The sequence below is a fragment of the Dendrobates tinctorius genome, unplaced genomic scaffold, assembly GCF_039654945.1.
Source record: "Dendrobates tinctorius isolate UK_male_01 unplaced genomic scaffold, ASM3965494v1 ptg000205l, whole genome shotgun sequence".
NCBI lineage: Eukaryota > Metazoa > Chordata > Amphibia > Anura > Dendrobatidae > Dendrobates > Dendrobates tinctorius.
The window spans coordinates 2445989-2734346 of NW_027361872.1; the positions used below are offsets into that span (position 1 = coordinate 2445989).

Consider the following 288358-nt stretch of genomic DNA (forward strand, 5'->3'; position numbering starts at 1 on the left):
AGGTGTGAAACAGCAGTGGAATCCGCACAAAGAATTGACATGTTGCGGACTGTAACCCGCAACAAATCCGTATGGAAAAATCCACAGCATGTGCACAGCGTTTTTGGTTTTACCATTGCAAAGAATGGTACTGTACAACGCAGCAGAAACTACTGCGGACCCGCAGGGCCTGAAACGCTGCGGATCCGTAGCAGAATCTGCAACGTGTGCACATAGCCTAACAGTCACAAGCTCTCAGTGTAAGTCTGTGAGCACCTTGTTCTGTCTCTCATAGAGGAATTGTCAGGGACGGTCCGACCCGGGCTCGTGCTTTGTGATGACGAGAGTAGCGCAATGGAAAGAAAAGGAACATTGTTTTGCAAAGCCTGTTGTAAAAGCTGTGAAGACTTTGGATGTGCTGTGTAATGAACCCAGTAAAGATGTTCTTGTTAAAGTTGAAATGGACTGTGTCTCAGTTAATGTAAATCCACCTGGAGAGGGTCCCCGCGACATAGGGAAGATCCTGAAGGAGTCGGACCCGGAGACGCAGGTATGCTGAGTAGTGGACATTATTTTTCTGTGAGGGGAGGCCAGGACACTAATGCTCAGGTGTCCTCGGCCATGACTACGGTCCTGGCCGAACCTTACATTTGGTGTAGTCGGCAGGATATGACTACCTCGCAATGCGGGAAACTGCGAAGAGAAAAGTTGATGATGTTTTGTGTGTGGCTGCTGTGCCCTTACATTGTGTTGTGACTTCCGTATTGCTCTGAATCAACTCCTGTGTTTCTCCACTCCATTCAGTGTCAGCAAGCAGTTAAACCTGAAAGCTATATATGTGTTTACAACTATGCAAGCTTATATCTGGTATATAGTTATTTCAACTTACTCTGCTTGTCCCCTTATGTTGTGAGGTCAAGAAACTTTTCAAAGTGCTTTATGATCCATGTAGTGCTGGACATCTGTTTATCTGACCACAATATTTATTGGGTCCTGCTGTCTCAGTTTAGTTTGATTGATTAACGAGAAGAGAGAGAGCAAAAAAAAAAAAATCTAGGCCTTAGCCTCCTATATATTCAGACATAGCTTGGGGGAGCATTTATGCAGGGGGCATTTATGCACATGTAATCGAAGTACATGTATCAAAGTACTGGCAGTTATAACAAGTACATGTATCAAAGTACTGGCAGTTATAACAAGTACATGTATCAAAGTACTGGCAGTTATAACATGACAGTTAGACAGGGCAGTAGACAGGTACGACATTTATATACATCTACTCCCTGTACATTTGAAGTACAACAAATATATACCATATGCATTTGTGTAATTTATATCCTGGCCGCTGCATTCACACACATCCACCGCCCTAGCATTAACTCTCTACACTGCATCCATATCGGCCCCTCGCTCCTTTCCTCGTCTATGTATAGCACTCACGCTCTTTTCACATTGTTAAATTGCACAGATCCAGTCAGTCCCACCATTCAACAAAAGAGACGCTCTCACAAATCACTTAACCATCTGCTCACTCTTTCTATCCTCCTTCTCCTAGTCGCAGGAGACATTGCTCCCAACCCTGGTCCCCCATGTTATAGAAAGTCAAACCCCCCAACTGCTACACTCAGAAACCCCTCTAATCTTATTAATATTCCCTGCATGCCATCTGTCTCTCTTAATTGTGCCCTTTGGAATCTCGCTCAGTGTGTAATAAACTCTCCTTCATCCATGACTTCTTCCTTTCTAATTCTCTTAACCCCCTGGCTCTTACTCAAACCTTGATCCAGCAGTCAGACACTACCAATGCTGCTGCTCTTTCATACGGGGGACTACAATTCTCTCATACCCCAAGATCAGACAATAGAGCAGGTGGAGGCATTGGTCTGTTCCTATCACCAAAATGTACCTTTCAGGTTATCCTCAACTACCCTCACTAGTCTTCCCTTCTTTTGAGGTCCATGCCGTCAGACTCTACACCCCCTTCTCTGTTATGAATGGGTCACCGAGGAGGAACAACAAAAAGCTAAGTCCTAGAAAACCAGAGAGGTTGGTCACTATGCAGATTGCAGATCCCTGATCTTAACCACACAACTAACAGTAGCAGTGGAGCGTTCCTACGTTGTTCCTAGACGCCTCATCACCGCCGGAGGACTACATAAACCTAAAGCAAGAAAAGGGAAAACTGCCCCAGAGCAGACCCCAAAGGAAAAGACAGCCCCCACACATGTATTGACGGTGAAGCAAGATGAAAACACATACACAGGCAGGAAAATAGGCTGAGCAAACGATGGGGCCCGACTAACTAGAAAGGACAGGAAAGGAAAGCCACTGTCTGCAATCTGCCAAAAAACCCTACCAAAAATAATGTCCAACACGTCTGATAGCAAAATTAACCCTGAAGTCACTAGACTTCTCCCACTATATCAGCACTCTGAAATATTCTGAAACAGAGCAAAAAGAGGCCAATCTAATAAGGGACAAAAAGGCAAATTGGCAAATACAGATAAATAGGAGTGGAAGTTCAGCATAGCCCCAGCAGGGGCAAGCTGACCACACAAGAAACTGAATTGACCAACAAGCGCAAGTGTGAACATTAGCAAAAAACAAACTTAACTTAAGAAGACTGGAAGAGAGCTGAAGTCAAAGACCTGAGAAGCAGACTGAATCACCAGCAGCAGGATAGGGCGTCGGCTGTCTTATATTCAGTCTGATACTCCAGAGATCCAATCGTTATCCTTCTCATCAGGTGGCAGATCACTACCACTTAAACCAACCTCACTACCTCCTGTCACCACCAGAGGGAGAACGGAAGGAGAACTCTCAACTGGAGGAGCAGAAAATGAGCTCATAACAGTACCCCCCCTTGAGGAGGGGTCACCGAACCCTCATCCATGCCACCAGGCCGATCAGGATGGGCCCAGTGAAAAGCAAGAACCAATTTATTGGCATGAATATCAGAGGCAGAGACCCAAGAATTATCCTCCTGGCCATAACCCTTCCATTTAACCAAATACTGGAGTCTCTGTCTAACCAAACGAGAATCCAATATTTTCTCTACCTCATATTCCACATTGCCTTTAACCAATACAGGGTCAGGAGGTGCCGCCACAGGAACTACTGGCTCAACAAACCTCTTCAACAGTGACTTGTGAAACACGTTATGGATTTTGAACGTAACTGGAAGAGCCAATTGAAAAGAAACAGGATTAAGAATCTCCAAAATCTTATATGGTCCAATAAATCTTGGCTTAAATTTTGGAGAGGCAACCTTCATAGGAATATTCTTAGACGACAACCAAACCATATAACCCACTTTAAACCGGGGACCAATGGTCCTATGCCGGTTGGAAAAACGCTGGGCCTTTTCCTGGAGAGTGACAACTTATCCACCACTTGGTCCCATATCTGCTGCATTCTCACAACCACAGTGTCCACCCCTGGGCAAGACGAAGATTCCACTTGCCCTGAAGAGAATCGAGGATGAAACTCAAAATTACAGAAAAAGGGTGACATCAAAGTGGCAGAACTAGCTCTATTGTTCAGCGCAAATTTGGCCAAGGGCAAAAATGAGACCCAATCATCTTGATCAGCAGATATAAAACATCTTAAATAAGACTCCAGGGTCTGGTTTGTTCTCTCAGTCTGCCCATTGGTCTGGGGATGAAACGCGGAGGAGAAGGATAACTGAATTCCCAGATTGGAACAAAAGGCTTTCCAGAATCTGGAAACAAACTGGACCCCTCTATCGGACACAATGTTCTCAGGAATCCCGTGTAACCGAACCACCTGTTGTAAAAACAGGGGTACCAACTCAGCGGAAGATGGCAACTTTGGGAGTGGTACAAGATGGACCATCTTCGAAAATCTATCACAAATCACCCAGATAACAGACATTCTCTGAGAGACAGGAAGATCAGAAATAAAATCCATTGAGATATGGGTCCATGGCCTCTTGGGCAATGGCAGGGGCATCAGCAACCCACTAGAACGAGAACAGGGTTTAGACCGAGAACAAGTCCCATAGGACTGTACAAAATTCCTGACATCACGAGATAAGGCAGGCCACCAAAACGACTGACTCACCAAATCTCTGGTACCAAAAATACCCGGATGACCAGCCAATGCGGAGCAATGGACTTCAGACATCACTCTCTTTCTCCACTGGTCAGGAACATACAATCTTCCCATAGGGCAACGCTCAGGTTTATCCTCCTGAAATTCCTCCAGGGCGCGTCTCAAATAGGGCGAAATGGCAGAAAGAACTACCCCCTCACCTAGGATAGTAGTAGGCTCGGTCACATTAAGAGAATCAGCAAAGAAACTCCTAGAAAGGGCGTCTGCCTTAACATTCTTAGTGCCCGGAAGAAAAGAGACCACAAAATTAAAACGCGTGAAAAACAAGGCCCATCTAGCCTGTCTAGGATTCAAGCATTTGGCCGACTCCAGATAAATCAGATTCTTGTGATCGGTGAGGACCACAAATTGATGTCTAGCTCCCTCCAACCAATGTCTCCACTCCTCAAATGCCCATTTCATGGCCAACAATTCCCGATTCCCCACGTCATAGTTGCGTTCAGATGGGGAAAACTTTCGAGAAAAGAAGGCACAGGGATTCATCTTAGAAGTCACAGGGTCTTTTTGAGACAAAACAGCTCCTGCACCAATCTCAGAAGCGTCTACCTCCACTTGAAATGGAAGTGAGACATCAGGGTGCCGTAAAACTGGAGCTGAAGTAAATCTCCGCTTAAGCTCCTGAAATGCTGAGACAGCCTCAGGAGACCAATTCAGCACATCAGCTCCCTTCTTGGTCAAATCAGTCAGTGGTTTGACAATACTAGAAAAATTACCTATAAATTTACGATAGACATTAGAAAAACCCAAAAACTTCTGGAGAGCCTTCAAAGAAGTAGGCTGAACCCAATCATAAATGGCCTGTACCTTGGCCGGGTCCATTTCAATAGTCGATGGAGACAAGATAAATTCCAAAAATGAAATCCTCTGTACACCAAAGAGGCACTTCGATCCCTTAACAAACAGGGAATTCTCCCTCAAAATCCAGAACACAGTCCGGACATGTTCCACATGGGAATCCCAATCACTAGAAAAGATCAAAATATCATCCAGATTGATGATCAAAAACTTATCCACAAAGTCTCGGAAAATATCATTCATAAAGGACTGGAAGACAGAAGGGGCATTAGAGAGCCCAAAAGGCATCACCAGGTACTCAAAATGTCCCTCCGGAGTATTAAACGCCGTCTTCCATTCATCCCCGTGCTTGATGCGAATAAGATTATACGCCCCCCTGAGGTCAAGCTTAGTAAACCAGCAGGCACTCTTAACTCTGGAGAATAAATCAGACATCAGAGGTAACGGGTACTGATATTTAACCGTCATCTTGTTAAGGGAACGATAATCAATACACGGTCTTAATGAACCATCTTTCTTGGCCACAAAAAAAAAACCAGCGCCTAAAGGTGACGAGGATGGTCTAATATGACCCTTCTCCAACGATTCCTTAATATAGGATCGCATAGCATCATGTTCGGGTACAGATAAGTTGAAAAGCCGACCCTTGGGAAATTTACACCCAGGCATCAACTCAATTGCACAATCATAACTCCTATGAGGAGGCAAAGACGCAGACTTACTCTCACTAAATACATCAGTGAAATCAGCCAGATAATCAGGAATATCATGAGACTGAGGAGAGGTGGAGAAAACAGAAGCGTCCCTAAGAACACACTGACAACCCCAACTCACCACAGACACAGATTTCCAATCCAAAACTGGGTTATGAGTTTGCAACCAGGGGAACCCCAGAACAATAGTACCATGCAAATTATGCAGCACCAAAAATTTACAATTTTCTTGGTGGTCTGGGGCAACTCGCATTATCACCTGGGTCCAAAACTGAGGGTTATTCTCCGCCAAAGGAGTGGCATCAATACCCCTCAAAGGAATAGGTGTCTGCAGAGGCGTCATGGACAAACCACAACGTTTAGCAAAGTCCAAATCCATCAGATTCAGAGCTGCTCCTGAATCCACAAAAGCCTTAGTGGAAAATGTGGACAAGGAGCAGATCAGAGTAATTGCCAAAAGGAACTTAGGTTGTATACTGCCCACAGCAAATCTGTGTGCAAAACGTTTCTCTCGTTTAGGGCAGACAGGAATAGTATAAGAGGCGTCTCCACAGAAAAAACACAGCTTATTACGTCTTCTAAACTCCAAACGTTGCGCCCTAGACAAAACCCCATCACATTGCATAGGTTCAGACATTTGTTCAAGATTTGGCAGCGCCTCCCGTGTAGTTTTACGTTCACCTAAACGCCGATCAACTTGAATGGCTAATGACATAGAGCCATCCAGACCAGAAGGAACAGGAAATCCCACCATAACATCTTTTACGGTCTCTGACAAACCTTTCCGAAAGAGAGCCGCCAATGCACTATCATTCCATGTAGTAAGGACCACCCACTTTCAGAATTTTTGACAGTACAACTATGCAGGATCCTGACCCTGGTCTAATGCCAACAGGGTTCTCTCAGCTTGATCAACAGCATTAGGTTCATCATACAACAACCCCAAGGCTTGAAAAAATGCATCCACATTAGTCAAAATAGGATTTTCAGGTGTCAGAGAAAAAGCCCAATCCTGGGGATCGCCGCGCAGCAAGGAGATGACAATTTTAACCTGCTGCACAGAGCTCCCCGATGAATTAGGCTTCAAGGCAAGAAATAATTTACAATTATTCTTAAAATTCAGAAATTTAGACCGATCCCCAGAAAACACATCAGGAGTAGGAATCTTAGGTTCAGCAGCATGTGACTGAATGAAGTAGGTGGAAATTCCCTGCACTTCAGCAGCAAGTTGCTCCACACGATCAGACAATTGCTTAATCTCCATTAGAAAAAAAAAATCCTCCTACGGCCCCAGAAAAAAAAGAGGAAAAAATATACCGAAAAAAAAAAAATATATTCTGACACTTTTTTTTTTTTTCTTTTCCTTTTCCCTTAAACAATCTTTCCCTGCCTTTGAGTACCCTAGAATCTGCGGTATGGCTGGTGATTCTGTTATGAATGGGTCACCGAGGAGGAACAACAAAAAGCTAAGTCCCAGAAAACCAGAGAGGTTGGTTACTATGCAGATTGCAGATCCCTGATCTTAACCACACAACTAACAGTAGCAGTGGAGCGTTCCTACGTTGTTCCTAGACGCCTCGTCACCGCTGGAGGACTACATAAACCTAAAGCAAGGAAAGGGAAAACTAACTGCCCCAGAGCAGACCCCAAAGGAAAAGACAGCCCCCACACATGTATTGACGGTGAAGCAAGATGAAAACACATACACAGGCAGGAAAATAGGCTGAGCAAACGATGGGGCCCGACTAACTAGAAAGGACAGGAAAGGAAAGCCACTGTCTGCAATCTGCCAAAAAACCCTACCAAAAATAATGTCCAACACGTCTGATAGCAAAATTAACCCTGAAGTCACTAGACTTCTCCCACTATATCAGCACTCTGAAATATTCTGAAACAGAGCAAAAAGAGGCCAATCTAATAAGGGACAAAAAGGCAAATTGGCAAATACAGATAAATAGGAGTGGAAGTTCAGCATAGCCCCAGCAGGGGCAAGCTGACCACACAAGAAACTGAATTGACCAACAAGCACAAGTGTGAACATTAGCAAAAAACAAACTTAACTTAAGAAGACTGGAAGAGAGCTGAAGTCCAAGACCTGAGAAGCAGACTGAATCACCTGCAGCAGCCTAGGGCGTCGGCTGTCTTATATCCAGTCTGATACTCCAGAGATCCAATCGTTATCCTTCTCATCAGGTGGCAGATCACTTCCACTTAAAGCAACCTCACTACCTCCTGTCACCACCAGAGGGAGAACGGAAGGAGAACTCTCAACTGGAGGAGCAGAAAATGAGCTCATAACACTTCTCCATGCGAGTGGCGGTGGTGTATCGTCCTCCCGGCCCCTCCCATCAGTTCCTGGATCATTTTGCCACTTGGCTTCTGTGGCGCCCCTGAGGCTCAGTCGCCACACAGGTACTGCACCTTCTCCTAAGGTGTGGTGCCCCACCATCCAGGTAAGGTGGGAACTCCTGACCACGCTCCAACACTCGCACCCCACACAACAGGCTAGTTCAGCAAAGCCACATTGCGGCTCTTTGCTTAGAGTGTAGCAGAGCACCTTTGGTGGCTCCCTGCTTGGAACACGAAACGTGCTGGGAGGTGGGTGGTGTTGAGAATACATAAAAGAGTGGGAAGGTTTAGGATTTAGGTCAGTCAGTCAGAGAGTCACTCAGAGAGGAGTGAGGAAAGAAGATCCCTGAGAGAGGGATGGAGGAAGGAGTGCTGCAGCAGACCTGAGTGACCCGGGTCTGCTGGCACGGGAAAGGAGAGAAGGAGAAGGACATTGAACTGAAGCCTGAGCTTCCATAGGAAAGAAAGACAAGTACGGAACGTAGGAGAACAACGGAACACAGAGGACGTGGGTTAGAGGAAGAACCCTGCCTAGAAGTTCTAAGCGCAAGGCCGGGGCCCTGTCCCCGAGGTTGTATGGACACTAGTGGTTCTGCAGCATACACCGGTGGAGTAGTGGGCTGTAAATGCACTACTCCCATCTAAGACTTGGAGGCACAACAGCAACACTGATAGAGAGCCGGGACTCATGAGTAATGAGTCCCCGAAGCAGGCTACAGCTGTCTGCCGTACAAGTAGATTTCTTGGGAACATCTGTTACTAGGAACTCCAGTGTAACTCATTACTATGAGATCTTCACACTAAAAGGCGCTATAAGAGGAGACGTTCAGAAAGGCACATGTTGGCGGAGCGTTGGAAGGGAGCATTCCATCTTGCCTGGAGGTTGGCTGAGTTCCTGACCCGGAGGACATGGCACGGAGGCCGGCACCTGTGTGTACTACAGACTGTGAGTAAAGCTTTGGAACTACAAGCCCTGGTGTCCTCCATTGATTCTTGCGCCAACACACCCAGCACCGCTACATCTGGGTACCAGTTTCTACACTGCCTGCGCCACTCCTCTTCCCCTACATCCACACTGCCCTGGGGCTACAGCTCCACCTGTGGGGAGCTTCACCATCTTGGCTGCAACCCATCACCAGCCCCAGAGGATCTGCAAGCAGCGTCGGTCTAACACCTCACTTGCCGAACACCACAGGTGGCGTCACGAACTATTCCACCATTCACAATTTCCCCAGTACATTGGGCACCCAGGGCCACGGTCCGGGTCACTGCTGCTGTGACACATCCCACTGATACCGGCCCGGTACCGAGTATCCCACGGCCCTGGGAGGGCGACCCACTTCCACATTTTCTCTCCTGTGACATCCCTACCCTCATCATGGGAGATTTCAACATCCCCATTGCTCTTCCCCTCTCCCCATCTGCTACTCACCTTTTATCTCTAACCTCCTTGTTTGACCGCCTTTCGCAGCTTACTAATTCTCCAACGCATGAAGACGGAAACTCCATCGACTTGGTCTTCTCTCGGCTTTGTGCAGTGGATGATTTTGCAAACTCCCTTCTCCCGCTCTCTGACCACAATCTTCTTTCTTTCTCTATCAAGAACTGCCTGGCTGCTCAGGTCACCCCCACTGTCCATACTTATAGAAACATACAGGCCATTAACACCCAGAAACTTATGAAGAACTTGCAGTCATCACTGGCCCCTACCTCCTCCCTCTCATGTCCTGATTCTGCATTGAAGCATTACAATGAAACACTTCAAAGTGCCTTGGATGAATTTGCACCCCCTATAAATAGAACACCACAACACAGACGGCGACAAACCTGGCACACCCTGCAAACACGTTTCCTGCAGCGGTGCCCAGGTGCGCCGAACGTCTGTGGAGAAAATCCAATCTACACGAAGATTATATCCATTATAAGTTTATGCTTAGAACATACAACCCTGCCCTTCACCTCTCCAAACAAACCTATTTGAACACCTCATCACCTCACTGTCCAATAACCCGAAACGTCTCTTTGACACTTTTCATTATCTACTCAACCCAAGAGTACATGCCCCAACCACGGAGCTCCGAGCTGATGATCTGGCCAATTACTTCAAAGAAAAAATTGACCATATTCGACAGGAAATTGTTATGCCGCGCTCACCAGGAGGCGGGGCTTCGGCCCCGACGTCACTCTCTCCAGTACGGCGGTCCCTCAGGGGTCCCCGTCGGGTGCGCACGCGCAACTCTCATCCCCGGGTCTCCTCCTCCATGCCACGTTTGCGTTTGCGCTTGCGCGCTCCTGTCAGTGCTTTATAGGGCTCGGTCCTCTCTATGGTATTGGAGGACCTGACCCGGAACCACTAGTGGTCATGTGCTTTCTGGCTAGGTCCTGACCCGGAACCAGTAGTAGTCATGTGCTATATCAGACGACCTCCCCCTAGAGGAGGTGCCTGATTATTGTTGTGCTTCCTGGCTGGGTCAGCTGTGTCCCAGCCTGGCTGTGCGCTGTTCTCAGGTCCTCTGCTCTGTCTGCTATTCTGTGGTGCTCCTAGCACTTGCTCTGAACCCTTGTTGCTTCATGCTCAGTTGTGCCTCCTGGCACATCCTCTCGTATCCTGTCCCTTGTTTCTTGCTCCGCTGTGCCTCCTGGCATTCACTCTATTCCTGTGTTCTGTTACTTGCTACACGCCTTATGTGCCCACGTGTACCCGTCTAGCACTACCCTGTACTCAGCGCACTCCCGTGTACTCTCCTGTGTTCCCTAGTATCCTGCACCCGCCAGTCACACAGTCTCGTATCTCATGTGAGCCGGCCGCCTGGTGCCAGCAGTCGTGGTATCGTATCCCCTTGGGCTTGCTCCTGACACTCCCTGTATAGGGGGTGGTCCTCACTAGGCTAGCTCGCCCTGGGAGGGTTGGTGCCGCAACCCAGAGGGTCCACTCCAGGAGTCGCTAACACTCTAACACTCTAACAGTATAATCAGGCCATGGACCCCGCTGGTACTGCGGCTTCCGTCCAAAAGGAGCTGACGTTCCTCCGGGAAAACCAGATTAGGATTATGGCATTTCTCAAGTCCATGGAGTCCGGTTTATCTGCCTCTCAGTCCTCTGAGCCTGGGAATGCTGCCCAGTTGGCTAGTCTCCAGCAGGAACTTGCGCAGCAACGCGACTCCCAGGCTCAGATTCTCAACTATATAGCGTCGGTAGATAATCGGCTCCTTTCCATACAATCTGCCCAGGCCATGCTTCCACACTCGCTTCCGCGCCTATGCAAGCCACCCCGGTATAGTGGTGACCCTGTGTTGTGTCGCGGATTCTTGAACCAGTGTCGTTTGCATTTTGAGTTTTTGCTGCAGCATTACCCCACCGATCGTGCTAAAATAGCATTTATTGTTTCTCACTTAGAGGGTAAGGCGCTTGCGTGGGTAAATCCCCTTTGGAAGCGTGATGACCCGCTCGTCGCTCAGCTTTCCATCTTTTTGGACACTTTCCGTAAGGTGTTCGACGAGCCGGGTCGCCTTGCTTCCACCACCGAGTCCCTCTTTAATCTTCGTCAAGGTTCTCTATCGGTTGGACAATACGCAATATGTTTTCGCACTTTGTCCTCTGAGCTAGGTTGGAATAATGATGCCCTCGTAGGGGCCTTTTGGCGTGGTCTGTCCGGTCGGATCAAAGACGAACTGGCGGGCCGAGATACCCCTACCAATTTGGAGGATCTTATCTCTCTCGCGACACGCATTGATTTGCGCTTCCAGGAGCGCACCCGCGAGTCAGCCAGAGAGAGAGGGTCCTCTCGCCTCTCTTCGTCCACTCGCAGTTTTTCTCATCCGTTACCCGAGTTATCTGCGGCAGATCCGGTACCTGAGCCTATGCAGGTGGATCGCCTCCAGATAGCTCAACGGCGTCGTGTGAAAAGGCAGGCACAAGGGCTCTGTTTCTATTGTGGGGATGCCTACCACTTTCTACGCTCATGTCCCAAGAGACCGGGGAAGTCTCTCCGCCTGGGACTGTTAAGTGAGGTCTCCCCAAGTGTATGTGATTCCTCTCTACCCCTGACCGTGCCTATCTCCCTGAATTTTGGTTTCGAGACTTTTACTGTGAAAGCTATTGTGGACTCTGGCGCAGTGGGTAACTTTATTAGTCTCGAGGCAGTTAAGAAGTTTCGCATCCCTGTCAGATCCCTGGAGTCTCCTAGGTCAGTAGTTCCGGTCGACGATAAGCCCTTGCAGGACACCGTTAACCAGGTCACTGAGGAAGTTGAGTTGCAGATTGGCACATGTCATCGGGAGCGGATCTCCTTCTACGTATTGCCAACTTCGCCTCATACCCTTCTTCTTGGCCTTCCTTGGTTACGTATTCATGGGCCGACCCTGGACTGGCAATCTGGTGATATACTCCGTTGGGGACCGTCCTGTCAAAAGAGTTGCCTGCTGTTCATTCATCCGAAGAACCCTGCTTGCTCGTCTTCGACGGTTATAGGTCCACTGTCCACCATCCCGTTTGTGACTTGTGACATTGTCGAGAAGGAGGCTGAGAGTCAGTCTCCACATCCGTCAAGCATCCCGCCTGTGACTTGTGACATTGTCGAGAAGGAGGCTGAGAGTCAGTCTCCACATCCGTCAAGCATCCCGTCTGTGACTGGTGACATTGTCGAGAAGGAGGCTGAGAGTCAGTCTCCACATCCTTCAAGCAACCGGTCTGTGACTTGTGACATTATCAACAGGGGGGCTGAGAGTCAGTCTCCACCTCCGTCAAGTGACCGTCCCAAGGTAATTACCGTGGCTTCCGTCAAGTTGACGCCCCAGCGTCCAGGGGAGACCTTTGTGTCTAAAGGTAACCGTAAAGGTATGTTATCCTGGGGACATTCTTCTCCGGCTGCCGGTCATGTTGGTGCCAAGAGGACACTCTCCCGTTTATCCCACGATTACTGGTGGCCGTCTATTGCTCAGGACGTCAAAGACTTTGTGGCTGCTTGCCCATCGTGTGCCAAGAAGAGACTTCCCAAGCAACCATCCTCCGACAGCTCGCCTCCTAAGGATGAATTGACTTCCAATGACTGCACCACCACTTCGGCCTACAAGCATGTCTGTGTGCCTCTGCCGGTTCGACCTGTCTCGGGGATACCTGCCTCCGACTCTCTGTCCGTGGAGTTCTCCAGGGTATGGCAGGAGACCGAATTTTCTTATTGAGACTCTGGATCTCATTGGTCCTCATGCAGTTAGGAAGTGTCTGGATCCCGCTCCTAGTGTCAAGGTGCTATTTTCCAGTTCTAGAGAGAGGGGGCTTAAAGGAGGGGGTACTGTTATGCCGCGCTCACCAGAAGGCAGGGCTTCGGCCCCGACGTCACTCCCTCCGGTACGGCGGTCCCTCAGGGGTCCCCGTCAGGTGCGCACGCGCAACTCTCATCCCCGGGTCTCCTCCTCCATGCCACGTTTGCGCTTGCGCGCTTGCGCTCGGTCCTCTCTATGGTATTGGAGGACCTGACCCGGAACCACTAGTGGTCATGTGCTTTCTGGCTAAGTCCTGACCCGGAACCAGTAGTAGTCATGTGCTATATCAGACGACCTCCCCCTAGAGGAGGTGCCTGATTATTGTTGTGCTTCCTGGCTGGGTCAGCTGTGTCCCAGCCTGGCTGTGCGCTGTTCTCAGGTCCTCTGCTCTGTATGTTATTCTGTGGTGCTCCTAGCACTTGCTCTGAACCCTTGTTGCTTCATGCTCAGTTGTGCCTCCTGGCACATCCTCTCGTATCCTGTCCCTTGTTTCTTGCTCCGCTGTGCCTCCTGGCATTCACTCTATTCCTGTGTTCTGTTACTTGCTACACGCCTTATGTGCCCACGTGTACCCGTCTAGCACTACCCTGTACTCAGCGCACTCCCGTGTACTCTCCTGTGTTCCCTAGTATCCTGCACCCTCCAGTCACACAGTCTCGTATCTCCTGTGAGCCGGCCGCCTGGTGCCAGCAGTCGTGGTATCGTATCCCCTGGGGCTTGCTCCTGACACTCCCTGTATAGGGGGTGGTCCTCACTAGGCTAGCTCGCCCTGGGAGGGTTGGTGCCGCGACCCAGAGGGTCCACTCCAGGAGTCGCTAACACTCTAACAGAAATTATCTCCCAATCACCTCATACCATGCACTGTCCTCCCTCCCCCACTGCATCTAGCTCACTCTCTGATTTTGAACCAGTCACAGAAGAAGAAGTAAGCAGGCTCCTTCCATCTACTCGCCCAACCACTTGCACAAGTGACCAATTTCCGTCACATCTCCTCCAGTCCCTTTCCCCTGCTGTCACCCCTCACCTAACTAAAATATTTAACCTCTCTTTCTTCTGGTATCTTTCCCTCCTCATTTAAGCATGCCGTCATACATCCACTACTTAAAAAAACATCCCTCGACCAAAACTGTGCCGCTAACTATAGACCTGTCTCTAATCTTCCCTTCATCTCTAAACTCCTGGAACGCCTGGTCCACTCCCGTCTTATCCGCTATCTCTCTGATAACTCTCTTCTTGACCCTCTCCAATCCGGTTTCTGCTCTTTACACTCTACTGAAACTGCCCTCACTAAAGTCTCTAATGATCTACTAAAAGCTAAATCAAATGGTCATTACTCCATGCTAATTCTCTTGGATCTCTCTGTAGCATTCGACACTGTGGATCATCAGCTCCTCCTCACTATTCTCCGTTCCATTGGCCTCAAGGACACCGTTCTCTCCAGGTTCTCCTCCTATCTCTCTGACCGCTCCTTTGCTGTATCTTTTGCCGATTCCTCCTCCTCTCACCTTCCCCTTACTGTTGGGGTTCCTCAAGGATCGGTTCTAGGCCCCCTCCTCTTCTCCTTGTACACTTCCCCTATTGGTCAAACAATCAGTAGATTTGGTTTCCAGTACCATCTCTATGCTGATGACACCCAATTATACGCTTCTTCTCCTGACATCATGCCAGCCTTTCTAGAAAACACCGGCGATTGTCTAAACGCTGTGTCTAACATCATGTCCTCACTATATCTGAAACTGTACCTGTCAAAGACTGAACTCCTTGTGTTTCCTCCCTCTACTAATGTACCTATACCTGACATTGCCATTTCTATGTGTGGTTCCACTATTACTCCCCAGCAACATGCCCGCTGTCTTGGGGTCATACTTGACTCCGAGCTCTCCTTTGCCCCCACATTCGATCACTGGCTCGCTCTTGTCATCTGCACCTCACAAGCATTTCTAGAATTCGACCTTTTCTTACTTTTGACTCTGCAAAAACTCTTAATGTTTCTCTTATTCATTCTCGTCTCGACTATTGTAACTCTCTTCTAATCGGTCTCCCTGTTACCAAACTCTCCCCTCTCCAATCTGTCTTGAATGCTGCAGCCAGGATCATATTCCTCACCAATCGTTACACCGATGCCTCTACCTTGTGCCAGTCATTACACTGGCTACCCATCCACTCCAGAATTCAGTATAAACTTATTACCCTCACCCACAAAGCCCTCCATGGCTCAGCACCACCCTACATCTCCTCCCTTGTTTCAGTATACCACCCTACCCGCGCCCTCCGTTCTGCTGATGACCTGAGGTTAGCATCCTCAATAATCAGAACCTCCCACTCCCGTGTCCAAGACTTTACACGTGCTGCTCCAATTCTTTGCAATGCACTTCCCAGGTCAATACGATTAGTCCCCAATCTCCACAATTTTAAGCGTGCCCCGAAAACGCATTTATTGAGACTGGCCTACCGCCTCAACACATTAACCTAACTATCCCTGTGTGGCACAGCCAAAAGTTTTACCATAACCAGGTTCCCCGCATCATGTTCCCACATGCTTTATGCATCCATTAGCCCTCTGTGTCTGTACTGTTACACACTTAACATTATGGCTGGTCCATACAATCAGGACAATTGTTACCACCCACCTTTCGTGTCTACCTCTTTCCTCATAGACTGTAAGCTTGCGAGCAGGGCCCTCATTCCTCTTGGTATTTGTTATAATCTACTGTATGTGATTATTGTTATGCTGTAATGTCTATTGTCTGTACAAATCCCCTCCGAAATGTAAAGTGCTGCGGAATATGTCGGCGCTATAGAAATAAAATGTATTATTAATATTATTGCCCAGCAAACACTGGAGTGTTCAGCAGGTCACAACCTGCAGAAGACAACCGGAGTGGTGCCGGTAACAAATGAAGACGGCTACTGGTATTTATGAGAATAGGGACAGGAAACTTATATTAGATGCACCATGCCAGCCCTACAATAAGAAACACTGCAGGAATGGCACGTATATATAGTATCAGCTACGTAAATGAGATTCAACAAATCTTCGCTGCTGAAAATGTGTTCAGCCTTTGCAATAAACTATGTTTTAGAGCTCATACTTACTTGCGAGAATCGTGCGAGTCTCTCGCATGAAAATCTGGCACTGCCGCTGGCACTCGGACCAGAGTGTGTGGTTACATGTACAGTTGTGGCCAAAAGTATTGACACCCCTGCATTTCTGTCAGATAATACTCAGTTTCTTCCTGAAAATGATTGCAATCACAAATTCTTTGGTATTATTATCTTCATTTAATTTGTCTTAAATGAAAAAACACAAAAGAGAATGAAGCAAAAAGCAAAACATTGATCATTTCACACAAAACTCCAAAAATGGGCCAGACAAAAGTATTAGCACCCTCAGCCTAATACTTGGTTGCACAACCTTTAGCCAAAATAACTGTGACCAACCGCTTCCGGTAACCATCAATGAGTTTCTTACAATGCTCTGCTGGAATTTTAGACCATTCTTCTTTGGCAAACTGCTCCAGGTCCCTCATATTTGAAGGGTGCCTTCTCCAAACTGCCATTTTTAGATCTCTCCACAGGTGTTCTATGGGATTCAGGTCTGGACTCATTGCTGGCCACCTTAGAAGTCTCCAGTGCTTTCTCTCAAACCATTTTCTAGTGCTTTTTGAAGTGTGTTTTGGGTCATTGTCCTGCTGGAAGACCCATGACCTCTGAGGGAGACCCAGCTTTCTCACACTGGGCCCTACATTATGCTGCAAAATTTGTTGGTAGTCTTCAGACTTCATAATGCCATGCACACGGTCAAGCAGTCCAGTGCCAGAGGCAGCAAAGCAACCCCAAAACATCAGGGAACCTCCGCCATATTTGACTGTAGGGACCGTGTTTTTTTCTTTGAATGCCTCTTTTTTCTCCTGTAAACTCTATGTTGATGCCTTTGCCCATTAAGCTCTACTTTTGTCTCATCTGACCAGAGAACATTCTCCAAAACGTTTTAGGCTTTTTCAGGTAAGTTTTGGCAAACTCCAGCCTGGCTTTTTTATGTCTCGGGGTAAGAAGTGGGGTCTTCCTGGGTCTCCTACCATACAGTCCCTTTTCATTCAGACGCCGATGGATAGAACGGGTTGACACTGTTGTACCCTCGGACTGCAGGGCAGCTTGAACTTGTTTGGATGTTAGTCGAGGTTCTTTATCCAACATCCGCACAATCTTGCGTTGAAATCTCTTGTCAATTTTTCTTTTCCGTCCACATCTAGGGAGGTTAGCCACAGTGCCATAGGCTTTAATCTTCTTGATGACACTGCGCACGGTAGACACAGGAACATTCAGGTCTTTGGAGATGGACTTGTAGCCTTGAGATTGCTCATGCTTCCTCACAATTTGGTTTCTCAAGTCCTCAGACAGTTCTTTGGTCTTCTTTCTTTTCTCCATGCTCATTATGGTACACACAAGGACACAGGACAGAGGTTGAGTCAACTTTAATCCATGTCAACTGGCTGCAAGTGTGATTTAGTTATTGCCAACACCTGTTAGGTGCCACAGGTAAGTTACAGGTGCTGTTAATTACACAAATTAGAGAAGCATCACATGATTTTTCGAACAGTGCCAATACTTTTGTCCACCCTCTTTTTTATGTTTGGTGTGGAATTATATCCAATTTGGCTTTAGGACAATTCTTTTTGTGTTTTTTCATTTAAGACAAATTAAATGAAGATAATAATAACAAAGAATTTGTGTTTGCAATCATTTTCAGGAAGAAACTGAGTATTATATGACAGAATTGCAGGGGTGTCAATACTTTTGGCAACAACTGCATTTCTATGCCGTCGCACACTAAGGCCCGAGTGCTGGCGGCAGCGGCAGGTTTTCATGCGAGAGACTCACACGATTCTCGCGAGTATGAGCCTAAGGTCTTCATATGGGACTAACATCTTGGGGAAGGCATTTATGTAGGGGGCATTTATGCACACTTTATCGAAGTACAGTTTATCAAAGTACTGGCAGTTATAACATGGCAGTTAGACAGGGCAGGAGACAGGTAAGACATTTATATACATCTACTCCCTGTACATTTGGAGAACAACAAATATATACCATATGCATTTGTGTAATTCATATCCTGGCCCCTGCAATCACACACATCCACCGCCCTGGCAGTAACTCTCTACACTCCATCCATATTGGCCCCTCACTTCTTTCCTCTCCTATGTATAGCACTGACGCTCTTTTCACATTGTTAAATTGCACAGATCCAGTCAGTCCCACCATTCAACATAAGAGACGCTCTCACAAATCACTTAACCATCTGCTCACTCTTTCTATCCTCCTTCTCCTAGTCGCAGGAGACATTGCTCCCAACCCTGGTCCCCCATGTTATAGAAAGTCAAACCCCCCAACTGCTACACTCAGAAACCCCTCTAATCTTATTAATATTCCCTGCATGACTTCTGTCTCTCTTAATTGTGCCCTTTGGAATTCTCGCTCAGTGTGTAATAAACTCTCCTTCATCCATGACTTCTTCCTTTCTAATTCTCTTAACCTCCTGGCTCTTACTGAAACCTTGATCCAACAGTCAGACACTACCGCTGCTGCTGCTCTTTCATACGGGGGACTACATTTCTCTCATACCCCAAGATCAGACAATAGAGCAGGTGGAGGCGTTAGTCTGCTCCTATCACCAAAATGTACCTTTCAGGTTATCCCTCAACTACCCTCACTTGTCTTCCCTTCTTTTGAGGTCCATACCATCAGACTCTACACCCCCTTCTCCATGCGAGTGGCGGTGGTGTATCGTCCTCCCGGCCCCTCCCATCAGTTTCTGGATCATTTTGCCACTTGGCTTCCACATTTTCTCTCCTGTGACATCCCTACCCTCATCATGGGCGATTTCAACATCCCCATTGCTCTTCCCCTCTCCCCATCTGCTACTCACCTTTTATCTCTAACCTCCTTGTTTGGCCTTTCGCAGTTTACTAATTCTCCAACGCATGAAGACGGAAACTCCCTCGACTTGGTCCATTGATTCTTGCGCCAACACACCCAGCACCGCTACATCTGGGTACCAGTTTCTACACTGCCTGCACCTCTCCTCTTCCCCTACATCCACACTGCCCTGGGGTTACAGCTCCACCTGTTGGGAGCTTCACCATCTTGGCTGCAACCCATCACCAGCCCCAGAGGATCTGCAAGCAGCGTCGGTCTAACACCTCACTTGCCGAACACCACAGGTGGCGTCACGAACTATTCCACCATTCACAATTTCCCAAGTACATTGGGCGCCCAGGTCCACGGTCCGGGTCACTGCTGCTGTGACACATCCCACTGATACCGGCCCGGTATCGAGTACCCCACGGCCCTGGGAGGGCGACCCACTTCCACATTTTCTCCCTTGTGACATCCCTACCCTCATCATGGGAGATTTCAACATCCCCATTGCTCTTCTCCTCTCCCCATCTGCTACTCACCTTTTATCTCTAACCTCCTCGTTTGGCCTTTCGCAGCTTACTAATTCTCCAACGCATGAAGACGGAAACTCCATCGACTTGGTCTTCTCTCGGCTTTGTGCAGTGGATGATTTTGCAAACTCCCCTCTCCCACTCTCTGACCACAATCTTCTTTCATTCTCTATCAAGAACTGCCAGACTGTTCAGGTCACCCCCACTGTCCATATTTATAGAAACATACAGGCCATTTACACCCAGAAACTTATGAAGAACTTGCAGTCTTCATTGGCCCCTATCTCCTCCCTCTCATGTCCTGATTCCGCATTGAAGCATTACAATCAAACACTTCAAAGTGCCCTGGATGAATTTGCACCCCCTATAAATAGAACACCACAACACAGACGGCGACAAACCTGGCACACAGTGCAAACACGTTTCCTGCAGGGGTGCTCCAGGTGCGCCGAACGTCTGTGGAGAAAATCCAATCTACACGAAGATTATATCCATTATAAGTTTATGCTTAGAACATACAACACTGCCCTTCACCTCTCAAAGCAAACTATTTCAACACCCTCATCACCTCACTGTCCAATAACCCGAAACGTCTCTTTGACACTTTTCATTCTCTACTCAATCCAAGAGTACATGCCCCAACCACGGAGCTCCGAGCTGATGATCTGGCCAATTACTTCAAAGAAAAAATTGACCAGATTCGACAGGAAATTATCTCCCAATCACCTCATACCATGCACTGTTTTCCCTCCCCCACTGCATCTAGCTCACTCTCTGATTTTGAACCAGTCACAGAAGAAGAAGTAAGCAGGCTCCTTGCATCTTCTCTCCCAACCACTTGCACCAGTAACCCATTTCCGTCACATCTCCTCCAGTCCCTTTCCCCTGCTGTCACCCCTCACCTAACTAAAATATTTAACCTGTCTTTCTTCTGGTATCTTTCCCTCCTCATTTAAGCATGCCGTCATACATCCACTACTTAAAAAACCATCTCTCGACCAAAACTGTGCCGCTAACTATAGACCTGTCTCTAATCTTCCCTTCATCTCTAAACTCCTGGAACGCCTGGTCCACTCCCGTCTTATCCGCTATCTCTTTGATAACTCTCTTCTCGACCCTCTCCAATCTGGTTTCCGCTCTCTACACTCTACTGAAACTGCCCTCACTAAAGTCTTTAATGATCTACTAACAGCTAAATCAAGTGGTCATTACTCCTTGCTAATTCTCTTGGATCTCTCTGCAGCATTCGACACTGTGGATCATCAGCTCCTCATCACTGTGCTCCGTTCCATTGGCCTCAAGGACACCGTTCTCTCCTGGTTCTCCTCCTATCTCTCTGATCGCTCCTTTACTGTATCTTTTGCCGATTCCTCCTCCTCTCACCTTCCCCTTACTGTTGGGGTTCTCAAGGATCGGTTCTAGGCCCCCTCTTCTTCTCCTTGTACACTTCCCCTATTGGTCAAACAATAGACTGAACTCTTTGTGTTTCCTCCCTCTACTAATGTACCTATACCTGACATTGCCATTTCTATGTGTGGTTCCACTATTACTCCCCAGCAACATGCCCGCTGTCTTGGGGTCATACTTGACTCCGAGCTCTCCTTTGCCCCCCACATTCGATCAATGGCTCGCTCTTGTCATCTGCACCTCAAAAACATTTCTAGAATTCGACCTTTTCTTACTTTTGACTCTGCAAAAACTCTTACTATTTCTCTTATTTATTCTCGTCTTGACTATTGTAACTCTCTTCTAATCGGTCTCCCTCTTACCAAACTCTCCTCTCTCCAATCTGTCTTGAATGCTGCAGCCAGGATCATATTCCTCACCAATCGTTTCACCGATGCCTCTACCTTGTGCCAGTCATTACACTGGCTACCCATCCACTCCAGAATTCAGTATAAACTTATTAGGCCGGGGTCACACTAACCGACGCAAAATACGGTCTGTAGTTTACAGGCGTAATACGGATGAATGACCCCTAAATAGTGATCCGTATGTCATCCGTAAGCAAGGTGTGGTCGCGTATTTTGCGCATGTAAGCATCCGTATGTAATCCGTATGCCATCCGTATGCTGAGATTTTCTCGACGGCTTGCAAAATGGACATATAATGGAGCCCTATGACAGGTTTTATAACACAAACGAAAGAATAGATATAGACACATAGAATACACATATATATATATATATACATGCCATTGAGACATATATATATATATTTATATTTCACAGAGATCTCCATAGCAGAATAGCCGCTAATTCAATTGCCGGCTTTTGTCAAATTATTCCCCAACCCGACATGAAATGACACATGGTTTACATACAGTAAACCATTTCATTTCATAATTTTTTTTTGTTTGTCTTTCATTAGTAATTAGATGAGGGTTGATGTGTAAAATTTGGGAGGTGTAGGTGTTAATTTAAGGGGTTAATTCATTGTAAAAAAATGTGTGGGCTCCTGCATTGACAAATTACCGCGGGAGCCCACACATTTCTTTACAATGAATTAACCCCTTAAATTAACACCTACACCTCCCAAATTTTACACATCAACCCTCATCTAATTACTAATGAAAGACATACAAAAAGAAACATGAAATAAAATGGTTTACTGTATGTAACCATGTGTCATTTCATGTCGGGTTGGGGAATGATTTGACAAAAGCCGGCAATTGAATTAGCGGCTATTCTGCTATGAAGAACTCTGTGAAATATAAATATATATGTGTCTCAGTGACATGTATATATATATATATGTATTCTATGTGTCTATATCTATTCTTTCGTTTGTGTTATTAAACCTGTCAGTGTGATTTTACTGTATCGCGCACTGAATTGCCGGCTTTTGTAAAGGACACTGGGTGCGTATTTCTCGCAAGTCACATGTGTGGTCCGTGTGTAATCCGTATTTTTAGCGCACCCATAGACTTGCATTGGCGTATTACGGGCGTAGTACGCTGACAATTGCAGCATGCTGCGATTGGTACGGGCCGTAGAATACAGACGAGAAATATACGGCTGATGGGAGCTGCCCCATAGAGAATCATTTGTCCGTGTGTAATGCGTGCTTTTAACGCCTCTCACTCGTCCGTATTTCTCTCTAGTGTGACCCCGGCCTTACATTCACCCACAAAGCCCTCCATGGCTCAGCATCACCCTACATCTCCTCCCTTGTTTCAGTATACCACCCTACCCGCGCCCTCCGTTCTGCTGATGACCTGAGGTTAGTATCCTCAATAATCAGAACCTCCCGCTCCCGTCTCCAAGACTTAACACGTGCTGCGCCAATTCTTTGGAATGCACTTCCCAGGTCAATACAATTAGTCCCCAATCCCCACAATTTTAGGCGTGCCCTGAAAACGCATTTATTCAGACTGGCCTACCGCCTCAACACATTAACCTAATCTATCCCTGTGTGGCACAGCCAAAAGTTTTACCATAACCAGGTTCCCCGCATCATGTTCCCACATGCTTTATGCATCCATTAGCCCTCTGAGTCTGTACTGTCACACACTTAACATTTTGGCTGGTAGAAACAATCAGGGCAACTGTTACCACCCACCTTTCGTGTCTACCTCTTTCCTCATAGACTGTAAGCTTGCGAGCAGGGCCCTCATTCCTCTTGGTATTTGTTATGATCTATGTGATTATTGTTATGCTGTAATGTCTATCGTCTGTACAAGTCCCCTCTGAAATGTAAAGTGCTGCGGAATATGTCGGCGCTATAGAAATAAAATGTATTATTATTAACATCGGTAGAAAGGTCCCCGTCATTTCACCCTATTTAATGCAAAGAGAACAATCTGAGATTATGCAGCATAAACTGATGTTTTGTGTTTTTAGTATACACGGAGCCGGGTAAATTTTATCTCGGATTTTCTTTGCAGCAACTTTAGGCTACGTGCAAATGTTTAGTGTCTGTGGCAGAAAGATCCTGCGAAAACAGGAAAAATGAAGTATAAAATACACGTGTTTGTATGTATTTTCCCAAATCATTAATACGGGTGAAATCCGCAGCAAAAATAATGAAAGAATTGACATTCTGTAAGGAAAATAAGTGACGTGGGCACAAGACTTCAGGAATCTCGTTGGCTTTCCTAGCACTAAGGAAATCCTTCAGGTTTTGTGACAAAACTGCACAGAAAAAAAAGCGACAAAAATGCAAAGTGTGCAGAGGCCCTAAGGCGCAGCGTTTCTGATGCAGCAAATATATGCAGGGTCAAAAAACGCACCAAAATGTCATTTCAGGAACGCAGACGAAATCTGATTTACCGTGCTCCCATTCTCAGCGCTGCTATTATAACACACTTTAGATTTTCTGCAAGCAAATCCTGAGGAAAATTCATTCCTTGGTTACCCTGTGGGAATCTACCCATAGACAGTGGCTTTTTTTAATAAGCCGCCTCTCCTATCAAATCCTTCCAGAGTTTTGCATCTGGAAGTATGAGGTAAATTAGCAAGAACCTCCAGGAACATGCGCAGTACGCGTGTGTGACAGACCGCCTGCCCTCATCCAAGATGGCGCTCAGAACCCAATGACGTGTGACGTATGACGCCGTTGCCGGGCGACGCGGCTCTCTCTCTCTACGGCTTGTTGTCATCCTGTGTTGCTGCTGTTCAGTGTTGGCGGGAGATTCCAGCATGGCCGTGCAGCCGAAGGAGAAGCTGTGCATGGACAGCGGGGCGGAGAGCGGCTTCCTCAGCTTCTATCACGCCATGCCGGACAAGCCGGACACCACGGTGCGGGTGTTTGACAGGAACGACTACTACACGGTGCACGGCGGAGACGCTCTGTTTGCCGCCAAGGAAGTGTTCAAGACCAGTGGTGTCATCAAGTATCTGGGATCAGGTGGGGACTGTGTCCTAATACTGGGGGTCCCTGGTGTCCGTGTCAGGGGGGTCTGCAGACCACTGTAACATATGATGGCCATTAACCCTTTGTCTCCCCCCTCCATGTCATTCCGCGTTTGACCAGGATTTGCTTTCATCGTGGCATAGAAAGGGTTACACAGGAGTTGTCGGCTGCGTCCTGTGAGGAGCGGTTGTCAGGAAAGCGAGGGTTGCCGTTCTGTGACCGCAAGCGGAGATCCTGAACGTTGGGGTGTCAGCGATGACCGAAAGGGGGAGGCTGCGAAGACTTGAGCGACTAATCGGACTCGCTGGGAGTTTCTTAAATATTTAGGATTTTAGTAACGTGAATCGTGAAGGAGTTTAGAAAAACCCAACGCGTTATTCTCCCCTTCCCTTAGCCCTCACCGGCCTCCTTTTGCCACTGCAGTAGTGATGAGCGAGTAGACTCGTTGCTCGGGTGTCCTCCCGAGTATTGTGGCGTGCTCGGAGATTTAGTTTCTGTCGACGCAGCTGCATGATTTGCGGCTGCTTGACAGCTTGAATACGTGTGAGGAATGCCTGCTTGTTAGGGAATTGCCACATGTATTCAGGCTGTCTAGCAGCCGCAAATCATGCAGCTGAGACGACGAAAACTAAATCTCCGAGCACGCCACAATACTCGCTCATCACTAGTGTTAAACCATTCTGTACCCTGTGTTCATTATGCTTTGGTGTCTGCAGAGAGCTCGGAGCACAATAAACAGCAATGGGGGCAGTATAGATTCAGGACCTGCTGATTCCATCAAATCTTCCTGTGAGGGTACGTGCCCACGATCCGGACTTGATGCGGACGCTGCCTAGTTACGCAGCGCCAATCCCGCAGCGTCCAGCTGTTACAGCTTAGTGGATGGGATTCCAAGAAATCCCATGCCCACTATGCGTCCACAGACACCCGTGGAGACGGACATGCGGTGTGTCTCTCCAGCCAGTTTCTCTTACGGAGACCCCCGCAACAGAAATTACATCAATAGAATGCCAAAAAAAAATAAAAAACCCACCTGGAAAAGCAATAGCGCTCCCCCAAAAAAGTATATAGTGCATAGTCACTTCTATTTATGGGGTGGTCCAAAGGCAAAGCATTATTCTCCTAAGTCCCTATCTATTTAGTCCCATAATTCTAAGCTATTTTTTTTTAAATATATTAGCTTTAAAAATTCCCTAATTACACTATATAACTGCTTTTTTTTTTTTTTTTAAATAAATATTTCCTGTTTGATGACGATTCGTTTGAGTACCCCAGCTTCCACTGGCGATACTCAAAACAAATCATCAGACAGGAAATAGGAAAAAAAATACAATAGCTGTTAGATAGTGTAGTTAGGCAACGGTAGGGAATTTTTAAAGCTAATATATATATAAAAAAAAAACCCAACAACTTGGAATTATGGGACTAAGGGCCCCGTTACACGCTTCAGTGTCCCAGCGATCCCACCACCGATCCGACGTGGATGGGATCACTGGGACATAGCTGATCACTGCTGAGCTGTCACATAGGCAGCCCCTCCAGCGAACAGGACCAGCGAGCAAGCTGGTATCCAGGGTAAACAGCGGGTAACTAAGAGCCGCGCGATTCTTACCTGCTGTCTACCCTGGATACCAGCTCCCAGCGTCGCTGATCGTTGGTCTTTCGCTGTCACACGCAGCGATGTGTGCTGCCCAGCGGGAGACCAAGGATAGAATTATGGCCCAGACCATTAGGCAACGTTTAATGATCAGCCAACTGATCGTTGCTACATGTCACGCAACAATGTCGTTTCGACATCGCTGCAACGTCACCAAACTGGTGACGTTGCAACAATATCGTTCACAATATCGTGTGTAACGGGGCCTTAAATAGGGAGTTAGGAGAAAAATGTTTTGCCTTTGGACCACCCCTTTAAGGGTAGGGTCACACGACCAATGTCTCCACATCTGAGAAAAACGGTTCGATGAGCATGATCCGATTTCTTGGATGTCGTGAGGGAAAAAAAAGAAGTTTCTCCATTCTGTCAGTTTGTGAAAATCAAATTATTTTTTTTAATTTTTTTTTTTTTTTACCCTCCTCGACTTATAGTCTTGGATTCTTGATTTAATTCTGACACTCGGATCAATATCAGATATGCCTCTGATTTTTTTTTTTTGTGTGTACACAGCCCTGTAGCACTCATACCTATGATATTCTAACAATGAAAACCCACAGATGGCACTTGAAAATCGGTCGTGTGCATGAGCCTTAAGAGGAGTGACCTGCTCATTGTTTGGGTAGCTTCCACCCGAAAGCTGCCCGCTCGCTGTACTTCACCACTGGTGTCTTTCACTCTACACTGTGGAGTCGCTGCAAGAACAACAAGAGTGCCGCTTCAGGCAAAGTTGCCAGAGTTTTTCCTGAAGCGACTTTGCCTGTGAATACTCTGGAACTCTAGAGTAGACATGTGCAAATGTACTTACTTGGGTTTCCTGAGATTTGAAAATAATTAGCTACCGGTAAGTGCAAAGAATAGGTTAAAAGAAAAGCAAACACAGCATACTGGCCTCATCAGTTTCCAGCAGCGATTATGCACCCTACAAACCTACGTCACTGCAAAGGGAATGTTATAACACCAGCGCAGTCCAAAGAAAATATGCAAAAGGACACATCTAAGAAATATTTGTTACTCGCTTATATATATTGCCATTAATTTCAAAGCGCTTTACAGACATTATCATCATCCCTGTCCCCATTGGGGCTCACAATATATATATTCCCTATCAGTGAGCATGAGAATGTCCAAATAATACAAGGATGATATAAAAAGTTATCACCTTTTTATGTCGAAAATATGGAACATAAAAATATTAAGGCTGCGTTCACACGTAGCGTTTTTTTCGTGTTTCCGCTGCGTTTTTTAATGCGCGATTTTGCTGTGAAAATGCCCAAAAAAAAGCATGCCATGCAATCCTATGGGATTCCGCAATGCTGTGCAGATTTTTCTGTGGCGGAATCGCATCGTGGAAAAATACACAGCATGCTCATAAATTTTGCGGAATTGCTGGAAAATCCCGAAAATCCGCACACATAGGAATGCATTGTTCTGCTTAGTTTCCGCATGTGGCTGTGCCCACTATGCGAAAAGTAAGCAGAATATTTGCGGATGGTACCCAAGGAAGGTGAAAAAAACACGATTTTTTATTTTTTTTATTTTTAACATTATATATTTTACTATTGATGCCGCATAGGCGGCCTCAATAGTAAATAGTTGGTCACACTCGTCAAACACTATGTTTGACAAGTGTGACCAACCTGTCAATCAGTTTTCCAAGCGATACTACAGATCGCTTGGAAAACGCTAGCATTCGGCAAGCTAATTACGCTTGCAAATCACTAGTTTTTCCATGGGAATTTAAAATGCGGTTTTCTCGCATATTTCCCGCGGAATGGAATTCCCGCAGAAATTTCCGCAGCAATTTCGGAACGTGTGCACATAGCCTAAAAGATTCACATGAATCAACTCAATGAAATGGAGGTGGGACTACTGAAAACAACTATATAGGTAATATTTTGGGCACATGAAGAGGTGGAAGTACCATCAAAACCGTGCTCAGATAAACTCAAAGAATGTAGTAAATCTATATGTAGATGTACGTGCCACAATATTGCACCAATATGAGGTACAGATAATCAAATGGATGCTAACGTATGGAACAAAACATAAATGCAAGGAATAATTATGATGAATGAATATATGGAAAAAAGAAAGAGTAATAAATAAGATAATAATGGTAGCCAAAAGGTGACATTGATACAAATACAAATTATGGGATCAAGGAGCCCACCTGATATGTGTTTTGCTCAACATGCTTCATCAGTGGATTTACCAGTATCTTAACTTTTTATTCTATTTTTTTCCACTTATTCATCATTATTATTCTTTATATTCATATATAGTAGCCCCTTTTGATTATCTGTGCCTCAAAGTGCTATAATGTGGCATGTATATATAGATTTACTATCTTCTTTTAGTTTATCTTAGTACGGCATTGACTGTATTTCCAAACTCTTCATATGCCCAACATTATACACATATAGGGGTTTCGGTTTTCCCACCTTCATTTTCATTGTGTGGATTCATTGCAATCTTCTTTTAATAATTTTCTTATGTATTTTCAATAAAGGTGGTGACTTTTTATATCATTCTTGTATTATTTGGTGGTTTTCATTCTTCCTCTATGGGTTTTGCTAAAGTGAATGTTGCATGGCACGTGATCGCTGCAGGAGGTAAACAGAGGCTGTCGGGGCAGTGACATTTTTACAAATCCCAGGAAATCTCTTTAGTTTTTGGTTTTGGCGCATCTTTGCCTGTCAATGCACAAAAACAATGAATAATCTAATTTGTGCTTTAGCGTGTGCCGATTTCTAGAGAAATTGTAGTAAATAATGCCTCTTACGCTAAACCGCACCTACTTACATAAAAAAAAGATGGCATTGGAAAGGCAAAACGAAAAAAGTGACATTTGCAACTTTTTGCTCTACGGACCTGATACACTCCTCCCAGGAGACCCTTTTTTTTGCTGGAGATGTGTAATCAGGGCCAGATATTGCATGCATTTTATGTGCTCCTTTACCATACAGGAGGGAATCATTCTGTGGCCATGGGATATAATAAGATAAATTATTATTCATCATTATTATTCTCATTTTAGGCAGTAAGAAGTTGGAGAGCGTGGTGCTCAGTAAGATGAACTTTGAATCTTTCGTCCGGGATCTTCTTCTCGTTCGTCAGTATCGTGTAGAAGTTTATAAAAACAAGTCCGGAGGCAAAGCCTCCAAAGACAACGAGTGGCACTTGGCTTTTAAGGTACTGACCTCAATTTCTCATTTTCTGGCGGGGTCTCTGTCCTTTACCTTGTGACCCAATGAAGCTGTGAACCAAATGCTCGTTTGGCTGACCGCTATTTCTCTGACAAGCTTTCATGCCTTTTTTACAAGGAGATGGGAGTTAACTGTTGTTACCTTTGACAGCATATTAAAGGGTTATTCTAAACTTGTCTTAAGGAGCGCATTACTCCTCAGCCTGTTTGCTTCCTTCTTACAGTGAGTGTTTCACTCCTCAATGATTGACAGATCAGAGAAATCTGCTGCCTGAACTGTGTTCTCTCCATTACTGCCAACAGGCAGCTTTGCCTTCGCAGCATCGGCGAGGCGCAGGTGCATCGCACAAGGCCGGATTAACCTCCAGTGCTGCACTCCTTGCCTTCGGTGGCCGGCAATCTACACAATGAGCTGTACAACTGTAAAAGCGACAATCACTCTCTTTTTGAGAATGAAAATCATTTTAATAACAAGTAGATTGCAAAGTTGCTTGGTTTTAGAAGCACTTTGCAATTTTACTCATTTTTACTCATTTTTGAAGATGAGAAAGCCTTTTGTCTCCTGGAGAAGGAAAAAGGATTTGGTGTTTGAATTCAGCATGCCTAATCTTTTTTCTGACAGCACCTGCCCTGTGAGAGTTGGGATACTTTCATTCACATTAAAGAGGGTTGTTCAGGTTTGTCATGGAAATTTGCATTCACGTTAAGTGGCTGCAGACTTCTGAGTTCCCACAGTACGTGCATTGTGTTGTCAGGTTTCTCCGGTCATTTGACTGCAATATGCATATTTCTGGCCACATTCTGACTGGATGTACACAGCCTTGCTCAATGCAAGTGAATTGAGCGAGGCCTCACATTTCTAACCGGGAGTATGCTTGTCACATACTTGCGGACACATGACCACCTGCCTTCGCCACTGGCTTTGATGAATCTTGACACACGCTGCAGACTTTCATGTCAAAACTGGACATCCCCTTTAAATGGTTGGCCAGTTCCACCAAAATCATCATATTTGGTTAATTTTAATGTTCTCTGGATGTGGGACTCCATTTCCATGTGAAGATTGATGGTTCCCTGTCTGGTTTGGTGAGACGTTCTTCAGCAGCATTAGTTAGATGGAGAATGAATAAAGAAGTGGCAGCGGCCCTGCTTGTTAAATAGGTTGCCCACTACTAGGACAACCCCTTATCGATATGAATGTTTGGTGCCTATAAAAATGAGAGAACTTCTAGTTGCCTTCAGTGCCTGTGTCAGAAACCTGTGTTTGCACTCACGTTCACAGGGTTCTCGTGCTGTTATGACATGTGAACCCTATGCCCAAACAGCACTGGCGTCACTCTTCCTGCCTCCGGACATGGTGAACGTTAACAAGAAGCCAGCGCTGTGGTTGCTCTCTGACTCACTTTTGATTTTCAATTTGTCTGAAGGTGACAGTGATGTCATCGCTGATTGGGTGCAGGGCTCACGTGTCATTACAACCGCATGAGAGCCCCGGGAATGCCAGTGCTGGCACAGGAGGTGAGTATAAGTGTTTTTATTTTTATTGGCGCCAAACATTCAGATCGGGAAGTGGTTGTCTCAGTAGTGGATAACCCCTTTTACTTGTGCCTGTTGTAGAAGTAACAAATCGTTTCTCTTGAGACTCTTTCAGACGTCCATGATTATCAGTCCAGTCTCGGGTCTGAATGCTCGGATGGACCACGCATCTCCGGGACGGAGCGTGCCACCCGCATAGAAATACATAAAGCTGCCATGCTCAAGTCAAGAGACTCGCGGCCAGTCAATGTATTGCGGTCTGAGACCAGACCACTGATCAGACTTCTGAAAGAGACCTTACTCTGATTGTAGTAAATGGAGTGCGCATGCATATGGATGGCAACCGGTTTATTCATTTTTCACCGGGGGATGGTGCCTGTCACCTGGCAGGGTCCTCCGAACTACACATATACCTATGCCGTAAATGTCTGTTAGTAAATCCCCTTTCAGCAGCCGGTTGGACTACTTACTCAGTGTCGAGAAAAGTAGTTGGCGAATAAGATGTCTACATAATCAAATGGCTGCAAAAATGTACGCCAGAAAAGCTTAGAAAACCAAGTTGGAGCTGAAAACTTCCATGTTGGAATTTTTCACCTTAAATATTCCCTTGTGAACCAGAACTAAGAGAGTTGGGCTCCAGTGAGTAAAACACACCTTGTATTTATCACGTCAGTTGTGATACAATCGTCACATTGAAGTTTTCTAATTGCACCTTCTGCTTTTGTTTCTCAGGCGTCTCCAGGAAACCTGACCCAGTTTGAGGAGATTCTGTTTGGGAACAATGATATGTCCTCTGCCGTCGGAGTTGTTGGTGTACGGTTGGTCAGCTCCGAGGGACAGAGATTGGTTGGAGTTGGTTTTGTAGATTCCACTTTCAGGAAGCTTGGAGTGTGTGAATTTCCAGATAATGATCAGTTTTCTAATCTAGAAGCTTTACTAGTTCAGATCGGACCAAAGGAGTGTGTGATGCCGGGAGGAGATGCTGGCGGAGACTTGGGGAAAGTAAGACAGGTGAGTCAGAAATGTCTGCGGTGACCTGCGTGCTGCTGAGCTATAGCCACACTGTTTAAATATTAGACTCTGGCCGAAGCAAGTTTTGGGATTCAGATGTTTTTTTTTTTTCAGACCCTTGTGAACATTAAATGCGCCTTAACAACATATGACGTAAATTTACATCATATGTCATGTCCCCAACTTTGATGTTGGCCCCGTCGCTGAACCTGCATCTTCCCCTGTACATCTGATTTAGTCAGCTGTCATGTGCCATTAACAGCCGCAGGTAGATTGGAGCTCATCACAAATCCCGCTAATTGGCACCCCTTTTGTGGGATCCCGAGCACTGATTGGTTATCATGACAGCCGGGGTCTGCAGTAGACTCCCTTTCCCGTCATTACAATACTCCTGTGAACGATGGCTTGTGGCGGCTTTCATAGGAAATTGTGATTTTTCTATACATAGCAGTGCTGAAGTACTACTATGTATAGCACAGGTGATTGGACGATTGCAGCTTCAAGTCTCGTAAGGGGACTATTAAATAAAGTAGAATTTTTTTATTTTTTTTTTTGAATATGCAAGAACAAAAAAAAAAGTTTAAATCGCCCTCCTTTTGCCAAATTGAAAATAAAACAAAGAAAAATTACTCATATCGCTGCATTCAGAAATGTCTACTCTGTCAAAACATAAAGTAAATTAATCAGATCGGTAAATGGCATAGCGAAAAAAAACAATTGTGATGCCAGAATTAAATTTTTTCTTTTTACAGCTGCAACATAAGAGGCGATCAACGTATCGTATCTACCTCGAAATGGTATCAATAGAAACGTCCGCTTAGGGCACAAAAAAAAGTCCTTGCTCAGCTCCAGATCCCGAAAAAATGAAACCGGTACGGGTCTTGGAAGATATCATCGAACACAAAAAACATTTTTTTTTCATACAAATTTCAGATTTTTTTTTCACCACTTAAATAAAAAGTAAACTATGCATGTTTAGTATCTGCGTACTCGTACTGACCTGGGGAATCATATTGCCGGGTCAATTTTTCCATACAATGAGCGTGGTAAATAATAGTAATAATAAAAAAAGCAATTTTGCCACGCTTGAAATTTTTTTTCCCGCTTTCCAGTACACCATGTGGTGAAGTCAACACGGTGCTAATCAAAAGTACAACTCGTCCCACAAAAATCAAGCTCTCAAATGGATATATTGAAGAAAAATTAAAAATAAATTGTGGAAGGGTTGGAAAAAATAAAAAACTGAAAATAGCTATCGCGTTAAGGGGTTGACTCCCAACATCTAAGTATGGTGGCGGACAGGCATTTCCACTGCAGAGAAGATGCCACATTACATAGCGGCTGTTAAGATGAATTTCTGTCCTTGTGCTACAAAAGACGTCTTGAGTTCTCCAGATTGGAAGTTGCTTGCACAGAGCGTCTCTCTTTCTTGGGTCACAGAAGGGAGGCCCCAGCGGTTTGTGGTGCGAGCTAGGTTATGTCTGCTTCTTTGGGATTTAAATTTTAGTTCTCATCTTTATTTTTGTGTAATTTCTTTTCAGATTGTTCAGCGAGGTGGGATTCTCCTCACTGATAGGAAAAAGGCTGAATTTACTACCAAGGATTGCGTACAAGATCTTAACCGGCTTCTTAAAGCAAAAAAAGGAGAACAGATCACTAGCGCCGCATTACCAGAGATGGATAAGCAGGTACACTTGTGCTCCAGTGACTGAGGCTGGGAAGCTACACAGTGAAGTGTCTCACAACTGTTATAGAGCAGAAATAATGCTGTAAAAATCACAAGACACAGTCACATATGATTTGCTTGAGTCTATTATGGTCAGTCACATGCGACTTGCAGCCAGTGACAAAATATCAAAGACATTTGGAAACATTTGTGATTCCATCGCGATAAGTGACCACCCTGTGATCTCAGTGTTGTGTGACATGTCGCCTATGAGCCTGTCCTAAATGACATGGCATTCAGCTCCGCCATAGACTTCATCACAGCACAGCAGTCCCATGTAATTCTTTACTATCCAGCTATCTTATGTCCTTATATATCCAATGTACTTGAGTTATTCTTCAAATTGCCTCCATAATGCAACTTGTGATAGTGCTTTCTGTGACTTTTTTTTCTCCTTATGAAATATAGTTACAATGAGGCCTTTTACATCTATTTTGATGCTATATAATGAGCTTGTATACAAGATTTAAGACTTACTGTGTTATGTTTCTGTGCATTGTAAGATATACTGATATCCCGACATATACTGATGCAGGAGTAGTTTTCTTTTAATATTTGGTCTGTTATTTGATAAAACAAAAATGTTGTAAAATATTCATTAAAAACGTGTACAAACCCCATAATATACAGTTTCAAAGGTAATGTGTTATCAGAAATTGACATATTTTTTTTTTAAACAAGGAAACAACACACGTACATTAGCAGCAATGAACAGACTGTCCAATCTTTTGTATTGAAGCATCTAATGAGTGTGTGTAAAAGTAAATGTGAAAGGAAGATGAGCAGGTTCAACTGTGATATTGAGGCCACACAGTTATTAGTGGGGCTCAATTTGTGTCTATTTGGATAAAATACTAGTTTTGGATAACAACCCCCTTTCTGTACTCTTAGGTTGCAATGTCAGCCCTGTCTGCAGTCATGAAGTATCTGGAGCTATTATCGGATGAGTCTAATTTCGGTCAGTTCCAGATGACCAGCTTTGACCTGAATCAATACATGAGATTGGATAATGCTGCTGTTGGTGCATTGAACCTCTTCCCTGTAAGTTTAGAATACCGGAATTTGATTTAGAATTGGGCTCAGTTTACATCTTGCTTTCTAAAAAAAAAAAATATATAAACGTGCAGTACCTATTGGCCATCAGTGTATTCCAGAAGTGTCCTTTTGGTATATACTTAGCTGGTATGGGCAGGTAAAGTCCACTACTCTTTCCTATGATGAAGACCTTAGTAAGAGGTATGCTTTGCTTTATATACTTATTTTTTTTTAATATTTTTTTTTCTAGTGGTCAATATAGGCTACACCTGTGAAAGTTTTCTATTTGAGGTATACGTTGGGAAATACTCCGAACATATACCTCCAATGTAGCAAGAAACGATATGTGAGCGGAGTATTACATTGTTTGAAAAACTGGCCTGGTGCAATCACACTGCTTCCTTTCTTTTAGGGCGCAGTCAGAAGGCCGTATAAATCGGACCAAGTTCAGATGCAAATTGGCGACTCTCCTGATTCAAGCTTGACAGCTCATTGAATTATATGGATCTGTCACCACGCTCGGGTCATGAGAGCCACTGGTCAGTTCGGGCAATGCGGTCTGATCTCTCCGATTTCCATTGGAGTGCAGTAATTTCTTTAGCGTTCTATCTCCGACTCTAGGAGCGGAAATGTTACTATCAATTGTGCTATTAACTTCTACCTAACAGAATGAGGCTAGTTTCACATTAGCGCTTTTGAGCGCAGTGACGGCCTGCGCACGGCCGCCGCTAAGCCCCGCCCCTGCCGCGCCTCCGCCGGTAGCTCCGCCTACCGGCGCATGACGCTGCATGCGTCCTGCGTCCCCTATCTTTATCACTGGGGGCGCAGGCCGTGCGCAGTATGCGTTTGGCGGCGCATGCGCCTTTTTGACGGTGCGCCGGCGCAACCAAACTGCAGCAGGTTGCGCACCGTCAAAAGGACGCATGCGCCGCCAAACGCATACTGCGCACGGCCTGCGCCCCCAGTGATAAAGATAGGGGACGCATGCAGCGTCATGCGCCGGAAGGCGGAGCTACCGGCGGAGGCACGGCAGGGGCGGGGCTTAGCGGCGGCCGTGCGCAGGACGTCGCTGCGCTCAAAAGCGCTAATGTGAAACTAGCCTAACCCTTTAGCACTTATGTAAAAGATAGGTGCTAACTTCTAGATTGGTGGCTTCTGACTGCTGGACTCCCCACCGATTGGCAGAACGGGGCACTGTTATTCCTGTTAGAATGAGACGGCAGATTGCATGGTTGACCGCCGCTCCATTCGTTCTGACACTCCGTCGGAATCTTAGCGGTCACATTTCCACCTGTGGAAGGGTTCTGCGAACAGGTTTTTGCCACCTAATCTGAGAGCAGCTTGATCTACAGATGAGATCTTGATTCCAGCTATGTCACTTACTGGGCTGCTTGCTGTATAATTTGTAAAATCATTGTTTTATCAGCATGAGATTATCACTATAGGACTAGTAAACCTGCTGCCTGTTTATCCAAGCCGGTCCCCCACAGAAAGCTGCCAATCAATGGTGTGGGTGGGCTTATATAGAGCTCTTCATTCAGAGAACTGCTAGATCTACAGCAAATAAGTTTTTTAATCAAAACTGTACCAAGCAGCCCGGTAAGTGACACATCATCAGAATCAGCGTTTTTGTGTCTACATCATGCTGATTTTTAGATGGGGTAGTAAAAACCTGGTGACTGATTCCCTTTAAAAATTGTTTTTTATGAAAATGTTATTTCAGGGAGGGAGGATTTCGGGTCTATTATCCTGCAGTTAGGAGATAATTTCCGACTGCTTGGACACCTATTGTGCGCCAGAAGAGGGCACTTTTAACCTTGTTAGAATGAATTGGCAGTGTGTCTACGCGACATCTGCTCCATTCAATCCCTCATCATGAAACAATCACTGACCTCAGGGAGACCAGTCAAAGAAAACACTGCGGCAGCCGGCAAAGGCGCTCAATCAGTGAAATCCTAGGTGCATTGCTCCCTGGGAAATACGAATATGCAAATAAAGTCCGTGTAGCCTCATTTAAGAGTCTCAAACACGGGACTAGCCAGATCTTCCTCCAGGGAAGGACCCAGCCAAGGAGTGGCTCCTTTTGGAAACCACCAATACCACCATATTAAGTGGCCCTTTAAGTCAATATCCAGCTCTTTACGAGTTTACAGATATGACAAGGGAAATACCAAGGCCACGTATCCATCCACAGACAGCTGTTTTGGGGTGTTGCCCCTCATCAGTGTGGAGTAGGATTTTGGCTAGGTGGGAGCAATTATTGACTTAAAGGGCCACTTAATATGGTGGTATTGGTGGTTTCCGAAAGGAGCCACTCCTTGGCTGGGTCCTTCCCTGGTGGAAGATCTGGCTAGTCCCGTGTTCGAGACTCTTAAATGAGGCTCCACTGACTTTATTTGCATATTTCCATTCAATCCCTATGAGACTGCCGGAAAAATCCGAGAACAAAGCAGTGATGATAATTTTTATTTCTATAGCGCCAACATATTCTGCATCACTTTACATTTCTGTACAATGGGACTTGTACAGACAATAGAGACATTATAGAATAACACATAATTCAACAGATACCAAGAGGAGTGAGGGCCCTGCTGTTCACAAGCTCACAATTTATGAGGAAATAAGAGGGGAGACACAAAACGTAAATGGTAAAATGTATTTGTGTTGTACGTTCCAGCCATAATATAATAAATAGGGTGTTCACATAACGCTGCATGAACCGGTAACCAACCAGTATGTGTACAGTATAGATACAAAGTGCTAATAAGTGCATGGAGGCTGTGTAAACAGATAATACAAGGGTCCTGGTTTAGAAGAAAATGTTGGCAGGGCAAAACTGGAATAGTTACATATGTGAGGTGGTTAGGTGGTAGGCCAGTCTAAAGGAATGTGTTTTTAGGATGTGCTTAAAACTGTGGGCATTGGGGATCAATTTAATTGTCCTGAATAGTGTATTCCACAGAAGTGACGCAGCACTCGAGAAGTCTTGGAGACTGGAAAGGGAGGTTTAGATTGTTGAGGATGTTAGTCTTCGGAAATTAGCAGAATGGAGTGCATGGGTAGGGTGATAGAGATGAGGGAAATGATGTAGGGTGGTGCTGATCTGTGGAGAGCTTGGTGGGTGACAGTGACACATTTAATTGGACTCTGTAACGGATGGGCAACCAGTGCAATCACTGGCACAGGGTGGAGGCATCCGTGTAGTTGTTGGAGAGGAATATGACCCCGGGTGCAGCTTTCAGGGCGTATTGGAGAGAGGAGAGTTGGGTAAGAGAGAGACTAATTAGTAAATAGTTGCAGTAGTCCAGACGAGAATGGGTGAGAGAGACAGTAAGTTTTTGCCTAGTTTACAGGTAAGAAAAAGTTGAATTCCAGAGATGTTTTGGAGGTGTAGGTGAGAGCAGTCTCATAGGGAATGAATGCAGCAGAGGTGGATAAGGCCTCATCATTCTAGCTGGGTTAAAAGTTCTGCCGAACTGCAAGGCCCTCAGCAGCCGGACCCCTACAAATCTAGACGTTATCATCTATCCTATGGATAGCTAAGTACTGCTCCCTACTAGAATATCATTTTAAAGAGTGTTTTTTTTTGTTTTGTGTTTTTTTTCCTAATGAAAACGCTATGTAGTGGAGCAATAGTGGCAATTATTTGATATTCTGCTGTTTTGGATAGTAATAAAGAAAAAAGAATATGTTGGACTCGTCTTATGCGCATTTGCCAAATGTACCCTTGGGACGACCGTCACCTAATGGAGGCTGCCGAGCGTCCTTTTAGCTTTTGTCCGGCTGGTTTGCATTTACATACAGTGGGGCAAAAAAGTATTTAGTCAGTCAGCAATAGTGCAAGTTCCACCACTTAAAAAGATGAGAGGCGTCTGTAATTTACATCATAGGTAGACCTCAACTATGGGAGACAAACTGAGAAAAAAAAATCCAGAAAATCACATTGTCTGTTTTTTTTTTCATTTTATTTGCATATTATGGTGGAAAATAAGTATTTGGTCAGAAACAAAATTTCATCTCAATACTTTGTGATATATCCTTTGTTGGCAATGACAGAGGTCAAACGTTTTCTGTAAGTCTTCACAAGGTTGCCACACACTGTTGTTGGTATGTTGGCCCATTCCTCCATGCAGATCTCCTCTAGAGCAGTGATGTTTTTGGCTTTTCGCTTGGCAACACGGACTTTCAACTCCCTCCAAAGGTTTTCTATAGGGTTGAGATCTGGAGACTGGCTAGGCCACTCCAGGACCTTGAAATGCTTCTTACGAAGCCACTCCTTCGTTGCCCTGGCAGTGTGCTTTGGATCATTGTCATGTTGAAAGACCCAGCCACGTTTCATCATCAATGCCCTTGCTGATGGAAGGAGGTTTGCACTCAAAATCTCACGATACATGGCCCCATTCATTCTTTCATGTACCCGGATCAGTCGTCCTGGCCCCTTTGCAGAGAAACAGCCCCAAAGCATGATGTTTCCACCACCATGCTTTACAGTAGGTATGGTGTTTGATGGATGCAACTCAGTATTCTTTTTCCTCCAAACACGACAAGTTGTGTTTCTACCAAACAGTTCCAGTTTGGTTTCATCAGACTATAGGACATTCTCCCAAAACTCCTCTGGATCATCCAAATACTCTCTAGCAAACTTCAGATGGGCCCGTACATGTACAGGCTTAAGCAGTGGGACACGTCTGGCACTGCAGGATCTGAGTCCATGGTGGCGTAGTGTGTTACTTATGGTAGGCCTTGTTACATTGGTCCCAGCTCTCTGCAGTTCATTCACTAGGTCCCCCCGCGTGGTTCTGGGATTTTTGCTCACCGTTCTTGTAATCATTCTGACCCCACGGGGGGGGATTTTGCGTGGAGCACCAGATCGAGGGAGATTATCAGTGGTCTTGTATGTCTTCCATTTTCTAATTATTGCTCCCACAGTTGATTTCTTCACTCCAAGCTGGTTGGCTATTGCAGATTCAGTCTTCCCAGCCTGGTGCAGGGCTACAATTTTGTTTCTGGTGTCCTTTGACAGCTCTTTGGTCTTCACCATAGTGGAGTTTGGAGTCAGACTGTTTGAGGGTGTGCACAGGTGTCTTTTTATACTGATAGCAAGTTTAAACAGGTGCCATTACTACAGGTAATGAGTGGAGGAAAGAGGAGACTCTTAAAGAAGAAGTTACAGGTCTGTGAGAGCCAGAAATCTTGATTGCTTGTTTCTGACCAAATACTTATTTTCCACCATAATATGCAAATAAAACGAAAAAAAAAACGACAATGTGATTTTCTGGATTTTTTTTTCTCAGTTTGTCTCCCATAGTTGAGGTCTACCTATGATGTAAATTACAGACGCCTCTCATCTTTTTAAGTGGTGGAACTTGCACTATTGCTGACTGACTAAATACTTTTTTGCCCCACTGTACACTTTACTCAACTATATAGGAAAATGCAGCAGATTGGGATTTTCTGAACAGGAGTGTCCACTATTCTTTCCACCAGTACCACATTTATTTATTTTTTTTTATTAATACAATGGCCATTAATACAATGGCTGGAAGTATGAATCGGGGTGTTGTCCCAGATTAGCAGAACCATGGTCTAGTGGCCACCAAACCAGAGCCATGAGATCTGCCTCCTACCTGCTGCCATCCTCAGCACCTTTTTTTAACTAGTAGCCGCAACGCAATGTCATGAGTGTGTTTTGCCGCAGCAAAGACATTGTGACAGCCTACTATTTGGGGTATGCAAAACACAAGCTGCGGAGACACCATCACATGTTTCTCAACGCAAGCAATGACTAGCCAGGTCCCGGGAAGGAACAACCACAGGAAGGGCAGTCTCCAATGAAGGAAACCACCTATGCCAAAACATGGTATCCATCCACAGACTGCTGTTTCTGGGTATTGCCCCTCATCAGTGTGGAGTAGGATGGATACCATGTTTTGGCATAGGGATGGGGGCATTGCTCTAGAATCACTGCGTTGAGAAACGTGATGGTGTCTCCGCAGTGTTGCATGTTGATCTCCATGAGTTCATTCATCCTCATTTTTCACATACTATTCGGGGTAGGCACTTGGGATGTCGGCAGGTAAGTGGATGTTCTCAGGGCTCGGGTCCAATGTGGCCGCTGGACCAGGATCTTAAGAATCTTTTTGATCATCACTAGAGATTGGCGATCCCGAACAGTAAAGTGTGGCGTCCTTACCGAACACCTACTATTCGGGCACGGACACCGAACACGGACTTCACCAGGAAGTCTGTGTTACTGTTCGGTTTCAGCTCCCCCCCAAATACCGGGTGTTTGCCCTGCTGTCATGTGCACGACAGCGTGGCAAACACCGCTTCTGATCGGCGGTAAAATCATCATCCTGGCTAAAGCATTCTGAGGGTTGGAGCCCCCAGCTGTGAGTTTTGCATGGCTGGTTATCAAGAATACAGGGAGTACCCACGCTTTTATTTTTTTAATTATTTACAGCACAGATGCTGGCTGATGAATACTTCCATCAGCTGCTCCTGATCTCACTGTTATTTGCAGCAGCAGCAGCAGGTGTTGACTGATGGGAGCAATAGTCCCATCAGCCAACACCAATGACCGGAGGTAAGTTTTATGCCTCAGATCACAGCTGCGCGCTCACTCTTTCTTTTGACAGCGTGGGAACTGCAGCTGTGTTGATGTTTACTGCCGATCAGAAGCAGTGTTTTCATTACAGCACGGCAAACACTGGATGTTCGTCCCGGTAATGTTCTGGTATCCGAACTCGAACTTCTTCTAACTGTTCGGCCAAACCCGCCGGACCTGAGCATCCAGGTGTCCGCCCATTTCTAAATTACTATTGCACAGGCATGGTGTAACTAGAACCAAAGCTGTACAGGAAATAATTATCTATACTTGCTTGATCCTCTCTAAATATAAACATCCGTTCTGCGGATGCATCAGTTTACTCCTTTTAGGAGACTGTCCTAGTAGCAGTTTATTACCAGGGAGTGGCGTTGCGTCTCACTAGGCTTTCTTGTAGACCTGTGTGAGCTTGCCATTTCATCTTTGCTTACATGTACAGTAATTTTTGGCTTGATGAGGCCAATAATTTTTGTTGATTTTAGAGGTTTTATGTAAGTAAAGTACGCTTATATTGTATCTATAAATTTCTGCAAACTTATTATAAATTTAGTGTTAATTCCTCACTATCTTTAAAAGGATCCGGTCATGCTGTACTGCAGTCTGATCTGTGGACAACACGGTATAGAGAAGGCGCAACGAGTAGAATATTTTATATGTCTGTTGGAAAAGATTTAGTATAACTTGTATTTTATTCAATAAAATCCCAGCTTTTTGTGTGTGGCTTGTCCTAGTCTGTGATTGACAGTAGATGTTTTTCCCAGGAAGTTTAATTTAAGGTCCCTTATTATTTTCTGAGGTTTCGAAAGACCCCAGAACATCATGAACGTGAAATGAAAGAAAATCGCTACACTCTTACTGCTCACATCTCCAGTCCCTACACTCCTCACCATCGTACGTCCGGTCTTTTTTGTATCTCCTTATCACCTCCATGAAAGCTGAAATCCCCGGGCCTCTCACATTGAGTCGGGACTTCTGGCTCTGATGTGACCTGGGAGGAATGTGTCAGGTCATGACGTCACGGCGAGATCTCACGCACGCATGAGCAGAACCGCACCGGTGATCAGAAGATGCGAGAATTTGAAGATGCAATGAGGGATCGGAGGGGTGTCGCAAAATGGTGGTTATCTTGCTAAATCTGTGCGGAAGCGAATTGCTACTGCAGATTTTTGTAAAATTTGAGTAGAATTTAGTTTCACTCGAATTCTATTCACTCACCTCTAATTGACAGTGATCTCTGCAAGCAGTCATTCAGGGAAGACTGTCAGTCACAGGGTAGGACGCCCCACTGAGCTCATGGATACATATAGCAGGGAATTCAGTGAATGAAAGGCAAGATTTAATGTCACTTTTCCCACAAAAATGTATATAAATGTGCTCAGCTCCTCCTGCTCCATAACATCCTGCCTCTGGATCCGATACCACTCTTCCCTTTATATACCCCAAGCTCCCCCGATTCTGCCGCTCTATTCCCTTTTGCATGGTGCCGCTCTTCTGCAGAGATTTGTTGCTTTTGGAGCATAGTTTGTGTAGGCAGCACCCAGATACAAGAAGGCTTTCAACTCACACCAGGCTCCAGCACAAGTCCTGTCAGGCCTGACTATTATGTGGGAGGTATTGAGGCAAAGGTGTTTTCCTACATCATGAAGCCTGCCCTTCTCTTCTCGTAAAAGGCGAGATCTTACAGGAAGGGTCTATTCTTTTTAAGTGTTATTTTTATGATTTGTGTTTTTTTTTTTTTTTTTCTTTTTTCATTTTACCGTTGCACTAGGTTTGAATCTTGCAACATTGCACTAAATAAATGAGTTATCGTTCTGCCCCACCTTTATTTGTCTGGTCATGTGCAATACTGTACTCTTTAATGTGGTGTAACCAGGTTGCAGGGTATGGAATAACGCCATATTGCCTGTAGATATGGAAAATTTCTCCTGTAGTCAGAAGTGGAATAAAGTAGCAAAACTTGAAGCTGCGCAAACTCCTCCGCGAGGTGTCATCATTGACTATCCAACATTACCCGGCTGATACATGTAAGAGGAGATCAGCTCCTAGACGCCTCCGTGTATCTCTAGGACTTGTCTGGGACTTTTCTCTGTATGTGCAGTTTTAGGGTATGTGCACACGTTGCGGATCCGCAGCGGTTTTCCTAGTGATTTACAGTACAATGTAAATCTATGGGAAATAAAAACCGCTGTGCACATGTTGTGGAAAAATCTGTGTGGAAACGCAGCAGTTTATTTTCCGCAGCATGTCAATTCTTTGTGCAGATTCCGCAGCATTTTTATACCCATTCCATTATAGGAATCCGCAGGTGTAAAAACGCAGGGCAAATCCACAGGAAAAAGGCACGGATTTTGACCTGCAGATTCTGCCAAAAATAGCAGATTCTGTGTTAGGTGTCGGATTCCTGTCGCTGCACAGCGAGAATCCCGAGCCTTACTTCCAGCGGTCTCCCATTCCCCTCCAGCCGCAGAGGAGGTTGCTCAGCAAACTCGTCGGTCCAGGCGCTCTGCCCAGACCAGCTCCGTGGGTTTGCTTGCTGCTGCCACCTCTGGCACAGCTATGTCAATACATGCTGCTCAGCAGCGAGATTCTCCAGGGACTAAGTCCTCATGTCGGGCCACTGAGCATGCCCGTGGAGTGATCTCCCATTGGAGATCGAAGGTCACGTGCTCAGGTCCTGCTCCTGTTCGGATTGGCCCATCCGAGAAGCCAGGAGGGTTCCGGACGCTTGCGGCTATAAAAGGTTCGCATGGCCGCTCGCCCATGCGTTAGTATAGACTGTATTTACAGACTATGTGGAGTGAGTGATGTATGCACACATGAATGTCTCTGGTGAATGACTCATTAAGAAACCCCTACCCTTGGTACGCATGTGTTGTGCAGCCTAGCTTGCTAGCGCCCAGGCTTAGGCGTAGGTAGGACAGAGGTTGAGTCAGGCATCAATCCTCACCAGGGACTTGGCACGCCTCAGTGCAAGTGCTCCATAGCCAGCGTCTATAGCGGCGTTCGCGGCAGCGACGCCGCGCGTTCAGTGGGCGTAGAAGGACTCTAACCCCGTGTCCTTGGGGTAGAGTTTTGTGGCCGTACACTGCGCTCTTTTGGCCGGGCTCTGTGAGCTTAACAGGCTCCAGCATCTACGTTCAGCGGTTGTGCGGCTCTGTGCGTTAACAGAGTTCGCCCCTGTTCACATTGGGTGACGTAACCCACGTGTGACTGGTTTCACACCACTTAATTCTTCCGCCATTACTTAGCAGAAGTGTACCACCTCTGCACGGTGGACCCCGGGCTGCGAACGCACCTACTATTATTTTATAATTTGGTGCGTTCCGCCAGCCCTAACATTCTGCTTGGTAAATTCTGCACAGCAATCCGCAACGTGTGCACATACCCTTAATCCACGTTGAGAGCAGACATCGTACACTTGGTGATTTTTTTTTTTTTCTTTCTTGTTTCTTATCCTGCATGTAATTGCACACATGTTCAGACATGGCTCCAGCCCCTCCTAAATGATAAGAGCGGGAGAGGAATAATTGTAAAAGAAGGAATTTACCCCCCCCCCCCGAATGATTGACATGACTTATTGAGCTGATGGTCTGAGCAGAGTGTTTTCCAATGCTTTGCCGCTGTGGCATTAGAGGGGCAACCTCCACAGAGCCGGGAAAAGGTAATTTATATAAAGTGATAAAAAATGATTTCTCAGCAACAAGGCATCTGATATGAGACACACAGGGAGGACTTTTTTCAGCATTTTAAAGCCTGTATGCCCATGTTCATGTTAATAGTATAGATAGGTGAAATGTGGTGACAGATTCCGTTTAAAGCTGTAGTATGCAAACATGGAATATATAAAATTGGGATTGCATTCCTGCTTTAGAAAATAGGTCAAAATGAAGTTGATTAGCGCATGAATTGGCCAATTCATGCATGCCCAACAGCCATCGATGAGGCGACCTTTGCTGGGAACCTAACCTAATATGATACCTCTCCTGGGCAAGGACAAAGGTGGCCTTGTCGACAGCTGTTGGGCATACATGAGTTGGCAATTCATGTGCTAAGTACCTGAATTTTTACTTATTTTCTAGAGCAGGAATGCAATTCAAATTTCATGTATCCCATGTTAGAGTGCAGCTTTAATTTGACAGCTCCAGCCACATGTCTGCTTCAGAGCTGCACTTGCAAGCTCTAATGCAAAAGTTTTTTTTTTTTTTTTTCTTTTTTTTTTTGTGTTAAGTTACGGTGGTATGAAAACCCCTTTATGGATTGTATCACCCAGCATGATACCAAAGATGAATGTCTTGTTAGCCTAGCTCTGCAAAGATACATTCCTCACACCTTTATTTGCTGAAGACACTAAAACTCAGTTTTAAGTATTTTTCTTCGAACTGGGTCACAAAGTGCTCTTCAGGGGTGTACCCTGAGCGTGCTTGTGTGGGCTCTTTTTACATATCGCTTTGCTTATTTCTTTATCGCCTTATTGGGGGACACAGAATACCATGGGTGTATGCTGCTGCTGCTAGGAGGCTGACACTATGCAAAAACAATAAAATTAGCTCCTCCCCGGCAGTATACACCCACCGACAGGCACCAAGCACCTCAGTTTGTGCTTAGTGTCTGTAGGAGGCGGACCGGGATCTCCCCAGATCCGCTTTTTTCTTTTCAGGTTTAGTCTGAACTTTTTAATTTTTCCCTCTTTTGTCTTTTAGGTTATTTTCCATCGGGAAACAGGGTGTAGTTGTCACCCTGATTTCCCATATCATGCGGCTGAGCGAGCAGTGTGGTGTCATCCACATCGCAACTCTCAGTACCGCAGGCAGGACTTTTCCCTTTCGCCTTCCGGTGATAAGGGTTGTGGACAGGTGGCTAGTCCTTGCCGAATCCCCCTCCTCACCCCTCTCTCGGGACAGGGCTGAGAGGAAGACGGCGATCGCAGGTATTTCAAGCCGTCTTCTGCAGGATGCGGGTACAGAGGACTCCCTTCCCCCCAGCGGCCTGCCGTTTCCCCGTGGGCCCCTGTGGTCATCCTCTTCAGGGACGTCAGGTAAGTGCCTGTACGTTCCCTCCGGCCCCCGCATAAGCTCCAGTGCATGGGAGAAGTTGGATCTTGGGATTACAGGTCCACTGTTTTTGAATCTCCCGCCCTTTTTGCCTGCCGCGCGCTCTCACAATGGAACTATCCCTTCCCCTCTTAGTCAGTGAGACGCTGCGGATTTCTTCACTCACCGCAGCAGCGTCGCAAGCAGGGGACCGCTTCATATTTCATCCTGAGCGCGGTATGTCGGGGTGGGCAAGGGGTTGCAGCGCCGGCGCGGGCGCCGTCACTTTCACTTTCACTTTCCCCTCAGCCAGGGGAATTTCTCTGCTCCCTCCTCCATTCCTGAGCGCGCTCTTTCAGCGCGCCTTTTCTAGCCCATCACAGGGCTTCTTTCTCTTTGGAATGCCAGCCTCCCCTCTCTGTCAGGCCCACCGCTATCTATTACGCCTGTGCGCGCTGTAAAAAGAAGTGGGCATCAGGTCAGTCGTCTCCATTCTGCCCCCCCTGCAGTCCTTCCAATATGTCAGCATCTCAGGAGCGCACAGAGTCCCGGGCGGAGGGCGCTCTTCCCTCCTCTCTCCCCCCGGAGTGGGCCGTTACAATGTCACAGTCTGTGTCTGACTTGACAAAAGTATCACAGTCGCTGGTCCAGGTTTTAGAACGATTACCTCAGCTATCCTCAGCCACCTCTGCCCCGACCACCTCTCGGGGTGAGTCGTCCGCACCTGACCGCGACCTTCAGAGAGACAGACGGGGAAGGTCTTCTAGGAAGCGGGCTCGGTCCTCTTCGTCCTCGAGCTCGCAGGGCCCTTCTGCTCCCAGGCCTCCTTCTCCTTCCTCAGATGACAGCCTTCAGTCAGGCGATGATTCTCATTCGGAAGCTAGCTCTGAGGGGAACAGCGTTTCTAAAACGCGGGACATGGTCGATAGTTTGCTTGCAGCTATCTTCCAAACACTAAAACTTAAACAGGATGAGGCTCCAGCTCAGGAAGGCTCGGTTGTCCTTAGACGAGCCAGACCTCCGTCCCGAACCTTTCCCAATCACAACGATTTTAATACTACCTTAGCCAAACACTGGGAGCGCCCTGAACAACGTTTCTCAGGCCGCAAGTATTTGGACGTTCTGTACCCCTTTGACGCAGAACTGCTCTCAAAGTGGTCCAAGGCTCCAGAGGTAGATCCTCCAGTATCCCGGATAGCCTCTAAAACGGTTCTCTCTCTTCCAGACGGGGCGTCGCTCAAAGATCCTTCTGACAGGCAGATTGAATCTCTGGCTAAATCTATCTTTGAGGCATCTGGCACCTCTCTCTGCCCTATTTTCGCATCCGCCTGGGTGGCGAAGGTCATTTCCGCTTGGGCAAAAATCCTTCGCAGAGGCATCTTAGCGTCAGCTCCTCAAGACGAATTGGCAGATCTTGCAGATCAGATTAACCAGGCGGGAAAATACCTTTTGGCCGCCTCCTTGGACGCGGCCGGCTGCGTAGCAAGGGCTAACAGCAACATAGTAGCTGTACGCCGAGTCCTTTGGCTAAAGTCATGGAATGCGGACACTACTTCGAAAAAGTCGCTTACCAATCTGCCATTCCATGGCTCTAGGCTCTTTGGAGCAAAGCTGGATCAGATAATTTCCGATGCCACTGGAGGCAAAAGTACTTCGCTTCCCCAGTCTCGACCAAAACGCCCCTTCAACGGAAGGGGGTTTCGACCATTCAGGCCTTTTCGTCCCTTCTCTGCCACGGAGAGGGCCACTCAACAGGATCGGCCGCCTGCCACCAGGGAGCGGGATCAGAGGAAACCTTCCTACAAACCCGCTCCTCGCTGGAGATCTAGAGGACAATATTCCAGATCTGCAGGAGCCAATTCCGGCAGATTTTCGTCTAAGTGACGGGTCACCCCCACCTGGAATTCCTTCCAGGGTGGGCGGCAGACTTTCCTTTTTCGCGGATGCTTGGCTGTCCGTTGTAGACGACGCTTGGGTCAGAGAACTCGTCGCATCCGGTTACAAAATCGAATTTGCTTCACTCCCGAACAGACGGTTTTTCCGGTCTCGGCCTCCGCGACAGCGGGCCCAGATTCCGGGTTTTCTGCAGGCCATTTCCTCCCTTCTTTCCGCCGGAGTCATTGTTCCCGTTCCCTCAGACGAACGGTTTTCCGGGTTCTACTCCAATCTCTTTGTAGTCCCGAAGAAAGACGGCTCTCTTCGTCCTATTCTGGACCTCAAATTGCTCAATCGCCACGTGAAGATTCTCCATTTCAGGATGGAGTCTCTTCGGTCGGTGATTGCTTCCATGGAGCCCGGGGAATTTCTCTGCTCGGTGGACATTCGGGATGCCTATCTCCACATTCCAATATGTGTGCAACATCAGAAGTATCTTCGATTTGCGTTTCAGGGAGACCACTTTCAGTTCACAGCTCTTCCTTTCGGCCTGGCTTCAGCGCCCCGGGTTTTCACGAAGGTGATGGCGACTGTGATGGCCATCCTTCGCTCCAGAGGGATCCTCATCATCCCTTATCTGGACGATCTTTTGATCAAGGGTTCGTCTCGCCAGGACTGTCTCCGGAGCCTTCAGATAACCCTGGACACTCTCAGCCGCCTAGGTTGGCTAGTCAACAAGGAGAAGTCCATTCTGGTCCCCACCCAGCGTCTGACCTTTCTGGGTATGGAATTCGACACGGAGCTAGCCCGTGTTTTTCTTCCAAAGGAAAAGTTTGCAACTCTGTCCAAGTGCATCAAATCTCTCAAGAGGCCTGTTCCCATTCCCATTCGGTTCGGCATGAAGGTCCTGGGGAAGATGGTGACCTCCATGGAGGCAGTGCCCTTTGCGCAGTACCACCTTCGCCCTCTCCAGCTGTCTCTGCTTTCAGCCTGGGACAAGACCACGATGTCCTTGGACCGTCCTATTCGGCTTCCTCTCAGAGTGAGGCAGTCTCTCACTTGGTGGCTACGGCCAGCGTCAGTTCTCCAAGGGAGGTCCTTCCTTCCTCCTCAGTGGCAAATCATCACCACCGATGCAAGCCTTCTAGGATGGGGAGCCGTGTTCCATCAGAAAGCGGCCCAAGGACGCTGGAAGCCACAGGAGTCTCTCCTTCCAATCAATCTTTTGGAGATCAGGGCGATTTTCCTTGCCCTTCTTCACTGGCAGCCCCTCCTTTCCGGCAAGCCGGTCCGCATTCAGTCGGACAACGCCACGACCGTGGCGTACATAAACCATCAGGGGGGTACGCGCAGCAAACAGGTAATGTCAGAAGTGGCCAAGATATTCCGCTGGGCAGAACGTTACGTTCCGACAATCTCTGCCGTCCATATTCCAGGGGTGGAAAATTGGGCAGCCGACTTTCTGAGTCGCCAGGGCCTAGCGTCCGGCGAATGGTCCCTGCACCCCGCGGTTTTCTCTCAGATATGCGACCGTTGGGGCACCCCGGATGTCGATCTCATGGCATCTCGGATGAACCACAAGGTACCGCAGTTCGTAGCCAGGTCCAGGGACCCTCTAGCCGTCGCATGCGACGCACTGGTGACTCCGTGGTCCCAGTTTCAACTTCCGTATTTGTTCCCGCCTCTGGCATTGATCCCTCGGGTGGTAAAAAAGATAAAATCAGAAGGCGTACCAGTGATTCTAGTTGCTCCAGATTGGCCAAGACGGCCTTGGTACGCGGAGCTGGTCAACATGCTCGCGGACGTTCCCTGGAGGCTTCCGGACCGTCCAGACCTTCTCTCGCAAGGCCCCCTTTACCACGAGAATTCTCAGTCTCTGAGTTTGACGGCATGGCCATTGAGACCGCAATTCTAAAGGAATCAGGTCTGTCCAGTCAGGTTATTCAAACTATGATCAGAGCCAGGAAACCAGCCTCTTCCCGCATTTACTATAGGTACTGGAAGGCTTTTTTCCGTTGGTGCGATGATAGCAAAGTCTTCCCAATGTCGTTTTCTATCCCGTCTATCCTAGGGTTTCTTCAAGCTGGGTTAGACGCGGGTCTGTCCCTCAGTACGCTCAAGGGCCAGGTTTCCGCTCTCTCTATCTTCTTCCAAAGAGAGCTAGCTTCTCTACCACAGGTCAAGACTTTTCTACAAGGGGTTTCCCACGTGGCTCCCCCTCATCATTCGCCAATAGACCCGTGGGATCTCAACCTCGTTCTCCAGAAGGTGCCGTTCGAGCCTCTCCAGGACATTCCTTTGTCCCTTCTCTCTTGGAAGGTCACCTTTTTGATCGCCATTTCCTCCATCAGAAGAGTTTCTGAATTGGCGGCCTTGTCATGTCGTTCCCCTTACCTCGTTCTCCATCAGGACAAAGCCGTCCTCAGGCCCGTTCCTTCTTTTCTTCCAAAGGTGGTTTCCGCTTTCCATATCAATGAGGATATCGTCCTTCCTTCTTTTTGTCCGGCTCCATCTCATCCTCTTGAGAAGTCTCTCCACAAACTGGACGTAGTTAGAGCCCTGCGTGTCTATCTTGCCAGGACCTCTTCCTTCCGTCTGTCCGATTCCTTGCTAATCATCTCTGAAGGTCGCCAGAAGGGCCTTCCGGCTTCCAAATCCACGATCGCTCGCTGGATTCGTTCTACCATTCTGGAAGCGTATCGTCTTCAGGAAAAGCGGCCCCCTCCGGGAGTAAGAGCTCATTCCACCCGGGCTGTGGCGGCTTCGTGGGCTGCTCGTCACCAGGCCTCGGCCATGCAAATTTGCAAGGCTGCAACCTGGTCATCCTTGCACACCTTCACGAGGTTCTACAGGGTTCATACCCAGGCCTCGTCTGATGCTGTGGTTGGTAGGAAGGTTCTGCAGGCGGCGGTGGCTCACCGGCCGACCTGAGCCTTTCGGTTACTTTCGTTCCTTTTTGCTGTTCCCACCCTTGGGACTGCTTTGGGACGTCCCATGGTATTCTGTGTCCCCCAATAAGGCGATAAAGAAAGATGGATTTTTGGTTCTTACCGTAAAATCTCTTTCTTGGAGCCTTCATTGGGGGACACAGCACCCTCCCTTTTTCAGTTGTACCGTGTTGGGTCTTAGAGTCCCCTGTTGGGTTGGTACATATGGTTCGAGTTTTTTCTCGTTGCTTCTCCTACTGCTTTTTCACCAACTGAGGTGCTTGGTGCCTGTCGGTGGGTGTATACTGCCGGGGAGGAGCTAATTTTATTGTTTTTGCATAGTGTCAGCCTCCTAGCAGCAGCAGCATACACCCATGGTATTCTGTGTCCCCCAATGAAGGCTCCAAGAAAGAGATTTTACGGTAAGAACCAAAAATCCATCTTTTACATGCACCCTCTGCCACATAAATGTTTATAAGACCACTCGTCCTTGTTTATTAGCACTATTTATATCAGCCTAAAAATGGTCGTCGGCAGCTTATCCTCTACTTACACAGGGAGAAGTGCTGCCGACGACCATTTTTAGGCTGATCTAAATAGTGCTAATAAACAATATGCAGTTTGCTTGCGACTGATTGACTGATGTCATATGTTTGCTCCGTGTTGCATAAACGCCATAAAATATTCATAGGTCTTCATCTCTTGTGTATGTTCCCGCACTCGCATGTCGGCTTCTGTCGTCCTCGTCAGTGTGTTCAGTTCTTGATGCATTAAGATTCAGTACAGAGACTTCAGTAGATAATAAAGGGAAACTCCATTTCTGAAAGGAACACCGTGTCTAGACATAAGGAGAACAGGGGAAAGAAAGGTGTGTCCATGGGTTTTGTGTCCATTATCTTGAAATGGACGTTAGTTGCTCTTTAGATGACACATGGGATGATGGGTGGGGGTCCTAGTGGTGGGACCCTCATCGATCTAGCAGTTAGAACCTAGGCCGACTTGCTATAACTGCATAACTTAATAATTTTTCCTGGTGATCTGTTTCACTTTCAGCTCAGACCTGGGGCTTATCCGAGTTGGGAGAGGGACGTAAGCTAGTGTTCCCACGCAGCGATTTTCCACTGCACATTTATATATACAAAATCGGCCTTGTATTGCAGTAGCAGTGTTATAAAAAGAGATTTGCAGAAATCTCAAGCACCTTCCATGAAAAAAAAACCTGTGTAAATTAACCCGCACTGCCTAATGTCAACTTACGTGCGACTTAAAGGAGCACACCTGCTCCATTCAATGTTTTCATCCTCTTAATATATAGCAATCCTCATATTATACAGCACTGTGTACTTACAATTGCTCATTTTGACTTTCTACCCAATAAATTCTTCTCTTTTCACTGTAAAACAGGAAGTCTCTTTTTCCTGCATGAATCATTCCCCCCTTCACCACCTCCCCCTGTCTAGGGATTTTTGCAGTGACTCTTGACTCATACAGGGAAAATTGACCTCCGGTTTCTATATAAAGCTTAGAAGGAATCAGCTAGTCAGTTTTTAATCACTTGATGCCATAGACCTAATGGAAAAGAGAATGATTAGCTGGGTAGAAAAGCAAAATACACAGTGTTATATAATATGATTTGCAATATACTATGAGGATAAAATCTTTGACAGGAGTGCTTTTTTTTAATTGCACCAATCTACAGCAATATGCTGTTTTACCGCTGACCATATCATTGTTGCGGGAGGTTCCCAGCAGGTCAAATACAAGTACTATAAGGATATTTTTGTCTTGCTGCAGAGGGAATGATGATCTGTGCAGAGCAAAAGATAATTTTGCGCTTCGATTGAGCCTTATGCTACTTTGTCGGGTTTACTCTGCAAGATTCTGGTGAAACGAGTGATTGCTGCAGCGAGTGTGGACATACGGTAAAACCTTTTGTCAGGGGGACTTTGTAGCCGTTGTCTTAAGGGGGTTTTACACATAGCGATATCGCTAGCAATATCGCTAAAACGTCACCGATTTTGTGACGTTATAGCGATATCACTATGTGTGATACTTACCAGCGACCGGCTCCCCCGCTGTCCATCGCTGATCGCGCGAGAATGTCCGGCTCCATTTCTCGTCATCTGCTTCCTGCTGGGCTTCCTGCTGTGACGACGAGCGATGCTGGATGCGGGCGGGAGGACGTCAGGATCGCTGTGTGTGAAAGGTGAGTATCGTCCGCTGCGTCGCTGCTGCATCGCTGTGAGATCTTTCTGTGTGAAAGCTCACTAGCGATCATTTAGTGATGCACCAGCGATCCTGAACGGGTCGGATCGCTGGTGCATCGCTAAATGTAAAAGGACCTTTACAGTCCTAAAATGCTTGAGAAAGAGAGCCAACTGGACAACTTGATTACAGATTTTTGGCCAATTATACAATGCCACTCGCAGATTTCATCTATAGCCTTCAATGATGGATCCTCTGTATTTATATTTTCTTCCATTTTTCTCAGGGTTCAGCAGAAGACACTACTGGAACGCAATCACTGTCTGGATTAATGAATAAGTGTAAAACTGCTCAGGGACAAAGGTTGGTGAACCAGTGGATTAAACAACCCCTAATGGACAAGAACAGGATCGAAGAGAGGTAAATGAGAACACAGGTCCTTTGTACCTGGCATCGGCTACTTGTTTTTTCCTTCTATTATTTCATATTAAATAGATTATCAAAGACGAAAAAAAATAATTTTTCAACCTGCCCAATTTCCGCTAAATATTTTTTTTCTTTTATATTTCCATAAAGTGTATTGTTTTCAGAAATGCTCCTCAGGTTACTTGAGGTCCAGCTCTGATGCCGTCCACTTCTGGTGATGATCCACTCAGATAGCCACAGTACTTTTTACAGGATCGAATGTAGCATCATCCCTGGCATCCTGGCTAGGGGCCGTTCTTGTACCGAGCATGTACCTATTTCAGCATTATTTATGACAGGTGACCTAATTGGCGGTTATTCCCTCTGATCACGGGTTCAGCGTCTTCTTTCTGGCTTTGAGTTCGGCACAAAAAAGCGCGTTCTGGGTTTGCATGTGAATAATAATAATCTTTATATAGTGCCATCATATTCCGCAGCGCTTTACAGTTTCAAAACAAGTCATAAGTAACAACATTAACAATACAATAATTAAAGCAGAATAAGACGACCCTGCTTGTGAGAGCTTGCAATCTACAATAAGGTGGGGGAGATACAAAGTATAGGTGTGTATTTACAATGGTGTATTTACAATAATGGTCCAGCCATCTTGAGGGAGTAAGGGATGGATGGAGATAGTGAATGGGCTACACACGCACACTTAGACATATAATGACTTTGATTAGTGAACGTGATAGGCCGCTCTGAACAGATGCGTTTTGAGGGAGCGCCTAAACCTGTGCAAATTGTGGATAGTCCTAATTTCTTGGGGTAGACATTCCAGAGGATTGGCGCAACGCGGGAGAAGTCTTGGAGTCGGGAGTGGGAGGTGCGGATTAGTGCAGAGGTTAGTCGAAAGTCGTTTGCAGAGCACAGCGGTCGGTTAGGCCGATAGACCGAAATGAGGGAGGAGATGTAGGGGGGTGCCGCACTGTGTAGAGCTTTGTGGGTGAGAACAAGTACTTTGAACTGGATCCTATAATGAATGGGCAGTCAGTGTAACGATTGGCGAAGAGCGAACGCGTCCGAATACCGATTAGCCAGATGGATGACCCTGGAGTTGTAGTAGTCCAGGTGGGAGTGGATCAGTGCGACAGGGTTTTGGTTTTTTCCATGGTGAGAAAAGGGTGGATTCTGGAGATGTTCTTTAGGTGTAAGCGGCAAGAGCGGACAAGAGATTGGATATGGGATGTGAAGGAGAGATTGGTGTCAAACATAACACCCAGACAGCGCGCCTACTGCCGGGGTGTTATTACACTGTGTTCCAAATTATTATGCAAAAAAATATTTCCTCATATTTTCTCTAAATTACCCATATGAATTGCAGTCATTGTTATTTTCCAGTCATCTAATATTCTAGTATAATTGCAATGTTTTTGAACAAACTGCCCATGAAAACAGTATATTTTTAAAAATAAGAAACACTCAAAATGCATGTTCCAAATTATTATGCACAGCAGAGTTTTCAACCTTTTTATTTTTATTTTGAACAAAAAAATGGTCAGTTGTGAAATTATAAGCATTATCAGCTTATTACGAAATGAAATCAAACAGTTTTCAAGTCAAAACTTTATTCTAGGTGATGCTACATTTGCACATAGGACCCCTTGTTGGAAAGAAGCTTCTGAACTCTCTCGTCCATTGAATTTGTCAGTTTTTGGATGGTTTGTGCTTCAATTGTTTTGCATGTGGACAGAATACCCTCTCAGAGCTGTTGCTTAGATGTGAACTGCCTCCCGCCATCATAGACACTCCTTTTGATGATGCTCCAGAGGTTCTCAAAGGGGTTGAGGTCAGGGGAAGATGGTGGCCACACCATAAGTTTGTCCTCTTTTATGCCGATAGCAGCCAGAGATGCAGATGTGTTATTTGCAGCATGAGACGGTGCATTATCATGCATGAAAATGATCTTGCTGCTGAAAGCACGGTTCTTCCTCTTGAACCATGGCAGGAAGTGCTGTATTAGAAACTCCACATAGATTATGGAGTTCATCTTTACTCCTTCAGGGATCCTAAAGGGGCCGACAATCTCTGTCCCCATGATTCCAGCCCAAAACATAACTCCACCCCCTCCTTGTTGGCGCCTTAGCCGTGTTTTCATGGGGTGTCCATCAACCAGCCATCCTCCACTCCATCCATCTGGACCATCGAGCGTTGCACGGCACTCATCGGTGAACAAAACAGTTTGGAAGTCAGTCTTCATGTATCGTTTGGCCCACTGGAGCCGTTTCTGCTTGTGTGCAGTGGATAGAGGTGGTCGACAGGATGGCTTACGCACAGCTACAAACCTCTGAAGGACCCTGCATCTTGTTGTTCGGGGGACGTTGGAGGCACCAGCAGCTTCAAAAACTTGTCTGCTGCTATGACAAGGCATTGTTGCAGCTGCTCTTTTAACCTGACGCAATTGCCTGTTGGAAAGAGTCCTCAATCTTTCCTTATCAGCACGCACATGTGTGTGTGCTGGGAATCAGCTACATACTACTTGATTGTGCGATGATCACGATGAAGTGTCTTGGCAATGTTGATTGTAGTCATGCCTTGACCTAAATACTCCACAATTTGTTGCTTCTCAGCAGCCGACACATCCTTTTTCTTTCCCATTTTGGCAAAAAATGTAGGCTGCTTAATAATGTGGAGCAGCCTTCTTAAGTAGTCTTGCCTTTATTTGGACACACCTGCCAAACTAATGTGCACAGGTATCTGCAATTGCTTTCAGTGATATAAAGAGCCCTGACACACATCACCATCAATGAGTTTAAATGACAAACAAAAAAATTCTAACCTTATCACTCCTAAACTCTTTTTGCATAATAATTTGGAACACAGTTTATGGTGCCACCCACAGAGAGGGAAATGTCAGATTTAGGGAGGTTAGTGAACAAAGCTGTGTGTAAAGGGGTCTGCAATTTCCAGCAAATCTCTGCAGCTGCTGTTACTATGACTTGGCATGATGGCTGCCGCTATAGCCAGACAGTGAAAACTGCAGAAAACAATATATTTTTTTATTTTCTTCATTAAGTGCACAATGTTTTACAAACAATCACTCAGACAATCAGACATTGGGGCTGACAATCTAGATTCCTTATCAGTAATGTGTTTGGAATGTGGGAGGAAACCAGAGAACCCAGAGGAAACCCACGCAAACACAGGGAGAACATACAAGCTCCTGGAGATGCTGTCCTTGGTTGGGATCTGAGAATAAATAACAACCCAACTGTACCCAGTGGACAACATAAATACACGTGGGGGGGGGTCCATGAGTTGTAGAGTATTTTGGCCACCATAACCTACTTCGCTGTTAGTAGCTTGCTCTATGATATTCCGAGGCCTTAGGGCCCCGTCACACATAGCGACGCACCAGCGATCCCGTCAACGATATGACCTTGTCAGGATCGCTGGTGTGTCGCTACATGATCGCTGGTGAGCTGCCAAACAGTCAGCTTCACCAGCGATCAGCACCAGCGACAGGAGGGTAACAAGCGACGTACGTCGCTTAGTTACCCACTGTGTACCTTAGTTACCAACGCGCTGGTGCAGGGAGCTGGTAACCAAGGTACACATCTGGTCTCTAAGCAGCGCACGGGACTTAGAAACTCGATGTGTACCTTGGTTACCAGCTCCCGACACCAGCGCCCTGGTAACTAAGGTACACATCGGATTTCTAAGCGCTGCGCGCCGCTTAGAAACCCGACGTTTACCTTAGTTACCAGCGCGCTGATCGCTGGTCTCCTGCCTGCCACATGCAGCGATGTGTGCTGGCCAGCGATCAAAAAAAATGTCCTGGCCATTCCAGGACGATCAGCGATAACCAGCAGGGGGGCCGGTCGCTGGTCAGTGTCACACACAGCGATCTCACTGGTGAGATCGCTGTTGCATCACAAAACTTGCGACGGGGGCTTTATGGGAGATATAGGAGGTAAATACTGCAGAACAATCCATGTCTATGTCCTTTGTATGTTATTTAAATCCTCAATAAATACACCGTAATTTGCTGTTTTAACTTGTAACCCCATGGATGTCTTATTGCTGTGGCATGATGCCAGTGGATGGCATAAATCAGCAGGACTTCCAGCGCTATCTGCGTGACCTGATGAGATGTAGCATAGGTTGCTATTTTGCTACTCGTTGAGCATTTACATAATTTATTATCTCTGTTTTGAGTCCTATTTGCATCCAGCGCCACTATATAATGCTAGTAAAAAGATTTCTTTAACAGGGACCTCCTAATAAACCAACTGCTGCAAAGCCAAACGTGTCGGCATACCCTGAAAAGGAAATGCCAGCCTGATGTGCTTGCTGATAACCTGAGGCTTGGAGTTTAATAATAATGTCCGCTTTATATTATTAGCCTTAAAGGGATTTTCCAGGCTTCTGGTATTGATGATCTATTCTTAAAGGGAATCTGTCAACAGGTTTTTGCTATGTTATCTGTGGACAGCATGAGGGTAGGGGTTAAACACAGGATTCAACAACGTGTCACATGTCCGGCTGTGTGCCGTTGCTTATTTACAATGCAGATTTTATCACCTGGTGATTATCATTGCTGTGACTAGCTGGAGTGTTCTTGGAAGTCCAACTCCACCCCCTTCTGTGATAGGCAGCTCACTGTCTATAGACAATATACATAGAGAGCCTGGTGTGGGTGGGGGCAGCTTTCTCAGCTCTGCTGCATTGCTAAATCTAAAAACTGTGTCAGAACGACTGCACCCAGTAAATTAAGTGGTTCATTTTTGGATTCAGCGTCTTTTTGCCTACATCATGCTGCTCTCAGATGAGTTGGCAAAAACCTTCTGACAGTTTCTGTTTAAGGGGCATTTACACTACATGATAATCGTGAATGAGTGCTGTTAAAACGCTGGTTTCACGATGATCTTGCCTTGTAAACAGGCTACTGATCACCCGATGAGCAAGCAAACCTCTCGTACAGCAGGTGAAATGATCTTTTGTGATCATCGTTTTCGGCAGCACATTGTCCTGTGTAAACAAGATTCGCGCTGAACTACGGCAGCCTATGTGTACTGATCTGTTACAGATCGCTCAGTGCGCATTGTCTACTTTGGTCTTCAATCGACCGCTGATCGTTAAGTTTACCAATTGCAGTTGCACGGTGCAGCTGGTTGGCTCGTGTAAACAGACTCTACGAATAGGTAATCAAAATCTGTCTCTTGGGGGTCATACACCTGGTACCCCCACTGGATCAGCTGGACAGGTGTGGGCTTTGGCAGGTGTGGGTTTTGCCATTTGTTTTATTTGCGACAGGGCTCTGATTTATTTGCTGTTGGCTTCCCAGCCATCTTGTTTACCATCACACCCAGCCAGTATCTGAAGCTGTACCGGAATTACCTGACATCCGTTGTGATCCTTCATGGAGCTTTGAAGTTCAGTTGGGTCATGGCTTCGGTTTGCATGTTATCCAAAGGCGGTGCACAGTAGGCCATTATTCGTCTAACGTCGTCATCCTCTGTTTTGCTTTGCAAATATAACCCTTCTGTAGTGACTGAGTAACTGGACGCGTAATTGTGAGAATCCTTCCAGCCGTGGCTGCCGTCTTCTAAATTTGGAAGTGTGTGATCTCATTGCTATAATTTACACCACTTTGGTTGTTGAGATGCTCATCATAAAATAAAGTCTTGTGGTCTAAATATACGGTACATAGGAGTGGTATTCTGCCGGACAGCACCCACAGGTCCCATTCCCATCATTTACAAAGACAAAGGGGTTGTCTCATCCGGCAAGAAACCTTTTAGTGTCTGCGTCAGTCTGAAGATTACTCCAGCTTTACTTTTCCCTTTTTTAGAGGTCACATTACATAATTGATCTTGAGGTGCGATACATGGATGCTACAACTCCACAACATCTAGGGCCGCTGCTTCTTAGCAACTCTAAGTGACTTCTCCTGTTATGATAAGGCCACCGAGGAGGATAACAGGGAAATAAGCTAGGCAACCAGATGGCCAGAAAGGTTGGTAACTTAGCGGATTGCAGACCCTTAAAACTAACAACCCAACTAGAATTAGCCGTGGGACGTACCTACGATGCCCTAGACTCCTCGACACAGCCAAAGAATTAACTAAGCCTAAAGCCAGAAAGGGGAATGCTAAACTGCCCTGGAGTAGAACCCCAAAGGAATAGATAGCCCCCAAACATATATTGCCGGTGAGACAAGATGAGGCACAAACACAGGCAGAAAATAGAGTAAGCAAATGATGGGGCCCAAACTGTCTAGATAGCACAGGACAGAAAAGATACTGTCTATCACGCACAAAACCCTAACAAAAATCCAACACGTCTGATATGCAAAAATACTGAGGCCACACGACCTCTCCCCCACTAGATCAGCATTCTGGTGTGAACTGGAAGCAAAACAAAAGATACTGATATAACAGGGGACTAACAATACTGAACAGACTGACCTAAGCTGTGGCATATGGAACGGGGTCCAGCAAAGGTCCCAGCAGGGACCAATGCTGAACCCACACAGCAAACCAGAAAGCAGAGAAAGGCAAAACTGGATCAAATGCAAAAAGTTTCAGGCAAACAAATAACTTATCTGAAAGATGCAAGACCAAGCAGGGGGCAAGCGGACTTCAAAATGCACAGGAAGAAAACGAAATCACCAGCAGCAACTGAGGGAAGCCAGCTCACTTAAATCTTCCCAGTCTGTGACACCAGACTTCCACTCATCCCCTTCAGGTGATTGACTTCTGTTATCTCTACCAGCTCCATTACCTGCAGCAACCACCAGAGGGAGCCCAAACTCAGAAGTCAGGTCAAAAGTGTTCACAACATTCTCCTCTACTACTCCCATATACCCTAACTTCTGGAGACCGATCCACAGGTCTCACTTTCACCATCCTAACAGGGACTATTCTGTGCAGCATTGGCCTCTGACAGCCTGGTTTAGTCACAGGGTCCTCAACCAGCAGCCATGTTCCTGGGAGGGGGCAGTAATATTGGAAAAAAAAACGAACATCACTTGCTCAAGTGATTATGTTCTGTTAGTGCATTATATTAGTATCTCATACCTCCTATGTATAGGTATATGTGTGTTCCCTTTTATAACCAATTCGCTACAGTTTTTAAAAAAATCAAGCAAAAAACCCCGAAAACTTAGAAGAAATTACAAAAGCCTCTGGAGGTGAAAGGGTTAGACTGGTATCGTGAAGCACCAGCAGCCTAGTAATCGTGTGCGAGAGCTGCAGTCTTTAAAAACAAAAAAAAAGGGATTTTGGCCTTAGTTTTGTTTCTTGATGATAATTTGATTTTTTTTTTTTTTTTTTTTGTCATCAAGGAGCAGAATCCGCCATGAAGTTCACACATTCAATGCCTGACGGTGCAGTTTATGTATTAGTTGTCCATCGCCCTCTAGTGGTATGTAGCCAGGTTACAGGAGTTCAGTTTTCAAAGAAGTGTGTCATCAGAAAATGATTTATTGTTTTTTTTTTATATGAAATGATCCCTTTTTTAAACACATCTGTTTTAAGTTTAATCTTGAAAGAAGAGGGGGGGGAAAAACAGAAATCTTGTGCTTTTCACCCAAAGTATATATTAGTCTCACACTTCCTGTTTTGTCCAGATTTATTTTCAGCAGACTCATCTTCACAGACACGATTGCAATGGCAAGTAACATCTCTGTATACAAGAGAGAGTACAGCTCACCTCCTCCCTCTTACTGCGCAGTTACCTTTGCCTGAATGACGGCATTCTCATTAAATACATTATTATAATTCAGTAAGGTCGGTATTATTCCATTGCTGCTAATGTCCATGTGCTCAACAGGAGGGTAGGCGTCTAATATAAGGCCTAGTGGAATGTGTCAAAATTGAAAAAATAAATTAAAATTATATATGGATAGAATACACTGTAGATAGAGACTATATATAGGATAGATGATGAATAAAAAAAAATAGTAGCGAAATCCTTTAAGTATCTAATTGAAAGAAAAGGTGTTATGATGTCCAGGCTATCCTCTGTGTGGTCACTTCTTCCTTCTGTGGTCATATAATGGTTTATTATATACATTTTCACACACACACACATATTAGATGATGGCCCGATTTTAATGCATCGGGTATTCTAGAATTTGTATGTAGTTTATTTGTGAACAACGTCGTACTGTGAGTGAGGCTGTGTGCACACGTAGCATTTTTTTGCGTTTTCGCAAAAAAAACGCATCCTATGGGATTCCGCAATGCTGTGCTAATGCTGTGGATTTTACCGCTGCGGAATCGCATTGCGGTAAAATCTGCAGCATGCTCATTCTTTGTGCGGAATCGCGGCGATTCCACACCCATAGGATTGCATTGAAACGCTCATGTTACGCATGTGGCTATGCCCACCATGCGTAAAATGAGCGTTCAATGTGCGGATGGTACCCAGGGTCTGGAGGAGAGGAGACTGTCCTCCAGGCCCTGGGTACCTTAATCCTGTAAAAAATAGAAAAAATAGTCATTTACTCACCTTCCGATGGCCACGGGACTCTTTCGCGCCTCTCACCACGCGCCCAGCACCATCCTGTCCCAGTAAGGGTGTGTGCACACGCGGATTCTGGTGTGGATTGATCCGCGCCGATTTTGCAAAATCCGCAGGTCAAAAGACCTGCGGTTTATCTGCGGATTAGCCTGAGGTTTTGCCCTGCGGTTTATCATCTCTACAATGGTGGAGATAGGAAACCGCAGCGGAATCCGCAGAAAGAATTGACATGTTAATTCTTTCTACGGTTTAGAAACCGCAGCAAATCCGCGCGGAAAATTCTGCATCGTCTGCACAGCGGTTTTTGATTTCCATAGGTTATAATGGTACTGTACACCGCAGCAGAAACTGCTGCGGATCCGCAGCAGAATCCGCAGCGTGTGCACACGCCCTAATGCTTTGCGCTAAATACCGTTGATGATGTCACACTCTTGCGAGCGTGACGTCATCTCCAGTCCTTCGCGCTAAGCATTACTTGGACCGGAAAATGCCGGGCGCGCCGCGGAGGAGATCCGGCAGTCGGAAGGTGAGAATAACCTTCTTTTATTTTTTACATTCTATATTTTACTATTGACGCTCAATAGTAAAAAGTTGGTCACACTTGTTGGACTGCACCTGTCGCTGATTGGTCACGGTCGGGCACGACCAATCAGCGACAAGGGATTTCTGTTACAGAGAGACAGACAGAAAATGTGTATGTATATAATATATGTGAAAATTTTACAATTCCCTTTAAGAAAGAAGTGACCACACAGAGGAGAGCCTGGACCTCATTACACCTTTTCTTTCAATTTAATAGTACTTAAAGGGTTTCTCTACTATTTTTTTTTTTTTTTTTTTTTTATTCATCACCTATCCTATGGATAGGTAATCCGTATCTGGTCACTGTGGGTTCGGCATCCCTATCGATTATCTGTTCTCAGTGCTGTTGATTAGCCGTTGCAGAGCTGAACAGCAGTGTAGTGGCCGCGGCTGAGTGCTGTAGAGTCACTTCTGTTCATTCATATAGCTGCAGATGTGCAGCGCCCGGCCGCAGCTACTACACAGCTGGTGGAGTGGTGCTCTTCAGCTCTGCGACTACTGTCGTGGGGCACCTGACCCCCACCGATCTGATATCAATGTTTATCATTGAAAAGTAGTGGAGTAGCTCTTTTTAAAGAAGATCTCCGTTACAGAAAAAAAACCAAAAACATTAAAACTAGATGTTATGCAAAAGGGTCACAAATCCTTTTGATTGATAACAGACTTTTGCTTTGCAAATTGAAGCCAGCCAAAATCCTCCGGTGCTGCCCGAGACCCAGGATGTATTTATTTTTCTCGTTCGCCTTATTGGGGGACACAGAGACCTTGGGTGTATGCTGCTGCCACTAGGAGGCTGACACTATGCACAAAAAAAGATAGCTCCTCCTCCGCAGTGTACACCCCACCGACCGGCAGAGAATTCCTCAGTTTAGCTTAGTGTCAGTAGGAGGTGGACACGGGTCTTTTATTAGACCCATATCTACCTCGTCGTGCGTCGTTCCTTTTCAGGTTCTACGGAGGGATACAGAGTGAAAAGTCACATCTGTACTCCCACATGGAGTCTGCAAGTACGGCGTGTACTGCCACCCCGTATCCTTGCAGTTCTCCGCGGCAGGACCAGCCAGACGGACGCCGACACCAAGACGTGCCAGCGACTCCAGGGGTCCTTGTCGCCAGTCTCCCTCCCACTCGCCTACCAGAGCCTGTCGGTTGGATGAGACGCAAGACTTCTTCAGACAGGTAACGGATCGTGGATAGGTGAGTATTAGGCCCCGGCTTCATATTTATTTACCTGCTGCCCATTCCCGACGGTCACCTCTTCAATGGTCACAGGGGTAGGCGCTGCGGTCGCTCGCAGTCGCCACAAGGCTATAGGCAGCTCAATGTTGCTGGGCATCCCCCTCCCTTCCCTCCCCCCTTTCTGGGTACAGGGAGCACAGGGTTTTTTCCCATTGGGAGCGACTTGCGACTGCGGCGTCCCACTTTTTCGGACCTCCGCGCCGACCCCCTGCTGACAGGCGGCCGCCGCAACTAATTTAGGCCCCGGCTTCAGTTCGGGCCTACCGCTGCGTCGCGGCCACGCCCCCCGCCCCTTTCTTCTAAGCGGGCTTCTCTCCCGCTCTTCCCAGGCCCTCCCACCGCCTGTCCTTCACCTGCCCAGCCTGCTATTGGCTAGAGGGCGGTGAATTTTAACCCTGCGAGGTGCTCCGCCCTCCCTCCTCAACTAAGGCGCGCTTTTTCTCAGGACGGCGCCATTTTCCCAGCCTGTTAGCCGGGCACCAGCTCCTCACTGGACAGCATCTTCTCCAGCTGGTTTTTTTCAGGAGGTCTGTCGGCCGGATTTCGCTCTGACCTGCATCCACTGACAGGTCGCAGAGCATCGCTTCTGGGGACACCGGACCGTGAGTAGCTCTGCACTGCAGACTGACCCTTCTCCGCCCTCTGTCCCCCAACCTTCCGGCATTACCTCAGCTTTCACTATGTCTAAGTCTGATCGTACCCGCTCTACCGCCCCCCCCTGCGCTTTAGTCAAGTACTTTGCATGTTCTTCGTGCAATCGCAAACTTCCCTCAGGCCAGTCCACTCCCCTCTGCCTGGATTGTAGCAATCCAATTCAGCCTGACGCCGTCCAGGAGACATCTGCGGCCCCAGGTGAGAGTGAGCCCCCCATGCCTGGCTGGGCCTCCTCGCTATCTCAATCAGTGGCAGACCTCACCAGGGTGTCTCAGTCCCTGGTGGCCGTTCTTGATAAGTTGCCCCTGGACTCTTCAGCAGGGCCAAGCAGGTCCCAAATTGTTCCATCTGAATCAGCCAGCGGTAGTCGCAAAAGACCCAGGCAAGATTCCCAGCCGGAATCCTCTCCTAGTCCCATCTCACCGCATAGCCCTTCTCACCAGTCTCCCTCTCGGGCCTCCTCTCCCGAGTCAGGGGAAGCGCTTTCGGACAGGTCATCTGAGGGGATTTTAGAGCTGGATTCAGACCAGGATGCAAGCATGAAGGTCACAGTGCAGGACCTCATTGCTGCGATCCATCATACCTTCGATATTGCTGACTCCCCTGCGAAATCCTCAGATCAGGAGGTTTCGTTCAGACGGGCAGAAACTCCCTCCAGGGTTTTTCCTTTCCATTCCCAGTTTGGGAAAATTTTTACCAAGGAAAGAGAGGATCCGACCAGACGCTTTCAAAGAGGAAAACGTCTCGGCATACTCTACCCATTTGCTAAGGAGCTCACGGACAACTGGTCGGCCTCTCCCTCGGTCGATCCGCCCGTGTCCAGGCTATCCAATAACACGGTTCTCCCGCTTTCAGGCGTGGCGTCCCTAAAGGATTCTAATGACAGGATTATAGAATCCCTGGCGAAGTTTGCCTTTGAAGCGGCTTCAGCGGTGGTGTGTCCAATCTTTGCTTCATCCTGGACAGCAAAGACCATAGCCACGTGGGCAGACGACCTTCGGCAGGGCATCTTAGATAAGGCGCAACCGGAGCATTTGGCCAATCTCGCCAATCAGATCTCCCATGCTGGGGACTATCTTCTCTCCGCTTCCTTGGATGCTGCATCCTGTGCAGTTCAGGCGTCAAGCAACGTTATTGCAATTCGACGTACACTTTGGCTAAAGGCATGGCAAGCGGACTTGTCTTCTAAAAAGTCCCTCACTAACCTGCCTTTTCAGGGGGTGCGCCTCTTTGGGTCCCAATTGGACCAGATTATTAAGGACGCCACCGGAGGCACGAGTTCACTCCTCCCTCAGTCCAAGCCTCGCAGACCCCCACTAAGGCGTCAGTTTCGACCCTTTCGGACTTTCCGCCGTTTCAATATGGCGGACAACTCCTCCAGCCAACAGAGACCGCAGGCTCGCCAGGAGAGAAGGAAAGTTTCCTTCAGACCCACTCCTTCCTGACGACCCCACTCCTCCCAGGGCAGACCGTCCAGATCTAGATCTGGACGGTCTACATCAGCATGACTATCATCGGGCACGCGAAGGGCCTTTCCAATTGGGAGGTCGACTTCTTTCCTTCAGGGACGTTTGGCTGGCTGCCGTGGAGGACGCCTGGGTCAGGGAGGTCGTATCCTCAGGATACAAGATAGAGTTCGTCTCTCTCCCACGGGATCGTTTCTTCGAATCCCGGCCTCCAAAGGAACCAGCCTTGATCCCGGGGTTCTCTACAGCTATCGCCGCTCTCCTCAGTTCCGGGGTGATTGTGCCCGTTCCCGAATCGGAGCGCTTCACGGGGTTCTACTCGAACCTGTTTGTAGCGCCGAAAAAAGGCGGCGCAGTTCGACCCATCTTGGATCTCAAGCTGCTCAACAAGAGGGTCCGCCTTCGCCACTTCCGCATGGAGTCGCTTCGCTCGGTCATCGCCTCTATGGAGGAGCAGGAATTCATGTGCTCAATAGACATCCAAGATGCCTATTTACATGTTCCAATTTTCTCCGGACATCAGAAGTTCCTGCGCTTTGCGATTCGACAGCACCATTACCAGTTTGTCGCACTGCCCTTCGGTCTTGCCACCGCTCCCAGAGTCTTCACGAAGATCATGGCTGCGTTGATGGCTTTGTTGAGAGTCAGAGGCCTCGTTCTTTTCCCGTACCTAGACGATATTCTGATCAAGGCTCCCTCATTCCAACAGGCTCACCAAAGTTTGTCAATCGTCCTGGACACTCTTTCCAATTTCGGGTGGATCGTCAACAGGAAAAAGTCCTGTCTGGTTCCTACCCAACGCCTGGTCTTTCTAGGTCTTCTGTTCGACACTCGTCTGTCAAGGGTCTTTCTCCCACAAGAAAAGATTCTCTCTCTGCAGCAGGAAGTACGATCGCTGCAGACCTCGCGATTCCCATCCCTCCGTACAGCCATGAGGGTCCTGGGAAAGATGGTCGCGGCGATAGAGGCAGTTCCCTTTGCCCAATTTCACGCCAGGCCTCTCCAGCAGGCCATTCTGTCGAAATGGAACAGGTCGCCTCGGTCCCTGGATCGCCCTGTCCATCTTTCTTACCGGATCAAGCGGTCTCTCAACTGGTGGTTGTCGTCACCTCTCATTCTATCGGGTCGATCCTTCCTTCCCATTCACGGGCAGATAGTAACCACAGATGCCAGTCTCCTCGGTTGGGGTGCTGTGTTCCGCAACCACACTGTTCAGGGTCGATGGTCGGATCGGGAATCAGCGCTACCGATCAACGTTCTGGAGATTCGAGCGATCCATCTTGCTCTGGTCCACTGGGAAAGGCTCCTCAAGGGACTGCCGGTACGGATTCAGACAGACAACGCCACAGCGGTAGCATATGTCAACCGCCAAGGGGGAACACGGAGTGTTTCAGCCCTGGCGGAGGTGTCCAAGATTCTTCGTTGGGCGGAGATTTCCGTCCCGACAATTTCCGCGGTTCACATTCCCGGCGTAGACAACTGGGCCGCCGATTTTCTCAGCCGCGAGGGTCTCGCGGCGGGAGAATGGTCCCTACATCCGGAAGTGTTTCATCTGCTCTGCCTTCGGTGGGGAACCCCGGATGTAGACCTCATGGCGTCTCGCCTCAACAGGAAAGTCCCACAATTCGTGTCCAGGTCTCGGGACCCTCTGGCAGTGGGCGCCGACGCCCTGGCCGTTCCTTGGTCCCAGTTCGAACTTCCCTACCTGTTCCCTCCTCTGCCTCTTCTTCCCAAGCTGTTGAAGAAGATCAAGGCAGAAGGACTTCCGGTCATTCTCATCGCCCCGAATTGGCCCAGAAGGTCTTGGTTCGCGGACATTGTCAACCTTCTCGCGGACGCCCCCTGGAAGCTTCCAGACAGAACAGATCTGCTGTCTCAGGGTCCGATTTGCCACCCCAATTCTCGGCCGCTCAATTTAACGGCGTGGCTGTTGAGACCGAGGTTCTGAAACGAGCAGGATTTTCCGACCACGTAATTCAGACCATGATCCGAGCCAGAAAGCCATCATCTTCCAAGATTTACTACCGTACTTGGAAGGCCTATTTCACTTAGTGTGAGACCAATGACGTCGCGCCCATGTCCTTTTCGCTCCCTTCAGTCCTAGCGTTTCTTCAGGCAGGATTGGATGCGGGGCTTGCCCTCAGTTCCCTGAAGGGTCAAGTTTCGGCGCTGTCCATTCTGTTTCAGAAAACGGTGGCTTCCCGTCCTCAGGTTAAGACCTTTCTTCAGGGCGTGGCTCACACGGTCCCGCCATACCGGGCGCCCGTGGATCCATGGGATCTTAATCTGGTTCTTGAGGTTCTGCAAGGTCCGCCCTTTGAACCCCTCAGGGATATTTCCCTTTCTCTCCTTTCTTGGAAGGTAGCCTTTCTGGTGGCCATCACCTCCGTCCGGCGCGTGTCGGAATTGGCAGCTCTTTCATGCCGCTCTCCCTTTCTGGTTCTCCACCAGGATAAGGTAGTTCTGCGGCCTCCGCCCTCGTTCCTTCCGAAGGTGGTGTCCTCATTTCACCTCAACGAGGATATCGTGCTCCCGTCCTTTTGTCCGAATCCAACTCATCCCCGAGAGCGGTCCTTGAACAAGCTGGACCTGGTTAGGGCGGTAAGAGTCTATCTGTCTAGGACGACTTCCTTGCGAAAGACAGAGTCTCTTTTCATTATCCCTGATGGAGCGCGGAAAGGTCACCCGGCGTCAAAAGCCACCATTGCTCGCTGGATCAGATCGGCTATCCTGGAAGCCTACCGTGTTAAGCGTCGCGGAGCCCCTCCGGGTATCAGGGTCCACTCTACTCGAGCAGTGGGTGCCTCCTGGGCGGTGCGCCACAGAGCTTCCGCACTGCAGCTTTGCAAAGCTGCAACATGGTCATCGGTTCACACGTTTGAAATTCTACAGAGTCCACACCTACGCTTCGGCGGACGCCAGCCTAGGTAGACGGATTCTGCAGGCCGCGGTGGTGAGTCCGCTGGCCTGATGGAAGTTTGTTTCCCACCCCAGGGACTGCTTTGGGACGTCCCAAGGTCTCTGTGTCCCCCAATAAGGCGAACGAGAAAACAGGATTTTTGGGTTGCTTACCGTAAAATCTGTTTCTCGGAGCCTTCATTGGGGGACACAGCACCCTCCCATGTTTTACAGCTCCTGTTCTTACTTTGGTTGAATGGTTACAGTTGAGTTGTTTATGTTGTCAACCTATTCTGTTACTTCTCCTACTGCTTTCTCACTAACTGAGGAATTCTCTGCCGGTCGGTGGGGTGTACACTGCGGAGGAGGAGCTATCTTTTTTTGTGCATAGTGTCAGCCTCCTAGTGGCAGCAGCATACACCCAAGGTCTCTGTGTCCGCCAATGAAGGCTCCGAGAAACAGATTTTACGGTAAGCAACCCAAAAATCCTGTTTTTTCCCTTTTTTTAACCTATAATACACCATGCATTGTGTTTTAACGACAGCCTGTTCTGCAGCAAAGTTTTTGCCATAAGAAAAAAAAAGAAAAAGAAACCAGAAACGTTGTTTCCTCCTTTTTATTTGCCCTGATTTGCCCTCTAGATAGGAGGTGAAATAGGCGATCCTGGCAGGACCTTAGCCTTGATCGATGAAGATCAATTCATCGGAGAAACCAGTGTTTTGCCAGCTGTCTGCTCAGAGGACAGTATGGGTGGTGTCAGCTCAGTCTTTGCCCTCATTAGATCTGTCTATCGATCGCCTTGCGATCACAGTCTCCATCTCCGCTGCTGACGTTTGTTGTGTATTTTTCTGTGTACTTATGTTAACACCTCCCACACTCAATAATTTATTTCTAATTGACCGTCCATTGATATGATCTTATTTGGTGACCTGATGCCCGTGGTGACCAGAAGAACTGTCCCTGGTCAGAAACAGAAGAAATGTTATAACAAAAATCCGCCATCATTTGCGGTTTCTGATTTCCTCCCGTGGTGTGCAGTAGGTCAGCTGTGTCTTATCCGGTGTCATTGTTCCCCCTCCTCGGGCCGGTTTCTGCGCTCTGGTTTCACACCTTGCTCTGAATGACATGGGTGCGGCAGTTTCACTGTGTGAATATTGCCAGGTTAAATAAACCTATACTATGGAGAAGGAAACAAAGGGCAAATATGGCGTTGTTAATGAGCGTATGCTTAATGAGGAATGTGTCATCTGAAAATGATGTAGGACAAAAATATTTGTAACTTTTTTTTAGTATGTTTTGCCTCCTAGACAGGATGTGTAATAAGGTCATGGCCCTGTAAGCGGTGCCCTTGGCCTGATTTTTTTTTTTTCTGAATTTGTTCTTTTAAGTTACTTCATGTTTCTTCAATTGTTAAAGATCAATTCACCAGAAAAGCAACGGTAATGAAAGCATTTTGGTCTGAGGCGGGGAGGAGGGGGTATGCTGGTGTCCTATAATGTCATGGTCACCTTTGAATAGTTAAGGTAAAGAAAATGGTCCTGAAATATTGCCGTGTTCATCCTGTCCGCTGAGCCTCTTTTTAGGCTGACACTTTGTGTTCTGTACAGATGTCTTCTCAACCTTGAGTTCATTACCACAGGCACGATTACGGTGGAAGATAACACTTATATAGAGAGCACAGGCTCCACCATTCACAATTGGTGATGTCTCAGCTCATCTCCTCCCTGCACAGGTCACTGAGTATGCCCACAGTACAATCCTAGAGAAACCAACATCTTATCAAAGGTTTCTGCTTTTTTCCCTCCAGTTACAAACTACTACTTCTGATCTCTGTAATTGCTCTGAAAAAAAAAAGATAAAATCCAGCTTTAGACAAGATGGACTGCCACTTCACTGAGGGATCACGTATTACAGTTGCTTATTTAAGTTTAGGAGGGGAAAAAGGGAGGGAGGAGCACCGTGAAACTGGCAGAAGAACAGACGGAGGCATAGCTTTCTAATAAGTGTTCGATCTCGTCTCAGAGCTGGGTTCACACCTACACTGCTTAGTTACTACTGAATGATGTTCTCCAAGCTGCTTCTACCTATATGCTGCATAGAGATAGGAGAGCAGGAATCCCTCAGCTGTGTGTGTGTGTGTGTGTGTGTGTGTGTGTGCGTGCGCGCGCGCGCGCGCGCGCTGTCGGAGACATAGCCGTTCATCTCCACATCAGAGGAAACTGAAAATTGGAGAGAGAGCTGCAGAGGGGCAGCTGCTAGAAATGCAGGATACAAGTTATATAATGGCTATAAATAGTGTTATTACTCATATACGCACTGGACAGCTTATTCTAAAAAAAATCTCCTGAAATGACAGGTACATTACAGTACTCCACCCCATGATCATAAAATCACAGAAGGAGGTCTCACACAGGGTTGCTTCTGTCTCGCCACTATTTTCCAGAATGAAAGGTCTCTACAAAGAAATTTGTTACCACATTCATTGAGTTTAATGTTTTTTTGCTTAGTGGCGAGAGCTCTGTTCAGAAATGGTTTTGTGAATACAATCTGCTATGTGCACCAGCACCTACACCAAATAAATCTATATGTCACAGAGCTGGCCCTCACACAAGTTCATCTGTATAGGACCTTTTTCTTTTTCTTGCACTGTCGGCCTGCGGCCGCTAGGTGTCAGTGTAGCACAGAACTTGTAGCTGAGCCCTCGGTGATGGTAATAGATGCCGTGATCTGTGCCATCTTCAGTCTGTCATTGTATTATGTCTTAGATTTATTTAATGGCTATTGTTCAGGTGCATCAAGCAAATTGCTGCAATCCATTTGCTTAATATAACATTGAACATGGCGGGCATATAAAGAAATGTTTTGGTGGCATTGTGGCAGTGATTTCCTGGGGAAGTTTCATCTACATAGAGCTACCTGCTTTACATATTTACACAACTGAGAATGGGCAAAACTGGTGAAATAAAAGAGTAAATCCACATCTGCTTTTCTAGTGCTGCAAAAAAACCCAAAGCAAAACAAAAAACTTAGGGCCCATCCGCTTCCTCCGCTGAGGCCCAGTCATCTGCTACCTCCGCTGGGAGGCCCACCCTTCTGCTTCCTCCTCTGAGGGGTCTGGCCGTGCGCTTTTTCTGCTGGGGGGCCGGTCTGTCCATGCGCTTTTTACCTGTGTGCTTCCTCTGATGGGGGGCCTTTCTGCCCGTGCGCTACCTCCGCTGGGACGCCCACTTCCTCCACTTAAATGCTCCTTCCCCCCCCCATCCCATTTCTTGCAGTAAGAATCCACAGATTTTCAGAATAGAGATACACCTGTTTTAGCTTTCATTCTTTTAGTGTCCCTATAATTATTAGACTCGATCACCAGGAGAGGCTTTCTTAATGTAAAGAACCCGTTCTTACGGAGCCCGTAGGACATTTCTGAGTTAGTAGGTGATGTTCTGATCAGGATCCTCAGCCATGTAGAGCAGTTGTAGAACGTCTCACACTGGAGGACCCTTGAGGATCCGTCTTGGTTTCTTCATAGATAACAGCTGATATGCTGGGGGTCCTAACATAGTGATCTCCTATTGTTAAAGTGACCATTCTTACAAGAAGGAACCGGCCAGCGGCCACAGACATTTGTATACAGCTAGCAGCAACTCTCGCAATAAATGGCTCCTGATGTGTTCCACGTTTTCCTCTCTGCCAAGATCCTTTTTACTGGTGATTTATTCCAACACTATAAACTGCCTCTGGAAGATCATAAAGTGATGGCATCTCCTATCAAAATGGGATGAATCGTCGACCGGCTGCATTATTGTAGCAATGTATGTGTTACTCCGAGACGCTGTCAGATTCCCTGTAATATCGCAGATGAAGCAGGGCAGAATGTGATGGCCTCATACAGATAGCAGGGTACATACAGGGTTCTACAGGGAGCAGTGGTAATTGACATCAGTATTATACACAGTGATGTAATATCCTCTTATATAGAGACGCCATAAGAAGTTTTCACCCTGTGCATCGTGATTACAGGATTACGACGTACAGGGAGGTGAGAGCCGTGCAATGTGCGAGACGTGCGGCTCCGTCTGACTCCTTACTAGAAATCCATTCTGTGTTGTGACTGCAGTCATCGCACTTCCTCCAGCTCTGCATTGCAGTGTGTTTGTAGCGGAGCCTCTGTGGAGGAAGAAATAACTGTCAGGGCTGTTTACAAGCCCGGTTCTTACGGGGTCTACTGATTTTTATTCTATAGGATCTTATAAAACAAGTCCATGGTCTGTATTTATATTTTGCAGCTTTTGTCTTTGAGCCGTTAAACGAAGAACTGGAATTTGTGGTCACTGTCCTCATGACTTACAGGGTTAACCCCCCCCCCATAGACTTTAGATGACTGTCCACTATCTCACCAGACCCTCTAGTACACAGGAGCGCTCCTGACAGACACTTCTGGTTACAGGTTCTCTTTGCTTTCCACCAGTGTTTCTCCTCTAACATGGTCGATCCTTATCTCTCCTGACATCATCTGTTGCGGGACCACTAAATATACCGAAACTGTCTGCCAAGCCCGTTGCCATCAGTGGGTTCGGGTGCCATTACTCATTAGTCTAATGTGTTAAGGGCGCCTTTATTTTCCTACTACCTTGCTGGTCCCTGAGGATTGGGACCCTCATCAATCATCAGAACACGGCTCCGGGATATCCCATTGAAATAGTGATGGCTGCTCACTTTCCTTTCATGATGTATGAGACTGCCGGGGATACCACAGTGCAGCGCATGACTATCCTCTGCAGCCCCATACACAATGAATGGAGATGTGCGCTTTGCCGTGAGCGTTTCAGAGCCCCATTCTTGGGATCATAGGGGTCCTAGCAGATCAGAGGGGTAACCGTTAACAATCAGTATGCTGTTAATAGGTGGAATAGGTGATAATGTGCCAAGATAGGTTGAAATATCTGTTGGATATGTCCACCTTGACATTATTTCTTATTTTTCAATGGAGCCAAAAGGAGTAACTAGATCATGGGAGAAAAGTAGAAAGCGCTGACTTTCTGTGCACCTGTATCAACTTGGTCGCACTTGACTATTATCGAGACATTGGGTTTCTTCAGCATCTTGCAGTCTCATATTAATGAACTGATTGGTTCATTATTCAGGGGGACTGCAGCGTGTAAGAGTCGAAGGCCAGAGGTAGAGGGTGCCGGTTCTGTCTCATCGATAAATTATTTTAATAGTAATTTAGGGAATAATAAAAAGGTATGAAAAAAGACTTGAGTTATTTCAGCTCCTTTAGGATAAAATCCAAAATGTCTTTAGTCCATTCAAAAGAAATGAAATAGCTCCTAAAATAGCACCCAAATGAGTAGGATAAGGCGACACGTTTCAATCGCAATCCCTCGATCTTTATCATTTCTTTCACATGGACTAAATTAATTTTGGATTTTATCTTTAGGAGCTGGAACATATCTCCGTTTTTTTTTTTTTTCCAGGGTCTGATCACGGCTCATCAGGACGGAGTTCCCTGCACCTTCTGTAATTTTCGGCAATTTGTTTTTAGGTCCAAATAAAATGCTGTAACAGTAATGTATTCGGTAGGGGCTCCATAAATCCCCTTCTAATGATATCCTGTAATTTCTAATGTGAATGTAGCCGTCACACAGCTCTGACATTACCCAATCATTCACAGGTTGAACCTGGTGGAAGCCTTTGCGACCGATGCTGAACTCAGACAGTGTCTACAGGAAGATTTACTCCGTCGCTTTCCAGATCTTAACCGGCTGGCCAAGAAGTTCCAAAGACAGAATGCAAATCTGCAGGATTGTTACCGGCTGTATCAGGCAGTGAACCAGCTGCCCAGCGTCATCCAGGTCTTGGAGAAATATCAAGGTCGGTATATTAGAATAAATGTTTAAATTGGCACAAAGTAATTTAAGTCATTTTATATAGCATTTATTGCAGTGATTAGAAAGCAGCTGATATTACTGGGAGATGGTGAAGCCAATCTGTACCCTGCTAATCCAGGGGAAATGTAGTATTGCATGTAACATATGCACTGCCTGGGACCACCAGATCTGCTGCTCCCTCTGGGTTAGACAGAGGTTGTCATTATGGTGCAGCCCTTACATGAGTTGTATGGGATATACATTATATATATATATATATATATATATATATATATATATATATATATATATATATATATATATATAAATAATATATATATACACGCACACGTCAGAGCTGGAAGACACTTTTCTACCATATTGGCAATTTGGCAGAACCATGCTGAAAATACAGTCTTCCCCCCCCCCCCCCCCCCAGTGACCAACGTGCGTAGGAAAACTGATCACATCACAGCACGGCAAATCCTTTTTCGGCCACCATGTGCTTGGCCTAACCTCACTTGCCTATACTCGCGACACTAAGAAAGGCATTCAACAGTAAGGCCGGGGTCACACTTGCAACTGCAATGTGAGAAACTTGCCTCAATACCCGGCAGCTGAACGCTCTGATCCAAACCGTCGGCGGCAGTGCCGGGTATTGATGCGAGAAACTCGCGCATTGCAGTTGCAAGTGTGACCTCTGCCTAAGAAAGGCATTCCGCTCCCCAAGGGTACTATTAGGCTGTGTGCCCACGGTGCGGATTCTGCTGCGTTTCCGCAGCGGTTTTGCCCCTGCAGAAACGCAGCAGTTTCGCTGACCAAGTACAGTACAATGAAACCCTATGGGGTTTCAAAAACGCTGTGCTGATGGTGTGGTTTTTTCCGTGCGGTTGTGCTGCGGTTTACAAACCGCAGCATGTCAATTGTTTTTGCGGTTTCCGCAGCGGTTTCACACCTTTAACATAGTAGGGGTGTAAAACCGCAGACCAAACCGCAGGAAAACCGCAGGTCACTTTACCTGAGGTTTTACCTGCGGTTCCGAGCGGAAAAAAACGCAGCGGAATCCGCACCGTGTGCACAAAGCCTTACACTTAAAACCGAGCCCAAAACAACCTTCTTGGTGGTTACTGCTGACTAATAGTATTCTGCAATTGTGAAATGAAATTAGTCGTGATCTGCTTTCATTATTCCGGAGACATGTAATTGTATCCTAAGGGAACATGCATATGACATGCATCCTCTTCAAAACACGCTGAGAAATTCACAGCAGCAAAATTTTCATCAATGGGGCAGATTGTTTGTTTTTATGTATTTACTTGTTAAAAACCAAAATGTGGCGGATTAACTGTAGCTTTCACTCTTTCCATTGTAAAGGGTGAAGTCAGCAGGGATAATCTGCAGCATAAATTGATCTGCCTCGGATTATAAATCCACACTTCTGGATATTTTTGGATGCAGCTTAAATCAGTTTTCATATATTCTCATTCATGATGCTGTCCATGTAAAATCTGGATAGAAAATCTGATTACCCAGGGAGTGTGGATGTAATCTTATCGATGTCACTTTTACAATAAATAGCTAAAGGTATGTGAACAAAATGTGAACACTGATCCTAAATATTTTGTTTTAGTCTTTTGGCCACATTCATTGGATATCAAGCACACAGCAATGCAGGTTCTGTAGTCAAACATTAGTATTACTAGGAGTCCAACTCGGGCCTTCAAATGGGAATCTGCGCCAGCTTTTTGCCAGCTAGTCTGAGAGCTGTGTAATGTAGGGGCAGAAACCCTGATTCCAGCGATGTGTCGCTTACTGGGCTGGTTAGCATTGTTCTGATAATCTCCTGCTGGTAAAAGTGATTTTATTAATAGAGGACTAGTAAACCTGCTGCCATGTAGTCCTCCATATTCATGTGTTATGATAACCCCACCCCATCACTGGCAGCTTTCTGTGTATACTGTGCATAGGCAGAAAGCTGCCAATCAGTGGTGTGGGTGAGGCTATACGAGCTCAGCATTCAGAGCACTGCTAGATCTGCAGCAGTGAAAACTGTTATACTATCAAAATGGCAGCAAGAAGCCCAGTAAGTGACACATCCCTATAAGGATAGAGTTTTGACCTCCACCCCATCCAACGCCTCTGGGATAGATTTGGATAGCCGAATTTCAGTCAAACCTTCTAATTTGATATTAGTCTCTTGAGTTTGTTGTGCTATCTTTGGCGATTAATTTTTAATTTTTTTTTTTCTTTTGGCCAGACCTTCTCATTCAGTGTTAGTCTCTGACCTCTCAAATGATCGTAGCAGACTCGCTGCATTATAGAAATAATACTTTTATCTCATTTGGTATATTTATATACTGTGTATATGTATAATATACTTTAATTATTTTCCCCGTGACCATGGCACGCCCATATACCTACAAGTTGGATGAAAACTTCTGTCTTCTAGCGTTCTCATTGACCGACAATCTTTCCTTCGTTTCCCTGCTGATTAAAGGATAAAAGCTGGTGAATTTCCAAGGCATTTTCTTTTTTTTTTTTTTTTCTGGTTTCTACTTTCTTTACAAGATCATGGACACCTTCAGACATCTTGTTAGCAAATCTTAAAACTTCCATTGATTTCAGTGAAAGTTAATGCTCCGGCAGCGACCGCTATGACTGGCATTGTGACAGCTGGCTTGTTTCTTCTTTCAGTAGATCTTAAAATTATAAGAATACTGAAGCACTAAAGCGGGACATAAATATTTAAGCTTTACGTTCCATTTAAGGGGATGCCAAATATAAAAAATCTAATTGACTCATTAAGCTTAATCTACCCAGTAGTTTTATAGGAAGATGCTACCAAAAAAATAGTAAAGAATATACTGGTAAATGTTTAAAAAGTTGTCAATTTCAGATCAACTATTACTGATATTAATGCTTCCTATACTCAGCTGACTTTTACCTCTTTAGATTTTCTCTGAAATCTCAAGCACATTCTCCTTTTTTCTATTTTTAAACTTGCAGCTTATTAATTGCTTCAGTGTTTTTGCTGTGTTTTTCCCTATTCAAATAAATGGAAAAAAAAACTGTAAAGAGATATTCTCATTTCCAAGATCATATCCCAATATGTAGTAGGTGTAATAATATTAGCAAATAACTTCAGTTAGAAATGTAGTATAGTTCTTCTGATTTGCTATGTCACTCACCTCATTTGCAGGGCATTATAGCAGCTTAGGTATCCATGGTTATGACCACTCATACACACGTGGTCAAAATTGTTGGTACCCCTCATTTGGTGACAGAAATAACTTAAATCTGACAAAAGTAATAATCAAAATCTATGAAAATGAGCAAATGAAAGTCAGACATTGCTTTTCAACCATGCTTCCACAGAATAAAAAAAAATATAACTCATGAAATAGGCCTGGACAGAAATGATGGTACCCTTAAGTTAATATTTTGTTGCACAACCTTTTGAGGCAATCACTGCAATCAAACTATTCCTGTAACTGTCAATTAGACTTCTGCACCTCTCAACAGGTATTTTGGCCCACTCTTGAAGAGCAAATGCAGTTGTCTCATGTTTGAAGGTTGCCTTTTCCAGACAACATGTTTCAGCTCTTTCCAAAGATGCTCAATAGGATTTAGGTCAGGGCTCAGAAGGCCAATTCAGAATAGTCCAATATTTTATTTTACTCATTTATATAGCGCCATTAATTCCACAGCGCTTTACACACATTATTATTGGCACATAGCGGTTCTGCTGCTGGGTTGTTGCCCTCCTACGGCCCCCTCCACATCTCCTGGTATACTGGCCTGTCTCCTGGTAGCGCCTCTGGATACTACGCTGACAGACACCGCAAACCTTCTTGCCACAGCTCACATTGATGTGCCATCCTGGATGAGCTGAACTACCTGAGCCACTTGTGTGGGTTGTAGAGTCTGTCTCATGCTACCACAAGTGTGAAAGGACAACCTACATTCAGAAGTGACCAAAACATCAGCCAGAAAGCATTGGTACTGAGATGTGGTCTGTGGTACCCACCTGCAGAACCACTCCTTTATTGAGGGTGTCTTGATAATTGCCAATAATTTCCATCTGTTGTCTATTCCATTTGCACAGCAGCATGTGAAATTGATTGTCAATCAGTGTTGCTTCTTAAGTGGACAGTTTGATTTTACAGAAGTTTGATTTACTTGAAGTTAAATTCTGTTGTTTAAGTGTTCCCTTTATTTTTTTGAGCAGTGTGTTATACCTACTACATATTGGGATATGATCTTGAAGATGGGAACACCCTAAGTAAAAATGTATAAAAACAAGATCATTTTACGCAATCATTTACCTGCTTACACTCTGGTGTCGGAAAATCTTCAAATACTGAACGTGTCCATATACATTTACTCCTGCAACATTTCAATATACACTCACTGGCCACTTTATTAGGTACACCTGTCCAACTGTGTGTTATGACTTAATTTCTAATCAGCCAATCACATGGCGGCAACTCAGTGCATTTAGGCATGTAGACATGGTCAAGACAATCTCCTGCAGTTCAAACCGAGCATCAGTATGGGGAAGAAAGGTGATTTGAGTGCCTTTGAACGTGGCATGATTGTTGGTGCCAGAAGGGCTGGTCTGAGAATTTCAGAAACTGCTGATCTACTGGGATTTTCACGCACAACCATCTCTAGGGTTTACAGAGAATGGTCCGAAAAAGAAAAAAAATCCAGTGAGCGGCAGTTCTGTGGCCGGAAATGCCATGTTGATACCAGAGGTCAGAGGAGAATGGGCAGACTGGTTCGAGCTGATAGAAAGGCAACAGTGACTCAAATTGCCACCCGTTACAACCAAGGTAGGCAGAAGAGCATCTCTGAACGCACAGTGCGTCGAACTTTGAGGCAGATGGGCTACAGCAGCAGAAGACCACACTGGGTACCACTCCTCTCAGCTAAGAACAGGAAACTGAGGCTACAATTTGCACAAGCTCATCGAAATTGGACAGTAGAAGATTGGAAAAACGTTGCCTGGTCTGATGAGTCTCGATTTCTGCTGCGACATTCGGATGGTAGGGTCAGAATTTGGCGTAAACAACATGAAAGCATGGATCCATCCTGCCTTGTATCAACGGTTCAGGCTGGTGGTGGTGGTGTCATGGTGTGGGGAATTTTTTCTGGGCACTCTTTGGGCCCCTTGGTACCAATTGAGCATCGTTGCAACGCCACAGCCTACCTGAGTATTGTTGCTGACCATGTCCATCCCTTTATGACCACAATGTACCCAACATCTGATGGCTACTTTCAGCAGGATAATGCGCCATGTCATAAAGCTCGAATCATCTCAGATTGGTTTCTTGAACATGACAATGAGTTCACTGTACTCAAATGGCCTCCTCAGTCACCAGATCTCAATCCAATAGAGCATCTTTGGGATGTGGTGGAACGGGAGATTCGCATCAGGGATGTGCAGCCGACAAATCTGCGCCAACTGTGTGATGCCATCATGTCAATATGGTCCAAAATCTCTGAGGAATGCTTCCAGCACCTTGTTGAATCTCTGCCACGAAGAATTGAGGCAGTTCTGAAGGCAAAAGGGGGTCCAACCCCTTACTAGCATGGTGTACCTAATAAAGTGGCCAGTGAGTGTATATACCATATTCATCAAAAATGCCACCACCGCACTTCAACTATTAACTAGAACTAGAAGGACCTTGTACATCCATACATTAAAGAAACCATCTTAATGTGAATTGTGTAATGCTTCTTTTTGCCTGTGGAGGCACTGTAGGAGAATTGAATACCACCTGCTGGGTTCTTCCCCAAATCCAGGAAAACTTGTGAACGGTTCAAATAAAAAAAAAACAAAAAAACTCCCAAGGGATTAGGATACACTTGATGGGGGCAAATGAACTGATAAGGGGTGTTGGTTGTGTTGGCATCACATACCCACATGTACATGGGTGGATGTACAGATTTTTAGGTTATTGATAATCGAAACATTAGTATATAATCAATAAATCAGCAAATTATCATTAATCTTCGCAGGGTTTACACAGGGTATGGTCAGTCATCCGACAGTCACCCTATGTAAAAGGCCCCATGGCTTTATATCCTATTGAAGGGTAATTAGTTTTCCCAAAATGAGCCTGCCTCATTATTTATTTTTTTTCGATTGCATAAATATTCCCTTTCAACAAAATGCAAAAATGTGTTGTGAACTGAGCCGACGGGTGGGTTTGTTCGCCGCAATGTGACTGATGTATTTTACTGACCCAGTAAATGGAAAATCCCGATCACCATAATTGCAGTGTTTGTAGCATGTACATGGTACTCGCACAGGCAACCTCATTATCTGGAGCAGCAAGGTTTCATGTTACTTTAATGGGAAAAGTTTTCTCTTAGAAACCAAATGATCACATCTTGTTGTATTGGGCGGCTGAAATGATGAATCATTGGGTTTTGATGTTTTATTATGTGAATCCATCTAGATTTCACTTCATCGCAGTTGTGTGGAGCAGAGGTATTTGCATCAATGATTCTTCGGAAGTCTAAAATTCTATATTTAGTTTAAGGCTTATTAATTGAGGAGGTTTTCTGGGACTTGTGGACTCTGTAACCAGACAGCAATATGGCAGTGTGCAACGGTTGCAATGATACCTATTTTGTCACTGCTGAGCTCATCTTATTTATTAAATTATATTGCCAGTGCTAGTGTGGAATGGGGGTGCCATCTGTGCACTGGTGGTGGAGGGGTGCCATCTGTGCGCTAGTGTGGAATGGGGTGCCATCTGTGCACTGGTGGTGGTGGGGTGCCATCTGTGCACTGGTGGTGGAGGGGTGCCATCTGTGCACTGGTGGTGGGGTGCCATCTGTGCGCTAGTGTGGAATGGGGTGCCATCTGTGCACTGGTGGTGGGGTGCCATCTGTGCGCTAGTGTGGAATGGGGTGCCATCTGTGCACTGGTGGTGGTGGGGTGCCATCTGTGCACTGGTGGTGGTGGGGTGCCATCTGTGCGCTAGTGTGGAATGGGGTGCCATCTGTGCACTGGTGGTGGAGGGGTGCCATCTGTGCACTGGTGGTGGAGGGGGTGCCATCTGTCCACTGGTGGTGGTGGGGTGCCATCTGTGCACTGGTTGTGGTGGGGTGCCATCTGTGCACTGGTGGTGGTGGGGTGCCATCGGTGCACTGGTGGTGGTTGGGTGCCATCGGTGCACTGGTGGTGGTGGGGTGCCATCGGGGCACTGGTGGTGGGGTGCCATCGGGGCACTGGTGGTGGAGGGGTGCCATCTGTGCACTGGTGGTGGTGGGGTGCCATCTGTGCACTGGTGGTGGTGGGGTGCCATCGGTGCACTGGTGGTGGGGTGCCATCGGTGCACTGGTGGTGGTGGGGTGCCATCGGTGCACTGGTGGTGGTGGGGTGCCATCGGTGCACTGGTGGTGGTGGGGTGCCATCGGTGCACTGGTGGTGGTGGGGTGCCATCGGTGCACTGGTTGTGGTGGGGTGCCATCTGTGCGCTGGTGGTGGTGGTGGGGTGCCATCTGTGCACTGATCGGGGGGGGGGGGGGGGGTCTGTTACAATGACTCTTCTTTCTTTCCTTCTCTCTGCTGGTTGCTTTTCTCCAGTGCTTGATCGATAGTGGACACAGTCTCCTGTGCTGAAGCTGTGCATGATTCCCTTTTCTGTGGCTAGCACAGCTGCAGTACAAGAGTAAGGATTCGGCCAGCACATAGTAACCTTCTGCGCATGCACCAACCGATTTAAGAGCGGTGCATATACAAGATTTCGGCCATGAAGAGAGGTGGTGCCATGCAGCCAGTCAGCTGAGGGCGGGAGGGGAGCCATGGACTCAGTCAAGTTTGCAAATGACTAAAAAAGACAAACAGGTTTTCCTCAATTGGAAAGCATATCCATACCAGCACAATGTTCCATTCATAAAGCTGGAGTCACACATAGCAACTTACCAGCGATCCCGACAACGATATCAACGTGTCAGGATCGCTGGTAAGTCGCTATGTGATCGCTGGTGAGCTGTCAAACAGACAGCTTCACCAGCGATTAGCACAGCGACGCCGAGCGCGCGGCATCTCTGTGTTCGTTAGCGCTGATGCCATATTCATGTCAAAAATAGAATTAAAATAAAAAATATTGTTATTCTCACCTTCCGACGTCCCGCGCAGTCTTCCCGCCTCTCTCCACGCTCCGGTCCCAGTAATCCTTTGCGAGAATGACCGCGATGACGTCCGTTCTCGCGGGATCGCGAAGTCTCGCGGTCATTCTTGCAAAGGATTACTGGGACCGGGAGCGTGGAGAGAGGCAGGAAGACTGCGCGGGACGTCGGAAGGTGAGAATAACAATATTTTTTATTTTTTTTTTTTTATTATTTTTTACATCCTAGTACAGCTGATCGCTGGTCTCCCGCCTGTCACACGCAGCGATGCGTGCTGGCCAGCGGGAGATCAGCGACAAAAAAATGTCCAGAGGTTTCTTGCAGCGATCAGAGATACCGGAAGGGGGGCCGTTCGCTGTCACACACAGCGATCACACTGGTGAGATTGCGGTGTGTGACGGGGCTTTAACACTGACTGCATCTATACCTGACCTAGCATTGCCCCTTATCTGAGCTGTCAGAGGGCCTTTTGTAAAATCTAAACTGTAGGGGAGGGAATGGCCGGCCCCTTTGCCAACCTACTCACTAGTTAATAAAAAATGCCAAAGACGTTTGCCAAAAGCCTCAGCAACCTAGGTAAAACTGAGTTTCTTGGATGCTTTCTCACCAAACTGGTTGAGAGCCTCAGCCCTCCCAGTACTTTTTCGTCTGTGTTCTTACATCAGGTAGATTTGATTACGCTTATAAAGATTTATGTAAAACTAAACATTCTGGAGTGAAAGACAGAACTTTATCTTCTTTCTGCCTTTTTCTATCATTATTTGCAAATGTTCTCTTGGGGTTCATTACTCAGTGAGATACATTATCACACATTACGAAGAGTGATAAGTGGGAGATCGGCCATTCATCACGCCCGAGAATGACGTGGAGTAGCCGAGTGTGCCGTCTTCTGAGCCTTTGCTAATAAATTGAGTTGTTGGACTTGGACCAGGCAAGCATCCAACCGAAATGTCATTTTTCTGATTTTGTCCTTGACCAATCAAACTCCTCTAACTTTTCTATTTCTAAAAATAATTTTCCACTTGCCTTGTTTTATGTAACCTTGAGGTGCATTTCACTGACAAGAATTGCATGAGCAGGCAAGTGGTAAAATTAGCATTCTCTCATATATTGGATGGCTCATTTCCTATTTTCAGATTTTAATTTATTTCCACTAACCTTTTTCAGTCTAACGCGCCAATATTAGCAATGCAGGTGACCCTCAAATCCGGGGGGGTTAGAGAACTTCCTCCTTTCAATTTTCTTTTCTGAACACAAGTTATTACATCCTGACTTTTTTTTTAATACTAAAACACTTAGATATTGCAGACATTACAGAATAGGTAATATGTTGGGTTTTGATGTCTATAAGCACATACTATAGGCCTGATTCCTGAGGGCTGATGTTTACTCTTGTCTAGATCAAGGGTCGTGCTGGAGTGAAACTCTCCTGATTCATGAATAGCGGCATGCATGTGTGGGGACGTAGTAATGTGCCTGCTCTAAGGGCCATGTATGGGGACGTAGTACTGTGCCTGCTCTAAGGGCCATGTGTGGGGACGTAGTAATGTGCCTGCTCTAAGGGCCATGTGTGGGGACGTAGTACTGTGCCTGCTCTAAGGGCCATGTGTGGGGACGTAGTACTGTGCCTGCTCTAAGGGCCATGGGTGGTGACGTAGTATTGTGCCTGCTCTAAAGGCCATGTGTGGAGACTTAATTCTGTGCCTGCTCTAAGGGCCATGTGTGGGGACGTAGTACTGTGCCTGCTCTAAGGGCCATGTGTGGGGACGTAGTACTGTGCCTGCTCTAAGGGCCATGTGTGGGGACGTAGTAATGTGCCTGCTCTAAGGGCCATTTGTGGGGATGTAGTACTGGGCCCCTAAGGGCCATGTGTGGTGACGTAGTACTGTGCCTGCTCTAAGGGCCATGTGTGGTGACGTAGTACTGTGCCTGCTCTAAAGGCCATGTGTGGAGACTTAGTTCTGTGCCTGCTCTAAGGGCCATGTGTGGGGACGTAGTACTGTGCCTGCTCTAAGGGCCATGTGTGGGGACGTAGTAATGTGCCTGCTCTAAGGGCCATTTGTGGGGATGTAGTACTGGGCCCCTAAGGGCCATGTGTGGTGACGTAGTACTGTGCCTGCTCTAAGGGCCATGTGTGGTGACTTAGTACTGGGCCCCTAAGGGCCATGTGTGGTGACTTAGTACTGGGCCCCTAAGGGCCATGTGTGGGGACGTAGTACTGGGCCCCTAAGGGCCGTGTGTGGGGATGTAGTACTGGGCCCCTAAGGGCCATGTGTGGGGACGTAGTACTGGGCCCCTAAGGGCCGTGTGTGGGGACGTAGTACTGGGCCCCTAAGGGCCATGTGTGTGGGATATATAGTACTGTGATCTGATGGGCATTTGTTGGTGAAAGCATTGGAGGGGAGTAAGTGTTATTTTATTGGGGGCACATATAGGGATTGATAAAGAGTTGTACAAGTAGTGGACAACCCCTTTAAGTACGTGCCCATGATCAGGAATGGCAGCGTTCTTGATGCAGCGCACTTGCACTGTGATCAAAACGCTGCCTTGTACAGTACAAGCTCAGTGGATGGGATTTATACAAATCCCATGCCCACTGTCCTTCTATTTGACGCCACGTAAACTCACCCGCGGTGCGGGTTTTCAAGACACAGCTTTTCAATTTCTGTGCAGGAGACGCTAGTTTCAACAGTAGATGTATCGGATGTGGTAAATCCGCATTGTTCATTGAACACAGATTTACCTACGTGATTTACGCTGCTACTTCCTGATCGTGGGAACGTAGCCATTAAGTTCGGTTGATTTGTTTGGGCAGCCATAACAATCACGGTCTATATCATGTGGCCTCTTGGGAGAATAATTTGCTCAACCTTGATCTGGAATATTTCAACACATTCCAGAGATTCTGAGACTGCTTATTTGTGACACGTTGCACTTTAGTGATAAATTTGGGTTAATGTTTTGTTTTTATTTAGAAAAATATCTGAAATTTAATACATTTTGAAAAAAATATCAATTTTCAATCTTTGAATGCTTATACCCTTAAACCCTGTATATCACAAAAAAATACCATTTCTACTCTAAATCAGCATAATTTTTCAAATGTTCTTTTTTGTTAAGCTGCCAGGATTAAAAGGTTTAGCAACAATTATTATTATTTTTTTTTTTATGGGAAATTTACAAAACTTTACAAAAATCTTTTGTCTAAGGACCTATGCAACTTTGTAGTGACTTTGTGGGGCATGTGTATTTAACCCTACCCCCCAAATTGATAGCATTTTAAAAACTGCATCCCTCAAAGTGTTCAGGTTTGCTGTTAATAAGTGTGTTAATTTCTGTGAAACGCCTAAAGGGTTAACAGTGTAGAATGTCCGTATATACTCGCGTATAAGCTGAGATTTTCAGCCCATTTTTTGGGGCTGAAAGTCCCCCCCTCGGCTTATACACGAGTCATATACGCCAGGGGGTTGGAGGGGGAGCGGGGGTGTCAGATCATACTTACCCCCCGGCGCGTCCCTGCAGGCCCCCCCCCCCCGCCCCGCTTCTCCCACGGCCTCCCTTCAGCGGTCACGTGGTACCGCTCATTAAAATCATGAATATACGCATATTCATGACTTTAATGAGCGGTACCGGGAGACCGTGAAAGTATATGCAATATTCACCTGTCCCCATTCCAGCGCTGCTCACCACTGTCTACCGGGTCCTCTGTCAGTGACGTTCAGGCAGCAAAGGGCGCGATGACATGGTTAGTGCACGCCGCGCCTTCTGCCTGAACAGTCACTGACGGAGGGACCTGGCAGACAGCGGCGAGCAGCGTTGGACCAGGGACAGGTGAATATCTCAGGTGCCAGGGTCCTGAGCCAGTGGTGACACTGGCACCTGGCCCCCAGTGACGGAGAGGTGAGTATGTAATTTTTTTTTATTTGCAGCAGCATATGGGGGCATAATCTATGGAGCATCTTGTGGGGGCATACTCTATGGAGCATCTTGTGGGGGCATACTCTATGGAGCATCTTATGGGGGCATACTCTATGGAGCATCTTATGGGGGCATACTCTATGGAGCATCTTATGGGGGCATAATCTATGGAGCATCTTATGGGGGCATAATCTATGGAGCATCTTATGGGGGCATAATCTATGGAGCATTTTATGGGGGCATAATCTATGGAGCATCTTATGGGGGCATAATCTATGGAGCATCTTATGGGGCAGCATATGGGGCATAATCTATGGAGCATCTTATGGGGGCATAATCTATGGAGCATCTTATGGGGGCATAATCTATGGAGCATCTTATGGGGGCATAATCTATGGAGCATCTTATGGGGGCATAATCTATGGAGAATCTTATGGGGCAGCATATGGGGCATAATCTATGGAACATCTTATGGGGCAGCATATGGGGCATAATCTATGGAACATCTTATGGGGCCATAACCTTTATGGAGCAGCATATGGGGCAGCATATGGGGCATATTCTATGGGGCAGCATATGGGGCATATTCTATTGAGCATCTTATGGGGCCATTATTAACCTTTGTGCTGCATTATATGGGGCATATTTTGTATGGAGCATCTTATGGGGCCATCATGAACTGTATGGAGCATTATATGGGGCTCCTGATTCAATATGGATATTCAAAAACATTTAACCTATTGATGTCTCCATTAATTTTACTTTTTTTGGTATCTATTTTCTATTTTTGATATTTACCAGTAGCTGCTGCATTTTCCACCCTAGGCTTATACGCAAGTCAATAAGTTTTCTTGTGGCAGATTAAGGGGGGTCAGCTTATACACGAGTATATACGGTAATCGATTGAAAAATTAAATTTTGTGTGATTAAAAATTTGCTAAGACTCTGCTGCTATTAATTGGCCTGGTGTTGTCATGATCATGATAGTGCCGTTGAGCCCCCTTTCTCTAACCTATTTAGATGCCGCTGTCTGTATATTCACAGCATCATCTAGTGAGTTAAACGACTGATTGTGTCCGATGCAGCAGGATGTCAGTTTTCGTGTACACAGCTGACTCCCGCTGCATTTTTGCGCTGTTTACTTTTTTCCTTAGGTCTGTAAAAAGTCATATTGGCTGTTACACAAAAAAAATACTGCTTTTCATTGTCGGGGGTGGAGTGGGTCACTTTTTTTCTTATTCATTAACTAATGTGGTTGCTTTTTTTTTCTCTAAATTTTGCCCTCCTTTAGGACTTAAACCTGCAGTTAGATAGTCATCTATCTGACTATTCAACTGCAGGTTTAAGTCCCCAATGGGGACTAAAAAAACATAAATATTTCCCCAACTGCATTAGGATTGCATTCCTGCTACATGGTCCGATTCTCCTGGCAAATTTTCTACCTGCTTGGTCTGCATGGAGATGTGACTGCTGCAGTCACTCACTAGCCGCAGAGGTAAGCTGCACTTCACATCTCTGTACATCCCGTCCGGATGGGCCTTCACTCTGCTTCCTCTTTGGTTTAGACAGAATTATTCGGCAGAAGTCATCTGACTCTCTGACTCCCTTCATATTTACACGTACCCAACATTACCTGATGGAAGTACCGTCAAAGTGACTTCAGAACTGGTTCCCGAGCCACCTTGTCTCCTGTCGAGGTCCGTTGGTCTGCCCATCAGCAGTAGTCAGATGCCATCACACCTCTCAGATACTGGGTGACATATTCTAGATAGGCGCCACCAGTATCTTGCTTTTCTATCGTTTATACTGAAATGGCAGCTGCAATGATGAACAATTGTAGAGAACAGACTGGAGTTTATGGAGTGGCGGTTACCTGCCAATACGCCACAATGATGCTACAATTAGACACTGCGGGTGACATCAATTTTGTGGTTTTGTTAGGTAATAACCACGGTGTCATTGCTGGATTGCGTGTCTTGCCTCCGCGGTATAATGTCCTCTTTTCGCTGTCTGCCAGCTCTTCTCTGCACAGTGCGGTCTCCCAGTGCACGCCGCCTCTTACCCGGCTGATGCGTCTCCCTCGTAGGTACCTGTTATACACATGCAAAGCCATTTGCGCTCCACATTACAGAAATGCCTTCTTTTGGTAAATGAGCTGCTGAGATAGTAATAGTTTATAAGTCATTTCATCTGCTAAACGGCGTCCCCCGCAGTGCAGACTGATGGCTGCAGGATGTGGTTGCAGCAAATTACAGATAAATAAGCTTGATTTGGGTCAGCCTTCCCTGATACCTTGTGTTGGCCGCCGGTATCTACCCTGTGCTGTTATTCTTCCCAAGTAGGAATAATGCCGCATATTTATTTGCATTCACTACCTGGGGTAGTCACTCATTCATCTAACCACACAAGGATTTATGAGATACTAGACAGCTGCGCTTTTATTATTTTCCCCTTCGACTTGTTGGATAACAGTACTGCAGTCATGGATACTTGTTGTAGAGGATACACTATATCTCCGTATATTTCTTATCTAGTTCTACAGAATATCTGTATTAAATAGGAGTGGGATTTAGTCTAAATGCATGGCGGGTTTTCGGTTTTGTGTTTTTCTTTTTTTGGTTAAAGTCATAATTTTGGTCCTCCTCAATGTTCCCGGTGTAATATAAAGGGAAACTTTCACTTTGGTAATTTTGTGTTAGACCCTAGAAATATGTTATTGATATGCTTGGGGGCTTGGCCCACCATTGATTATATTGGTTTTATTGTTTGGAGGAAGCTCTAGCATGCTTCCGTAATTCCGTGTGTTTTAATGGTTGCCTCTTGTGTTGATGGATGCCCGTGCCAAGACCTGTGGATCCCAATGTTATATAGAGGAGCTCTTTTATTATGTGTGTGCCCCTTTCAAAGGCTAAAAGGTCATCAGATTTCCTCTAACATTTGAGCGATTAGTTCTTGAAACTACTGCAGGCTACCAATAAGTCAGGGGTCACATCAAACGAACGTGTGTGATTTTTCCTCATCTCCACAACTTTTTAAAGTTGTCGACTTGGTTAAACTACCGCATCGGGGACAGGTCAAATGCAATGCTCCCCTGGCCAGCGACCTAGCCATCCTGGCCATAATGCAAGTCATATATGGCCACAAATCCTGCAGATTTTGATTGTTGACAACTGTCGCAGTAGCACATGCACCACATCGTCAATCACTACATTCAATGTCGTAATGCAATATTGCATGATCCTTCATTTTGTGTTTTCAAACTCGCAGCCTTTAGCCCAAACTCCATTCTGAGCCAAGGGAGTCATTACAGGGGTTGTTTCTCACAGTCTGAAGGATTATGATTGTCTCGCTAGTCTGTATTGGGATCAGACCTATCTGACGCTTTTGCTTGGTTTGCCGTTAATTGAGATTTTTGCAGTGCCGTTCCGCCTGCACCTCAGTGTGCGCCGGCCTTTTGTCAGGCGGCACCGTGTATCCTTTCATACTCCAACACCCTTCTTAAGTATCCATGTTTCTTCTCAAGAGCATCTTAGCGCTGATGGTTTCATTCACACTCCTTTTTTTTTTGCTTTTCCTGCCAACATTTGCTGAACGTGAATCTCATTTATAAATATTTAATCCACTCATTTTTCCAGAATTGTGTGTGTAAAACAAAAGGCGACTCGCATCCCGCTTCTCCCCTCGGCTCTCACTCCAGCGGGCACTTCATAAAAAGCCGTGTACATACAGGAAAACATCTGTTCAGGAGAATCAGAAGCCAGCACTGTGCTTACTGCTTTCTGCTGCTAGTGTGGTACATACTAACTAGGAAGTACTGGTGCTGGACGTGATTTTGGATGTAGGATTATATTACCATTATCGGCTGCCGCTGAAGAATTTCCAGTGTAAGGCGCTCAGTGTGGATGTGGTTGCTGCAGTATGACTGATGGCTACGGTCAAAAAGCCACCATATACTTTCAGGTCAGCAAACCTGACAATTTGGAAGGATCAGCCAGCTATGCAATATTTATGGGGGCTCCAGACTCTTCCCTAATGGGGTCTTTTGCAGTAATTAAGAATCTGAAATGATGAACTTTGGTGTCCAATTCTTTTGTTCTCGGGGCAAGTGAGTCACCGGCAAAGATGTCTGGGTAGCAGCTTACTCCCCACACAATAGAGTACACATGCACGCCCGTGAAAACAGAGCATGCGTGTGTATGGGGAGGTCGGGAAAAAGGTCATCATCCAAACAAGCACTTGGCTGACAACTGCTGAAGATATATGGCAGCTTCAAGGGATCTGTTTGAGGAGACAGCGTTTCTTCCGTTCCGACATAAATGTAAAGACTGCAACAATGGCATGACATTGTTTGTCAGGAGAGACAACAAATCAAGCCAGACATGTCACTCGAAGCAATGATCACCGAGCTACGACTTGCCTGCTTTGGACACATCGTACGAAGAGAGCAATCATTGTAAAAGGACATCGTAGTCGGAAGAATAGAAGGAAGAAGTTGAAGAGGAAGATCAACAACTCGATGGCTTGACACTAATAAGATAACGGCGGCGAAGACCCTAGTGGACCTATCTAGCCTTGCGCAAGATCGATCTTCCTACAGATCGTTTATCCATCAAGTTGCCATGTCTCGAGATCGAGCCGTTAATAATAATAATAATAATAATAATAATAATAAAAAAGGAGCGATTAGTGGTAGCACTGATCTCTGCTATTAAAAGCAAATGCCGGCTATTTAACACAGCCAGCATCTGCCCTAGGTGGAGCGTGCCCAGCTCCACACACCCTGAACTGCTCCATGACCTGTTTATAATTATAATCATTAAGGGGGTGAGGTATGCTGCTAGTTCACTGACCAAAATATGACTTTTGTAGGAAAAAAAATTCAACATGGCTGTCTTCATTTCGGTTGATTACAGTTATGTGATCATATAAAACAATTGTTAGTCTTAAAGAACCCCATTCACAGATTAACCCACTGGGTTTGGCAGGAACGGATCGTCGGATGTTTACAGAGGCCTCTTGACTCTTCCCTGATAGATGACATTGAGACAGTGAAGGATTGGGCAGTGGGAATGTTATTGCCTGATCCTTCTGTCTTTAGCGGAGATGATCCACTGGTAATGGTTTTGTCTAATCTCTCTCTGTTGAAAAATAAACATGAACTTTTGGCTGAGCGGAGAGCTCATATGTATGTGGGAGCCAGTAGTGGCTCAAACGTTCATTAAGCAGAACGAACTACAGACTGTGTATGGCCAGCTTTAAGTTTTCATCCAATGAATGATCCCTTTGTTTAAAGGGACTTTGTCAAAATGACTGTTCCAACAAAGCACAGGTGCTCGTTGCTCCATGGTGGGGCCTATCGTTTAGGTACACCATCCCACCTTCCGTTTTTCCAGGAGTCCATGTGTATGGTGGAGTCTGGACAGGTGGCTCTCTGGCTTACTAATGTTCGGCCTCTCTAACATGTATGGGCAATTTTTAAAGGGAACCTGTCGTGGAAAATGGAGTCTTATCTGCAGACAGGATTTCAAGACCAGGAGGAGCTGATCATATTGTAGTATAGCTCTGTGTGAAAAGTTTTGATAAAACTTTCATTATTTAATTTTAATCCCTGAGTTTGCATGACTGTGTGTCTAGTGGTCTGTTCTCTTTGATGATTGGCGGTCTTTCCTGTATGTATGTGTCCAGTGGGCGGTTTTAATGATTGGCAGTCACTGGAGTCGTATGGAAACGCCAGGGAATTGAATGGATAATATACAAGATATACTGACTCTTTTCCAGCAAACCTATACATCACCCTGCTCGACTTCTCTGTAGCATGCTGTCCACAGAGCAGACTGCAAAGGTTCCCCTTTAAGGTCATCTGCAGACCTAAATCTGCTGATGACTGAATGAACAATTTGGTTGCTTAGTGATCGTTACTCAAACATAGTTAATAGGGTCCTTAAGGTGGCCATACACCCTTGGTAATTTTGTGCATGATTGTTTGGCGGTGCATGAAGATTGGAGAGTACAGCAGGGACTGTTCATGTGCTCTCCCCACAGCAAAACTGAACGTCCATGAACGGAAGGTCACTAGTGATGACCTGTGCACTGAACCTGGCACCATCAGCTCCTAGACCACATGATCGCTGCACACGTAACTGGGCCAGGAAAAAGTGTTAACTTCACGTGCTATGTGAGGCTTGGCCTTATCAAAAACGAGCACACATTTGGATATGTATTACAAGGTTAATGTTTTCAACAAGTTAGGCTTTGAAAAACCTCACCTCTACATATGTACTTATATTCAGACTTGACACAGGCGGTTTATTGCTTTTTTTTTTTTTTTTTATTCTTTCCAGGTGCTCACCAGATGCTGCTCCTGGCTGTGTTCGTCACTCCCATCACAGATATAACTTCAGACTTTTCTAAATTCCAAGAGATGATTGAAACCACCATGGACATGGAGCAGGTAAGTCCCTCCTAGGCCTTGTATAAGTTTTACAAGAAGGCCAGGTCCCTCATAGTAAGGCCTGGTCCCTCATAGTAAGGCCTGGTCCCTCATAGTAAGGCCAGGTCCCTCATAGTAAGGCCAGGTCCCTCATAGTAAGGCCAGGTCCCTCATAATAAGGCCAGGTCCCTCATAATAAGGCCTGGTCCCTGATATTAAGACGGCCTGGTCCCTGATAATATGAAGGCCTGCTCCCCTATTTAAATGTACAGCACAGACCTTGTCCCATTCCTCTCACCTGGCACAGTGTATGAGTGCTAGGAGTATACTGCGCAGGGGGTCTGCAGGGTCTGTCATATTTTCCTAAGGTAACTGCAGTCTGCTGTATTATACTGCTGCCTATAGACCTTAATTACATAATAGAGTTTAATGCTTTCAATAGAGTTTATTGCACAGATTACATTGATTTTAGCGGGAAAGTAATTGCATATATGTCCGCTCCATTATAATAAGAAAGCGAAAACAGACAATGCTGTAGATCGTTGACGTGCTGCTCTTTTCAGTGATTGAGATTTTTCCCTTAACATTCCCATAGCATCCAGGTGCTGCGCAGCTTACGCTTATGCTACGGTTAGTTAGTTTCAGTGATCGCCTTTATATATGTCAGCTAATTTTTGAAAGGTTATCATGTTTGATACTGTATCGTCAGACATTAGCTATTCTGTGGTGGGGGGGGGAGAACTCTGCAGCAAGAGTTTAAGGAGTTATTGCATAATTAGAAAACTTTTCTTAATGAAACTTGGCACACAACGGATGAATAAAAAGAATGATTTTAATGTAGTCCAAGATTGGTGTATATCCAAGAATTAGTACAATTGATACAAACGTTTCGGCCTAACAATAACGACCTTCATCAGTGTACTGCAACCAGTAATGGTGTGTTCAAGATGTTAAAAGGCTATTGTGGCCCGAAAGTATCTTGTAACTAAGGCTTGTAAATGGTGGACTGTGCGAATAATACATCCGGTTGTATATCATGGAACATTGCAGTAAATCGTTGTGTCCTGCACGTGTGGGAATCTCCTAGGACGTGGTGTCCACCACACCCTTTCATGTTTATTTCTGCAGCCTCCTTACCCTAATATACTATAGTATGTGTAAAGGTGATAGGTCCTCTTTAACTTTCTGAATATCTCGCAGTACAAACAGTTATCTGTTCTGCAGGAAAAGCTTTTACCAATATCTAGGGTAAGCGGCTGTGAGCGTGTATTAAGTATTTCATCACTACCTACATGACTGAAAATATAGTTTGTTCCGTCGTAAGCATTTCAATTAGGTCTTTATGCTCATCGCCTGGGATTTCATCAAGGACACACTCACAGTTTATTGTATCTGTCACAGTCTGGCCACTTTCCATCGTCTGAGTGTGTGCCCTCTATCTAGTCTCTCTGCAAGGGAAGCGCTGTCTTCAGTAGTGTCATCTGTACAGTTATATATTACATTGTGGCGGCATCATTCATGGCCATAATTAAATGCATATTCCAGGAACAAGAAAAACAAAAATCTTTCTTCCAATTCCACTGTGTTTCAAGTGCTCTTCTAATGAGCCATAGGCCACCTATGGTTACTCTACTGGAAGCTGAATCTTTGAATGGTGCTGCTTCACAAGTATATTATCAGGAGACACCTTAAGAAAAGGTTGATCTTTTACAATGCTTAAAATAGAACAAAAAAGAAAACCGTACCAAGAGCTGTGGACCGGACTACAATAGATGGGATATGTGCCACCTAGTGTTAGTGGCCCTTAGCTGTGTGTGTCATGGCTGACACGTGTTAGTCCACAACTCTTCTCTTGCTATGCTGCATGCTCCATCCCATAATGTCCTAAGCACGGTCATCTACTTTCTTTGTCGGCCCCTTCTGCACAGACCGCAGACTGAAAGCTTAAATGTGTTACAGCAGAACTTGTGCTGAGCTTTATAGCTTTACTGATGCCACAGCTCTGCTGCTCACCAGAACTGTCATTCAAAGAGGAGATCGAGCGTGGCTAGAATCCAGGAAGAAAGGAGACTGCATAGCTCTGAGCTACTCAGGAGACATCTTAAGAATAAAGCGACACGGTGGAGTAAGATGCATCTAGTTCAGTAAGAGGTTGACGACTCTTCATGAATTAGGCACAACATATCATTGGATTCTGCCTCTGTGCACCTTGCCAGATATGTTATTCCAGTCAGGTACTGGAGTACATATTTGGCGTACGGTTTGGCACTAATATCGCATAACTTTTGGAAATGTTCTCAATTGGTTTTCACCCTGCCCCACCCATACTTTGCCCACTTTAATGTTTCTGACCAGGAAACACCAAAAGCCACAGCATTTTTGCTCAATTTCAGATTGCGCAACAATTTTAGCAAATTTTCCAAGTATTTTACGCCTGAATCTGGGCAAAATGCATTGTTAGGGGCATATTGATTTTTACTGAAATGTGTGATGCCACAATAAGGATTTTGTCTTATTGATTAGTTAGTCCATCAATGTCTGATCGGGCAGCACATTCACCAGACCTCCACTATTGTGTTGAGCCAAGGCAGTCGGCACCCTTTCACTGCAAATGCTTAGTCAAGATGGCGTTATTGTACTTTACCTGTGGGGGCAGCATCTGATCGCCTAATCTCCCCCTCCCTTTAAAAAATAAAATAAATAATATCATGTAATGTAAGGCACAATTTATTATAAATAAAATGATTTTCGGGAATTGGTCTAATTGCCTTCCTGATTCCGTCTGCAGTTCATGTTAGAGTAATTGGTCCCTGACCAGAGCCGGGATCATATGATGACTGTTTGTAATTGGGAAGGGATGTTGATTAATATGGTCTTTGCGGCTATTTTCGTCAGTCGTTCAATTCCCTGTGGGCTGTATATTTATTTTGAGTTTTTATCTGTGAAAATACTAAACTTATTAACCTTTTTCTCCTATTTGAGTGGAGGTCTGTTTCATTTTTTGGCATCCACTCGTTGTCATATTGGGTCATACTGATGAAGTATTGATGAACCGCAATAAAGAACAGTGTAGATATTTTTCCTGCTGTCCTGTAAGATTGTTTAATTCCCATTTACATGCAAAATTAGAGCGGAGTAAATAAAAAATTGTTTTTGGCTCAGTTTTCTTAAATTGTGAAATCCATTTGAGGCCCCTTTAAGGTATTTTGAAGGGCATGATACCTGCCTTTGGGGCCGACCATTTGCAGATTACAGGCTGCTGTATATTGCTGCCTAGAGGAGATCAGCGGAGAGGTTTTATTGCTTTTATATTCGATTTAGTCCTTCTATTTGTTGTTGTGTCCCCTCACTTTCTATAGACCATTATCTATGATTGGATCTTTCCCAGAACTGCAGTTAATGATTGGGATGTTCTTCACCTGCTGTAACAAGCGGCTCTTTAAAGAGTGCGACCTCAATCGTTCTCAGCGAGTGAATGTTTGCTGACCCGGAGGATGGATGTGCGCTTAGGAACCTTGATTACTGTAGAAATTCTTTTGTAACCTTGGCCAGATCTGTGCCTTGCCTCAATTCTGTCTCTGAGCTCCTTGGCCAGTTCCTTTGACCTCATGATTCTCATTTGGTCTGACATGCACTGTGAGCTGTGAGGTCTTATATAGACAGGTGTGTGCCTTTACAAATCAAGTCCTATCAGTTTAGTTAAACACAGCTGGACTCCAATGAAGGGGTAGAACCATCTCAAGGAGGATCACAAGGAAATGGACAGCATGTGACTTAAATATGAGTGTCTGAGCAAAGGGTCTGAATACTTATGACCTTGTGATATTTTGGTTTTTCTTAATAAATTTGCAAAAATTTCTACATTTTCTGTTTTTATTCAGTCAAGATGGGGTGTAGAGTGTGCATTAATGAGAAAAGAAATGAACTTTTTTGAATTTACCAAGTGGCAGCAATGAAAGAGAGTGAAAAATTTAATGGGGTCTGAATACTTTCCATACACACTGTAGCCCTGGAGGGGAAAGTATGTTGTAAAGTGCGTCTTATCATGAACCCACTCCTTTCTCTTCAAAACTCTGTATCCATATAGCATGTCTCACTTAGGCCAAACATTGCGTTTTACAACACATTTATTTTTACTGTGAATTTTTAAAAAATTGTGTTTATTTTAACTGCGTTTTTGGAAAAACACTGCAAAACACACACAGTCTATTGCATGAACATGCAAAGATTTCACATGCATTGTTGTAGTACATTTTTTTTTTCTTTTTAACCATTAGAAGAAGAGGGATTGGAAGGAAAAAAGAAATTTAAAGGGAAGGTGCCGTGTTTTTTCATAATTTAATGTAAAAAAGAAAATAGTATAAAAAGATATTGTCCCCTAAGCTTGACTCAGTGGTGTGTATGGATTTTTTTTTCTGTAGTAATGCAGCCACAGGGGGCTGCCATCTTACCTCTCTGGCTGCTGAACGACACTTTCCATGCTCATTTAAGTCAGTCCCTGGGCATAAGAGACAATAGTCGGCTGCCGACCCTATCTCTTTCATTGTAGCTGCATCAGGAGTGAACTGGGCACGCCTCTGTGGGCAGCTCAATTCACAGCGTAGGTGTGGCCAGGCGCCATCTTATTAGAGCTCAGTGCTTTTCTTTTAGCTTCATTTACACTCTATTGCAAGCCCTGGATGCTGCACTGTTCCAGCATAACAGGGCTTGGAGGAACCAGGACGAGCTCCTGGACACCAAGCTGCTCTTTTCGAATCCAAAACACACGGCCAGCTGCTGCCCCTGCTCTTGCAAAACATAGGAGGAGCTGCTCCCTGCTGTTTCAAAACACTTGGCAATCTGCTGGACATCTAATCCTCTCCTGTGTGATACTGACTGCTGAGCCGTGTATCTAATCCTCTCCTGTGTGATACTGTCTGCTGATCCGTGTATCTAATCCTATTCTGTATGATACTGTCTGCTGAGTCATGTATCTAATCCTCTCCTGTGTGATACTGACTGCTGAGCCGTGTATCTCATCCTCTCCTGTGTGATACTGACTGCTGAGCCGTGTATCTAATCCTCTCCTGTGTGATACTGTGTGCTGAGCCGTGTATCTAATCCTATCCTGTGTGATACTGACTGCTGAGCCGTGTATCTAATCCTCTCCTGTGTGATACTGTCTGCTGAGCCATGCATCTAATCCTATCCTGTGTGATACTGTCTGCTGAGCCGTGTATCTAAACCTCTCCTGTGTGATACTGTCTGCTGAGCCGTGTATCTAATCCTATCCTGTGTGATAGTGACTGCTGAGCCGTGTGTCTAATCCTGTCCTGTGTGATACTGTCTGCTGAGCTGTGTGTCTAATCCTATCCTGTGTGATACTGACTGCTGAGCCATGTATCTAATCCTATCCCGTGTGATACTGACTGCTGAGCCGTGTATCTCATCCTCTCCTGTGTGATACTGTCTGCTGATCCGTGTATCTAATCCTATTCTGTATGATACTGTCTGCTGAGTCATGTATCTAATCCTCTCCTGTGTGATACTGACTGCTGAGCCGTGTATCTCATCCTCTCCTGTGTGATACTGACTGCTGAGCCGTGTATCTAATCCTCTCCTGTGTGATACTGTGTGCTGAGCCGTGTATCTAATCCTATCCTGTGTGATACTGACTGCTGAGCCGTGTATCTAATCCTCTCCTGTGTGATACTGTCTGCTGAGCCGTGCATCTAATCCTATCCTGTGTGATACTGTCTGCTGAGCCGTGTATCTAAACCTCTCCTGTGTGATACTGTCTGCTGAGCCGTGTATCTAATCCTATCCTGTGTGATAGTGACTGCTGAGCCGTGTGTCTAATCCTGTCCTGTGTGATACTGTCTGCTGAGCTGTGTGTCTAATCCTATCCTCTGTGATACTGACTGCTGAGCCATGTATCTAATCCTATCCCGTGTGATACTGACTGCTGAGCCGTGTATCTAATCCTATCCTGTGTGATACTGTCTGCTGAGCCATGTATCTAATCATATCCTGTGTGATACTGACTGCTGAGCCGTGCATCTAATCCTATCCTGTGTGATATTGTCTGCTGAGCCGTGTATCTAATCCTATCCTGTGTGATACTGACTGCTGAGCCATGTGTCTAATCTTCTGTGTTCTACTGACTGCTGAGCCGTGTATCTAATCCTATCCTGTGTGATACTGACTGCTGAGCCGTGTATCTAATCCTATCCCGTGTGATACTGCTCTCCTGAAATACTCTGTGCTGCTGTCACCATGCTCCTCCACCATATATCTCCCTCTGTGCCCCCCCATAGACCAGCACACTTGTCTCCTGAAATACTCTGTGCTGCTGTCACCCTGCTCCTCACCATATATCTCCCTCTGTGCCACCGATAGGCCAGTACACTGCTCTCCTGAAATACTCTGTGCTGCTGTCACCCTGCTCCTCCACCATATATCTCCCTCTGTGCCCCCCATAGACCAGTACACTGCTCTCCTGAAATACTCTGTGCTGCTGTCACCCTGTTCCTCCACCATATATCTCCCTCTGTGCCACCCATAGGCCAGTACACTGCTCTCCTGAAATACTCTGTGCTGCTGTCACCCTGCTCCTCCACCATATATCTCCCTCTGTGCCCCCCATAGACCAGTACACTGCTCTCCTGAAATACTCTGTGCTGCTGTCACCCTGCTCCTCCGCCATATATCTCCCCCATAGACCAGCACACTGCTCTCCTGAAGTACTCTGTGCTGCTGTCACCCTGCTCCTCCACCATATATCTCCCTCTGTGCCCCCCATAGACCAGTACACTGCTCTCCTGAAATACTCTGTGCTGCTGTCACCCTACTCCCAGAATCCTTGCTGCCTGCCATCCTCGGTGACCGAAGACCCCATTCCTCTTCTCAGATCCCGTCCTGGCGATGTGTGAAAGCGAGGCGACAGGGGCCTGATATATGGTGGAAGGAGCAGGGCGACAGCAGCACAGAGTATTTCAGGAGAGCAGTGTGCTGGTCTATGGGGTGCGCCCTGTTCGGTGCCAGGGATTGTACATAGAGCGCTGTCTTTTATACACATGGATGGACCGTCTTCTTGTCTGCTCCACAGAAATCCAGGACACATTTCTGCTGATTGATGACCTGTCCTGATCCAGACTTTGCATGCAAAGACAGTCAGTATAACTTTGCAGGCCCCATCAAAATGGCTGCTCACTGTGTTCCTAGATGTCATCCTCTCTTTTCTCTTAGCAAACACCCAGAAGGGGAGGAGAGGAGTGACACCACACCCATGTCAGCAGATTCCGCCCATAATTACTGCAGTGCAGTAATGTGAGCTAGTTGTACACCAGGTTTTTGTGCCAAATTTCAGTAGCTGCTCCCCGTAGTGTTAACAAGTGGAAATGCCAAACTTTTTAAAATTATTTTTCATATTTTACAAAATTAAAAACATGATAATATTTTTTAAGAAAATGTAAACATTAATTCTTCACATTTTTCAATTGCTGAAAAAAAAATTTTGGATGGCACCTTCCCTTTAAAGAAAAAAAAAGATTTATATGGCTACTTACTAGTGATTAGAGTTGATCGTCTTTTTCGAAATTCGATTCCGATTACAAAATCGGCGGCGAATATTGCAAAAACAGCCTAACGTCATTGGAGTCAATGGGAGTTGAAATGAACAAATATGTTCGGAGTCGATCGTCAAACAAAAATTCAGCGCAAATAGGGTACCAATGTGGCAAATTCTAATTTGGCGACCGATTCTGAACATATTCGCTCAACTCTACTAGTGATGAGCGAGCATGCTCGGGTGCTAAAAGAGTGTCTTCAGTGTTCTCAAATAATATGTTCGAGTCCCCACGCCTGCATGTCTTCCGGCTGTTCGACAGCCGCAGCACATTCAGGGATTGCCTAACAAACAGGCAATCCCTACATGTGTTGAGGCTGTTGAACAGCCATGAGACATGCAACCGTGGGGTCTCCAACATATTATTCCAGCTCGAACATGCTGAAGTCACTCGGTTAGCGCTCGAGCGTCCGAACACGTGCACTCATCACTGCTCCTTACTCCTGGATCCTCTTTTATTAATGTGTTTTTTTGGATTTTTTTTTTTTCCTCCCCTGAATGTCAGCTGATTGGATGTGATTCATCCAGTGCTGTCACTTTCTGCTTGGAGAGTGGCCGATCTACGTTAGTGTTTGGACACGGAGCGATGTAACTTCTCTCCATATAGAAGCCTGGCTTCATATCGTTCATTCTCTCACCCATCCTGGCAGCGATCCAAAGGTTTATTGTGCCCATCAGAGCGCCACCGTGACCCGACAGTTGCCAATGTAGCCTTATTCTGTAATATTTTAATACATGAAGTAGATAGATGTGAAATATACCTGCGGCAGAATAGGATTCTACATGGAGATGAGCCCGTCGGCCATGACAGATGCAGAATCCCTGTGTGTTTATCTGTTTGCAGTCTTTTGAGTCAGTGAAGCATTGGATATCTAATAAAAAAAATTACTCTCTGTGAAATACTACATCTTTTTTTTAATACAAGGTTTTACTTTTATGATTGCTTATTAATAATGAAATCGAAAAATAATTTCCAGAATTCAATGTAGATTAAAAATAAATAAATAAATAAATAAAATCCTAAGTCCTTGGAAGTGTGTAAAGTGCTACGGGCTCTGTGATGTGAATGAGAAAGCCGCCTCTACGTTGTGACACCGACATTCGGGATTTCTTCTCCTCTTCGCAATGTTTGAATGTTCCTTTTTATTAAGTGATTATTACGTAGGTTAGATTAATTGTTGTGGAGAAGAGATAAGAGATTTCCTATTGCCGGACTGTTTTTAATTCTTTGGAAGTAGAGATGTAATTCCATATTCAATGTGTTAATCATGAATGTGCAGCATGTGTATGTACGCTCTCGGTCCAGGAAGACGTGCACGTGTTCGCCAGTTATAGAAATCTGATCCATGCTTTGTATTTGCGTTCCGAGATTAGGACGCCTTCTATATGTTCCCATACAGTCTGGAAAGGAAAGAGCTTGAACGGTCCTTTTATTATGTGGAAATGGATTTATGGATTATGAAGCCGAGAGTGGAGTAGTTGTATGTAACAAAGCAGAGATCCAACCGTTCAAGGCTGTTTTTTTTCTTTTTCTTTTTTACACTGTGTTGAAGGCTCAGGGTATACGTGCCCACAGTCAGGAATTGCTGTGGGTTTGATGCTCTGCATTTATGCAGCGTCCAGATGTTACAGCATAGTGGATGGGATTTCTAGAAATCCCATGTCCACTATCAGACTCTGTGCACCTGTGGATCACCTGCAAACACTGACATACGGGCGCGTCTTTCCTGACCGCAGCAAGTCAATTTCTCGTCTCCGCAAGAGAAATTACATCAATAGAATATTGGATGCAGTAAATCTGCACGGTTCAGTGATCACATGTGGATTTACCTTTGTTCCATAGAAGGCCGCTCTTTGGACGCAGCGATCATACGCTGCCAGTTCCGAATCATGGACACCCGGTCTCAATCTTCAGGACACTTCCTGTAACTACAGGGTTATTGGAGACCCACCATACACCAACCTTGGCTGTGTGCACATGTTGAGTATTTGTAGCAGATTTTTATGCAGCAAAACCCAGAGTGATAAGAAAACACTGTGTAATATATGCTCGTTTTTATGTGAGCATTTAAAGGTATCAACCACTGAGGACTCTCAAATCTAAATATTTCTGAGCTGAACTTTATTCATTTTCAACAAGGAGATCATTAAAACACAGATACGGCTTGCAAAACTCCCTGTTATAGCAGTCAGTACACACAGTTTTTTTCAGACAGATTACCCATGGAACGCCCCCACTGTGTGTGTGTGTGTATGTATATATATATATATATATATATATATATATATATATATATATATATATTACAGACCAAAAGTTTGGACACACCTTCTCATTCAAAGAGTTTTCTTTATTTTCATGACTATGAAAATTGTAGATTCACTCTGAAGGCATCAAAACTATGAATTAACACATGTGGAATTATTATATAATTAACAAAAAAGAAAACGCTTTGATTGAGGTGTGTCCAAACTTTTGGTCTGTACTATATATATATATATATATATATATATATATATATATATATATATATATAGTACAGACCAAAAGTTTGGACACACCTCAATCAAAGCGTTTTCTTAAGTTATATATATATTACTTACACACACACACACACACACACACACACACACACACACACACACACACACGTACACATATACACACACACACACAGTGGGGGCGTTCCATGGGTAATCTGTCTGAAAAAACTTTGTGTACTGACTGCTATAACAGGGAGTTTTGCAAGCCGTATCTGTTTTAACGATCTCCTTGTTGAAAATGAATAAAGTTCAGCTCAGAAATATTTAGATTTGAGAGTCCTCAGTGGTTGATACCTTTAAATGCTCACATAAAAAACGAGCATATATTACACAGTGTTTCCTTCACTCTGGGTTTTGCTGCATAAAAATCTGCTGCAAATACTCAACATGTGCACACAGCCAAGGTTGGTGTATGGTGGGTCTCCAATAACCCTGTAGTTACAGGAAGTGTCCTGAAGATTGAGATCGGGTGCCCATGATTCGGAACTGGCAGCGTATGATCGCTGCGTCCAAAGAGCGGCCTTCTATGGAACAAAGGTAAATCCACATGTATATGTGTGCATGTATATGTGTATATAATATATAGCACACACACCCTGCTGTGTACTTGTGTACTCTGTTATATGAATACATTCATGGCTCGTTCCCCTTCCAAGCCATTCTATCTCACTGTTAGTGAGGTGGTAGCAGGGGATAATCGTTAATGTCAGGGCTGGTGTTCTGATGCTTTGTGCATTGCTTCTATTCACTCTATCAGTGTCCTATACAAGAGGTTGTGCTGATGCTTTGTGAGACCACATTGGTTGGTGTGAGAGGGATATAGGTGGAGTTACAAGTCTGTGCTCACTGCTGGCTTGCATCTCAGCTTAAGGGCTGATGGGAAGTGTCAGAAGGGAGCAGACGATTCTGAAGAGGAAGTGATGGCTCTGACAACTGAGCTGATGACGGCACCGGAAGCAGCAAGGCATAAAACAGACAGCATGATACTTGGCAGGAAAGCATCTTTAGGGGCATTAACCTTAAGGTACTGTCACACTTAGCGATGCACCAGCAATCCCGACCAGCGATATGACGCGGTCAGGATCGCTGGTGCATCGCTAAGGGGTCGCTAGTGAGCTGCCACACAGGCAGATCTCACCAGCGACATAGCAGGGTTCGGGGGGTCGCTACTTACCTGTCAGACGAGGCGATCCTGACGTCCTCCCGCCCGCGTCCACGCGTCGCTCGTTGGCACCACAGGAAGCTGACGACGAGAAAAGGCCCAGGCCGTTCTCGCACGATCAGCGATAACCAGCGGGGCAGCCGGTCGGAGGTAAGTATCAGACATAGCGATATTGCTAGCAATATCACTATAACGTCACAAAAACCAGTGATGTTACAGCGATATTGCTAGCGATATCGCTTAGTGTGACAGGCCCTTTAGGTTTTTAAGGCAAAACCAATAATGGAGTCAGGCTAGTGGACAACCACTTTAAATATCAAGACACTAATTAGAGGTGATATTGTCCCCATGATGTTTGCCTACCCAATGGTTAATCTCTTTTAGAGAATTTTGCAATTCTTAGATATCCTATACCCTCTCTCCCTTTTTGTTCCCTTTGTGTTTGATATTGTATCTTTAGTCGCACAGTAAATATTTCAGAGACCTTCATTTTAATTTCTTATTCTAGTAATTGCAAAGTCCCGCAATTTCTCCAAACTACAAACAATTTAGATAAATGGTAATGCCGTGTGTGTAAATTGTATAATAATGCGTTTTACCTAAGGAGAAATGTAAATTCTGAGAAACCGTGTATGAAGGCAAAAGTCTATGCAAACTTATACAACTCTTCATGTTACTTGTTTCCAGATGATGATTTAGGATTCCGACAAACTTTTGTTTAGGAGAATAAAGGGAATATTAATGCTGCATGATCTTACATAATCAATGCCTGTAACAGCACAACGTTGTTTTTTTTTTTTTTTCTGGAACTGTTAGAAAAAGATTCCTTAATGAGTAAAATTCTAAAATACATGGAAAAACAAGCAACTTTTGTAGTTTATCTCTTATTAAAAAAATAAATCCTTTTTTTAGAACAGAAGTATTTTTAATTCTATAGTTTACAGCTTGTTGCCTGGGTTACCAGCTACCCCGCAGTCTCGGAGTGGCTGGTTACCTAGGAAACTAGCGTGTCCATCCTGCAGGAAATCCATTTAGAGCCTGTAAGTGCCACTTTGAATCTGTCTGGATCCAACTAGCTTCACTTTGCACCCATTACACTTCTCCAATGCTGCAGAGTCAAATCTGCCTGTGCAAGCCGCATGGAAAAGTGCATGACCATGCCAATGGCCTAAACCGTCAATATTCAGAAGTGTGCCACCCCACTACAAGCAGGAAGTGGGGAGGCAGAAGTGCGGCGTGCTCTTAGGGTACCGTTACACCTAGCGATGCATCAGCGATCCCGACTAGCGATATGACGCGGTCAGGATCGCTGGTGCATCGCTAAGTGGTCGCTAGTGAGCTGCCTCACAGCCAAGATCTCACCAGCGACATCGCTGGGGTCGGGGGTCGCTACTTACCTGTCAGACGCGGCGATCCTGACGTCTCCCGCCCGCGTCCATGCGTCGCTCGTCGGCGCCACAGGAAGCGCCTGATGAGAAATGATCCAGGACCTTCTCGCGCGACCAGCGATAATCAGCGGGGGAGCCGGTCGGAGGTAAGTATCACATGTAGCGATATCGCTAGCAATATCGCCGCTATGTCACAAAATCGGTGACTTTACAGCGATATTGCTAGCGATATCGCAGTGTGTAACGGGGGCTTTAAAGAAAGAAATTAGGCTAACCTTTCAATCTCCTAATTCTGTGTGCCTCAAGAGATTAGCCTTGTCCTTGTGCTCTTCACTGTCATGTCTGTGGATATACACTGACGAGTAAAATGTTTTGAACTTTTGACTTTTAGGCTCCATATCTCACCGTACACTACTGCTTCCAACGTGAGACTGCCATCATTTTATAGGCAATCATTTTGGGTAGTACGTAAATTTTTCTTTTATATGATTAGTTATGCAGATCCTTGTCTTATCACTGCATTGTGTTACGGTTTTGTTCCTGGTGGTGGAATAATCTTTTTCTTCCTATGTACTACAAATTACAACCTATTCTCACATTCCCTAATAGCTCCATGTGTTATTGGGTTGATTCCCAAGCGAAAGGTCACTGGTTCGAATTGAAGAGCAACCATGAAGATTTCCCAAGAACAGAAAAACTGCATCATCCAGCTCATCAGTAGCGGACTGTCGGCCAGCGTTGGAATCTTGATCAGGATCGATGGTGGTCTCAGTACTGAGCTGTATTCGAGTATCCTTCAAGTCGAGTTACTTCGTCTTGCAGAATGCTCGAATACTATGGGAATGAAAAGGACGACAGTGTTCCAGTAGGTCAACGACCTGAAGAATACGTCGAGATTGGCGAAGAAATTGTTCAATGACAATGGAGTATAGGTGCTGGATTTGCCCCACAGTCCCCTCAGACCTGAACCCAATCGAACACTTGTGGGTAGAGTTGAAGAAAAAGCTGTATACGTACCCGAGTGAGGCGACCTGTATGCACCAACTTTGGGAACGTGTAGAAGAGACCAGGGATCAGATTTCGGTCAGTGCTGAAAGCAAAAGGTGGATTTACAAAATACTAACAAAATAATTTAAAAAAATTTAATTTAGATTTTTAGTAGCAAAACAATAAACAGATGCAGTGACAAGAATCTGCAATAAGTAATCATATGCTAAATAATTACAATTCAAATTTATGTATGAGATATCCAAGATGATTGTCTATAACATGATGGCAGTCTCACATTGGAAGCAGTAGTGAATGGTGAGATATGGAGCCTGAAAGTCAGAAGTTCAAAACATTGTTACCGTTTTGCTCGTTAGTGTATTTAACTTGGTTATAGCAAGGGCTATATTTTGCCTGCCATATCAGCAGTCTGACCAAGGACTGTTAAGCTTCGCCCCTTTGATAGGACTTCGGCCAGCCACCTGCCACTCATGGAAACTGTCACCAGTAGGGTATTCAATCAGTTCTCTGCAGGATTTCTAGTGAGCTGATTGCTACAGTATCCTGTAGAAAATGCTGCAGACTACAGTCAGATGGAGAGGGCCGTATTATTGGTCCGCGTGCAGTCCGACAAAACATCGGAGATCGCATGCTGAGCAATGTTAGTCCATGGGGCTGATCACTTTGCGCTTTAGAATGTTGATGTATGAGAACTAGTGATGAACTACCGTGCTTGGATAAGGTGTTATCTGACCATTCTTGGTTGCTAACCGTGGGGACTCGAACATATTTTTTGAGCACTCCGAGCACGTTCAAGCATTGCTATTGAAAACTGATGGGGCACGGATTTCACACTGGTGTAAAATGCAGACACACAGATTTTATATGGATGAAAATTTAGTTTTGAATAAAGATATATACGCTCATGTGAATTTAGAATGACAGGTTACTAAATTATTAATTCATGTGTAGATTTGTGTCTTTTTGAATGAAATAATATGATAACTACTAGTGGCAGCCAGGTCACAAGTGTCCAGTATTTGCTCTTTAATTCCCGATTCTCCCCTGAGTTTTCTGTTTATTTTATTTTTTTTTTAAATTCGCCATACTGTTCCACAGATATGGGCCCTTTTGTTTTGCGATCACTTTTATTGTCTTTATCAAGGGGGTGAGGCTCACAAGATCCTCGGGGGCGTGTCTTTAGGTTGCTCTGCATAATTACCGTGAGCCACACCTCCATTTAAAAATAAAATAATGACAACTTACACATTTGCACTAAATAAAAATGCCCATATCTCTAACCATACGGCAGATATGAAGAAACAGAAACCAGACTACTCGGCCCTGTGTGCTGATTTGCCACATTGCCATGCCACCATGCTGTAACTTTTCAAGAACTTTTTTGTGAGCAACATTCAAGAATATTTGTAATTTTTATCTTTTATTTTCATAAAACTTTTAATATATATTTTTTTCCTTTTATTACTAAATAGTGGTTTCCCTTAAGCTTTTTTTTTTTGTGTTTTGATGTATTTCTGTCAGTGTCGACCAGAGTGCAGCTAGAACTCCTTGTCACAGCGAGCCTCTGCCGCAGGCACAGAAACACGGGAACAAAGTCCAGCTTTTATTATCCATGATTTAGAAAGTGCCAGCAGACCTTTATGGTCTTTTCTTTCATGTGGCACCACAGGGTTTTGTACTAGATCAGCAGACGCTCACCAGTTGTCACACCTGCCAAGGTGACTTCTCTGTAACACTAGCTTTTATCATATCATATAAATGGACCAGGATTAGAGTGGAAGCGACATATGGGTGTAGGGTTGCAGATTTACAATCGCATTATACATTAAAACTTTGCTAAAGCAATATTTGAGGGTGTATTATTATTATTATGTATGTGTATGTGTGTATACAGTGGGGCAAAAAAGTATTTAGTCAGTCAGCAATAGTGCAAGTTCCACCACTTAAAAAGATGAGAGGCGTCTGTAATTTACATCATAGGTAGACCTCAACTATGGGAGACAAACTGAGAAAAAAAATCCAGAAAATCACATTGTCTGTTTTTTTTTCCATTTTATTTGCATATTATGGTGGAAAATAAGTATTTGGTCAGAAACAAAATTTTATCTCAATACTTTGTGATATATCCTTTGTTGGCAATGACAGAGGTCAAACGTTTTCTGTAAGTCTTCACAAGGTTGCCACACACTGTTGTTGGTATGTTGGCCCATTCCTCCATGCAGATCTCCTCTAGAGCAGTGATGTTTTTGGCTTTTCGCTTGGCAACACGGACTTTCAACTCCCTCCAAAGGTTTTCTATAGGGTTGAGATCTGGAGACTGGCTAGGCCACTCCAGGACCTTGAAATGCTTCTTACAAAGCCACTCCTTCGTTGCCCTGGCGGTGTGCTTTGGATCATTGTCATGTTGAAAGACCCAACCACGTTTCATCTTCAATGCCCTTGCTGATGGAAGGAGGTTTGCACTCAAAATCTCACGATACATGGACCCATTCATTCTTTCATGTACCCGGATCAGTCGTCCTGGCCCCTTTGCAGAGAAACAGCCCCAAAGCATGATGTTTCCACCACCATGCTTTACAGTAGGTATGGTGTTTGATGGATGCAACTCAGTATTCTTTTTCCTCCAAACACGACAAGTTGTGTTTCTACCAAACAGTTCCAGTTTGGTTTCATCAGACCATAGGACATTCTCCCAAAACTCCTCTGGATCATCCAAATGCTCTCTAGCAAACTTCAGATGGGCCCGGACATGTACAGGCTTAAGCAGTGGGACACGTCTGGCACTGCAGGATCTGAGTCCATGGTGGCGTAGTGTGTTACTTATGGTAGGCCTTGTTACATTGGTCCCAGCTCTCTGCAGTTCATTCACTAGGTCCCCCCGCGTGGTTCTGGGATTTTTGCTCACCGTTCTTGTGATCATTCTGACCCCACGGGGTGGGATTTTGCGTGGAGCACCAGATCGAGGGAGATTATCAGTGGTCTTGTATGTCTTCCATTTTCTAATTATTGCTCCCACAGTTGATTTCTTCACTCCAAGCTGGTTGGCTATTGCAGATTCAGTCTTCCCAGCCTGGTGCAGGGCTACAATTTTGTTTCTGGTGTCCTTTGACAGCTCTTTGGTCTTCACCATAGTGGAGTTTGGAGTCAGACTGTTTGAGGGTGTGCACAGGTGTCTTTTTATACTGATAACAAGTTTAAACAGGTGCCATTACTACAGGTAATGAGTGGAGGAAAGAGGAGACTCTTAAAGAAGAAGTTACAGGTCTGTGAGAGCCAGAAATCTTGATTGCTTGTTTCTGACCAAATACTTATTTTCCACCATAATATGCAAATAAAATGAAAAAAAAAAACAGACAATGTGATTTTCTGGATTTTTTTTTCTCAGTTTGTCTCCCATAGTTGAGGTCTACCTATGATGTAAATTACAGACGCCTCTCATCATTTTAAGTGGTGGAACTTGCACTATTGCTGACTGACTAAATACTTTTTTGCCCCACTGTGTATATATATATATATATATTTATGTATATTTGTATGTTCTTGATCATTCTAAAACCGTCAATGACCATATGAAACACCAAACTTGACAAAAACGCTGCATATTTAAACCTTTTAAAAATGTCATATAGACTTTAAGTAACATGTGGTTGCAGCTTTGTCAGCCAGAAAGAAAATACCAATAATAACGCAGCACATGGCCACACAAGGAGCAATGCAAGAGTGATGAGTGCAGCGATGATGTAGCACCCCGCTATTTGTTATTGGTAGTGCATTTCCCCCTTTTTTGTCGATAACGCAGCTCATCGCTGCAGAATGCCGTGTGTGAATCCATCCTTATACAGGACTGGCGCATTGGATAAATTCAGTAGTTATAAAGATGGACATCATGGCTGCTCTCGCATCGGAATGGAGTTTTTTTTAAATTGCTCTAAGTACTGTTTTATGCAGCCGTAGCTTTAGCTTATTCTGACGACATTTTTTTTCCTTCTAGGTGGAAAATCATGAATTTCTCGTGAAACCTTCTTTTGATCCCAACTTGACCGAATTAAGAGAAAAGATGGATGAGCTTGAGAAAAACATGCAGTCTACTCTTAACAGTGCAGCTAGAGAGCTTGGTGAGTGTGGTCCTCTTAAGCCAAAGGGGTTCGTCACACTCTTATGCAAAAGATCTGGTACTGCACCAATACCTTTTAACTTGATATAGGTCCTATTGTGTTAAATGTATTTTTTTTATAAATTATTTTGAATAATCCAAATCTCTCTTTTTATGAAAGGGCAAAATTGGTGCTCCAAAGAATACCCGCCCATATGCTGCCCCATATGGTGCTCCATAGAATACCCCCCATATGCTGCCCCATATGGTGCTCCATAGAATATCCCCCATATGCTGCCCCATATGGTGCTCCATAGAATACCCCCCATTTGCTGCCCCCATAAGGTGCTCCATAGAATACGCCCCCCATATGCTGCCCCATATGGTGCTCCATAGAATACCCCCCATATGCTGCTGCTGCCGCTGCAGATTAAAAAGAAAAAATTAAATACTCGCCTTTCTGTCGCTGGGGGCCAGGTTCCGGTGTCACCGCTGGCTCAGGACCCCGGCACTGGCGATACCGCTGTGTCTGCCGGGTCCCTCTGTCAGTGACGTTCAGGCAGAGGGCGCGCACTGACTACGTCATCGCGCCCTCTGCCTGAACATCAGACAGAGGACGGAAGACAGCAGAGCAGCGCGCAGCGATGGAGCGAGGACAGGTGAATATAGCATATACTTACCCCCTCCTGGTGCGATCTCTGCAGCCCCTTGTCTCGGTCTCAGGCTCCTTCCTTCAGCGGTCACGTGGTACCGCTCATTAAAGTAATGAATATGCACATATTGATGACTTTAATGAGCGATACCACGTGACCGCTGCAGGAAGGAGCCTGAGATCGGGAGAAGGGGCTGCAGAGACCGCGCCAGGAGGGGGTAAGTATGATCGGACACCCCCGCTCCCCCTCCCCCGCTGACCCTCTGGTATATGACTCGAGTAAGTCGAGAGGGGGGGACTTTCAGCCCAAACAAATGGGCTGAAAATCTTGGCTTATACACGAGTGTGAGTGTCAGTGTGTGTATGTGTGTATGTATGTATGTATGTATGTATATATATATATATGTGTGTGTATGTAATATATATATACATATATACTTGCTGAAGAGCCCGGCGTTGCCTGGGCATAGTAACCAACTGTGGTTAGTTATAACAAATTATAATGATTATATTGCACATAAAACCATTTCACATCATATATTCAACACTACAGGTTTGCAACACAAATTAACTAAACGATTACCCAAGTATCCTCTCCTGTGTGATACTTTCTGCTGAGCTGTGTATCTAATCCTATCGTATGTTACTGACTGCTCAGCCGTGTATCTAATCCTATCCTGTGTGATACTGACTGCTGAGCAGTGTATCTAATTTTCTCCTGTGTGATACTGACTGCTGAGCCGTGTATCTAATCCTATCCTGTGTGATAGACTGCTGAGCCGTGTATCTAATCCTCTCCTGTGTGATACTGACTGCTGAGCTGTGCATCTAATCCTATCCTGTGTGATAATGATTGCTCAGCCGTGTATCTAATCCTCTCCTGTGTGATACTGACTGCTGATCCGTGTATCTAATCCTATCCTGTGTGTTACTGACTGCTCAGCCGTGTATCTAATCCTATCCTGTGTGATACAGACTGCTGAGCCGTGTATCTGATCCTATTCTGTGTGATACTGACTGCTGAGCTGTGTATCTAATCCTATCCTGTGTGATACAGACTGCTGAGCTGTGTATCTAATCCTATCCTGTGTGATACAGACTGCTGAGCTGTGTATCTAATCCTATTCTGTGTGATACTGTCTGCTGAGCAGTGTATCTAATAGACGATAACACCATAGAAATGATAAGAATAATAGGCCTCAGTTACCACAACTGTCTACAAAGAAAACTGTTGCTGATAGCAACCAATCACAGCTCATTTTTCATCTTTTAAACAGCTCTGGGACAGCGTGGCGAGTTTTGAGTGGTGACTTTGTGTTTCGACTTTTATGTGGCGAGGTTGGTGTATGTGTGGTGAAATGTGTGCTGAGGGTGGTATATGTGTTGAAGCACATGGTAGTGTGTGTGTTCATATCCCCGTGTGTGGTGAGTATCCCATGTCAGGGCCCCACCTTAGCAACTGTACGGTATATACTCTTTGGCGCCATCGCTCTCATTCTTTAAGTCCCCCTTGTTCACATCTGGCAGCTGTCAATTTACCTCCAACACTTTTCCTTTCACTTTTTCCCCATTATGTAGATAGGGGTAAAATTGGTGAATTGGAACACGTGGGGTTAAAATTTCACCTCACAACATAACCTATGACGCTCTCGGGGTCCAGACGTGTGACTGTGCAAAATTTTGTGGCTGTAGCTGCGACGGTGCAGATGCCAATACATACACTTTTCCCCATTATGTAGATAGGGGCAAAATTGTTTGGTGAATTGGAATGCACGGCATTAAAATTTTGCCTCACAACACAGCCTATGACGCTCTTGGGGTCCAGACGTGTGACTGTGCCAAATTTTGTGGCTCTCGAACCAGCAACAAAATTATCCAGAGTAATGCTCTTATAACAATCAAATAGAAAACCTAAGATCCTACTCTATGTTGAAGTTCAGATAAAAAAACCAGAGCATTTAAATGGTAAAACGTCATTTCTTTTATTGAATCAAATATCAAAATTTAAAAGGCATTCATGTTCACAAAATTAGTGCAAGAAAAAAAGGGACAAACGACTCCCATTAGAATATGTTTTTTGCTGCATTGTATTGGACCCCCGAGGAAGCTGGGCGAAACGTGCACGTCGGGGTAGAGGGAAGTGTCTCCCACGGGACTTACACTAACGCTGCTAGGATCCAGGTAATGGCCTCCGTAGCTTCAGTATCAATTGGATATTATGTATATTCTCTTGTATAGATCACAGTGGGCAGTAACTTTCATTGATATATGATATGACCTACATAACTATCAGGATAGCTGAGGTTGGGCTTGTTTTCAGCCTATGTTACAACAGCTGTGTAGTGAGTGCACCTTGCATGTTTCAATCAAGACAGCAGATATTTTATTATGGGCCTCTACCAGCGTATATAAATTGATCTAAAGAGTTTGTCTTATATTGTTATGATCATTAGCTATGGGGTCCAATACAATGCAGCAAAAAACATATTCTAATGAAAATTTTGTGGCTGTAGCTGCGACGGTGCGGATGCCAATACATACACTTTTCCCCATTATGTAGATAGGGGCAAAATTGTTTGGTGAATTGGAGCGCGCGAGGTTAAAATTTCGCCTCACAACATAGCCTGTGACACTCTCGGGGTCCAGAGGTGTGACTGCCAAATTTTGTGGCTGTAGCTGCGACAGTGCGGATGCCAATCCTGGACACGCACACACGCACACACACACACACACACACACACACACACACACACACACACACACACACACACACACACACACACACACACACACACACACACACACATTGAGCCTTAGATAGATAGATAGATAGATAGAGATAGAGATATATATATATATATATATATATATATCTATCTACCTCTCGGCTTATACTTGGGTCATATATCAGGGGGTCAGTGGGGGAGGGGGAGCGGGGGTGTCAGAGATTATACTCAGATTCCCTGGTGCGGTCTCTGCAGCCCCCCTGCTTCTCCCGTGCTCTCGGTGCCCCAGCTCTTCCTGCCTTCAGCAATCAGGTGGTACCGCTCATTAAAGTCATGAATATGCACCACAATATGATAAAACACTCCGGGATCGCCTTTGCTGGAGTCAAAGGTCACGTGCGTTCAGCGTGAAACTCAGGCGCAGAGCGGGGGTTCGTGTATAACTGACACTGGGTCAGGTTTATTAAAGGTGAAAGCAAAGCATAAAAGAAATAAAACAAATCCTTGCCTGTCCGGCACTAACTAAACAAAGTACAACCTAACTACCAACTGGCGGGCTTCTCCCGTCCAGCCAAACCACAGTTGCAGTGGGCACTGCTTCCACTCACGTGTGTGTCTCTCACACAGACAAGGCTCTCTGTGTTCCCAGGCTGAGACACTCACACAACCACCTTGCATCCTTTTATATCCACCTCCCATTATTCATTAGCAAGCAGGTGCGATACTGACCAGACTAGGCCACATAGGAAAGGAATCTTGGCGAGATATACCTGCCCTCATCCACTATTCCCACATGATTCTCACATATCCCCCCCCTCTGCTCAGACCACTCCGGTCGAGCAATGACACCCGCCAAACAGTGCACTCGGGACAGGGCATCTGCATTCCCCATCTGTACCCCTGGGCGGTGCTCCACCGTAAAAGTGTAGGCCTGCAGGGCAAGGAACCACCGGGTCACCCGGCTATTCCGTTCCTTGTTCAAGTGCATCCACTTGAGAGGGGCATGGTCCGTGATCAGCCTGAACTTTCGGCCCACCAGGTAATATTTGAGGGCCTCTAGAGCCCACTTAATGGCTAGGCACTCTTTTTCCACGACTGCATACCTTTGCTCGTGTTTATTCAGCTTCCTGCTGAGATAGAGGACTGGGTGTTCCACTCCGTCCCTCACTTGTGAGAGTACGGGCCCGATACCGGTATCCGAGGCATCCGTTTGTACCACAAACTCGCTGCGGAAGTCCGGAGTCACCAGTACGGGCTGAGAGCAAAGTGCCCGTTTTAGGCTATGGAAGGCTTCTTCAGCCGCTAAACTCCATTTAATCATGACGGAGTCTTTCCCTTTTGTAAGATCCGTCAGGGGGGTAGCGATGGCTGCAAAATTGGGTATGAACCGGCGATAATAGCCGGCGATCCCCAGGAAGGCTTGCACCTGCTTCTTGTTGACAGGTTGTGGCCAGTCCTGAACCGCCTGAATCTTATCAACCTGGGGTTTAACAACACCCCTCCCAATTACATACCCCAAATACCGGGCTTCTTCTAGCTCGATGTGACATTTCCTGGGGTTCGCGGTTAGACCTGCCTCCCACAGGTCGTCAATCACAGCTTGTACTTTCGGGAGATGAGTCTCCCAGTCCAAGCTGTAAATGACAATGTCATCCAAATAGGCCGAAGCGTACCGCCTATGTGGCCTCAGGACTCGATCCATCAGTCTCTGGAAGGTCGCCGGTGCCCCGTGCAGTCCAAACGGCATATACACATACTGAAATAGACCTTCTGGGGTAGCAAATGCCGTCTTTTCTCTGGCAGCCTCCGCCAGAGGGATCTGCCAATACCCCTTTGTTAGATCTAGGGTCGTAATATACCGGGCTTTTCCTAACAGATCTATTAACTCGTCGACCCGGGGCATAGGGTAGGCATCAAATTTTGAGACCGCATTCAGATTCCTGAAGTCATTGCAGAACCGGATGGTGCCGTCCGGTTTAGGAATTAGCACAATCGGGCTGGACCAAGCACTGTGCGATTCCTCAATGACTCCTAACTCTAACATTGCCTTCACTTCTCGGGAAACGGCTTCACGGCGCGCTTCCGGGATTCGGTAGGGCTTTACGTGAACTGTGACACCAGGTTCCGTTACGATGTCATGTTTCATTAGCGTAGTCTGCCCGGGTTTTTCTGAGAAAAACTTTTGGTTGTGAAGTAAAAACTGCCTGACCTCAGTTTTTTGCCGCCTTTGATCACCTTTCTCAGCATCTGCTTCAGAGTTTTATTGAACCGTTCGACCAACCCGTCTGTTTGAGGGTGATGCACGGATGTGCGTAACGGTTCGGTTTGTAACAATCGGCAGAGCTCCTTCATTACCCTGGACATAAAGGGGGTCCCCTGGTCGGTGAGTATCTGTTTTGGTATACCGACCCGACTAAACACATGCACCAGTTCCTTGGCAATAGTCTTGGTGGCCGTGTTACGCAAAGGGATGGCCTCCGGGTAACGAGTGGCATAATCCAAGATGACCAGGATATGTTGGTGTCCACATGCAGACCGTGGAAGGGGCCCAACTAAATCCATCCCAATCCTCTCAAACGGGACTTCAATAATAGGTAGGGGTACCAAAGGGCTACAGAACCGGGGCTTAGGTGCAGAGGCTTGGCAGTCAGGACAAGACTCACAATATACACAGATATCGTGATGCATGCCTGGCCAAACAAAACAGTGTAATATCCTTTCGGTGGTTTTCTGGACTCCCAGGTGACCTCCCATCACATGTCCGTGGGCCAGGTCCAGCACCTGCCGCCAGTAGGGTTTTGGCACGACTAACAGTTGCACCGTATCTTCCCCCTTTTTCTCTATCTGATAGAGTAAATCATTCTCCAGAACCATGTAAGGATATGCCAGCCTAGAGCCAGGTTCTACGGGTACCCCATTTATCTCTTTTACATTTGTCCTAGCCTGAGAAAGGGTAGGATCCTTTATTTGCTCGCTTTGGAAGTCATCTTTCTGAACTTCTAAATCCGGCAAACGGGGAGGTGGACGGCTGTTAGCCTCCTCCTCTTCCCCGGTCTCCTCATTATCACCCGCCATGGCTGAAAACGGGAACTGCAGGTCATTTCCCGCAGACTCTTCCCCAGAGTCTTCCGGGGAGACCTCTTCCCGGGGTTCGGGACCCACACGCGCCCTGGGAGAAGAATCATGTACAGTACTACCCGAAGGCATCAACTGATTCTCCCACAATTGCCAGAAGTAGGGAAAATCCCGGCCCAGGATAACATCATGCAATAACGCCGGGACGAGTCCCACTTTATGTTGCACAGACCCATAGGAAGTAGTAATGCATATGACCGTGGTGAGGTACGAACAGGTGTCTCCATGCACACATGTTACAGAAAATTTGTCTGATGGTCCAGTCGGGGCTGACACCAGACTGGCCTTCACCAGAGTCACCACACTTCCCGAGTCTAACAATGCCACCACATTTTTGCCATCAACAGTTAAATCACACAAGTGTTTTTCCACATCCTTTTGACCGGCATTCACACTCACTACCCGTGCAACCATAGACATGCGGTTTTTAGAGTCTGTGACGTCGCACTGCATGGGATCAGTAGTGACCGGACAGTTCGCAGCAATATGTCCCATCTCTTGGCAGCGGAAACACCTAACGGGCCCCTTGCTTAGACCATAGTTCGTTACTCTCGGCCTCGCAGTGCGGGCAGTCCCGTTTTCCTCCCCCACTGTCTTAGGGATTTTTCCATCTCCCCTACTCCCTGGAACAGTCTTACCGGTTCCACGTGGAGATGATGAAGAACGAGGTGGGGTAGCGTCGTCTCGGAGTCCTTCCGCCACGGAGTAACGTTCAACCAGATCCACCAGTTGATCTGCCGTCGTAGGATTTCCATGGCTTACCCACTTCCTCAGGGCTGGCGGTAGAGCTCTCAGGTACTTGTCCATGACGACTCTCTGGATTATCTCTGGCGCTGTCAGCACCTCGGGTTGTAGCCACTTCTTCGTCACGTGGATCAGGTCGAACATCTGTGACCGCGGTGGTTTATCCGGCTGATAAGTCCATTGATGCACTCTCTGTGCACGGACAGCGGTCGTCACTCCCAGCCGGGCCAAGATTTCATCTTTCAATTTGTCAAAGTCCTGCGCAGCTTCAGGTTCCAAGTCATAATACGCCTTTTGGGCCTCCCCGGAAAGAAACGGGGCAATCAGGCCGGCCCATCGTGCCTTCGGCCATTTTTCTCGCACCGCCGTCCGTTCAAACGTGGTCAGGTATGCCTCGACGTCATCTTCGGTCATCATTTTCTGCCAGTACCGACTCACGTGAATCACTCTCGACACGGCTTCCAGGTTAACCTCAGGTAAGCTTGCCAAGCGCTGCGCCACCTGCTGGAGAAGCGAACGATCGGTAACTGTCATGTCCACCAACTCCTTCAGCTGGGCCATCATCACCCGATTAGCTTCTTGCTGGACGGCGGTGGACTGTACCAGCGCTTTCACCACGTCCTCCATGCTCATGCTTGCAACGTGATGCCCGCGTTCTCCACCACAATATGATAAAACACTCCGGGATCGCCTTTGCTGGGGTCAAAGGTCACATGCGTTCAGCGTGAAACTCAGGCGCAGAGCTGGGGTTCGTGTATAACTGACACTGGGTCAGGTTTATTAAAGGTGAAAGCAAAGCATAAAAGAAATAAAACATAAAACAAATCCTTGCCTTTCCGGCACTAACTAAACAAAGTACAACCTAACTACCAACTGGCGGGCTTCTCCCGTCCAGCCAAACCACAGTTGCAGTGGGCACTGCTTCCACTCACGTGTGTGTCTCTCACACAGACAGGCTGTCTGTGTTCCCAGGCTGAGACACTCACACAACCACCTTGCATCCTTTTATATCCACCTCCCATTATTCATTAGCAAGCAGGTGCGATACTGACCAGACTAGGCCACATAGGAAAGGAATCTTGGCGAGATATACCTGCCCTCATCCACTATTCCCACATGATTCTCACTATATATATATATATATATATATATATATATATATATATATATATATATATAATTATGTGGTGCAGTGACCACTATGTCCGCTAGGGGGAGCTGTGTGGGTGTCCCAGGACGGGCCTAGTCGTATCCATTGTGGTAATGGGTATAGGATGCTGAAGGATCATTATGTATCTCAAGGTGGGTGGCCTTGAGATGAAGGCTTGCTCATGTGCTGATCAGCAGAGCTGATCTGTCGTTCCAATGTGTCAGGGAGAAGCCTTCAGATGATTGATGAGACAGGCGGGATCAATCATCTACAAATCCACCCAGGGGTGTGTTTAAGAGTGTCATAATAAAGTATGTGTGTATGAATGCTTGAAGGACCTGTGATGAGGTCAGAGTCATGTGACCCGCTGGGCGTGGCTACGGACCATATAAGGTATCCAGAGTAGGTCACAAGAGAGCGCATGGATCTGATTGGGCCATGTGGAAGGTCCCGGCAGGCCTAGATGGAGGAAGGTGTGCTACCCTCCTAAAGACCACGTGCTGAGGCTGCTGACCCGGTGAAGCCTGTGGATATTGGCTGTATGTGAGGATGGATAAGCCTCCTGCGGTTGCTGAGGCTCCAGGACCGAGCCTGAAATCATGGACACTTATGCTTGCTTTCGCCTGAGCTAAAGGCTATTCCTTGTGTAATGTGCTGCTTTATGGGTTATGAAGCAATAAACCCTGCAAACTTTTAAAAGGAACGTGCCTCCTGATTGACTCCCGTTGCACCTGAGCGAGTCGAATCCCTACTATATATATATATATATATATATATATATATATATATATATATATATATATATATATATATACATACACTCACTTGCCACTTTATTAGGTACACCTGTCCAACTGTGTGTTAAGACTTAATTTCTAATCAGCCAATCACATGGCGGCAACTCAGTGCATTTAGGCATGTAGACATGGTCAAGACAATCTCCTGCAGTTCAAACCGAGCATCAGTATGGGGAAGAAAGGTGATTTGAGTGCCTTTGAACGTGGCATGATTGTTGGTGCCAGAAGGGCTGGTCTGAGTATTTCAGAAACTGCTGATCTACTGGGATTTTCACGCACAACCATCTCTAGGGTTTACAGAGAATGGTCCGAAAAAGAAAAAAAATCCAGTGAGCGGCAGTTCTGTGGCCGGAAATGCCTTGTTGATGCCAGAGGTCAGAGGAGAATGGGCAGACTGGTTCGAGCTGATAGAAAGGCAACAGTGACTCAAATTGCCACCCGTTACAACCAAGGTAGGCAGAAGAGCATCTCTGAACGCACAGTGCGTCGAACTTTGAGGCAGATGGGCTACAGCAGCAGAAGACCACACTGGGTACCACTCCTCTCAGCTAAGAACAGGAAACTGAGGCTATAATTTGCACAAGCTCATCGAAATTGGACAGTAGAAGATTGGAAAAACGTTGCCTGGTCTGATGAGTCTCGATTTCTGCTGCGACATTCGGATGGTAGGGTCAGAATTTGGCGTAAACAACATGAAAGCATGGATCCATCCTGCCTTGTATCAACGGTTCAGGCTGGTGGTGGTGGTGTCATGGTGTGGGGAATTTTTTCTGGGCACTCTTTGGGCCCCTTGGTACCAATTGAGCATCGTTGCAACGCCACAGCCTACCTGAGTATTGTTGCTGACCATGTCCATCCCTTTATGACCACAATGTACCCAACATCTGATGGCTACTTTCAGCAGGATAATGCGCCATGTCATAAAGCTCGAATCATCTCAGATTGGTTTCTTGAACATGACAATGAGTTCACTGTACTCAAATGGCCTCCTCAGTCACCAGATCTCAATCCAATAGAGCATCTTTGGGATGTGGTGGAACGGGAGATTCGCATCAGGGATGTGCAGCCGACAAATCTGCGCCAACTGTGTGATGCCATCATGTCAATATGGTCCAAAATCTCTGAGGAATGCTTCCAGCACCTTGTTGAATCTCTGCCACGAAGAATTGAGGCAGTTCTGAAGGCAAAAGGGGGTCCAACCCCTTACTAGCATGGTGTACCTAATAAAGTGGCCAGTGAGTGTATATAATATTGTCTGTCCCCAAACTTTTGGCGACGGCTTTGTGTATCTGAATTCTTGCAACTTTCAATTTCTTAAGTTGCGAACACTACTGTGTACATAGTAACATAGGTTGAAAAAAGACCACGGTCCATCAAGTTCAACCTTTGTCCACCAATTGTACCTTTTGTCACTAAATTATCTATAACCAACAATATTATATATGTACTGAGGAAATCCATTGGTGATTTTGTTAGTAAATAGGTCCCTGCTCGCTCTAGATTATTTTCTGCAGCAATGACGGGGCTCAGATATCTGGCAGTGTAGTTAAAGGACGGACTGTAAATGATCAGTAAATGATGGATTGGGCATGTACTCAGCATTACATCCATTGTCTGCTGATGTGCTTAATTGATGGGCTTGTAATGCCGTGGGTGTGGTGGGCCATCCGCCCCAACACGGCCCCTTCTGCTTTTTTCCCCTTTACTATAAATCTCCCCCCTCATACTTGGACTCTGACTTTACCCTTCAGCTCGTTCATTGTCAGCTGCTCAGTAGCTGTTCAGATTTCACCAATTATTCATTTTAATTATGGATTTCAGAGTCAACTAGCTAATGTCGATTAATGGAGGGTATGGAAATGTGCACATCAGCACGCCTTGTCAGCGCTGACATTGACATCGCTCATTAGACCTCAAAATAACATCCCTTCTCCATTGCACAGAAAAAATAAATCCCGTTTGTGTGCCAGTGTCAATGTGCCGTCTCCATACACTTTGCTGGAAGAGTATCTTATACTGTCTACTAAGTGCTCCCCTGAGAAAAGCACGAGTTATCAATGTGGTTGTGGTAAGTCTATGTGACAGCTGCTATAGGAACTTGTCTAGATTTTTGTCTATTTTCTGTCCCCGACACACAGGTCTGGATCCTGGAAAAGGCATAAAATTAGAATCGAATGCGCAGCTCGGTCACTATTTCCGGGTAACCTGCAAGGAGGAAAAGGCTCTGAGGAACAACAAGAAGTTCTCGACTATTGATATTCAGAAGAATGGAGTGAGGTTCACAAACAGGTATCGATCAGTCTCGCAGCTTACTGCTTGTCTGTTTTAGGTTCGCTCCTGCATTCATCATGGATTCTGTTTTATAAAGTATCTGATCCGTTTTGTATTTGAAACCTAGCAGATCTTGCTGCAATCAAAGTGTGTGTTTTAAAGTCTCTTATTTATATATTTCTTTATTTTTCATCTTCAGTGATGATTCTGCAACAAAATGTGTACTCGTACAATGTTCTTCTCACTTGTCATCTGCGCAGTCTGTATGCAATCTATTTGACAGCAGTTATTAATAATAATAATAATAATAATAATGATAATAATTTACAAGACACATTACAGTTTCCTATTTGCATTGTATACTGTGGCTTCGTATGGCATCCCTATTTTTTTTTTTTGCACCCCTCGTTGCTTGAATGGTCGAATCTCATCTCATTTACCACATGCTGTGATTTATTTTTTTGCATGCCAAGTCTGTGTGTGAAAATAAATTGCTAGTCTTCACTGACTCATTGAATAGCATTGGTCCATTTGCAGTCCCTTTCCTTGCAAAAAAAAATAGCAAAAATTTGGTCATGTGAATGAGCACTTATAGAGAGTAGTCATCAGACTTGGGGGAGCTGAGCGCTGATGGACTTGTTAGATTTCTCTCACAAGCTCGCTAACGAAAAGACTCTGCAGAATCAAATCGTAGGACTATTCGGAGAGCTGCTTAATTTTACATTTAGGAAGGAAAGGAAACGTGCAACAACAGTGAAAAGATCCACAGCCTTTAAACTATCCACTGACCATTAGAGATGAGCAAATATGTTCGGAAAACGATGACAAGTTCGAATTTGCCATATTCGTGTTATATTGGTACCCTCTTCGTGCCGGATTTATGTTTGAAGATCGTTTTCGAACATATTCGCTCATTTCTATTCCCATTGACTCCAACGGCGTCTGGCGAATATTGCAAACGCAATATTCGCCGACGATCGTAATCCTAACTGAATATTGAAAAATTCCCTGATCACTACTGACCATCCTCTTCTTGATGTTTCTAAAATTCTACACATGGTGTTGAGGCTGCTGTAATCACCAGGGCCGTGGAGTCGGTAAGCCAAACCTCCGACTTCTCAATTTCCATGATACTGATTCCGAGTCCACCAAAATGGGCTCTGACTCCACAACCTTGTGATAAACTAAACCTCCGACTTCTCAATTTCATTGACACCGATTTCAGACTCCACCAAAATGGGCTCCGACACAGAGTCCACAACCCTGGTAACCACAAGAATGCATCGCTGTTTCAGCCTTCATCATATTCTCTGCAGTGGACTTTTGCAGGGAGAAAGTAAAGGGCTATAGTAACTCAAGTCTGTTCCTTCTTTGCTCAATTTAAGGTGCGTCCTATATGCAAGTGAATAAAGCTAAAGAAAAAGCATAGAGAAATAATTTTTAAGTGTAGATTGAAAAATTAACCACTAAGGTACCTATTTGAAGAGCTCTTTTAATTGTTCACTTTGGGAGCGATTTCAGCTGTCAAATTTCTAGCCACAAAGTAGCCACAATTGCCCGCTACAGAGCTGATTCTGATTTATTAGTGTCAGTCAGACCATTTTCTCCAGGCATCCTATCTCTAACTTTTATACAATCCAACAACTGATTTGAAAGAAAGTAAAAGAATAACTACAGACGCAGAGGGAACTACATAACAAGCATAACAAAGGAATCTCCCGTGTTCAGTGCTATTTATTTCTGCGGTATCGGAGGATAAATGCTTCAAGTTCTGAGAGGTTCTTGGTTTTGATGCACATTTAGATTGTACAAACATTTTTTGAAGTGTTCGCTCTTTGCAAAAGGGTCCTGAGCTTTACTGAAGACTCGTGAATGAGAACACAACGCGTTGCTTGCCTTAGTAAAAACTTTGTTCTTTTTGGAAGTATTTCTGAAATGAGTCATTGTATGAAATTGGAAGCACAAATCAAAAAAAAAAAAAAGGAGGCATTACAGGGTAATACGGCATTTATTCTGGTTTACAAATGGTAACAAGGCTGTTTCCACTTACGAGTCATCCACAGGTCGTTTGGTGAGTCACATTATCAAGCCGTCCTGATATTTCATTTACACATTTCTGAAAAATCGCATATAGTGAGTAGATTGTCCAAAACTGTTCTCCTGGCCAAATAATAGGAATAGTGCGTGTATAACTTTCTAAACATGGGGATCCAGGAACTGGTATAATGCAGCACTCCAATATCGATATATTTGATGTAGCAAGTGTGTAAATATCAGGGATTGGTCGTATAAGAATCATCAAAACGTGTTCAAATATTCTAGGGACGGGTCCAGATGTGGCGGCATTGCTGATGATTTCAGTTCTGCCCTCTAAAGCCTCGGCAGTGCAAAGTACAGCTCTTGCTTCATAGGTAATGCAAAGGGTAAAATCCGTAACAGATCTGCTTGTGACCTACAGATTTGTTGCTGATTCAGAATGGAAGTTGCCCATTACGTCTGGACTCAATAGGGTATTTTCAGTTAACCTGGTGGATTCCTTTTTTTTCTTTTTGGAACTTATTAAGCTAAAAGAGTGAACAATAATCTAAGCAATGAAGTAAGTGTGCGTTCAAAGAAGTGAGGACTTTTCATGTGCCCTGCAAGGACGTTTCTGTGTTTCAACACTTGGACTTTTTTCAAGTAGTGGTTGTACACACAAAGCCCATTGGTTTCAGTCGGCACCACCATAATACTTTATTTTCCCAATGGTGCCATTAAACACTTGCTGGCAAAACTCCCATGCAGGTTATCGCTCATAGTGCCTTGGCGTCTGCAGGCCACCAATGATTGGCTTCTAATTGGGAACTCTTACAACCAAATGTTGGATTGCCTGCTGCAGGAGCCTTTGAAATCCCCTGTCTTGTGATCATCTGCTATAGCTAGGAACTTTACAGCCAGTACCATGGAGTCTGTGTCAACTGTCAGTGAGTCTGTCAACACCAAATGACTGTTCAAACCAAGCACAATGACCTTGAAGCATCCTTGGCGTGGCCGAGCGATTTGGCGCACCTTTCCATCTACAAGATTTGCACCATCAAGGGTGCACTGAACTCCTGTACTTGACTTGAACAGTCTTTTTGCCCAAAGGCTCCCCGGAGCGCTCTGGTGTATCACAGAGACAGACAAAATAGCTGCCGGCCCAACGATTTGCTGAACTTGCATTTGGCCGACAGCCATTGAGGGCGTATGTGGGGTTTAAGACCTCTTCATCTTATTTATGGATAGTAATGTTGGATTTGGTTTTTGATTCATTTATGTATATTTTTGCCATCCATGCTACATTTAAAAGTTGTTTTCAGCCCAAAATTGAATTGATTCTCTCCTCTTACCGGGCTTTTTATGTCTTATTTCACTTGGCCTTTATAAAGGCTGCAATGAAATTGCATTTGGTTTTGGAGGATTCGGAACCTAAATGAGGAAAATGTTTTAATAAAGACGTGGAAAAACACATTCTTTATAGGTTTATTTGCTCGTCAATGCTCTCCAGGCAGCTGACTGTTCTTCCTGCCACTAATTGACTCCTTTACAATAGCAGAGATTAGCTACGGAGGACGGAGAACTGATAAGGCTCTATAGACTATACTTTTTTTTTTTTTGGACACGTCCGTGTACAAATAAAACAAGGCAGATAGTTGTACAATGTGTAAATGGGTGAGTAATGTATCTTTCCAGAAGCTAATCTTGCCCAAAGTGAGAATGGATTGAGGACGGTGTTGTTATTTCGAAGCGTTGCGTGGCCACCTGCTCCGGCCGTGCTTGCTTTGTTCAGATGCCAGGTGCTTCCTGTATTACTGATCCTCCTGGTGTTATCTCAATCGTTATTTACATATTAAGTCCACAAAGCCGAAATGCCACGGTGTTATGGTAACGCAATCACAAAGCGATGACAGCGATACCCGAGTTATTAAAATGAAACAGATGCACTTTTGCCTCAGGAAAATCTGACTGTCTGCATTGGGTCCACCTGCCACTCATGTCTGGTGAAAACTTTCTTCTTCACACCACGGCCTGTGTTGTGGACTGTAATGGAAGTGAATATATCATATGTTTGTTGCTCTTTTAAAGGGAATCTGCCAGCACGTTTTTGCTATGTAATTTAACAGGATGTATGGACAGAGATCCTGATTCCAGCGATCTATCACTTAGTTTGCTGGTGCAGCAGTTATGATAGAATCACAGTTTTCTCTGCTGCAGACATAGCAGAGCTCGTAATGCTGAGCTGTGTAACTCCACCCACAACCCTGATTGGTGCTAATTACAGATGGGGGTGTGGTTGGACAAGGAGGCACGAGACATCTAGTCCTCTAGTGATAATCTCCTGATGATAAAACAGTGATTTTTTTTTTTTTTAAATACCTCAGCCCATCAAGTGACACATTGTTGGAATCCTCTCTGCTGCTGCTCATATTACATAGCAAAAATATGCTGCCAGATTCCCTTTAATATATAAATAAATGAAATTATGACTTGATTAGTTTCTATTGCCAATAACTGAACTGGAATAGCTGAGAGTTTAAAGGGGTTGTCCGGGCCTTTCACATAATCTCAGTACACATCTGGGCTGCAGAATTATGACAATAAGTAATTTACTTTCTGTCACTAGTTTGCACGGTTTTCTAGATATTCTGAACAGAACGTCCAAGGGGGGGGGTGTTATGGCATTGAAATGAGAACTAGTCGTAACCTCCTACTCTACTCCAAACATTCCCTCTATGGCAACAACCCCACCCTCCATAGCTACAGGCCCTCCACGTCCACATGAAGCAGCCCTCATCACACAGTAACAAATCCTCCCCCTCTAGCAGCCTCACTGCAGAGAGCAGTTGCTCCTTCCCCAGACACACGCTGAACAGTGATCTATGGAAAGTGAAACTAGTGAGGAGGGAAAATCGTCCTGTATTCTGGGACAATCCATGATTACAATACATAACTCATTATCAGTAATTCCTTCCCTCACTGTCCCAGGCTGCTGGCAGCAGTGAGAACAGACTGTGTGATTGCCAGTGATGGGGGTCTGCAGCTTCTAATCTGCACAGGGGATGGCAGTCACTGATGTAATCTGTTGTGTGACAAAGCCTCTGCTATGTGAATGAGACAGCTCTGTGTCACTGATGTCTTCACACAGCAGCAGATTTGGTTCAGTGTATGTGCGAAGCTCCACCAAACTCCCAGCAAGTTCCAGTGACCAGCACCACCCACTGCCCACTCATTGGCTGGCAGTAAACTGCACCAGCACTCATCTTTATCATCATTCCAGCATTGGAAAGAACACAGCAGTGATCCTGTATTTGTGAAAGCAGCACAATACATACATACATATACCCCCCAACACTTCACACTGTTACAGCTGCTGATTGGACAGGCTGCTCCCATCAGTATTTGTGTCATTAGAGACACAGTGCTCACACATACACTGCACCAAATCTGCTGCTGTGTGAAGACAATAGTGACACAGAGTTGTCTCATTCACACAGTAGAGGCTTTGTCACAGAACAGATAACATCAGTGACTTCCATCCCCTGTGCAGATTAGAAGCTGCAGACCCCCCATCACACAGTCTGTCCTCACTGCTGCCAGCAGCCTGGGACAGTGAGGGAAGGAATTACTGATAATGAGTTATGTATTGTAATCATGGAGTGTCCCAGAATACAGGACGATTTTCCCTCCTCCTCACTAGTTTCACTTTCCATAGACCACTGTTCAGCGTGTGTCTGGGGGAGGAGCAGCTGCTCTCTGCAGTGAGGCTGCTAGAGGGGGAGGATTTGTTACTGTGTGATGAGGGCTGCTTCATGTGGTCGGGGAGGGCCTGTAGCTATGGAGGGTGGGGTTGTTGCTATAGAGATCATGTTTGGAGTAGAGTAGGAGGTTACGACTAGTTCTCATTTCAATGCCATAACACCCCCCCCTTGGACGTTCTGTTCAGAATATCTAGAAAACCGTGCAAACTAGTGACAGAAAGTAAATTACTTATTGTCATAATTCTGCAGCCCAGATATGTACTGAGATTGTGTAAAGCCCGGACAACCCCTTTAACGGTAATGTCGTATCTTATTTCTGAAGGAAGGGCGTCCATACTCAATAAGTGGGCACTATAATTGTGAGTGGAAAGTAGAGTCAGATGTTTATGCTTTCTCTGTTTCCAATCACCCAACATTTATTGGAAAAGTTGGTAAAATTGTACAATCCACTCAAGCCAAAGCTATAGTTATAATCCAGGGAAGCCCAGTAAAAATCTGTTAGTTGACTTGAGGGGACAGAAGACATTGGACCTTTAGCGGCACATGGTGTGTCTAAGGCCTGTTTCACACATACGTTTTTTCATCAGTTGCAATCCGTGAAAATGGCGGGACACGGATCCGCAACTGTTTTGAAAGCAACGTGTGCTACCGGACCATTGCTTTGATGGAGCCGGGGAAGGCAGAAATTTAAAGGAACCTGTGCCCGGGAAGGAGAGAGAGAGAGAGAGATGTAGGGTTAAATTTCTGCCAGAGGCAATTCTTCCAGGCATGCGCAGTGTACAAATGCGGATCCGGCAAGCAAAAAAACGTTGCAGTGTCCATCCTGTCATGTCTGCGGACGCCAAAATTTTGGCAGATCCGTAAAAAAAACGGATCCAACGGATGACCATCCGTCAAGATCCGCCGATAATGCAAGTCAATGGGAAAAAAAACGGATCCGCCAAGAAAAATGGCGGATCCGTTTTTTTTGGCAAAACGGCAGATTTTGACTGATGCTCACAGACGGATGTGTGAAAGAGGCCTTAGTCGTCTGTTTTCTCTCGTATTTATTATATGCCAGACGCAATAATGGATCTCAGCAGATGGAAAGAAAGAATAAGTGGTACTCCTACATAGCTACAGACTTGCGATATTCACAGAATCCACCATGAATCACTTGCCACCCACACATGGTGGGTAAATACAGTGTCTTAACTCCATGTAATTCTCCCATCTACTTTCTAATCCAAACAGGTTAATGTTTACGTTTGGACATATCCCAGTGAGTATCTCCTGTTTCCCTTGAATTAGATAAAGTATACATAGTCCGATAAGGCTGAATTTTTTTTTTCTTTTCTAAATACTTGCACAGTGCTTAAAAAAAAAAAAAAGTTTTGCCATTTACCTAAAAACACATGATGTGCAACTTTGTCCTGTGCACCAGAAGGAGCCACGCGGCGAAACCCAGCATCTAGCCGCGTTCACTGGAATAAACCACATGGTGAAACCCAGGGGTCACCAAGTTGTTCTTTGTTTTTTGTTTTTATGGATAAAGCCCTCGTTTTTTTAATACTTTAGTGGGTTTATATATCCATTTCATTTCTATAGTAGAGATAAAAAAAAAAAAATATTCTGAATACTGATGATGTATTTTCAAACCATAGTGTCTTTTACACACTTGAAAATGTGCCAAGATACCAGGAAAGCGGATGTTGTTCTCCGCTGTTGATTTTATTTATTTTTTTTAAATTAGTTTATTAAACCATAGACAGGGTATACAATATACAAACTGACAAATGATGAGAAATACCATATAAAGCATATACATTTCACAAAGCATTAATTTCAAACAGTGTATGTATACCGGTTGCTTACAGAATAAAACATAATGTCAACTCCCTTACGTCTGCATGGTATTATTCACACAATAAAGCCTCTCAAACCTCTAAACCATTACTATAACTACCAAACAACAACTACTTGCAGCCTGTGTCCACATAATTAACTCTTTATCATGCGACGTCTCCATCCTACAAAGTGAGATGAGAGGAATTCCACCCCCCCATATCTTCTCAAATTTACCCGTGCACCCCCTGCCCTGGTACAGCGTACGCTCGTATGGTATAATCGAGTTTACCAATTCATTCCAGGCTCTAAGGGAGGGTTCCGAACCCCCCATCTACCGCAGTGCCAGTACCTTCCACGCCATGAACAACGTCTCCCGCAAGAAAATCCCTGTATAGTGCCCCCACGTCTCGTCGTCCCACACCCCAAACAAACAAAACAAACCAATGGCTCAAGGGGAACAGGAATTTGCACCAGGGAAGTGAATAATGATGTCACCTGTTTCCAATAATGAGCTATAATTGGACACTGCCAGATCATGTGAATAAAATCTGCATCTAATGTATGACATCTCAAACATTCCGAAGACTGGAATCGGCCCATCCTAAAAAGTCGAGTCGGAGTCAAATATGATTGGTTTATAATGTATAGTTGTATCATCTCGTTGATGGACGGAGACACCTTAGTTGGTGACTCCAGGATTTCCTCCCACTCCTCTCCCTGTGTATCGGGGATGAGCCTTTCCCATTTCCCTCTAACCGAGCATATGGCAGATTCCGCCCCTACTGACAGCATGTATGTGTACAGAGAGGAGACGACACCCTGTGATTTGAGAATACCTATCAAGGGTGGAGACGAGATAGCAGTATTCACACCCACATATCTCATGTGTGATTGAAAGGCTGATCTTAGTTGCAAATATCGGAAGAATTGCGACCTCAGGACATCACACCTAGCTTGTAATTGTTCAAAAGATAATAGTGTACCGCGGTCACATAGATCCCCTATCGTAGAAACATTGCACCGAGACCAGAATTCGGCCTCCGCTGTTGATTTTCCAGTCAAGGATCCAAGAAAAAGACTTAAAGACTAAATATTGGGTTAGTGAAACAAGGCTAAAAAAAAAAAGATACCCGGTAAAATATAACTTTTCATAAATATATATAATAAAAAATACCCAACGTGGACTAAAAAATTAGATTGTCAAACCAAACACAATGTAGAAAAAAATGACTATAGACAAATGCCGCACATTTACAGAAGACAATAATAGGTTCTCTATATCAAATTATATAATATATAACTACTATATAAAGCTCAAGTGTGTGTATGTATGTGTGTATGTCCGGGATTGGCATCCACACCGTCGCAGCTACAGCCACAAAATTTGGCACAGTCACACGTCTGGACCCCGAGAGTGTCATAGGCTATGTTGTGAGGCGAAATTTTAACCCCGCGCGTTCCAATTCACCAAACAATTTTGCCCCTATCTACATAATGGGGAAAAAGTGTGTATCAAGCCCCGCCCCTCATTATGATGTCATAATGGTTGACTATGGGATGGAGGATATGTATGACGGGTATATGGGCACTCGACTATGGGATGGCGAATATGTATGATGGGTATATGGGCACGGGACTGTGGGATGGAGGATAATTATAATTTGCTATAATATATATAATTTATTAGCTGAAGAGCCCGGCGCTGCCCGGGCACAGTAACTAACTGTGGTTAGTTATAGCAAATTATAATTATCCTCCATCCCATAGTCCCGTGCCCATATACCCATCATACATATTCGCCATACCATAGTCAAGTGCCCATATACCCATCATACATATCCTCCATCCCATAGTCCCGTGCCCATATACCCATCACACATCCTCCATCCCATAGTCCTGTGCCCATATACCCATCATACATATCCACCATCCCATAGTCCCATGCCCATATACCCATCATACATATCCTCCATCCCATAGTCGAGTGCCCATATACCCATCACACATCCTCCATCCCATAGTCCTGTGCCCATATACCCATCATACATATCCTCCATCCCATATACCCATCACACATCCTCCATCCCATAGTCCCTTGCCCATATACCCATCACACATCCTCCATCCCATAGTCCCGTGCCCATATACCCATCATACATATCCTCCATCCCATAGTCCAGTGCCCATATACCCATCATACATATCCTCAATCCCATGGTCAACCATTATGATATATAATTTAAAAGTTATATTTTAACTGGTATATTTTTATCAATAAGCCAAGGATCAAGATTTGTAAAGTGATTTGATGTCGCGTTTCGAAGTTGTACTGAATGAGTAGTTATTTGACTTCAAACCACTTTTAGCAAAACTTGATCCTTGACTGGCAGAGTAAATCCACTTTCCTGGTACCTTGGCACATTGCTTCGTCGTGGATTCTGCTGCAGCTGATATCAGACGCCGGTATAGTGGTTGTGTCGCGCACACTGACACCAGATGAGCAGATCTCGTATTCTTACCCATTCTGCCTACTTAGGTAGGACCCTATTTGCGCTTCAAGGTCCCTTATAGGATCCTACACATGAAAACGTGGCTGCCTGAACTTGTCTTGACTTTTTTGCCACACAGCTTACTACTACAGTTATTTCCAACCTATCCTGGTTTTTACTGTGGAAAGGACCCCATCGGCGATACGGCTCCTAATGTGAACATTCATCTGTTCCGATGGGATGAGTATATTGACGGGAAGATTCGGTGCAGTAAAGACGCCACTTTCCCCTTGTGTGCAGAAGTGTAGTGAGCGGATGTTGCATGCTCAGTGGGTAGTTTGGAGTTTCTAGTAGAGTTGAGCGACTTTGGTCGGATCGGGTTTCGTGAAACCCGAATGAAACAAAATAAGTTTCAGATGAAACTCGTCCGACTAGAGCAAAACAAAGTCGGAGTTTCGTCCGACTTTTATTTCCCATTGACTTGCATTGGGGTCGGGTTTCGGACGAAACTCCGACTTTGTTTTGCTCTAGTCGGATGAGTTTCATCTGAAACTTATTTTGTTTCATTCGGGTTTCACGAAACCCGATCCGACCAAAGTCGCTCAACTCTAGTTTCTAGCGTTGATCCCACGCTGTATGGTGGTTGTTTTCCCATCTAAAATCGTGGCTTCTAGATGACTATACAACAGCGGACGGTGACTCCATGTAGCGTTGAATGTAAAAATGGACCCATAAGGCGTCCATGTGCCATCGTACGGTTATGGTACACGAGTATTGATGCCCTGTAAGTTGGCTGATATTTGTTAATTACTTGGCTTTCTAAGATAATGACTCAGTGCTGTAATAAGAGCCTGTGTGCCTCTGTCCTTTTACCCGGCGGTTCCCTAAGCTCCCATTACATTTTTGCACTAATTCTCGATCATGAATTGCTGTTAGCACTGAGCTGACACACTTGACAAAATGCAGTTAGTGCCAGTATAATTGACTTATCACCGAGTGACACAAACCATGAATAAATAATGTTCATGTGAGCAAGTTAATTTCAGGCGTGGAAATAATTCTGTCACCCATGATCCTAATGAAATAGTGTTATTGTACTGTATATTCCTAAATAAATCATCCCCACCTTAGTGGCGCAGGCCTAGTGCTCCGCTGTACAGGGAGTGTTACTATTCGGCTAATGACGTATCAGTAGGCCTGCACATCTTATCTAGCAGCTGCTGAGCTCTGATGTTGTTTTCTTTTTTTTTTTTCTTTTTTTTATTAATAAGAGTTGTCTCATGTAGAAAATCATTTTTGACTTTGGAGAATCCAATGTGTCCAGTGCATTACATTAAGGGCATGTTAATTTTAATGAGTACTGTGTAATGTGTAATTTCCCCAGTGGTGGCGCTGCAGGAAAATCAACTAGCTGTCAAGTTCCCCCTCCAGCTTTACAGCTGATCGTAGGGGGTCCCAACAGTGCCATATCCTGCGATCAAATCCTCATTCGGGGACCTGTTTAACAGGAACCAGCCCAAACCGATGCCACAAAAGGATTGTACAGATGTCAGTTCTCAAAAAAAGTCACTTTTATCATAACGGAAAAAATATGGAGTGGAACTGGAATGCAATTTGACATGTGAGGGTATCCCAGTTGTACAAGTTGATGCTAAGTAAAATGGCCCTATCTTTATGGCAGACTGTGAATGCGCTGAGAGGCCTTAGGGCACTCTTTTGCGATACCCATTTAATTACTAAATTGTAGCCTTTAGGTGAAACTTTCCTCCATTTAGGTTACATTACTCTACAGATTTATGACACTAGTGAAGATACCATCGTTTAGTTCAACCTGTTCGTTGGGGGGGAAACTTCCAGCATGTGCATCAAATGTTGTCATATGCCCGGGTTGAGCTATTGAGGCCATAAGAGTGTCAGTGACCTCCATCCAGCTGGCATTCAATGGCCTGAACAGTCTGATACAGGTGGCCACCGTGAGAAAAGTATACTGTGCTGTTTATTAAGGGAAATCTGTCAGCAGGTTTTTTGCTATGTAATTGGACAGTAGCATAATATAGGTGCAAAGCCCCTTTGTTGCTTACAGGGCAGTTTCAATACAATCAGTGTTTTTTCGCAGTGCTGAGAAGTCAGACGGTATAAAATGGACACTTTTTTAAATAAAATATATAATAAATTGGGTACAGTAGTTCAATGCAGGATGTGCTGTAAATTTTTTCATAACGATTTGGGAAAATTATGAAATGTCCTATAAATGTCTGTTCTTGATCTACGGCGCTCTGCTTGTAGTTGAGATGAATCTGTGCTGCACTTTATGTACATGCTCAGTAGCGAGGCTCCTACTCTACAGAGCTAGGGATAAAAGAACTGGGAAGGAATGTCTGCACCCCTGCACTCATCTCAGAACTGCTAGTGAACAGGGAAACAGGATTAAGACAAGTAAATAGCTTGACTAGTGTATTATAATGGTGATGAAAACCCTGATGTTACCATTTTACTACAGAAAATGTATCACTTAAACATGTATGTGGAAGTCGGAGTTATTTAAGGAGTCTGAGTGGGAGGTTTGGCTTACCTACTCCACGACCCTGTTTTATCAGCAGAATATATTAATAGGTATCTCGTGCCTCCTGGACCAACCCTTCCCCACCATTGATTGACAACTTTCTGTCATTATACAATGTGCATAGAAAGCTGCCAATCAGCAGTGTGGGCGGGGTTATACAGAGCTCGGCATTCTGAGTTCTGCTGGATTTCCAGCAGAGAAAACTGATTCTATCTCAACTGCTGAACCCATTAAACGAAGTGACACATCTCTGGAATTAGGGTCTTAAGGTCCCGTTACATTTAGCGATGCACCAGCGATCCTGACAACGATACGACCCGGTCAGGATCGCTGGTGCATCTCTAAATGGTCGCTAGTGAGCTGCCAAACAGGCAGATCTCATTAGCGATGCAGCAGCGGTCGGCGTTCGTCACTTACCTGTCACACACAGCGAGGGTGATGTCTTCCGCCCGCGTCCATGGAGTCGCTCGTCGGCGCCAGCAGGAAGCTGACGACGAGAAATGGACCATCCCGTTCTCGCGCCATCAGCGATATCCAGCGGGGAGCCGGGTTGGAGGTAAGTGTCACATGTAGAGAGATCGCTACCGATATCACTGCTGCGTCACAAAATCGGTGACGCTTTAGCGATATCGCTAGTGATCTCGCTATGTGTGAAGGGGGCTTTAGCCCCTATATCATGCTATTGTCAGATTACCTAGCAAAAACCTGCTGATGGATTCCCTTTAACACTGTGGCCAATGGGTGACACATTCCATTGTATTGCTACTTAGTAGCATATGACAGGGGATTACGTCGTTGAATATTCTGTACAAGTATCGTAATGTGAAGCGAGCCTAACATTTCTTTAAGCAGGAAGTAACTTTGTCTGAACTATTAAATTAAACCGATAAAGCTCATATAAAGTTTTACATCTGTTGTGTTCTGTTTTTTTGAAGGCATGTGGATTTTATACAGGTTTTGGGCATTAGAATTATGGATTCAAATCTGATGTATTTTTGTTTTTCATTGTAGCAAATTGAGCTCTTACAACGAGGAGTACATTAGACACAGGGAAGAATATGAGGAAGCTCAAAATGCGATTGTGAAAGAAATCATTAGCATCTCCTCTGGTGAGTACTGTGTCTTTTGTGATATAGCCCCTTTTGGTATTTTACATATAGATCATTGATTAGTAGGGACTGTGGGTACATGTACTGTATAGCTAATCATTCTGGTTTGTGGATGAGTTAACAACTTTAGTCAAACAATTATGATTACTGCTTGAATGGTGAGAAAGAGATGGATGGGATCATTAAGGGAGTCTGTCAGCAAGACTTCACCCCCAAATTACATGTTCATTTAGCTCTTTCAACTCTTTCAAAGACAAGTCCAACAATGCCTGTACGTGGCCAATCTATTTCTCCGTTATTGAGAAATAAGTGTTTGAATTGATATGCAATTGAGGCTGAAGAGCTATGGTAGAGCTGAAACCTCTGACACTCCAGCTCTATTCCACACCCAGCGCCGCCGTGCATCGGTCAAACAGCAAGAGACGACACTGGACATGGAATAGAGCTGGAGTTACAGGGTGACGCGACGTTCTACCACCTTGGTCATCCGCAACTAAGTGTCATTTGTACTCTGCGGATACCCAGAATTACCATCCGTGACATCGAATTTGCTTCACTGTGACTGTGATATACAGTACAGACCAAAAGTTTTGACACAACTCCTCATTCAAAGAGTTTTCTTTATTTTCATGACTATGAAAATTGTAGATTCACTCTGAAGGCGTCAAAACTATGAATTAACACATGTGGAATTGCATAATTAACAAAAAGTGTGAAACAACCGAATATGTCTTATATTCTAGGTTCTTCAAAGTAGCCACCTTTTGCTTTGATTACTGCTTTGCACACTCTTGGCAGTCTCTTGATGAGCTTCAAGAGGTAGTCACCGGAAATGGTCTTCCAACAGTCTTGAAGGAGTTCAAAGAGATGCTTAGCACTTGTTGGCCCTTTTGCCTTCACTCTGCGGTCCAGCTCACCCCAAACCATCTCGATTGGGTTCAGGTCTGGTGACTGTGGAGGCCAGGTCATCTGGCGTAGCACCCCATCACTCTCCTTCTTGATCAAATAGCCCGTACACAGCCTGGAGGTGTGTTTGGGGTCATTGTCCTGTTGAAAAATAATTGATGGTCCAACTAAACGCAAACCGGATGGAATAGCATGCCGCTTCAAGTTGCTGTGGTAGCCATGCTGGTTCAGTATGCCTTCAGTTTTGAATAAATCCCCAACAGTGTCACCAGCAAAGCACCCCCACACCATCACACCACCTCCTCCTCCATGCTTCACGGTGGGAACCAGGCATGTTGAGTCCATCCGTTCACCTTTTCTGCGTCGCACAAAGACACGGTCGTTGGAACCAAAGATCTCAAATTTGGACTCGTCAGACCAAAGCACAGATTTCCACTGGTCTAATGTCCATTCCTTGGGTTCTTTAGCCCAAAGAAGTCTCTTCTGCTTGTTGCCTGTCCTTAGCAGTGGTTTCCTAGCAGCTATTTTACCATGAAGGCCTGCTGCACAAAGTCTCCTCTTAACAGTTGTTGTAGAGATGTGTCTGCTGCTCGAACTCTGTGTGGCATTGACCTGGTCTCTAATATGAGCTGCTGTTATCCTGCGGTTTCTGAGGCTGGTGACTCGGATGAACTTATCCTCCGCAGCAGAGGTGACTCTTGGTCTTCCTTTCCTGGGGCAGTCCTCATGTGAGCCAGTTTCTTTGTAGTGCTTGATAGTTTTTGCCACTGCACTTGGGGACACTTTCAAAGTTTTCCCAATTTTTCGGACAGACTGACCTTCATTTCTTAAAGTAATGATGGCCACTCGTTTTTCTTTACTTAGCTGCTTTTTTCTTGCCATAATACAAATTATAACAGTCTATTCAGTAGGACTATCAGCTGTGTATCCACCAGACTTCTGCACAACACAACTGATGGTCCCAACCCCATTAATAAAGGCAAGAAATCTCACTTAATAAACCTGACAGGGCACACCTGTGAAGTGAAAACAATTTCCGGTGACTACCTCTTGAAGCTCATCAAGAGAATGCCAAGAGTGTGCAAAGCAGTAGTCAAAGCAAAAGGTGGCTACTTTGAAGAACCTAGAATATAAGACATATTTTCAGTTGTTTCACACGTTTTTGTTAATTATATAATTCCACATATGTTAATTCATAGTTTTGATGCCTTCAGAGTGAATCTACAATTTTCATAGTCATGAAAATAAAGAAAACTCTTTGAATGAGAAGGTGTGTCCAAACTTTTGGTCTGTACTGTTTATATTACATTTTAAAACTTACAAAAAAGAAAATGGGCCGATGCAAATGTTTGGGCACTCTTGGTGATTTCTATGCTCAGATAACTTTAAGCAAGGTTTCAGACCTTAATTAGCCTGTTAGGGTTATGGCTTGTGTTCACTATCATTGTTAGGAAACTCCTGGTGATGCAAATATCCCAGCTTTATAATAATCCAACCGCCTCTAATCTTGTCCCAAAAAAACAGCAGCCATGGGTTCTTCTAAGCAGATTCCTGGAATTCTGAAAATGGTGAAGGCATACAAAGCAGGAGAAGATAGCAAAGCGTTTTCAAGTTGCGCTTTCCTCAATTCGAAATGTAGTTAAGAAATGTCAGTTAACAGGAACAGTGGAGGTCAAGATAAGGTATGGAAGACCAAGCAAAGTTTCATTGAGCGCTGCTCATAGGATTGCTAGAGAGGCAAATGAGAATCCAACTTGACTGCAAAAAACCTTCATGGAAGAGTCATCTCTCCTGCATCCTCACAATAAAATTCAGCATCAGAAGTACACAAATGAACAACTAAACAAGCCTGATGCGTTTTAATTTTGGAAACAAGTCCTGTGGACCGATGAGGTTAAAATAGAACTCTTTGGCCACAATGATCCAAAAGTATGTGTGGAGAAAAAAGGGCACAGAATTTCATGAAAAGAACATCCCGCCAGCCATTAAGCACAGCGTTGGATCAATCATGCTTTGGGGTTGTGTTGCAGCCAATGGCATGGGGAACTTTTCATGTGTAGAGGAAAGAATGGATTCAATGAAATTTCAACAAATTCTTAATGCAAACATGACAGCATCTGTAAAAAAGGTGAAGTTGAAAAGAGTATGGCTTCTGCAAATTGATAATGATCCTAAACACAGGTCAAAATCCACAATAGACGACCTCAAAAGGCTCAAGCCGAAAGTTCTACAATGGCCCTCAGAGCCCCCCTGATCAGAAAATCATTGATAATCTGTCGCTAGACCTCAAAGGAGCAGTGCATGCAAGACGACCCAGGAATCTCACAGAACTGAAAGAATTTTCCAAGAAAAAATGGATGAAAATCCCTCAAACAAGATTAGAAAGAGAAGAGAAGTGTCTGAGGATTTTAGAACAAAACTTGTAGAAAAATATCAGCAATCTCAAGGTTACAAGTCCATCTCCAGAGATCTTGATGTTCCTTTCTCCATGGTGCGCAACATAGTGTCAAACTTTACAACTCATGGCACTGTCGCTAATCTTTCTGGATGTGGACAGCAGAGAAAAATTGCAACACAGCATAGTCTGGGTGGTGGATATTTAAATAATTAAAAAAACAGCGTGTGGACCCCACTATTCTTGAGAAACAACCTTGCTGAAGCTGACAGCTGAGGATTGGTTCAAAAGACATGGGGGACCCCACACCGTTTTTTTTTTTTATTTATATATACTTCCATCCGCCGCTCCTCCTCTCACTGCAATTAGCGGCTGTAGGTGTCAGATGATGGGAGCAGTAGTCCCATCTTCTGACACCAGTGACCGGAGGTAAACTTCATACCTCCGATCACAGCTGCAGGCTCCTGCTGTCTTTTGACAGCGTGGGAACCACTGCTCTCTGACCGGCAGGGAGGATTTCCCCACCAATCAGAAGAGGTGTTTGCCGCTCTGTCATGCATATGACAGCGTGTCAAACACTGTATTGTATTGACCCGAACCCCATTCATTCAAGTGAATGAGGTTCGGGTCTGCTCTGCTGCATGACAGGCTGAATGGAATCATCATTCAGCCTGCCATCTAGATGTAGCAGAGCAGAGTGATGTCACATCCAGCTGTCCTTGACTCTTCTGCAGCAAATACGCTGCAAGAAAAGTCAACCAGCGTATTTGCAGCGTTTTTTTCACCATCCATTGAAGTCAATGGGTGAAAAACGCTGAAAGGAGTGACATGCTCTGTCTAAAAAACACTGCAAAGCACAAAATCCTGATCACAAAAAAACCAGTGTGTGTCTATTAGATTTTTGAAATCTCATAGGCTTTGCTGCTAATGAGAAAAGCAGCTGAAAATTAGCATAGAAAAGCAGCAAAAAATGCTGCAAAAACACCCTGTGTGAACTTACCTTAAAGGTGACATAACCCCCCCAACCATCACCCCATTGCCACTGCTACAGGACAAGGCTAAGCATCAGATTTGGTGCACCTTTTCTGGAGTGGCTGAGAGCTGATGATTTTAGTCTTGGAGGGGGCAGTATCTGTGGCCCCTTCCTAGGCTATTAACATCAGCCTGCAGCTGTCTCTGGTTAGATTTTATATATCAATTTTTTTTTCTGGGCTCCTCTTGTAAAGTAGCCAGTAAAGGCTAAGCAAACAGCTGTGAACTGATATTAATAACCTCGAAACCTTTGTGGCTATTGGCTGCTTCCCAGAACATGGACCTCAGCCGTTGGCTTTCCCTCTGCTAGTTATGAAAATTAGGCAAGAGCCCGCACAATATTTTTTTTTAAATTAACATTTGCTGTTTGATTACTGCCTATGTTGGTTCATTTTGTTAATGCTCCTACATAGGCTGGATGTGTTTGTGTTTACTTGCTGGCTTAGTTTTCATTACTAAACCTAGGGCTTGGTGTCAATGACAGCTGCTGACACCAACCCCTAATACCATTACCCTGATGCCTCACTTCGTCAGAATGAAAAAGGTGGTGTTGAACCAAGAAACTGCATCACAAAAAGCCTTCATTGCTGTACAAAAGTGTGGCAAAACACAGGTTTTTGCCACAGCATTTTTGCTGCCAAGAGATGCAGAAACCTTGCAGAAGTTTCTGCAAGCAAATACTCAACATGCGCACATACCTTTAAAATTAAAAAAAAAAATAAAAGGTTTGGCTGCCAGAATGCTGAGAGGCAAACTCAAAAAGATCTTGGTCCATAAGACATAAAATAGTCTTGCCTTCAAGAGGTTACTTTTTCATTTACCGTTTTTGGTTCTGATGTTTCAAAGATTCAAGGGTTTTGACAATTGCCCTTTAAGAAAACCGCTTGTCACTTATGATTTAAGTTTGCTTTCTAATTAGAAAAATGAAATTCTAAGAAGATGAAATGTCTGCTGGAAAAATAAAGGGAAAAGCAGCAGGTATTAAATGAGGTTAAATTACCATTAGCATTGCGCCATCGATAGCTTCATCCTTGCTGTAAATTGCTGTCAAGTTGTTTGTGTTCTCTCTATTGGAGACGCAGAGGATGATTGAGATGTGGGATATGTTTCACTAATGATCTCATTCCAGCTGTGTCTTAAGATGTCAGCAAAGTCCCTGGGGGCTCCGGTTCCCAAATTCAATACTTTTTTAATTCTTGCAGCAAAACAAACATACATTGGGGTTCTAGCAGGTGAATTGGATTTAGGGCTAGTCCTTGTTAGGTACAAGCCCTTAGTAGATAATTTTGTATAATGGAGTAAATTATGATTTATCCTTAATTTTACATGATCCAGTGACTCTGTGTATAATATTATTGGTTAGCCAATAAACATACTTTCCACTCTTTGGAGCACAGAGGATGGCCTTCATCGGGCAATTTACAAATGAATGACTGAGACAGGAGCACAATTTTAGAAAATATTCCCAGACATTTGTACATGGGTAGGATGGGGAGATGCATCCTAAAGAGAAGTTAAAGTAATTAAACTAGGGAAGTGGAGTTATGGTAGAGATGAGAAGTGTGTCCTTGTAGTGGGTCATAAATTCATGTGGAAGACGGAGTGTCAGGGGAACACCGGAGAGATCATTGCTACCAATTTGTCAAGGGATACAATTCTGCTGCCTTTTTCTCAAGACAATTATGCAATTGGCTGACGATTGATGGATGATGCCACTGCTGCTTTCACTACTAAACCGAATATTAAGGAGTTCAAAGTGAACGTACAGTATATACACATCCAATTCCAACGCATGTACGGTAATCTATATACCCTGGTATGGTCACTGACCTCTCCACAGTAACAAAAGGCCGATTGGACATCTGTTACAGGTAGCGTATGGCTTCAGGGGTGAGGTTTACTGAGCAAGAGGAACGGAGCGATTACATTTTATGTATTTTATCCTGAAAAGCAGGCAGTGTTTATAAAACAAATATGCAAACATGTTAAAAAAAATAGGAACCAAAACAATATGGTATATACAATAACATTGGACAAAAATTATGACATAAGAAAAAGTACTAAACCTATGTAATGGAAATGGTTCAGAGCTTAGCGGAGGGAAGCAGATCTGTTGTTGTAATTACCTGTTCATGGCACTAGGTCCTACTTTAATAGAGGTTGAAGTGTCAGCTCTTTCTCACTTGCCCAGTTAATCCCATATGTTCAATGTGAGGGTGTTACGTCCCCTCTCCTTAGATGGCTTTATGGATTTCACAATTTTTCTTTACCACACTTAGTCCGTTTGTCAAACACTTGAAAATTTTTAGCAGCTTAAATTCATCTTGCTCTCTCCTTCGCGCGCTCTCTCTCCTTCGCGCGCTCTCTCTCCTTCGCGCGCTCTCTCTCCTTCGCGCGCTCTCTCTCCTTTGCGCGCTCTCTCTCCTTTGCGCGCTCTCTCTCCTTTGCGCGCTCTCTCTCCTTTGCGCGCTCTCTCTCCTTTGCGCGCTCTCTCTCCTTTGCGCGCTCTCTCTCCTTCGCGCGCTCTCTCTCCTTCGCGCTCTCTCTCTCCTTCGCGCGCGCTCTCTCTCCTTCGCGCGCGCTCTCTCTCCTTCGCGTGCGCTCTCTCTCCTTCGCGTGCGCTCTCTCTCCTTCGCGCGCTCTCTCTCCTTCGCGCGCGCTCTCTCTCCTTCGCGCGCGCTCTCCTTCGCGCGCTCTCCTTCGCGCGCTCTCCTTCGCGCGCTCTCCTTCGCGCGCTCTCCTTCGCGCGCTCTCCTTCGCTCGCACTCTCTCTCCTTCGCGCGCTCTCTCCTTCGCTCGCACTCTCTCTCCTTCGCGCGCTCTCTCTCCTTCGCGCGCTCTCTCTCCTTCGCTCGCTCTCTCTCCTTCGCTCGCTCTCTCCTTCGCGCGCTCTCTCTCCTTCGTGCACGCTCTCTCTCCTTTGCGCGCGCTCTCTCTCCTTCGCGCTCTCTCGCCTTCGCGCGCTCTCTCTCGCCTTCGCGCGCGCGCTCTCTCTCTCCTTCGCGCGCGCTCTCTCTCTCCTTCGCGCGCTCTCTCCTTCGCGCGCTCTCTCTCTCCTTCGCGCGCTCTCTCTCTCCTTCGCGCGCTCTCTCTCTCCTTCGCGCGCTCTCTCTCCTTCGCGCGCTCTCTCTCTCCTTCGCGCGCTCTCTCTCTCCTTCGCGCGCGCTCTCTCTCCTTCGCGCGCGCTCTCTCCTTCGCGCGCGCTCTCTCCTTCGCGCGCGCTCTCTCCTTCGCGCGCGCTCTACCCTTCGCGCTCTCCCTCTCCCCTTCGCGCTCTCCCTCTCTCCTTCGCGCTCTCCCTCACTCCTTCGCGCTCTCCCTCTCTCCTTCGCGCTCTCCCTCTCTCCTTCGCGCTCTCCCTCTCTCCTTCGCGCTCTCCCTCTCTCCTTCGCGCTCTCCCTCTCTCCTTCGCGCTCTCCCTCTCTCCTTCGCGCTCTCCCTCTCTCCTTCGCGCTCTCCCTCTCTCCTTCGCGCTCTCCCTCTCTCCTTCGCGCTCTCCCTCTCCTTCGCGCTCTCCCTCTCCTTCGCGCTCTCCCTCTCTCCTTCGCGCGCGCTCTCCTTCGCGAGCGCTCTCGCTCTCCTTCGCGCGCGCTCTCCTTCGCATGCTCTCGCTCTCCTTCGCTCTCGCTCTGTCCTTTGCGCGCGCTCTCGCTCTGTCCTTTGCGCTCTCGCTCTCTCCTTTGCGTGCGCTTTCGTTCTCTCCTTTGCGCGCGCTCTCTTCTTTGCGCGCGCTCTCTTCTTTGCGCTCGCTCTCTTCTTTGCGCGCGCTCTCTTTGCGCGCGCTCTCTCTCCTTTGCGCGCGCTCTCTCCTTTGCGTGCGCTCTCTCCATCGCTTTCGCTCTCTCCTTCTCGCGCGCTCTCGCTCTCTCCTTTGCGCTCGCTCTCCTTTGCGCGCGCTCTCGTTCGATCCTTTGCGCGCTCTCTCGTTCTCTCCTTTGCGCGCGCTCTCTCCATCGCTCTCGCTCTCTCCTTCGTGCGCGCTCTCTCCTTCGCGTGCGCTCTCTTTCCTTCGCATGCGCTGTCTCTTCTTCGCACGCTCTCTCCTTCGCGAGCGCGCTCGCTCTCCTTTGCGCGCGCTCTCCTTCGCGTGCTCTCGCTCTCCTTCGCGTGCTCTCGCTCTCCTTCGCGTGCTCTCGCTCTCCTTCGCGTGCTCTCGCTCTCCTTCGCGTGCTCTCGCTCCTTCGCTCTCGCTCACTCCTTCGCGCGCTCTCTTTCGCGCGCTCTTTCGCGCGCTCTCTCTCCTTCGTGCGCTCTCTCCTTCGTGCGCTCTCTCCTTCGTGCGCTCTCTCCTTCGTGCGCTCTCTCCTTCGTGCGCTCTCTCCTTTGTGCGCTCTCTCCTTCGTGCGCTCTCTCCTTCGTGCGCTCTCTCCTTCGCGCGCTCTCTCTCCTTCGCGCGCGCTCTCTCCTTCGCGCGCGCTCTCCTTCGCGCGCGCGCTCTCTCCTTCGCGCTCTCGCTCTCTCCTTCGCGCTCTCGCTCTCTCCTTCGCGCTCTCGCTCTCTCCTTCGCGCTCTCGCTCTCTCCTTCGCGCTCTCGCTCTCTCCTTCGCGCTCTCGCTCTCTCCTTCGCGCTCTCGCTCTCTCCTTCGCGCTCTCGCTCTCTCCTTCGCGCTCTCGCTCTCTCGCTCTCTCCTTCGCGCTCTCGCTCTCTCGCTCTCTCCTTCGCGCTCTCGCTCTCTCGCTCTCTCCTTCGCGCTCTCGCTCTCTCCTTCGCGCTCTCGCTCTCTCCTTCGCGCTCTCGCTCTCTCCTTCGCGCTCTCGCTCTCTCCTTCGCGCTCTCGCTCTCTCCTTCGCGCGCTCGCTCTCTCCTTCGCGCGCTCGCTCTCTCCTTCGCGCGCTCGCTCTCTCCTTTGCGCGCGCTCGCTCTCTCCTTCGCGCGCTCGCTCTCTCCTTCGCGCGCTCGCTCTCTCCTTCGCGCGCTCGCTCTCTCCTTTGCGCGCGCTCGCTCTCCTTTGCGCGCTCTCTCTCCTTTGCGCGCTCTCTCTCCTTTGCGCGCTCTCTCTCCTTTGCGCGCTCGCTCTCCTTTGCGCGCTCTCTCTCCTTTGCGCGCGCTCTCTCTCCTTTGCGCGCTCTCTCCTTTGCGCGCGCGCTCTCTCTCCATCGCGCGCGCTCTCTCCTTTGCGCGCGCTCTCTCTCCTTTGCGCGCGCTCTCTCTCCTTTGCGCGCGCTCTCTCTCCTTTGCGCGCGCTCTCTCTCCTTTGCGCGCGCTCTCTCTCCTTTGCGCGCGCTCTCTCTCCTTTGCGCGCGCGCTCTCTCTCCTTGGCGCGCGCTCTCTCTCCTTGGCGCGCGCTCTCCTTCGAGCGCGCTCTCTCCGAGCGCGCACGCTCTCTCTCCTTTGCGCGTGCACGCTCTCCTTTGCGCGTGCGCGCTCTCCTTTGCGCGTGTGCTCTCTCCTTTGCTACCGTGCTCTCTCTCCTTTGCTCGTGCGCTCTCTCTCCTTTGCGCGTGCGCTCTCTCTCCTTTGCGCGTGCGCTCTCTCCTTTGCGTGCGCGCTCTCCTTTGCGCACGCGCTCTCTCCTTTGCGCGCGCGCTCTCTCTCCTGCGCGCGCGCTCTCTCTCCTGCGCGCGCGCTCTCTCTCCTTTGCGCGCGCTCTCTCTCCTGCGCGCGCGCTCTCTCTCCTTTGCGCGCGCTCTCTCTCCTTTGCGCGCGCTCTCTCTCCTTTGCGCGCGCTCTCTCGCTCTGTCCTTTGCGCGTGCTCTCTCCTTTGCGCGCGCGCTCTCCTTTGCGCGCGCGCTCTCCTTTGCGCGCGCGCTCTCCTTTGCGTGCTCTCGCTCTGTCCTTTGCGTGCTCTCGCTCTGTCCTTTGCGCGCGCTCGCTCTGTCCTTTGCGCGCCCTCTGTCCTTTGCGCGCGCTCTCTCCTTTGCGCGCGCTCTCCTTTGCGCGCGCTCTCTCCTTTGCGCGCGCTCGCTCTCCTTCGCGTGCTCTCGCTCTGTCCTTTGCGCGCGCTCTCGCTCTGTCCTTTGCGCGCGCGAAGGAGAGAGAGCTCGCGCTCTTTCCTTATTTTTTTTATTTACAAAAAATATACAGATATACAGTGTATGTATGTATATATATATATTTATAATAGCTATTCTAAAGTGTATTTTCAAAGTAAGTACATAGGGTCTAAGATTTATGTAATAATGTGTAGCGTTTGTTTGTGAAATCTGGTGACAGATTTGCATTAAGGGTCAGAAGATTCTTTTGTATCTGTTATCCATAGTGGGTGCTGGTCCTGTAAACTGATTTACAACCATGACTAATTGGTGAAATTACAGTCGAGACATTATGATTTATACATGTATTTAAAATAAGTTATTTTTGTTTTACACATTAAAACAACCTGCTGTAGAAACACAAACATGTAATGGCCTTCTATCTCCTCATAGGATACGTAGATCCAATGCAGACGATGAACGATGTAATTGCTCATTTGGATGCGATTGTCAGCTTTGCTCACGTTTCTAATGGAGCTCCAGTGCCATATGTTCGCCCAGTCATCTTGGAGAAGGGACGGGGAAGAATTGTGCTGAAAGCTGCCAGACACCCATGTGTTGAAATGCAGGATGATGTGGCGTTCATCCCCAATGATATAACGTTTGAGAAGGAGAAGCAGATGTTCCATATTATCACTGGTAATTTGTCAGTGTCTTCAGCTTTTGATTCAATGATCAGCTAATTACTGATGAACATGATTTAGTATGACCTAATACAAAAGGTGGTTTCATTATTTTCTTAAAAGGGTATAATTTAATTTGTTTTCCATCTTTCATTGTCTGTTTTTGTTATTTTGCTTCTGACATTAGTATGAGATTTTTACATTTATTTTTATTTGATTTTTTTTATTATGAATAATGCAAATATATAATTGGTGAGAAATGCTCCAGCTGCATTTTCAGCCCTGAAACCCATTCATTCCCAGGCACACCTTTACTGATCAGGCAGGGTCATATCGCGTTCACTGAGCAGCTGTCAGGGTCAGATTCCCCTCCACTGGGGCATTAGGCATGGCCAGATCCTCCACTGGGACAGCGGGTGGGGCCGGTTCCCACCTCAACTGAGACAGCGGGTGGGGCCGGTTCCCACCTCCACTGGGACAGCGGGTGAGGCCGGATCCTCCCTCCACTGGGACAGCGGGTGGGACCGGCTCCTCCCGCCACTGGGACAGCGTACGGGGCCCGACTCCACCGTCCATTGGCACAGCGCTTGGGGCCTGACTCCACCGTCCATTGGGACAGCGGGCGGTGCCAGACTCCACCATCCACTGGGACAGCGGTTGGGGCCCGACTCCACCGTCCACTGGGACAGCGGGCAGGGCCACTTGCACGTCATAATCAGACTGGATCAGATCCCCCTCACTGATTTAGAAATTGTTGTATTGGTGATATGCAATCGTTGGAGATGCTAACTCCCTTACCTAGTTTAAGTTTTGATCATCTTCTGATAAATTCCCTTTTAATATGTTAAGCATTTACAGGGATCCTGTTAGGGCTACTATGCCGCCAGCATAACATTACGTAATTTGTTCCGACATTACAACAAGGACTGGCATCTAGGACATCAAGAATTTTCAGAATGGGTTCGATTAAAGGATCTGAGGCAAAGCATTAAATGTTTAATTTTAAAAGGTGGAAATGTTTTTGTACGATATCAAGTACTTTGTTACTAATGTTAGCATTATGGTGGCGATTTAGGAAGCATAGGGAATCTGACTGGTTCCCTACATTTTTATAGTGGGGTAGGTTGTCGTGCAGATAAATAGTAAGCATGACTTACTATACTGACTTTTGCAGGAATATTCTACTCTTAGTTATTTGCTTCTTTTTACTAACAGGTCCAAACATGGGTGGTAAGTCCACATATATTCGCCAGACCGGAGTGATCGTTCTTATGGCTCAGATTGGCTGCTTTGTACCTTGTGACTCTGCTGAAGTGAGCATAGTGGACTGCATTCTTGCCAGAGTGGGTGCCGGTGACAGTCAACTTAAAGGAGTTTCTACATTCATGGCTGAGATGCTGGAAACTGCGTCTATCCTCCGGTATGTTATTATTCATACATATGCACATTTTTTTAATTCTGCTGTATTTTGCCAGACGCGTGTGTCGCAAACATCACCCACTCGATGCACATGTGACTCAGATGCGACTGTAAATGGGGACCCCGCTTCTCGTACTCACTCGTCCAACTGACTACTGCAATTAGCTAAGCGTACGTCACAGCTAGCTCACATACGCACCAGACTTTTTGCTGCCACCACTCGCCGTTTTGTTAGGTCAGCGAGACAACTGCCCTGAGTAACACACTAGTACACATGCACACCCTGCTTTCCCAAGCACGAGACGGGTACATTTCTTGCACTCTGGCATGAACTGTGTATCACAGCTAGGTTATGCTTTCTTTCTTTGAGGTTGTGTGTACATTTAGAGCAACAATAAACTTATTAAGAGTACTCCGGGGAGATAAAAAAAAAAATATTCTCATGGCAATGCCTTCATAAACACTAAAGTTAACATGAATAGTGCTGTTTGTAATCCTCACAGTACCCGCAATTCAGTGTGACACTGGAGCTGCTCTTCATGGCTCCCCGTCCAGCTCGTTGGGTCACAAATCATTGGGAGTGGCTTCATCCCTGCTTCTAGTAGCAGCCAGCCACCTGAAAATGTCTCCTTGTTTGCCAAAAAAGGTTACAGCTCCCAGAATATAGCAACAAAAAACAATTTTTTTTAAAGAAAAAAAAAGCATTTTTACTGTGTGAACAGAGCAAATATAAGAATGACTATCCCTGTACTGCTTTGATTTATATCTTTACTGTTGAAAAAAATGAGAGATTGCTACTGAACATTTAACCCCTTCTAGCATCCTAACAAAATAAAATGAAAAGTGATGCTAATATAAAGTAGACATATGGGTAATGTTATTTATTCATTATTTTGTTCAGTATGACTAACTGGTTTAAGGATATAGAGATGGGAAGTTTGAAAATGGCAAATTTTTCTGAATTTTGACCAAAATTCCAATATTTTCACAAACACAAAACATGTCGATCTGAATCCTCCACTAACCTAAAGTACAATGTGTCACGAAAAACATTCTCCAAATTAGTGGGATCCGTTGAAGCTTCCAGAGTTATTACCACATAAAGTGACACTCGTCAGGCTTCAAAAATTTGTCCTGGTCATTAAGTTTAAGTTGTCTCAGTCACTAAGGGCTTAATGATTTACTTTTTGTGCGTATAGTTTCTATGTGTATGAAGAGGGTCCGAAGAGAGCTGTTGGCGCACTCCTGATTAAGGTGTGTAACCACTATTAGTTTAAGGTCACACATGATGGGAATTAATAGCCATGAATCTGACAGCAAATCTATTAGGGTGTGTGCACACGCTGCGGATTGATCCGCACGGATTTTGCAAAATCCGCAATTAAATCTACAGGTCAAAAGACCTGCGGTTTATCTGCAGATTAGCCTGCGGTTTTGCCCTGCGGTTTATCACCTCTACAATGGAGGAGACGGTAAACCGCAGCGGAATCCGCAGAAAGAATTGACATGTCCATTCTTTCTGCGGATTAGAAACCACAGCAAAATCCGTGCGGAAAAATCCGCACCGTCTGCACTGCGGTTTCCATTTCCCATAGGATATTATGGTACTGTACACCGCAGCAGAAACTGCTGCGGATCCGCAGGGCCAAAACCACTGCGGATCCGCAGCAGAATCCGCAGCGTGTGCACACACCCTTATTCTCTGCAGAATGAACCCCTCCTACAATTGAACGTACTTTAATCTACGTCAAAAATCCATGACAGTTTGCTAAAGTGAGACTACTGTAATGTAAAAAAAAAAAAAAAATCCCAAGCTTCAATACGCAGGAATAAAAATGAAGCTTCCCATAAAACCACAGATCAAGAACCGATGGCTTTCAGATGGCACCTGTGGCTAAAAAAATAAAAAATGTCCTCCAATTGCAGATGAGTGTCGCTGCGTTCTCGATTGTTCTTGGACCCTCATTACATGATCTTTATATTTAACTGTAATGGCTTTAGATCACTCTGCCCAACGGGCTGAGACAGATGTTCCTCCCTTATGGCCAATAGTTGCATCAATTATGGATGATTGATGTAATAATACCCGCATACAGTTACACATGATGGAAGACCTGAATGTCACATGATAGAGAAGACGGTGGAGCCACTTCTGTCTTCACTGCGCTTCATACAGCGCTGCACATTGTCTGCTGACTTCTCAATCCAGCACATTGTCCGTCATGTCAGGTAGCAGATTGACCTAATTAGTAAGCGAGGTGAAGTGAAGTGAAATGCTGGACAGAAAAAAGCCTAATGATGTCAAAGCACAAATGCACAGATGAAGCCAAGTTAAGTAAGACAAGATGCTGCAGCGCCACTCACTCTGCCGACCTCCGTAGAGCTTGATTTGTAACAGTGCTATCATTGCATCTGCCAGCATGGGAGATTTGGAAGATTTGTGTTTTGTTTTTTTCCCTATTGGACTTCTAGTGTGCACTTTCATTAGTATGCAGCCCTCGTCCTTTGTTTTTTCACCACTTGGGGGATGATCTGTATGCACCTCATATTTCGCTTTAAAAGTAGCCATACACAGATGGAAAATATACGTGTATACACCGATGTGTGATGAAAATCTCTGTAACTATCAGCATGCTCCACTTCTTTCAGAAGCAGATTCCGGGCCATGTCTGTTGTAGTATCAGCCCAAATGGCACGATAAATAGTCAAAGAATCTATAATAATAAATGCCCTAACCAGCTTCCGGTTGTAACAACTTCCGTCCAGTTGTAACCGGTGACGTCACCACACACACACGCACATGTTAACCCTCAACACACCACACCGCCTCAACACACACTCCTCTCACCTTTCACCTCCACTCATGTCCACTCACTCTTTCACTCCACATACGTTCCTTTCTCTCACTCCGTTTCTCATACTCACACCGTCATCGTCGCTGCCCCGACATCTTCCTCCGTCGCCGCGATCCAGGATCCAGATGTTCTCCAGGCCGCCGACATGTTCTTGCGGGACGCCATCTTGGATTTCGTGAAATCCCGCGATATTAAAGATGGCGTCGCCGCAACAACATGTCGCTGGCGTGGACGACATCGGGATCCAAAAAGATGGCGTCGGCGAAATCTCGCGAGATTACGCCGACGCCATTTTGGATCCCGATGTCGCCATGCCAGCGACATGTTGTTGCGGCGACGCCATCTTGAATATCGCGGGACTTCACGAAATCCAAGATGGCGTCCCGCAAGAATATGTCGCTGGCGTGGGCGACATCGGGATCCAAAATGGCGTCGGCGTAATCTCGCGAGATTTCGCCGACGCCATCTTTTTGGATCCAGATGTCGTCCACGCCAGCGACATGTTGTTGCGGCGACGCCATCTTTAATATCGCGGGATTTCACGAAATCCAAGATGGCGTCCCGCAAGAACATGTCGGCGGCCTGGAGAACGCCTGGATCGTGGCTGCGGAGGAAGATGTCGGGGCAGCGACGATGACGGTGTGAGTATGAGAGATGGAGTGAGAGAGAAAGGGTCGTATGTGGAGTGAAAGAGTGAGTGGATGCGAGTGGAGATGGTGAAAGGTGAGAGGAGTGTGTGTGTTGAGGGTTAATATGGCAAGAGGTGTGATGCTATCGCATCCTCCCGATGCAATAGCATCGGGCCATAATCTAGTTCTCTATAAACACTTAAGGGCTATTTACACTGCTCTATGAATGATCATTCCTTGGAACGCTCTTCTCGCTATAATCATGCCGCCGATCACCCGATAAAACGAGACAAACGCTCAGTCGACAAAAGATCGACGTTTTCGGCAGTGCGTCGTCTGTGTAAACCGGATCTGTACTGCTAAGAACAGTAGCAGAATATGTTCAGATGTACACTGACCGATCTATGACCGATCCTCCAGTGTACATCTGAAACATGGTCTACCCTTGTAAACAGGCTGTTCAACAACCACCAATCAGCAAACAAGTAGCAGATCTGTGTTTATTTAGAGCTGCCAGTAGTCAGGTGTCGGGGAGATTGGCTTTATTTAAAGGATATCTGCCACCATGTTTTTGCTGCCTCATTTAAGAACAGCATGATTGTAGGTTCATAGACCCTGATTCCTGTGATGTGATTTGTATAACCCCGTCCACACCACTGATTGGCAGCTTTCTGCCAATACACAGCATACACAGACATCTGCCATTTAGTGGTGTGGGCTGGGATATACAGAGCTCCTGAATGCGGAGGAATACATGGCAACAGGTTTACTAGTCCTTTAATAATAATATCCTGCTGATCAAAGTAAGTGACACATGCAATACTGGAACCAGGTTATCTGGCTCTACATCATGCTCTTCTGAGATTAGGTGGCACAAACCTGGTGACAGATTCCCTTAAATTATGGGAAACATGTTAAACATTCTGCCTAATTTTGAAAAGTCCTGGAAAACCCCTTGAAGCCTCCATAGTGGCTGCTCTCTGGTATATTATTGAAACAATCCAAGTTCTTGTTGCTGGTTATTTCTTCTGCAGGAGAAAAAAATAATAGGTATATACTTTAGGCTGTGACATTTCATACCACGACTTTAATGTTTGCATCTGTCTGCAGCATCTTGTCAGCCTTTTATTGCTGTGGATAATTGCTTTGCCTTAATTAAGGCGAATGGCGGTGGCAGACTATAAAGCTACGAGGAAAGCGAAATTTATCTGGAACAGTTGGAGTTTTCACCAAATTGGACACGAATATCATTTTGTAAGGCATACATAAAAGAAAGGGAGCATGCAGATATGCTAAGCCGCATCAGGCTATGCCATAATGTATGGTCCACGAGTGGAATTTCAGTAGAATTTTCTGAATTTTGCTTTATTAACCCCTTCATGGCCGGAGTTTTTTTCCATTTTGCGTTTTCGTTTTTCACTCCCCTTCTTCCCGGAGCCATACGTTTTTTATTTTTCCAACAATATGGCCATGTGAGGGCTTGTTTTTTGCGGGACGAGTTGTACTCGTTGGACGAGTTGTACTTTTGAACGACACCATTGGTTTTACCATGTCATGTACTAGAAAACGGGGAAAAAAATCCAAGTGCGGTGAAACTGCAAAAAAAAGTGCAATCCCACACTTGTTTTTTGTTAGGCTTTTTTTTTGCTAGGTTCACTAAATGCTAACACTGACCTGCCATTATGATTCTCCAGGTCATTACGACTTCATAGACACCAAACATGTCTAGGTTCTTTTTTATCTAAGTGGTGAAAAACAAATCCAAACTTTGCTTTAAAAAAAAATTGCGACATTTTCCGATACCCATAGCGTCGCCATTTTTCTTGATCTCAGGTTGAGTGAGGGCTTATTTTTTGTGCGCCAAGCTGACATTTTTAATGATATTTTTGGTGCAGATACGTTCTTTTGATCGCCCGTTATTTAATGCAGTGTCGTGGCAACCAAAAAAAACTTAATTCTGGCGTTTTGATTTTTCTTTCCCGCTATGCCGTTTAGTGATCAGGTTAATGCTTTTTTTTATTGATAGATCGAGCGATTTTGAATGCGGCGATTCCAAATATGTGTATGTTTGATTTTTTGTTTTATTTTTAATGGGGCGAAAGGGGGATGATTTAAACTTTTTATATTTTAACTTTTGGCATGCTTCAATAGTCTCCATGGGAGGCTAGAAGCTGCCATAGCCCAATCTGCTCTGCTACATAGAGGCGAAGCTCAGATCGCCTCTGTATAGCAGAATTACAGACTTGCTATGAGCGCTGACCCACCGGGTGGCATTCATAGTAAGCCGGCATCAACAACCATAGAGGGCTCAAGGAGACCTCTGGTTGTCATGTCGACACACCAGTGAACCACGATCACGTGGTGCGGATCACTGGTGAGCGTGTTTCTGTCCGGAAGCGCTTGTTAAATGCCACTGTCAGTTTGACTGCGGCATTTAACTAGTTAATAGCCGCGGGCAGATCGTGAGCCGCCAACTGTTAAAAACCTTTTTTCCTGGGTGGTCACCAGCTCCTGTGTAGTTTGCTATCCACAAAACTTAGGGGAACAGGATCTTCTATTCTCTCTGTAGCAGATGATCCTCATAAGCAGCAGCATGGTGGACAGTTTTATAGTAGTATTAAGCAGTGTAGCCTTGAATCCATCTCTGTGGGGAGATAAAAGCAGCTGCATCGTCTCGGTCTTTCTTCCTCTGCCTCTAACCCTCAGGGCAGCATAGACAATTAATTCCTCAGGGATCGGAAAGCCCTTCTTGTCTCTTAAGCCCCCGTTACACACTACGATATCGCTAGCAATATCGCTGTAAAGTCACCGATTTTGTGACATTGCAGCGATATTGCTAGCGATATCGCTGCATGTGATGCGTACCTCCGACCGGCTCCCCCGCTGTTTATCGCTGATCGCGCGAGAAGCTCCTGGACCATTCCTCGTCGTCAGCTTCCTGCTGCGCTTCCTGTGGCGCTGACGAGCGACGCGTGGAGCCGGGCGGGAGGATGCAGGATCGCCGCGTCTGACAGGTAAGTAGCGACCCCCGTCCCCAGCGATGTCGCTAGTGAGATCTGCCTGTGTGGCAGCTCACTAGCGACCACCTAGCGATGCACCAGCGATCCTGACCGCGTCATATCGCTAGTCGGGATCACTGGTGCATTGCTAGGTGTAACGGTACCCTTAACCCCTTCCTGACATCCGACGTACTATCCCGTCCATGGGACCCGGGCCCCTATGCCCATGGACGGGATAGTACGTCTACCGCGATAAGCGGCGCCCACGTAGTGAGCGCCGCTGATCGCGGCCGGGTGTCAGCTGATTATCACAGCTGACACCCGGCACAATGTGTCAGGGGCGGTCACGGACCGCCCCCGACACGTTAACCCCTTGCACACTGCGATCAAACATGATCGCGGTGTACCGGGAGTTAAAGGGAAGCATCGGCAGGGAGGGGGCTCCCTTCGTGCTTCCCTGAGCCCCCCACGGCAGCGCAATGTGCAGCACTGCTGCCGGGGGCTCCTTTCCTGCATGCCCTCGAATCCAGGATGGCGACGGGGGCCTTCGGGGGCCTGCAGGAAGCTGGCTTCCTCAGTGCCTGCAAAGCGCAGGCATGAGGAAGCCTTGTGCACTGCCTGTGACAGATCGCTGATCTGTCACAGTGATCTGTGATGTGACAGATCAGCGATCTGTCACAGAACAGTGATGTCCCACCTGGGACTATTTTAATAAAGTAAAAAAAAAATAAAAAAAAGTGTTAAAATAATTTTAAAAAAATCGCCAAATAAATTACAAAAAAAAAAAAATATATTCCCCCAAATAAATCCATTTTTTGAAAATAAAAAAAAAACAATAAAAGTACACATATTAGGTATCGCCGCGTCCGTAACGACCCGCCCTATAAAACTGTCCCATTAGTTAACCCCATTAGCGAACCCCTTAAAAAATAAAAATAAAAAACGAAGCAAAAAATAATGATTTATTATCATACCGCCAAACAAAAAGTGTAATAACGCGCGATCAAAAAGACGCATATAAATATCCATGGTACCGCTGAAAACATCATCTTGTCCCGCAAAAAACGAGCCACCACACAGCATCATCCGCAAAAAAATAAAAAAGTTATAGCTCGCAGAATAAAGCGATGCAAAAATAATTATTTTTTATATAAAATAGTTTTCATTGCATAAAACCGACAAAACATAAAAAAACGACCTAAATGAGGTATCGCTGTAACCGTACTGACCCGAAGAATAAAACCGCTTTATGAATTTTACCGCACGCGGAACGGTGTAAACGCACCCCCCCCCCAAAAGAAATTCACGAAACGCTGGTTTTTGTTCATTCTGCGTCCCAAAAATCGGAATAAAAAGCGATCAAAAAATGTCAAGTGCCCGAAAATGGTACCAATAAAAACGTCAACTCGTCCCGCAAAAAATAAGACCTCACATGACTCGGTGGATCAAAATAGGGAAAAATTATAGCTCTCAATATGTGGTGATGCAAAAACTATTTTTACAATAAAAAGCGTCTTTTAGCGTGCGACAGCCGCCAAACATAAAAACCGCCATAAATAGTAAATCAAACCCCCCGTTATCACCCCCTTAGTTAGGGAAAAATAATAAAATAAAAAAAAAGGATTTATTTCCATTTTTCCATTACGGTTAGGGTTAGGGCTAGGGTTAGGGCTGAGATTAGGGTTTAGGGGTGTGTTGGGGTTCGGGTTGGAGTTAGAATTGGGGGTTTCCACTGTTTGGGCACATCAGGGGCTCTCCAAATGCAACATGGCGTCTGATTTCAATTCCAGCCAATTCTGAGTTGAAAAAGTCAAATGGCGCTCCTTCCCTTCCAAGCTCTGACATGCGCCCAAACAGTGTTTTACCCCCACATATAGGGTATCAGCCTACTCAGGACAAATTGCAAAACAATTTTTGGGGTCCAATTCCTCCTGTTACCCTTAGGAAAATAAAAAATTTGGGGCAAAAATATCATTTTTGTGGAAAAAAATGATTTTTTTATTTTCACGTCCGAGCGTTATAAAATTCTGTAAAGCACTTGGGGGTTCAAAGTGCTCACCACACATCTAGATAAGTTCCGTGGGGGGTCTAGTGTCCAAAATGGGGTCACTTGTGGGGAGTTTCAATAGTTTAGGTACATTAGGGGCTCTCCAAATGCAACATGACACCCGCAGAACATTCCCTCAAAGTCTGCATTCCAAAACGTCACTTCCGAGCCCCGACGTGTGTCCATACAGTAGTTTTCTCCCACATATGGGGTGTCAACGTACTCAGGACAAATTGCACAACAACTTTTGGGGTTCAATTTCTCCTGTTACCCTTGGGAAAATAAAAAAATTAGGGATTAATTGATCATGTTTGTGGAAAAAATACGATTTTTTTATTTTCATGCCCGAGCATTATAAACTTCTGTGAAGCCCTTGGGGGTTCAAAGTGCTCACCACACATCTAGATAAGTTCCTTGGGGGGTCTAGTTTACAAAATGGTGTCATTTGTGGGGGGGTTTCCACTGTTTTGGTACATCAGGGGTTTTCCAATCGCGACATGGTGTCCGATCTCAATTCCAGCCAAAAACGTCAAATGGCGCTGCTTCCCTTCCGAGCTCTGCCATGCGCCCATATAGTGGTTTACCCCCACATGTGGGGTATCAGCGTACTCAGGACAAATTGCACAATAACTTTTAGGGTCCTGTTACCCTTGGAAAAATAAGAATTGAGGGTGAAAAGATCATTTTTGTGGAAAAAATATGATTTTTTTAATTGTACGGCTTTATGTTATAAACTTCTGTGAAGCCCTTGGGGGTTCAAAGTTCTCACCACACATCTAGATAAGTTCCTTAGGGGGTCTAGTTTCCAAAATGGTGTCATTTGTGGGGGGTTTCCACTGTTTTGGTACATCAGGGGTTTTCCAATCGCGACGTGGTGTCCGATCTCAATTCCAGCCAAAAACGTCAAATGGCGCTGCTTCCCTTCCGAGCTCTGCCATGCGCCCAAATAGTGGTTTACCCCACATGTGGGGTATCAGCGTACTCAGGACAAATTGCACAATAACTTTTAGGGTCCTGTTACCCTTGGGAAAATAAAAATTGGGGTGAAAAGATCATTTTTGTGGAAAAAATATGATTTTTTAATTGTACTGCTGTACGTTATAAACTTCTGTAAAGCCCTTGTGGGTTCAAAGTTCTCACCACATATCTAGATAAGTTCCTTGGGGGGTCTAGTTTCCAAAATGGGGTCACTTGTAGGGGGTGTCCACTGTTTAGGTACATCAGGGACTCTCCAAACGTGACATGGCGTCCTATCTGAATTCCAGACAATTTTGCATTGAAAAAGTCAAACGGCGCTCCTTCCATTCTGAGCTCTGCCATGCGCCGAAACAGTCGTTCCCCCCACATATCAGGTATCAGCGTACTCAGGACAAATTGCACAATAACTTTTGCAGTCCAATTTCTCCTGTTACCCTTGGTAAAATAAAAAAAATTGAACCTGAAGTACTTTTTTTGTGAAAAAAAGTTAATGTTCATTTTTTTTTTTAAATATTCAAAAAAATTCCTGTGACGCACCTAAAGGGTTAATAAACTTCTTGAATGTGGTTTTGAGCACCTTAAGGGGTGCAGTTTTTAGAATGGTGTCACTTTTGGGTATTTTCTGTCATATAGACCCCTCAAAGTGGCTTCAAATGTGATGTGGTCTGTAAAAATAAAATGGTGTTGTAAAAATGAGAAATCGCTGGTCAACTTTTAACCCTTCTAACTTCCTAACAAAAAAAAATTTTGGTTCCAAAATTGTGCTGATGTAAAGTAAACATGTGGGAAATGTTAGTTATCAAGTTTTTTGGGTGCCATATCTCTGTGATTTAAGGGCATAAAAATTCAAAGTTGGAAAATTGCGAAATTTTCAAAATTTTCGCCAAATTTCCATTTTTCTCACAAATAAACACAAGTTATTTGAATGAAATTTTACCACTAACATGAAGTACAATATGTCACGAGAAAACAATGTCAGAATCACCGGGATCCATGGAAGCGTTCCAGAGTTATGACCTCATAAAGGTACAGTGGTCAGAATTGTAAAAATTGGCCCGGTCATGAACGTGCAAACCACCCTTGGGGGTGAAGGGGTTAAGACTGATTTTAGCAGTTTTTGCGAGTCATAGCTCAGTTCAGGATATAAAAAAGCTAATATCATTGAGTGTATTTATTTTTGCTTGATTAATTAAAAGATTTTGCAAAACTACAGCACATATTTAATACTTCCATGATGTCTGTTGTGCTTTTTTTGTGTGTATGTTTATTAAGGTATATATGGGTGTTTCACCTCACTCTTGTTCCTACGCATTCCAAGACCATATTACCACTCCACATTACACAATGCAAAATATAAAAGCAGGCCAGAAAGCATCATCTGTAAAATGTTACACTGGACTACTGAATACACAATGTATCCCTGACACGCAGAAGATTGATGAATATGTAGATGGTGTGCGGAGATATACCCTACTATTTTTTTGTATGTTTTTTTGAATGTCCCCTTCATTTTCTTGTACATAGTTCACAGGTAATTATCACTTATGACACGGGAGAAAGTAGGCAAGGCATCCATGTCTGCCCAGCGTCTTCCTTGTTACCATATGATGGCCAAAGACTTGTACCCAATTCTAGTTGAATTCATTGTGTCTCATTGCAGATCAGCTACAGAGAACTCTTTGATCATCATCGATGAACTGGGCAGAGGGACCTCCACCTACGATGGCTTTGGACTAGCATGGGCTATCTCAGAGTACATCTCTACAAAAATACAGGCATTTTGCATGTTTGCCACTCACTTCCATGAATTGACGGCTCTGGCTGACCAAGTGCCTACAGTGAACAATCTACACGTTACGGCTCTAACGACAGATGAAACGCTTACCATGCTCTATCGGATCCAAACAGGTAACAGTCTGCAACTCTTCCTCCCCCACTTATTGGCACTATATTTCATGGTCACTGCTTGTATGCAGAATATATAGCGGACGTAAATATTCTTATAATGCTTGAAATCGCCAATATTTATATCTATGTAAATTCTCTTTTGTCACTTCTATTCAGCCATGTTTTATGGGAAATCTTAACGGCAACAAGTGTGGGCACTATTATAGCTCCCACCGGTCTCAAATTTAGCTTTCATGAAGTATAGATTTGCAGTAAAACTTCACCTCTCTTATATACCCTTGCAAAGCAATTTGTGACAATAAAAGGTACTGATCAGTAGTTATTTTAGGTTGTATCCCTAATTGCTACAATATATTTCTTGAGTGTGTGAGTATATACAGTGTATATACACTGCTCAAAAAAAATAAAGGGAGCACTTAAACAACAGAATATAACTCCAAGTGCATCAAACTTCTGTGAAATCAAACTGTCCATTTAGGAAGCAACACTGACAATCAATTTCACATGTTGTGGTGCAAATGGAATAGACAGCAGATGGAAATTATTGGCAATTATCAAGACACCCTCAATAAAGGAGTTGTTCTGCAGGTGGGGACCACAGACCACATCTCAGTACCAATGCCTTTTGGCTGATGTTTTGGTCACTTTTGAATGTTGGTTGTGCTTTCACACTCGTGGTAGCATGAGACGGACTCTACAACCCACACAAGTGGCTCAGATAGTGCAGCTCATCCAGGATGGCACATCAATGCGAGCTGTGGCAAGAAGGTTTGCTGTGTCTGTCAGCATAGTGTCCAGAGAAACAACAAATCAGGGGGGCGATCATAGGATTATACCTGGTGGTCTAGTGAGATTTCTATTAGAGCAGGGATCCACTCACCTATCCAGGTTGTACACGAGAGAAGCCTGTAGTAGTTAGTAAGGAGCCGGCCGTCAGACTGTTGGGCGTGGAGTCCAAGCTGTCATGTGACTGGACACATCATCAAAGGTCCTGCAGGTCTCCTAGTAATGATGCCTATACTGCTACACCCCCAGCCCTCAAGGAGGGGTATTGTTAAATGAAAAGAAAAGTGCGGTCAGGCGGAGCTCTGAGCATACAAAAGAGGGCAAAAGGTTAATGTAAATATACAGACCTTTATTTACGCAACACGTTTCGGCGGCTGAATACCGCCTTCATCATCACCTGATGAAACGCGTTGTGTAAATAAAGGTCTGTATATTTACATTAACCTTTTGCCCTCTTCTGTATACCCAGCGTTCTGGCTGACTGCACTTTTCATTTATCGTAGTGTCCAGAGGCTGGAGGTGCTACCAGAAGACGTGGAGGGGACCATAGGAGGGCAACAACCCCAGCAGCAGGACCGCTATCTCAGCCTTTGTGCAAGGAGGAACAGGAGGAGCACTGCCAGAGCCCTGCAAAATGACCTCCAGCTGGCCACAAATGTGCATGTGTCTGCACAAACGGTTAGAAATCGACTCCATGAGGATGGTCTGAGGACCCGGCGTCCACAGATGGGGGTTGTGCTCACAGCCCTACACCTTGCTACCCTCCAAAGAAATGCCACCCCACACCATTACTGACCCACTGCCAAACCGATCATGCTGAAGGATGTTGCAGGCAGCAGATCGCTCTCCACAGCGCCTCCAGACTCTGTCACATGTTCTCAGTGTGAACCTGCTTTCATCTGTGAAGAGCACAGGGCGCCAGTGATGAATTTGCCAATCCTGGTGTTTTGTGGCAAATGCCAAGCGTCCTGCACGGTGTCGGGCTGTGAGCACAACCCCCATCTGTGGACGTCAAGCCCTCATGGAGCCAGTTTCTAACCATTTGTGCAGACATGCGCATTTGTACTAGTAGAGAACCGTGTGCACTACTAAGGAAGGTGCCGTAGTAGGATCCCACACCATGAAGTAATAAAAAATAAACTAGGCACTCAACTTAAAGATGAATTTTTTTGACTTTTAATGTAGTCAAGGCAAAACGTTTCGGCCGCATTTGGCCTTTATCAATTACGGTATGGTCACTTTCACAAGAGTATGGGGCGTTAAAAGAGGAACATCCCCAGTGGTAAACAAGCCAGGGGACCTGGATGTGTGCACGTGCCTGGAGAAAGACGCAGCGTCCGCCGCATATCTATCCAAACCTCATTATTTTGAAGCTTGTCCCGCGCAGTTGACAAAATTTATTTGCAGCAAGACGTTACTGTAATAAATAAACCTCACAGTGATGTTCCTTGAAATATCAATGGGGTTGAAGTGTTGGCTTTGTAAGGTGTATATTGCCTTCTCATTGCACTCTTTTATTTTACCGGTGTGTGGGGCTTTGATGACATTAAACTAAAGACTTGCCGCTGCAGTGGTCATTGATCTGTTTGTATAAGGACTTTCTAGTAATTGCGTTTTCTCTCCGGACTGCGGCAGCTTATTGCAAGCCTCAAACGTACATCGGGCAATGATACTGTATTTATGCTTTAAAAAGAAATCCTTTATTACAAAGGGACTGGATAATGTGCTGATGATTATAATTAATTTATCCCACTTTAATCTGTATGCTTAACTACGGTACGAACGATGGAGGGTGATTAGATTGTATTAATACCAGCAATCAGTGCAAGTCTGAATTCACCCTTTCCTGTTATATGAATTGTGTGAAGATCGCAGTACCTGTCCTCAGGACTTCCATGGGCCAGGTATTGGGATTCAAACACAGATATTATTTATTTTTTTATTCTCCTGACTTATATATCGCCATTAATTCCACAGAGCTATACAGACATTATCAGCACTGTCCTCATATGGTTTCACAATCTAGATTTCCCTATCAGTATGTCTTTGGAGTGTGGGAGGAAACTGGAGAACCATGAATACCCATGCAAACATGGGGAGAACATACAAACTCCTTGTAGATGTTGTCCTTGGTGGGACTTGAACCCAGGACCCCAGCGCTTCAAAGCAGCAGTGCTAACCACTGAGCCACCGTAGATTGTATAATATGGCTTCTTGAATTCAGAGTCTTGCATGAACTGGTTCAATTTCCAAATTCCTATTGACATTGACACATTTTTGATTACACTTAAATAAATGGCAGTGGAAAAGAAGAAACCAGGCATCTAACCTTGATATAAAGTAATTGAGCTATACTCATTTCTGCAGACATTGTAAAGCTAAATATCTATGTACAGCCCTGCCAGGACCTTCCTCCTTAATGCAGTGCAATAAAAGTATCTCTCTTGTGCCTTATTGTGGAGGTCGTATCCATCTCTGGACAGTATAGATACAGTTAGGTCCATATATATTTGGACAGAGACAGCATTTTTCTAATTTTGGTTCTAGACATTACCACAATGAATTTTAAATAAAACAATTCAGATGCAGTTGAAGTTCAGACTTTCAGCTTTCATTTGAGGGTATCCACATTAAAATTGTATGAAGGGTTTAGGAGTTTCAGCTCCTTAACATGTGCCACCCTGTTTTTAAAGGGACCAAAAGTAATTGGACAATTGACTCCAAGGCGATTTCATGGACAGGTGTGGGCAATCCCTTCGTTATGTCATTCTCAATTATGCAGATAAAAGGCCTGGAGATGATTTGAGGTGTGGTGCTTGCATTTGGAAGGTTTTGCTGTGAAGGAAACATGCGGTCAAAGGAGCTCTCCATGCAGGTGAAACAAGCCATCCTTAAGCTGCAAAAAAAACAGAAAAAACCCATCCGAGAAATTGCTGCAACATTAGGAGTGGCAAAATCTACAGTTTGGTACATCCTGAGAAAGAAAGATAGCACTGGAGAACTCATCAATGCGAAAAGACCTGGGCGCCCACGGAAGACAACAGTGGTGGATGATCGCAGAATAGTCTCCATGATGAAGAGAAACCCCTTCACAACAGCCAACCAAGTGAACAACACTCTCCAGGAGGTAGGCGTATCAATATCCAAATCTATCATAAAGAGAAGTCTGCATGAAAGTAAATACAGAGGGGTCACTGCACGGTGCAAGCCACTCATAAGCATCAAGAATCAAAAGGCTAGACTGAACTTTGCTAAAAAAAACATCTAAAAAAGCCAGCACAGTTCTGGAAGAACATTCTTTGGACAGATGAAATCAAGATCAACCTCTACCAGAATGATGGAAAGAGAAAAGTATGGTGAAGGCGTGGTACAGCTCATGATCCAAAGCATACCACATCATCTGTAAAACACGGCGGAGGCAGTGTGATGGCTTGGGCATGCATGGCTGCCAGTGGCACTGGGTCACTAGTGTTTATTGATGATGTGACCCAGGACAGAAGCAGCCGAATGAATTCTGAGGTATTCAGAGCCATACTGTGTGCTCAGATCCAGCCAAATGCAGCCAAACTGATTGGTCGTCGTTTCATACTACAGATGGACAATGACCCAAAACATAAAGCCAAAGCAACCCAGGAGTTTATTAAAGCAAAGAAGTGGAATATTCTTGAATGGCCAAGTAGTCACCTGATCTCAACCCAATTGAGCATGCATTTCACTTGTTAAAGACTAAACTTCAGACAGAAAGGCCCACAAACAAACAGCAACTGAAAACCACCACAGTGAAGGTCTGGCAGAGCATCAAAAAGGAGGAAACACAGAGTCTGGTGATGTCCATGAGTTCAAGACTTCAGGCAGTCATTGCCAACAAAGGGTTTTCAACCAAGTACTAGAAATGAACATTTTATTTACAATTATTAAATCTGTCAAATTACTTTTGGTCCCTTTAAAAACAGGGTGGCACATGTTAAGAGCTGAAACTCCTAAACCCTTCATTCAATTTTAATGTGGATACCCTCAAATGAAAGCTGAAAGTCTGAACTTCAACTGCATCTGAATTGTTTTGGTTAAAATTCATTGTGGTAATGTCTAGAACCAAAATTAGAAAAATGTTGTCTCTGTCCAAATATATATGGACCTAACTCTGCTTTTATGTAGAGATACAAACTGTATGAAAACATAATGACTGGAACTCTACGGGAAGAAGTGAGATGATGGAATTTGCTCATAATAGGGTGGCACGGTGGCTCAGTGGTTAGCACTGCAGTCTTGCAGCACTGGGGTGCTGGGTTCAAATGTCACCAAGGGCAACATCTGCAAGGAGTTTGTATGTTCTCTCCGTGTTTCTGTAGGTTTCCTCCGGATTCTCCGATTTCTTCCCACATTCCAAAGACATACTGATAGGGAATCTAGATTGTGAGCCCCATCGGGGACAGTGATGATAATGTCTGTACAGCGATGTGGAATTAGTGACGCTATATAAATAAGTATAATAAATAAAAAATATTATCACTGGACCACTCGTCACAAGGGAGATTAGACCATACTATAGCTGCATGAAATGCGAGCTAACACTGGGAAGAGTCAGGAAGAAAAATGCTTCAATTACTTGCTCTACATGGTGGAATGCTCTACCACCATTACCAATATCTGGATATTTAGAAGTACATTTCTATTATATAATATAGGAAAGATGTATATCTTTGTACCGTGTTAGCCAGTGGATAGAAAAATATTCAGGATTGAGAGTCCTCAGTGGTTGATACCTTTTAATGGCTAACTGAAAAGATGGTAACACATTGCAAGCTTTCCACACTACTCAGGTCTCTTCATCAGGCTAGACTAATACAAAATCTGAATTCACATATTTATGCACAATACAGCCTAGAAAAAATGCAATAGATAAGACAAGTGACGTGAAGCAGAACTATCAATATGGGAGAGGGAGAAACATAAATATAAACATTGGACCAGTTCATAGATAAGGAGTCTGGATGTTTTATGGTCCTCTGATTGGGGTCTAGTTCTGTGTTGCCCCGCAAGGTTTTAAAAGGAAATTCCTTAATTGATGTAAAAAGACATAAGTGCATTCAGTGCTGGAATGAATGTGTCGCATGGATTTATGTCTTTTTACATCAATTAAGGAATTTCCTTTTAAAACCTTGCGGGGCAACACAGAACTAGACCCCAATCAGAGGACCATAAAACATCCAGACTCCTTATCTATGAACTGGTCCAATGTTTATATTTATGTTTCTCCCTCTCCCATACTGATAGTTCTGCTTCACGTCACTTGTCTTATCTATTGCATTTTTTCTAGGCTGTATTGTGCATAAATATGTGACTTCAGATTTTGTATTAGTCAGCCTGATGAAGAGACCTGAGTAGTCTCGAAAGGTTGCAATGTGTTACCATCTTTTCAGTTAGCCATTAAAAGGTATCAACCACTGAGGACTCTCAATCCTGAATATTATTATATAATAGAGAGAGGAAATCTAGTATCAGTTTCCTTGTAGAAGCTGTTTTGCATTTCTCTATGAGTAGTTGCTTCATTTTCTTCTTTTTCTGTTTCTACTCATCAAATAGGATAAAATTCTATCGATGGATTTTCTGGGCTCTTCTAGGAGTTGCCCTAGGGGCATTTTGGGCAACACGACTGCTTAGCTGCAGGCAAGTTATATGCAAGCAAGTTACAGGGAGCGGAGTAAGGAAGCGGCTCTAGTGTGAAAGATGGATTTTATTAGAACAAGTCTCAGATCGCTCTTCTCCGATTCTAGGGATGATATTGAAGATTTATTGTTGCAGCTAGCTGGCAGTGTAATTGAATGTCGCAAGGTTATAGCACATCTGTGGTGCCAAGTGTACTTACATATGGAGTGCAGGATGTGTTGCTGATGTCTTGTCCAAGATGGGAAAAACTAAAGTGATTTTCAGAGCTTTGTTTCTTTTGTATCTTTCAAAGGCACCACTTTGGTGTACATATGTTTTGAAAATGTATTTTTTGTTTGGTGGGGGTGGCATCGAGTAAGTAAAAATAGTAATCTTGCTTTTGCCTCAGTTTTTTTTTTCTCATCATGGCATCAACTGTAGATTAAGTAATGTGCCATCGCTGTAGTTAAGGTGTGACACACATTATTTGTTCATTATGTAAAAAAATAAAAACAAAGAAAAAGCTTCTTTTTTTTTCCTTCCACTTTTTTAGTCCTACTAGGAAACATGACCTTAAATGAGTCTGATCACTCCTGTAATATACTTCAATACTTCTATATTGCAGCGTATTATGCCTGTCAGCATAACTCTGACAGTTGGTCTATTAGACTCCGCTTTGGCAGCACGGTGGCTCAGTGGTTAGCACTGTTGCTTTGAGGTACTGGGGCCCTGAGCTCAAATCCCACCAAGGACAACATTTCCAAGCATTTTGTATGTTTGAATGGGTTTTCTCTGTGTTTCCTCCCACACTTCAAAGACATACTGATGGAGAATCTAGATTGTGAGCCCCAATGGGGACAGCGATGATGTCTGTAAAGCGCTGTGGAATTAATGGCGCTATAGAAGCAAGTAAAATAAATATAGACTAGGATAGCACCCCTGAAGGCCATTGTTTGCACCCCACCCGCACACTCTCAGTGTATCTGCCCTGCCATATGTGTGTGGGGAGAGGAGGGAGGGTTGTATGACAGAGGGAGGTAAGGGGATAAACTGTAGAATCGGTGATCTCATTGCTTTGCTCTGTTTTAGCTATGCATGTAAGGAAGTGCATTCTTCCAATCCACATAATGAATTTATCTGTCTTGTGATCCAAAAAATGAAGGAAAAAGATTGAAATCACAGGCAAAGCCAATTACCTACTAATTTTATCACGACAACTTATAGTGTGATTCACTAATGTGTGTGTCCTATGTACCTGACAACAACTGGGCATGCTTCTGATAAGACGGCAAGTAGTGTCCTGACAAAACATTTCCTGAATACGGATTAGTTGCATTCAGGGCTGTGGAGTCCGTAAGCTAAACCTGCGACTCCGAGTCCTCAATTTCCCTTACACCGACTCCGACTCCCACATATATTGCTTATATTTAAGTGAAAAATTTATTGTAGTACAATGTGAACATCAGACATTTAATCATTTTTGTGGTACAATAATCAAGATATTTAGATAGAACATAATATATATTTATTGGAATACAACTTTAGAACACAAACTGTAATAAATTGTAAATATGTAATACACTATGTAATATCGATTACATATATATATATATATATGTATATAGAGAGAGAGAGAGAGAGTTAGTGTGTGTGTGTATGTGTATACAGTGGGGAAAAAAAGTATTTAGTCAGTCAGCAATAGTGCAAGTTCCACCACTTAAAAAGATGAGAGGCGTCTGTAATTTACATCATAGGTAGACCTCAACTATGGGAGACAAACTGAGAAAAAAAAATCCAGAAAATCACATTGTCTGTTTTTTTTTCATTTTATTTGCATATTATGGTGGAAAATAAGTATTTGGTCAGAAAGAAGCAATCAAGATTTCTGGCTCTCACAGACCTGTAACTTCTTCTTTAAGAGTCTCCTCTTTCCTCCACTCATTACCTGTAGTAATGGCACCTGTTTAAACTTGTTATCAGTATAAAAAGACACCTGTGCACACCCATAAACAGTCTGACTCCAAACTCCTCTATGGTGAAGACCAAAGAGCTGTCAAAGGACACCAGAAACAAAATTGTAGCCCTGCACCAGGCTGGGAAGACTGAATCTGCAATAGCCAACCAGCTTGGAGTGAAGAAATCAACTGTGGGAGCAATAATTAGAAAATGGAAGACATACAAGACCACTGATAATCTCCCTCGATCTGGTGCTCCACGCAAAATCCCACCCCATGGGGTCAGAATGATCACAAGAACAGTAAGCAAAAATCCCAGAACCACGCGGGGGGACCTAGTGAATGAACTGCAGAGAGCTGGGACCAATGTAACAAGGCCTACCATAAGTAACACACTACGCCACCATGGACTCAGATCCTGCAGTGCCAGACGTGTCCCACTGCTTAAGCCTGTACATGTCCGGGCCCGTCTGAAGTTTGCTAGAGAGCATTTGGATGATCCAGAGGAGTTTTGGGAGAATGTCCTATGGTCTGATGAAACCAAACTGGAACTGTTTGGTAGAAACACAACTTGTCGTGTTTGGAGGAAAAAGAATACTGAGTTGCATCCATCAAACACCATACCTACTGTAAAGCATGGTGGTGGAAACATCATGCTTTGGGGCTGTTTCACTGCAAAGGGGCCAGGACGACTGATCCGGGTACATGAAAGAATGAATGGGGCCATGTATCGTGAGATTTTGAGTGCAAACCTCCTTCCATCAGCAAGGGCATTGAAGATGAAACGTGGCTGGGTCTTTCAACATGACAATGATCCAAAGCACACCGCCAGGGCAACGAAGGAGTGGCTTCGTAAGAAGCATTTCAAGGTCCTGGAGTGGCCTAGCCAGTCTCCAGATCTCAACCCTATAGAAAACCTTTGGAGGGAGTTGAAAGTCCGTGTTGCCAAGCGAAAAGCCAAAAACATCACTGCTCTAGAGGAGATCTGCATGGAGGAATGGGCCAACATACCAACAACAGTGTGTGGCAACCTTGTGAAGACTTACAGAAAACGTTTGACCTCTGTCATTGCCAACAAAGGATATATCACAAAGTATTGAGATGAAATTTTGTTTCTGACCAAATACTTATTTTCCACCATAATATGCAAATAAAATGAAAAAAAAAAACAGACAATGTGATTTTCTGGATTTTTTTTTCTCAGTTTGTCTCCCATAGTTGAGGTCTACCTATGATGTAAATTACAGACGCCTCTCATCTTTTTAAGTGGTGGAACTTGCACTATTGCTGACTGACTAAATACTTTTTTTCCCCACTGTATGTATATATATATATATATATATATATATATATATATACACTGTATTTTTCGGACCATAAGACACACTTTTTTCCCCAAAAATTTCAGGGGAAAGTGGGGGGTGCGTCTTGTGGTCGCAATATACTCACCTCCGGGGCTCTGCGGGGCGGTGGTGGCGGCGGGCTGTCCTCCGGTGCAGGGGCGGTGGATCCGCCGGCATTTCCTCCAAGCCCGGAGGCCCCCTGCACATCCGCTTGCGGGACGAGATCTGAACCTGCGCATGCGCCGTCCCCGGACCGGCGGCCATCTTCCCGGCGTCCATGTTCCCAGAGGCCACCGCACCATGGCGGCGGCCAGCAAGGGATGTGCAGGGGGCCTCTGGGCTTGGAGGAAATGCCGGCGGAGCCGCAGCCCCTGCACCGGAGCACAGCCCGCCGCCACCACTGCCCCGCAGAGGCCCACCTGCCCCAGCACAACTGCCCCAGCCTCAGGACAGCTGCCCCAGCAAAGCTACCCCAGCCTCAGGACAGCTGCCTCACGACAGCTGCCCCAGCCTCAGGACAGCTGCCTCAGGACAGCTGCCCCAGCCTCAGGATAGCTGCCCCAGCACAGCTGCCCCAGCCTCAGGACAGCTGCCCCAGCACAGCTGCCCCTGCCCCAGTGCAGCTGCCCCAGCACAACCAACCTGCCCCAGCACAGAGCCGCCACCGCACGAGCCTGGACCACTGAATGACCCCTGTGACTACTCCTCCACCTGTGCCGGATCCCTTCCCAGGTAAGCTGAATTCGGACTGTAAGACGGACCCCCATTTGACACATTATTTTTTTCCCTATTTTCCTTCTGAAAATTGGGGTGCGTCTTATGGTCCGGTGCGTCTTATAGTCCGAAAAATACGGTATATATAAATCAAGAAATAAATCAAGAAAAAAGGGCAGCACTACCAAAATAATACAGCAGGTGCAAAACCTATTCAGCAGTGTCCAAACAGCCAAAATGACAAAAGGAAAAAAAATAGCTTGACAAAGACGGGTCACCGTTGAAACGTTGCCCTCTATGTAATAAACTATGTAAGTGGCAAAAGACAGTTTTCAACAAAAACATACTAAATAACATTTGTGCAGTCTATGAATTTGTTGTAAGAAATAGAATTGCCTCCATCAGATCCTCCTTCATAGATGACCTCAAATCTGACCTAATAATTTTAAGGCCAGAGAACAACCTCCCTACAGTAACTTGGGTTGGCGGTAAAGCCGTAACCACATGGGCAACATCTCTAACAATTTCCAAGTATAAAGGAATTGCCTCATGCACAGTCAGTTTGGATGAACGGTTGAATTTTTCTATTTCTTTGAGAGCAAGTGAAACATTTTGCTGAAATCTGGTCAATCTGCTTGCTATAGGAGACGGAGTGAAATCTTTTTCCTTGCGGCAACGCTTTGCCTGCTCCATGTCATCCAAATACTTGTCAAAGTCAAACTCCTCATCTGATGAGGATGAAGATATGGCAGCAGTAGCACTGTCAGAACCCAAGTCCTCTTGCGCCTGGCAGTCCTCCTGTAAGCCACTCATCCCAACTGCTACCTCAGTCATAGCTTCTTTTCCTTTAGTAAGCTGTTGATCATCAAGCAATATATGATGACTTGGGTCCACATAAACAGCTGCCAGAAAAATTTTATTTTCCAATAGCTGTGTCTCTCTCCGTTTCATTGAAGCAGAAATGCCATCTGCGATTAAACCTCCTCTTTGGGACAGGCAAAATAGCAAGTTCTTCCACTCCCTTAGGAAAATGCCAGGAGTTAAATTCTCAGTTTGTAATTTTTTAGTCACGGTAAATAGGTGATTAACCCCTTCACCCCCAAGGGTGGTTTGCACGTTCATGACCGGGCCAATTTTTACAATTCTGACCACTGTACCTTTATGAGGTCATAACTCTCAAACGCTTCCATGGATCCCGGTGATTCTGACATTGTTTTCTCGTGACATATTGTACTTCATGATAGTGGTAAAATTTCATTCAAATAACTTGCGTTTATTTGTGAGAAAAACGGAAATTTGGCGAAAATTTTGAAAATTTCGCAATTTTCCAACTTTGAATTTTTATGCCCTTAAATCACAGAGATACGGCACACAAAAAACTTGATAAGTAACATTTCCCACATGTTTACTTTACATCAGCACAATTTTGGAACCAAAATTTTTTTTTGTTAGGAAGTTATAAGGGTTAAAAGTTGACCAGCGATTTCTCATTTTTACAACACCATTTTATTTTTAGGACCACATCACATTTGAAGCCACTTTGAGGGGTCTATATGATAGAAAATACCCAAAAGTGACACCATTCTAAAAACTGCACCCCTTAAGGTGCTCAAAACCACATTCAAGAAGTTTATTAACCCTTTAGGTGCGTCACAGGAATTTTTTTGAATATTTAAAAAAAAATGAACATCTAACTTTTTTTCATAAAAAAAATACTTCAGGTTCAATTTTTTTTATTTTACCAAGGGTAACAGGAGAAATTGAACTGCAAAAGTTATTGTGCAATTTGTCCTGAGTACGCAGATACCCGATATGTGGGGGGGAACGACTGTTTCGGCGCATGGCAGAGCTCAGAATGGAAGGAGCGCCGTTTGACTTTTTCAATGCAAAATTGGCTGGAATTCAGATTGGACGCCATGTCACGTTTGGAGAGTCCCTGATGTACCTAAACAGTGGAAACCCCCTACAAGTGACCCCATTTTGGAAACTAGACCCCCCAAGGAACTTATCTAGATATGTGGTGAGAACTTTGAACCCACAAGGGCTTTACAGAGGTTTATAACGTACAGCGGTACAATTAAAAAATCATATTTTTTCCACAAAAATGATCTTTTCACCCCAATTTTTATTTTCCCAAGGGTAGCAGGACCCTAAAAGTTATTGTGCAATTTGTCCTGAGTACGCTGATACCCCACATGTGGGGGTAAACCACTATTTGGGCGCATGGCAGAGCTCGGAAGGGAAGCAGCGCCATTTGACGTTTTTGGCTGGAATTGAGATCGGACACCATGTCGCGTTTGGAAAACCCCTGATGTACCAAAACAGTGGAAACCCCCCACAAATGACACCATTTTGGAAACTAGACCCCCTAAGGAACTTATCTAGATGTGTGGTGAGAACTTTGAACCCCCATGGGCTTCACAGAAGTTTATAACATAAAGCCATACAATTAAAAAATCATATTTTTTCCACAAAAATGATCTTTTCACCCTCAATTCTTATTTTTCCAAAGGTAACAGGACCCTAAAAGTTATTGTGCAATTTGTCCTGAGTACGCTGATACCCCACATGTGGGGGTAAACCACTATTTGGGCGCATGGCAGAGCTCGGAAGGGAAGCAGCGCCATTTGACGTTTTTGGCTGGAATTGAGATCGGACACCATGTCGCGTTTGGAAAACTCCTGATGTACCAAAACAGTGTAACCCCCCCACAAATGACACCATTTTGGAAACTAGACCCCCTAAGGAACTTATCTAGATGTGTGGTGAGCACTTTGACCCCCCCAGTGCTTCACAGAAGTTTACAACGCCCGGGCGTGAAAATAAAAAATTCGTATTTTTTCCACAAACATGATCTTTTAGTCACCATTTTTTTATTTTCCCAAGGGTACCAGGAGAAATTGGACCCCAAAAGTTGTTGTCCAATTTGTCCTGAGTATGCTGATACCCCATATGTGGGAGAAAACTACTGTATGGGCACACGTCGGGGCTCGGAAGGGAAGTAGTGACGTTTTGGAATGCAGACTTTGATGGAATGGTCTGCGGGTGTCATGTTGCCTTTGGAGAGCCCCTAATGTACCTAAACAGTGGAAACCCCCCACAAATGACACCATTTTGTAAACTAGACCCCCCAAGGAACTTATCTAGATGTGTGGTGAGCACTTTGACCCCCCCAGTGCTTCACAGAAGTTTACAACGCCCGGGCGTGAAAATAAAAAATTCGTATTTTTTCCACAAACATGATCTTTTAGTCACCATTTTTTTATTTTCCCAAGGGTACCAGGAGAAATTGGACCCCAAAAGTTGTTGTCCAATTTGTCCTGAGTACGCTGCTACCCCATATGTGGGAGAAAACTACTGTATGGGCACACGTCGGGGCTCGGAAGGGAAGTAGTGACGTTTTGGAATGCAGACTTTGATGGAATGGTCTGCGGGTGTCATGTTGCCTTTGGAGAGCCCCTAATGTACCTAAACAGTGGAAACCCCCCACAAATGACACCATTTTGTAAACTAGACCCCCCAAGGAACTTATCTAGATGTGTGGTGAGCACTTTGACCCCCCCAGTGCTTCACAGAAGTTTACAACGCCCGGGCGTGAAAATAAAAAATTCGTATTTTTTCCACAAACATGATCTTTTAGTCACCATTTTTTTATTTTCCCAAGGGTACCAGGAGAAATTGGACCCCAAAAGTTGTTGTCCAATTTGTCCTGAGTACGCTGCTACCCCATATGTGGGAGAAAACTACTGTATGGGCACACGTCGGGGCTCGGAAGGGAAGTAGTGACGTTTTGGAATGCAGACTTTGATGGAATGGTCTGCGGGTGTCATGTGCGTTTGGAGAGCCCCTGATGTACCTAAACTATTGAAACTCCCCACAAGTGACCCCATTTTGGACACTAGACCCCCCACGGAACTTATCTAGATGTGTGGTGAGCACTTTGAACCCCCAAGTGCTTCACAGAAGTTTATAACACTCGGACGTGAAAATAAAAAAATCATTTTTTTCCACAAAAATGATATTTTTGCCCCCAATTTTTTATTTTCCTAAGGGTAACAGGAGAAATTGGACCCCAAAAATTGTTTTGCAATTTGTCCTGAGTAGGCTGCTACCCTACATGTGGGGGTAAAACACTGTTTGGGCGCATAGCAGAGCTTGGAAGGGAAGGAGCACCATTTGGCTTTTTCAACTCAGAATTGGCTGGAATTGAGATCAGACGCCATGTTGCATTTGGAGAGCCCCTGATGTGCCCAAACAGTGGAAACCCCCAATTCTAACTCCAACCCGAACCCCAACACGCCCCTAACCCTAGCCCTAGCCCTAGCCCTAACCCTAGCCCTAACCCTAGCCCTAACCCTACCCCAACCCTACCCCAACACACCCCTAGCCCTAACCCTAGCCCTAACCCTAATGGAAAAATGGAAATAAATACATTTTTTTTATTTTATTATTTTTCCCTAACTAAGGGGGTGATAACGGGGGGTTTGATTTACTATTTATGGCGGTTTTTATGTTTGGCGGCTGTCGCACGCTAAAAGACGCTTTTTATTGTAAAAATAGTTTTTGCATCACCACATATTGATAGCTATAATTTTTCCTTATTTTGACCCACAGAGTCATGTGAGGTCTTATTTTTTGCGGGACGAGTTGACGTTTTTATTGGTACCATTTTCGGGCACGTGAAATTTTTTGATCGCTTTTTATTCCGATTTTTGGGACGCAGAATGAACAAAAACCAGCGTTTCATGAATTTCTTTTGGGGGGGGTGCGTTTACACCGTTCCGCGTGTGGTAAAATTGATAAAGCGGTTTTATTCTTCGGGTCAGTACGGTTACAGCGATACCTCATTTAGGTCGTTTTTTTATGTTTTTGTCGGTTTTATGCAATGAAAACTATTTTATATAAAAAATAATTATTTTTGCATCGCTTTATTCTGCGAGTTATAACTTTTTTATTTTTTCGCTGATGATGCTGTGTGGTGGCTCGTTTTTTGCGGGACAAAATGACGTTTTCAGCGGTACCATGGATATTTATATGCGTCTTTTTGATCGCGCGTTATTGCACTTTTTGTTTGGCGGTATGATAATAAATCATTATTTTTTGCTTCGTTTTTTATTTTTATTTTTTAAGGGGTTCGCTAAAGGGGTTAACTAATGGGACAGTTTTATAGGGCGGGTCGTTACGGACGCGGTGATACCTAATATGTGTACTTTTATTGCTTTTTTTTTTTATTATTTTCAAAAAATGAATTTATTGGGGAATATTTTTTTTTTTTACTACTAATTTATTTGGCGATTTTTTTAAATTTATTTTTACACTTTTTTTTAATTTTTTTTTTACTTTATTACATAGTCCCAGGTGGGACATCACTGTCCTGTGACAGATCGCTGATCTGTCACATCACAGATCACTGTGACAGATCAGCAATCTGTCACAGGCAGTGCACAAGGCTTCCTCATGCCTGCGCTTTGCAGGCACTGAGGAAGCCAGCTTCCCCAGGCCCCCGAAGGCCCCCGTCGCCATCTTGGATTCGGGGGCCTGGAGGAAAGGAGCCCCCCGCAGCAGCGCTGCACATTGCGCTGCCGTGGGGGGCTCAGGGAAGCACGGAGGGAGCCCCCTCCCTGCCGATGCTTCCCTTTAACTCCCGGTACACCGCGATCGCGTTTGATCGCGGTGTGCAAGGGGTTAACGTGTCGGGGGCGGTCCGTGACCGCCCCTGACACATTGTGCCGGGTGTCAGCTGTGATAATCAGCTGACACCTGGCCGCGATCAGCGGCGCTCACCACGTGGGCGCCGCTGATCGCGGTAGACGTACTATCCCGTCCCCGGTCATACGGGCCCGGGTACCGTGGACGGGATAGTACGTCTCATGTCAGGAAGGGGTTAAGCAATTCCTTTAATTCAGCCACCTGTATCCATTGACCTTCATTTAGGGGTTACCTGAGGGTTCGTCATATCTATAAGAAACGGTTGTAGTTCAAGCAATCGCTCAATCATTAAATAAGTGGTGCCCCACCGAGTGGCTTGATCAACAATAGCCCCTTTCCCAGCACGTCTCTTCAAGATGGAATCAATTTTAGGGGTTCTGGCGGCAATAACCAATTTCCTCACTTTTCCAATCAGATTTCCAGCATGTCCCTCTTGCAGACTATAGGCCCCGTCACAACCAGCGATGTCGCCAGCGAGATCGCTGATTTTGTGACGCCACAGAGATATCGCTGTGTGTAACATGGATCAGCGACCGGCCCCCCTGCCGGGTATCGCTGATCGCGCTCGAACGTCCTGGGCCGTTTTTGATCGTTGGTCTCCTGCTGGCCAGCGCGCATCGCTGCGTGTGGCAGCGAGAGACCAGCGATCAGCGACGCTGGTTTCCAAGTTAAACAGCGCTAAGAGCCCCACGCGGCTCTTAGATACCCGCTGTTTACATTGGAAACCAGCTTGCTCACTGGTCCTGATCGCTGGAGGGGCTGTCTGTGACTGCTTACCAGCGATCAGCTAATGATGTCCCAGCGATCCCATCCACGTCGGATCATTGGTGGGATCGCTGGGACATTGATACGTGTAACGGGGCCTTATCTCTTATTGCCAGCTGCAGCGTGTGCACAACACAGCGTATGTAACATAGTAACATAGTTATTAAGGTTGAAGGGAGACTTTAAGTCCATCTAGTTCAACCCATATCCTATCCTAACTTGCCCTAACATGTTGATCCAGAGGAAGGCAAAAAACCCCATGTGGCAACAGTAAGCTTCACATTGGGGAAAAAAATTCCTTCCCGACTCCACATACGGCAATCAGACTAGCTCCCTGGATCAACGCAATATTAAGGAGACTAGTGTATATACCCTGTAATATTATACTTTTCAAGAAAGGCATCCAGTCCCTTCTTAAATTTTAGTAGTGAATCACTCATTACAACATCATATGGCAGAGAGTTCCATAGTCTCACTGTTCTTACAGTAAAGAATCCGCGTCTGTGAGTATGCTTAAACCTTCTTTCCTCCAGACGTAGAGGATGCCCCCTTGTCCCCGTCACAGGTCTAAGAGTAAAAAGATCATTAGAAAGGTCTTTGTATTGTCCCCACATATATTTATACATTGTAATAAGATCACCCCTAAGCCTTCGATTCTCCAAACTAAATAACCCCAAGTGTAATAACCTGTCTTGGTATTGCAGACCCCCTAGTTCCCTAATAACCTTGGTCGCTCTTCTCTGCACCCGCTCCAGTTCAGCTATGTCTTTCTTATACACCGGAGACCAGAACTGTATACAGTATTCTAAGTGTGGTCGCACTAGTGACTTATATAGAGGTAAAATTATGTTCTCCTCATGAGCATCTATGCCTCTTTTAATGCATCCCATTATTTTATTTGCCTTTGCAGCAGCTGCTTGACTCTGGCCACTAAATGTGAGTTTGTCGTCCACCCATACACCCAGGTCTTTTTCAGTGACTGTTTTGCCCAGTGTTTTACAATTAAGCACATAATTATACAACTTGTTCGTTCTACCCAAGTGCATGACCTTACATTTATCCCCATTAAAGCTCATTTGCCATTTATCAGCCCAAGCTTCTAGTTTACATAAATCCTCCTGTAATATAAAATTGTCCTCCTCTGTATTAATTACCCTGCAGAGTTTAGTGTCATCTGCAAATATTGAAATTCTACTCTATGCCCCCTACAAGGTCATTAATAAATATGTTAAAAAGAAGTGGGCCCAAAACTGACCCCTGTGGTACCCCACTGCTAACCGTGACCCAGTCCGAGTGTGCTCCATTAATAACCACCCTTTGTTTCCTATCCCTGAGCCAGCTCTTAACCCACCTACACATATTTTCCCCTATCCCCATTGTTCTCATTTTATGTATCAACCTTTTGTGTGGCACCGTATCAAAAGCTTTTGAAAAGTCCATGTACACCACGTCCACTGCATTCCCTTGGTCCAGTCCGGAACTTACCTCTTCATAAAAGCTTATCAGATTAGTCTGACAGGAACGGTCTCTTGTAAACCCATGTTGATATTGGGTCATAAGGTTATTCTTCTCCAGATACTCCAGTATAGTATCTCTTAGAAAACCCTCCAGGATTTTACCCACAGTTGAGGTTAAACTTACTGGCCTATAATTTCCAAGTTCAGTTTTTGTCCCCTTTTTGAATATTGGCACCACATTTGCTATACGCCAGTCCTGTGGTACAGACCCTGTTATTATGGAATCTTTAAAGATTAAAAATAGTGGTCTATCTATGACTGTGCTTAATTCCTGCAGTACTCGGGGGTGTATCCCATCCGGGCCCGGGGATTTGTCAATTTTAGTGATTTGTAGACGCCGCCGTACTTCCTGCTGGGTTAAGCAGGTGACATTTAATGGAGAATTTTTATCCCTGATCATGTTATCCGTCATGGGATTTTCTTGTGTAAATACTGTTGAAAAAAAGTCATTTAGCATATTGGCTTTTTCCTCATCCTCATCCACCATTTCACCCAGACTATTTTTAAGGGGACCAACACTATCATTTTTTAGCTTCTTACTAGTTATGTAGTTAAAGAATATTTTGGGATTATTTTTACTTTCTCTGGCAATGAGTCTCTCTGTCTCAATCTTTGCTGTCTTGATTTGCTTTTTACAGAATTTATTTAATCTTCTGTATTTATTTAATGCCTCATCACTACCTACTTGCTTTAATTCTCTATATGCTTTATTTTTATCTCTTATTGCGCCCCTTACAGCTCTGTTTAGCCATAGTGGTTTCCTCCTATTTCTCGCATATTTATTCCCATACGGTATATATTGTGCACAGGTCCTATTCAGGATGCTAATAAACGTCTCCCATTTTCTTTGTGTATTTTTATGTCTCAGGATATCGTCCCAGTTAATTGCACCAAGATCATCTCTCATCCATTGGAAATTTGCCTTCCTGAAGTTTAGTGTCCTTGTAACCCCTCTACTACACATCTTATTAAAGGATACATGAAAACTTATTAATTTGTGATCACTATTACCCAAGTGACCCTCAACCCTTACATTTGATATGCGGTCTGGCCTGTTGGTTAATATTAGGTCTAGCAGTGCCCCCCCTCTTGTTGGGTCCTGAACCAGTTGTGAAAGGTAATTGTCTCTCATAGTAGTCAAAAACCTATTACCTTTGCTGGAACTGCAGGTTTCGGTTCCCCAATGTATTTCAGGGTAGTTGAAGTCCCCCATAATAATGACTTCTCCTTGAGTCGCTGCTTCATCTATTTGCTTTATGAGGATATTCTCTGTTGCTTCCATTATTTTTGGAGATTTATAACAAACTCCTATCAGTAATTTATTATTTTTCCCCCCTCCCCTTATCTCTACCCACAGGGACTCTACGTTTTCATTAGATTCATATATATTATCACGAAGGATGGGTTTTAAGGATGATTTTACATATAAACACACGCCTCCCCCTCGCTGAATGAATGTGATGAATAGGAAAGTGTTTTGAAGCACCTTCAACAAGATCATCTATTTCTAAAGTTTAATTTTGCTGTTCTTCTGTTGTAATATCTGTTTGTTCCTCAGTTAGATGAACAGCACTGTGGCCTTCCATCTCAAACATACTGAATCCTAAATTTTCTTCTAGCTGTTGTTCATTACTCTCATCAGTTTAATTGTACTTATCATGTTAGAAGCATTGTCCGTTACAATAACAAGAACCTGTTCTTGTGTGAATGTAGCCTTAGATCAGGAATAGAACAGCCATTTATAGGACATTTCATAACTTTCCCAAATTCCTATGAAAAAATATTCTGCACATTCTGCATTGCACTACTGTACCCAATTTATTATATATTTTAGGAGTCGGAGTCGGTCCATTTTATACCGGCTCCGACTCCACGACTTCGACTCCACAGCCCTGGTTGCATTGGTGATCTGGACAGTCATTGCGTGCTTAGTGGTTTTGGATGCACTGATATATAGGGTGGCTCAGTGGTTAGCACTGCAGGCTTGCAATGCTGGGGTCCTGGGTTCAAATCCCACGAAGGACAACATCTGCAAGGCGTTTGTATGGTCTCCCCGTGTTTGCGTTGGTTTCCTCCGGGTTTTCTGGTTTCATCCCACACTCCAAAGACATAGTGATAGGGAATGTAGATTGTGAGCCTTATCGGGGACAGTTCCAATAATGTGTGTAAAGCGCTGTGGAATTAATGGTGCTATTTAAATGAGTAAAATAAAAATAAATGCATAATTTCCCAGAGGTTCCCAATTAGATTCAGATCTGAGGAATGTGGTGGCCACTGGCCAGACAATGGCATCAATGTCTTTTTCATCCTCAGACCACATGAGGCCAGTCATTATCCTGTGCCAAGAGGAACCCACCAGCATAAGGTCTTACATTAGATCTGAAGATCTTCTATAGGAGTCGGTGTACCATTGATTATCACATGGAGGATACTCTATGGATATGGAGACCATCCCTGTCCATCTGACCTTGCTGGATGATGAGGCAGCTAGCATAATGATTGCCACGGCATCTCCAGACTCCTTCACGTCTGTCATTTGTGCTCAGTGTGAACCTCTCATCTGTCAACAGGAGTGTTTTGGAAAATGCCAAATGAAACTGCGCTGTGCTTGGCTGTGATAGGTTCCACTACAGAAAATCAGGCCCTCTTGTTATCCTCATTGAATTGGTTTGTGACCAGTTTGGTTAGAAACCTGCACACCAGTAGTCACTGGAGATCATTTTGTAGGCTGGGCTCCTACTGATCCTCCTCGCACAAAGGAGCAGATACCGATGCTGATGCCCTTCTATAACCCTTTTGTCTCTCATCGTGTATCTGCTTCTTGCAGTTGAGATTGTAATAGGACGCAGCAAACATTCTTGCCGTCTTGAAGGAGGTGGTGGGGGACTACCTGTGCAACCAGAAAGGGCAGCAGGTACCTCCTCATTCTGCCAGTAGTGACAAAGACCCTAGCAACACACAAAACTACAGAAGAGTCAGGAAGGAGAGTGGGGAATAATTTTTGTGGCCAATGCGGTAAAAAAAAAAAAAATCTTGTTTTGAGGGCTGTTTTATTTTTGCCTCTTCTGTGCTCCTGGTGTCACTCTCATTTGTACCAAAGTCGGTGACATTGACTCACAATCACTTCTGCTTACCAACTGGACAGATGTTCCTAAAGTGTCACTGATAAGGGGTTATACCATGATGGGAGATGTTCATTTAATTTTATCAAACTATTTGTCTCTGACTTCCCGTGACCAGATGTGATCAAAACCCCACAGTCCATCAACTATATAGTTGCCGCTGCGGGATACTGCGATCATTTGCATATGGTCCTATGCACAGTACCCCTCTGCAGACACTATACAGATGACAGATTTGTGTTATGTTCTAAAACCGATCACATCCACAACACCAGGAACAGCTGGATCAGTGGAGGTTACCTTTTTTTTTTTTTTCCCCCCAGATGCTGCAAAATCAATTTTTGAAATTGTATTTGTTGCACGCTAATGACTTGTAAAGAGTAATTTAGATGTTAACGTATAGAAAAGCTAAGCTGCCATTTCTTTTTTTCCACCACCCTTTGAGTCCCTTGTGTCAGACAAGCGCATTGCATATGGTGGTTGCTGTTGTCGTTTACTTTCTCACTATGCTATATGAAAGAAGATGGAACAGAGAATGGAGTAGTGATGATATATTGGAGCACCATCTTTTTCGCCTTTTGTAATCTGTCATTTTTTTATTATTCAGGTGTTTGTGACCAGAGCTTTGGGATACATGTGGCGGAGCTGGCTAACTTCCCAAAGCATGTGATTGAGAATGCCAAAGCAAAGGCCTTGGAGTTAGAAGAATTCCAGTTCATCGGAGCCGGAGGGGACCATGAGGATGAACCAGTCTGTAAGAAACGTCACATAGAGAAACAGGTTTGTGGCATGGCTGACATATTAATTTTTTTTTTTTTCCCGAAAGACAGGGATTTTGGTATAGTTTACCTTTAAAATATAATCTGTCAGAAGGAATTCACCCCACCCAACTCTTTATATGCACATGTAGCTCTTTCAAAAACAAGTCCAGCAGTACTTTTACATGGCCGGTCTGTTTCTCCTTTACTTAGAAATCAGCATTTGAATTAATATGTGAGTGAGGCTGAAAAGCTGTGGTAGATCTGAAGCCTCTGTCACTCCAGCTCTAGTCCTCGCTCAGCGGGGAATAGAGCTGGACTGACAGAGGTTTCAGATCTACCGTAGTCCTTCAGCCTCATTTGCATATCAGTTCAAACGTAAATAATAAAATAAAAAAAATATATATATTTTTCGGGTGTGAAAATTTGCTGCCAGATTCACTTTAAGCAACTTTTTATCAGCAATTATTTAGTGTTAAATTGCACCTTTTATTGATTTAGAAAAATACATTTTTATAAAACTATACAGTGTCTGGTGTAAGGGGAAACACTTCTCAAAATACAAAGGAGAAGGCATGCTGGGAGACTTCAGCTCTGAATGCACCTCTAGATTATAATAGACAGTACAAGAGAAGTAATTCAATCTATGACCTGTTATCCAGCTTTTTAAGTTGATTATTTCTATACATATAGGGCAACGTAGAACAGGGGATGAACTTTACAATATATTAGGGGAGGTCTTCGAAGCTACAGTCATATGTAAAAGTTTGGGCACCCCTATTAATATTAACCTTTTTTCTTTATAACAATTTTGGTTTTTGCAACAGGTATTTCAGTTTCATATATCTAATAACTGATGGACTCCGTTATATTTCTGGATTCAAATGAGGTTTATTGTACTAACAGAAAATGTGCAATCTGCATTTAAACAAAATTTGACCGGTGCAAAAGTATGGGCACCCTTATCATTTTCTTGATTTGAACACTCCTAACTACTTTTTACTGACTTCCTGAAGCACTAAATTGGTTTTGTAACCTCATTGAGCTTTGAACTTCATAGCCAGGTGTATCAAATCATGAGAAAAGGTATTTAAGGTGGCCACTTGCAAGTAGTTCTCCTATTTGATTCTCCTATGAAGAGTGGCATCATGGGCTCCTCAAAACAACTCTCAAATGATCTGAAAACAAAGATTATTCATCATAGCTTTTCAGGGGAAGGATACAAAAAGTTGTCTCTGAGATTTAACCAGTCAGTTTCCACTGTGAGGAACATAGTAAGGAAATGGAAGAACACAGGTACAGTTCTTGTTAAGCCCATAAGTGGCAGGCCAAGAAAAATATCAGAAAGGCAGAGAAGAAGAATGGTGAGAACAGTCAAGGACAATCCACAGACCACCTCCAAAGACCTGCAGCATCATCTTGCTGCAGATGGTGTCACTGTGCATCGGTCAACAATACAGCGCATGCATAACGCCTTTTTGTATGACCAAACAACTCAATCTTTGTTTCATCAGTTCACAGGACCTTCTTCCAAAATGTAACTGGCTTGTCCCAATGTGCTTTTGCATACCTCAGGCGACTCTGTTTGTGGTGTGCTTGCAGAAACGGCTTCTTTCGCATCACTCTCCCATACAGCTTCTCCTTGTGCAAAGTGCGCTGTATTGTTGACCGATGCACAGTGACACCATCTGCAGCAAGATGATGCTGCAGCTTGGCCTGCCACTTCTGGGCTTAACAAGAACTGTACCTGTGTTCTTCCATTTCCTTACTATGTTCCTCACAGTGGAAACTGACTGGTTAAATCTCAGAGACAACTTTTTGTATTCTTCCCCTGAAAAGCTATGTTGAATAATCTTTGTTTTCAGATCATTTGAGAGTTGTTTTGAGGAGCCCATGATGCCACTCTTCATAGGAGAATCAAATAGGAGAACTACTTGCAAGTGGCCACTTTAAATACCTTTTCTCATGATTTGATACACCTGGATATGAAGTTCAAAGATCAATGAGGTTACAAAACCAATTTAGTGCTTCAGGAAGTCAGTAAAAAGTAGTTAGGAGTGTTGAAATCAAGAAAATGATAAGGGTGCCCATACTTTTGCACCGGTCAAATTTTGTTTAAATGCAGATTGCACATTTTCTGTTAGTACAATAAACCTCATTTGAATCCAGAAATATAACTGAGTCCATCAGTTATTAGATATATGAAACTGAAATACCTGTTGCAAAAACCAAAATTGTTATAAAGAAAAAAGGTTAATATTAATAGGGGTGCCCAAACTTTTACATATGACTGTAAATGCATCAGTATCAATTTGTGGGAAAAATACAAAATCTTGCATGCCTTGCCACCCCATTTTGGCTCCAGTTCATCAAGACTGATGTGTTTCTGTCCACCCATCTTGATGAAAAGTGCGTTGAAGTAAGATGTTCCAATTTCATTAAGAAACCTATGCCCATTACTGAATTTGGCGCATCTTTCAGCTAGCAAAAAATGTACTCGAGTCAGGGGTGTTCGTACATTTCTGTTGTAATTTACCCCACTTTTGTGGTGTATATTATGATGAATTTGTTGACTTGCCTTGATCATGCCCCCTCCCAGCTAATCTTCCCACTCTTTTTGCAAAGTTGACAATTTTGTCCGGGACAAAATAAGACAAAAGTTTGCAAATTGCCACATTTCAATCGGTTTTGCACTGGAATTCTGATGAATTGAGACCTAGGTGATTAAGACACTTTTTGCACCTTGCTTTCAGGAAAGCTGACACCAGGTTTTTACCACCTATAAATGATGTATAGAGAAAGACCTGCCAAATTTCTGTGATATGTCACTTACTGGGCTGCTTGCTGTAGTTTTGATAAAATCACTTTTATAAGAAGCAGATTATCACTAGAGGTCTAGTAATGCCAGGGAGTCCAACCATGCCCTCACCACTGATTGGCACCTGTACATGGAAAGCATCCAATCAGTGGTGTGGGTGGGGTTATACAGAGCTCAGCATTCAGAGAACTGCTAGATCTGCTGCAGAGAAAACGGATTTATCACAAATGCACCAAGCAGCCCAGTAAGTGGCATATTGCTGGAATCAGGGTCTCTGTGATGACAGATTCTCTTTAACTGTGAGCCGTGACTTGTGCAATAATTGGTCCAAATTTTTTTTGTATCCGCTTGTTTTGCATCAGTGCGCTAGATGGTTTTATAAAAAGACATTGTCCCTTTTTACAGGAAGGCGAGAAGATCATCCAGGACTTCCTTTCCAAAGTCAAAACTCTGCCGCTGACCGTAATGTCCGAGGACGACCTGAAACTCAGGCTCAATCAGCTAAAGGCCGATGTTCTGGCTAAGAATAACAGTTTTGTAAATGAAGTTATTTCCCGCGCAAAGACAGTGCCCTGAAGACCCGCAGGGAAGGCTGGGGCCTGGGAAATGTGTATTCCCGGCTGTTTCAGCTATCTGTAATCCTGTAAAGTGTAAGGCGATGCGATGTGCTGCTCTACTGTAGAGGACAAAATAAAGAGGCTTTTGTACTTTTATGTTCTTTTGATCTCTACGCTGTTGCAGAGGGTGACCTTGTGTTAGCCAAAAAGCCATATTTCATTTCAAAGCGAGGGTGTTTAATGGATTGCATGAGATAAAGGAAGCAAGGCTGCTGTTTTTATACCAGAAATGGTGCCATGAGTTTTAGAAAACTATTGCAAACCCTTAAAAGAAAAAAAAAAAAAAAAAATTAGGAAAAAAATATTTTCATTTTATTCTTATTTTATTTTTTTTTAAACCAAGTCTTTTCTCTTTGCTTCTCCATCATTTATCCTCCTCTCTTATAGCCCCAGTGCCATCCAGTTCCCAAGATTGTCATTCTGCGCTTACCAGTCGACGGGCATCTTCTTGACTGACATACAGTACATATTCCGACACTGTTACTAACATTTGCGCCAATGTCAGGTGGGGAAGCATCTGCAACATAATGATTCCAATTGTGAGTTTTTCTACATTTTTTGTTTGTTTTTTTTTGTTTTTTATGTACCTTGACTTTCCAAAAGACCATAGTTTTACTGCCCCGAACTTACCAGTCTCATAGGCATATACAGTGGGTGAAATAACTATTGGACTTATCACCAGTTTTGGTTGTAAATATATTTCTAAAGGTGCTATTGACATGACATTCTCACCAAATGTCAGTAACAACCCATCCAATCCATAAAGACAAAGAAATCAAACCATAAATGTCCATAAATTAAAGTTTGTGTAATAATAAAAAAAAATATCAATAAAGGAGCAAAAAACTTCTGGTCAGTCGGTGTACCAGTAGTATCCTGTCCCGTAGCGTAGTAGATATATAACTTGGCACTTGGGTAAATTAAGAAAAAGGAATTTTGTTTATTCGATAAATGCAATCCAGAATGAGAAAACGTTTCGGTCGAAACCTTCATCAGTTCTCCGGAAAAATCCTTTGGCTCAAACTATATATCCCGAGCGCCTCTTCTGGTTTGTGAGGCACCGCGAAATATTGATGTTCCAGCAGCCTACTAATAAGAAGAGGCACAATGTACTAGTTTCGCAGTGCTTGGGACCAGAAGCCACAGACTGTCAATGTTTGGGCTGGACCAGGATCCTGCTATACTTGTTGCTCAACCCAAACTATAGCTATCCAGAGAAGCGGATGTATTGCTGTATTCTCTGCCCTGCAGACAATGGCAGCTCTAACTGCTTTGTGTATATTGTCATTTTTGCATAAAGGAAAGAAAAACAGAAGTATAATCATATGCCAGCTGTAGGCAAAGCTGACATAAATGAGCTATTTCAAACGTGTCTTTATGCTGTTGTTCCTGTCTTCTTCCAGGTTGTGCTACTGAAAACTTTTTAACTAAGCACCCTGGAGGCATTCCCCCCGCTAATTTCATATAGTCCCATGATTTCATGCAGTCTGCAATCTACTATGACTGTAGCTGTCAAAAGAGATCTACAGTACAGGAAGAGACTTCATCATCCGAGATACCAGGGGAAGCTTAAGTCATTACTTATAGTAAATTTTTCATAAAGGCTTGGCTGTCCACCTCGCCATGTAGTTTCCACATGCTTCCTTTACTTGTGGTAATTCAGTTTAGTTGTTCAGTTTTTTGTCAGGCATGTTCACATGACACAAAAAATGCGCATGTCTTTTTTTTTTTTTTTTTGCAAACCTTGAGTAACCATGAATTTGTTTTGAGAATTTTGCAGGCGTATGGAAGTAAATTAATGGTATTGGAGGTCACCCTGAATTTTAGCATGTACATGCATACAGTGCTTCGATTTAACTAATGATAGAGGGAATAATAGTATATCATTTGATTTTTCTCTGGCATGTATAAAATGATTGATGAGTTTTTTGTTTATGGGGGTCATTCATTTTAAATTAGACTGTTAAAGGGAATCTGTCACCATGTTTTTGCTGTGTTGAGAGCAGCATAATGCAGCGTCTGAGACCCTGATTCTAGCAATGTATCATGTACTGGGCTACTTGCTACAGTTTTGATAAAAATCTCAGTTTTATCTGCTGCAGATCTAGAATCATAGAATCGTAGAGTTGGAAGGGACCTCCTGGGCCATCTGGTCCAACCCCCTGCTCAAAGCAGGATTCGCTAAATCATCCCAGTCAGATGTCTGTCCAGCCTCTGTTTGAAGACTTCCATTGAAGGAGAACTCACCACTTCTCGTGGCAGCTTGTTCCACTCATTGATCACTAACTGTCAAAAAGTTTTTTCTAATATCTAATCTGTGTCTCCTCCCATTCAGTTTCATCCCATTGCTTCTAGTCTTTCCTTGTGCAAATGACAATAAAGTTGATCCTTCTACAATGTGACAGCCCTTTAGATATTTGTAGACAGCTATTAAGTCTCCTCTCGGTCTTCTCTTTTGCAAACTAAACATTCCCAAATCCTGCAACCTTTCCTCATAAGACAGGGTTTGCAGACCGGTCACCATTCTGGTCGCTCTTTTCTGAACTTGCTCCAGTTTGTTGATGTCATTTTTAAAATGTGGTGCCCAAAACTGGACACAATATTCTAGATGAGGTCTGACCAAAGAGGAGTAGAGGGAAATAATGACTTCACGTGATCTAGACTGTATGCTTCTGTTAATACATCCTAGAATTGCATTTGCCTTTTTTGCTGCTGCATCACACTGTTGACTCATATTCAGTCTGTGATCTATTAGTATACCCAAGTCTTTTTCACATGTGCTGTTGCTTAGCCCTATTCCTCCCATTCTGTATATGCTTTTTTCATTTTTATTGCCCAGATGTAGTACTTTGCATTTTTCCCTGTTAAAAACCATTCTGTTAGTTGCTGCCCACTTCTCCAGTTTATTTATATCTTTTTGAATCCTCTCTCTCTCTTCTCTAGTATTAGCTATCCCTCCTCTAGTATTAGCTATCTAGCGATCCCGCCCACACCACTGATTGACAGCTTTGTCTGTACACTGCGTATGGAGAAATCAGCAAATCTGTGGTGGGGGCAGGGTTATACAAAGCTCATGAATATGGAGGATTGCATGGCACATGTCAAGGGGATACTGCAACAGAGAAGGACCAGAGGGAGGATCTTGGCATCTGGTTACACAACCTCCTGCACTAATTAGAACTGCTTCACCATTCTATTAAGCAGTGCAGATTTTTCTTGCTCTGTCATTGCAAGGGTTAATCAGTTCAGTTGATCTCCTGGAGCTCTCCATTCTGAATTATCTCAGCTGTTCTGTGTTGGCCACTCCCCTCTGGTATACAGTGGGGCAAAAAAGTATTTAGTCAGTCAGCAATAGTGCAAGTTCCACCACTTAAAAAGATGTGAGGTGTCTGTAATTTACATCATAGGTAGACCTCAACTATGGGAGACAAACTGAGAAAAAAAAATCCAGAAAATCACATTGTCTGTTTTTTTTTTCATTTTATTTGCATATTATGGTGGAAAATAAGTATTTGGTCAGAAACAAAATTTCATCTCAATACTTTGTGATATATCCTTTGTTGGCAATGACAGAGGTCAAACCTTTTCTGTAAGTATTCACAAGGTTGCCACACACTGTTGTTGGTATGTTGGCCCATTCCTCCATGCAGATTTCCTCTAGAGCAGTGATGTTTTTGGCTTTTCGCTTGGCAACACGGACTTTCAACTCCCTCCAAAGGTTTTCTATAGGGTTGAGATCTGGAGACTGGCTAGGCCACTCCAGGACCTTGAAATGCTTCTTACGAAGCCACTCCTTCGTTGCCCTGGCGGTGTGCTTTGGATCATTGTCATGTTGAAAGACCCAGCCACGTTTCATCTTCAATGCCCTTGCTGATGGAAGGAGGTTTGCACTCAAAATCTCACGATACATGGCCCCATTCATTCTTTCATGTACCCGGATCAGTCGTCCTGGCCCCTTTGCAGAGAAACAGCCCCAAAGCATGATGTTTCCACCACCATGCTTTACAGTAGGTATGGTGTTTGATGGGTGCAACTCAGTATTCTTTTTCCTCCAAACACGACAAGTTGTGTTTCTACCAAACAGTTCCAGTTTGGTTTCATCAGACCATAGGACATTCTCCCAAAACTCCTCTGGATCATCCAAATGCTCTCTAGCAAACTTCAGACGGGCCCGGACATGTACAGGCTTAAGCAGTGGGACACGTCTGGCACTGCAGGATCTGAGTCCATGGTGGCATAGTGTGTTACTTATGGTAGGCCTTGTTACATTGGTCCCAGCTCTCTGCAGTTCATTCACTAGGTCCCCCCGCGTGGTTCTGGGATTTTTGCTCACCGTTCTTGTGATCATTCTGAGCCCACGGGGTGGGATTTTGCGTGGAGCACCAGATCGAGGGAGATTATCAGTGGTCTTGTATGTCTTCCATTTTCTAATTATTGCTCCCACAGTTGATTTCTTCACTCCAAGCTGGTTGGCTATTGCAGATTCAGTCTTCCCAGCCTCGTGCAGGGCTACAATTTTGTTTCTGGTGTCCTTTGACAGCTCTTTGGTCTTCACCATAGTGGAGTTTGGAGTCAGACTGTTTGAGGGTGTGCACAGGTGTCTTTTTATACTGATAACAAGTTTAAACAGGTGCCATTACTACAGGTAATGAGTGGAGGAAAGAGGAGACTCTTAAAGAAGAAGTTACAGGTCTGTGAGAGCCAGAAATCTTGTTTGCTTGTTTCTGACCAAATACTTATTTTCCACCATAATATGCAAATAAAATGAAAAAAAAAAACAGACAATGTGATTTTCTGGATTTTTTTTTTCTCAGTTTGTCTCCCATAGTTGAGGTCTACCTATGATGTAAATTTCAGACGCCTCTCATCTTTTTAAGTGGTGGAACTTGCACTATTGCTGACTGACTAAATACTTTTTTGCCCCACTGTATATGCTTGCTGCTAGCACTTGGGCGTTGCCAGTGATAGCTCCATCTTCCTGGTTTGGTGTTGAAGGAGAAGTTCATTGTTTGGATTAGGCGGTTGGAGCGTTGTTCAGGAGATTTTTGTGTGGTATTGGTTTATCCACCTCCTTCCTTTTGGTTTCACCTTCCTATTTCCCTCGTTTCCCACTCTGTTGTTTTGTGAGTGTATTTCTATGGTTGTAGTTTTATTTTTTCTTAATCCCAGTCTGTCTACCCCTGTCAATCTGGTTAGTATAATCTTACACACTTCAGTCTCACACCTCCCTGGGTGGGGGAGAGAACAGATAAGGGTTAGGAGATAGGAGCATAGTGCGGGTTCGTGACCTCGGCATCTCCACCTTCCTGGTAATTCGGGGGACAGGGATAACCTAGGGCGGCACTAGTTCGAGGGATCAGGTTGATGCCCACAGTCGCTAATCACTACATGACAAACACTGATTTACTGAAACAACACACAGCCTAGTAAGTGACACATTGCTGTAATTCGTGTCTTTGCCCTCACTTCATGTTGCTCTCAGATAATATAACAAACACCTGCTGTCTGATTCCATTCAATAATCTAATCGTCTGAACCTACTTGAAGCAGGTCTTGAAGTGCTGACAAAAGACGTGGCTTGTTCTTTATGTGATGTAGAGGAGGCATGTCAGATGTATTAGTGAAGGGTGCATTTATGCTGAAAGATTGTGTACGAGCATTCTTCAGAACAGGCTGCCCCTCACCCTATGAGTGATCAGATCCCTTGTTCAAAGGGTGAAATGCTCATTTGTGCAGTACAAAATATCATTCTCGGCGGTGCATCATCCTGTATAAACTGGACTTGCCCTGTCAAGGACAATGGCAGCTTATGAGCGATCTATTACAGATTACAGGCACTTTGGTATGCCTGTGTAAATTAGCCTATGAAATTTATTTTCGCATCTGCATCATGAAGTCCTCTCTGACAGAGCCCGGCAACTCCTGAGGGGAGGCCTGATTGTAGGCGAAACATAGAAAATTAAACTACAACCATCATCGCATAACTATTGACCAGAGTTACAGCAATATATTTGCATGCAGGTGTTTTGATGCATCTGAATGATCATGAAATCTTTCCATACATTGCAGTTGTGAAGTGTTATTGATAACAGACTTAAGTGTGGCCAGCTGATGGCATAAGTATCCCAATGCAATATTTGAAGAGTATTTCTAAACAAAAGTGCAGGGTACTTTTAACAAGACTTAGCTTTAAAGGGCAGCAGTTTGTGTTATAGACAGACCTTTCCTCTCTTCCCTCCACCGTGTAAGTGCATTCCTCTGCTCATCTTCCTCTTAGGCTACTTTCACACATCAGTTTTTTGCCGTCAGGCAGGATCCGGCTATTTTTAGAAAAAACGGAACCGGCGTAAATTTTGGACAACTGTAGAAACGGATCCGTTTTTCTGCCGGATCCGTCTAGCAGGTTATATCTGTTTCCTGGGAGCTGGCCAATTGGATCTGAGCATGCGCAGACTTAAAAAAACGGATCCGGTGGCTGGATCCGTCTTTTTCTGGATCCGGCGCGTTCCGGCGCCCATAGACTTTCATTGTGGCAAAAAGCCGGAAGCGTCGGATCGGCGCTTTCGGCTTTTTCGCCGAAGACAAAAAAAGTTACAGTAGCCGTTTTTTCCAGACGCCGGAATGAGACAAGTAGCCGGATCCGGCAAAAAACAGACGAACCGCAATGCCATCCGGCGCGATCCCGCGCTAATACAAGTCAGTGGGGGAAAAACCGGATCCGGCATTGCATTTTGCCGGATCTGGTTTTACAAAAAAAAAAAAGCCGGATCTCGCCTGACGGCGCAAAACGGATGTGTGAAAGAGGCCTTAAAGAACCCCTGTCATGTTAGGAATTTATTACCTGCAGATATAGGTTTAATCTGCAGGTAAATATTGTTAAAATTCATGCCTGCTGGCCTGCCTTACTGGAGACCATTAACTTAAATCCTCCCTGTAGCCCATGGTTTACAGCCACTAATCACTTTCCTCTGAGCAGTGTCTGTAATCACTCCCAGTGTGCGCGCGGAGCTTGCTTGTCAAAAGCAAGCGGCTTCAGGGAGGATATAAATTAATTTTCTCTCTGTAGTCATGCTTCCAGTTAGGCAGGCGTGATTTGTAACGCTATTTACCTGCAGATTAACCCTAAATCTATTGGTAAATGGTGTTTCCCAATATGAAATGTTCACATTAAACTTTAATGCAGCCAGCTTTAAACATTGCAGATTCTGCTGTAATCACAGTACTTCATTAGATAGCAAGTGTGCGGCCTGCAAGTAAAGGAATCTAGTAAATGGCAACGAGCATTCTTTTTAAAGTTTTCTTAAAATGACACATATATCTGCAGTCAAATTCAGGCATTTTTCTATGAAAAGTCTATTTTATTACACGTACTCCTCAGCGTTTATGCAGCTCTGACAGTTTATCTTTCGCAGACCTGAACCCATGTAGTAACCCTCGAGTATCTACAGGAGGGTAAACTGCTCTTGTTGACATAGACTTGTCGGTTGCAGCCCCACTTCTTGATTATATCAACAGTGATTTTTTATTTCTTTTTTATGGCCGTCCTGCTCGGATCTGTAATTGAAAAAAGAAAAAAACTGCTGGCAATGTGTATTACCGATATGCTGGAAAAAAACAAAACAAAAGGTCACACTTGTCTTAGGGTGTCAGTATTTGCAGACCCATTATTAATGGTGATTTTATTTAAGCATTATTCTTCATGCAGCCAGATGTTAATGTTATGTTTGATTATTTCAAATGAAATTCCCAGGTGCAGAAAAATGACCCAGTACGTATGGGCCAGGGTGTATTCAAAGTCAGTGGTAGGAGGAATGTCCACCTCACCATACAAGTTGGTGAAGGGATGATAAAAAATAAACACCAATAACCACAACATGAAAGCATGTGTAGCTTTAGTGTCAATTTGGATGTATGGTCGAAAACGCCTTCATATGCATTGTTAAGTCATGTAAGTTGTGTCGCTCCATTCACCAGTACAGATCTAGATACTACACATTAGCTCTCTGTTGGATTACTGTTCGGCCCACAAGACTTTTCTGGCTGCTGCATGTTTCCAGGGAGAGCAAGAAGACCAGAAGCTAAAAAGCACTGCTACTCCTCTGCTTTTAAAATGGATGAGTGCAATCCAATAAAAAAAAAAAAAAAAAAAAAATCAGATTGCACCCTGACTAATGTTATTCTATGATTCCCTACTTATCTACGATTTTTTTCTTAGCTCAGATCAGTCTGAGAAAAAAAGAAAAGCAGCATGCTGCAAGAGGCCTCATATATCGGACAAGAGTGGCCAATGCAAGGCAATGGGCGAGAAAAAAAAAACCCGCACGGCACACGGACCATTTTTACTCACCCATCTCATAGGAAACCTGACATTTCATCAGCCGAGTACAGTAAATTCCCAGCATGAACTGTTACAATATAATAGAAGACATATTTTATATACCGTACTTTTCCAGGACGTCCACCTGACAGCACCATGGAGGACGTCCTCCTCCTCCTTACAGGGACAGGAAAAGCACACGAGAGGTTAAAAGGTCATGTCCCACCCCCTTTCCCTCAGTGTTTTTCCTGTCCCTGCATGGAGGGACACACGAGAGACTTACCGGAGGGGCTCAGGGGATCGTACGGCCAGTCCAAGCCTTCCCCTGTCAAGAGGTCCCGGGGCCGAAACTCTCCGAGGGGGAGTCCCTCTGCCCCAAAGGCCAGGAGCAGGACGACGCTCCTGGAGGGAGCCGTTCCTCCCTATGGGAGGCTCTCGGCTCCAGGACGGACCGCCATACAGGCGTTGGTCGGTTCCCCGTAGGCGGCTGGCTGAACGGGCACCGACGAAAGGATGGCGGGTCGGCCCTGGGAGGCAGGAGAGAGGCCTCCAGCAGTCCGCCATATCGGGCGACGGCGGGGGCCCCGTGGCAGGAGGCGCAGCAGACCGCCGCAGCAGGCGGAGGTCGGCTCCCCGCGGCGACAGGCCAGGGGGACACCGACAGGATATCGGCGCCGGGAGAGGAGCGACGGCTCCAACGGGCCGCGCGCGGGTCAGCCCGGCAGGAAATGGAGAGGCGGCCTATCGCGAGAGGTCGCGCGTCACATCCGGTGACGTCACACGCCGGCCTCGAATCTCAGCGCGCGCTGCTGAGAGTGCTACGGAGGTCCACAGAGTGCGCTACTGCACAGCGCGCGCCTCAGAGCCCACAGCGTCGCAGGTCCACAGCGCTCTACAGAACCGCGCCAGGATGGAAGGAAATGCTCCAGCAGGTGGAGGGGTAAGTGCGCATAGCGCAGACCACCCTCCCCCATCCATCCCCACGACCCAGATCTAAGTAGAGCCCCTTCTGTATTATTAGGAGAAGGGAACCCCGGCAGAATCCCCCTCGGGGGTGAAGGACCCGGCCAAAGCCACCTCCAAATCAGTCCGATGCCCCGTATGCAGGGTAAAGCTGCCAGACACCTATAACAAGACCCTATGCGGACCCTGTACCTCAAGGGTCATAGGCGAGGAACAGCCATCCCTCCTTGCCGAAATGAGATCGCTGATAAGGGAGGAAGTCCGGGCCTCTACAGCCAGCTGCGCTCGTCGTCAGTCCCCCAGCCCAGGGCCGAGTCGCAAACGTCCAAGGTGGGAGGCAGACCCAGAGTCGGAAGCAAGCCCTAGTGAGGAGTCTGACTTCCAGGACTCAGATCAGGAGGAAGAAGGCGAGATCCTGGGGGATAGACAGGATCAGAGCAGGAAGTACCTGTTCAGACTGGAGGACACGGACGAGGTGGTCCAGGCAGTCAGGAACACTATGCAAATAGAAGAAGTCCCTAAACCACAGTCCAGACAGGACTTAATGTTTGGAGGACTAGTGGCCAGGAAACAGGTAGTGTTCCCTGTAAGTGAACACATCAAAGCGATGGTCCAGGAGGAGTGGAAGGAGGCAGAGCGTCGGTTGATACTCTCCCGAGACTTTAAAAATAGACTGCCTTATGATCCCGAGGAAACCCGGGCATGGGAAGAGGTCCCTAAAATAGATGTCCCAGTCGCCAAAGTTACCAAAAAAAACGGCCATCCCATTCGAAGACTCATCAGGTCTCCGAGACCCGATGGATAGGAAAGCGGACGTCTTGTTAAAGAGAGCATGGGAGACGTCAGCGGCTCTTATTAGAGCCAACATAGCAGCCACCTCGGTGGCCAGGTCTATGTTTTTGTGCATGGGGCAGTTGGAGGAAGGCCTAACCAACAGGACCCCTAGATCAGAGATCCTAGCGTCTCTTCCTCTCATGAAATCGGCCACGGCGTTCCTATCGGATACGTCGGCCGAATCAGTAAGGTTTGCAGCCAGAAACAGCTCCCTCTCTAATGCGGCCCGAAGAGCAGTCTGGCTTAAATCCTGGTTGGGGGACAATGCTTCTAAAACTAAGCTATGCTCCATCCCTTTCTCGGGCCTGAGAGTATTCGGGCCAGCCTTAGATAACATTCTAGAGCTGGTGTCCGATAAAAATAAGGGTTTCCCAGAGGAAAAACCCAGGCGGCCCCAGCCCTTTCGGAGAGGCTCCTTTTCTAGGAGACAGACCGAATTCAGGGGTCGGGCAAGGTCCAATAGAAGCTCCTATAGGAGCTCCTTCAGCCAAGGTGGGAGGAACAAGGGTCACCCATTCACATCGAGATCGAGGAGGAAATGACGCCATAGGTATTGGGGGAAGGCTTCGCCACTTCGCAGCAAACTGGTCCCGAGTCACCCACAATCAATGGGTCCTCAGAACCATCGCGGAAGGCTACACCATAGAGCTTTATTCTCCTCCCCCCCGAGAGATATATTGCCCCCACTGTTGTCCTGGAGGACTCCGCAATATGGACGGATCTACAGGACATGGTAGACTCAAAGGTCATAGTACCAGTTCCCCCGACAGAAAGAGGAAGAGGGCACTACTCTTCCCTGTTTTCGATCACAAAGCAATCGGGCGAGGCTCGTACCATCATAAACCTGAAACCGCTAAATGCCTGGGTCAGGTACAAGAGATTCCGGATGGAATCGATCCGATCCGCAATCCTCCTAATAGACAGGGACGCCGTCATGTGTACCCTAGACCTAAAAAGGCTTACTACCAGGTCCCTATCCATCCCTCATCCCAGAGGCTACTAAGGTTCGCGGTCAGTTTACCGGCCCGGACCTGCCACTTCCAGTTCCAGTGTCTTCCATTTGGGTTGGCCTCAGCTCCCAGAATCTTTACAAAGCTGGTGTTAGAAGTGGTGGCCTACCTGAGAGATCAGGGTATCGTGATCATTCCATATCTGGACGACTTCCTACTGGTGGCAAGATCCAAAGAAGAGCTCATTCGCGACACAAACCGAGCAATTACCGTAATGGAGTTCCTTGGCTGGGTGATCAATTGGCAGAAGTCGGACCTCAGACCAGAGACCAGAAAAGTATTTCTTGGAGTCCTTCTAGACTCAGCCAACAGAATATCTTGGCTACCCGAGCAGAAGCAGAGGACCATTCAGGCCAGAACCAGAGACCTGTTGAGGCGTCAATGCTCCATAAGAGAGGCAATGGAGGTCTTGGGCCTCATGACGGCCTGCATTCAGTGTGTCCGATGGGCCCAATTCCACTCGAGATCATTACAGAATGAGATCCTCGCGAGGTGGGACAGAAGTCAGGCATCGCTAGACAGACCCCTAAGGCTGCCAGAACGAGTAAGGGAGTCCCTTCGGTGGTGGACACAGTCCAGAAACCTTCAGACGGTCGTACTTTGGACAACCTCTCCATATGTGGTAGTCACCACAGACGCCAGCGCGTGGGGTTGGGGAGCCCACATAAAAGGGAAGATCTTCCAGGGGAGATGGCTAGTAGACATCAGGTCCAGATCCTCCAACTTCAGAGAGCTCTTCGCGGTCTGGGAAGCGTTGCTGAGAAACCAGTCGGTACTAAAGAATCGTCACGTCCGCATACTATCCGACAATGTGACGACAGTGGCATTCCTGAAGCACCAGGGAGAACCCAGACATCAACCACTACAAGCCCTAGCGGGAAGGATATTTGCGTGGGCGGAGCAAACAGTCCGATCTGTGACCGCAGTACACCTAGAAGGCTCTCAGAACGAAGTAGCAGACTACTTGAGCAGACAACGGATCCATCCGACAGAGGGAACTGAACGAAGAGATCTTCGACCATCTCTGTCAGCGTTGGGGGACCCCCAGTATAGATCTTTTCGCAAGCCGAAAGAACTCGAAGGTCCCCAGATTCTATTCCCTGAATCCGACTGACCACCCGGAAGGCGTAGATGCCCTGAGCCAGACTTGGGGAGAATCCCTCGCTTATGCATTCCCACCACTAGCTCTCATACCGGCAGTGCTCAGGAAGATACGCGAGGACCACGCAAGAGTGATGCTGATCGTTCCATACTGGCCAAAGAGAAGCTGGTTTCCCCTTCTAGGAGCCATGGCAGTAGGAAACCCAGTCGAGCTACCCCTGCGGAAGGACATCATCCACCAGGGCCCGATCTACCACCCAAACCCAGCAAGACTCCACCTATCGGCTTGGATCCTGAGAGGGACATCCTGAAGGCAAAGGGATTGTCGGATCAGGTCATATCCACCCTACAGGCCAGTAGAAAGCCGGTGACATCCGCAATCTACCAAAAGATATGGAAAAGATTCTGTCTGGAAGGTGGGAGGTCCGATCTCGGGGCGGGCACCCCCGACCTCCCTAGTATACTAAGTTTCCTGCAGGCAGGTTTTAATAAAGGCCTTAAGCCCAGCACTCTGAAAGTCCAGATTTCAGCCTTGAGCGCCTTCTTCGACTACCAGCTAGCTTCACATCCCTGGGTAATCAGATTTATAAGAGCCACGCAGCGCCTGCGCCCCACGATTAGGCAGCTCACCCCGCCCTGGGACCTGGGCCTGGTACTCAGGTTCCTCTGTACAGAACCCTACGCCCTCAGCGAGAAAATAACCATCCCTGCTCTCACTCGTAAAACGGCCTTTCTAGTAGCCATTACCACGGCCAAAAGAATAGGGGAGATCCAGGCCCTGTCCACTAAGGACCCATATCTTCAGATAAGAGATGACCGTATAATCCTAAGGTTAGATCCGGCATTTACCCCAAAGGTAGCCTCCGCAAAGAATCTAAACCAAGAGGTAGTGTTACCATCGTTCTGTGACAATCCCCGTAATAAAAAGGAACAGCGTCTTCACTCGCTGGACGTGAGGCGTGCTGTTCTAGACTATCTAGAGGCCACCAATAGCTGGCGCATCGACCCAAACCTGTTCATCTTTTTTGGGGGTAAAAATAAAGGGAAAAAGGCCTCTAAGGCGTCCATCGCGCGCTGGATTACCTCAGTAATCTCTGACGCCTACCAAGCCGAAGGCGCCTGCCCGCCAGATTCCATAAAGGCCCACTCTATGAGGGCGGTATCGGCCTCATGGGCGGAACAGGCGGGGGCTTTGGTTGATCAAATCTGTAGAGCAGCAACCTGGGCCAACCTTAATACATTCTGCAAGCACTACAAGCTTGATGTGTTATCTGGTCAACAGACCGCATTTGGGAGGAAAGTTCTCCAGGCGGTAATCCCACCCTGAGGAGGTGCTTTGGTACTCTCCATGGTGCTGTCAGGTGGACGTCCTGGAAAATAGGTATTAGACCTACCGGTAATGATGTTTCCAGGAGTCCATCCTGACAGCACAGGTAGTTCCCTCCCTGTTATGTTATACTACGTTATATTACGATATGTCATATGCTGTAAATATGATTGTTTCATTAAACTGTTACTAGCATCATCCACCTTGTGGTACTTGTTAAATCACTGAGGGAAAGGGGGTGGGACATGACCTTTTAACCTCTCGTGTGCTTTTCCTGTCCTCCATGGTGCTGTCAGGATGGACTCCTGGAAACATCATTACCGGTAGGTCTAATACCTATTTATTTTAGACAGTAACAATATCAAACAATGTAGGATAGATCTTCAGCTCACCTGGTTCAGCCTGCCCAGTCCTCCTTTCCATAATCTCGGTGCACGGAGTGGATCCATCCCCATCTGGGAGAAATGCTCAATGAAAAAAAGTTTTTTATATTTTTTTAGGTCTCCCTAATTTTTAATAACCAGCTGAGGGAAATCTATTGACTCACATCAGCGCTAGACACTGCAGGAACGTAATCGCACTCCTGTCTGTGAATGCTCCAGCTGGCTTGCTAAGTGGTCGCATTAAGCCACCTCTCCATAAAACACATGAAAGTACAGTGGGGGAAATAAGTATTTGATCCCTTGCTGATTTTGTAAGTTTGCCCACTGACAAAAGACATGAACAGTCTATAATTTTAAGGGTAGGTTAATTTTAATATTGAGAGATAGAATATCAAAAATAAAAACCAGAAACTCACATTGTATACATTTATTTGCATTTTGCAGTGAGAAATAAGTATTTGATCCCTCTTGCAAACAAGACTTAATACTTGGTGGTAAAACCCTTGTTGGCAAGCACAGCAGTCAGACGTTCTCTGTAGTTGATGAGGTTTGCACACATGTCAGAAGGAATTTTGGTCCACTCCTCTTTGCAGATCATCTCTAAATCATTAAGATTTTGATGCGGTCGCTTGGCAGCTCGGAGCGTCAACTCCTTTCATAAGTTTTCTATGGGATTAACGTCTGGAGACTGGCTAGGCCACCCCATGACCTTAATGTGCTTCTTTTTGAGCCACTCCTTTGTTACCTTGGCTGTATGTTTTGGGTCATTGTCTTGCTGGAAGACTCAGCCATGACCCATTTTTAGGCTATGTGCCCACGTATGCAGAAAATTTCTGCTTCAGAAACGGACTCCTTCCCAGAAAACGTGCGTTTTATTTCTGCGCGTTTTTTGCTCAAAAAACACGTGTTTTTGATGCGTTTTTGTCCGCGCGTCTTCTGGACTCATAGGAAATAGCTAAAAACGCAGACTTTTCTGCAAAATTAATGAGCATGCTGCGTTTTTAACCGCTAAGCGTTTCCTATGCGGAAAAAAACGCATCCATTGGCACAAAAAGGCCTAAATCCATTAAAATGAATGGGATGCTTATTTTAAGCGTTTTTGAAGTGGTTTGACCCTGAAAAACGCTTCAAAAACGCTTGTGTGAGCACACAACCTAAATGTCCTGGCAGAGGGAAGGAGGTTGTCACTCAGGATTTTACAGTACATGGCTCCATCCATTCTCCCATTGATGCGGAGAAGTTGTCCTGTGCCCTTAGAAGAGAAACATCCCTAAAGCATAATGCTTCCACCTCCATGATTAACAGTGGGGACGGTGTTCTTTGGGTCATAGGCAGCACTTCTCTTCCTCCAAGCACAGCTAGTTTAATGCCAAAGACCTAATTTTTATCTCCTCTGACCACGGCACTTTCTCCCAATCACTCACAGAATCATCCAGGTGTTCATTGGCAAACTTCAGACGGGCCTGCACATGTGCCTTCTTGAAGAAGGAGACCTTGCGGGCACTGCAGGATTTTAAACCTTTACGGCGTAATGTGTTACCAATGTTTTTTTTGGCGACTGTGGTCCCAGCTGCATTGAGATAATTAAAAAAAAGTTCCCCCGTGTAGTTTTAGGCTGATCTCTCACCTTCCTCATGATCAAGGATACCCCACAAGGTGAGATTTTGCATGGTGCCCCAGATCGATGTCGATTTACAGTCATTTTGTATTTCTTCCATTTTCTTACTATTGAACCAACAGTTGTCTCCTCACCCAGCGTCTTACTTATGGTTTTGTAGCCCATTCCAGCTTTGTGCAGCTCTATTAGCTTGTCCCTGACATCCTTATAAAGCTCTTTGGTCTTGCCCATGTTGTAGAGGTTAGAGTCTGACTAATTGATTCTATGGACATGAGCCTTTTATAAAGGTGACTATGTAAGACAGCTGTCTTTAATGCAGGTAATGAGTTGATTAGGGGCGTCTAACTGGTCTGTAGGAGCCAGAACTCTTAATGGTTGTTGGAGGATCAAATACTTATTTCTCACTGCAAAATGCAAATAAATTTATATAATTTATACAATGTGATTTTCTGGATTTTATTTTTGATATTCGATCTCTCAATGTTAAACTTAACCTGCCCTTAAAATTATAGACTGTTCATGTCTTTGTCGGTGGGCAAACTTACAAAATCAGCAAAGGATCATATACTTAATTTCCCCCACTATAGCAGAGTTGGAGTCCTTTGTTGGACAGCATCACATAAGGATTATCTGCAGACAGTTGAGGAATAATATGGTGGTTTATTATTTTTTTATTTTTACAGTAATGGGAAAAAAGTGTCAGGAAGCATTAATTTCAAATAAAGGGCCTTGTGAGTTTCGTTAAAATAAACAATATTCTATGTTTGTCTTTATTATATTTTACTGTGGGTTTAGTAATGGGGAAGTGTTATAGACCCCTCTCCATTACTAACCCCTGGGCTTGATGTCAGCTGACAATAAAGAGCTGACTTTAACCCCATTATTATTATCCCACTTTCTGCTGCACCCAGGACAAGTGGGAACAGCGAGACTAAGTGCCAGAATTGGTGCATCTAAAGGATGTGTCATTTCTGGGGCGGCCGAGGGCTGATGTTCTTAGTCTGAGAGGAGACCAATACCCATGGCCCCTTCCTAGCCTATTAATAGCCTGCAGCTGTCAGCCTAGCCTTTGCTGGTTATGATAGCAATCTTAATATTTTTTGCCCCTGACTACTAAGCTTAATTTTGTTCTTATATCTGTAGAGATAACTTCTGTATAGTCACCTTATTATCAGCAAAGCATGACTATGAAAGATAACACAATGAGTTAAAAAATAGAAGTCGCGGACGGCACCGCTATTACCATATATCAGCTGATGGTATGCGTCTGGCAGCAACCTTTCATCCAATGCTCCTGGGTGCTTGACCTCGCAGTGATCAAATAATTGAAACCATATGAATAAAAAGGTCGCACTCGACAGGATGAAATATAGCTCCTTTATTGACACGTAGTTACATGTCAGGTCAGAGTAGAGTGGCAAGAGTGTTCACAAGCTGACAACGGCCGTTTCGCGCTGCTCTAGCACTTCCACTGGCCCGTGGAAGCGCTAGAGCAGCGCGAAACGGCCGTTGTCAGCTTGTGAACACTCTTGCCACTCTACTCTGACCTGACATGTAACTACGTGTCAATAAAGGAGCTATATTTCATCCTGTCGAGTGCGACCTTTTTCTTCATATGGTTTCTAAGAAAGATAACGCCTATACAGAAGGACTCCATACACGAGAGATCAACAGCCTTTTTGTCATCTCCCAACATGTAGGGGCAGCCGCCTGACAACCTATGGCTGGAATATTGGGTGTCACCGTTTCACATCTGAAGTGCTGAGCTTGCTGATCCTTAATGACCCTTGCACTCTTTTAGAGAGTTCTGACTTGTTACAAGCCATGTGTTTGTTCCATGACCAGGAGACGTAAAAACCCACAGGAAGAACAAAAATTTCAGTGTCTATGACTACAGAAAGATCTTAAGGGGATTCTGTCAGTACAAAATGTCTATTCAAACAAAGCATAGGCACTCGATGCACCTTCGGCATGGCCAAAGCAGTTTGGCTTGCCTCCCTGCCTACTTTTTTTCAATCTATCACCACCATCCTTTTTTTTTTTTTTTTTTTATATTGATGGCTCAGGCTTTACAAGACTCAGAGGATGGCTGAGATTGCTGGGAAGGAGCATTGATCTGTTTGGCTACACCATGGGTGCACAAAGAGCCTGTGCTTGGTTTGACCAGTCATTGTGTGTTGACAGATTCCCTATTAAAAAAGAAGTGTATTTGTAAATTGTATAACTTCAAATTATTCAAAAAATGTATTTGCTGAAACACGAATCCCCATTTAAATCAATGTCATCATGTGTTATTGAGCTGTCACATTTCTCAATTGAACTGATTAATGTATGATTCACAGAAATGCGCTTAGACCCCTTATAGGAATATAAGCTGACTCCACATTCTTGTCTTTAACCCTGTGATAGATGTAGTAGTTATAAGAATGAGTCACGGTGTGCCACATAAGCATTTTTTTCCACTTTAGGTCGGGCGAAGCATCTAACACTGGTGAAGCAGAATTTAATTAAAAATATGGATTGCTTGTGCTGTATGTGTGATGTATAGACTGTACAGTGCATAAGCTTCTCTGATTGTTAGGCTTTTTATTCTGCTTATTTCCTGTAAGGGCCGGATGTTACAGCATAGTGGATGTCCATTATGCATGCATAGTCGGGTGCTCGTCACCTACGGACACTGACATGCGGCACATCTTTCAAAACCACAGCATGTCAATTTCTCTTGCAAAGATGCTAGTCTCGACTTGCACACTACTGTACTTTGGGTCCCTACAGCATACACTTGCTGCCGCACAAAATATAGGGGCTTGAACTCCAGATTTATTTTTTTGCACAGCAGAAAAGCACTTTTTTTTTCTCTAAAACTTGCCATAAACTTCTCCCATCAAAAGCGAAGGAAGGGAAGATGTGTTGCCTTCTGTTCAGTACGTTGTGCATATCGTTGTCAGATGATTGGAACATATTTGTCCCCTTTCTTCGCCACAGCTGTTATCTGTAATCTGTTTCCGATATGTCAAGAAAATGCTGCTAGTTTAATATGCAAGTGTTTGTTGGAGCAGTAAGTGAAATGCTGGCTGACTACTCAAGGCTGGCTTCTCATAGCAAACACTTCTTCAAAATGAGGTGTCTACCAAAACAAACAGTAATGTCAAATGTATTTCCTCAGAGGGGTTTTCCAGACTTAAGGGAGATGATTTGAGACATTTTTGATGTAGCCACAGGGTATGCCCTTAGATGCGGGTACCACCAATAAGACCTGTATCTACCTGGAGAATAGGACTCTGACATGTGCCAAAGTTCAAGGTGCTGTGCACCTCTCATGTGTCACTGTTAGTGAAGATGGGCACCTCTCATCTGCTGTTTTCTGGTGATGTGAACCTTTCATCTGCCACTGTTAGTGAAGATGTGCACCTCTAGTCTGCCACTGTCGGTGAACATGCACATGAGATTAAAAATGTGCGTGTCTCATGTGCAGCTGTCAGTGAAGATGTGCATGTCTCGTGTGTTGCAGTCAGTGAAGATGCACACCCAGTGGCTTCTCCCTGCTCCGCTATCACCTTATGTACATGCATGAGGAGAGACCTGTCAGTCTAAGGGAGTGGGGTGGAGACCAGATATCTTGGGTTTTCAGTTGGAGGCAGGTACCCAGCTAACTTTTCAAAGTATGTTTTCTCTGAAACGCCACAGCATTCCAGTTTAGAACACATGGCTACAATAACGCAACCAGTTTCAGATTCATTTTGCACTGTGAATCGAGCAGCATGAATCAGCTGAAGGGTTCACTATAAACAAGTCAGGTACCTGTCCTTTAAAGAAGTCTCAACAAAATTTTAAACTGTTCTTGTAACCTATGTAAATTACACAAGTGCTTGAATATATTTAACGATCGCCGTCTTTCCCAGTTTTCAGTGTCGCTCTGGTGCTCTTAACCTCGTGACCTGGAAACAAACTAAGCGGCTTGCACTGTGGGTTTGTGCGTGAGCCGGAAGACACTTTCTCTTTGGAAATCTATGGATCCTCCTTGTTATGAGGCTCCATAGGCTTACAATGAAACATGTAGCTTTGCCATGCACAACGGTCCCTGAGTTAGCTGACACAGAAGAGGAACGCTCGTGTGGGACCTGAACCTTGCTGGAAACTGGAGAAGACTGCAATCGGTAAGTTTAGCAATGCATTTACACATCATTACAAAAGTAATTAGGACATTTTATTAAAGAAAAATGTTGTTTGGGCTTCTATAAACAATCAGGACCTGAGACTATATATTATGCACATTAATCAAACATAACATCTGTGTTTATGGATTACCAAGTATGGGCTACTGTACATTTAGCTCCTTTTTAAGGGCATCTCGAGGGTAATCTGCTTAAAATGAGTTATCCTCTATAGAGAAGTAACCACGGAGCCAAGAGAATAAATAATTGGCAGTCAAGAGAAAGCATCTTGCTTTAAAAGTTTTATTTAGCTCTAAAAGACTGTGTCTTAATACCAACAGAAGTAATCGATTGCTCTTCTCACTGGTAATTTTATGTTTTTTAGTCCTCATGCAAATATTTTCAACCGGTAATACTGGTGCCCCATCTGCATTTACTGCTCTATACATTTATATATGTAAGCAAATCTTGGATGGTAATAAAATTGCCAAACATTCACAGTTGCCCTCCCCTAAGGCCGGGATCACATGCGAGAAACTGGGACGAGTCTCGCATCTTAATACCCGCCACTGCCTCTGGCACTAGGGAGCGGAGTGTGCGGCTGCATAGAAATACATGCAGCTGCACACTCCGCTCCCTAGTTCTGGCAGCAGTGCCGGGTATTAAGATGCGACACACTTCCCAGTTTCTCACATGTGTGATCCCGGCCTAATAATTCTGTTTTGATTTCTCACTAATTAGAGGAGTCAAATAATTTTCATGTACTCGATTATTTTAAAACAGATCTTTTCCTGTCACTCATGACAGCATCAATGAGAGAGGGGGATCCGCCCTTTAAGTACAGGAAACCTTCAAGATAAAAAGGGAGGCTCCTCTCCGCATCAGTGGTTTCCTATCCTTGATGGTGGACCCTTCACCTGCATGGCGGTGGCAGCATTGCAGTAGAAAGAAGAAGAGCGAGTCCCCAGACCTGGGCCGGTCGGTTGAGGCAGGGCACCGTCTCTGCTTTTGCTGGCGCCAGAGGTACTGGAAGCGCTGCGGGGGGGCCCGATGGGGTCTGGGCCGTTGGTTGTGTGTGAGTCTGTGGCGCCATCACCACATGGTTAGCTGGCAGCCCTTTGTCACAGTGCGGCCGGAAACTGCAAGTCACGCTCTGATGACGCGACTGGGACCTTTCGCCCGCAACACTTCTGGGGGCAAAATGCAGGAAGCTGCAGGAGACGCCGGCCGGCAGATCCCCTACAGGCACAGTACTTAAGGGTAGCTCGCCGGCCAGGCAGGGGCACCAGCGTAGCAATGGAGGCACAGCAGTAGAGTCTGCAGCCACAGCAGCAGTGACCCCCGATGCCAGCCTCACCAGGATGGAAGTTCCAGATGCTCCAGCGGGGCACGCAGGTCCAAAGATTCTAGGACAAGTTAGCGCAGCTCTACCAGGATAGAAGATTCCGTGGTCCCTAAAGGAGACCTTTCAGACGATATCCGGCTCCTGTTCCAGTACCCTTCAATTTCATCTGAGTGGTGAGTGAGCTATGCAAATGCCATTTTAATAATGCAAATCTCTCTCCTTCTCTGTCTGGCCTTTCTGGTAGAAGCCCCCAAGGAAATGTACAGGGAAATCGAAGCACAGAGCCTGCGCTCTGTGCGGGCAGGATCTGGCTAGCACATGGGCCAAAAGATTATGCCAGGCCTGTATCAATGACACGGTTGCTAATGAGACCCCTGACTTCTCTTCCACCTTAAGAACTCTCATCAGAGCTGAGGTGGAGAACTCCTTAAAGTCCCAGTCCCTCTCAGGGGAAATATCAAGAAGGGATAGGGCTGAAGTGTCTCCCTCATTGTTGATGGCATCAGATGAGGGGGTTCTGTGAGATTCTGAGAGATACTTCGGATTCATCCTCGTCAGAAAGCGGCTCGGGTTATTGCTTCCCTCTGGAAAAGGTGGAAAATTTAGTTAAGACTGTGTAAGGTCCACAATGAGACTGGTTGACCAGAAGGCCCAAAAATCAATCTAAGATGTCATGTTTGGCACCTTGGAGACAAGAAACAGAGCTTTTCCTCTGAGTGAGAAATTGCTGAGTCTCATTAGTAAGGAATGGGAGAAGCTGGATAGGACCCCTGCCATCCTCCTTTAAAAGGAAGTACCCCTTCCGCCTCGTCCTGGAATAAAGCTCCCAAATTGGATGTTGCCGTATCCAAGGTCTCAAAAAGTTCATCCCTTCCCTTTGAGGACTCAGGATTATTGAAAGATTCTTGATAGAAAGGTTGACTCCATTCTTATAGCAACTTGGGAGTCATCGGCAGGGGTGCTGAGACCAGCCATCGTGGCAACCTGTACAATGAGGTCCCTCATGGTCTGCCTGAATATATTGGAAGACTGGCTGGGCAGTAATATGTCCAGGGTCTCCATTCTGACCTCACTCCCAGTAATTGGGGAGGCGGCGGCCTTCTTGGCAGATGCATCGGCCGACTCAACCAGACTGGCCGCAAGATGAAGGAAAAAGATTGCAATCACAGGCAAATCCAATTACCTACTAATTTTATCACGACAACTTATAGTGTGATTCACTAATGTGTGTGTCCTATGTACCTGACAACAACTGGGCATGCTTCTGATAAGACAGCAAGTAGTGTCCTGACAAAACATTTCCTGAATACGGATTAGTTGCATTCAGGGCTGTGGAGTCCGTAAGCTAAACCTGCGACTCCGAGTCCTCAATTTCCCTTACACCGACTCCACGACACCGACTCCCAACATATATTGCTTATATTTAAGTGAAAAATTTATTGTAGTACAATGTGAACATCAGACATTTAATCATTTTTATGGTACAATAATCAAGATATTTAGATAGAACATAATATATATTTATTGGAATACAACTTTAGAACACAAAAAACTTTAATAAATTGTAAATATGTAATACACTATGTAATATCGAATATATAAACATTTATATATATATATATATATATATATATATATATATAGTTAGTGTGTATATGTGTGTATATATATATATATATATATATATATATATATATATATATACCGTATTTTTCGGACCATAAGACGCACTTTTTTCCCAAAAAATTTCAGGGGAAAGTAGGGGGTGCGTCTTGTGGTCGCAATATACTCACCTCCGGGGCTCTGCTGTGCTGTGGTGGCAGCGGGCGGGGCTCTGCGGTGCAGTGGTGGCAGCGGGCCCACCTGCCCCAGCCTCAGGACAGCTGCCCCAGCAAAGCTACCCCAGCCTCAGGATAGCTGCCCCAGCACAGCTGCCCCAGCCTCAGGATAGCTGCCCCAGCACAGCTGCCCCAGCCTCAGGACAGCTGCCCCAGCACAGCTTCCCCTGCCCCAGTGCAGCTGCCCCAGCACAGAGCCGCCACCGCACGAGCCTGGACCACTGAATGACCCCTGTGACTACTCCTCCACCTGTGCCGGATCCCTTCCCAGGTAAGCTGAATTCGGACTGCAAGACGGACCCCCATTTGACACATTATTTTTTTTCCTATTTTCCTTCTGAAAATTGGGGTGCGTTTTATGGTCCGGTGCGTCTTAAAGTCCAAAAAATACGGTATATATAAATCAAGAAATAAATCAAGAAAAAAGGGCAGCACTACCAAAATAATACAGCAGGTGCAAAACCTATTCAGCAGTGTCCAAACAGCCAAAATGACAAAAGGAAAAAAAATAGCTTGACAAAGACGGGTCACCGTTGAATCGTTGCCCTCTATGTAATAAACTATGTAAGTGGCAAAAGACAGTTTTCAACAAAAACATACCAAATAACATTTGTGCAGTCTATGAATTTGTTGTAAGAAATAGAATTGCCTCCATCAGATCCTCCTTCATAGATGACCTCAAATCTGACCTAATAATTTTAAGGCCAGAGAACAACCTCCCTACAGTAACTTGGGTTGGCGGTAAAGCCGTAACCACATGGGCAACATCTCTAACAATTTCCAAGTATAAAGGAATTGCCTCATGCACAGTCAGTTTGGATGAACGGTTGAATTTTTCTATTTCTTTGAGAGCAAGTGAAACATTTTGCTGAAATCTGGTCAATCTGCTTGCTATAGCAGACGGAGTGAAATCTTTTTCCTTGCGGCAACGCTTTGCCTGCTCCATGTCATCCAAATACTTGTCAAAGTCAAACTCCTCATCTGATGAGGATGAAGATATGGCAGCAGTAGCACTGTCAGGACCCAAGTCCTCTTGCGCCTGGCAGTCCTCCTGTAGGCCACTCATCCCAACTGCTACCTCAGTCATAGCTTCTTTTCCTTTAGTAAGCTGTTGATCATCAAGCAATATACGATGACTTGGATCCACATAAACAGCTGCCAGAAAAATTTTATTTTCCAATAGCTGTGTCTCTCTCCGTTTCATTGAAGCAGAAATGCCATCTGCGATTAAACCTCCTCTTTGGGACAGGCAAAATAGCAAGTTCTTCCACTCCCTTAGGAAAATGCCAGGAGTTAAATTCTCAGTTTGTAATTTTTTAGTCACGGTAAATAGGTGATTAAGCAATTCCTTTAATTCAGCCACCTGTATCCATTGACCTTCATTTAGGGTTACCTGAGGGTTCGTCATATCTATAAGAAGCGGTTGTAGTTCAAGCAATCGCTCAATCATTAAATAAGTGGTGCCCCACCGAGTGGCTTGATCAACAATAGCCCCTTTCCCAGCACGTCTCTTCAAGATGGAATCAATTTTAGGGGTTCTGGCGGCAATAACCAATTTCCTCACTTTTCCAATCAGATTTCCAGCATGTCCCTCTTGCAGACTATAGGCCCCGTCACAACCAGCGATGTCGCCAGCGAGATCGCTGATTTTGTGACGCCACAGAGATATCGCTGTGTGTAACATGGATCAGCGACCGGCCCCCCTGCCGGGTATCGCTGATCGCGCTCGAACGTCCTGGGCCGTTTTTTGATCGTTGGTCTCCTGCTGGCCAGCGCGCATCGCTGCGTGTGGCAGCGAGAGACCAGCGATCAGCGACGCTGGTTTCCAAGTTAAACAGCGCTAAGAGCCCCACGCGGCTCTTAGATACCCGCTGTTTACATTGGAAACAAGCTTGCTCACTGGTCCTGATCGCTGGAGGGGCTGTCTGTGACTGCTTACCAGCGATCAGCTAATGATGTCCCAGCGATCCCATCCACGCCGGATCATTGGTGGGATCGCTGGGACATTGATACGTGTAACGGGGCCTTATCTCTTATTGCCAGCTGCAGCGTGTGCACAACACAGCGTATGTGATGAATAGGAAAGTGTTTTGAAGCACCTTCAACAAGATCATCTATTTCTAAAGTTTAATTTTGCTGTTCTTCTGTTGTAATATCTGTTTGTTCCTCAGTTAGATGAACAGCACTGTGGCCTTCCATCTCAAACATACTGAATCCTAAATTTTCTTCTAGCTGTTGTTCATTACTCTCATCAGTTTAATTGTACTTATCATGTTAGAAGCATTGTCCGTTACAATAGCAAGAACCTGTTCTTGTGTGAATGTAGCCTTAGATCAGGAATAGAACAGCCATTTATAGGACATTTCATAACTTTCCCAAATTCCTATGAAAAAATATTCTGCACATTCTGCATTGCACTACTGTACCCAATTTATTATATATTTTAGGAGTCGGAGTCGGTCCATTTTATACCGGCTCCGACTCCACGACTTCGACTCCACAGCCCTGGTTGCATTGGTGATCTGGACAGTCATTGCGTGCTTAGTGGTTTTGGATGCACTGATATATAGGGTGGCTCAGTGGTTAGCACTGCAGGCTTGCAATGCTGGGGTCCTGGGTTCAAATCCCACGAAGGACAACATCTGCAAGGCGTTTGTATGTTCTCCCCGTGTTTGCGTTGGTTTCCTCCGGCTTTTCTGGTTTCATCCCACACTCCAAAGACATAGTGATAGGGAATGTAGATTGTGAGCCTTATCGGGGACAGTTCCAATAATGTGTGTAAAGCGCTGTGGAATTAATGGTGCTATTTAAATGAGTAAAATAAAAATAAATGCATAATTTCCCAGAGGTTCCCAATTAGATTCAGATCTGAGGAATGTGGTGGCCACTGGCCAGACAATGGCATCAATGTCTTTTTCATCCTCAGACCACATGAGGCCAGTCATTATCCTGTGCCAAGAGGAACCCACCAGCATAAGGTCTTACATTAGATCTGAAGATCTTCTATAGGAGTCGGTGTACCATTGATTATCACATGGAGGATACTCTATGGATATGGAGACCATCCCTGTCCATCTGACCTTGCTGGATGATGAGGCAGCTAGCATAATGATTGCCACGGCATCTCCAGACTCCTTCACGTCTGTCATTTGTGCTCAGTGTCAACCTCTCATCTGTCAACAGGAGTGTTTTGGAAAATGCCAAATGAAACTGCGCTGTGCTTGGCTGTGATAGGTTCCACTACAGAAAATCAGGCCCTCTTGTCATCCTCTTTGAATTGGTTTGTGACCAGTTTGGTTAGAAACCTGCACACCAGTAGTCACTGGAGATCATTTTGTAGGCTGGGCTCCTACTGATCCTCCTCGCACAAAGGAGCAGATACCGATGCTGATGCCCTTCTATAACCCTTTTGTCTCTCATCGTGTATCTGCTTCTTGTAGTTGAGATTGTAATAGGACGCAGCAAACATTCTTGCCGTCTTGAAGGAGGTGGTGGGGGACTACCTGTGCAACCAGAAAGGGCAGCAGGTACCTCCTCATTCTGCCAGTAGTGACAAAGACCCTAGCAACACACAAAACTACAGAAGAGTCAGGAAGGAGAGTGGAAAATGATTTTTGTGGCCAACAGCGGTAAAAAAAAAAAAAAAATCTTGTTTTGAGGGCTGTTTTATTTTTGCCTCTTCTGTGCTCCTGGTGTCACTCTCATTTGTACCAAAGTCGGTGACATTGACTCACAATCACTTCTGCTTACCAACTGGACAGATGTTCCTAAAGTGTCACTGATAAGGGGTTATACCATGATGGGAGATGTTCATTTAATTTTATCAAACTATTTGTCTCTGACTTCCCGTGACCAGATGTGATCAAAACCCCACAGTCCATCAACCATATAGGTGCCGCTGCGGGATACTGCGATCATTTGCATATGGTCCTATGCACAGTACCCCTCTGCAGACACTATACAGATGACAGATTTGTGTTATGTTCTAAAACCGATCACATCCACAACACCAGGAACAGCTGGATCAGTGGAGGTTACCTTTTTTTTTTTTTCCCCCCAGATGCTGCAAAATCAATTTTTGAAATTGTATTTGTTGCACGCTAATGACTTGTAAAGAGTAATTTAGATGTTAACGTATAGAAAAGCTAAGCTGCCATTTCTTTTTTTCCACCACCCATTGAGTCCCTTTGTTTCAGACAAGCGCATTGCATATGGTGGTTGCTGTTGTCGTTTACTTTCTCACTATGCTATATGAAAGAAGATGGAACAGAGAATGGAGTAGTGATGATATATTGGAGCACCATCTTTTTCGCCTTTTGTAATCTGTCATTTTTTTATTATTCAGGTGTTTGTGACCAGAGCTTTGGGATACATGTGGCGGAGCTGGCTAACTTCCCAAAGCATGTGATTGAGAATGCCAAAGCAAAGGCCTTGGAGTTAGAAGAATTCCAGTTCATCGGAGCCGGAGGGGACAATGAGGATGAACCAGTCTGTAAGAAACGTCACATAGAGAAACAGGTTTGTGGCATGGCTGACATATTAATTTTTTTTTTTTTCCCGAAAGACAGGGATTTTGGTATAGTTTACCTTTAAAATATAATCTGTCAGAAGGAATTCACCCCACCCAACTCTTTATATGCACATGTAGCTCTTTCAAAAACAAGTCCAGCAGTACTTTTACATGGCCGGTCTGTTTCTCCTTTACTTAGAAATCAGCATTTGAATTAATATGTGAGTGAGGCTGAAAAGCTGTGGTAGATCTGAAGCCTCTGTCACTCCAGCTCTAGTCCTCGCTCAGCGGGGAATAGAGCTGGACTGACAGAGGTTTCAGATCTACCGTAGTCCTTCAGCCTCATTTGCATATCAGTTCAAACGTAAATAATAAAATTAAAAAAAAATATATATTTTTCGGGTGTGAAAATTTGCTGCCAGATTCACTTTAAGCAACTTTTTATCAGCAATTATTTAGTGTTAAATTGCACCTTTTATTGATTTAGAAAAATACATTTTTATAAAACTATACAGTGTCTGGTGTAAGGGGAAACACTTCTCAAAATACAAAGGAGAAGGCATGCTGGGAGACTTCAGCTCTGAATGCACCTCTAGATTATAATAGACAGTACAAGAGAAGTAATTCAATCTATGACCTGTTATCCAGCTTTTTAAGTTGATTATTTCTATACATATAGGGCAACGTAGAACAGGGGATGAACTTTACAATATATTAGGGGAGGTCTTCGAAGCTACAGTCATATGTAAAAGTTTGGGCACCCCTATTAATATTAACCTTTTTTCTTTATAACAATTTTGGTTTTTGCAACAGGTATTTCAGTTTCATATATCTAATAACTGATGGACTCAGTTATATTTCTGGATTCAAATGAGGTTTATTGTACTAACAGAAAATGTGCAATCTGCATTTAAACAAAATTTGACCGGTGCAAAAGTATGGGCACCCTTATCATTTTCTTGATTTGAACACTCCTAACTACTTTTTACTGACTTCCTGAAGCACTAAATTGGTTTTGTAACCTCATTGAGCTTTGAACTTCATAGCCAGGTGTATCAAATCATGAGAAAAGGTATTTAAGGTGGCCACTTGCAAGTAGTTCTCCTATTTGATTCTCCTATGAAGAGTGGCATCATGGGCTCCTCAAAACAACTCTCAAATGATCTGAAAACAAAGATTATTCATCATAGCTTTTCAGGGGAAGGATACAAAAAGTTGTCTCTGAGATTTAACCAGTCAGTTTCCACTGTGAGGAACATAGTAAGGAAATGGAAGAACACAGGTACAGTTCTTGTTAAGCCCATAAGTGGCAGGCCAAGAAAAATATCAGAAAGGCAGAGAAGAAGAATGGTGAGAACAGTCAAGGACAATCCACAGACCACCTCCAAAGACCTGCAGCATCATCTTGCTGCAGATGGTGTCACTGTGCATCGGTCAACAATACAGCGCATGCATAACGCCTTTTTGTATGACCAAACAACTCAATCTTTGTTTCATCAGTTCACAGGACCTTCTTCCAAAATGTAACTGGCTTGTCCCAATGTGCTTTTGCATACCTCAGGCGACTCTGTTTGTGGTGTGCTTGCAGAAACGGCTTCTTTCGCATCACTCTCCCATACAGCTTCTCCTTGTGCAAAGTGCGCTGCATTGTTGACCGATGCACAGTGACACCATCTGCAGCAAGATTATTATTATTATTATTATTATTATTATTTATTGTTATAGCGCCATTTATTCCATGGCGCTTTACATGTGAGGGGGGTATACATAAAAACAAGTACAATAATCTTAAACAATACAAGTCATAACTGGTACAGGAGGAGAGAGGACCCTGCCCGCGAGGGCTCACAATCTTCAAGGGATGGGTGATAATACAGTAGGCGAGGGTAGAGCTGGTCGTGCAGCGGTTTGGTCGATCGGTGGTTACTGCAGGTTATAGGCTTGTCGGAAGAGGTGGGTCTTCAGGCTCTTTTTGAAGGTTTCGATGGTAGGTGAGAGTCTGATATGTTGTGGTAGAGAGTTCCAGAGTAGGGGTGATGCGCGAGAGAAATCTTGTATGCGATTGTGGGAAGAGGAGATAAGAGGGGAGTAGAGAAGGAGATCTTGTGAGGATCGGAGGTTGCGTGCAGGAAAGTACCGGGAGACGAGGTCACAGATGTATGGAGGAGACAAGTTGTGGATGGCTTTGTATGTCATGGTTAGGGTTTTGTAATGGAGTCTCTGGGCAATTGGGAGCCAGTGAAGGGATTGACAGAGGGGAGAAGCTGGGGAATAGCGGGGGGACAGGTGGATTAGTCGGGCAGCAGAGTTTAGAATAGATTGGAGGGGTGCGAGAGTGTTTGAGGGGAGGCCGCAGAGCATGAGGTTGCAGTAGTCAAGGCGAGAGATGATGAGGGCATGGACTAGGGTTTTTGCAGATTCTTGGGTGAGGAATGAACGGATGCGTGAAATATTTTTGAGTTGAAGTCGGCAGGAAGTGGAAAGGGTTTGGATATGTGGTTTGAAGGAGAGATCAGCATCAAGGATTACTCCGAGGCAGCGAGCTTGTGGGACTGGGGAGAGTGGGCAGTCATTTACTGTAATTGATAGGTTCGTAGGGGGGGTCACGTGAGATGGGGGAAAGATGATGAATTCTGTTTTGTCCATGTTGAGTTTCAGATATCTAGTGGAGAAGAAGGATGAAATAGTGGACAGACATTGAGGGATTCTGGTTAGTAGGGAGGTGATATCTGGTCCAGAGATGTAGATCTGTGTGTCATCAGCATAAAGATGATACTGAAAGCCATGAGATTCTATGAGCTGTCCCAGGCCAAAGGTGTAAATAGAGAACAGCAGGGGCCCTAGGACTGAACCTTGTGGGACTCCGACAGATAGGGGGCGAGGTGAGGAGGTGGTGTGTGAGTGGGAGACGCTGAATGTCCGGTCTGTTAGGTATGATGAGATCCAGGAGAGGGCCAAGTCTGTGATGCCGAGGGATGAGAGGGTCTGTAATAATAGGGAATGGTCCACTGTGTCAAAGGCAGCCGACAGGTCCAGGAGGAGGAGGACAGAGTAGTGTCGCTTGAAGATGATGCTGCAGGTCTTTGGAGGTGGTCTGTGGATTGTCCTTGACTGTTCTCACCATTCTTCTTCTCTGCCTTTCTGATATTTTTCTTGGCCTGCCACTTCTGGGCTTAACAAGAACTGTACCTGTGTTCTTCCATTTCCTTACTATGTTCCTCACAGTGGAAACTGACTGGTTAAATCTCAGAGACAACTTTTTGTATTCTTCCCCTGAAAAGCTATGTTGAATAATCTTTGTTTTCAGATCATTTGAGAGTTGTTTTGAGGAGCCCATGATGCCACTCTTCATAGGAGAATCAAATAGGAGAACTACTTGCAAGTGGCCACTTTAAATACCTTTTCTCATGATTTGATACACCTGGCTATGAAGTTCAAAGATCAATGAGGTTACAAAACCAATTTAGTGCTTCAGGAAGTCAGTAAAAAGTAGTTAGGAGTGTTGAAATCAAGAAAATGATAAGGGTGCCCATACTTTTGCACCGGTCAAATTTTGTTTAAATGCAGATTGCACATTTTCTGTTAGTACAATAAACCTCATTTGAATCCAGAAATATAACTGAGTCCATCAGTTATTAGATATATGAAACTGAAATACCTGTTTCAAAAACCAAAATTGTTATAAAGAAAAAAGGTTAATATTAATAGGGGTGCCCAAACTTTTACATATGACTGTAAATGCATCAGTATCAATTTGTGGGAAAAATACAAAATCTTGCATGCCTTGCCACCCCATTTTGGCTCCAGTTCATCAAGACTGATGTGTTTCTGTCCACCCATCTTGATGAAAAGTGCGTTGAAGTAAGATGTTCCAATTTCATTAAGAAACCTATGCCCATTACTGAATTTGGCGCATCTTTCAGCTAGCAAAAAATGTACTCGAGTCAGGGGTGTTCGTACATTTCTGTTGTAATTTACCCCACTTTTGTGGTGTATATTATGATGAATTTGTTGACTTGCCTTGATCATGCCCCCTCCCAGCTAATCTTCCCACTCTTTTTGCAAAGTTGACAATTTTGTCCGGGACAAAATAAGACAAAAGTTTGCAAATTGCCACATTTCAATCGGTTTTGCACTGGAATTCTGATGAATTGAGACCTAGGTGATTAAGACACTTTTTGCACCTTGCTTTCAGGAAAGCTGACACCAGGTTTTTACCACCTATAAATGATGTATAGAGAAAGACCTGCCAAATTCCTGTGATATGTCACTTACTGGGCTGCTTGCTGTAGTTTTGATAAAATCACTTTTATAAGAAGCAGATTATCACTAGAGGTCTAGTAATGCCAGGGAGTCCAACCATGCCCTCACCACTGATTGGCACCTGTACATGGAAAGCATCCAATCAGTGGTGTGGGTGGGGTTATACAGAGCTCAGCATTCAGAGAACTGCTAGATCTGCTGCAGAGAAAACGGATTTATCACAAATGCAACAAGCAGCCCAGTAAGTGGCATATTGCTGGAATCAGGGTCTCTGTGATGACAGATTCTCTTTAACTGTGAGCCGTGACTTGTGCAATAATTGGTCCAAATTTTTTTTGTATCCGCTTGTTTTGCATCAGTGCGCTAGATGGTTTTATAAAAAGACATTGTCCCTTTTTACAGGAAGGCGAGAAGATCATCCAGGACTTCCTTTCCAAAGTCAAAACTCTGCCGCTGACCGTAATGTCCGAGGACGACCTGAAACTCAGGCTCAATCAGCTAAAGGCCGATGTTCTGGCTAAGAATAACAGTTTTGTAAATGAAGTTATTTCCCGCGCAAAGACAGTGCCCTGAAGACCCGCAGGGAAGGCTGGGGCCTGGGAAATGTGTATTCCCGGCTGTTTCAGCTATCTGTAATCCTGTAAAGTGTAAGGCGATGCGATGTGCTGCTCTACTGTAGAGGACAAAATAAAGAGGCTTTTGTACTTTTATGTTCTTTTGATCTCTACGCTGTTGCAGAGGGTGACCTTGTGTTAGCCAAAAAGCCATATTTCATTTCAAAGCGAGGGTGTTTAATGGATTGCATGAGATAAAGGAAGCAAGGCTGCTGTTTTTATACCAGAAATGGTGCCATGAGTTTTAGAAAACTATTGCAAACCCTTAAAAGAAAAAAAAAAAAAAAATTAGGAAAAAAATATTTTCATTTTATTCTTATTTTATTTTTTTTTAAACCAAGTCTTTTCTCTTTGCTTCTCCATCATTTATCCTCCTCTCTTATAGCCCCAGTGCCATCCAGTTCCCAAGATTGTCATTCTGCGCTTACCAGTCGACGGGCATCTTCTTGACTGACATACAGTACATATTCCGACACTGTTACTAACATTTGCGCCAATGTCAGGTGGGGAAGCATCTGCAACATAATGATTCCAATTGTGAGTTTTTCTACATTTTTTGTTTGTTTTTTTTTGTTTTTTATGTACCTTGACTTTCCAAAAGACCATAGTTTTACTGCCCCGAACTTACCAGTCTCATAGTCATATACAGTGGGTGAAATAACTATTGGACTTATCACCAGTTTGGGTTGTAAATATATTTCTAAAGGTGCTATTGACATGACATTCTCACCAAATGTCAGTAACAACCCATCCAATCCATAAAGACAAAGAAATCAAACCATAAATGTCCATAAATTAAAGTTTGTGTAATAATAAAAAAAAATATCAATAAAGGAGCAAAAAACTTCTGGTCAGTCGGTGTACCAGTAGTATCCTGTCCCGTAGCGTAGTAGATATATAACTTGGCACTTGGGTAAATTAAGAAAAAGGAATTTTGTTTATTCGATAAATGCAATCCAGAATGAGAAAACGTTTCGGTCGAAACCTTCATCAGTTCTCCGGAAAAATCCTTTGGCTCAAACTATATATCCCGAGCGCCTCTTCTGGTTTGTGAGGCACCGCGAAGTATTGATGTTCCAGCAGCCTACTAATAAGAAGAGGCACAATGTACTAGTTTCGCAGTGCTTGGGACCAGAAGCCACAGACTGTCAATGTTTGGGCTGGACCAGGATCCTGCTATACTTGTTGCTCAACCCAAACTATAGCTATCCAGAGAAGCGGATGTATTGCTGTATTCTCTGCCCTGCAGACAATGGCAGCTCTAACTGCTTTGTGTATATTGTCATTTTTGAATAAAGGAAAGAAAAACAGAAGTATAATCATATGCCAGCTGTAGGCAAAGCTGACATAAATGAGCTATTTCAAACGTGTCTTTATGCTGTTGTTCCTGTCTTCTTCCAGGTTGTGCTACTGAAAACTTTTTAACTAAGCACCCTGGAGGCATTCCCCCCGCTAATTTCTTATAGTCCCATGATTTCATGCAGTCTGCAATCTACTATGACTGTAGCTGCCAAAAGAGATCTACAGTACAGGAAGAGACTTCATCATCCGAGATACCGGGGGAAGCTTAACCCCTTCACGACCCATGACGCCTACGTAGGCGTCATGCTATAAATAGCCCCCCTGCGGGTCGGGTGACCGGGGTCACTGAAAGGTCACCCGACCCGCACACAAAGGACACTCTACAGTTAATCCCTGGGGGCGTGGCTTAGCCCCCACGTGCCTACGATCGCTCTGATTGGCTGTTAAAAGTGAAACAGCCAATCGGAGCGATTTGTAATATTTCACCAATGAAATTTGGTGAAATATTACAATCCAGCCATGGCCGATGCTGCAATAGCATCGGACATGGCTGGACACTGACCCCCGACCCCCCCACACACCGACTGGCGGGGCCGATCGGCCCCCGCCACCGATGGACGGCGGCAATCGTTCGCCGCCGTCATCATCTGCTCCCCCTCCCCTGTCTATCGCTCCCTCCCACCTTCCGATGCCCCCAGGACCTCCGATCGTGCTCCCGGTGTCCCGCCGTGGCTCCCGGCGTCCGGATCATGGGCGCCGCCATCTTGCAAAATGGCGGGCGCATGCGCAGTGCGCCTGCCATTGTCCAAGATGGCGGCGCCCATGAATTTGCCGGTTGCCCGTTCATTTTTCATTTTGATCACTGTGATACACTCTCACAGTGATCAAAATGAAAAAAAAAGTAAATACACCCCCCTTTTATCACCCCCATAGCCAGGTGCAAATAATAAAATAAAAAAAATATTTTTTTTTCCGTTTAGGGTTCGAACTAGGGTTAGGGTTGGAATTAGGGTTAGGGTTGGAATAAGGGTTACAGATAGGGTTAGGGTTAGAAATAGGGTTAGGGCTAGAATTAGGGTTAGGGTTGGAATTAGGGTTAAAATTAGGGTTAGGGTTAAAATTAGGGTTGGAATTAGGGTTAGGGCTAGAATTAGGGTTAGGGTTGGAATTAGGGTTAGGGCTGGAATTAGGGTTAGGGCTGGAATTAGGGTTAGGGGTGGGTTGGGATTAGGGTTAGGCTTGTAGTTAGGGTTAGAGTTGGGATTAGGGTTAGGGGTGTGTTGGCGTTAGGGCTGTGGTTAGGGTTATTATTAGGGTGGTATTTTTGGTTAGGGGTGTGTTGGAGTTAGGGTTGGAGTTAGAATTGAGGGGTTTCCACTGTTTAGGCACATCACGGGGTCTCCGAGCGCGACATGGCGCCACGATTTATTCCAGCCAATTTTGCGTTCAAAATGTCAAACAGCACTCTCTCCATTCCGAGCCCCGACGTGTGCCCAAACAGTGGTTTACCCCCACATATGGGGTATCAGCGTACTCAGGAAAAATTGCACAACAACTTTGGGAGTCTAATTTCTCCTGTTACCCTTGGGAAAATAAAAAATTGGGGGCTAAAAAAATGATTTTTGTGAAAAAAAATGATTTTTTTTTTTTTCACGGCTCTGAGTTATAAACTTCGGTGAAGCACTTGGGGGTTCAAAGTGCTCATCAAACATCTAGATAAGTTCCTTGGGTGGTCTAGTTTCCAAAATGGGGTCATTTGTAGGGGGTTTCCACTGTTTAGGCACATCAGGGGCTCTGCAAACGTAACATGACGCCCGCAGATCATTCCATTAAGTCGGTATTTCAAAACGTCACTACTTCCCTTCTGAGCCCCGATGTGTGCCCAAACAGTGGTCCCCCCCACATATGGGGTACCAGCGTACTCAGGACAAACTGTACAACAACTTTTGGGGTCGAATTTATCCTGTTAACCTTGTGAAAATAAAAAATTGCGGGCTAAAAAATCATTTTTTGAGGAAAAAAAAGATTTTTTTATTTTCACGGTTCTGCGTTATAAACTTCTGTGAAGCACTTGGGGGTTCAAAATGCTCACCACATATCTAGATAAGTTCCTTGGGTGGTCTAGTTTCCAAAATGGGGTCATTTGTAGGGGGTTTCCACTGTTTAGGCACATCAGGGGCTCTGCAAACGTAACATGACGCCCGCAGACCATTCCATCAAGTCGGTATTTCAAAACGTCACTACTTCCCTTCCGAGCCCCGATGTGTGCCCAAACAGTGGTCCCCCCCCACATATGGGGTACCAGCGTACTCAGGACAAACTGTACAACAACTTTTGGGGTCGAATTTATCCTGTTAACCTTGTGAAAATAAAAATTTGCGGGCTAAAAAATCATTTTTTGAGGAAAAAAAATAGATTTCTTATTTTCACGGTTCTGCGTTATAAACTTCTGTGAAGCACTTGGGGGTTCAAAGTGCTCACCACACATCTAGATAAGTTCCTTGGGGGTCTAGTTTCCAAAATGGGATCACTTGTGGGGGGTTTCCACTGTTTAGGCACATCAGGGGCTCTGCAAACGTAACATGACGCCTGCAGACGATTCCATCAAGTCGGTATTTCAAAACATCACTACTTCCCTTCTGAGCCCCGACGCGTGCCCAAACAGTGGTCCCTCCCCACATATTGGGTACCAGCGTACTCAGGACAAACTGGACAACAACTTTTGGGGTCCAATTTCTCCTGTTACTATTGTGAAAATAAAAAATAGCGGGCTAAAAAAATCATTTTTTGAGGAAAAAAAATATTTTTATTTTCACAGCTCTGCGTTATACACTTCTGTAAAGCACCTGGGGGTTCAAAGTGCTCACTATGCATCTAGATAACTTCCTTAGGGGGTCTAGTTTCCAAAATGGGGTGATATGTGGGGGAGCTCCAAAGTGTAGGCAGACAGGGCCTCTCCAAACACGACATGGTGTCCGCTAACGATTGGAGCTAATTTTCCATTCAAAAAGTCAAATGGCGCTCCTTCCCTTCTGAGCCCTGCCGTGCGCCCAAACAGTGGTTCCCTCCCACATATGGGGTGCCACCGTACTCAGGACAAACTGAACAGCAACTTTAGGGGTCCAATTTATCCTGTTACCCTTGTGAAAATAAAAAATAGCGGGCTAAAAAATCATTTTTGAGGAAAAAAAATGATTTTTTATTTTCATGGCTCTGCGTTTATAAACTGTGAAGCACTTGGGGGTTCAAAGTGCTCACTACACATCTAGATAAGCTCCTTGGGGGGGTCTAGTTTCCAAAATGGGGTCACTTGTGGGGGGTTTCTACTGTTTAGGCACATCAGGGGCTCTGCAAACGCAACATGATGCCCGCAGAACATCCCATCAGTCTGCATTCCAAAATTGCGCTCCTTCCCTTCTGAGCTCTCCCATGCGCCCAAACAGTGGTTTCCCCTGACATATGTGGTATCGGTGTACTCAGGACAAATTACACAACAACTTTTGTGGTCCAATTTCTCCTGTTAGCCTTGTGAAAATAAAAAATAGCGGGCTAAAAAATCATTTTTGAGGGAAAAAAATTATTTTTTTATTTTCACTTTTCTGCGTCATAAACTTCTGTGAAGCACTTGTGGGTTCAAAGTCCTCACCACACATCTAGAAAAGTTCCTTGGGAGGTCTAGTTTCCAAAATGGGGTCACTTGTGGGGGAGCTCTAATGTTTAGGCACACAGGGGCTCTCCAAACACGACATGGTGTCCACTAACGATTGGAGCTAATTTTCCATTCAAAAAGTCAAATGGTGCTCCTTCCCTTCGGGACCCTGCCGTGTGCCCAAACAGTGGTTTATGACCACATATGAGGTATCTGTGCACTCAGGAGAAATTGCCCAACAAATTTTAGGATCCATTTTATCCCACTGCCCATGTGAAAATGAAAAAACTGAGGCTAAAAGAAAATTTTTGTGAAAAAAAAGTCCTTTTTTTTTTTTATGGATCAATTTGTGAAGCACCTGGGGGTTCAAAGTGCTCACTATGCATCTAAATAAGTTCCTTGGAGAGTCTAGTTTCCAAAATGGGGTCACTTGTGGGAGAGCTCCAATGTTTAGGCGCACAGGGACTCTCCAAACGCGACATGGCAACCGCTAAATATTCCAGCATATTTTCCATTCAAAAAGTCAAATGACGCTCCTTCCCTTCTGAGCCCTGCCGTGCGCCCAAACAGTGGTTTATGACCACATATGAGGTATCTGTGTACTCAGGAGAAATTGCCCAACAAATTTTAGGATCCATTTTATCCTGTTGCCCATGTGAAAATGAAAAAATTGATGCTAAAAGAAATTTTTTATTGGAAAAATTAAAATGTTCATTTTTTCCTTCCACATTGCTTTAGTAGCTGTGAAGCACCTGAAGGGTTAATAATCTTCTTGAATGTAGTTTTGAGTAGCTTGAGGGGTGCAGTTTTTAGAATGGTGTCACTTTGGGGTATTTTCTGCCATATAGACCCCTCAAAGTGACTTCAAATGTGAGGTGGTCCCTAAAAAAATGGTTTTGTAAATTTTGTTGTAAAAATGAGAAATCGCTGGTCAACTTTTAACCCTTATAACTTCCCAACAAAAAAAAATTTTGTTTCCAAAATTGTGCTGATGTAAAGTAGACATGTGGGAAATGTTATTTATTAACTATTTTGTGTCACATAACTCTCTGGTTTAACGGAATAAAAATTAAAAATGTGAAAATTGCGAAATTTTCGCCAAATTTCCGTTTTTTTCACAAATAAATGAAAACATTATTGACCTAAGTTTACCACTAACATGAAGCCAAATATGTCACGAAAAAACAATCTCAGAATCGCTAGGATCCGTTGAAGCGTTCCTGAGTTATTACCTCATAAAGGGACACTGGTCAATATTGCCAAAAATGGCCAGGTCATTAAGGTCAAAATAGGCTGGGTCATGAAGGGGTTAAGTCATTACTTATAGTAAATTTTTCATAAAGGCTTGGCTGTCCACCTCGCCATGTAGTTTCCACATGCTTCCTTTACTCGTGGTAATTCAGTTTAGTTGTTCAGTTTTTTGTCAGGCATGTTCACATGACACAAAAAATGCGCGTGTCTTTTATTTTTTGCAAACCTTGAGTAACCATGAATTTGTTTTGAGAATTTTGCAGGCGTATGGAAGTAAATTAATGGTATTGGAGGTCACCCTGAATTTTAGCATGTACATGCATACAGTGCTTCGATTTAACTAATGATAGAGGGAATAATAGTATATCATTTGATTTTTCTCTGGCATGTATAAAATGATTGATGAGTTTTTTGTTTATGGGGGTCATTCATTTTAAATTAGACTGTTAAAGGGAATCTGTCACCATGTTTTTGCTGTGTTGAGAGCAGCATAATGCAGCGTCTGAGACCCTGATTCTAGCAGTGTATCATGTACTGGGCTACTTGCTACAGTTTTGATAAAAATCTCAGTTTTATCTGCTGCAGATCTAGAATCATAGAATCGTAGAGTTGGAAGGGACCTCCTGGGCCATCTGGTCCAACCCCCTGCTCAAAGCAGGATTCGCTAAATCATCCCAGTCAGATGTCTGTCCAGCCTCTGTTTGAAGACTTCCATTGAAGGAGAACTCACCACTTCTCGTGGCAGCTTGTTCCACTCATTGATCACTCTAACTGTCAAAAAGTTTTTTCTAATATCTAATCTGTGTCTCTTCCCATTTAGTTTCATCCCATTGCTTCTAGTCTTTCCTTGTGCAAATGAGAATAAAGTTGATCCTTCTACAATGTGACAGCCCTTTAGATATTTGTAGACAGCTATTAAGTCTCCTCTCAGTCTTCTCTTTTGCAAACTAAACATTCCCAAATCCTGCAACCTTTCCTCATAAGACAGGGTTTGCAGACCGGTCACCATTCTGGTCGCTCTTTTCTGAACTTGCTCCAGTTTGTTGATGTCATTTTTAAAATGTGGTGCCCAAAACTGGACACAATATTCTAGATGAGGTCTGACCAAAGAGGAGTAGAGGGAAATAATGACTTCACGTGATCTAGACTGTATGCTTCTGTTAATACACCCTAGAATTGCATTTGCCTTTTTTGCTGCTGCATCACACTGTTGACTCATATTCAGTCTGTGATCTATTAGTATACCCAAGTCTTTTTCACATGTGCTGTTGCTTAGCCCTATTCCTCCCATTCTGTATATGCTTTTTTCATTTTTATTGCCCAGATGTAGTACTTTGCATTTTTCCCTGTTAAAAACCATTCTGTTAGTTGCTGCCCACTTCTCCAGTTTATTTATATGTTTTTGAATCCTCTCTCTCTCTTCTCTAGTATTAGCTATCCCTCCTCTAGTATTAGCTATCTAGCGATCCCGCCCACACCACTGATTGACAGCTTTGTCTGTACACTGCGTATGGAGAAATCAGCAAATCTGTGGTGGGGGCAGGGTTATACAAAGCTCATGAATATGGAGGATTGCATGGCACATGTCAAGGGGATACTGCAACAGAGAAGGACCAGAGGGAGGATCTTGGCATCTGGTTACACAACCTCCTGCACTAATTAGAACTGCTTCACCATTCTATTAAGCAGTGCAGGTTTTTCTTGCTCTGTCATTGCAAGGGTTAATCAGTTCAGTTGATCTCCTGGAGCTCTCCATTCTGAATTATCTCAGCTGTTCTGTGTTGGCCACTCCCCTCTGGTATACAGTGGGGCAAAAAAGTATTTAGTCAGTCAGCAATAGTGCAAGTTCCACCACTTAAAAAGATGAGAGGCGTCTGTAATTTACATCATAGGTAGACCTCAACTATGGGAGACAAACTGAGAAAAAAAAATCCAGAAAATCACATTGTCTGTTTTTTTTTTCATTTTATTTGCATATTATGGTGGAAAATAAGTATTTGGTCAGAAACAAAATTTCATCTCAATACTTTGTGATATATTCTTTGTTGGCAATGACAGAGGTCAAACGTTTTCTGTAAGTCTTCACAAGGTTGCCACACACTGTTGTTGGTATGTTGGCCCATTCCTCCATGCAGATCTCCTCTAGAGCAGTGATGTTTTTGGCTTTTCGCTTGGCAACACGGACTTTCAACTCCCTCCAAAGGTTTTCTATAGGGTTGAGATCTGGAGACAGGCTAGGCCACTCCAGGACCTTGAAATGCTTCTTACGAAGCCACTCCTTCGTTGCCCTGGCGGTGTGCTTTGGATCATTGTCATGTTGAAAGACCCAGCCACGTTTCATCTTCAATGCCCTTGCTGATGGAAGGAGGTTTGCACTCAAAATCTCACGATACATGGCCCCATTCATTCTTTCATGTACCCGGATCAGTCGTCCTGGCCCCTTTGCAGAGAAACAGCCCCAAAGCATGATGTTTCCACCACCATGCTTTACAGTAGGTATGGTGTTTGATGGGTGCAACTCAGTATTCTTTTTCCTCCAAACACGACAAGTTGTGTTTCTACCAAACAGTTCCAGTTTGGTTTCATCAGACCATAGGACATTCTCCCAAAACTCCTCTGGATCATCCAAATGCTCTCTAGCAAACTTCAGACGGGCCCGGACATGTTACAGGCTTAAGCAGTGGGACACGTCTGGCACTGCAGGATCTGAGTCCATGGTGGCGTAATGTGTTACTTATGGTAGGCCTTGTTATATTGGTCCCAGCTCTCTGCAGTTCATTCACTAGGTCCCCCGCGTGGTTCTGGGATTTTTGCTCACCGTTCTTGTGATCATTCTGACCCCACGGGGTGGGATTTTGCGTGGAGCACCAGATCGAGGGAGATTATCAGTGGTCTTGTATGTCTTCCATTTTCTAATTATTGCTCCCACAGTTGATTTCTTCACTCCAAGCTGGTTGGCTATTGCAGATTCAGTCTTCCCAGCCTCGTGCAGGGCTACAATTTTGTTTCTGGTGTCCTTTGACAGCTCTTTGGTCTTCACCATAGTGGAGTTTGGAGTCAGACTGTTTGAGGGTGTGCACAGGTGTCTTTTTATACTGATAACAAGTTTAAACAGGTGCCATTACTACAGGTAATGAGTGGAGGAAAGAGGAGACTCTTAAAGAAGAAGTTACAGGTCTGTGAGAGCCAGAAATCTTGTTTGCTTGTTTCTGACCAAATACTTATTTTCCACCATAATATGCAAATAAAATGAAAAAAAAACAGACAATGTGATTTTTCTGGATTTTTTTTTCTCAGTTTGTCTCCCATAGTTGAGGTCTACCTATGATGTAAATTACGGACGCCTCTCATCTTTTTAAGTGGTGGAACTTGCACTATTGCTGACTGACTAAATACTTTTTTGCCCCACTGTATATGCTTGCTGCTAGCACTTGGGCGTTGCCAGTGATAGCTCCATCTTCCTGGTTTGGTGTTGAAGGAGAAGTTCATTGTTTGGATTAGGCGGTTGGAGCGTTGTTCAGGAGATTTTTGTGTGGTATTGGTTTATCCACCTCCTTCCTTTTGGTTTCACCTTCCTATTTCCCTCGTTTCCCACTCTGTTGTTTTGTGAGTGTATTTCTATGGTTGTAGTTTTATTTTTTTTTAATCCCAGTCTGTCTACCCCTGTCAATCAGGTTAGTATAATCTTACACACTTCAGTCTCACACCTCCCTGGGTGGGGGAGAGAACAGATAAGGGTTAGGAGATAGGAGCATAGTGCGGGTTCGTGACCTCGTCATCTCCACCTTCCTGGTAATTCGGGGGACAGGGATAACCTAGGGCGGCACTAGTTCGAGGGATCAGGTTGATGCCCACAGTCGCTAATCACTACATGACAAACACTGATTTACTGAAACAACACACAGCCTACTAAGTGACACATTGCTGTAATTCGTGTCTTTGCCCTCACTTCATGTTGCTCTCAGATAATATAACAAACACCTGCTGTCTGATTCCATTCAATAATCTAATCGTCTGAACCTACTTGAAGCAGGTCTTGAAGTGCTGACAAAAGACGTGGCTTGTTCTTTATGTGATGTAGAGGAGGCATGTCAGATGTATTAGTGAAGGGTGCATTTATGCTGAAAGATTGTGTACGAGCATTCTTGAGAACAGGCTGCCCCTCACCCTATGAGTGATCAGATCCCTTGTTCAAAGGGTGAAATGCTCATTTGTGCAGTACAAAATATCATTCTCGGCGGTGCATCATCCTGTATAAACTGGACTTGCCCTGTCAAGGACAATGGCAGCTTATGAGCGATCTATTACAGATTACAGGCACTTTGGTATGCCTGTGTAAATTAGCCTATGAAATTTATTTTCGCATCTGCATCATGAAGTCCTCTCTGACAGAGCCCGGCAACTCCTGAGGGGAGGCCTGATTGTAGGCGAAACATAGAAAATTAAACTACAACCATCATCGCATAACTATTGACCAGAGTTACAGCAATATATTTGCATGCAGGTGTTTTGATGCATCTGAATGATCATGAAATCTTTCCATACATTGCAGTTGTGAAGTGTTATTGATAACAGACTTAAGTGTGGCCAGCTGATGGCATAAGTATCCCAATGCAATATTTGAAGAGTATTTCTAAACAAAAGTGCAGGGTACTTTTAACAAGACTTAGCTTTAAAGGGCAGCAGTTTGTGTTATAGACAGACCTTTCCTCTCTTCCCTCCACCGTGTAAGTGCATTCCTCTGCTCATCTTCCTCTTAGGCTACTTTCACACATCAGTTTTTTGCCATCAGGCAGGATCCGGCTATTTTTAGAAAAAACGGAACCGGCGTAAATTTTGGACAACTGTAGAAACGGATCCGTTTTTCTGCCGGATCCGTCTAGCAGGTTATATCTGTTTCCTGGGAGCTGGCCAATTGGATCTGAGCATGCGCAGACTTAAAAAAACGGATCCGGTGGCTGGATCCGTCTTTTTCTGGATCCGGCGCGTTCCGGCGCCCATAGACTTTCATTGTGGCAAAAAGCCGGAAGCGTCGGATCGGCGCTTTTGGCTTTTTCGCCGAAGACAAAAAAAGTTACAGTAGCCGTTTTTTCCAGACGCCGGAATGAGACAAGTAGCCGGATCCGGCAAAAAACAGACGAACCGCAATGCCATCCGGCGCGATCCCGCGCTAATACAAGTCAGTGGGGGAAAAACCGGATCCGGCATTGCATTTCGCCGGATCTGGTTTTACAAAAAAAAAAGCCGGATCTCGCCTGACGGCGCAAAACGGATGTGTGAAAGAGGCTTTAAAGAACCCCTGTCATGTTGGGAATTTATTACCTGCAGATATAGGTTTAATCTGCAGGTAAATATTGTTAAAATTCATGCCTGCTGGCCTGCCTTACTGGAGACCATTAACTTAAATCCTCCCTGTAGCCCATGGTTTACAGCCACTAATCACTTTCCTCTGAGCAGTGTCTGTAATCACTCCCAGTGTGCGCGCGGAGCTTGCTTGTCAAAAGCAAGCGGCTTCAGGGAGGATATAAATTAATTTTCTCTCTGTAGTCATGCTTCCAGTTAGGCAGGCGTGATTTGTAACGCTATTTACCTGCAGATTAACCCTAAATCTATTGGTAAATGGTGTTTCCCAATATGAAATGTTCACATTAAACTTTAATGCAGCCAGCTTTAAACATTGCAGATTCTGCTGTAATCACAGTACTTCATTAGATAGCAAGTGTGCGGCCTGCAAGTAAAGGAATCTAGTAAATGGCAACGAGCATTCTTTTTAAAGTTTTCTTAAAATGACACATATATCTGCAGTCAAATTCAGGCATTTTTCTATGAAAAGTCTATTTTATTACACGTACTCCTCAGCGTTTATGCAGCTCTGACAGTTTATCTTTCGCAGACCTGAACCCATGTAGTAACCCTCGAGTATCTACAGGAGGGTAAACTGCTCTTGTTGACATAGACTTGTCGGTTGCAGCCCCACTTCTTGATTATATCAACAGTGATTTTTTATTTCTTTTTTATGGCCGTCCTGCTCGGATCTGTAATTGAAAAAAGAAAAAAACTGCTGGCAATGTGTATTACCGATATGCTGGAAAAAAACAAAACAAAAGGTCACACTTGTCTTAGGGTGTCAGTATTTGCAGACCCATTATTAATGGTGATTTTATTTAAGCATTATTCTTCATGCAGCCAGATGTTAATGTTATGTTTGATTATTTCAAATGAAATTCCCAGGTGCAGAAAAATGACCCAGTACGTATGGGCCAGGGTGTATTCAAAGTCAGTGGTAGGAGGAATGTCCACCTCACCATACAAGTTGGTGAAGGGATGATAAAAAATAAACACCAATAACCACAACATGAAAGCATGTGTAGCTTTAGTGTCAATTTGGATGTATGGTCGAAAACGCCTTCATATGCATTGTTAAGTCATGTAAGTTGTGTCGCTCCATTCACCAGTACAGATCTAGATACTACACATTAGCTCTCTGTTGGATTACTGTTCGGCCCACAAGACTTTTCTGGCTGCTGCATGTTTCCAGGGAGAGCAAGAAGACCAGAAGCTAAAAAGCACTGCTACTCCTCTGCTTTTAAAATGGATGAGTGCAATCCAATAAAAAAAAAAAAAAAAAAAAAAAAAATCAGATTGCACCCTGACTAATGTTATTCTATGATTCCCTACTTATCTACGATTTTTTTCTTAGCTCAGATCAGTCTGAGAAAAAAAGAAAAGCAGCATGCTGCAAGAGGCCTCATATATCGGACAAGAGTGGCCAATGCAAGGCAATGGGCGAGAAAAAAAAAACCCGCACGGCACACGGACCATTTTTACTCACCCATCTCATAGGAAACCTGACATTTCATCAGCCGAGTACAGTAAATTCCCAGCATGAACTGTTACAATATAATAGAAGACATATTTTATATACCGTACTTTTCCAGGACGTCCACCTGACAGCACCATGGAGGACGTCCTCCTCCTCCTTACAGGGACAGGAAAAGCACACGAGAGGTTAAAAGGTCATGTCCCACCCCCTTTCCCTCAGTGTTTTTCCTGTCCCTGCATGGAGGGACACACGAGAGACTTACCGGAGGGGCTCAGGGGATCGTACGGCCAGTCCAAGCCTTCCCCTGTCAAGAGGTCCCGGGGCCGAAACTCTCCGAGGGGGAGTCCCTCTGCCCCAAAGGCCAGGAGCAGGACGACGCTCCTGGAGGGAGCCGTTCCTCCCTATGGGAGGCTCTCGGCTCCAGGACGGACCGCCATACTGGCGTTGGTCGGTTCCCCGTAGGCGGCTGGCTGAACGGGCACCGACGAAAGGATGGCGGGTCGGCCCTGGGAGGCAGGAGAGAGGCCTCCAGCAGTCCGCCATATCGGGCGACGGCGGGGGCCCCGTGGCAGGAGGCGCAGCAGACCGCCGCAGCGGGCGGAGGTCGGCTCCCCGCGGCGACAGGCCAGGGGGACACCGACAGGATATCGGCGCCGGGAGAGGAGCGACGGCTCCAACGGGCCGCGCGCGGGTCAGCCCGGCAGGAAATGGAGAGGCGGCCTATCGCGAGAGGTCGCGCGTCACATCCGGTGACGTCACACGCCGGCCGCGAATCTCAGCGCGCGCTGCTGAGAGTGCTACGGAGGTCCACAGAGTGCGCTACTGCACAGCGCGCGCCTCAGAGCCCACAGCGTCGCAGGTCCACAGCGCTCTACAGAACCGCGCCAGGATGGAAGGAAATGCTCCAGCAGGTGGAGGGGTAAGTGCGCATAGCGCAGACCACCCTCCCCCATCCATCCCCACGACCCAGATCTAAGTAGAGCCCCTTCTGTATTATTAGGAGAAGGGAACCCCGGCAGAATCCCCCTCGGGGGTGAAGGACCCGGCCAAAGCCACCTCCAAATCAGTCCGATGCCCCGTATGCAGGGTAAAGCTGCCAGACACCTATAACAAGACCCTATGCGGACCCTGTACCTCAAGGGTCATAGGCGAGGAACAGCCATCCCTCCTTGCCGAAATGAGATCGCTGATAAGGGAGGAAGTCCGGGCCTCTACAGCCAGCTGCGCTCGTCGTCAGTCCCCCAGCCCAGGGCCGAGTCGCAAACGTCCAAGGTGGGAGGCAGACCCAGAGTCGGAAGCAAGCCCTAGTGAGGAGTCTGACTTCCGGGACTCAGATCAGGAGGAAGAAGGCGAGATCCTGGGGGATAGACAGGATCAGAGCAGGAAGTACCTGTTCAGACTGGAGGACACGGACGAGGTGGTCCAGGCAGTCAGGAACACTATGCAAATAGAAGAAGTCCCTAAACCACAGTCCAGACAGGACTTAATGTTTGGAGGACTAGTGGCCAGGAAACAGGTAGTGTTCCCTGTAAGTGAACACATCAAAGCGATGGTCCAGGAGGAGTGGAAGGAGGCAGAGCGTCGGTTGATACTCTCCCGAGACTTTAAAAATAGACTGCCTTATGATCCCGAGGAAACCTGGGCATGGGAAGAGGTCCCTAAAATAGATGTCCCAGTCGCCAAGGTTACCAAAAAAAACGGCCATCCCATTCGAAGACTCATCAGGTCTCCGAGACCCGATGGATAGGAAAGCGGACGTCTTGTTAAAGAGAGCATGGGAGACGTCAGCGGCTCTTATTAGAGCCAACATAGCAGCCACCTCGGTGGCCAGGTCTATGTTTTTGTGGATGGGGCAGTTGGAGGAAGGCCTAACCAACAGGACCCCTAGATCAGAGATCCTAGCGTCTCTTCCTCTCATGAAATCGGCCACGGCGTTCCTATCGGATACGTCGGCCGAATCAGTAAGGTTTGCAGCCAGAAACAGCTCCCTCTCTAATGCGGCCCGAAGAGCAGTCTGGCTTAAATCCTGGTCGGGGGACAATGCTTCTAAAACTAAGCTATGCTCCATCCCTTTCTCGGGCCTGAGAGTATTCGGGCCAGCGTTAGATAACATTCTAGAGCTGGTGTCCGATAAAAATAAGGGTTTCCCAGAGGAAAAACCCAGGCGGCCCCAGCCCTTTCGGAGAGGCTCCTTTTCTAGGAGACAGACCGAATTCAGGGGTCGGGCAAGGTCCAATAGAAGCTCCTATAGGAGCTCCTTCAGCCAAGGTGGGAGGAACAAGGGTCACCCATTCACATCGAGATCGAGGAGGAAATGACGCCATAGGTATTGGGGGAAGGCTTCGCCACTTCGCAGCAAACTGGTCCCGAGTCACCCACAATCAATGGGTCCTCAGAACCATCGCGGAAGGCTACACCATAGAGCTTTATTCTCCTCCCCCCCGAGAGATATATTGCCCCCACTGTTGTCCTGGAGGACTCCGCAATGTGGACGGATCTACAGGACATGGTAGACTCAAAGGTCATAGTACCAGTTCCCCCGACAGAAAGAGGAAGAGGGCACTACTCTTCCCTGTTTTCGATCACAAAGCAATCGGGCGAGGCTCGTACCATCATAAACCTGAAACCGCTAAATGCCTGGGTCAGGTACAAGAGATTCCGGATGGAATCGATCCGATCCGCAATCCTCCTAATAGACAGGGACGCCGTCATGTGTACCCTAGACCTAAAAAGGCTTACTACCAGGTCCCTATCCATCCCTCATCCCAGAGGCTACTAAGGTTCACGGTCAGTTTACCGGCCCGGACCTGCCACTTCCAGTTCCAGTGTCTTCCATTTGGGTTGGCCTCAGCTCCCAGAATCTTTACAAAGCTGGTGTTAGAAGTGGTGGCCTACCTGAGAGATCAGGGTATCGTGATCATTCCATATCTGGACGACTTCCTACTGGTGGCAAGATCCAAAGAAGAGCTCATTCGCGACACAAACCGAGCAATTACCGTAATGGAGTTCCTTGGCTGGGTGATCAATTGGCAGAAGTCGGACCTCAGACCAGAGACCAGAAAAGTATTTCTTGGAGTCCTTCTAGACTCAGCCAACAGAATATCTTGGCTACCCGAGCAGAAGCAGAGGACCATTCAGGCCAGAACCAGAGACCTGTTGAGGCGTCAATGCTCCATAAGAGAGGCAATGGAGGTCTTGGGCCTCATGACGGCCTGCATTCAGTGTGTCCGATGGGCCCAATTCCACTCGAGATCATTACAGAATGAGATCCTCGCGAGGTGGGACAGAAGTCAGGCATCGCTAGACAGACCCCTAAGGCTGCCAGAACGAGTAAGGGAGTCCCTTCGGTGGTGGACACAGTCCAGAAACCTTCAGACGGTCGTACTTTGGACAACCTCTCCATATGTGGTAGTCACCACAGACGCCAGCGCGTGGGGTTGGGGAGCCCACATAAAAGGGAAGATCTTCCAGGGGAGATGGCTAGTAGACATCAGGTCCAGATCCTCCAACTTCAGAGAGCTCTTCGCGGTCTGGGAAGCGTTGCTGAGAAACCAGTCGGTACTAAAGAATCGTCACGTCCGCATACTATCCGACAATGTGACGACAGTGGCATTCCTGAAGCACCAGGGAGAACCCAGACATCAACCACTACAAGCCCTAGCGGGAAGGATATTTGCGTGGGCGGAGCAAACAGTCCGATCTGTGACCGCAGTACACCTAGAAGGCTCTCAGAACGAAGTAGCAGACTACTTGAGCAGACAACGGATCCATCCGACAGAGGGAACTGAACGAAGAGATCTTCGACCATCTCTGTCAGCGTTGGGGGACCCCCAGTATAGATCTTTTCGCAAGCCAAAAGAACTCGAAGGTCCCCAGATTCTATTCCCTGAATCCGACTGACCACCCGGAAGGCGTAGATGCCCTGAGCCAGACTTGGGGAGAATCCCTCGCTTATGCATTCCCACCACTAGCTCTCATACCGGCAGTGCTCAGGAAGATACGCGAGGACCACGCAAGAGTGATGCTGATCGTTCCATACTGGCCAAAGAGAAGCTGGTTTCCCCTTCTAGGAGCCATGGCAGTAGGAAACCCAGTCGAGCTACCCCTGCGGAAGGACATCATCCACCAGGGCCCGATCTACCACCCAAACCCAGCAAGACTCCACCTATCGGCTTGGATCCTGAGAGGGACATCCTGAAGGCAAAGGGATTGTCGGATCAGGTCATATCCACCCTACAGGCCAGTAGAAAGCCGGTGACATCCGCAATCTACCAAAAGATATGGAAAAGATTCTGTCTGGAAGGTGGGAGGTCCGATCTCGGGGCGGGCACCCCCGACCTCCCTAGTATACTAAGTTTCCTGCAGGCAGGTTTTAATAAAGGCCTTAGGCCCAGCACTCTGAAAGTCCAGATTTCAGCCTTGAGCGCCTTCTTCGACTACCAGCTAGCTTCACATCCCTGGGTAATCAGATTTATAAGAGCCACGCAGCGCCTGCGCCCCACGATTAGGCAGCTCACCCCGCCCTGGGACCTGGGCCTGGTACTCAGGTTCCTCTGTACAGAACCCTACGCCCTCAGCGAGAAAATAACCATCCCTGCTCTCACTCGTAAAACGGCCTTTCTAGTAGCCATTACCACGGCCAAAAGAATAGGGGAGATCCAGGCCCTGTCCACTAAGGACCCATATCTTCAGATAAGAGATGACCGTATAATCCTAAGGTTAGATCCGGCATTTACCCCAAAGGTAGCCTCCGCAAAGAATCTAAACCAAGAGGTAGTGTTACCATCGTTCTGTGACAATCCCCGTAATAAAAAGGAACAGCGTCTTCACTCGCTGGACGTGAGGCGTGCTGTTCTAGACTATCTAGAGGCCACCAATAGCTGGCGCATCGACCCAAACCTGTTCATCTTTTTTGGGGGTAAAAATAAAGGGAAAAAGGCCTCTAAGGCGTCCATCGCGCGCTGGATTACCTCAGTAATCTCTGACGCCTACCAAGCCGAAGGCGCCTGCCCGCCAGATTCCATAAAGGCCCACTCTATGAGGGCGGTATCGGCCTCATGGGCGGAACAGGCGGGGGCTTCGGTTGATCAAATCTGTAGAGAAGCAACCTGGGCCAACCTTAATACATTCTGCAAGCACTACAAGCTTGATGTGTTATCTGGTCAACAGACCGCATTTGGGAGGAAAGTTCTCCAGGCGGTAATCCCACCCTGAGGAGGTGCTTTGGTACTCTCCATGGTGCTGTCAGGTGGACGTCCTGGAAAATAGGTATTAGACCTACCGGTAATGATGTTTCCAGGAGTCCATCCTGACAGCACAGGTAGTTCCCTCCCTGTTATGTTATACTACGTTATATTACGATATGTCATATGCTGTAAATATGATTGTTTCATTAAACTGTTACTAGCATCATCCACCTTGTGGTACTTGTTAAATCACTGAGGGAAAGGGGGTGGGACATGACCTTTTAACCTCTCGTGTGCTTTTCCTGTCCTCCATGGTGCTGTCAGGATGGACTCCTGGAAACATCATTACCGGTAGGTCTAATACCTATTTATTTTAGACAGTAACAATATCAAACAATGTAGGATAGATCTTCAGCTCACCTGGTTCAGCCTGCCCAGTCCTCCTTTCCATAATCTCGGTGCACGGAGTGGATCCATCCCCATCTGGGAGAAATGCTCAATGAAAAAAAGTTTTTTATATTTTTTTAGGTCTCCCTAATTTTTAATAACCAGCTGAGGGAAATCTATTGACTCACATCAGCGCTAGACACTGCAGGAACGTAATCGCACTCCTGTCTGTGAATGCTCCAGCTGGCTTGCTAAGTGGTCGCATTAAGCCACCTCTCCATAAAACACATGAAAGTACAGTGGGGGAAATAAGTATTTGATCCCTTGCTGATTTTGTAAGTTTGCCCACTGACAAAAGACATGAACAGTCTATAATTTTAAGGGTAGGTTAATTTTAATATTGAGAGATAGAATATCAAAAATAAAAACCAGAAACTCACATTGTATACATTTATTTGCATTTTGCAGTGAGAAATAAGTATTTGATCCCTCTTGCAAACAAGACTTAATACTTGGTGGTAAAACCCTTGTTGGCAAGCACAGCAGTCAGACGTTCTCTGTAGTTGATGAGGTTTGCACACATGTCAGAAGGAATTTTGGTCCACTCCTCTTTGCAGATCATCTCTAAATCATTAAGATTTTGATGCGGTCGCTTGGCAGCTCGGAGCGTCAACTCCTTTCATAAGTTTTCTATGGGATTAACGTCTGGAGACTGGCTAGGCCACCCCATGACCTTAATGTGCTTCTTTTTGAGCCACTCCTTTGTTACCTTGGCTGTATGTTTTGGGTCATTGTCTTGCTGGAAGACTCAGCCATGACCCATTTTTAGGCTATGTGCCCACGTATGCAGAAAATTTCTGCTTCAGAAACGGACTCCTTCCCAGAAAACGTGCGTTTTATTTCTGCGCGTTTTTTGCTCAAAAACCACGTGTTTTTGATGCGTTTTTGTCCGCGCGTCTTCTGGACTCATAGGAAATAGCTAAAAACGCAGACTTTTCTGCAAAATTAATGAGCATGCTGCGTTTTTAACCGCTAAGCGTTTCCTATGCGGAAAAAAACGCATCCATTGGCACAAAAAGGCCTAAATCCATTAAAATGAATGGGATGCTTATTTTAAGCGTTTTTGAAGTGGTTTGACCCTGAAAAACGCTTCAAAAACGCTTGTGTGAGCACACAACCTAAATGTCCTGGCAGAGGGAAGGAGGTTGTCACTCAGGATTTTACAGTACATGGCTCCATCCATTCTCCCATTGATGCGGAGAAGTTGTCCTGTGCCCTTAGAAGAGAAACATCCCTAAAGCATAATGCTTCCACCTCCATGATTAACAGTGGGGACGGTGTTCTTTGGGTCATAGGCAGCACTTCTCTTCCTCCAAGCACAGCTAGTTTAATGCCAAAGACCTAATTTTTATCTCCTCTGACCACGGCACTTTCTCCCAATCACTCACAGAATCATCCAGGTGTTCATTGGCAAACTTCAGACGGGCCTGCACATGTGCCTTCTTGAAGAAGGAGACCTTGCGGGCACTGCAGGATTTTAAACCTTTACGGCGTAATGTGTTACCAATGTTTTTTTTGGCGACTGTGGTCCCAGCTGCATTGAGATAATTAAAAAAAGTTCCCCCGTGTAGTTTTAGGCTGATCTCTCACCTTCCTCATGATCAAGGATACCCCACAAGGTGAGATTTTGCATGGTGCCCCAGATCGATGTCGATTTACAGTCATTTTGTATTTCTTCCATTTTCTTACTATTGAACCAACAGTTGTCTCCTCACCCAGCGTCTTACTTATGGTTTTGTAGCCCATTCCAGCTTTGTGCAGCTCTATTAGCTTGTCCCTGACATCCTTATAAAGCTCTTTGGTCTTGCCCATGTTGTAGAGGTTAGAGTCTGACTAATTGATTCTATGGACATGAGCCTTTTATAAAGGTGACTATGTAAGACAGCTGTCTTTAATGCAGGTAATGAGTTGATTAGGGGCGTCTAACTGGTCTGTAGGAGCCAGAACTCTTAATGGTTGTTGGAGGATCAAATACTTATTTCTCACTGCAAAATGCAAATAAATTTATATAATTTATACAATGTGATTTTCTGGATTTTATTTTTGATATTCGATCTCTCAATGTTAAACTTAACCTGCCCTTAAAATTATAGACTGTTCATGTCTTTGTCGGTGGGCAAACTTACAAAATCAGCAAAGGATCATATACTTAATTTCCCCCACTATAGCAGAGTTGGAGTCCTTTGTTGGACAGCATCACATAAGGATTATCTGCAGACAGTTGAGGAATAATATGGTGGTTTATTATTTTTTTATTTTTACAGTAATGGGAAAAAAGTGTCAGGAAGCATTAATTTCAAATAAAGGGCCTTGTGAGTTTCGTTAAAATAAACAATATTCTATGTTTGTCTTTATTATATTTTACTGTGGGTTTAGTAATGGGGAAGTGTTATAGACCCCTCTCCATTACTAACCCCTGGGCTTGATGTCAGCTGACAATAAAGAGCTGACTTTAACCCCATTATTATTATCCCACTTTCTGCTGCACCCAGGACAAGTGGGAACAGCGAGACTAAGTGCCAGAATTGGTGCATCTAAAGGATGTGTCATTTCTGGGGCGGCCGAGGGCTGATGTTCTTAGTCTGAGAGGAGACCAATACCCATGGCCCCTTCCTAGCCTATTAATAGCCTGCAGCTGTCAGCCTAGCCTTTGCTGGTTATGATAGCAATCTTAATATTTTTTGCCCCTGACTACTAAGCTTAATTTTGTTCTTATATCTGTAGAGATAACTTCTGTATAGTCACCTTATTATCAGCAAAGCATGACTATGAAAGATAACACAATGAGTTAAAAAATAGAAGTCGCGGACGGCACCGCTATTACCATATATCAGCTGATGGTATGCGTCTGGCAGCAACCTTTCATCCAATGCTCCTGGGTGCTTGACCTCGCAGTGATCAAATAATTGAAACCATATGAATAAAAAGGTCGCACTCGACAGGATGAAATATAGCTCCTTTATTGACACGTAGTTACATGTCAGGTCAGAGTAGAGTGGCAAGAGTGTTCACAAGCTGACAACGGCCGTTTCGCGCTGCTCTAGCGCTTCCACGGGCCCGTGGAAGCGCTAGAGCAGCGCGAAACGGCCGTTGTCAGCTTGTGAACACTCTTGCCACTCTACTCTGACCTGACATGTAACTACGTGTCAATAAAGGAGCTATATTTCATCCTGTCGAGTGCGACCTTTTTCTTCATATGGTTTCTAAGAAAGATAACGCCTATACAGAAGGACTCCATACACGAGAGATCAACAGCCTTTTTGTCATCTCCCAACATGTAGGGGCAGCCGCCTGACAACCTATGGCTGGAATATTGGGTGTCACCGTTTCACATCTGAAGTGCTGAGCTTGCTGATCCTTAATGACCCTTGCACTCTTTTAGAGAGTTCTGACTTGTTACAAGCCATGTGTTTGTTCCATGACCAGGAGACGTAAAAACCCACAGGAAGAACAAAAATTTCAGTGTCTATGACTACAGAAAGATCTTAAGGGGATTCTGTCAGTACAAAATGTCTATTCAAACAAAGCATAGGCACTCGATGCACCTTCGGCATGGCCAAAGCAGTTTGGCTTGCCTCCCTGCCTACTTTTTTTCAATCTATCACCACCATCCTTTTCTTTTTTTTTTTTTTTTTATATTGATGGCTCAGGCTTTACAAGACTCAGAGGATGGCTGAGATTGCTGGGAAGGAGCATTGATCTGTTTGGCTACACCATGGGTGCACAAAGAGCCTGTGCTTGGTTTGACCAGTCATTGTGTGTTGACAGATTCCCTATTAAAAAAGAAGTGTATTTGTAAATTGTATAACTTCAAATTATTCAAAAAATGTATTTGCTGAAACACGAATCCCCATTTAAATCAATGTCATCATGTGTTATTGAGCTGTCACATTTCTCAATTGAACTGATTAATGTATGATTCACAGAAATGCGCTTAGACCCCTTATAGGAATATAAGCTGACTCCACATTCTTGTCTTTAACCCTGTGATAGATGTAGTAGTTATAAGAATGAGTCACGGTGTGCCACATAAGCATTTTTTTCCACTTTAGGTCGGGCGAAGCATCTAACACTGGTGAAGCAGAATTTAATTAAAAATATGGATTGCTTGTGCTGTATGTGTGATGTATAGACTGTACAGTGCATAAGCTTCTCTGATTGTTAGGCTTTTTATTCTGCTTATTTCCTGTAAGGGCCGGATGTTACAGCATAGTGGATGTCCATTATGCATGCATAGTCGGGTGCTCGTCACCTACGGACACTGACATGCGGCACATCTTTCAAAACCACAGCATGTCAATTTCTCTTGCAAAGATGCTAGTCTCGACTTGCACACTACTGTACTTTGGGTCCCTACAGCATACACGTGCTGCCGCACAAAATATAGGGGCTTGAACTCCAGATTTATTTTTTTGCACAGCAGAAAAGCACTTTTTTTTTCTCTAAAACTTGCCATAAACTTCTCCCATCAAAAGCGAAGGAAGGGAAGATGTGTTGCCTTCTGTTCAGTACGTTGTGCATATCGTTGTCAGATGATTGGAACATATTTGTCCCCTTTCTTCGCCACAGCTGTTATCTGTAATCTGTTTCCGATATGTCAAGAAAATGCTGCTAGTTTAATATGCAAGTGTTTGTTGGAGCAGTAAGTGAAATGCTGGCTGACTACTCAAGGCTGGCTTCTCATAGCAAACACTTCTTCAAAATGAGGTGTCTACCAAAACAAACAGTAATGTCAAATGTATTTCCTCAGAGGGGTTTTCCAGACTTAAGGGAGATGATTTGAGACATTTTTGATGTAGCCACAGGGTATGCCCTTAGATGCGGGTACCACCAATAAGACCTGTATCTACCTGGAGAATAGGACTCTGACATGTGCCAAAGTTCGAGGTGCTGTGCACCTCTCATGTGTCACTGTTAGTGAAGATGGGCACCTCTCATCTGCTGTTTTCTGGTGATGTGAACCTTTCATCTGCCACTGTTAGTGAAGATGTGCACCTCTAGTCTGCCACTGTCGGTGAACATGCACATGAGATTAAAAATGTGCGTGTCTCATGTGCAGCTGTCAGTGAAGATGTGCATGTCTCGTGTGTTGCAGTCAGTGAAGATGCACACCCAGTGGCTTCTCCCTGCTCCGCTATCACCTTATGTACATGCATGAGGAGAGACCTGTCAGTCTAAGGGAGTGGGGTGGAGACCAGATATCTTGGGTTTTCAGTTGGAGGCAGGTACCCAGCTAACTTTTCAAAGTATGTTTTCTCTGAAACGCCACAGCATTCCAGTTTAGAACACATGGCTACAATAACGCAACCAGTTTCAGATTCATTTTGCACTGTGAATCGAGCAGCATGAATCAGCTGAAGGGTTCACTATAAACAAGTCAGGTACCTGTCCTTTAAAGAAGTCTCAACAAAATTTTAAACTGTTCTTGTAACCTATGTAAATTACACAAGTGCTTGAATATATTTAACGATCGCCGTCTTTCCCAGTTTTCAGTGTCGCTCCGGTGCTCTTAACCTCGTGACCTGGAAACAAACTAAGCGGCTTGCACTGGGGTTTGTGCGTGAGCCGGAAGACACTTTCTCTTTGGAAATCTATGGATCCTCCTTGTTATGAGGCTCCATAGGCTTACAATGAAACATGTAGCTTTGCCATGCACAACGGTCCCTGAGTTAGCTGACACAGAAGAGGAACGCTCGTGTGGGACCTGAACCTTGCTGAAAACTGGAGAAGACTGCAATCGGTAAGTTTAGCAATGCATTTACACATCATTACAAAAGTAATTAGGACATTTTATTAAAGAAAAATGTTGTTTGGGCTTCTATAAACAATCAGGACCTGAGACTATATGTTATGCACATTAATCAAACATAACATCTGTGTTTATGGATTACCAAGTATGGGCTACTGTACATTTAGCTCCTTTTTAAGGGCATCTCGAGGGTAATCTGCTTAAAATGAGTTATCCTCTATAGAGAAGTAACCACGGAGCCAAGAGAATAAATAATTGGCAGTCAAGAGAAAGCATCTCGCTTTAAAAGTTTTATTTAGCTCTAAAAGACTGTGTCTTAATACCAACAGAAGTAATCGATTGCTCTTCTCACTGGTAATTTTATGTTTTTTAGTCCTCATGCAAATATTTTCAACCGGTAATACTGGTGCCCCATCTGCATTTACTGCTCTATACATTTATATATGTAAGCAAATCTTGGATGGTAATAAAATTGCCAAACATTCACAGTTGCCCTCCCCTAAGGCCGGGATCACATGCGAGAAACTGGGACGAGTCTCGCATCTTAATACCCGGCACTGCCTCTGGCACTAGGGAGCGGAGTGTGCGGCTGCATAGAAATACATGCAGCTGCACACTCCGCTCCCTAGTTCCGGCAGCAGTGCCGGGTATTAAGATGCGACACACTTCCCAGTTTCTCACATGTGTGATCCCGGCCTAATTCTGTTCTGATTTCTCACTAATTAGAGGAGTCAAATAATTTTCATGAACTCGATTATTTTAAAACAGATCTTTTCCTGTCACTCATGACAGCATCAATGAGAGAGGGGGATCCGCCCTTTAAGTACAGGAAACCTTCAAGATAAAAAGGGAGGCTCCTCTCCGCATCAGTGGTTTCCTATCCTTGATGGTGGACCCTTCACCTGCATGGCGGTGGCAGCATTGCAGTAGAAAGAAGAAGAGCGAGTCCCCAGACCTGGGCCGGTCGGTTGAGGCAGGGCACCGTCTCTGCTTTTGCTGGCGCCAGAGGTACTGGAAGCGCTGCGGGGGGGCCCGATGGGGTCTGGGCCGTTGGTTGTGTGTGAGTCTGTGGCGCCATCACCACATGGTTAGCTGGCAGCCCTTTGTCAAAGTGCGGCCGGAAACTGCAAGTCACGCTCTGATGACGCGACTGGGACCTTTCGCCCGCAACACTTCTGGGGGCAAAATGCAGGAAGCTGCAGGAGACGCCGGCCGGCAGATCCCCTACAGGCACAGTACTTAAGGGTAGCTCGCTGGCCAGGCAGGGGCACCAGCGTAGCAATGGAGGCACAGCAGTAGAGTCTGCAGCCACAGCAGCAGTGACCCCCGATGCCAGCCTCACCAGGATGGAAGTTCCAGATGCTCCAGCGGGGCACGCAGGTCCAAAGATTCTAGGACAAGTTAGCGCAGCTCTACCAGGATAGAAGATTCCGTGGTCCCTAAAGGAGACCTTTCAGACGATATCCGGCTCCTGTTCCAGTACCCTTCAATTTCATCTGAGTGGTGAGTGAGCTATGCAAATGCCATTTTAATAATGCAAATCTCTCTCCTTCTCTGTCTGGCCTTTCTGGTAGAAGCCCCCAAGGAAATGTACAGGGAAATCGAAGCACAGAGCCTGCGCTCTGTGCGGGCAGGATCTGGCTAGCACATGGGCCAAAAGATTATGCCAGGCCTGTATCAATGACACGGTTGCTAATGAGACCCCTGACTTCTCTTCCACCTTAAGAACTCTCATCAGAGCTGAGGTGGAGAACTCCTTAAAGTCCCAGTCCCTCTCAGGGGAAATATCAAGATGGGATAGGGCTGAAGTGTCTCCCTCATTGTTGATGGCATCAGATGAGGGGGTTCTGTGAGATTCTGAGAGATACTTCGGATTCATCCTTGTCAGAAAGCGGCTCGGGTTATTGCTTCCCTCTGGAAAAGGTGGAAAATTTAGTTAAGACTGTGTAAGGTCCACAATGAGACTGGTTGACCAGAAGGCCCAAAAATCAATCTAAGATGTCATGTTTGGCACCTTGGAGACAAGAAACAGAGCTTTTCCTCTGAGTGAGAAATTGCTGAGTCTCATTAGTAAGGAATGGGAGAAGCTGGATAGGACCCCTGCCATCCTCCTTTAAAAGGAAGTACCCCTTTGAGGAAGAGGCCGCCTCGTCCTGGAATAAAGCTCCCAAATTGGATGTTGCCGTATCCAAGGTCTCAAAAAGTTCATCCTTTCCCTTTGAGGACTCAGGATTATTGAAAGATTCTTGATAGAAAGGTTGACTCCATTCTTATAGCAACTTGGGAGTCATCGGCAGGGGTGCTGAGACCAGCCATCGTGGCAACCTGTACAATGAGGTCCCTCATGGTCTGCCTGAATATATTGGAAGACTGGCTGGGCAGTAATATGTCCAGGGTCTCCATTCTGACCACACTCCCAGTAATTGGGGAGGCGGCGGCCTTCTTGGCAGATGCATCGGCCGACTCAGCCAGACTGGCCGCAAGATCAGGTCAGAGAGCAGTCTGGTTAAAAGGTTGCCCAGGGGATGTTCAGGCAAAAGGAAAACTGTGTTCTCTCCTCTGTGAAGGTCAATACTTATGTGGCTCCGCTTTGGATGACATCTTAGAAAAAGCAGCCGATAAGAAGAAAGGGTTCCCGAAATCTCCCTTCTCGTCCTTCATACAGTCCTTTTGGGGGAAAATATACAACCGCAAGAGACCATCCACAGAACATAGGAGGTGGGAGGATAGACAAAGAGCAAGGGGGGTTCCTGTTTGGTACTTCCCGAAGTGGTAGAAAGCCCTCCAAATGACTCTCTACCCCAGGTGGGAGGAAGGTTCTTCCTCTTCCAGCCTGGGAGAAAATATCCAGTCCTTGGATTCTCAGCCTGGTGAGGGCAGTGTTGAAGCTAGAGTTCGGGAAACATCCCCCAAACAGGTTCGTTGCGACGGCCCCACGAGCGTCCGACTCAGAGCAAATAGCACTGGATGTCAGAGGTACTGAGCCTCTTAAAGAAAAATATTCTGCAGGATGTACCAGCAGAAGAAGGGGAAGGCTTCTATTCTGTATTCTATCCTGTTTCTAATAAAGAAGCCGGACGGCTCGTGCAGAATGATTTTCAATCTGAAGGGCCTGAACAAGCTCTTGGAGATTCCAAAATTCAAGATAGAATCAATAAAGTCAGCAATTTAACTGCTCTTTCTGGGTTGCTATATGGCCATCCTAGACCTGAAGGACGCATATTACCATGTGCCAATACAGATAGTGTTCCGGAAATATCTCAGTGGCGGTACCGGTAGGGGGCACCACAAGGCACCTGCAGCACAAGGCCCTTCTCTTTGGCCTGGCATTGGCACCTCGTGTATTCACAAAGTTAATAGCCAAGGTTACGGCTCACCTCAGGGAAAGAAACTGGTCATCCCATACCTGGACGACTTCCTGATAGTAGGCCATTCTTTCACTCGCTGCAACAGTCAAGTGAAAGACATAACCACTATCTTTGAAAGCTTATGGTGGTGTTTGAATCTTGAAAAATCAAAGTTGGACCCACAAAGGACACAAATCTTTCTAGAACTCTTACTCGTCTCTTGCCAGCAAGAGTGTCTCCTACCAGAGCAAAAGAAGGAAAAGTTGCTCAGTCTCCTTTTCAGATCAATACAAGATCTGGTGATATCCCAAGGAAGTGCTACGTCCCTCCTGGGCTCTGTGACCTCATGTATCCTGGCAGTGAAGTGGGCCCAGATCCACTTAAGAGTTGAAGGGTTCGTCTTGGAAAGCCAACATTCCTTGCAGGGGTATCTGGATGGTACACTGACACTACCTCGGGAAGTTATACATTCACTCCTCTGGTGATTAGGAGGTAAAGTCCCTTCGGGAGGGGGTCCCGTGGTTTCCTCACATCTCAGGGGTCGGGATCACATCTGGACAACCATCTGGTTCAGGGAACATGGTCGGCATTAGAAAAGGAAACCTCAAATATGTGGGAGCTTCTGGCAGTAGAGAATACGTTGCAGAGTCTCCTACCATTCCTGCGATGCCATCATTTGAAAATCTTGTCTGATAATCAGGTTACAGTTGAATACGTAAGTCATCAGGGGGATACACGGTACCATTCCCTAATGTATGTTACCAAGCTGATCTTCAGCATTACATCCGGGAAAAGACAATATAACAGCAGATTTTTTTGAGCCGCCGACCACTTCTCCAGGGCTAATGGTACCTCAAAACAGCAATATTCAGGCTTTTGGTGGACATGTGGGGGTGGCCAGAAATTGACCTCTTTGTCACTCAGCAGAACAACAAAGTGGACAGGTTCTGCTCCCTGGATCCAAGAGAAAATCCTCAGGTGGTAGACGCCTTTCTGATCAAATGGGACTTCACCCTGGCCTATGCCTTCCCCCAATCTGTCTAATACCAGTAGTTCTCAGGAAGATCAGGCAGGACAGGGCAAGATTAGTACTCATAGCCCCCTTTTGGCCCATGAAGCCCAAGTTCTTCTGGCTGAGGAACATGTCAGTCACGGAACCGTGGATCCTTCCAGAGATTTCGGACCTTCTAGCTCAGGGGCCCATGTTCCATCCTCAGGTGACTGGGCTGAACTTAACAGCCTGGAACTTGAGAGGTCAATGCTGGAGGGTAAGGGGTTTTCTACCAACCTGGTCTCTACTTTGCTTGCTAGTAGGAAGATGGTAACTGCAAAAATTTACAGTAGGACCTGGAAACAATTCTTATCTACAAGGTGTTCTCTGGAAGGAAAGGTGCCCCTTAAAGAAATCCTGGAGTTCCATCAGAAGGGGCAGGAACAGGGCCTGGCAGTTGGTACCTTGAAAGTTCAGGTATCGGCCTTAGAGGCTCTTTATAATTACAGCCTTGCAGGTAATCGGTGGGTTTATTAAGGCATGCACTAGATCCAGACCAGTCCCGGTGGCCAGGGTCCCTCCATGTGACTTGAACATGGTCTTGAATGCTTTGACAGAACCTCCATTTGAGCCTTTAATTGAAGGGTCGATAAAGCTGGTTACTTGAAAACTATACTCTTAGGAGCACTTACATCAGCCCGGAGAGTAAGCGATATACAGTCCTTATCAGCAGAACCTCCCTTCCTTTACCATGGTAATGGATGATAGAGTAGTTTTAAAACCTGACCCTGCCTTTCTGCCTAAAGTAGTATCTAAGTTCCATAGGTCCCAGGAGGTATCTCTACCTTTCTTCTGTCGTAACCCAAAGAATGATAGGGAAAGGATATTCCACATCCTAGATGTCAGGAGATGCCTTCTTCACTAATTGTTGGCACCAAAACCTTGGAGGAAGGATAGGGCTCTGTTTATCTCCGTCCAGGGTTCTTGGAAGGGGACGGGAGTCCAGGTGGATAAGGGAAGCTATCGGATTGGCCTATGTAGGCGTAGGAAAACCATTCCCTGAAAGAGCAACATGTCAATAGGACAGATCTGTAAGGCAGCTACGTGGTCGTCACCTTCTACCTTTTATAGCCACTATAGGCTGAATCTTTCTGCCTCTTCTGATCTCACGTTGGGGAGAAGGGTTCTATAGGCTGTGGTCCCTCCCTTATAGAGTAATTCGCTGTAATTTTCTCATTGGTGCTGTCGTGGGTGACAGGAAAACACTTTTATTACTTACCGGTAATGTGCTTTTACGGAACCCATGACAGCACCCTTATATTCCCTCCCTTTACTAAGCGATCATCTTCTGGTTAGTTGGTTATTGTATATAGTTTACCACTTAAGGTGGGGTTCAGGATTATTTGTATAAATGTATATACATGTGTGTACTCTAATTCGGAGGTCCTATCATGCTCTGTAATCCACTGATACGGAGAGAGGAGCTGTCCTTTTTATCTTGAAGGTTTCCTGTCTATGAAGGGTGGATCCCCTTTCTCGTTGGTGCTGTCATGGATTCCGTAAGTAATATACTTGTTTTTACCAGATATCACAATATAAACTGCATACATTTCTTAGGCTACTTTCACACTAGCGTTTTTTTTGCGCTGCATGCGCAGTGCAAACGCGCATAAAAAAAGCATCATGCGTTTTTAATGCGTTTTCTTTGTTTTAGCGCATGTTTTTATCCAAAAACGCATGCGTTTTTAAACACTGACGTGGGCATGACCATGCGCACGCCAGCGCTCCCATAGACTTTAATGTGTTTTTGGGTGAATTCCGTGCGCATTGCGTGCAGATGTTTTTTTGAGACAGGTCGGACCGACCAAAAATGCAACAGGTTGCATTTTGTGCGCCTGGGCGCACAATACAAAAAAACGCATGCGCATACAAACATGTACAAACCCATGACAATGCGCACCCATGTTAAAGATAGGGGAAAAAACGCAAGCACATGTATGCGCAAAAACACGCTAGTGTGAAACCAGCCTTAGACCTGAAGAATTTGGTGTACTTATACTTAAATTAAATTTAATGTCAGGATGACTATATAAAACATTTTGAAAGATTGAACCCAATCTCCACTCACCTCGCCTGATTGACGATTCATCATTATTCTTCTCCCTGCTGCTGCTGAGATCTCACCCTGCTCAGTACAAAGTGAAGCTGCCTTTTCAGGCTGGTAGGGTGGAGATTCAATATATTTAGACTCATGAGATTTCTCTCTCATTAGCTGGACTCATAAAGTGCTAATTTTAATATCAGGATTATACAACCATTCTTGTAGAGTCTCATCAGGCCTAAGAAATATAATAATAATATACACATACTGGTTTATGAAATCTAGAGACAGATCCACTTTAAATTTGTGTCTCATTGCTTTGTGTTTTTGTATAAACAACATGTTGGGATTCATTCTCTTGTTCTTTACGATCACGACCAAAATGCGTGAGGATATAATGTGCAGCCTTGAGTAAGATACGTTGCTTTATAAACAAGAATAATAATAGAAACAATTATATGTAATTTCTATTGGCCATGTACAAGACCAGACCACCAGTCAGCAGATCTCATATCAGTAGTGCCTCTCATCTTCTCTTGCCGGAAGGAGAGGTTCTGGATCACCCCTTTAAGTATTTGTGATTGAAAATTGAAACTACACCTGTAACAAATGAAGATAAAAAAAAAAAATAAAAGTGCAACATGATTGGTTGGTAAAGGCGACTGCTCCACTTTTGCGCCTTTGCTCTACTTTAGAGAAATCTTCCCTCTATTACTTGCTTAGCTGGAGGGGACATTGCTGGTAATAACTATATTAGGAAGTGCTGTGTGTGCAGTATACAGTACTGAACACCTCTAGATGTGACCCTGGAGCAGTCATTTGGAAATATGGGATATATACAAAGCTCTCTTCTGTATTCTGGTACTGTAGCAGAACAATACATGATGTGAAAGTCAGTGCAGTCTTTTATAATATTGTGTCAGGTCAACAGGCTGCTCATCCTACTCAATAACAGTATCATGGCTGCTCGGAAATTATTAAACAGAATTGAATTTATCATAGAAGTCGCTTTTTTTGTGTGTGCTCAAAATGGTCATTGCCTCCGTAATACAATAAGGGTTAAAACAGGCCTGCATTTGTCCTCTGTGCTATTGCCATTGCTTACCTCTAACCTGGACACAAGGTTTCTTTTGGTATTAGGTTTTCTGGTTCTTTCAATTTTGTTCTTAAATGGCCACAGTGTGAACGTGCTCTTACACCAGGGGAGGGAAATAATTTTTCTCTCAAGGGCCATTTAGATATTTATACCATCCTTTGGGGGCAGTAACAAATTGCGCACTAACTCCGCCCACAAAGTGCATCCTGACGCTGGCACCGGTGTCAGGACATAATCTTTCATTGCATATGCCTCCGTCTTTAGTAGTGAACATTGTGTATGTGCTCACAGAGCAAGAAGAAATTAATGGTACGGCAGCTGTAAAAATACAGCTGTTGACCCAAGCACTGCAGTCCCTAGGAATCAGCTGGGGGCCAGATAGAAGGTCATCAAGGGCCGTAAATGACCCTCGGGCCTGAGGTTCCCCACCCCTGTCTTACATTTTGCACATATACCAACATATGTTCCGGCTCATTTCATTGGTTTTGTTTTAGTTTCTTTTACTTTGTACAACAGAGCATGACTTCCCCTTCTGTAAGCTAAGCATTTTATTTATTTAGCTTCTCATGGACAGGTGTCTGACCTAGTCGGGCTCCTGTCCTGCTCTGCCCTTATTCACACTGAGTTCGGTTGACATAAGGTAAGGTTTTAATACTAGAGATAGGACCATCACCTTGTCATGATGGGCTGGCTTTTACATTGTTTTGATCAAAATGGTGATAACTAAGTACCCTATGGTATTTACATGTACTATTACTATTTACTTACTATAGGGTATATGCTCATTGTGTCTGCCTTTTTTTATGTGAAATGGCCACAGTGTGAACGTGCTCCTACACTTTGCACGCATACCAACTTATGCTCTGGCTCATTTCTTTGGTTCTGACTTGGTAAACTAATAGCAGCTCTGTTATCCAAAATAGGTTAAATGAAAAAAATCATAGAATCGTAGAGTTGGAAGGGACCTCCTGGGCCATCTGGTCCAACCCCCTGCTCAAAGCAGGATTCGCTAAATCATCCCAGACAGATGTCTGTCCAGCCTCTGTTTGAAGACTTCTATTAAAGGAGAACCAGACTCAGGGTGTATGCAGTGAAAAACTCAGATTAAAGAATTAGAAGCAACTGTATCACTCCATAGTACATACAGTAGATTAACCCTTTACAACCAACTATTTTTTGACCATCTTTGTGTATATTGCATTTTACTATGTCCTCCCATAATAGATGAATCCTTTGCGAGCAGATATTTCTTTGTCATTCATGTGTATATTGTATTTAATATGTCCCCCCTGCTAAAAAAAAAAAAAAAATAACCCTCTATAAGCAGCTTTTTACTTGTCATGTGAGTGTATGTTGTATTTTATTATGTCCTCCCATAGTAGATGAAATTTTTACAAGCAGCCATTTCCTCATCATCCGTGTATTGTATTTTACTATGTTACTCTATAATAAGTTAACCCTTTACAAGCAGCTATTTCTTCTTATTCCCAAAATCTTATTACTCAACTGATATATCGCAATATTCTGTATGAAGTAAAATTCAGGCCCCTGACAGTGGAGGTGAGCAAATTTTCCAGCTTGTGTTTCGCTGATCCACTGACCATAGGGATATATTTGGTTTATACACTAAAGGCCACACACACATACCTAATGTTTGCCGAAATTGCTGATATCGAGAGGTTTGGTCAACAGTGTGTGCATGAGGGGGCTCCAGAATCCTGCCTGACATTGTCAGAGGAGATAAGTATCCGACATATCTGATTTCGGACAGCCAATCCTAGTTATTCTCTGAGAGATAAGCCGCTAAAGGAGGAGTCTATCAATGGTTCTCTTGTAGAGAACACAGGAGTGCTCTGCAGAGTGGTCATTCCAGTTTATGGGAGAGATGGCTGCCAGATGAACTTTTGCCAAAACCATCATACAGCCGACACTGGAGTACAGGTCCTTCTCGAGACCAGGGAGTGGCATAGAGAGGCTTATCTGTGAATATTATATAATGTTGCTATCTTGCCTTGTCTATTCCTTAGAGTGAGGGGTACTTAACACTAAGCGAGATCGTTAGCGAGATTGCTGAAACGTCACCGATTTTGTGACGCAACAGCGACTTTACCAGTGATCTTGCTACGTGTGACACATAGTGGTGACCGGCCCCCCCGGCTGCGATCTCGCTGATCGTGCTCAGATGTCCTAGGCCATTTTTTTGATTGTTGGTGTCCCGCTGGCCATCACGCATCGCTGTGTTTGACACCATGACAATGAGGAGCGACCTCGTTGGCGACGCAAAACTCACGCTTATCGAGGTCTGAGTCGTCAGAATCGCTGCTGTGTGACAAGGTCCCAACAACCGCCAAGGTTGTTGTACAGATCGCCGTATCGTTGCTGCATCATTGGGTAGATCTGCCTGTTTGACAGCTTACTAGCGACCATGTAGCGATGCACCAGCGATCCTTACCAGGTCGTATCGTCGGGATCGCTGGTGAGTCGCTATGTTTAACGGTACCCTAATTAGTAACTTGTGTATCCTCGGATAACAATGACGTGACTCTGTTGTCTGCGTCCTCTATTCTCAACAAGGCCAACACGTGCACTGCAGACAATGGTGAGTCAACGTGCTCTAACTTACATTCCATAAGCGGAAGTATTTTAGAGCCTAAATAATAAAAGTAAAAAATGTTTTTAACCAAAACCCAAATTAAACAATCTGTCATTTCCTTTACTATGCTCATAGTAGGAGTTATTAGGATATATATGCATATGGTTAGCTGCAGGCTTTGCAAGAATGTCAATTTCTGCCAGTGTCACGCACAGCCAGGTTTGTGCCAGTTTATAAACATGCCCTTGTACACCGGAGGGAACCATGCAAAACAGGTGTAGCCCTTGTATTTAAGTGAAATAGACAGATGGTTTGCATGGAGCTGTTAGGGATTAACCTTGGGCCATTTCAAGATTTTCTGTGCTTCAGAAATGAAAATGTACAGTATAAATACATGCACTAGATTAATATATTAAGCCTTCACTATTAAATATAGCAAAGCCTTAATATACTAATTTCTCTTAGAATATTTCCTAATTTTAATACTAAAATTGAAGGGGTTAAAGCCCCCACAAATCCTGGTCTGTATTCACCTTTATGCACCATTTGACTGTGGGCCTATAAAGTTATTCTACATAAAAAGTTGGAGAACTTTGCAAATGACATTCCACGTCTCATGCACTGATCCAATATGTATTACAGTCGAAAGTTTCATACATAATTCTGCAGACTTCAGAGCCGAAATCTCCTAGCATTAGCTGTGCAGAGCTTGATTTGGTGATTTGTAATTTGGGATCTGCTACTTTCCACCAAGGACTGATTGAGAAAACTATTAGGTCAGATAAATATTGGATGCAGGGTGTAACATAGGGTTAGTGCTACATAAGTATTGCAATGTATTTACCCAGTTACTTTACCGTCTTCATCCTCATGGCAGAGCCTAACTGCCTTGGTTGCCCCCAAAAGTACAGGCCTTTGTTCTCTGCTTTTTCAGGTAGGTACCCTTATAATTTCTCACTTTCCCACCTACAGTCCTCAACCTTTCCTATTTCCATACCAAGTTCCAGGTAAAGAATAGTTGGGCAACATATTTTTTTTCTCTTCCTTCCCTTCACCTTTCCTACATAGGCATCCTTGAGTCCCTGGCCCTCAGATTTGACCTTATCGATCAGTGTTAGATCTGACTGGCTCCTCCTTTAGGGTCTTCATCCCAAATTCCCTTTATTTAATCATTCAGTGTGACAAGTTTATTCTCTGTGGGATTGGGATAACCCCTCTCACTCTTCCATATATAGAGTAAGTTGTGACTTGATGCTGGATAGGCTTCAAGATTTTCTTGATAAGAGAAAACTGCCACATGAATCCTAATGCACCCTGGGAACCCCAGTAAATTAGAATTTATGGGAACTTCTAGTCTTGCCCTGAAGTCCTTTAGGTATTAATAACTGGCTGATTCATAATATCCAGCTTCATGCATCACTAATTAGATTTCACGATAATCCTGTTATACTACGTAACCAATATCTGCTTCTCATTACTAACTCACAAATATAGTTAAATGCATAAGCGTGGAAGAAGCGGAGCAGGAAACCATAATTAATTTGTGCAAGAAATTCTGCTGAATATAAATGATTGTGTTAGAAATAAATTGACGCTGCTTAATTTTATTTCCTATTGCTGTGTTAATGAAAGAAGGTCATTAAAGGAACACTGAACAGAAAAAAAAATTAAGCAATTCCTAATCTTCTCCCTCTTGTTAGTCCTATTTGTCTTATATTATAATTAAAGCTGACTATGTATATGTACAAAACAAAAAAAAACAAATAAAAAGGCAAATAAGACATAATGTCACACAAGACCCCAAAAATGTGACAGACAAAAATATTGGCACCTTTCCAAAATTGTGGGTAAACAACTTTGTTTTCAAGCATGTGATGCCTATTCAAACTCAACTGTGGCAAGCAACAGGTGTGGGCAATGTGAAAATCACAATGGATCCATATAAAAAGGGGAGTAGTTGACTCATTCTTTGCATTGTGCTTCACACTAAGCATGGAGAACAAAGAGGAGAAGAGAACTGTCTGAGGACTTGAGAACAAAAATTGTAGAAAAAGATCAACAACCTCAAGTCTATCTTTAGAGATCTTGATGTTCCTTTGTGCATGGTAAGCAATATAATCACAAAGTCTACAACCCATGACACTGTAGCTAATCTCCCTGATAATTGATAAAATGCTGCAATGCTAGATAATCCAGATGGTTGATAAGCAGCCCCAATCAAGTTCCAAAGAAATTCAAGCTGTCCAGCAGGCTCAGGATGCATCAGTGTCAGCGCAAACTATTCGTCGACATTTGAATGAACTGAAACGCTATGGCAGGAGACCCAGGAGGGCCCAACTGCTGACAGACATAAAAAGGTAAATTGCAGTTTGCCAAAATGTACGTGAGTAAGCCAAAATCCTGGGAAAGCATCTTGTGGACAGATGAGACCAAGAAAGATTTTTTTGGTAACATATCATTCTACTGTTTTACTGAGAACGGAATGAGGTCTACAAAGAAAGCAACACATTACCTACAGTCAAATATGGTGGATGTTCAAATATGTTTTGGTGCGTTTGCTGCCTCGTGCGTTGGGTGTTCGGCATCATGAAATCTGAAGATTACCAAAGAATTTTGGGTCACAATGTAGTGCCCAGTCTCAGAAAACTGGGTTTGCATCCTAGGTCATGGGTCTTCCAGCAGAATAATGACCCCAAACATGCTTCATGAAGCACCCAAAAATAGATGACAACAAAGTGCTGGAGAGATCAGAAGTGGCCAGCAATGAGTCCAGACCTAAATCCCATTGAACACCCAAGAAGAGATATTAAAATTGCTGTTGGGAGAAGGCACCTTCAAATATGAGAGACCTGGAGCAGTTTGCGAAAGAGGAGTGTTCCAATATTCCAGTTGAGAAGTGTACGAATCTGTATCTCGTAGCCCTTTGCGTGGTTGTAAGACAGCTGGCTGCAGCAGAAGCCTCCCCCCTTTTATCCTGTCTGCAGTAGCAGAAAAGTTTATTACTTTTAAAATTCTGTTTTAGGTTCAAAAATATGTTTAATACAGATAGGAACCAATTCATTACTGCATTTGTGCTTGTTTTTGTCCATTTTTTTTTTGCCTGTTTTTATTTTATGCTGTATTCACCTTTTAATTTTCACAAGACAAAAATATTTGATTTTGTGCAACTATCATGAATTCTATGCACCAATTTGGTGCATAGAACATCAATGAATACCAATAAACGAAAAATAAACTTAAAAAAAACTATCTAGCTAGTGACCATAGAGAGAGATGTGACTAGTCTGACACTGCCCTTGGCTGCCTTTTACCTGCTCCTGCTCCGCTCTAGGTACGCTCTGCTCTGGCATGTTCTCCAATCAGCAGTTACCGTGTGCCTTAGGCCTCTTTCACACTTCAGTTTTTTGCCATCAGTCAAAATCCGCCAAAATTTGAAATTGGCGGATCCGCTTTTTCTTGTTGCGGATCCGCCATTTTCCCCATTGGGATACATTGGTGGCGGATTTTGACGGATGGTCGTCCGTTGCGTCCGATATTCGGCGGATCCGCAAAATTCTTTGCGGATTCTGTCTGAGGGGGACGGAGCATGTAACGTTTTTTTTCACCGTCAAGGGCCCAGACATGCAGTAGCAGCCAGACAGCAAGCCAGACAGCAAGCAAGCCATCCACCCACCAAGCAAGCCACCCACCCACCAAGCCTGCCAGACCACCCAGCCTGCCAGACACCCACCAAGCCTGCAGCCACACAGCTATCAAGAGGCCTGCCAGTACCAGCTTTACCAAGTGTGAGTATACCTATGACATTTCTGTGTATGGCCTGCTAGTGTGTGTGTGTGTGTGGTCTGCGAGTGTTGCATGTCTGTTTTTTTTTATATTTTTTTTTTTCTGTTGCTTGTGTACTGCATTTTATTTTCATACAACTGTAATTATATTGTATTTTTTATGCTGTGATTGCTGCGATTGAGTGGTGAATGGTATGTGGTGTAATTGGGCCCAGACAATCCGGCACCAGCAACACTGAAGACTCCAAGCAAGATATCCGACTCCAGCCTGCCTGACAGAAGATTCAACTAGAGCTATAAAACCTGTCTGCCCAGCTGCAAGTCTACCACCTGCAAGACCCCTGGAGCGTGCGTGCGTGTGTGTGTGCGCGTGTGTGTATGTGTGTGTGTGTGTATGTGTGTGGCCTGTGTGTGCATTTTTTTTTTTTTTTTTTTTTTTTTCCATTTTTTTTTTTTTTTTTTTTCTGTTGCATGTGTACTGCTTTTTATTTTCATACAACTGTAATTATATTGTATTTTTTATGCTGTGATTGCTGCGATTGAGTGGTGTATGGTATGTGGTGTAATTGGGCCCAGACAATCCGGCACCAGCAACACTGAAGACGCCAAGCAAGATATCAGACTGCAGCCTGCCTGATAGAAGATTGAACTAGAGCTAAAAAACCTGTCTGCACAGCTGCAAGTCTACCACCTGCAAGACCCTTGGAGCGTGTGTGTGTGTGTGTGTGTGTGTGTGTGTGTGTGTGTGTGTGTGTGTGTGTGTTGCATTTTTTTTTTTTTTCCATCTTTTTTTTTTTTCTGTTGCATGTGTACTGCATGTTATTTTCATACAACTTTAATATTGTATTTCTTGCTGTGATTGTGTGGTGTAAGGCCGGTTTCATATTTGCACTTTATAGCGCAGTGATAACCTGCACACGTCCGCCACTAATCCCCGTCCCATCTGGTCATCACCGCCTACTAGCACACATGGACGCTTGCGATCTGCACACCCTATCTTTAGTATGGGGTGCGCAGATTGCAAGCGTTCATGTGCGCTAGTAGGTGGGGATTAGTGGCGGACGTGTGCAGGAAATAGCTGTGCTATATAAAGTGCAAATGTGAAACCGGCCTAAATGGTATTGAATGTGGTGTTATTGGGCCCAGACATCTACATCAAACACCAGCCTGACTGTATCAGTCAGGCTGGTGTTTGATGTAGATGTCTGGGCCCAATAACACCACATTCAATACCATTTAGGCCGGTTTCACATTTGCACTTTATAGCGCAGCGATGGCCTGCACACGTCCGCCACTAATCCCCGCCTACTACCGCACATGAACGCTTGCGATCTGCGCACCCTATCTTTATCATAGGGTGCGCAGATGGTGCGCTGGCAGGATTTTACCGTGTGCTGCGCACTTTTGAAGGTGTGCCCTTGTGCGCCAAACGCAGCATGTTGCATTTTGGCGCGCACGGCACACCTTCAAAAGTGCGCAGCACACTGTAAAATCCTGCCAGCGCACCATCTGCGCACCCTATGATAAAGATAGGGTGCGCAGATCGCAAGCGTTCATGTGCGATAGTAGGCGGGGACTAGTGGTGGACGTGTGCAGGCCATTGCTGCGCTATAAAGTGCAAATGTGAAACCGGCCTAAACGGTATTGTATGTGGTTTGGGCCCAGACATCTGGCAACAGCCACACTGAAGACACCGAACCAGACATCAAACACCAGCCTGACTGATAGAATTTCAAACTCCGCTGCAAATCTTCCACCTGCAAGACACCTGGAGTGTGTAGCCTGGCTGTGTGTTATGCGTGTTTGTGGTTTTTTTTTTTTTTAATATTTTAATTTTGTAATGTATCTGTTGTAAATTTGCGTTTTTTTACTTTTCATGTATTGTGGTATTTAAAATAAAGAGCAGAGTAGCTCCTATTTTTTGGAAAAAAAAAATAATAAAAAAAAAAATAAATAAATTGTTTTGAAAAAATCTCCTTTGTATCATTTTAAAAAAGGTAAAATTAAGTTACCATAAAGGTAATTAAAATTTTTTGGTATACAAGTGTGGTTAAAAGTGAGATTGCAACATACCATGAAAAAATGGGTATACACAACTGAGTTTCAGGGAACTCAAAACCATGCAAACACAGTGGGTATACACAGAAATTAAACACCTTCAATCACTGGTTACATACTCTGTTGAGAGTTTCAGGGAATGCAAACACTGGTATACACAGCAATTACACACTACACGCCTTCAATCACTGGTTACACTCGGTGAGACCTTTAATCACTGGTTACACTCGGTGAGAGTTTCAGGGAATGCAAACTGGTATACACAGCAATTACACACCTTCAATTACTGGTTACACTCAGTTACAAAACACAAAGAAAGTGGGTTTACACAAAATATTACACACCTTCAATCACTGGTTACACTCTGAGATAAGGGAATGTAGACATGCAAACACTTAAAATTGCGTATAATTAGTTTCAGGGAATTACACATACAAAATGTTTGTTTTTTTTTGTTTTTTTTAAACTTTCATATCATTTTCTTTCAGTTCACACAATGAAGCGCCACCATACAAGCAGACACGGCCAGCCCAACCGCAGCAGAGATTCAGACCGCAGCAGGGATCAACAACGCAGCAGACATGACCAGTCAGACCGCAGCAGAAACAACCCTGACCGCAGCAGAGAGGAACAGCCACACCGCGGCGTACAGGCAACCATTAGTTTCCCTGTAAGTATAAAGACCTGAAAGCTTATTATGATCCTTTGTATAGTAGCTTAACAAGTGTCTTTATACTTGCAGATCACTTCAAGCACTAACAGCAATGCCACAGCAGAAAGGGTGGCAGCAGAGAGAGCAGCAGCAGAGAGGGCCAGCCAGGCTGCAGCAGAGAGGGCCAGCCAGACCGCAACAGAGACTGCCAGCCAGGCCGAAGCAGAGACTGCCAGCCAAACACTGTTTTCCCTGTAAGTATAAAAGCCTGAAAGCTTATTATGATACTTTGTATAGTAGCTTAACAAGTGTGTTTATACTTGCAGATCAGTTCAGGAAGCAACGCAGCTGCCCCAAGCCGTAATGTCTTCTCCTGAAAGCTCCCCCTCACATCATCAGCGAGCTGAGGGTAAAAAAAAATTTATTTTTTTTTTTTTTTTATTTAAAATAATTTTTTTGTGGTTAAAAACACTATCCTATTATGTTTTAACAGGAAGCTGATTCAGAGGAGCTTCCAGGAGGAGACGTGCAGGGTGGAGAGACACACGGAGGGGGTGCGCAGATTGTAGGTTTAGCACATACACAGATACATAATGCTACACCCAACACAAACATTCATCACAGTGCACACACCATAACTACGCATTCATCCAAACATTTTTTTTTTTTTTTTCCCCCACAGTCTTCAGAATCCGGTGCCCGCACTAGAGTGACTCCCAGGACATCCCAGGGTTGTCAAGGTGATGCCTCTGGTGGCCGGCAAACGGTAAGTAACCCTATTTTGATTGTTTAAATGAACATCATGTGTTTGAATATAATGTAATTTTTTGCTTTTTGTTTTTTATCTTCACAGGTTTCACAGCGTGCTCCCCGCAGACATCAGGAGGGTGGTGTCATTATTGATACTGATGACCTCATCCATGAGGTGGAAATCCGGGAGCCGCTGTGGAACATGGCAAACCGTCTTCATGCCGACCAACCAACCACCCGACGGCTCTGGGATGAAGTCTGTTCTTCAGTTATTGACAACTGGGAGGAACTCAATGCGAGGGCCAGGGATTTTGTGCGTAAGTATTACAACTTCAGTAACTTATATTTCCAGCATGTGAAGTGTTGAATACTAAACCTTTTTTTTTTTTTTTTTTTGCTTCACAGGTGACAGGGTTATCACACGGTGGCGGTCGCTCCGGGATCGCTTCAAGAGGGACTACAACAAAGAGATTCAGACCCCGAGTGGATCGTCGGGAGGACGCCGGGGACCCCAGTAAAAAAACTACAAAGCCCTGGCGTTCCTGCGATCTACAATGGCGTGCAGAAGGTAAATATTCCCCAAACAATTCCTGTAGTAGAAATGTTTAACCAATTTTTTTTTCAGCAGACTTAAATTAAATATCAATATTTTTAATATACATTTTTTTTTCTCCTTTTTTAGCACCATCTGCAGCACTCGGGAGTCTGCATCAGAGTTGCGTCCCTCTGGAGTGATCCCTAGTGAGACCGCCCCCGGTGACCACATCGAGGTATCCGACCCCTCTGTACCTACCCTCTTGTCTCATCCCTCTATCCCCTCCACCAGCACTGGAGCAGCAGGGCAGACTTCATCACATGAAGCTGCTGGTGACGACTTGTTCCCTGTTCCCCACCCCTCAGACACTGCTGCAACATCTCGACCAACTTTTGGTTCTGGCCGGCAGCGTCTGAGGAGTCAGGAAAGGCTGACCTTGTCTGACTGTTTGAATCTAAACTCAACTGTTCAACACGGTTTCCACACTTATGGACAACGGTTATCTTCTGGGTTGACCATGATCAATCAAAGTATCATGGAACTCAGAAGATACATGGAACAGATTAATTTAGAATCAAACCAGACACCGAGACATACCTTTTTTCAATCTGTTGTCCGGCAAATGGAAGGTTTAAGTACTCACCAGCAGATGCGTGTGATGCAAGCCTGTCACAATGCTCTAGTGGAAGTGCTTTCTGAAGCATCTCATCCTCCCCCTGTCCATCCTCCCCCTGTCCATCCTCCCCCTGTCCATCCTCCCCCTGTCCATCCTCCCCCTGTCCATCCTCCCCCTGTCCATCCTCCCCCTGTCTATCCTTCCACAGTCCATCCTTCCCCCGTCCATCCTTCCACCACCATCCATCACACAGCCGTCCCTCCTCCTACCACTCCCTCTCTTTTCTCTAGTTCCCCATTCCATTCTTCCCAGTACCTACCTTCCCCATTGCATTATACCCCAATGCCCTCACCATACCCACCCCCACATACACCTTCAATGTACCCACAAACCTCGTCTGTCCATCCACTCCCATCCCAACCACATGTGTTAAACCCCCCTTCCACTTCTGGTCCTCACCAACTCCCTCCCCAGTCCCCTACCCCCCCCCTCGATGTGGTCAACCCTGTTAACCCCTCCAATACTATCTCCACCCAACATTATCATAGTTTGTAATTTCTGTTGTAATATACCAAAAAAAAAAAAAATTAAAAAAAGGTAATATACCAAAAAAAAAATTAAAAAAAGGTAATATACCAAAAAAATTAAAAAAAGGTAATTATACCAAAAAAAGTTACCAAAAAGGTAATATATACCAAAAAAAGTTACAAAAAAAGTTAAGAAAAAAAATACAGTTAATACAAATTGTCAGAAATAAACTGTTTTTTTTTCCAAAAAACTTTATTGTGATGTTTATTTTTTGCTTCTTTCTTTATTCAAATTACACCAGTGGTGTAAAAGGTAAACACAACACTTGGTAACACAACACTTGTTAACACAACACACAACACTGGGTAATATTTCACAGTACACCGGTGGTGTACAAGGTACAAAAAAACACTTGGTAGCACAACACATGATAACCAACACTTGTGAACATTTCAAAGTGTAAAACGCTTGGTACACAACACTTGGTAACATAGGTACATAACACTTTGTAACTTTACGCTTGGTACCCAACAATTGGTAACACTGCAAAGTGTAAAACTAACCAAATCACATGGTAAAACACAATGCTTGTGCAAAGCAAACACTTGGTAAAATTTCAGATTAAAAAAAAAAAAAATTACTCACAATTGGTATGAAGAAAATTATATCATGTCATCTTGCCAGTCCACTTGTTCCTCTGGTGTAACAGAATAATCTGCAAAGGTATCCCTAATTCTTGCCACTGAACCAGTACTCCGAAAAGTTTGCTCCTCATAATCCCACAAGGTGGTTTCATACACATTTTCATCGATGGAAACTGGTTCCTTTGAAAGGACAAAATTGTGCAGGATTACACAGGCCTTTACCACCTCATCCACAGTTTCTGTTTTCATTTTCATGGCCGTTAACAGGACTCTCCATTTGGCAGTTAAAATTCCAAACGTGCACTCCACCACTCTGCGCGCTCTGGTTAACCGATAGTTATAGATTCTTTTCCGGTGTGTTAGTCCACGACTACCATATGGTTTCAGTAGGTGTTTAGAAAGTTGAAAAGCATCGTCGCCAACGCACACAAAAGGCATTGGTGGGCCTGTTGTTCCAGGGAGTGGTCTTGGAGGTGGGAAGTTAAAATTGTCTCCATACAAGCGACGGCCCATGGTGGAAATTTTGAATACCTGTGAGTCGTTAGAACGACCGTATGCACCAATGTCCACGGCAATGAATTTGCAGTTTGCATCCGAAATGGCCATAAGCACAATAGAAAAGTATTTTTTATAGTTGTAAAACTGTGAACCAGATCCCATGGGTTTCACAATCCTGATATGCTTGCCATCCATGGCACCGATGCAGTTTGGAAACTGGCAGATTTCTTGAAACTTCTCTGCAATCTCCAGCCACCTCTCCTGGGTTGGCTCTGGGATGTATTCCTCCTGTAGAGAATCCCATAATGCCCGGCAGGTCTGTTGTACAATTCCAGCAATAGTGGAAATCCCAATCCGGAACTGGAAATGGAGGGAGGTGAAGGATTCTCCAGTTGCCAGGAATCTTAAAAAAAGGGAAAAAAAGTAAAATTAATACAAACTACAAGCCATAACATAACAATAAAAGCCTGCAGAATCTGAAACATTTTAAAAGGTAGATAACTTACCGAAGGGTCACCATCAAACGCTCCGCCGGTGATATAGAAAACCGCATGTAGGTGTCCCTTCTCCGGATTTGTTCTCCAACACGATCCACCAATATCTCAAAGAATTCCATCCGCATGTGCACGTAGTTGAAGAACTTGTCCGGATTCTCCCTCAATTCCAGGTACAGTGTGGAAAAAACGCCACGGGTGAACCTCTGCGCATTAATGGGATGAATCCACTGGCGCCGTCTCCTCATACGCAGGATTCGCAGTCTTCTTTTCTCCCTCTCGATAGCAATAATTGCCAACCGATTCAAGTGAAGATCCAATTCCACACAGAAGCTGTCAATACTCGCAATAACTCCTTCCAGGCTCGCACTAACTCCTTCCATCGCTGCCACTAGCTCTAAAACCTTTCAAAAAAATTGTATCACAACACCCTAGATATATTTCTCCCTAGTTTCCAGCATCCAATCACATTTGAGAGCATTTTCCAAGAGCCAATCATATTTGGGAGCATCCCATTTTGGAGGTGTGGAAAAACGGATCCGCAAGAAAACGGATGCAACAGATAACAAAACGGATGCAAACTGATGGAACGGATCCGTTTTGTTGAGGATCCGCAGTAAAATCTGTATGGCGGATCCTCAACAAAACGGATCCGTTCCATCAGTTTGCATCCGTTTTGTTGGCATTTTTTGCGGATCCGCCATTTTCAAATTTTGGCGGATTTTGACTGATGGCAAAAAACTGAAGTGTGAAAGAGGCCTTAGCTGCTGGAAGTGCACACAGCCCCCCTACATAAAAAAAGAAGCCTACACTGTCTAGTGGCTTTTCCTGGGCACTGCAGCTGTGCTCCTATTAAAGTGAATGGGAGCTATCCAAAGTAAGGAATTGTGATGTTTTGGCTCCTTATTCTGTGCAAATTTGGAAGCAAAATGACCTTGTAGAATCATAGAATGTTAGCGTTGGAAGGAACCTCAAGAGTCATTGTGTCCAACCCCCCCTGCTCAGTGCAGGATTCGGTAAACCATCTCAGACAGATATCTGTCCATCCTCTGTTGGAAGACTTCCATTGAAGGAGAACTCACCACCTCTCGTGACAGCCTGTTCTACTCAATGATCATCCTACAAGCTGTACTGTGGGGTTCCATGTGTTAGGTCATCAATATCAGATCAGTGAGTGTCTTTCGCATGGATCGATGATCAATATCTTAGTCATTGGCAATTGTTTTTATGATAGGGTTGACTGTCATCAGGTTTTATGTAGGCTGGGTGCAGATGTGATAAAATTATGTGATGAGTTGTTTTATTTCCTAAGACTTTCACCATTTTCTCAAATGAGATGTTTGCTGATGACCTACAAAACTCAGGATGTGCAACTCATACAGACATGCGGTATCAGAAAACCAGAGCTGAATTCTTCCGATATTTCAGTATTTTGTCCCAATTACGAGACGGAGTAACGTGCCTTCAATTTCGCTTTAGGGATCTTTTACACATCCCTTTCATATTATGTAAAATTTCATCTTGCATTACAATGAGGTGTGAGAATAAAAGTCTCCTTGAAGGATTAGCCTCTCTCTGGTAAGTAGTGCATCATTTCCATAGACTGAGAAAAATTTTATCTTCTGGGATAAAGGTTCGATGGTAAAGTATACTAAAAAAAATACATTAATTTGAATGTAAGGGAAAAAAAAATATGACCATCAGGCATCAAATACAATGTTCTCTACAGGTTCTCACTTTGTATTGAAAATAACAGAATTAAACTCTCCTGTATATAAAATAAGAAAAAACTGCTACTCATGCAGAACTGTCAGATTTTACTATTATTTTAACATTTGTTCTCTGCCACTTTGAATGTTAATTCCTTGCCTCAAACACTCAATCTAGTAGCTTTCTGCCCTAGCATGACTGCAACCACCTGCAACTTAAACAGTTCAAGACTGAACTATTTTCTTTTTTTTGTTTTGTACATGTGATTTTAAGAGCTTTTTTCTAGTTTGATTATTTTTGCTTCATCCGAGTGCTGTCCAATTTTTTCCACGGCTCCATAGACATAAATAGCCGAGCGCGATTCTATAATCAGGTGCAACTCATTGATGTTGCGTTTTTTTTTCTTTGGACAACTCTCGAGGAAAAAAATTGGACTTGTGGATAGAATAACATGGGGACAAATGCGATCCATCAAAATGATGCATAGCACTCGTCCAATTTTATGGTCGTCTGTCCAAGCCCTTACTGATTTCAATTCTCCTGTCTCCACTGACAATCTGATCTTGGTCTTTTAAGGCCCCGTCACACTTAAAGATGCACCAGCGATCCCGACAACGATAGGACCTTGTCAGGATCGCTGGTGCCTCGCTACATGATCGCTGGTGACCTGTCAAACAGGCAGACTCACCAGTGATCAGGACCATCAAGGACCCTGGTATCTAAGGTAAATTTCGGGTAACTAAGCGTCGCGCGTCGCTTAGTTACCCAATGCGTACCTTAGATACCAGTGTGCTGGGCGCTGCAGGCATGCTGGTATCTAAGGTACACAGCGGGTAACTAAGTGACGTGCGCCGCTTAGTTACCCGATATTTACCTTAGATACCAGCTCCCAGCGTCTGCTTACAGCGCTGGGAGCTCACTGATCATTCGGCTCCCGCTGCCACACGCAGAGATGTGTGCTGGCCAGCGGCAGACCAACGATCAAAAAGTGGCCCAGGACGATCAAGCATGATCAGCGATACCCGGCAGGGGGGCTGGTTGCTGATGCCTGTCACACACAGCGAGATCGCTGTGTTGTCACAAAATCAGCGATCTCACTGTGTGATGGGGCCTTTAGGACCCAGCAGCTCCTTCTCCTTCCAGGCAACTGATGATTTCTGAGTCACCGGGTCAGGAGAAAGAAGCACTGTTAGTGATAATCTGTGTACCAGGCTCTTGTTCAGTGATCAGGAAGGCAGAGGTGGCAATAAACCATCTCTTCCTTCTCTATTGGAACTCTGCTGTGTGATCTCAGTGAAGCAATTACTTTCTAAAATGATCATGCAAAATAATATGTGGACTGGGATGGCTATTTAAGATGTTAGGTGATTTCGCAAGAAGTCAAGAGACTGGTGCTGGAAATTTAGGAATGCATGAGATTAGAAAACATCACTACTTTAACCATAGCCTGCTCAACTCTATAGGAGTGTCTACATTCCAACTGTGCCCCAGAAATTCCAATTCTGCAATACCAGACACAGTCTGTGGACCACGGTGGCACTGCTTCTGCAAGAAAGCAGATATGGTTTTCTAATGCATTTTATGTGCCTGTTTCCTTTATTAAGAAGCATTTGCTGTCTTGAACACCCTTCCTGTCATTTAACATTTCTCTCTTTTCTTCTCTCTTAGTTACTAGTGAAGCCACTTAAAGAGAAAATCAGTAAATTGCAGCATTTATCTGGATAATTGCACATGTCTGTGCTCTGCGCTCTCTCCGGTGTATGTGCTGGGTAATTCTGTATGAAGGTCTCCTGTATATAACTAGTGATAGACGGTTGTGCGGCTCCCGACTAAAGGTTGCGGTGACAGGTTATGTCTTCCCTGTAGAGCGCAGGCTGGCATCCTGCACAGAACATATTCTCGCTTCTTGTTTCAGATCGCTTATGCTGTTAATTGGCTGCAATTGCTTGAAATGATCTTTTTATAAGACATATGGCCATTGGATGGATATGTTTGGAATTGCCTGGAGGAGGATTATCGCGTATCAAATGCTTATTTATTGTGACTTCCTAACCTTTCTTCTGTAGGAACGCCGCCAATGAGATTTGCTCCTATGTAGCTTTATGTATGGTGATTATTATCAGTTGTAATATTTTCCAGTGCGGAGAATAGAAGAAACGAGGACAATTATATCTTATTTCCTATTTATCCTTTACAGTGTCTGGAGTGATGGCAGAGAGCGCTGCCCCTGTTACTTCTACACCGACGTTACCGTTATTTTATGTGTCGTGTAAGCTGATGACATATGGAAAGCAGAACTTGCAGATAAAACTGCCATCGTTATTACTACTAAGAACAGCAGGCAATGTGCCCACCAAGTACAGAAGAATAGCTTGTACATAGCAGATCAGTGTGTGGTCATCAGATACCCCTGATGAAAGTGGTGCCTGGGGTAACTGGGCGTTTATTTCCACATAGTACAACACTATTATTAGCATAATTTATGTATGAAGTTATTTGGCCACTGTATTTTGCTAAGATTTGTGCACTGTATTGCAGTTTCTTCAAATAGCGTCCTGTAGGATAGAATGCAGCTAAATAAAGGGATTTTCCAGGGGAAATAATTACCGTATATACTGTATATACTCGCGTATAAGTCAAGTTTTTCAGCCCAAAAAATGGGCTGAAAAAGACCCCCCCTCGACTTATACGCGAGTCAAGCAAGTTTTTAAGTCAAACTTACTTTTCGGGAGGTGTTGCGGGGACGCGGCAGTCCGGCCAGCACACTGCCAGCACACAGCGATGTCCTCCGCGTTGCTCCGGCGCCATGTCTTCTTTATGAGTAGCCGCGGTTCGGCCCGCCTCCCCCGCCGGCTCTGCAGAGCTGTAGTTTTCTCTGACTGGTGAATGTAATTGGCCGCTCTGGGCCGCCTCCCCCTCCGGCTCTGCAGCGCTGAAGCTTTCTCTCTGACTGGTGAATCACCAGTCAGAGAACTTAGGAGAAATGCAATTGGCCGCTCTGGCCTGCCTCCCCCTCCGGCTCTGCAGCTCTAACTTTCAATTCCTCTGTCCTGCATTCCCACCCCCACCCCCTCCCTGCTCTGATTCTCATACGCAGCTGCGTGCTGAAAAGAGCGGAGGTGAGGAGGGTGGCTGGGTTTTCCTCTAGCATGGCCCATATGAAGCCTGCTATGAGGTTATGAAATACTGTATTAAAAAAACAATAAAGTGAAAGGCTTGTTAGCCTGTCATAAGTTGCCTCTCTTTCAGCCATCCGCTGTCTCTCTCAGCCTCCTGCTGTCTCCCACTAAGGCTGCATTTCCCACCCTCGACTTATACGCGAGTCAATACATTTTTCCCAGTTTTTAGAGGTAAAATTAGGGGGGTCGACTTATACACGGGTCGACTTATACACAAGTATATACGGTACTTGAGTATATGCCGAGGCACCTAATTTTGCCACAGAAAACTGGGTAAGCTTATTGACTCGAGTATAAGCCGGGTATGCATTGTCCCCTCATCCCTGTCCTGGTATGTGTGGCTCCCCATGCTTTATGCATGGCTTCCCTGTCCTCCCCCTGCTGTATGCATGGCTCCTCCATCCTCCCCCTGCTGTATGCATGGCTCCTCCATCCTCCCCCTGCTGTATGCATGGCTCCTCCGTCCTCCCCCTGCTGTATGCATGGCTTGGCGTCCTCCACCCGTATATGCATGTATCCCCCGTCCTCCCCCTGCGCTGTATGCATGGCTCCTCCGTCCTCCCCCTGCCCTGTACGCATGGCTCCCCCGTCCTCTCCCTGCGCTGTACGCATGGCTCCCCTGTCCTCCCCCTGCGCTGTACGCATGGCTCCCCCGGCCTCCCCCTGCGCTGTACGCATGGCTCGGTGTCCTCCCCCGTGTATGCATGGCTCCTCCGTCCCCCCCCCTGTCCTGCACCTGTCCTCCCCATCATACTCACACCCTCCTGGCGCGGTCTCTGCAGTTCCCTGCTTCTCCGATGGTCTCCAGCACCAGCAGCTTCTTCCTGTGTTCAGCGGTCACGTGGTACCGCTCATTAAAGTAATGAATATGCACTCCACGCCTATTGGAGTGGAGTCACGTGTATATTCATTACTTTAATGAGCGGTACCAAGTGACCGCTGAACACAGGAAGAAGCTGCTGGCGTCCGAGACCATCAGAGAAGCAGGGTAGTGCAGAGATCGTGCCCGGAGGGGGTGAGTATGATGTGACAGCCTCCGGCTCCTGCCTCTCCCCCTCGCCCGCCAACCCCCTGGGACAATGACTCGAGTATAAGCCGAGAGGGGGCACTTTCAGCCTAAAAACAATGGGTTGAAAATTTTGGCTCATACTTGAGTATATATAGTAAATCAGTTGTAAAGAGTAAAAAAAAATAGAACTTTCTAATATTGTTCAATGACCCATCCCCCCATGCCGATACAGGACAGTTTTTCCGTATTTTTCACTATATTTTTAATTTATGGTAGTTAATCCATGAGATGTTGGATGGGGTTAAGGTTAGGGCTCTGTGCAGCCAATCTTGTTATTTATGGTTCTTGCGTAGTGCTCTGGGCCCTGTGATGGGAAACAGAAAAAGGCCTTCCCCAAATTGTTTTGACAAAGTTGGGAGCTATAATTGTCCAAAATGTATTGGTAAGATCAACCATTAATATTTCCTTTCACTGGAACTAGGGCCTGAGAGCAACCCCTGAAAAACATCTCCATAGCATTATCCCTCCTCCACCAAACTTTACAGCGGGCACAATATAGTCAGGCAGGTAATGTTCTCCTGGCATTCACCAAAGCCAGACTTGTCCATCAGACGTCAGTTATAGAAGAATCATCCGATCATGTTTCTACTGTTACCTCCAGAGTCCATGGTGGTGGCTTTATTCCACCCCAACCATGGTCTGGTATTGAGCTTAAGGCATGCATGCTCTTCGGCTATGAATCACCCCCCGCAGGATGCAGTGTTTGTTCTGTTAATATCAGAGGAGGTTTGCAGTTATGGAGTCATTAGAGCATCTGTGACTTTTCTGCCCTCTGCTCCTCAGCACTCGGTGATGCCACTCTAACGTTATGTGGTCTCCACTTTGTGACTGAGTTTCTGCGGTTCCTTCCACTTTTTAATATTTCAATCAGAGGTAATGGAGGAAGATTTAGGTGAGAATATACGTCATGACCTGCCTTGTTACGCTGATGGCTCCTAATGATGACTGAGTTGCTGCGGTTCCTTTCACCACTCACTGGTGAGTTCAAAGACATAATGCTCCCAAGGCTGTCTAAAATTCCAATAAAATCAAATTGATTATTCAAAACAAGTTAAAAGCATACAATACATCAAGGATGATTTGGAAAAAAAAAATAAACCACAACATATTGAGAGATGGGAGCATTTAAACGTTTTGAACCTGTGACTCCCTGGATCTTTATTGTAACTCTGGTCCGTTAGGAGCTTCCTATTACAAAGGCAATAAATGAGAAGAAGGTGTGTCAATTACATCCATGAATTCCAGAATGGGATAATTTGGAACCGCATAATGAAGAATTAAACCAAACTATGAAGGAAAATAACTTCATGGTAGAAGGCTTCTGATATGTTAGAGCTAAGACTATCAAAGTAATAGAGTATAGCAATATTCTGTATATGGTATAATACTAAACACATGCTAAAAAGCATCAAATGTGAACAAAGCTCTGTAATAAAGACAGTATGGAAAATCAATAAACAAGTATGAGAACATAGAAAGTAATGAAAAGAAATGTCATTTTTGACTTTAATATGCACTGCTCCAAAAAAAAATTAAAGGGAACACTTAAACAACAGAATTTATCTCCAAGTAAATCAAACATCTGTGAAACCAAACTGTCCACTTAGGAAGCAACACTGACAATCAATTTCACATGCTGTTGTGGAAATGGAATACACAACAGAAGGAAATTATTGGAAATTATCAAGACACCCTCAAAGGAGTGGTTCTGCAGGTGGGGACCACAGACCACATCTCAGTACCAATACTTTCTGGCTGATGTTTTGGTCACTTTTGAATGTTGGTTGTGCTTTCACACTCGTGGTAGCATGAGAAGGACTCTACCACCCACACAAGTGGCTCAGGTATTGCTGCTCATCCAGGATAGCACATCAACGCGAGCTGTGGCAAGAAGGTTTACTGTCTGTCAGCGTAGTTTCCAGAGGCTGGAGGTGCTACCAGGAGACGTGTAGGGGGCCGTAGGAGGGCAACAACCCAGCAGCAGGACCGCTACCTCCGCCTTTGTGCAAGGAGGAACAGGAGGAGCACTGCCAGAGCCCTGCAAAATGTCCTGCAGGCCACAAATGTGCATGTCTGCACAAATGGTTAGAAACCGACTCCATGAGGATGGTCTGAGTGCCCGACATCCACAGATGGGGGATGTGCTCACAGCCAAACACCATGCTGGACACTTGGCATTTACCACAGAACACCAGGATTGGCAAATTTGCCACTTGCTCCATGTGTTCTTCACAGACGAACGCAGGTTCACACTGAGCACATGTGACAGACATGACAGTCTGTAGACACCATGGAGAGCAATCTGCCTGCAACATCCTTCAGCATGACTGGTTTGGCAGTGGGTCAGTAATGGTGTGGCATTTCTTTGGAGGGCCACATGGTGTTGGGCTGTGAGCACAACCCCCATCTGTGGACGTAGGGCACTCAGACAATCCTCATGAAGTTGATTTCTAACTGTTTGTGCAGACACACATTTCTGGCCTGCTGGAGGTCATTTTGCAGGGCTCTGGCAGTGCTACTCCTGTTCCTCCTTGCACAAAGGCTGAGGTAGCGGTCCTGCTGCTGGGTTGCTGCCCTCCTACGGCCCCCTCCACTTCTCCTGGTGTACTGGCCTGTCTCCTGGTAGCGCCTCCAGCCTCTGGACACTACGCTGACAGACACAGCAAACCTTGCCACAGCTCGCATTGATGTGCCATCTTGGATGAGATGCACTACCTGAGCCACTTGTGTGGGTTTTAGAGTCTGTCTCATGCTACCATGAATGTGAAAGCAGAACCAATATTCAAAAGTGACCAAAACATCAGCCAGAAAGCATTGGTACTGAGATGTGGTCTGTGGTCCCCACCTGCAGAAACACTCCTTTATTGAAGGTGTCTTAATAATTGCTGATAATTTCCATCTGTTGTCTATTCCATTTGCACAACAGCATATGAAATTGATTGTCAATCAGTGTTGCTTCCTAAGTGGACAGATTGCTTTCACAGAAGTTTGAGTCACTTGGAGTTATATTCTGTTGTTTAAGTGTTTCCTTTAATTTTTGAGCATTGTATATGGTGCCAGATTTAGAATTTGATCCCTTTGGAGTATATGTGTCTAATTAAATCATCCTTTATGCCTCACTATTGAGAAGCAGATGTCACAAATCATCACTTCAGGCTGGTTTATAGACTTTCTCTGTAGCAGAAAAATATCTCATGTTGCCTTGGTGTGCTTCAGTGAAGTGTCTGGATGCGCTCGATGGTTTACATCTTGAAGAGTATGTAATATCCCACACATGTTCGTTGATGTGACGGTGTTATGTACGGGTCATTCAGCCCACATATTGTTTGTTACACACAATGCAAGAGATGACGTAAACTACATGGGTGCAGTCCCAATTTATAAATGTCCTAATAGGGAAATTCTGTCTGTTAGCACTCGTCTGAGTTATCGGGCTCTTTCTGTAGTTTTGATGGACAGCACTCGTCCCCCTGTTCAATAAAGCTGTGCACATATCCCATTTATTAAAAAAAAAAAAAAAATTGCACCATACATGATTTGCTTCTGATAATCGGATCAAGTCTATGGGTCTGTGGAAAACACTGGACCGCACTGGGATGACATCTGAGGTTTTCACAGACAGACTGAATGGAGAAGGTGGAGAATCCTTTTTTTTTTTTTTCTCCACCTCTGATCAAATCGGTGCAAATCAGATTGATTTTCTTGTCCAAGAGTAACACAGTCGAGGGACCCTGGTCTGATGTCTAGAGGTGCCTGATTTAGCGTTATAGATGAAAAGGTATAAACTACACTTTGGTGGTGACGCATTTGTAGCATCCTTGGGTTAACGGCCAGTTTTTGTTTTTTTCGACTTATTGACATAATAGTGGCCAAGTTGCCGATGATAAATGTTCAACGTCCACAAATTTACAGCCCGGTTCTAATAACGGTATGAGTGTTTTTCATCTGTATGCACCATAAGTCAGGATTACTTAATAATAGAAACAACTTAGTGGTAGTCCAGACTTTATCTAGTAAAAAAAAATGGATTTGATTATCAGTTTTACTTGGCTCCTTTTTAGTTGTACTGGCTGCGAGATTTCCTATTCTAGATTTAGTATCCGCTTTCATTCTTGCAGTTTTTTGTGGATAACCACGCGCCATAAGACGGTGTTTAATTGTAATAAATTCATTTTTGTAATCATGATTGTAGGTGCAGAGAGCGTTTGATGAATTCGCCAGCTGGTAGGTTAATAATGTGTTTGGGGTGGCAGCTACTGGCATGGAGAGAGTGGAGTTGCCTGAGATAGGTTTTTCTAAATAATTTACATTCTACCATGTTGTTGGTATAATTGCCTGTTAGTAAAATGTCTAGATAAGATATAGGAAAAATTTATATCTTTGTACCATGTTAGCCAGTAGATAGAATATTTTTCTAGGTAAGATATAATAATATTGCTGGTATTTTAAGAAGTAAAGGATAAATTGGCAGGGTTTTTATTAATATGCAACATAAAAGCTGGTGTGGATGCCACAGGACCATGCCATATGAATATTATGTCGTCTATGTAGCTTCCATACCAGCCTATGTATGATGAAAAAATGTAAAGTCACAAAAGATAAATGTCTCTTCCTACCAATTCATATATACACTCACTGGCCACTTTATTAGGTACACCTGTCCAACTGTGTGTTAAGACTTAATTTCTAATCAGCCAATCACATGGCGGCAACTCAGTGCATTTAGGCATGTAGACATGGTCAAGACAATCTCCTGCAGTTCAAACCGAGCATCAGTATGGGGAAGAAAGGTGATTTGAGTGCCTTTGAACGTGGCATGATTGTTGGTGCCAGAAGGGCTGGTCTGAGAATTTCAGAAACTGCTGATCTACTGGGATTTTCACGCACAACCATCTCTAGGGTTTACAGAGAATGGTCCGAAAAAGAAAAAAAATCCAGGGAGCGGCAGTTCTGTGGCCGGAAATGCCATGTTGATGCCAGAGGTCAGAGGAGAATGGGCAGACTGGTTCGAGCTGATAGAAAGGCAACAGTGACTCAAATTGCCACCCGTTACAACCAAGGTGGCCAGAAGAGCATCTCTGAACGCACAGTGCGTCGAACTTTGAGGCAGATGGGCTACAGCAGCAGAAGACCACACTGGGTACCACTCCTCTCAGCTAAGAACAGGAAACTGAGGCTACAATTTGCACAAGCTCATCGAAATTGGACAGTAGAAGATTGGAAAAACGTTGCCTGGTCTGATGAGTCTCGATTTCTGCTGCGACATTCGGATGGTAGGGTCAGAATTTGGCGTAAACAACATGAAAGCATGGATCCATCCTGCCTTGTATCAACGGTTCAGGCTGGTGGTGGTGGTGGTGTCATGGTGTGGGGAATTTTTTCTGGGCGCTCTTTGGGCCCCTTGGTACCAATTGAGCATCGTTGCAACGCCACAGCCTACCTGAGTATTGTTGCTGACCATGTCCATCCCTTTATGACCACAATGTACCCAACATCTGATGGCTACTTTCAGCAGGATAATGCGCCATGTCCTAAAGCTCGAATCATCTCAGATTGGTTTCTTGAACATGACAATGAGTTTACTGTACTCAAATGGCCTCCTCAGTCACCAGATCTCAATCCAATAGAGCATCTTTGGGATGTGGTGGAACGGGAGATTCGCATCAGGGATGTGCAGCCGACAAATCTGCACCAACTGTGTGATGCCATCATGTCAATATGGTCCAAAATCTCTGAGGAATGCTTCCAGCACCTTGTTGAATCTCTGCCACGAAGAATTGAGGCAGTTCTGAAGGCAAAAGGGGGTCCAACCCCTTACTAGCATGGTGTACCTAATAAAGTGGCCAGTGAGTGTATATATTGGCTATAGATGTGGAGAACTTGGCTCACATAGAACAGCCTTGTATTTGTATATAATAGTTGTTATTAAACACAAAATATCAGTTGGGAAGAAGAAAAAATAGCTGACGGTAAGAACAAAAATCTTGTGAAGAACTAGGGTAAGGAATGGATGTGTACAAAGCCATGAAGTCACATGTTAGCCAACTGTTGGAGTGGTTGCATTGCATAGTGGGCATGATCTTCAGGACGTGTTTACTATCTTGGATATATCCAAGATATATTTCTTTTCACCAGAAACTGTGCTGCTATGCCAGTTGTGCCCAAAATGCATAAACAATATTATCTCCTGTCTGTGCAATTTCACTGGACACATGTTTTAAACATTATTAAGACGTTTTAATGTATTAATTTTTTAATTGGCTTGAGACGCTAACTACCCAAGAACATAAGTTTTCTGTGAGAGACTTGATACTTGGCACTATTGGTAGTAACGAAGGAGGAAAAATTCCTTTGTGTTTTGAGACGGCCATAGAATTTTGGATGAATCGGCGATCTTGGGTTCATAAACTCAATTTGTCTGGTGATTAGAACTCTTGATGAAAGTCCATCCTTGAAAAGTGGAGACATTTTATCTTGGATGTCGGGTAATTTAGATAATTTAAATTGTCTGCTAGCATATGATCAACTAACTTGACATACGGTCCGTTATCAAGTATCACTACGACTCTCCGTTATTATTATATTTGTATTGTTATGTAATGGCTATAGTTCTGATCTTTCGGATTTGCTAACATTTGGATGACGAATTCCAGTTGACTTTTGCAAGTTTTGCAAGTCATGTTCAATAAGGGACTGAAATTCAGCCGTGATAGCAGATCTGGATTTAATTAGTTAAGTTTCAGGATTTGGTACTTTAGCAGATGTAATACAAGTCAAATCAATGTAATCAGTATTGACACTTTCAGATTCCAATGGAAGGAGTTGCAGATGATGAAGTGTTTGTTGTTCAATGAAACTTAGATCACAAAATTCATTGGAGGCAATATCATCTGTGGCTTCGTTCATGTGAGCCCCATCGGGGACAGTGATGATAATGTGTGAAAACTGTAAAGCGCTGCGGAATTTGTTAGTGCTATATAAAAATAAAGATTATTATTATTATAATATGTTTGAGTGAAGTGTTTAACAGTTAAAAAAAAAAAAAAAAAAAAAACGCAAAAATTTATTAATGTCCAGGATGGTTTCATATCAATCTAATTTGTTAGACGGGACCAACTTAAGACCTTTTTTGGAGTGCTGAAATTTGTTCATTAGACAAAATTGTCATGCCAAAAAATCTTACTCCAGTGTCTGGACTGAAATAATATTTCTACAGTAAGGGATGGCACAGCTCATCATGAATTAGATGATCTGTGGTGTCACACACCTGTCATAGAATCATAGAATCATAGAATCGTAGAGTTGGAAGGGACCTCCTGGGCCATCTGGTCCAACCCCCTGCTCAAAGCAGGATTCGCTAAATCATCCCAGTCAGATGTCTGTCCAGCCTCTGTTTGAAGACTTCCATTGAAGGAGAACTCACCACTTCTCGTGGCAGCCTGTTCCACTCATTGATCACTCTAACTGTCAAAAAGTTTTTTCTAATATCTAATCTGTGTCTCCTCCCATTCAGTTTCATCCCATTGCTTCTAGTCTTTCCTTGTGCAAATGAGAATAAAGTTGATCCTTCTACAATGTGACAGCCCTTTAGATATTTGTAGACAGCTATTAAGTCTCCTCTCAGTCTTCTCTTTTGCAAACTAAACATTCCCAAATCCTGCAACCTTTCCTCATAAGACAGGGTTTGCAGACCGGTCACCATTCTGGTCGCTCTTTTCTGAACTTGCTCCAGTTTGTTGATGTCTTTTTTAAAATGTGGTGCCCAAAACTGGACAGAATATTCCAGATGAGGTCTGACCAAAGAGGAGTAGAGGGAAATAATGACTTCATGTGATCTAGACTGTATGCTTCTGTTAATACATCCTAGAATTGCATTTGCCTTTTTTGCTGCTGCATCACACTGTTGACTCATATTCAGTCTGTGATCTATTAGTATACCCAAGTCTTTTTCACATGTGCTGTCACTTAGCCCTATTCCTCCCATTCTATATATGTTTTTTCCATTTTTATTGCCCAGATGTAGTACTTTGCATTTCTCCCTGTTAAAAACCATTCTGTTAGTTGCTGCCCACTTCTCCAGTTTATTTAAATCTTTTTGAATCCTCTCTCTCTCTTCTCTAGTATTAGCTATCCCTCCTAGCTTTGTGTCATCAGCAAATTTAATCAGTTTACCCTCAATTCCTTCATCTAAATCGTTGATAAAGATGTTGAACAATACAGGGCCCAGGACAGAGCCCTGTGGTACCCCACTTGAGACATTCTTCCAACTGGATGTGCAGCCATTTACGACCACTCTTTGGGTCCGATCACTAAGCCAGTTATGAATCCACCTAACAGTTGCCTTGTCCATTCCATACTTAATCATTTTTTCAATAAGGATTGTATGAGAGACTTTGTCAAATGCTTTGCTGAAGTCAAGATATACTATATCTACAGCATTTCCTTGATCCACCCAATCAGTGATACCGTCATAGAAGGAAATTAAGTTAGTCTGACATGACTTATTAGTTACAAACCCATGCTGACTCTGTTTAATCACTTCATTCTTATCCAGGTATTGACATACATGTTGTTTAATAATTTGTTCAAAGATCTTTCCTGGTATAGAAGTCAGACTCACCGGCCTATAGTTACCTGGGTCCACCTTCTTCCCCTTTTTGAAGATAGGAACAACATTTGCTCTTCTCCAGTCTTCTGGCACTTCTCCTGTTCTCCAAGAATTTTCAAAGATTATAGAGAGGGGTTCAAAAATTTCTTCTGCTATCTCCTTCAGTACTCTGGGGTGTAATTCATCTGGACCTGGAGACTTGAATTCATTTAGGCTAGCTAAGTGTTTCCTCACTATCTTTCTGTTTATAGATATCCTGGATTCTTCTATTCCCTTAATAGGACAGTGAATAACAGTTGATGTTACATTTCCTTTCTGAGAGAAAACAGATGCAAAATAGGAATTTAAAAGTTCAGCCTTCTCAACATCCTGTCTTACCATTTCATCATTTTCATCCTGTAAAAATCCTATAGCATCTTTGACTTTTCTTTTACTTTTGACATATCCCCAAAATCCTTTATTATTGCTTTTGACATCTCTTGCAAGCCTCAATTCATTTTCAGCTTTAGATAATCTGATTTGTGCCCTGCAGGTTCTGCAGACAGCATTATATTCTTCTTTAGATATGCCTCCCTCTTTCCATTTTATAAACATTTTTTTCTTCCTTTTTAGCATGTGCTTAAGTTCTGTGTTCATCCATCCTGGTTTCCTTAACTGCTTCCTATTCTTCCCTCTTTTCGGAATTGTTAACAACTGTGCTTTGAGAATTTCATTTTTCAAGATTTCCCATCCTTCCTGGACATTTTTGTCTTTAAGGATATCCAGCCATTGGATCCCTCCAATTCTCTTTCTGAATCCCTTAAAATCTGCCTTTCTGAAATCTAACCTTGATGTCTGAGTCTTCACAGGTCTTCCGCCTCTAGTTATCCAAAATTCTAAAATAGCATGGTCGCTACCTCCTAGGGTCCCAGCCACTTTTACCTCCTCAACCATTTCCTCCCTGTTTATAAGGATTAGATCCAAGGTAGCAGTTCCCCTTGTTTTCTCCCTTACCTTTTGGAAGATAAAGTTGTCAGCAAGAGAGGATAAGAATTTCCTTGACCTGTTAGTTTTGCCTGAGAGAGATTCCCAACAAATGTCTGGATAGTTGAAATCTCCCATGACAACTATGTCATATTTTTTGGAGAACTTGGCCATTTGATGCATAAAGAGTTCATCCATAGCTTCAGCTTGCACAGGCGGCCTGTAGTAAATGCCTACAATGGTGTCCTTTCCATTGTTCTGTCCTTGTATTCTTACCCAAACAGTTTCCACAGAACTCCCAGTCTCTGAAGCTTCAATCTCTGTGCAGATATACGCGTTTCTAACATACAATGCGACACCCCCTCCTCGTTTATCAAGTCTGTTTCTTGCAAATAAGTTGTATCCTTCTAGTCTTGTATTCCAATCATGTGTATTGTCCCACCAAGTTTCAGTGATTCCAATGACATCATATTTCTTTTCCTGTGTTAGTAGTTCCAATTCTCCTTGTTTGTTGCCCATGCTTTGTGCATTATTATAGAAACATTTTAGTTTGTGATTGGTTTCTCTTTCTCCAATATTTTTATTAATTAGATTCTTTCGTCTTTGTTCTTCCTTTCCACTTCTAATAGCAGAGTTCTCAATAGCATTTGTCAGGTGTATGGCTTTTTCTGGTCTTTTGCTTCCCTTCCCATGTTGTTCTAGTTTAAAGCTCTCCTTACAAGTGTAGCAAGGCGACTTCCAAATACATGTTTTCCAGTCTTCGTAAGGTGCACCCCATCTCTAGCAAGTAGTCCATCGTATAAGTAGTTCACTCCGTGATCCAGAAATCCAAATCGTTGCTGACGGCACCATCGACGTAGCCAGTTATTCACCTGCAGAATCTTATTCCACCTCCTTGTTCCATGGCCATCCACTGGGAGGATGGAAGAGAAGACCACCTGCGCTCCCAGTTCTTTCACTTTCTTGCCTAAGTCTTCAAAGTCTCTGCAGATGGTTTCCAGGTCGTTTCTTGCGGTGTCATTTGTCCCCACATGTAGTAGCAGGAATGGGTAGTCATCTGTAGGTCTGAAGAGTCCTGATATCCTGTCAGACACATCTTTAATTTTTGCACCTGGAAGACAACACATTTCTCTTGAAGTTATATCCGGTCTGCAGATAGCGGCCTCAGTTCCTCTCAACAGGGAATCCCCCATGACCACCACTCTCCGTTTCTTCTTCACAACATTTTTCTTTCTCCATCCAGGAGGACTCTGAAGGCGTACAAGGTTGCTGCTTGTTGGCAAAGTCTTATCCTGATGTATTTCTTCATTGTTTTCCTGCGTGAGAGCCTGGTACTGGTTTCTGAGCAGTATGGGTGCTGACTGCCTCCTGATCCTCCTGCTTCTCTGGGTCACATGTCTCCATTCCTCTGTTTCTTCAGGTGCACTTCGAATTTCTTCTCTTTCTGTAACATGAAGAGATAATTCTGCTCTGTCCAAGAACTCTTCACCTTCCTTATTGATCTTCAACGTAGCTAACCTCTCTTCGAGATTTTGCAACTTTTCCTCCAACAGGGACACAAGCTTGCATTTGTGGCATGTGAAGTTTGGCTTTTCCACTGGTAAGTCTGTGAACATGTAGCAAGAAATGCAGCTCACCAAATGGCTCCTGGCCTCTTCCATCTTGAGATTTCTTAAAAACGATGAAAGATGAGCCCAGTTTTTCCGATTTCCTCTTTTCAGCTGCAACGGCCAAAACCCAGTGATCGTTGAGCTCGCGGAGACTCTTCACTTATCCCAGAAGGCACTGGGAATATGCAAATGATCTCCTCAAGACTCTTCCCCTGTCCTGCCCGAGCGCCATCCGTTTTTGCAGAGCTGGGAGACAATGGTGAGAAAATGCCAAAAGTAGCAACATTTTGGCAAAATTGCTTTAAGGCCATGTGCAGACGTTGTGGATTTAATTGCGGTTCCGCCGCGGCTTGTACCGCGCGGAATAGCCTAAAATCCGCAGTGTTGTGCACCTACAATGGGAGTCTATGGGATCCGCAGACTTGCTGTGCACATGCTGCGGAAAAAAACGCACAGAAACGTAGCGGTTTATTTTCCGCAGCATGTCACTTTTCTGCGGTACCGCTGCGGTTCTGCACCCATAGACTCCCATTCTATCTTTCAATTCCGCAGCAAAACCGCTGATCAAATAAAGATCTGCGGTTTTGCTGCTGATTTGCTACCAAAAACCACAGGAAAGGGAATGAGTAAGATCACAGCTTTCTTAGAATATTGGTATATTCTTTCTGGGTTCAATTACCATGTAAAAACCTGTTCCGTGTCATAATTGTGTGAATTTGTGTTCTTTGGTGTAGAAAAATATTTTAAAATTATTTTGTAATTTGCTTTCAGATATTTTATAACTTCCTTGATCAGCATAATTCGGTAGAGAATCACAGGTGGATTGTTTGGTAGAGTTTAGGGTTCATTTCTAATTTTGACTCTTCATATAGGATGAGGAGTTGTATGCATTTCAGAGAGCGGTCAGATAATATATTATTTCACACAGATATAAATGTATAAGAATACACTCTTGTGGGTGTTTTTATAATACGTAACCCTCAGGGTATTATTATCTGAAGGTAGTTTTGGAAAGTAGTATAATCCCACTAAATGCAAATTTGTTGAGTAGTTGCATTTTGTCAGGAAATCTTCCTTTGTCAGTAGAAAGCGCAGCTTCCAGTTCGCGTCTGGTGGGGTTATGAAAGTGCACAAAATCCATAATTTGGATAATTTATGTGGTCAGCTGGGAAAACAAGAGCTATGCGGTAATGTTCACTCTGATGTATGTCAATGAGAAGATATCATAGGTGCGTGCTACCACGGGAAAAAAATCATTAAATATATGACAAGGCTTGATTTAAGACACAATTCCTAAATATAGGCGAGGAGCAAGAAAAGTGACTTGGTATAATCAGCTCACCCTTCTATGGCTACTGGCAGTGATGATAAAAGCAGGTGCATAGGAGTGATACCGGAAAGTCGGACCTGATAAACAGTTCGAATAAATAGTGGCTCCAGCACTCTTGAAGGGTCCAATTAAATAAAATAGTTTTTTCAAAAAAGTTTATTCATTAATGATGTGAAAAAAGAAAGTAGACCATGACGTATTGACTCCACGGCTCTTAGTCGTTTCCTTACAGGTTATTGTAGAATAATTCAGAGGGAAGAAATGTCATGAATGGACTTACTACACCGGTGGCTCCTATTATAGGACTGCACTGGAATTGGTGAGCTCTGCACCACCGGCCAATATGTCACATGCTGGTAATGGCAGATGGCCTGGTGAGAGGCCGGATGTTATACCCTGCAGGCGATGGGCCATATGTTATACACTGGGTGCGAGGGACCACTTGTTATACACTGGGCATGAGGAGCCGAATGTTATTCACTGCGGGGGGTGATGTTATAAACTGGGGGCAATGGGACCAAATGAGATCTTAAGGTAAGGATTAGATGTTTTTTGACTTGTTGCTTTTTTCTTTGTCTCTTGCTCCAGTTATTCAAAATGCTGTTGTTTTCCTGTGTTTTTTTTTTTTTTTTTTTTTTTTGGAGGGGGGGGTGTGATTTATAATGTATTGGTCTTTACGAGCAAATCTTTTATGTAAAGGGTGCCAAACTTGTGATAGAAATATGTGACACGGGAGTTGTACTGGTACTTTTACAGTACGGGGACTAAAGGGTAAACACTGAGTGTGTGGGGGGAAATGTTCAATATTACTTTGTTGGGCAGTAATGGGGTGATTATTCGCCCCTGTTACAGTAGTACAGATCTGTGAAGACTGGAGATGACTTCTGTTACAACTTATTTAATACACCAATGACATCTAAAAATGAGAGAGCCAACATATTAGAAAAAAACTGTATAGAGCAGGGGTGAGCAATTGATTTTTCCAAGGGGCCACATGAGAGATCATGACTGTTGTGGAGGGCCGAACCAATAGGCTGAAATTAATTCTACTCAGTATTAATAGTAACATATTAATTACAATTATTCTATATTAATATTATTTGTATTCATGCAAGAAAAAAGCGGACTGAACCGCAAGGACACCCAAAAAACGCCAAATGTGCAAAGTGCACTATGCTTCACTGTACCTTGACCTGCACATGTGAAATACTTCGGGTGCTCACCAAGTAACAAAAAGAGTATAATGTTGCATATACTGAAGAAATATCAGGTGGAACTCGCCAGTAAAAGTCCATTTTATGACTGACCCGTAGAAGCTAAATAGAGCGAAACGGTCGTCATCACTCACACGTTCCATCTCTCTGTGAATATGCTGTGAACCGCTTGCTTAACGCCTTAACTCCCGGAGCTTTTTTTGATTTTTCATTTTCGTTTTTCGCTCCCCTTCTTTCCAGAGCCATAACTTTTTTATTTTTCTGTCAATATGGTCATGTAAAGGATTATTTTTTGAGGGCCGAGTTGTACTTTTGAACGACATCATTGGTTTTACCATGTCGTGTACTCGAAAACGGGAAAAAAATTCCAAGTGTAGTGAAATTGCAAAAAAAAGAGCAATCTCACACTTGTTTTTTGCTTGGCTTTTTTGCTAGGTTCACTAAATGCTAAAACTGACTAACCAATATGATTCTCCAGGTCATTACGAGTTCATAGACACCAAACATGTCTAGGTTCTCTTTTATCTAAGTGGTGAAAAAAAATCCAAAGTTTGCTTAAAAAAAAAAAAAAAAATTTGCAGAATTTTCTGAGACCTGTAGCGGCTCCATTTTTCGTGATGTGGGGTGGATGAGGGCTTATTTTTTGCGCCGGGCTGATGTTTTTAATGATACCATGTTTACGCAAATACGTTCTTTTGATCGCCCGTTATTGCATTTTAATGCAATGTCACGGAGACAAAAAAAACGTAATTCTGGCGTTTTTTATTTTTTTCTCATTACGCCGTTTAGCGATCGGGTTAATCCTTTTTTTTAATTGATCAGGCGATTCTGAACGCGGTGATACCTAATATGTGTGATTTTTTTCTTTTTATTTTATTTTGATTGGGGTGAAACGGGGATGATTTGAACTTTTTATTTTTTTTTATTTTTAATCACTTTTTGTTTTACTTTTGGCATGCTTGAGTAGCCTCCATGGGCAGCTAGAAGCATGCCACACTTGATCGGCTCTGCTACATATGGGCAATGAGCAGATCGCCCATATGTAGCAGATTTGCTGCATTGCTATGAGCGCCAGCCACTGGGTGGTGCTAACAGCAATCTGCCTGCAACAACCATAGAGATCTCTGAGACATCTGATTGTCTAGGCAATGCTTCGCTGACCCCCGATCACTTGATAGGGAGTTGGCGATGCGCTCACTTCCGGTCCGGCGGCCGGAAGCGCTAGTTAAATGCCTGCTGTCTAAGCTGACATGACTGCCTGACGTCCACAGATGGGGGTTGTGCTCACAGCCCAAGACCGTGCAGGATGCTTGGCATTTGCCACAGAACACCAGGATGGGCAAATTCACCACTGGCGTCCTGTGCTCTTCACAGATGAAAGCAGGTTCACACTGAGCACATGTGACAGTCTGGAGACGCCGTGGAGAGCGATCTGCCTGCAACATCCTTGAGCATGACCGGTTTGACAGTAGGTCAGTAATGGTGTGGGGTGGCATTTCTTTGGAGGGCCGCACGGTGTTGGGCTGTGAGCACAATCCCTATCTGTGGATGTCGGGCACTCAGACCATCCTCATAGACTCGGTTTCTAACAGTTTGTGCAGACACATGCACATTTGTGGCCTGCTGGAGGTCATTTTGCTGGGCTCTGGCAGTGGTCCTCCTGTTCCTCCTTGCACAAAGGCAGAGGTAGCGGTCCTTCTGCTGGGTTGTTGCCCTCCTACAGCCCCCTCCACATCTCTTGGTGTACTGCCTGTCTCCTGGTAGCACTTCCAGCCTCTGGACACTTCGCTGACACACAGCAAACCTTCTTGCCACAGCTCGCATTGATGTGCCATCCTGGATGAGCTGCACCACCTGAGCCACTTGTGTGGGTTCTAGAGTCCGTCTCATGCTACCATGAGTGTGAAGCACAACCAACATTTAAAAGTGGCCAAAACAGCCAAGACGCATTGGTACCGAGATGTGGTCTACTGTCCCCACCTGCAGAACCACTCCTTTATTGAGTGTGCCTTGATAATTTCCAATAATTTCCATCTGTTGTCTATTCCATTTGCACAACAGCATGTGAAATTGATTGTCAATCAGTGTTGTGGACAGTTTGATTTCACAGAAGTTTGATTTACTTGGAGTTAATATTCTGTTGTTTAAGTGTTCCCTTTATTTTTTTGAGCAGTGTGTGTGTGTGTGTGTGTGTATATATATATATATATATATATATATATATACATACATACAGTGCCTTGCGAAAGTATTCAGCCCCCTGGAACTTTTCAACCTTTTCCCACGTATGCTTCAAGCATAAAGATACCAAATCTAAATTTTTGGTGAAGAATCAACAATAAGTGGGACACAATTGTGAAGTTGATCAAAATTTATTGGTTATTTTAAATTTTTTTGGAAATTCAAGAACTGAAAAGTGGGGCATGCAATATTATTTGGTCCCTTTATTTTCAGTGCAGCAAACTCACTCCAGAAGTGGGCAAACCATGTGTGTCTTCCCATGCAAGACACGCTTTTCCTGGATGCCGGATACCTGAGTAAAGCCCTGGGCATTACACCGGAAGCTGAGGAAGAAAATAGTTCAATAGGTGATTTTCTTCCTCAGCTTCCGGTGTAATGCGCAGGACTTTGCTTAGGTATCCGGTGTCCAGGAAGATTGAGTCTTGCATGGGAAGACTTCCGGGTCATAGACGGCAGGGAAAAATATCGGCGCATGCGCAGTACTGATTATATGCTTTGCCCACAATTGGGCAAGGCATACTGCGCAAGCGAGAGCAGCATTTTCAATGCGCAGGTGCGAATACAGAACGGTATCCGTGATATTCACAGATGAAATTACGTCCAGCAAGCCAAGGAGGGAGGGGAGACAAGGAGAATAAGCCACGCCCATCGGACCGGACCGCTGCAATTTACATACATTGCAAGAGTGATAAAAAAGGTTTTTATGCATCTAAGGTGCAGGGTCAGGGGGGATCAAAAGTACTACTAAAATCCTCATGTAACACACAATTGAATGATATCTTTACATTATATGTAAAAAAAATGGGTAACATATTCCCTTTATAGGGGCCAAATAATATTGAAATAATATTGCACGCCCCACTTTTCAGTTTTTGAATTTCCACCAAAAATTTAAAATAACCAATAAATTTCGTTCACCTTCACAATTGTGTTGATTCTTCACCAAAAATTTACATTTGGTATCTTTATGTATGAAGCATGATATGTGGGAAAAGGTTGAAAAGTTCCAGGGGGCCGAATACTTTCGCAAGGCACTGTATATATAATTGATATTGAAAGCTTTTCTTTTTTTGGGCACTCACAGCGCAAATTTGTTACAGCACGTTGAGTTTGGCCAGCAAGATGTGAATAATAAGAGGAAAACAGTATGATATGCCCAGCTTTTCTGCCAGGCAGGACGTACTGAAACACATATATAGACGTTTGCAGTGTCTGCCTGTTGTGCTGTACAGATTGTACTCATCTAAAATTTACCAGACGGATTTATCCCAGCTCTGTATAATCAGGTATGTTACTTGAAAATATATTTTTATTATGTTTGATCGTAGCAATGTTTCTAAAAGACCCATGGGCTTGATGTGAATGATGTTTAGTACCCTTGAAGTGATGAACACTGTAGGCTAGTGCACGGCCTGTGGTATCGGTGTATTACACAGATATTGCTGGTTTTGTTGACCCTAAGACCTGTTTCACACATCCGTCTTTTACATCAGCTGCAATCCACGAAAATGTCGGGACACGGATCCGCAACCGTTTTGAAAGCAACGTGTGGTAGCAGACCGTTGTTTTGACGGATCTGAAATTTAAAGGAACCTGTGCCCGGGGAGGAGAGAGAGAGATTTACCAGCCGCCAGAACGGGATTTAGGGTTAAATTTAAAGCAATGCTTCCGGGCATGCGCAGTGACAAATGCGGAGCGGATCCGGCCAGCCAAAAAAAGTTGCATCGTCCGTCCTGTCATGTCAGCGGACACCAAAATTTTGGCGGATCCGTTTAAAAAACGGATCCAATGGATGACCATCCGTTAAGATCCGCCGATGATGAAAGTCAATGGGGAAAAAAACGGATCCGCCAAGAAAACGGTGGATTTTGACTGATGGACACAAACGGATGTGTGAAACAGGCCGTGCGCTGGTCATAACACTGTGCTTGTGTTAATTTCATCAAATCCACCCTTCTACTTCTTCCAAGACCATCCTAAATCATTGCTGATCTTGACCAGTTATGGAAATGATGGGGAATCTGATGAATGTGTTACATCTTACCTGGAGAGCTAGATCCTTCAAGACCCGATGCCGGACGGACAGGTTCTGGAACAGCAGCAGCAGAGCAAATGCAGCTGGTGTAGCAGAGCCAAGTTAGCAACAGAAGCTCAGTGTAGCATAGCTTGGACAGTGATGTAGCAGAGAGGATCCGGGGTAGGAGACAGGATTTTGCAATAAAGGCTCATGAAGCAGCGCTGGAAACATGAAACAGAAGAGTTGTACAGCTAAGATTGATATAGCAGTGTTGTACAGCTTGGCTTGTGCAGTGGACGTAGCAGTACGGAAACCACGTAATAGCAGCGTTGTACAGTGCTGATTGAGATGGTCACGCAGAAACCACATAGTAGCAGAGTTGAGCTTGATGTAGCCGTGCTGGAACCCCAAGGACTGGATAGTTGCACTGTAGCAAAATGATCACCAACGACCTGAATCCTGGGTCAGTATTCCGCCGTCTTAGTTGGATTTAAATAACCTAGGTTGTGCATCAGGCTTCCACAACAGCCTGATGCGCAGGAAGTAACGGAATAAACAAGACTAAGTCAAAAATTATCTTTGGCTGTAGACTTTATTTTAATCAGCTTTCAGAAAAGACAAACAGATCATTTTGTTACATACATAAATTTTTTTTTTCAATACACTTTGTAAATTTGCTTTTCTATTCTCTCATTAAAAAATATTTTAGGTTGAGCTGCGAGCCATGAATGCATCACTGTCTTCACCTCTTTACCAGACCTGAATCTCCATGTTTGTAGGGCTTCGTTTAGAGGAAGTTGATAATCTGGTGGATCAAGATCAGAACTATAAGGAGGATGCTTTAAAGAGAACCTTTTATCAAATTTTTCATGTTGAGAGGACACATGATGTAATAGTGGCAGAGAGCAAAGTCATAATTTCTAATAAAATGCGATCTGCCATCTAATATAATCTATCACAATTATAGCAAATGAAATCTAATTTGACTAATGGCACACACATAGTTTT

The 288358-nt window shown here is 44.8% G+C and overlaps 1 protein-coding gene across 2 annotated transcripts; it reads left to right on the forward strand.

Moving 5' to 3' along the window:
• Positions 1 to 24182: 24182 nt before the first annotated feature.
• Positions 24183 to 218413, forward strand: MSH2 (mutS homolog 2). 2 transcript variants are annotated; one of them, XM_073554007.1, is made up of 18 exons: positions 24183 to 24532; positions 29233 to 29387; positions 31669 to 31947; positions 33489 to 33635; positions 34565 to 34714; positions 53639 to 53772; positions 74794 to 74993; positions 93397 to 93506; positions 111185 to 111308; positions 122629 to 122779; positions 136429 to 136526; positions 147226 to 147471; positions 148671 to 148875; positions 160043 to 160290; positions 182455 to 182627; positions 185829 to 186579; positions 213276 to 213448; positions 218106 to 218413. In XM_073554007.1, the coding sequence occupies exons 1-16, from the start codon at positions 24325 to 24327 to the stop codon at positions 185997 to 185999; spliced, it is 2799 nt and encodes a 932-aa protein (XP_073410108.1). In that variant the 5' UTR covers positions 24183 to 24324; the 3' UTR covers positions 186000 to 186579; positions 213276 to 213448; positions 218106 to 218413. The 2 variants fall into 2 exon arrangements, with proteins under 2 accessions (XP_073410108.1, XP_073410109.1); XM_073554008.1 differs by lacking the exons at positions 24183 to 24532; positions 29233 to 29387; positions 31669 to 31947; positions 33489 to 33635; positions 34565 to 34714 and adding an exon at positions 44868 to 44976.
• The last annotated feature ends 69945 nt before the right edge of the window (positions 218414 to 288358 follow it).

Coding starts and splice junctions, on each gene's coding strand:
- MSH2 (XM_073554007.1), top strand. CDS start 24,325: ATGGCCGTGCAGCCGAAGGAGAAGCTGTGCATGGACAGCGGGGCGGAG. Junction 136,527..147,225: donor AATCATTAGCATCTCCTCTG/GTGAGTACTGTG, acceptor ATCTCCTCATAG/GATACGTAGATCCAATGCAG. Junction 182,628..185,828: donor AACGTCACATAGAGAAACAG/GTTTGTGGCATG, acceptor CCCTTTTTACAG/GAAGGCGAGAAGATCATCCA.